The sequence below is a fragment of the Canis lupus genome, chromosome 19 (genome assembly GCF_048164855.1).
Source record: "Canis lupus baileyi chromosome 19, mCanLup2.hap1, whole genome shotgun sequence".
NCBI lineage: Eukaryota > Metazoa > Chordata > Mammalia > Carnivora > Canidae > Canis > Canis lupus.
The window spans coordinates 28,807,009-29,016,086 of record NC_132856.1 but is presented as its reverse complement, the minus strand read 5'-3'; the positions used below and the strand labels follow the sequence as shown (position 1 = coordinate 29,016,086).

The 209,078-nt window shown below is 41.4% G+C and overlaps 4 protein-coding genes and 1 long non-coding RNA gene across 20 annotated transcripts; 3 read left to right on the top strand and 2 right to left on the bottom strand.

Annotated features, from left to right (window-relative positions):
• The first annotated feature begins 9,733 nt into the window (after nucleotides 1-9,733).
• On the top strand, nucleotides 9,734-22,754 carry C19H3orf49 (chromosome 19 C3orf49 homolog). 2 transcript variants are annotated; one of them, XM_072785540.1, is made up of 5 exons: nucleotides 9,734-10,079; nucleotides 13,866-14,185; nucleotides 18,136-18,236; nucleotides 21,901-22,014; nucleotides 22,470-22,754. In XM_072785540.1, the coding sequence occupies exons 1-5, from the start codon at nucleotides 9,955-9,957 to the stop codon at nucleotides 22,665-22,667; spliced, it is 858 nt and encodes a 285-aa protein (XP_072641641.1). In that variant the 5' UTR covers nucleotides 9,734-9,954; the 3' UTR covers nucleotides 22,668-22,754. The 2 variants fall into 2 exon arrangements, with proteins under 2 accessions (XP_072641641.1, XP_072641640.1); XM_072785539.1 differs by having other exon boundaries at nucleotides 18,112-18,236.
• Nucleotides 22,755-23,742: 988 nt separating this feature from the next.
• On the bottom strand, nucleotides 23,743-47,671 carry THOC7 (THO complex subunit 7). 5 transcript variants are annotated; one of them, XM_072785544.1, is made up of 9 exons: nucleotides 45,234-46,203; nucleotides 44,999-45,150; nucleotides 31,192-31,309; nucleotides 30,082-30,209; nucleotides 29,692-29,778; nucleotides 27,287-27,344; nucleotides 25,472-25,538; nucleotides 25,321-25,390; nucleotides 23,743-24,293 (listed from the first exon to the last, which is right to left on the bottom strand). In XM_072785544.1, the coding sequence occupies exons 4-9, from the start codon at nucleotides 30,188-30,190 to the stop codon at nucleotides 24,226-24,228; spliced, it is 459 nt and encodes a 152-aa protein (XP_072641645.1). In that variant the 5' UTR covers nucleotides 30,191-30,209; nucleotides 31,192-31,309; nucleotides 44,999-45,150; nucleotides 45,234-46,203; the 3' UTR covers nucleotides 23,743-24,225. The 5 variants fall into 5 exon arrangements, with proteins under 5 accessions (XP_072641645.1, XP_072641646.1, XP_072641643.1 ...); XM_072785545.1 differs by lacking the exons at nucleotides 44,999-45,150; nucleotides 45,234-46,203 and adding an exon at nucleotides 47,623-47,671; XM_072785542.1 differs by lacking the exons at nucleotides 44,999-45,150; nucleotides 45,234-46,203 and adding an exon at nucleotides 46,947-47,116.
• On the top strand, nucleotides 47,287-187,203 carry ATXN7 (ataxin 7). 9 transcript variants are annotated; one of them, XM_072785527.1, is made up of 14 exons: nucleotides 47,287-47,353; nucleotides 80,688-80,786; nucleotides 94,822-95,160; nucleotides 95,357-95,425; nucleotides 136,860-136,964; nucleotides 165,343-165,595; nucleotides 167,674-167,933; nucleotides 168,395-168,477; nucleotides 173,031-173,296; nucleotides 174,823-175,021; nucleotides 175,383-175,504; nucleotides 179,007-179,979; nucleotides 180,779-180,844; nucleotides 183,080-187,203. In XM_072785527.1, the coding sequence occupies exons 3-14, from the start codon at nucleotides 94,833-94,835 to the stop codon at nucleotides 183,095-183,097; spliced, it is 2,742 nt and encodes a 913-aa protein (XP_072641628.1). In that variant the 5' UTR covers nucleotides 47,287-47,353; nucleotides 80,688-80,786; nucleotides 94,822-94,832; the 3' UTR covers nucleotides 183,098-187,203. The 9 variants fall into 9 exon arrangements, with proteins under 9 accessions (XP_072641628.1, XP_072641634.1, XP_072641632.1 ...); XM_072785531.1 differs by lacking the exon at nucleotides 47,287-47,353 and adding an exon at nucleotides 47,840-48,172; XM_072785530.1 differs by lacking the exon at nucleotides 47,287-47,353 and adding an exon at nucleotides 78,794-79,056.
• A 2,618-nt stretch (nucleotides 187,204-189,821) lies between these two features.
• LOC140610051 (uncharacterized) lies at nucleotides 189,822-203,279 on the top strand. The gene is made up of 2 exons (XR_012011825.1): nucleotides 189,822-193,538; nucleotides 194,634-203,279. It is a non-coding gene; the product is annotated as an uncharacterized lncRNA (long non-coding RNA).
• PSMD6 (proteasome 26S subunit, non-ATPase 6) lies at nucleotides 194,117-206,962 on the bottom strand. Of its 3 annotated transcripts, none has more exons than XM_072785536.1 (8): nucleotides 206,711-206,962; nucleotides 206,262-206,467; nucleotides 203,566-203,711; nucleotides 203,095-203,314; nucleotides 202,877-202,985; nucleotides 197,911-198,079; nucleotides 194,458-194,535; nucleotides 194,117-194,317 (listed from the first exon to the last, which is right to left on the bottom strand). In XM_072785536.1, the coding sequence occupies exons 1-8, from the start codon at nucleotides 206,853-206,855 to the stop codon at nucleotides 194,221-194,223; spliced, it is 1,170 nt and encodes a 389-aa protein (XP_072641637.1). In that variant the 5' UTR covers nucleotides 206,856-206,962; the 3' UTR covers nucleotides 194,117-194,220. The 3 variants fall into 3 exon arrangements, with proteins under 3 accessions (XP_072641637.1, XP_072641639.1, XP_072641638.1); XM_072785538.1 differs by having other exon boundaries at nucleotides 194,448-194,535; nucleotides 206,711-206,939; XM_072785537.1 differs by lacking the exon at nucleotides 194,458-194,535 and having other exon boundaries at nucleotides 206,711-206,939.
• Between the last annotated feature and the right edge of the window lie 2,116 nt (nucleotides 206,963-209,078).

Sequence of the window (209,078 nt, the reverse complement as noted above, 5' to 3'; positions counted from 1 at the left end):
TGTAGAGCTGTGAGGTAAAATACTTCTGCTGTCTGAAGGCACTACCAAGTTTGTGATCATTTGTTACAGAACATATTATGTAAGAACATATTAATTAGCATGTTTGACACGATTGAGCTACCCATAGTGGGGGTGATGATGTGGTAAGACTTCAATCAAGTGATATCTCTGCTGGGGCACCTGGGTGACTCAGAGGTTGAGCATCTGCCTTCAGCTCAGGTCATGATCCCGGGATCCTGGGTTCGAGTCCTGCATCAGGCTCCCTACATGGAGCCTCCTTCTCCCTCTGCCTGTGTCTCTGCCTCTCTCTCTGTGTGTCTCTCATGAATAAATAAATAAAATCTTGGGGAAAAAAGTGACATGACATCACTGCTTTTCTCAAAACCTAACAGTTTTTCATCGCACACAGAGTGAAAGCCATGTTCATGTGCTTGGCCTTCAGGCCCCACCTGATAGGTAAGTCCCTTGTGATCTACCTGGCTCACATTCTACCTCTCTTGTGCTTACTCCTTTTGTTTCAACCATACAAGCTGTTCTGTTCCTTAAACACAGCAAGCAGGTGCTGCCTCAGGGCCTTTGCCCTTACTATACTCTGTTCAAATAGCACTTCTCCCTGGATATCCACATGTTTCATTTAGTCACTTTCTTGGAACTCTGATATAATGTCTCTGTATGAGAGAGGTCTTCCCAGGCCACCCTTACAAAAAAATAGCAACATCTGCCACTCCTACAGGCACATCCAAGTTCTTGAAATGTCATTAATTATTTATTTATTTCTACTTCTTCCCTCCTCCCTCAAATACCAGCCTCATGAAATTGAGGACTTTCATCTGTTTGCTCCCTGCTGTATCCCCAGCAACAAGGACAGTATCTGACCACAGTGGGCATTTAACAAATATTTGTTGAGTGAATAAGTGAATAAATGAATGAAGAAAATGATTCTTTTTTTGCTATTTGAGGGAGATTGTTTAGGTCCTATTGACCTTTTCATCAAGACTTCATTATTCTCTGACACAATATGCATTTGAAAACTTACAGCTAAATATGTGTTATTTCATTAGTTCAAATTTTCTATTCAGTTCTACAGTTTGAGCCATGTCACCAATGGGTTCTACATTCTATGATGCCTCACTGTTATCACATTAAAGAACGAATTGATTTTAAGCTTTCTCTAATGTACTGGGAAACTTGGGAATACTTAGCTTTTCACTAAAGGTATTTTCTGAAAAACAGCTCAATACTTTGAACATACAATAATCTCTAGAAAAGAATAATTTTCAGAATATACCAATCCATCCACCACGTTGCTATTTAAATGAGTAGATTTGGCATTTTATTTTGCATTTCCAGTCAGAATAGTACCAGAATAAACTCTCCACTTAGCGTGATTAAATCGATAAATCAAAAGAGAAAAGATAAAAACGATGATAGTCCCCATGGTGGATCACAGGGAGAAAAAGTGAAAAAGTACTTAAAGCTATGTTAAAATGCTGACATGACTTCACCAAATAATGGAAATTGAGAGGTTATATCTTCTCACCCAAGAACAAGAAGATATTTGAAAAAACTCGTTGAATTTCTTTAATGGAGATTGTAAAATAATGGCCAAGTGCTGGGTAGAAGACATCTGGGAGTAGTGGGGACTGTGGTTAAAAAGAAAATTTGCTGTCATCTAAGTGGGGGAATCCACACTCAGCCCACATGAGAATGAAGACTCAGTTGTCAGATATTATTGTTTACTGTGAGAGTCCTAAGAGGAATATTTTTATGCGAAATCTGATATTCAAAACATCTTATAGGCCAAGTGAAACCAAGAGTCTCCAGTTTGTGATCCTAGATTTAAAACAAAAATCTTCACCCAAACACCAAAAAATCAAAATAGAACAAATTAAACTAAAATAAAATCTTAGACTTCATTATATCCTATTTTACTAAATATCCCACCTGCTGAGTTGATGTGAGGAATTCACCTATTACTTTAATTTCAAAAAGACAGATGTATATACAAAACAGAAGCAATGGCTTCAAGTATTTCACACCTTAAGAAAAATTTTGTTTACAGAATTTCTGTAACTAGAGAACCATAAAATATATAATTTTATATTTTCTAGTAACTATATATTTTTTTAAGATTTTATTTTTAGGGCAGCCCGGGTGGCTCAGTGGTTTGGCGCTGACTTCGGCCCAGGGCGTGATCCTGGAGACGCAGGATCGAGTCCCATGTCGGGCTCCGTACATGGAGCCTGCTTCTCCCTCTGCCTCTCTCTGTTTCTCATAAATAAATAAATAAAATATTTTTTAAAAAAGATTTTAAGTAATCTCTACATCCAAAGTGAAGCTCAAATTTACAACCTCGAGATTAAGAGTTGCATGCTCTACTGACTGAGCCAGCCAGATACCCCTCTAGTAACCACATTTAAAAAATTTTTTTAAAGAAGTTGAAATTAATTTTAATATCATATTATTTAAATTAATGCATTCAAAGTATTATCATTTCAACACATAATCAACATTTTTAAATGTTAATAAGGTATTTTATATTACCTTATAGTTATGAAATCTTCAAAATCTAGTGTGTGTTTAACACATATAGCATATCTTAATTCGGACTAGCCATATTCAAATGGGTAATAACCATAAGTGGTTGGCAGTCACCATGTTGGGCAGCACAGCTATAGAAGTTTGTTGTTGTTTTGCAAATATTCTTATTTATTTTTATTGGAAATACCAAATTTAATTATGTCTAGCTAAGAAATTGGAAATGATCTCAGAGAGTTTTTTTCAGTTTTAAGATAGCCATCATTGGGGATCCCCGGGTGGTTCAGTGGTTAGGCGCCTGCCTTCAGCCCAGGGTGTGATCCTGGAGTCCCTGCATGGAGCCTGCTTCTCCTTCTGCCTGTGTCTCTGCCTCTCTCTCTCTGTGTATGTCTCTCATGAATAAATGAATAAAATCTTTTTTAAAAAAAGATATCCATCATTTTTCTTAGAAAATTAAGCATATTTTGCATGTCTTTTTTGGACAATAATGACAGTTTGGTTTTTACCCATTGCTCGAAGTAAGTGATTCTAAAATAAATGGTAAAGTTCATCTATTGAGTTATTTTATGAAATCCATCCATGCAACAGTGAAAAAAAAATCACTTAGGCCAATGTCTTGGTATTATGCATTCAATATTTGGGTAACTGTTTTTTTTAATTTTGGGGTTTGATATGATGTAATGCATACTCATTATTTTTTTTAAATCAGACAGTAAAGTATATAAGGTAAAAAAATTTTGATCTCTTCATTTCTATCTTTGCTACTTTACCACTACTTCCACTATCAATCAAATAATAATATCAAATAACCACTGTTAAATCTTTGGTACATATCCTTCCAGAATCTTCTATGCCTGTTTGCATGTGAATATAGAGCATTTTTTAAGGGACTGCTTTTGTGTTCATAGTTTTAGGACATCCTGTCTCCTCCACTCCACGCATACCATAAATGACATTTTTTCCCACATATCAGAACACATAGATCTGTCCTTCGTCTTTAATGGCTCCAATGTCTGTAGGAAGTCTATAGGAACTTATAGTGCTGTGGGTGAGGCTGGCAACAGAGAAGAAACCAAATAAACTAACTTCAGCTAGTGATAAGTGCCATGAGGATGATAGAACAGGGTGGTAGGACAGTGAGTCTCCACTTCAGATGAGGAGTTGGGGAAGGCAAGCCAGCTAGTGAGTCATTGAGCCTTAGAATGGGACAAAGAGGGATGCCTGGGTGGCTCAATTGTTGAGCGTCTGCCTTTGGCTCAGGTTGTGATCCCAGGGTCCTGGGATCAAGTACCACATCAGGGTCCCCACAGGGAGCTGCTTCTCCCTCTGCCTATGTCTTTGCCTCTCTCTCTGTGTCTCTCATGAATTTATTTATTTATTTATTTATTTATTTATTTATTTTTTAAAAGACTTATTCAATCTTCTCTTGATGAACATGTAGGTTGCCACTAGTTTTTGCTACTACAAATAAACCTATATTATTATGTGGGTATTTCAATAAAATAGGTTCCCAGAGGTGGAATGCTGGTTCTGACGTCGTAATTTCAAATGCTAGTGAATATTGCCAAATCACCACCTAGAGAGCTTACACCTATTTATACTCATATTAACTGCATCTGAGAGGACATTTTGATTAAAATGTAGACTTTCCAACATGGCACAACCCAGAGCACTTGACAAAACTTCTAAGACCAATACTGAGAAGTTGCTAAGGAGAATAAGAGCAAAGCAAATGATCAGTTCAAAGCTATATGATTTGAGACACCAACCCGGGGCAGCTGTCAACACAAAATGCAAATGAATAAAAGGGATCATATACTTGAGCCTGTTGCCTCTTCAGAGACACTTTGCTCCATGCTGCATCTTCGCTGACTGCTAAAGAGTGGAACTATCTGGATAAGTGTTCTCTGTGAAAACATTCTGTCTCTTGGCATCCTGTGTCCACTTCCTCGTGACATAATTCCTGCTAACTGGTCAGTAAAGTGACACCTTCTTCTCTCAAAAGGACACAAGTTCCAATAAGGAGATTTGCTTGAGCAAGGAGGAGAAGTCCCCATTTCATATTCCCCTACATGCAAAGGCCTCCCAAGCTCTCATATCTGGGGTGGCCAGAATTAGTGAAAACTCTTCAAAAAATTCTTAGCTTGCTATACTCACCTATTTTCAAAAGGATTCAGTTTAAACATGACCTCAGGTCACTAAGGTATGTTGTCTAGCCCTGTTCCATGTATTTACCCTTCCTGCCTCGGAATAAGGCCCAGAATCTCAGGACACCTGGGTGGCTCGGGGGTGGAGCATCTGCCTTTTGCTAAGGGCGTGATCTAGGTCTAGAGAGGGTTCGGAGTTCGAGTCCTACCTCGGGCTCCCTGCAAGGAGCCTGCTTCTCCCTCTGTCTGTGTCTTTGCCTCTCTCTGTGTCTTTCATGAATAAATAAAATATTCTTTAAAAAATAGTAGTAATTGGGCAGCCCCGGTGGCTCAGCGGTTTAGCACTGCCTTCAGCCCAGGGCATGATCCTGGAGACCCTGGATCGAGTCCCACATCGGGCTCCCTGCATGGAGCCTGCTTCTCCCTCTGCCTGTGCCTCTGCCTCTCTGTGTGTGTGTGTCTCTCTCTATAAATAAATAAATAAATAAATAAATAAATAAATAAAAATGTAAAAAAAAAAATAGTAGTAATTGGCTAAAAGCTAATAGAATGCACACCAAAACATTTAAGCTACAATTTGGGATGGAAATCCGCTTTAGGACCACTGATGGGAAGGACCTAGCTGAGTGAATGGAGAGTTGACATAGAAAAATATCTGGGGGCAGCAAATAGGTGACCCACGGGCTAAATACAACCTGCAGATAACATTTCTAAATGCAAAAGGATTCTTAGAACTTTGGAGTTCAGTAGCATTTGACGGGCCCAGCACCCTACAGTTTGCCACAGCTCCGACCCCTTCCTGCTGCATCCTGCAGCTTCTCACATTTGCCGGCCTGGTGCCTGCAGGCACTCGTGGTGGCGGTCTCTGACTTAGTGGTTTCAATCCATTGCTACCTCAAGAGGAGTCGACTGTTGTTATGGTTACCTAAATAGGATTATGCAACCTCAGACACGTTCAATAGAAGGATTATGTTGGGAACCATAAAGACGGTGTTTTGACTAGATTTTGCCCAGCTCCGTCTTTTTGTTTTTTTTCCAGAGGAACATTTGCAGACGTCCAGGGAATGAGAGTATGGATGTGACTCCAAGCCCTGCCCAAACCCATTCAGGATGGTTGAAAAGATTTATCAGGGACTCTTGCCCTGATGCCTTTCTCTCTAGCTTCTGGGAACCTCTACTCCATTGAACCACTGCAGTCTCACACTTGAACCACTGCAACAGCCTGACTGCCCAGGTTCATGTATCCCACTCCCTCCTCACGCATCCCCAGACTCCATTCACATCAGCATTGTACCTTCTAGCTCTTTCCTGAATCCACACACTCCTACCTCAATCTGCTCCTGTGCACCATCATCTCCAGCCTGGATCAAATGCCTGCCTAACAGCTTTTTGGCAACCATACTTTGTCTTTCCAACGCACTTCCCATGCTGCACACAGCAATCTCTTGAAAACACAAGCATAATGCTGCCTTCCCTTGTCACCTATGCTCCCACCACACTGGTCTCCTTTCTGCCCTCAAGCATGACCCGGTCTCTGCCCATCTGAGAACCTTTGCTCTGGGAGCTTTCCACCTCTAGAATACTTTTCCTCCCAGAATTTATTCTAGTTTGCCTCCTTTTCAATGTCCGTGTCACTTCTTTAAGAAATCTTTGGTAAGACATCTTGATCACTGTGGCAGAAACGCCTGCTTCTGCTCACTTTCCACCATCTTTTCCTAGATTTTTCAGAGCATTCTTTTTCAGTGCTGGCAATGTTTTATCTATTTGTTAACATGTTTGGCATCTATCTCCTCCACCAGGATGTAATTCCAGGGCAGAGATTATAGTTGTTTTGTTCAAGGCTGAATCCCCATTGCACAGAATAAATATGCATTGACTAGCTCCTTAAAAACCTTTATCAAGGTCATAGAGACATAAAAGCAGAATGATGATTTCCAGGGGCTGGGGGAAGGCAGGGAGGCAGGAATGAGGAGTTATTGTTTAATGGTTCAGAGTTTCTGTATTGCAAGATGAAAAAGTTCAGGAGATAGATAGTGGCAATTTTTGCACAACAATGTGAATATATGTAATGCCACTGAACTGTACACTTAAAACTGGCAAGATGGTGAATTTTATATTATGTATATTTTCCCACAATTAAATTTTTCTTTAAATGATTTTTTAAAAAACACTTAATACTTCTCCATTGCTCTGAAGATCAAGACCAAACTTTCTACTTTGTTCTGTAGGATCCAGCGGGTTTGGCCCTGCCTATCTTTGCTGCAGGCCCTATACCTTAGACATTTTCAAAGCCATCAGACTTCCTCCTCCCCAGGGTTTTGGTGTCTGCCGATTCATTTACCTCCGACAATCAGATCTTCATACAACTATATCTGTTTCCTTGTTCAGTTCTTTTTTGTTTTTAAATTCATGAGAGGGCAGCCCAGGTGGCTCAGGGATTTAGCACTGCCTGCAGCCCAGGGTGTGATCCTGGAGACTCGGGATCAAGTCTCACATCGGGCTCCCTGCATGGAGCCTGCTGCCCCCTCTGCCTGTGTCTCTGCCTCTCTCTCTGTGTCTCTCAAGAATAAATAAGTAACATCTTTTAAAAAATAAATAAATAAATAAATTCATGAGAGACACAGAGAGAGAGGCAAAGACATAGGCAGAGGGAGAAGCAGCTCCCTGTAGGGACCCTGATGTGGTACTTGATCCCAGGACCCTGGGATCACAGCCTGAGCCAAAGGCAGACGCTCAACAATTGAGCCACCCAGGCATCCCTCTTTGTCCCATTCTAAGGCTCAATGACTCACTAGCTGGCTTGCCTTCCCCAACTCCTCATCTGAAGTGGAGACTCACTGTCCTACCACCCTGTTCTATCATCCTCATGGCACTTATCACTAGCTGAAGTTAGTTTATTTGGTTTCTTCTCTGTTGCCAGCCTCACCCACAGCACTATAAGTTCTATTAGTTCGAAAACAAAACAAAACAAAAATAATTATAAGTTCTATTAGTTCGGAGATTCTGTGTGTGTTGTATCCCAGTATCCCAGGCATCTAGAATAGCACCAGCACCCATAGGCATTCAAGTAATTGTCATATAGCTGAATGAATAAAGCATTCTTGGAAGGCAGCAGTTACTACTTCTATTTTACAGATGAGAAAATGGAGGCCCAGGAAGGTTTTGTAACCTACATGCTGAAAGAGGCAGAGCTAGAACTGAAAAACTGATTTGGCTTAAATCTGTAGGGTAGATACAGATTTCTGCATCTATCTGTACCCTAGCTCTTCTATTCCACTCTCCATCATCTGTTCTAAGTACGCCTTGGAGAAACTGCAATTTGTCACAGAAGCTGAAGCAGCAAATGGTTCTGTTACACACGCACGCACAGACTTGCACACTCGTGGACATGCACAAACACCAGACACATACATACCTAAGCAAAAACCAGCTCTCTTTTCTTAATGTAGAATAAATCTCATTCATCCAGATATTTGACAAAACACAACAGATTTAAGACAACTATTCCAGTGATTGATTGAAAATAATTGGCTTGTGGTTAAAGAAAAAGCTCATTCATTTATTCATTCATCCCAGAGTGCCTATTATTTATTGCACTCTGGGAATGCCAACAACTGAAGAAGAACAGACCAGGGAGACCCACAGGCCCTTTTGGCTAAGGCACATCAGGTATGCTGCATTACGTTGCTTCTCAAAGGACCACCTGCACTCACTCTCCAATGGCTTAGGTAACCCTAGTTTACAGAGGAGAAAACAAGCATAGAGAGGGCAAGTGAATCGACAGTAGGGCTAAAACGAGAACTGTCTTAATTCCTCAAGGTAATACACTTCATTCTTGAGTATTTTTAAGCTCTTTCTCACAGTGATGGAACATACAAGACCCTCACTACTCCAGGTGTGGACCAGCATCATCAGCATCACCTCAGAATTTATTAGAAATGCAAACTCTTGGATCCCATGCCAGACCTCCTATATCAAAATCTGCATTTTAATAAAATCTCCAGGGACGCCTGGGTGGCTCAGGGGTTGAGCATCTGCCCTTGGCCCAGGGCGTGATCCCGGGATCCAGGATTGAGTCCCACATCAGGCTCCTTGCAGGGAGCCTGCTTCTCCCTCTGCCTGTGTCTCTGCCTCTCTCTATGTGTCTCTCATGAATAAATAAATAAAAATATTTTTAAAATAAAATAAATAAAAATAAAATAAAATCTCCAGGGAATTCGTGTGCACATCAAAGTTCGAGAAGTTATGCTTCAGATTACTGATGAGTACAAACACAAACAGCAGAGTAATCCTTGTCTCTCTCTCACACACATACTTTTCTAGAATTTTCTTAGAAAATTCTGAAAAACTCAACGCCATTTAGCTTAAGGAGAATAAATCCTAGTGTCTGCTGCCACCTTGTGGTGAGAAAAATTTGCAGGCAGAATTTGCTCTTCCCGGAAATGGGGAAATGTTAGAAGGGAAGGATGGACCACTCAACTTTTTAGCCATGTACTTTGAAAGACCACTACAAAATTCTGTAATATAATAAAATAGCCTTGGGGTGTACTATGAGATGGCCAAATAAAAACTGGCCTTTTAAAAAAAAAGATTTTATTTATTCCTGAGAGACACACAGAGAGAGACAGAGACACAGGCAGAGGGAGAAGCAGGCTCCATGCAGACAGCCCTATGTGGGACTGATCCCAGGACCCCAGGATAACGCCCTGAGCTGAAGGCAGACACTCAACCACTGAGCCACCCAGGCATTCCAAAAACTGGCCTTTTTAATGTATGTCCCCTAGGGCTGAGAAAGTATTTATGGGCTCTAGTTCAGAGATCTAACAAAAGTTGGGATCCTTAGTATTCCTACTGGTCTTTCCTCTTTAAGATTCAAACATGCACATCTGAATGTGATAATCAATTAGTGTGTGATTATTTTATTACCAACCCAAATTGCAGTGGTTACAAACTCAGGTCTCCTTTTCTGCATTTGCCTTGCCCAGGAATCTAGAACACATGTTCCACAAAGCAAAAAGGAATTTCCCACCATTCTGTCAAATGCATCATTCCCAACCTCTGTGAAGTGATAAACAGGGCCAGTCCCACGAATGATGTCTCTCACACCTAGAAGGGAATAAGAAAATGATTCCAAAAATTTCCTACATACTTTCCCCCAAACAGCCCAGAAGTTAAAAGTGCCTCTGGCACTGCATGAATTTGTTTTGTACTTTGGGAGCTCAAGAGCTGAAGAAATCCAACACAATTACTACGGGTGGACTTGACAGCAATGGACCACCCTCAGCTGTATCTTCCAGAGTCTTTTAAGGGTGTCTGTGGAAGACGTGGTCAGTACCGAAGACTCCAGCAACCCAGAAAGAAAAATGGCCCATTCAAAAGGAAGGGGATTGAAAGGTAGGCCAATGGAGTTCATTTTCTTTTCTGTTGAGTGAGATTTTTTGGATTTTAATTAAACAATATTCATTGCAATGATTAGAAAAGGTTTTCAGCATTGCCTTTAGAAATGAACACTCTGAATGGATTGGGGTGGGGGAGGTGCTGCATTTATACATTGGTCGGGAAGCCTAGTGCCACAATGAAAGCTTCATTTTATGAGTGTAATTGTAATGGGGAAAACCTTTCCTTTCCACTTAAATTTGAGTTTTAATGTGGCATATGATGCTAAAATTAGCCCAGTTTCAGAATTTTAGATATCATGCATCCCATGCAAGTACTATGATTTTGAAAATTCAGTAGTATATTCTTCAAGAGGAGTCCATGATCAACGCTTTCTGTTCCCTTGCCCGGCAATATGTACTGAAATACGTACTAATTGTATTTCATGCCATGCACACCCTTTAAGGTAATGTTAAAACTGTCTTATACCTGGTATTTCCTGTCAGTGGGAAAACTGTGAAGACAGCCAATGAAATACTCCAAATATAATACATTTTAATTAGGAAAATCAACAAGATGACTTATTTTCCTGTTTCTTTTGGCTTCTTTCTTCCCGGCTTCATAAGCAAGAGCTCAGACATAGAAATGAGGTGTTTTGATGAGGCCTGAATCCTCAAATACCAAACTGCTGAACTTCTGTGGACAGAATGAAATATTGTGGAGATTTCCACTTTCAATAAGAATAAGAGATTGAAGGGGGAAGCAATACTACAAAATAAATTCATTACCCATCTAGATATTTGGAAACTTAAGGAGGGGAGGGTTCTTTTCAAAACAAATTTCATCAGTTCTAGTCCAATGTCCTGGAGCAAAATCACCTTTGTTAGTCATGTTCTAAGTAGATCGGGGATGAGGGTAGAAGGGTTGGAGTGGGAGATACATTCTGAGATTCAGACTACTTAGAGCTGGGCTTTTAACCTGAAGGATTATGTGGATGGCCTCTGGGGTTCTTGAGATTCCTGAAGTTATTTTCATCATTTAGAGGATGTATGTGTGTATGCATGTATTTAGGGTAGTAGAAATTGATGGCTTTATTAAATGATTCTCACAGGCTCTAAGGAAGATTAATCCTGGCCCGTTAATGGTCTTTGGGCAAATTATAAAATGGCACTCTATCCTGGAGACACTTTAGTGCCATCTGTTAGAAAGTTCAGTTAACTTAGACACCACTATGATTGAATGTGAATAGCGCCCCTAGCGTTTGTGTGTCCGTGTAACCAGTAAAATGTCCCAATGTTCCAGTCCCAAAAAGGACTAGCCTACATGGTCTCCCCCTTCTTTCCACCTCCTGCTTGAGCTCCCTCCTTGCCTTTTACTTTTTCGCTTTGCTCAGGTGATCCACATATTAATAAAAGCTATTATTTATTGGGTTCCAACCACATGAATTATTTCTTTTTATGCTCCCATTTCTGAAAATAGCTTACCTAAGCTTATAGACGTTAAATTACATGCCCAAGATCACACAGCTAGGAAGTATGGTGTTGGGTTGAACAAGCCCATTTAACCCCAGTGTCTGGGCTCTTCTGAACTACTTCCCATGTATAATTACGGAGAAGTTGAATGATTTAGCTCCAGTTTAGAACAGTATTTCTTGAGGGATGGTGTGTGTGCTGCTGGTGTTGCTTGACATATTTTACGTAGTATACAAAGAACATTTTTTTAGAACATTTTTTTTTAAAGATTTTATTGATCTATTTGACAGAGAGGGCATACAAGTAGGAGGAGCAGCAGAGAGAGAGAGAAGCTGAGTAGGGAGCCAGATGCAAAGCTCGATCCCAGGACCCTGAGATCATAACCTGAGCCGAAGACAGACACCTAACCAACTGAGCCACCCAGGCACCCCCAAAGACCATTTTTTAATAGTTATTAACTTATTTTAATCCATATTAGAAATATATGTTACATTTATTGCAAACATAATGTAACATAACATAATATAAAACCTGGGACTTCAGTCAGAGAAATGAAGATTTATGTTCCTACAAAAACCTGTACACAAATGTTTGTGTTTGTTCATATTAGCCCCAAACTAGAAACAATCCAAACGTCTTTCAATGAGTGAATGATTAGACAGTGTGGTAATCCATATCATGGATGGAATATTACTCAGCAACAAAAAGGAATAACTAATACATACAACAATCTAGGTTAATTTCAGAGATTTATGCTGAGTGAAAAAAAGTAAGTCCCAAAAAGTTATATACTGTATGATTCCATTTATATTCCATTTTTGAAAGGACAAAATTATACAAAAGGAGGACAGCTTGGGGAGACAGTGGGGGGTGAGTGGGTACAGCCATACACATGAAGATGGTGATAGAAATGATCTGTATCTTGACAGTATCAATGTTGTAATAACTACACTTACTATAATTACCTCAAAACAGAAGGTTTACTTTTTTTTTAATCCCTGGGATTTTATGGATATTATTGCTTTGGATGACACCAAAAACAATACTAATGAATAAGAATATTAGCTAAATAATGGTATCACGGTATAGATTATGTTTATTTTAGAATAATACAGGTGTTGGGATCAGATCCTGGGCTAAGTTTTTTATTCTTTTGAAGCTTTAATTTCTTCATTTGTGAAATGGAGATGACCAGATGAGGGGTAAATTACATGAAATATATGAAAGAACGTAGAAGAGTGTTTAGTACATAGAACACTACTAAGATACATTATCTGCTCGTATATTTTTTTAATATTTTATTTATTTATTTTATTTATTCACCCCACACGGGGTGGGGGGAAGAGAGGCAGAGACACCGGCAGAGGGAGAAGCAGGCTCCATGCTGGGAGCCCGACGTAGGATTTGATCCCAGGTCTCCAGGATCACGCCCTGGAAGTGCCGCTGAGCCACCCGGGCTGCCCTGTTTGTATTTTTTTAAAGATCTTATTTGTTTGTTTATTTAAAGAGTATGAGCAGAGAGAGGGGCAGAGGGAGAGGGAGAGAGTAAATCTCAAGCAGACTCCCTGCTGAGTACAGAGCTGGACTCAGGGTTCCATCCCACGACTCTGAGATCATGACCTGAGTCAAAATCAAAAGTCAGACACTCAACTGACCAAGCCAGCCCAGATGTTCCTCATTATCTCTTTGTATTACTAAAATAGACCAAAATGATGAAGATGGTGTATGACTGTTTGGAATTTTATTTTATTTTATTTTATTTATTTATTTTTTTGTTCAGAAGTTTAGAAATAAGAGTTTAGAGTTATTCTATCTAAATGAGTGTTTTATGTACATGCATCATTTATGGGGCCTTGGGATTATATACCTTATTGACTACCCCTGCCATTTCTCATCTTTCATCACTGTAGGCTGGGAACCACCAAGTCCAACAAAACTATATCCTCTCAACATTGAAAGAAGGTTACTAATTTGCCAATATGTGTTCTAATGGTCAGAGACCTGGATTAAAATCTGCATTCTATGCTTGGTCAAATAATTTAACCTCTCTGTGTTTCAACTTACTCATTAGTGAAATGAAGATAATAGTGTAACCTACCTACCTCTTACGGAACAATGAGGTAGTGGCCAGAATGCACATAACTACAGTTGGGGGACAAAACACAAAGTAGTTGGTTTGGCTTTGTTTTTCTATGATTTGGTTCTTGGTATCAGTTTTATTTTTTGGAATTATATAATTTGTTCACAATTCAAGTTTGGATTTTGATGATTTAAATGATTTGTTTTTAACTTTTCAATTCCCGTAATACCAATTCTTTTTTATTTTGTTTAGATGGCATAGAGCTGTGTCCACCAACTTAGTAAAACAAAATGTCTTGATCCCCAAAGAGGAATCATCTGGTGATAGCGACATGGAATTTCATGAAAGCCAGCAAAATAAAAAAAAAAATCTGATGAAGAAAGTGAAGACTGTTTTGGGAAGGATGCTGTCCTACAAATGTAGAAGCAAGTTGGCAAGTGTCAGCAGAGGGGCCTCTACTAACCATAAGGAAACCTTTTCAAACACACAGGGCCTTCTTCCCAGAATTGTCAAGGAACTTCCATCCCCCAGGTTATTTACTAAACCAAGAATGAGAAAGCTGTCACAGAATGGTAATCAAAAGCAACTTACAGTTAAGTGGCAAGGCCAAGAGGAATAGTGAAGTTGGGATGGCTTTCCTTGCTACCCCAAACTGTGGCATCTCCTGGGAGCTTGGTTGAAATGCAGAATCTCAGGCCCTGCCTGGGTCTACTGAGTCAGAATCTGTGATGTGGAAAGAGCCCCAAGTGATCTGCATGTACAAACCTTTTAAAAAGCTCTGAATTATATTGTTTTTGAGGTCCCTCCCAGTCCAATTAGTGGTCTAATTGTTGTAAAGCCATTTTTTTCATTTAAACATGCATACAGGGGATGCCTGGGTGGCTCAGTGGTTGAGTGTCTGCCTCTGGCTCAGGATCCAGGATCGAGTTCCGCATCAGGCTCCCTATGAGGAGTGTGTCTGCCTGTGTCTCTGCCTTTCCCTCTCTGTGTTTCTCATGAATAAATAAATCTTTAAAAAAAATAAATGAACGTGTGTCCACAGGCATATATGTGTGTATGTGCATATACATAAATACATATGCATATACATACATATATATTAGAAAATTAAACTAAAGTGAGATTTATCTATTATTTTGTTTCTGGAAAAAGTAGTAATACAGCCTTCCAAATAGCTACTCCCTACAGTGGATGGAGGGTATGGGGAGAATTCTATGAATAAAATTTATGATTGGTAAGTCATAACAGACATTTTATTTTATTGTATCTACTTTCTGTGTACCTTATGGAAAAATCAGCATTTGAACTGTTAACTTGAAATCTTTTTTACAAAATAGTGATGCTGGGGGTGGGGGGTGCGGTGGTCCTATGAGTTATAACTAACAATACCACTAATATTCACATTCTTCTCTGTAGCTTTCCTAAGTTAATAGACTTTGTTTTTTAGAACAGATTTAGGTTTACTAGAAAAATTGAATGGAAGATATAGAGATTAACTTCCCATATACTCTCTCCTTACCCCTCCCTCCCCTATTATTAGCATCTTGCCCTAATACGACAAACCCACCAAGTTACGTCATGTATCCACCGTTAGAGTGTGACACAGGACAACTTCACTGCTTTAAATATCCTGTGTAGCTTCTTAATGTCCTTTATCGCAGAGCATCAGGAAACGTACACAACCCTTACAGTAGGGAATCCACACACAATAACACATTTCATACAGTGATAAGGCGGCATACCTGGTGAGTACTTTTTCCAGAAAACAAACAAATGAAACCCCATCTCCTCCCAAAACTGATGGCTTCCAGCTGACTGCCCTTTCAAACTCACTCTCTCTTCTGGAAATAGCAGTCACTAATGCTAGCTTCTAAGCATCTAGCAATTACCCGGCATAGATTCACTTATCTATTTTCATTGAAAATAACAAAGATGGCATGTTTCCATACTGATGGGATTGGAGTTGAAGAGTCTATAGGAAACAGAGGCTCAGTTCCTCCTCCTTACCCATGTACATTGGCTTATTTTCATCTTTGTTGGAATAACCCATCTCCAAACCAAGATTTCTTCAGAAAATCTGTCTTTAGGCCACAGCTGTAACATTATGACACTCTCACCCAGGGATCAAAGATAGTGGCTCTTCCCTGTTGACCCTTGCAACATTTTTAACAAATATTTGCTAAGTACTTATTACGTGTTTGCCACGCGATTGGGAATAGAGTAGCAGATAGAACAGACGTGGTCCCTGCCTTCATAAGGTCATAGCATAGAGAGACATTCCAACATTAGGCAGATAATTACATCTGATGCAAAGTAGCAGCACAAGGTACTATGGAAACACATCATGGGTGCTCTGTTCTAACTTTTGGGGAGGGGGCTCCAGAAAAGCCTCCCTGAGAAAGGGACAACTCAGTTGAAATTTGAAGGACAACTAGAGTCAGATGAGAAAAGAGTGGCAAGAGTTTTCCAGGAGAAAGGGAGAGCATATTCTCATCCCATATATTGGGTATAAACACAGAACACAGGGTAAAAAAAAGAAATGAAAGTAAATCAGCAAAAAAAAAAAAAAAAAAAAAAAGAAAGTAAATCAGCCAGGAAAAGGCTGGTGAATAAGGTGGTCAGGATATTGTAAGTCATATTAATAATTTTTTAACTTTCTCCTAAGATTTTTAACTTTTTGATAAGAAACCATCAAAACTTTCAAGCTGGGAATTAATATAGTCTGATTTGCATTTTCTTTTAAAGATAGCTCAGGCTGCAAAGTAGAGACTGGATGGGAGGAAGGCAATATCCGATACAGAAAGGACAGTAAAAAGGTTCTTCCATTCATTCAGGCAATGAAGGATAGTAGCTTGCTTAGTTGTGGCGGTGGAGATGGGGAGGTAAAGGGAGAAGCATTCATAGACAGAAGGTGTAAGGTATGGGGAAGAGCTGGATAGTGGAGGGCAGGGAGAGTCCTTGGGTAGAGCACCTTGTTCTGAAGGTGGAGCCCCATAGACTGATTAGAGCCACCACTCCTAGTGAAGTCCTTATCAATAGACCCCCAAGCCCAACAAGATGGTTGTAGGTGTGAGCACAGCAGGAAAGCACTGAAACACAGAGCAAATAGCAAACACCATTTCCCCAATGCCCCTAGCAATCCTTTCACCAACATGAAATAAAGGCTTTATTTTCTGCCCTCTTTTTTTAAAATTAATTAATTATTTACTTATTTATGATAGTCACACAGAGAGAGAGGCAGAGACACAGGCAGAGGGAGAAGCAGGCTCCATGCACCGGGAGCCCGATGTGGGATTCGATCCCGGGTCTCCAGGATCGCGCCCTGGGCCAAAGGCAGGCACCAAACCGCTGTGCCACCCAGGGATCCCTCTTTTTTTTTTTTTTTTTTTTTTAATGAAATGGAGAATAATCTCAAATGTAGTGCCTTCTACAGGCAATAATATGGTTTTATTTTTATCATATTAATGTTAATGCCTATGTATTGATACTGGTTTTTTATTTATGCTAGTATCTCGAAGTTTCCTTTATAAAGGCATTTATTGTGTTAAGGATTGAATTGATGTAAAGAAAAATATTAAGGAGCCCAAGGTTCCTGGAAAATGAGAGAAATGGTGAATATGGCATATGACCACAGAGCCTTGAATCACATTGCTGGAGAGTGAGTAACTTTAAACATTCTTTCAATCAATAACAAGTACTCAAGGGATCATCTTACACATGAGAGAGTTACTTTTTCTAATTCCACAATAATTAAAGGAAAAAGTAACAAAGGGCAAAACTGAAGTCTCAAAGAGACGTAACCACCTTGCCAGAACAGGTTGGAGACCACTGAGGTCGTGACCACAAGAAAAGGCAAATGTGCACAGGAAAAAGTATAAGATTAGAAAAAGGCAAACCCATTTTTAAATCTTTTACTCCAAGGAAGAAAGCTATTGGGATGGCATGGGATGCTGGTCTTTTCAGGATACTTTCTAATAAGAAGGTAATCATTGTGGGATGCTTGGGTGGCTCAGTTGGTTAAGTGTCTGCCTTTGGCTCAGGTCATGATCCCAGGATCCTGGGATGGAGCTTGCATCAGTCTCCCTGCTCAGTGGGGAGTCTGCTTCTCCCTCTTGCTCTGCCTCTCCTTCTTCTTCTTTTATTTTTTTTTTTAAAGATTTTATTTATTTATTCATGAGAGACACAGAGACAGAGAGAGGCAGAGACACAGGCAGAGGGAGAAGCAGGCTCCATGCAGGGAGCCCGACGTGGGACTCATCCTGGGTCTCCAGGATCACACCCTGGGCCAAAGGCGGCACCAAACCGCTGAGCCACCCGGGCTGCCCTCTGCCTCTCCTTCTGCTGTGTGCTCTCTCCCTCACTGTCTCTTAAATAAACAAACAAACAAACAAATAAATAAATAAATAAATAAATAAAATCTTAAAAAGAAGAAGAAGAAGAGAAAAAGTTTATTTTTGTGATCCTTACAGGTTCTTTTCCCCTCTCCCTTCTCTCTAAGCGACTATACAACTTGATGTTGTAGAAGCAGAGACAGAGGAGATAACCCGAGGAAGTACACTGCTCCGGGCCAGGAGAACCACGAAGCGGTTATCTGTGACATCCCTTCCTTCGGGACTGCAAAAGGTACTATGCTAAACCAAACTCGCCTCTAAAGACTTACAAAGAAGTTGATGTTTAGGGGTGTGGGAAAAGCCAAGTTCTCATAATAAAGCCTTCATATCTGCTGCTTGTATTCTCCTAGCCAAGACTTGAGGACACAGCAAGCAGGCTTTCCTGGTCTGATTCCTCTGCTTCTGAGCTTTAATGGTTCAGCTTCTACTACAGTCTGGACAACAGTGAAATTCTGAGCTTTATAGTGACTTTTCAACCATTCAACTATTGAGTTAGTATATTAGCATCAGGTCAATCACATATGCTGCTTGGAGAGGAATTCTTTGTTTTTTTAAAATTTTTATTTTATTTATCTTTTTTAAGATTTTATTTATTCATGAGAGACAGAGAGAGAGAGAGAGAGGCAGAGACACAGGCAGAGGGAGAAGCAGGCTCCATGCAGGCAGCCTGACGTGGGACTCGATCCCAGGTCTCCAGGATCACACCCTGGGCTGCAGGTGACGCTAAACCGCTGAGCCACCTGGGCTGCCCTAGGAGAGGAATTCACTAGACTAGCACTGCCTGATAGAACTTTGCGTGAAGATGCAAGTGTATGCTATTCTGGTACACTAACCATTAACCACATATGACTTAAAAAAAATTGTTTATTTGAGAGAGAGAGAGCATGAGTGGGAGGGGCAGAGAGAGAATCTCAAGTAGACTGTTGAACACAGAGCCCAACACGGGTCTTGACCTCAGGACTCTGAGTTTACGACTTGAGCCAAAACCAAGAGTCAAGTGCTTAACTGACTGCACCACCCAGAGGCCCCAACCACATGTATCTTTTGAACTTGAAATCTGGCCAGTGCAATTAAAAAGCTGAATTTTTTATTTTATTTCATTGTAATTGAAATGAAAAGATAGCCACATGTAAAGACAGTGTGGTGGTACAATCCAAGAGTGTCCAAACCAAAGCCTATATTTATCTGTGCATATGTAAGCTTCAGCCTAAATTGCTCACACTATTTTTTTAAATCAACTGAATTATTATTATTTTAAATACAACAAACATTTACTTAGAGCTGATTTTGTTTCAGTTTTAAGTGCTTTGGAAATATCAACTCAGATGATAATTACAACAGTCTAATCATGTAGATAGTAATAGGGGTGCCTGGCTGGCTTGGTTGGAAGAGTGTGCGACTTGATCTTGTGTTCATGACTTCAAGTTGCACATAAGGGATAGTGGTTACTTAAAAATAGAATCTTAAAAGATAAATAAATAAAAGGTAGGTAGCAATACTATCCTTATTTTAGGGATAACTCTGAGAGGTTAAATAATTTACTTAGATAAGTGGCAGAGACAGGTTTCAAATCCAGGAAGATCTGGCTCTAGAGTCCTTACTCATAACTACTAGGCTAAATACTAATTATACTTCTGTCCAAAATGGTAGCCACCAGGTATATATGACTATTTAATTAAAAATAAGGTTCATTTCCTCAGTTGCATTTACTACATTTCAGGGTGCTAAATAACAACATGTGGCTTGAGGCTGTTTTTGCAGAAAGTTCTACTGAACAGAGCTGTTCTGGGGTATCATTGTTAGAATACGCCAATATTAGTTTTGAATTTTGCCTTTTTTAAAAAAGATTTTATTTTTTTTATTCATGGGAGACACACAGAGAGAGGCAGAGACATAGGTAGAGGGAGAAGCAGGCTCCATGCAGGGACCCCAATGTGGGACTCGATCCCAGGACTCCAGGATCATGCCCTGAGCTGAAGGCAGACACTGGACCACTGAGCCATCCGGGCGTCCTGCATTTTGTGTTTTGTGTGCTTGGTTGACATTTACTGTACTCCTACTTTATAATGGGTGATTTCTAGGTTTGGGGGCAAAAAGATCCAATAGATATAGTCCTGTTTTGTGAAATTTATAATCTATTAGGGGGATAGATATTAAACCACAGCTCTGCAGAGCATTAAAGTAAGGATAATCTTTTGAATAAATGGCACTGGGACAAGTAGGTGTCAATATGGAGAAAAAGAAATTTGGGGGGTCCCTGGGTGGAATAAATAAATAAAATATTAAAAAAAGAAATTTGATCCCTATCTCACACTGTATACAAAAATTAATTCCTGGGCAGCCCCAGAGGCTCAGTGGTTTAGCGCCGCCTTCAGCCCAGGTTGTGATCCTGGAGACCTGGGATTGAGTCCCGCGTCGGGCTCCCTGCATGGAGCCTGCTTGTGTCTCTGCCTCTCTCTCTGTGTGTCTCTCATGAGTAAATAAATAAAAATCTTTAAAAAAAATTAATTTCTGTTGGGTTTAGATTTGTGTGGAAAAGGTAAAACCTTAAAACTTCTGGAAGTTGATAGAAATGACTTCAGTACAGAGAAAATACTTCTTAGGACACAAGTATCACTGACCATAAAAAAGAAAAAAAAAGGATACATCTGGTTATATAGTAAGATTGCTGTTCAGCAAAAGACTTAAATCAAAGGTTGTCAACTGGCTGCGAAGCGTTTTGTTTAGCTCTCAGAATGACCTCAATAATATATTTGCATTAACTGGTCACATTTAAAAATTAGAGTATTTTTTAAAAATCTGGATTTTAAGACTTCTTTTGAAAAGTAGGATTTCAAAACATTAGGCCTACAATTCCTCATGATAACAACAGGAGATGTGCAGAGACTGGCCCCTTGGTCGGAGGCACATTCTCTCCAGATTACCACTAGCAGCAACTGGTCCTGTTTTGTACAACCTACCTGAACTGTCTAGGCATTTGACTTTAGAATAGCGGTATTCAACAGAGAAGTAACTTAGTAAGTGTTCAGTAAGTGTTGTGGTAAGCATTCGTTCAGTAGGAAAAAGTACTGGGTTTTATGGGAGAGAAAAAAAGTGGAGTCCAACTATATATATAGATGGATTGGGGAGGGTCCTACAAGTGACATGGGAGCCTGGGCAAGTTGGCAGGGCAGAGTGGTGGGTCAGCAGACGCCTTTGTAAACTCAGACACAGTGTAGGCCCCAGATATACTCCGACATCCCACTCTGTGTAGGTTTCACAATAGTCTCAATATTAGTTACTAAGTGAAGGAAGAGTGAACCCAGTAAGACTAAAAAGGGCCTATTAGCCAGGAGCCCTGACCTAGGAATGATTTCCAATAGCAATCCTATTAGGACAGGTACTTATAACCAGCAAGCCAGGGACGCTAGGAAAACTAGCAGGCATGGGGCGAAAAGAACCCAGAGCCTTCTTTTTATGTTTGGAGGCATGTCTGCTATGAAAATAAGGAAACCTACAGAAAAGAGACCAAATTAACAACTAGATCCAGGGATAATGAGCTTTCTGGGACACTGGTCCTCAGCAGCCCCACACTCTCACTGCGCTCAGCGGCCACAGAGGCAATTTCTTCTTCTTCCCCTTGCGAGTGACCTGCTTTTTTCCTGACACTGTATATTCTTTCAGAACCAGACAATCTCATTTCTCTGCACCCTATAGATCTCTTCAAAGAGAGCTTTGGGCACAAAGGAGATACATGGGGCGTGGAGGATAATATGAATACGCTCTCCAACTCAACGTTGTTATGTGGCAAATGTTCAGTTTATAATGTCCCAAGGGTGAGAATTCTTATTTAAGCACTATCACAGAAATAATATGGGTACTTCTTAATCTGATGTGTTTTTGCGTTTTTATGATAGGTTCCGTATTCATCAAAAAAGAGATCACACTTTCCAGCACTTAAAAAAAAGAAACCTAGCATGGGAAACATCCTCCGAAAATCAGACTTGACAGTAGGAAAACTTCAAATGCAGGTAGTGGGCAAAGGCTTTCGCTTTGTGTTTCAGATGCATCACAGAGGGCCAAGTTGAACTGAATACACAGCCCTGCTAGGCAGCATGGTTGTGCGATGAAATTAATTACTAACATGAAGAAATATGTTAGTAGGGGGGATCCTGAGAGTGGCTAAAGGATTGCTAAGGTCACCCAGGATGATGCTATGTGCCTAATAAATATTAAGTGAATTCAATTAAAATGAAGGCATGCACAAAGGCTTCTTTTGAGAAGAAATGAGATTCCCTTTACCACTGGGTGGTAAATGTTATGTTTTCAAGCTCTGTTTGCTATGACTTGAATTAGAGTAATACTTTGGGATTTGCAAAACATCCACTGATTCCTGAAGTGGTCTCTTAGGAAAAGCCACCATCCCTTTGGTTTTGACAAGGCTTCCCAACATATGGCTACATTTCTTTGTATCTGTCTGTCACAGGTGGATGACCTCATAGAAACAGTGACAGATAAATCCATGCAGTTATTGGCCCAAAGACACGCTGAGCTTCAACAGTGTGAATTTCTAGGGGACGAAATTCTTCAGTCTTCGAAGCAATTCCAGAGGATATCCAAGAGAACCATGAGGAAGTATAAATTGAAAAACGTGTGTTTCCCATGTACCTGCTGCTGCTTCTGATTTGCTCCTGACTTCATAAAAGTTATTTTTTATAGGAATTCTTATCTTTTGGTACATAATCCTGAATAAATCTCTCTAGTGAATTAATCAGTTGGGGAGATGGACATTTCTTAGAATATTCTACCCAACAGTCCTTAAAAAAAAATCCTTTTTTTGAAAAATTGATTTTTAATTCTGAGTCAATGTTAGTAAATTTTTGCTTCATAATTCTTACTAATATTGGAAAACAGAAATACTTATTAGGGCATAGCAACTCTGCAAAGAAATTTCTCCCAGGATTTGCCAGATGAAATTAGAGGAAGCATTTAAAGGTATTATGACACTTTTAATATGACTACTACTGAGCTAAATTTAAACTTTCATACTTATAAAGATAAGAATTCTTATTAAAATTACAAAAATGTAACACTGTTTAAGGTATGATTCATGCAAAGAGTCATGCTTTCCGAACTAAAACAAGTGGGTAAGGGTGGAACCTAACAAGTATTGAACATTAAATTCACTACTTAAGAAAATTACAACTGATTCAGCCTTAGCTCAATTGTTAGGATCATTAAATCCTTCATGCAAGATTGACTATCTTAACAGACTATTTTTCTGAGACAACTTTTTCTTTTCTTTTTTTTTTTTTTGAGACTTTTTCTTTGTCAATGTTGTTTCTGCTGAAAATGACCGCTAAATAATGAAACAGTAGAAGAAAACTTATCAACAAAATGTTTAACAGCCATACTGCTCAAGTATTACAGAGACCTAGAAAGCAATGTATATTGATTTATTTTGCATCTTGTGATTAGCTCTTACACCATTGATTGTGAATATGAGGATCAGGAAACCTCTCCCCAGATAAGCACATATCACCAACACTTTGTATACAATTTCACAAGTTCACAGCCCTCACAAAGTCTGTTCATGAACTCCATTTTCAAAGGTGGTTAACAATTTCCAGATTGACTCATTTTTTTCACGCATATCCTAGAAATGCTACTTTCTCACAATCTTTAACTTATTTTATAAGCAAGCCAGTCTCACCAGTTAAAAACTACTTAGAATACTAATGAACACAAACACAAACATATCTGGCTTGAAAACATTTTATTAAACATTTCTGGGTATTGCTTCCTCTTTTAAGAATAAAAAAGACATTTCAATACAAACAAATCTTTTTTTTTTAAAGAATTTTTAAAAAATTTATTCATGAGAGACACACACACACACAGAGAGCGAAAGAGAGAGAGAGAGGCAGAGACACAGGCAGGGGAGAAGCAGGCTCCATGCAGGGAGCCCGACTTGGGACTCGATCCCGGGTCTCCAGGGTCACGCCCTGGGCTGAAGGCGGCACTAAACTGCTGAGCAACCCGGGCTTCCCCAATACAAACAAATCTATACTGAAGTTTTTCTCTTTTGTGTAAAGAAATATGAATGAACTGTGCATTAATATTTGACAGGAAAGTAGTTTACTGCCAAAACTTTAAGTATCTCAAGAACACAACAAATTCTAAACACACTAGGCGCATGCTGTTACTTCCACATTCTTGGGAATGGTCAACGATTAGCTTGTCTATGGCTTAGGATCTGTTTCTATGCTGGCTTCTTGAGCTTCTTCTACCTCTGAGAGCTTTTCATCATCTGCAATTGAGAAGAACCATGAAACTTCAGTCAAATTTGCTTAAATTATATGTTTAATGAATACATGACAACATTTTTATCCTTTATTAGGTGATATATTTGAAACAAAAATGGCAAAATGGCAGCCTATGACTGTCATCAGCTCACACAGTGTTTGGTTTTAAAAATGCTGTTTTGGTTGCTGGTGTTCATTAGTTAACTCAAAATGTAAAATCTATGTGATAGGATACATTAAAAAAAATCTAGGTTTTAGGTTTTTCTTAAAAACAATAAAAAAAAAAAATAAAGAGGTCATGTAACATAGAAATTTCCAGTTGGAGGGCAGCCCCGGTGGCACAGCGGTTTGGCACCGCCTGCAGTCTGGGGTGTGATCCTGGAGACCCAGGATCGAGTCCCACATCGGGCTCCCTGCATGGAGCCTGCTTCTCCCTCTGTCTGTGTCTCTGCCTCTCTCTTTCTGTGTCAATAAATAAATAAAATCTTAAAAAAAATTCCAGTTGGAGACAGTCAATACAAGGAGCAGGTGTCCAGTTCCCCAAAGCACCTTCCATTCACTGACTATGCAAATGAGCTTATGCACTAATTACTTCACTCACTCACCACTGCCTGCCTGGGTCCTGAATTGTTACTTCATAGCAATAAACTATAATAACCAAGAAGAGTTCCAAATCTATCATCCTTGACTCTCTAAATGTGAACCACTGTATGTGTATTTTAACTCAAAGGTGGTTAACAGAAAGCTGAATAGCATGAATACTTTCTAACATCATCCAGCTATATACTTCTGTTCTGAAACTGAAGGTGTACACTCTCAATAAGACATATATTTTAAAAGGCACGGCCCTGGATCACCTAAAAGTCTAAAACGTCCCATTTGTAAAGGGGAAGGACAGGAAACCTGCATGGTCATCAGTCCCTGCCTATGATCAAATCCCGTCAGGTAGAAATAGCAACCAATCCCTGGCCTGGATGGGTAGTAATTTCCTTGGTCATTATAAATATTCATACTGTGACTATTTCTACTTACTTTCTAGTGTTTGCTGAAGTTCGTGGATGGTACTAAGTAGAACGTGAAACTGTTTCCGTCTCAATTCCAGCTGTATTAATGAGAAAAAATTAATACACATTGATCTATACACATATACATGTTACAGAGACTAATATATGTGTGCAAATACCTTATCTTCAACACTTTCTTTAATATGTGAAAGATGCTCTAGTTCTTTTCCCAAGGACTCTAGTTCCCTGAAAATAATAAAACAGTATTATAGTTTGCTAATTGGGGGAACAGAATTCAAAATTAATACCTAACTTTTTAGTTACTAAGTAGTATTTTAAAAATTTTAAAAAAGGACAAGAAATGGGACTGCCTGGGTGGCTCAGTGGTTGAGCGCCTCCCTTTGGCCCAGGGTGTGATCCTGAAGTCCCAGGATCAAGTCCCGCATTGGGCTCCCTGCAGGGAGCCTGCTTCTCTTTCTGCCTGTGTCTGTGCCTCTCTCTCTCTGTGTCTCTCATGAATAAATAAATAAATAAAAAATCTTAAAAAAAAAAGGATAAGAAATTATTATACCCCATTATGATGAAACTTTTAAAGATTTTATTTATTTATTCATTCATTCATTCATTCATTCATTCATGAGAGACGCAGAGAGAAAGAGGCAGAGACATAGGTAGAGAGAGAAGCAGGCTCCCTGCAGGGAGCCCAATGCGGGACTTGATCCCAGGACTCTAGGATCATGCCCTGGGCGGAAGGCAGGCACTCAACTGCTGAGTCACCCAGGTGTCCCCATGATGAAACTTTCAAGCTAGGGATGATCTCTTCTTAAATTCTAAGTATGCACTTTTTTTTATTAAATCAAATTTCCTGATAATTTTTAAAACATAGGAAAACACAGATAATAGATTATCACACCCCAAGAATTGGTAACTTTTAACATTTTATCATACTTATTTGACAAAAAATGTCTGTCTTCTTTCTTTTTTCTCCCTTGGTAAAAGAAATAAAACATTGCAGATTAACTTGAAATCTTCTTAGAACCTTATTGGCTGTCCTCTATACCAGACCTTTTCTCCTCCTCTGCTCCCTACTCACGCAATTACTATATCATTCAATCCTTTATATATATATATATATATATATTTTTATTCATGAGAACACAGAGAGAGGCAGAGACATAGGCAAAGGGAGAAGTAGGCTCCCGGTGAAGAGCCCAATGTGGGACTTAATCCCAGGACTTCGGGATCATGCCCTGAGCTGAAGGCAGATGCTCAACCACTGAGCCACCCAAGTGTCCCCCAATCCTTTTCCATACATATATTTGTTTCTCTAAATAATATATGGTATCAGTATATAATGGTGGGTACCTTTTATAAATGGTTATTATTCTGCATGTGTTACAGAGACTTAGGAGTAACTTAAAATTCATTACATCTTCTGTTTTTCTTTTCACTGATTATGTTTTTGAGATCTGAGTTTAAAAAGTATGTATCTAAAAAAAATAGTGTGTATCTAGTTTGCTCTTTTAAATTGCTCATTTAGGGACACCTGGGTGGTTCAGTGGTTGAGCGTCTGCCTTTGGCTCAGGTCATGATCCCAGAGTCCTGGGATCAACTCCTGCATCAGGCTCCTAACGGGGAACCTGCTTCTCCCTCTGCCTATGTCTCTGCTTCTCTCTCTGTGTCTTTCATGAATAAATAAATAAAATCTTAAAAAAAAAATAAACAGTCATTTAGTATTCTATTATATAACCATACCACATTCTATTTATCTATTTTTGTTTGATATATATTATATGCATTTAATTTAGAATATAGACAGTAAGATCAGAGGAAGGAAAAAATTCAATCAAGCGGTAATAGAATATGTAATTTGGAAGATCTGAACCCCTCCTTCTGAAACAAATTATGTACTTCTGTAAAAATGGAATACATAGACTAATATGTAAATATTTATATATAAAGATAGTTCCTTTCAAAGTAAACTCTAAACTTACCTTAATGTCTCATGCCTGTCTGGATGGTGCTGGATCACTTTTGCTAAAGCATCATATTCTGAAAGATATAAAAATATTTAACAAATTAAGGTTTCTTTGAACATGGATATGAAAAAAATGGACACCTGCACCCCATTGTTTATAGCAGCAATGTCTACAATAGCGAAACTGTGGAAGGAGCCTCGGTGTCCATCGAAAGATGAATGGATAAAGAAGCTGTGGTCTGTGTATACAATGGAATATTACTCAGCCAATAGAAATGACAAATACCCACCATTTGCTTTGACATGGATGGAACTGGAGGGTGTTATGCTGAGTGAAGTCAATCGGAGAAGGACAAACATTATATGGTCTCATTCATTTGGGGAATATAAAAAATAGTGAAAGGGATTAAAGGGGAAAGGAGAGAAAATGAGTGGGAAATATCAGTGAGGGTCATGGAACACGAGAGACTCCTAACTCTGGGAAAGGAACAAGGGGTAGTGGAAAGGGAGGTGGGCGGGGGGATGGAGTGACTGGTGACGGGCACTTGATGGGATGAGCACTGGGTATTATGCTATATGTTGGCAAATCAACACCAATAAAAAATATACAAAAAAAAGCTAAATGTCAAAAAATATGGAAAACTATATCATGATTACTGGTTTTGGAAATAAAATGCAGAATGACTATAAAAAAAACCAAAAAACCAAAAACACTGAGGGATGGAAAGAGTACTGCCAATATCACTTGGTTCAACTCTAACTAAAATGGTGCATGATTTCAAAACTGTTCCAAACAAGGACTTTTGCTCCCACTCTATTTTTCCATTGACTTATCCTTAGGCAGGATATAAGAGGCCAGCATAGTATAAGTGAATTTAGGCTATTTATTGATCATTAAGTGCACCGATTCTAAAGAAGTTCTTACTATTTGCCCAGCAAAGAAAAGATCTGCAGGGTAAATATATCCTACCATTCATTTCAGATCTTAGCAATAGCAAATTATACTTCTCATTCTCATTCTAAAGGTAAAGACTTCAGCAACTTAGAAACGATTTAAAATTCAGAAATGATAAAATTCCTTTCTTTTCCATTGAGACTTCCAAGTTTCCCTGTTATTTCCTGTTAACCTTGACCTGATGAATGGCAGCATTCATTTAAAAGCCTCAACTAATTGAGAAAAACACTGTGAAACCTTTTCAAATGATTTTAGATTGATAATAATTACCAAATAAGTTGGTAAATCCTGCTGTAAATTGGCCACCAAACTTGACCACTTGTATTTTAGAACAAGTTCAAAACCAAACTTTTTATTTTATTTTTTTATTTTTTTTAAAGATTTTATTTATTTATTCATGAGAGACACAGAGAGAGAGAGAGGCAGAGACACAGGCAGAGGGAGAAGCAGGCTCCATGCCGGGAGCCCGACGCGGGACTCGATCCGGGAACTCCAGGATCGCGCCCTGAGCCAAAGGCAGGCGCGCCAAACCGCTGAGCCACCCAGGGATCCCCAAAACCAAACTTTTTAAAATAAGGAACCAAAGATCTTAATTGGCTCATTAAAAAGTAAAATTTATTGTTTTGGAAATCAGCATATTAATTCAATAAAAGTGTGATTAAAATTTTTTTTTTTTTTAGATTACAAAATAATACATGATCAGTGCAGGAAAAAAGACCAGATGGTCTTTTTAACCCATAAAAACCCACAGCTCCAAAATAATCTTTAACATTTTCCATTTCCTTCTAGTTTTTCATATATAGGTCACAATTGTGATTATGTATTATTATTATTTTTTTGTATTATATTTTTTAATTTTTTATCTTCCTTTCTTTCCATTTACATTCTAGGAGGAGCAATGTCCTGGCCATTAAAATTATTTTGAAATAGTTTTTATGGACTGCAAGGAGGACATTACCCTAATTAAAAAACAAAAGAGATCAGGACAAAGCTAAATTTTAACCTTTCTCTTATTAGATATTTAGGCAGCTTGCAACTGTTCATTTGTTTTGTACTTAATAAAAACTCACTGAGCTTAAATTCTTTTCTTTTTTCTGGAAAGTAACTCCATGAAACAAACAAATAACAAACATCTAATTTACTTATGTGAATTGCCTTTGCTGATTAGCCATACCATGACTTAGGCAAAGGGGTCTGAAGATAGTTAAAAAAAAAAAAAAAAAAGAATATTTAAGAAATATTTGGATAATTAGTACAATCCAGAAAAAAAAAAAAAAAAGTTTTTCAGCATAGCCTTCCTCATCCATTTTAAATAATAATACAGTTTTAAAGAATAAGTTTAGCTTCTAATTCTTTTTAATAATGCAGGTTGATTCTTGAAGATTTTACCACACAACATTAAAAACTGCATGAAAATAGTACTCAATAATAAAGTATTTGCACACTAAATCCCACAAAACCCTTACCTTGGCGATTTTTTCGTATTCGCTTTGCTTGAAGAATTTGCTTTTTGCACTCAGCAATTTTTTCATGTGCTCCAGCAATGCTACATTCTATACGAAAAGGTTCTTTTAAAAATAGTTGTAACAACATGTATAATCTTCATCCATTTTCAATTTTAAAATGTGTTAAATTCCATTGCTAATAAAATAGATGCTGGTATTTAAAAAACAGCTATAACCCAAAGTACTGCAATCATACCAGACTACAGTTTTGTAGCTAACGTTTACAATGTTCTATTAATATTGTCATTGTTACTATTTTACCACTAACCAAAGAAAAATGTTAGCAGATATTGTCTCCTTTAGACCATAAAAATTAAAATTACATGGAAACATTAATTTACATTTCTTTACCTATTTCTTTGTAAATTTTTTCATAATTTTCCATTTCTCTGAGATTCATATCATATACCAGCAAAGTTTTGCCCATTGAAAATTCACATTGGGACAGTGTGCTCAGCATACGTTGGTACTGGCTGTATCTAATGAAAAAGAGAAACAGAATGAAGATTTTTTGTGAAATACCAAAGTTGAACCATTCTAGTACAGGCAAAGATTTACCAATTAAATCCTATCAAGTTCTGAATCATTTGCTTTATTTAAAATAATTTAGAATATCTTTCATTTATGTTTAATTTTTCCTAATGTGGGGTACTTGAATTTATAAACTGCTTTAATTACAAGTGCAAAGATAGGCCTGCTGTTCTTACCAATATAAGTTTAAAATACTTTTTAAAAATTTATTTATTTTTAACTTTTTAAAGGGAGAAGCAGACTCCCCCCAGGGAACCCAACATGGGACTCGATCCTAGGACTCCAGGATCACGACCTGAGCCAAAGGCAGATGCTCAACCACTGAGCCACCCCGGTGTCCCACTTTTTAAAATCTTTTAATCAAGATAATTTCTTATTCTCACAATTTTTTCACTCTTTATAATGATTTATGTGAAAAGCTAATTCAAGTGAGGGAAATTTTTCTAAGGCAAAAAGAGTTATTAAATATATATAAAATCTTGCAACTTTTTATTAGCTTATTTAAAAAAGAGAAAATTGAGGCACCTGGCTGGCTCAGTTGGTAGCGCAGGCAACTCTTGATCTCAGAGTTGTGAGTTCAAGCCCCACATTGAGCCTAGAGCTTACTTAAGAAAAAAAAAAAAAACCTGAAAAGAGAAAATTTCATTTAGATATTTTATTTAACTAAATGTTTCTCTGCTAAAAGTGACCAGCTTAATGAGCCAGAATTTAATGCTTGTTTCTTACCACTACACTTTCTGCACATTTTAATAAACATAAAGCAGGCCTCTGAAGAGAAATAAAGGCTAGAAAAATCTATACTTGGATGAACCCAGAGTTGCCTCCACTGGACATTGAAGGTGAGTGAAAATCTGAAATATTGACAGGCCCGTCTATTGGTTTAAACTCTCATCAGGACATTGGTATAGAAACAACAGTGAGATGAAATACCCCTCTTCCTGGGACCCGGAGTTGCACCATTTAATGAAACTTTTCACTAGCAGATTGATTCTTCGATCATCTCCGGCACCATCTCCATCAATTAAGAGACGCTTCCGTATGACTTCGTCTGGAGGGAAGAACAATGTGAATTAAAATGATGGTCTGGCTCTTGTTAACTTTCAGGGACAAATAACCAATATCACAACTTATTCATTTATCTAAAAGAAAACCACTGAGATGCAAATATACTTCATGCCACTACACTGTTCACTTAAGATGGTTAAGATGGCAAATTTTAGGTCATGTAGGTTTTATTACAATTTATGTATATGTTTTTATGTCACTATAAAGACAGTTATTGAGTGTCTATTGTGTGCCAGGCAGTGTACTAAGGGATCAGGGTTATCACCTGTGCTCACAGAACTGGAAATCTTCTGCTGGGGTGCTGAGTAGAAATAGTTTTCAGGTAACATCAAGGAAGTAAGACTATGGTTCTTGGAGAACTTTTGGAAAAACATGTTCACACAGAAGGAAGGCTGAACTGTTCCTGTCTCTGACTAGTGTGAGGTAGTGGTAAAAGGCACAGAAAGAAAACATGTGAAAGAGGTAGTGGCAGATTGGGTGAAAATAATGAGAGATGGGTCAGAGAAATGGGAATGGATTTGTAGGAAAAAAAGAGTAATTTAGTTATTACATCTGTGATGTTTCTTTCCCCATGAAGACTTTTTTTTTTTTTTAAACATGTTTGTCTCACTTTGCTCCAAGGGAAAGAAAAAGAAAATGAAATCAAAGGGCATATAATAACAATGAGTAATAAGTGGAGCTCCAATCTGCCTGTCTGGCAGCCCTGAGCTAGTGTTCTTGCTGGACAAAATAATGCTGGATCATGACAAGAGAAAGGGCATATTGAAACCCAAGAAAACATAATTTTTAAAAAAGATTTATTTATTTACGTTAGAGAGAGAGAGAGAGAGAGAGCTAGAGCATGCCGGGAAAGGGGCAGGAGAGAATCCCCAAGCCAACTCCTCCACTAAGCAGCTAGCTCACATGACTTGAACCAAAACCAAGAGTTGGAGGCTTAACCAACTGAGCCACCTAGGTACCCCAAACATAATTTTCATCTATCAGTTTGGCAAAGATCAAAATACCCAATAAAAAGCATTCACAAGGATACTGAGAGAAACAGCACTTACACTGATGAGATGTAAACTGGTATGCTCTTTGTGGGGCAAATGGGCTATAACAAACAATATTTAAAAGGCACATATCTTTTTTTTGACCCCAGAGCTCCAATTCTAGGAATTCGTCCCATAGATAACATGTGTACCCAACCACAAAGATAAATGTAAAGGGATGTTCTTAGTGCTGTTTGTAGTAGGAAGACTGCAAACCTAAACATGTACCAATAAGAGACTGGTTAAGTTATGAAAACTTCATATAATGTAATATTATGCAGCCAATAGTGTAGATGTATACACTGCTGCCAAAAAATCTCCTTTGGTACATGAAGTGAAATGAAAACAAAACAGGTGCAGAGAAGCACACAGTTTGCTGCCATTTGTATAGAAAAGGAGGAGGCTTTGTGTATGTACGTGGATGCACATGTGCACATCACACATGTATGTGTGTACTCAATATCTTTGGAAGGAACACAAAAAACTGGTGATAGTGGTTTCTTCTGGTGAGAGGGACTACAGAGTGGATGAGAAAAAATTTAATTTTCTGTATCGTTTCACCAAATTGTGTTTGCTTTTCACCACGTGCATGCATTATTTTTTTTTAAATGAATTTTAAAGTGTGAATAATTCCTGGAGAGCCTGCATGATGAATCAACAGCAAAATCTTTAAACAATAGTTCCTGTGCGTAGGCAGAAGTATTTTTGAGTGCAGGTGCAGTGGAGATAAACTTTTGGAAGGCAGGTGGCTGCAGTTTTAAAATCTGTTCTGTGACATCAGATAAACATTTTTAGAATTGGGTTTTGTTCTCAGAGTCATGGCTTTGACAGGCAGCTCAAGTTATCGATTCATCACTTATTTTAATTTTACACTTTTAAAATACAAACTAATACTTTCAGTTTTTGACCACCAACAATGTTATTTGAGGAGCCTGAGACAAAACAGTTCTCAAAGAGATTAAAATGCAGAAAATGAATTTTTTTTATTACACATATGCTTTAACTTTGTTAAAAGTAAATCTCCAGCAGGTGAGCAGTCTGATGTTTGACACTGTTCAATTCCTTTCTTTTGTTCAATTTCTCGTTTTCTTATCTTTGCTCTCCCATACCCCACCCCTGAACAAACCCCATCTTCCTCCCAGATACCTGGGCATCCTACTCTATTGAGGACCAGGGATAATAGGGAACAGCAAAATTGGAGAATAAATACCCTAAGGGGGAAACTACTACCACTGCTGGTTTTTCAAGAGCTTTTTAAGTTTTGGTGACTAACTAAAAATGTTTCAAGCACATTTTGCGATCATTCCAGCTGCATATTTAAGATCTGTGTACTTTGGGAATCCCTGGGTGGCTCAGCGGTTTAGCGCCTGCCTTCGGCCCAGGGTGTGATCCTGGAGTCCCGGGATCGAGTCCCACGTCAAGCTCCCTGCATGGAGCCTGCTTCTCCCTCTGCCTGTGTCTCTGCTGTCTCTCATGAGTAAATAAATAAAGTATTTAAAAAAATATCTATGTACTTTTATATATGCAATATCCCAATTATAAAAGTTTTTGAAAAGTGTTTAGAACACTGTACAGGCCAAATAACCTTGGGGAAAAGGTTCATGAGGACCTTATGTCTTATTCATTCTGTTTCCTCTCCAACCTTTCACATGGGTCTTTACACTTCTGGTGGTCAATAAATATTTTTAAATTAGACTTGTGGTGCCTGCCTGGGACTATTTGCCCTCCACAGAGCTTTCTCTCTCTCTTTCTTTCTCCAAAGACTTTATTTATTTATTCATGAGAGACACAGAGAGAGAGGCAGAGAGAGAGAAGCAGGCTCCATGCAAGGGGCCCGACATGGGACTTGATCCCAGGTCTCCAGGATCACGCCCTGGGCTGAAGGCAGTGCTAAACCACTGAGCCACCTGGGCTGCCCAGAGCTTTGTTTCAATAAAACACTAACAAGGACCAGAGGGAACTATCTTATTTTCAGGTCCGAAGCAGAGATTTCTCTTCTTGTACAAAAGACATGAATACTTGATCCATGAGCACATGTGTCCATAGGGTACTGGAGTGGTTCTGAGGATGTGAGATAAAGACCTGAACTCTTTCGCTCTGGGTAGAGAAATAACATGTATATGAACACACATGCAGAGGAGGCTAGCATTGTTGAGTGAGTGATGCAGAAATGCACCAAAAGAGATTAGGAGGACAGCAACTTTTGGCTTGGGGGAATCAGGGCAAGTGCAATTTGGGCGCTCATTTCATACTTAAAAATCATCAATCAATGGGGTGCCTGGGTGACTCGTTGGTTAAGCATCTGACTCCTGGTTTTCTGTTCAGGTCCTGATCTCAGGGTCATGTGATTGAACCCTATGTTGGACTCTGCACAGAGTCTGCTTGTCCCTTTCCTTCTGCTCCCCCTCTCCTCACGTTTTTCCCCCCCCTCAAATAAATAAAAATAGAATAACATCTTTACAAAAATCATCAATCAAGAAATCTATAAAGTATTTTAACAACATCTACCTAAACTTCAAAGAACATATACCCTTTGGCCCAACAATTCTAGATAAGCTTGCCTGTATGCAATATGACTATGTCCATGAACCAGGCACTATATAAATTTTGGTACAAGAATATCATGGAATACTATGAAGCCATAAAGAAAAAACAAAGAGTGAGGAAATGTTTATGTGCTTATACAGAGATCACTTAAGATAACTTGATAAAAGAGCAAGGTGAAGAACAGTATGTATAGCATGTTTCCTTTCACACATGGATTTTAAATGAGGGGGGAAATGAGAATATATGCTTATATTCATACAAATACCCTGAAATGAGATACAAGAAATAAAAGGGGTTATCAAGGGAGAGGGTCAGTGTAAGTGGAATAGAGAACAGGCTGGGAGATGGGGACCTATCTTTTTGTATTATTTGACTTTTGAACCATATGAGCACTCACAATCTGTTAGCCGTTGTTTATAAAAGAAAGTTATGATTATGATGATGGTATCACAGGTGTCTGCATATGTGCAGATGTATCAAATTGTACATATTAAATATGTAGTTCTTTGTATAAAATTATTCCTCATAAAGCTATTTAAAGGGGGGGGCACCTGGCTGGCTCAGTCGGTAGAGCATGCAACTCTTGATCTTGGGGTTGTCAGAGCCCCACACTGGGTATAGAGATTATTTAAAAAAATAAAATCTTTGGGGAACCTGGTTTGCACAGTCAGTCGAGCCTCCAAATTTTGATTTTGGCTCAGGTTGTGATCGCAGGGCCTGAGTGGGGCTCTGTGCTCAACATGGAGTCTACTTAAGACTCTCCCTCTGCCCCTCCCCCTGCAAATAAATAAATCTTAAAAATATATTTAAATAAATAAATATTTAATAAGAGGAAAAACATTAAAAAGCAAGCTAAAGTTCCTTCCCTGTCCCTATCCCAGGCAGGGAGAAGAAAGCTGTGAGCTCTAGTAGAGGTGGAAAATGAAAGTTTGGATGTGGAACATGTGAACATTAGAACATTAAAAAGGTTGGACAGATCTTGGGACCTAAGGACAAAAAGACAGAGGTCAGAAAGTGGGAGATGCACTAGTGAATGCCATACTAGTGGACTTGGACCTTGCCGGTAGGCAGCTAAGAGTTGTTTAAGATTTAGGAGCAGGATTTTCTAGGAGGATTAAGCTGATGGCAATGTACAAAATGGACTGCAGCTGGGAAAAGCCTAAAGGCAGGGAATCTATTAGAAGGCTTCCAAAGCACATGCAGTAGGAGCTAAAATGGCATGAAAGTAAGAAATTAGAATCACAAGTCCTGGGGCAGGTTAGGACGAACAGAGACTAGGTTAGGAAAAGGCAGGGGCTGATGCCAAGGTGCCACGTGTAGGAGTGTGGTAGGTCCAATTCTGGTAGCACCAGAGATTCCCTGTCCCAAGTCCTTCTCCCAATTCAGCCCTATCCCTCTTCCCTCCAAGGGCATTTCTTTCTTCATAGCCAAACCCCTGGGCCAAGGTCAGAAAGTGGGGCCAACGTTCTGGTTAGTCCATATAGGCTTTACTTTGTGTGTGTGTTTTGATGGGGGGGGGGGGGGGACACCAAATTTCACTTCATCTGTAAAATGGGAATAACATATTTACTATGAAGGAATGCTGTGAAACTTTATGGGAATGAAACTATATAAAGGAGCACAAGGCCTTTTTGATGGGAAAGCAAAACAAAACAAAAACAGCTATCCGTATATTTATGTTAAATTTAATCCACAACTTGTATCATCCTGAAAACGTTAAAAAAATGAGTGAACACCGTGAAAGGTATATTTAAAGATATATAGATACATCTGTATAACCGTGTAGATCTATATTATGTACTTTGGTATTCAGAGTTTTGCCTACGTAAGATTTCTCCCAAACTTGATTCCGTCTCAAGCTTCATATTGTAAAGCCACAGTATCATGTTGTAAGTAACACAGTATAGAGAGTTGTTGCCTAAATGATTCTCTGGTAATAAAAAACTCTGAAATAACCAGATAAAATACAGAGCACTGCTCCAGCAGGAACAAAGTTAAAACAAAAGGTAAAGATGGCAGTTTGAAAACAGACTATCCTTTTTATTTTTTAAAAGATTTTATTTATTTATTCATGAGAAACAGAGAGAGAGAGAGAGAGAGAGAGAGAGAGAGAGAGAGAGAGAGAGAGGCAGAGAGAGAAGCAGGCTCCTTGCAGGAAACCGGACGTGGGACTCGATCCCAGGTCCCCAGGATCACACCCTGGGCTGAAGGCGGCGCTAAACCACTGAGCCACCAGGGCTGCCCAGCCTAACCTTTTTAAATGTAAAGAACGACTGCTGATGGTTCCTAATGCAGATGACATGAGCTTTATCATTTTTAATGGTATCTCACCAATTAGCAGTAGACCAAACACACCTAAAACATATGACTTCATAAATCATCATCTTTCTTTAAGCTCTCTATAAGCAACTTAAATACTAATATTATTAATTCTGGCAGGCCTTGGCCCACCCTACAAAAACAGTAAGCATGGCTTAGAAACTCTTTTAATGATGTTATCAATATTATTCCTTAGTCATCATGATTGCTTTCTTTACTGACTATGAGGATCAGTGCCATCTGGAAAAGCTTTTAACCCCAAATGCCTAACATCTGCCCCAAGAATACTGCTTTTCCACCTGATTTTAGGCTTGTAGGAAGAATTCCTACTGGATTCAGTTAGAGTTGTACTGTAATTATACCCATCAAATGTCTGCCTGCTATTCAGAATCAATTTAAAATCAGTTATGAAACATGTATGCTCATTAAGCAAACATTTGCTCATTAATTTGGGATACATTTTAGATCTTTGTCTTATATGCTGACCTATACCTAGAAAAAATATGTGATTACTAAGTCACTAAATAAGCCTCAAAAAGTCCTTTCAAGGAGTTAGATTTTTAATACCCCACTTTCCATAAACAGAGAGGCAGGAAGAAATGACTGCTTTACAGTCACTAGACCAACTCTCCTTCTCCAAGCCTCTGGTCTCAGATGACACTGCCATTTTAGCTGTGTTCTCATTTTATCACGGAAAGGACAATCTCTCATAAACCTCGACTAACATTCCTTTCAAAACCCATCATTGTTATTCCCTCACAGGAGCTATTAAGACCTTGATTACAAAACAAGTTTTCAGAACATCTTGGAGGAAATATTCAAAAGAGGAAAAAGGAAAACAATTTGGAAGATAATGGTAGGCCAACTTTCAAAACTTCCTTTTTAAGGGATAGGTCAAAGCTTGACAACCAGTAGCAAGAACTTCAAGGTTAATGTAACCTCCTGCTCGGGCTAAGCTACCCTCAAACCGGCCTCCCGAAACTGCAAGACCTCACAGCATAGCAATCTCACCTGCATTTAGGAAAGAGCAATCCTGTGACCTACCAGTGAAGATTAGCATTTCCTTTCTAAAAGCAGTTTAGCAAATAATTCTGTTAGCATGGAAATGCACCATTTTTTTTTTCTTGGTGTTCCTAAACACTATGGATCCAAACTGAAAAGTATGGGAAGGGACAACAAATTATTTAACACTTTGAGACAGGATGAATTTGAAACAGTTGGCTACTAAGAGCAACGTAGCACTATGCATCAAAAATAAAAGTACAAAAAAAAACATAAAAAAATAAATAAAAAGTACATATATTCTTTAACCTGTCTTCTAGAAATTACTCCCACAGGTATGTGAAGACATCTATACAAATATCTCCATTGGAATACTACTTGTAAGAGTAAAAAACTGGACATAACTAAATGTTTAGTGGAGAATTAATTTTTCTTAAAGATATGAGAGAAAGAGAGAGAGCATTCCTTCACGACGGGGGTGTGGGCGGGGATGGGGTGGGGAGGGAGAAGCTGTCTCCCTGCTGAGCAGGGAGCCTGATATGGTTTTTTTTTTTTTTTTTTTTTTTTAAGATTTTCTTTATTCATGACAGACACACAGAGAGAGAGACAGAGACACAGGCAGAGGGAGAACCAGGCTCCATGTAGGGAGCCCGACGTGGGACTCGATTCCCGGCCTCCAGGATCACACCCCAGGCCGAAGGCGGCGGCACTAAACCGCTGGGCCACCAGGGCTGCCCCTGATATGGGTCTTGATCCCAGGACGCTAAGAGCATGACCTGAGCTGAAGACGGACGCTTAACTGACTGAGCTACCCAGGTAACCTGAGAATTTTAAAAAATATAATAGGACACTACACATTTATACAAAAGAATGAGGTATAAAGAGCTCTAAGATATAATGATTACAGAAGTATAACACATAGAAGAGTGTGTAAATGTTTGCATAAAATTTTAAAGTATATATAAATAGTGGCCAACCAACTAATATATACATAATGCTTGCAATATGCTAAGTGTTTTTTTACATATAAACACACTTAATCTGCGCAACAGCCCTATAGATATTGTTACCCCTATTTTAGCTGTGAAGGAACTGAAAGTTAGTTACTCAAATTAAATGTCCCTGGAAGTAAGGAGTAGAGCTGAGACTCAAACTAACAAGCTTGGCACCAGAGAAGGTGTTTTTCACCCTTTACAGGCACTTAAAAATCATTCTGAAAAGGTACACTGAAGACCAGTTTATAGTGATTACTTCTGAAGAAGGATTAGCCATAGAAGGTGAAGAGGGGAGGGTTTTCACTTGTCACTTGGTGCGTCTTCTCTTGAATTGTCTGACACACATTACTTTTCTTTTAAAAAAACACCAATACTGGTTATCTGGAGAGTGAGCTTATCGGTCATTCTTAGTTATTTTTCTCCGTTTCTTCTACATTGTAAGCTCTATTCTATGTTCTTTAATAAATCTATGATGTGTTAGGAAAAAAAACTGGCTTGACTTATGACAAGAGGAGAGACTAGGGCCATGTAAAAACAGTGTGCATGCAGATTCCTTTTAGATTTATCATTAAATCACCACTGCTCATGGGTTATTAAGCTGAATTACTTATGGCTCATTGCTTTAGATTACTTATGGTAAAATAACACGTAGCCCCTCCTTTCAAGAAGCTTAAAATCACTAAAACAATTTTGAAGGCCAACAATATTAAGTCACAAAATGGCAGTGGAAAGAACAGTAAATAATATGGTTTGCTTTCTCCATGTAAATATTGATCTCTCATGAAATACTTAAGGCTAGTCTAAATACATGGTAATGTCCAAGTCAATTACTTAAGCAAAAATTAAATACATTTTTTTAAAAAAAGAAAAATAGTGTTCAGGTCCTTCTGTTTTTCTCTAGACTTACTTAAATGTTTAGAGTGTGGAGCTAATAAAGTCAAGGTTGAAACTCCAATCTTGCTTTGAGGAACCATTTATCTTGGCTAAAGAAACATTACTTAATAGTTGCCCTGCATCAGTAACCCCTGTGCTGGGATCACAGCCAACAGAACCAAGTGGTCAAATCCATTGGCACTAGTGAAAAAAAGAAAAAGCCAAACAAACTCCGTGACCACAAATGTCCAATTAACATTGGATCAGCAATGGAAATAGGAGTAACAGCAGCAGCAGGCACTTATACAGCATTTATACACTCCTATTTGAGGACCATACATCTTATTTGTTCCTTTCACTCTGAAGAGTGTCCTAGTTTGGACAAGAGATTAAATAGTCAATTCTGAAGTGCTTTACCTATATCATCACACCTCACCCTTGAAGAAACCCTAGAAAGTATGTATTATTATCTTCCTTTTGCAGATGAGAAGGTCAGCTCTGCCGTAGGGCAAGATACACAATCACGTTATTAGAAAGCCATAGTCCAGTTCCATTATTCTGTCACATTGTTCAAAGGCATGTTAAAAACAACTATCTCAAGTTCTAACAAGCATATATTCAAGCCTTATACTTTCTAATCAAAAACTCAAAACATGTATACAATAGAATATTACTCAGCTATACAAAAGGAAATCTTGTCATTTGTAAAACTATGGATGGACTCTGCGGGTATTATACTAAATGAAACGAGTCAGAGAAAAACAAATACCATATGATTTCACTTATAAGTGGTATTGAAAAAACAAATGAACAATCCAAAAAAACCAAAACAAAAACAGGTGTTTTTAGAGGGACAGGGTTTTTGGAGGGTGGGCGAAATGAGGGAAGGTCAATTGTATGGTGATGGATGGTAATTAGACTTACCATGACAATCACTTCTGTAGTGCATACAGATATCAAACTATGTTATACACCTGAACCTAATGTTATATACTAATTTTACTTCAATTAAAAAAAAATACTGTCAAAACCAACAAGCTGTATTCAATGGAATGTACAGTCATACTCTGCTCCCAGCTACCTCCTTCTCATCTCCCATCTGTGCTCTGGCACACTGATGTATGTACATAGTGTTCTTGGTACTGCAAAAGGTGCTTCTGAGTGGCTGGGTCAGTTTAGCATCTGACTCTTGATTTCGGCTCAGGTCGATCTCAAGGTCATGAGATTAAGCCTTGTGGTGGCTGGAGTTGGGTGTGGAGCCTACTTACGATTCTCTCTCTCTCTCTCAAAAAAAAAAAATGCTTCTGAAATGGTTTTTATCAGGGTCTAACACCGTTTAACACCTTTTAAATTGGGATGCCTGGGTGGCTCAGTGGCTGAGTGTCTGCCTTTGGTTTAGGTCATGATCCCCGGAGCCCCAAGATCGAGTGCCACATTGGACTCCCTGCATAGAGCCTGCTTCTCCCTCTGCCTGTGTTTCTGCCTCTCTCTCTCATGAATAAATAATTTTAAAAAACCTTTAAATTAACACATACAAAATACAAACTGTAAACATAGTTTAACAGTGACAACATAATGCTGGGGTAGCAACTGGGAGGAGAGAGAATGGCTTTGCCAAGAACTAGCTATGTGACAGTAAGTCACTCACTTCCCAGGACCTTTTATTTTTCCACCTATAAGATGGCAGTGTTGGTGAGAATATCTACAGTTCAGGATCCATAGATGACAATATCATGTCTCTCTCTCCCTCCCTCTGAGGTGGGCAGTTCCTCAAATTAACCAAAGTGTCTTTGTACAGGGTGCAGGGAATAAAGAACTTCTCCAAAAGTCCTAGTCCGATTAGACAGGCAAACTGGTAGGCAAGGATTACGAGGGGACAGCATCCTGCCAGGTACCTCAAACTTGAAATAGGACATCAGCTGTCCTTTTAGCTCGAGACAGGTAGTGGTACTCCTTCAAGAACTTTGCAGGATGACTGAGCTATTCAGTAACTCCTGTCTTTGCTGCCATCATCCTAATCCAAACCCACCTTGACTCTCAAAACACTTCTCACTGGCCTCCCAGCTTCCATTCTTACCTTCCTAAAACCCATTCCCTATACAGCAACCTAGAATGATCAAAAAGAAGTATGGGATTACTAATTTTTCTGCTTAAAAGCCTCCAATCATAGCTAAGTACCCACAGAAGACAATCAAACCTCCTTTCCATGGCTTAGGTGGCTCTGGGCAAGCTCCTGTTTACGTCTCCTTTGGTATCACACTCATCCTGACCCACCAGGATACCACCCCTTATCTTATTCCTTATCTTCTCTACAGGGCAGAGCTTATTTTTGCCTCAGGCCCTTGCACTAGTTGTAACCTGTCCAGAATCCTTTCCTGGACTCTTCGCAGGGTTGATGCCTTCAGGCCTTACTCTAAAGGTCACTTTTCAGAAAGGTCATCATACTTGACTGTTGGCAGCCCTCTTCCATTGTGGTCTTTCATATTCCATCCAGTTTGTTCTCGGAATTTAGGTAATTTCAGAGCTTAATTAGGTTCTTTATCAGAAATTAACTATTATTTGATTGCATGCTATTGCTTCTGTCCTCCAAGCAGAAGCCGGGTCTTCCTCGGTAGTTTATTGCTGTAGACAGCACCTCGAATTGGACCCAGAAGGTATGCAATACATTGTTGATCAATCATACCCACTACTCACTTCTGCTTTTTTTTTTTTTTTTTTTTTTTTTATTTATTTGTTCATGAGAGACACACAGAGAGAGAGGCAGAGACAGAGGGAAGAGCAGGCTCCTTGCAGGGAGCCTGATGCGGAACTAGATCCCAGGACTCCAGGATCACGCCCTGAGCCAAAGGTAGATGCTCAACCACTGAGCCACCCAGGCGTCCCACTTCTGCTTATTTACCAAAATCCCAGTTGATGAAAACCATGTTTACAGAGGATTGCCTGCACAAGTTACAAAGTTACACTTTGTCCATTCTTCTATAACCTAAGTATTCTTAAAACCAATTAGCAAAAAAACCTTGTTCTGAAATAAGGCAGAGCAACAGAAGTGTTCAGTTAAACCACCTGACCTATTGGCTTTCAGATGCTCTTCTTGAGCCTTCTTTGACCTAGCCAGGGATGTGCCAAGAAACAGCCCTATGATCATCAAGAGGTTAAGGATACAACACTAGCTTTTTTTTTTTTTTTTAAGATTTTATTTATTTATTCATGATAGTCACAGAGGAGAGAGAGAGAGAGAGGCAGAGACACAGGCAGAGGGAGAGCAGGCTCCATGCACCGGGAACCCGACGTGGGATTCGATCCCGGGTCTCCAGGATCACGCCCTGGGCCAAAGGCAGGCGCCAAACCGCTGCGCCACCCAGGGATCCCGACACTAGCTTTTCTTTATGCGTACCCTATATATCAACTTTAACTTCAGTGTTTAAATCAGAAAGTGGGGACACCTGGGTGGCTCAGTGGTTGAGCATCTGCCTTCAGCCCAGGGTGTGATCCTGGAGACCCAGGATCGAGTCCCATGTCGGACTCCCTGCATGGAGCCTGCTTCTCTCTCTGCCTATGTCTCTGCCTCTCTCTCTCTCATGAATAAATAAATAAAATCTTAAAAAAAAAAAAATCAGAAAGTGTCTGTCCTGTGTATCTAATGTTGCCTTCTCTCATGTACACAAGATCACAAGTGGACCATGTCCTGCCTGTTGGTACGAATTAGTACAAGAGTTACTTCTGGCTGTCTTAATGCACCAGATTTAACCCACTGCATTTTCAGGATTACCCTACTTCTAACTTCCTCTTGTCTTCCCTCCTCTCAATGCTCTTTTTGCCCTATTTCCTCATGGATTATTTTTTGTTTTCACATTATGGTGAGCTGCCTTAAATATTGTCTAGAATATGTCGTTTAAATGGATTAAGTATTAAGGGCTACAACAGCAATATATATAAAATAATATGGTTAACAGGTGAAAGGCTAACTTGTTCTAGAAAAGGGAAGAGATGAATATTTGAAGTGGGCCTTGAAGAACAAATGGCAGTTACCAGGCAGAAAAGGGCAATCAATCTGTGCAAATACAGAGATGAAAAAAGCACAGTCCTCATCAAAGGAAAATGAAGGAAAGAGAAATAGACCAATTCTTACATTGAATGGTATTTGTTGGGACGCCTGGGTGACTCAGCAGTTAAGTGCCTGCCTTCGGCTCTGGTCATGATCCTGGGGTATCGGGATCGAGTCCCACATCGGGCTCCCTGCATGGAGCCTGCCTGTCCCTCTGCCTATGTCTCTGCCTCTCTCTGTGTCTCATAAATAAAATCTTAAAAATAATAGTGTTTGTTGAACGTTACTGTATGTTGGACTCAGCGCAAACCACTACAACTTTTATTGCATTTAAACCTTTAAAAAACCCTGAGGTAGATTTTTTTTTTTTAAAGGTTTTATTTTTTTATTTGACAGAGAGAGAGTGTGCACAAGCGGGCAGAGTGAGAAGAGAGAAGCAGGCTCCTCACTGAGCAAGAAGCCCATGTGGGGCTTGGTCCCAGGACCCTGGGATCATGACCCAAGCTGAAGGCAGACCCTTAACCGACTGAGCCACCTAGGTGCCCCAGATTTTGTTCTTATCCCCATTTATAAAGAATGAAACTGAGGCTCAAAGAGGTTAATTAACCTATACAAGGTCAGACAGCTTATAAGGGGGAGAGTGGGGTCTCCTGTGGCCTCTAAGGATGTGTGTGTGTGTGTAGAGGGGAAGGGGGGCATTTGACTGAAGTTAATACAGTTACTAGAACTCATTTCCCATTTCCTGTGTTGACCCTACCTTAATGAATACATAGAGAGGTAGCACAATCACACAGTCACTAGACAGAAGCCTGGACTAACCACCAGCCCTTCCCCTCACATCCATTCCCATCATCTCTTACTAGGACTAGTGCAGCAGTAGCTGAGCAACCAGATGCACCATAGTGACGAACATGAACTCTGGAGCCAGACTGCCTGGTTTTGAGCTCAGGCTCTATACTTTATTCATTGCAAGAACTCGGGCAGGTTGCTTAACCTCCTTGCATCCTTGCATCTGTAAAATGGAGTTAACAATTAGAACACTCCTTGACACATGATGAGCATAAATGTTAGAACTTAACTCTTCTCTTCCCTTACTTTCATTCTTCACCTAGTGGAGCGTAGCGGGGTTCTTTTTTTTTTTTTTTTCTTTAAATGCAATTCTGACCACACCACACCAATGTTAAAAACTGTTTCCCGGGCAGCCCCGGTGGCGCCTTCAGCCCGGGGCGTGATCCTGGAGACCTGGGATCCAGTCCCGTGACGGGCTCTCTGCATGGGGCCTGCTTCTCCCTCTGCCTGTGTCTCTGCCTCTTTCTGTGTCTCTATGAATAAAAAACAAAAACAAAAACAAAACAAAACAAAAAAACAAAAACCCCGTTTCCTGTTGCCTCAGAAATCTCTGGCTATAACTTCTTAATTTCTAGCCAATATTCATCATCTTTGAGTTCTTTCAACACTTTGGGGCCTTTGCACAAGTGGTTCCCCACCTGGAACACCGGTCCAACTACAACTATTCATTCTTTAAAAATGAGATTAAAAGTAACTGTCTTAGGGAAGCTGATCTTTGAGGACGGATAAGCAAGCTTTGTGACATAGGCCTACAGTTCCCAACCTTGTACTTCCCCCCTGCAGTAACATTTGCCACCCTTGAAACTGATTATCCAAGGTGTCTTTCCACCAGACTGGAATCTGGGGGGGGGGGGGGGGGGAGGGGGGATGGGGGGGGTAGGTCTTGCCTATTGTTACTGGACCCTGATCCCAAGCAAGGCCTAGCCTAGATAGGACAAATAAAACCGGAATGAGGCAAAGTTGAAATTTCCCACGAAGGTCCTGGACCTTTACGAGCCTCGCACTTCACTACCTCTTACCATGAATTTAGGCCCGCTACTCCACTTCCCACTGCGGGCTCCTTAAAGTGGAGATCCTGCCTGCTGCCCCCCAACTATTCAGAAGCATCTACCCTTCCCGGCCACTGGCTCCTCAGATAAACACGGCGCCCCCGACGTGCCCTTCCCAGGTGTTAAAGAACTTCCTTCCTCCTCCGCTGGAACCTTCGTAGGCGCTCGCTCCAGGTGCCCACCGTGCCCGCCCCGCCCCGCCCCGCGCCCTAGTCTACTTCCGACCTCGGTCCCTGGGTCTCCGCCCTCCCTCTCCACAAACCCAGTCTCCGTCCTCCGATTCCCGCCCGCGAACCAGCGTCCCCCACACAGATACACGCACCGACAAGCCTCCGGCCTCCTCTCCCCCAGGCCGGGCACACTCACTCCCTGATGGTCTCCCAATGCGCGGTCCACGGCGGTCCTCGCGGGGCGCGGCCCCTCCCCCCGCCCCCCCCCCCCCGAGGCTGTCGCGATCCGCGGCGCGGTCTGGGGCTGCTGCCCCTCCCGACAGGGCAGAAGGCTCCTCCAGGGTCCCCCTCCGAACGCGGGCACCGCTACGGCTCGGGCCGTGGCGCCCCCCCACAGCCCTCTCACCGCCGGCCGCGCAGGCCCCGCAGGCCCCGCAGGCCCCCGCTTCCTCCCCCTCGCCACTCCGCCGACCCCGTGTGCCCGCCGACCGCCCGGGCCCCTTCCCGGGACCGCCCGCCCGCGGCTCCCGGGCCCCACGCGCGCCCCCGGCACAGCCTCCCCGCGCTCCGAGCAGCGGCCCGGGCGCACGCGGGCCCCGGGGGGGCGGACAGGGGAGCCGTCCCCGCGCCCCGAGCCCCGCGCGGCCTCCGAGCACCAGGCCGGGCGCCCGCGGCCCCGAGGGGGGAGCCGGGGTCCGGGGCGGCCCGCGGGGCTCGGGGAGCGGCGGGGCAGGCCTCACCGTCAGTCACGGCTCCCATGGCGTGCGCGGCGGCGGCGGCGGCGGCGGCGGCGGCGGCGCAGGCTGAGGCGGCGGTTGGCGGCGGCGGAGGTCAAACTCCCACAATGCAGCCGGGTAAACAGCCATGGAGGAGGAGGCGGCGGCGCCCGCGGCCGCCCGCTCCGCCCGCTCCGCCCGCTCCGCCCGCTCCGCCCGCTCCGCCCGCTCCGCAGCCTGAGCCGCCGCCGCCGCCGCCGCCGCGGGACCCGCGCTCCCGCGCTCCCCGCGCTCCCGCACTGCCCGGGGGCGGCCGCGGCCGGCGCGTGTGGGGGCGAGGCCGGCGGGCGGCGGCGGCCCCGGCTGCAGCCCCGGCCCCCCCGCCCGGCCCACGCCCAGAGGCCGCCCCGGAGGCCGCCGCCTGCCGCCAGGTGAGCTCGCCCGGCCCGGGGAAGGGTGGCGGCCGCGGCGGGGCGGGGGGCGGCGGGGCGGGGGGCACGGCGGGGCGCGCGGGGGGGCGGGTTCCTGCGGACTTGGCGCCCACGCGCGCCGGGGCGGGGCTCGAACGCGGGCACTCGCGCGGGGGCGGCCGGCGAGCCCGAGGCCCCCGCTTCCAGGTCGGGGGAGCCCCCCCTCCCCTCCCCTCCCCTCCCCTCCCCTCCGGGTGCTCGGCGACCGGGGCCACGAGAAACTTGCAGACCTGCAGGAAGACTTGGCGGAGCGGCTGCCCCCGGGGCGCGGAGGGCGCGTCCGTGGCCCGGCCGGGCTGCTCCATTATTATTATTATTATTATTATATATTTTTCCTCTTTGACTTTCCAAAAAAAAAAAAGTCTATGCGATTGTCCCCGTCTTAAGGGGAAGTTGAAAGTGCAGTGTGTGGGGGGGGTGGGGGTGGGGGGTGGGGGGGTGCTCCTGGAGTAGCGTTGCCTGGTGTGTGCCGAGTTGACACATTTCCGGAGCAGCGCGCAGGTCACGGCGGCATCTCTTCCCAAAAGTCACTTTGCTTCAACTTGGATGAGTTTCTCGTAAACGGCGACATCGAGGTGGTGAGAGGCGAGAGGAGAGGACAGCCGGCACCGCTGACGGGATCTCCAGTGGGGTAGATGGAGGGAGCTGCATAAGCTGCAGGAAGCCTGTCTGAGTTCCAAGCCGCGCTTTTGGTTGATTTGTGGAGTTATTGCCCAACTTTCCTGACCCCCCCCCCCCAGGCTCCCCCCCACCTCTTCACATCCGGGCTGAAGCAGTTAAGTGAGTTGGACGGGTTTTTTTTTTTTTTTTTTTTTTCTGGTTCCTTGGGAAACTTGGGTTCATTCTCCCAGTTTTCTCTCCGGTCCTTTCAAAGAGGAAGAAGTCGTAAATGCCAACGTATATGGCAGTGAAACGTGTTGAACCTCTACCCGGAGATCAGCATCTGCGAGATTTTATTCACGTGTATGGAGTCGAAACTCCAGCCCTGTTCTTCAGTGGTGTTCTCAACAGTTAGCACCTTTGACTTTTGGCAGAAAGGCGAAAACAAGCGAAAAAATAACACCACTACCACCACCACCACCCCAAACAAACAAATCAGTTTGAAGATTCTGAAGTATAATTTGCCCTCCTCAAGGGTGTGAAGCCCCCCCTGGCCTTAAAATAAGACTGGCTGAAACTCGTGTGTGTGTGTGTGTGTGTGTGTGTGTGTGTATGTGTATGGGCATCAGGCTCAGTTCATCTTGGTTTTAGAAGGAGAGAAGATACTCTTAAGACTTACTTTGAATCTTTGGTACTACACACTGTAAATGGAGAGTGCCAGTTGATTATATATCCCAACTGCGTTTTGGTGGGGATGGTTACTGTTTAAAAGATAATTGGTCGAGTGGTGAAATGGTGTTCTGTGTAAGCTACCTGTTAACTTCATCTTATCATATAATGATTTTGAAACAGTATCTAGCGATTTAAAATAATCTTTAGTGTTGTGCATAGGAGAATATCACCATCCCTTGTAACTGTTAAATGTTCCTAAGACATCCAGTCTCATATACATAGATGGAGTCCTGGCCAGACACTTGTATATGTTCATTTTGTGACTTAAAAATACGGTGGACAGTGCTAGAAATTTTGTAAACCAGTAAGACCAAGAGAGATTTGAAAGACTTTAAAGTTTGAGGTATACCTAAAAAATAAACATCTCTGAAAGCTCTTGATCCAAGTAGTTTGAAACACCTCAAAATATGAGCCTTTGTGAGATTTTAAAAATCTGCTCTCCAACCACATAATTTAACTTGCAACTGCACTGATATAGATCTGTATGTTGAACATTTAAGAATTCTCCTAATTGACTTTTCTTCCTATCATAAAAGGACATGTTTTAGTGAATTTTAAAAGTAGTCGTTTTTCATATAATTATATCTTAAAGCATTCATGAATGTTAAAACAGGAAGGACTCGGGCAGCCTGGGTGGCTCAGCAGTTTAGTGCCGCCTTCCGCGCAGGGCCTGATCCTGGAGACCTGGGATAGAGTCCTGCTCCGGCTCCCTGCGTGGAGCCTGCTTCTCCCTTTGCCTGTGTCTCTGCGCCTCTCTCTCTCTCATAAATAAATAAATAAATAAATCCAAAAATAAACAAACAAAAAAAAAACACAGGAAGGACTCAAGCTCTGGGCCATACTAATGTTTCTGTTATTGGGAAACCGTTGTGGACAGAAAGAAGTAGCAGGTTCTAAGCTATAACAAAAATGATTTGAACTTTGAACTTACATGACCTTAGATTTGGTGATTTTACTCAAGTCATTAGATTGCTGGTTTCTTGGAGAGTATGGTGGTTTAGTTATGGAAGTTTAAGTGTTTGTTTAACATTAGCCTTCTGAAATGGATGATGAGAGAGCTGGCTCTAAGGTCTTTACCCTGGGCCTGTGAAACGATGTAGACATTTTAGCAGTATGTTTTTAAAAGTTTTTTTTTTTTTTTAAGATTTTATTTATTCATGAGAGATACAGAGAGAGGGAGAGAGACAGAGACACAGGCAGAGGGAGAAGCAGACTCCATGCAGGGAGCCTGACGTGAGACTCAGTCCCAGGACCCCAGGATCAGGACCTGGGCCGAAGGCGGTGCTAAGGCGGTGCTAAACCCTGGAGCCACCAGGGCTGCCCCTGCAGTATGTTTTTAGAGCAAAGGTTGTCCTGGGGTCTTTGGACCTCTAGGGGTCCATGAATGGGCTTCAAAGGTTCCTGAACTCCCTATAATTGTGACCAAACCTTTTTGTGTATGTGTGTCTTTCTAGGGAGAAGGTCTGTGGTTGTGGTTATAAAAAGAGATCCAGAGCCCCAAAACGTTACAGTTGTATGTTTTTATTAAATAAAATGGGAGTTAGAATAATTCTTACAAGGAAAAAAAAAAGAAAATAGAGATCTTTGTGCCCATTACTTGCTGTTTAAACTTGTCTTTAGTCTAAACATATGGTCTTAGAGGTGCAAAAATACTTCCATTTTGTTGCCATAATAAAGTATTGCCTATTAGTTGATAAACCATGCACACACATAAAGGGCTTGACATGCTAGTCCTGGGTTCATTGTGGCTGTTTTTAAATTATATTTAAAAATTTAGAACAGATAGATTGATGGTCAATAAGCAGAGATTTGATCTTGACAACCAGCTCTTGGAGCAAATGGGTCACTCAGCTCCCCTCTCTTACTGCTCTCCAGCAAATCTCAAATGTGACTGAGAGGTAATCATTCTAAGAAAATGTATTTTTGCCTTGGCCAAGCAGCAGAGCATGATAGGAAAAGGTTTCTCATCAAAGCAGACTTAAGTTCAAATCTGGGTTTTTCAATTGCTGTAGTTGCTTAACCTACTTGACCCTCCAGTTCCTCACGTGGATAAAGCCTACTGCAGTAGAAGCATAAAGAGGCAGGAATGAAGTTCCCTGTGTAAAAAAAAAAAATCTGAACCCCTCATTGGGCCTATATGAAGGCCTTGGAAGCTAGATGCAGTAACCACTAATACACATAAGAATGAACATGTATAAACATGGTACATTGTAATGATATATATTATTTCTCAATAATTGAAACTTTTTTGAAAATTAGGTTTTCAAAAATGAGTTAGGATTAAGCGTCCTTACCTTGTAGATATCCAGGGGGAAAGTTGAAGGAAGATAGTGGTGCGCTTGGTAAAGCTGGAGACATTGGTGCTGGGCAGAAAGAGACAGTAGCAGCCCACCAACAGCATAGTTGTCTCTGTGTAAGACTCCTCTTAACTCTTACTCTTCACTTGTAATTTAAATGAAAACCAATGCAGGTACCCAATTGTGGAGGCATTTCTAAGATGCCAGAATTAGACAGCCAAAGTTATAGGTATAGCTTCCACTAATGTGTTGTGTACAGCCAGCAGGAGGATTTGACTCATAGGCTGACCTTTTGCCTAGAAAAAATGTTAGACTCCTAAGTTCTAGGGGTCTGTGGCATCACCAAGCCGCCGCCGCCACTACCACCACCACCACCACCACCATCACCATCACCATCACCACCACCACCACCACCGCACATGTGTTGCCATTTGCCACCTCAAGCATTCCATACTTTTGGTATGGCAGCATTTTCCAAGGCCCCTGTCTTCTTCCAATAGGATGAAACTCCCATCAGGTTAGTTGTTCCTAGTTATGGTGAGCGGCCTTCCCTTCTTAGCACATGCATTATTATATCACCAGGAAATTTTATTTATTGCTAAAAATGTTCTCACCTTGCCCAGTTTTCCATAAGGCTTAATATTTGAACCCTGTCCTGTGTGATGGTTTTGAAAGGAATCTATGCTTTTGGAGCTGTCTCATGCTTCAAGTTCCTGTTGTTTCCTTATCCTGGAAGGGATGTAACTGATGCTAGGCTCTCAAGCTGCTAACAAGACATTCTTACCTTAAGGAAATCTGTATTCGGACTCCCCCCTCCCCCCCAATTTCTGCATGATGTTTTGTTAAATTAAACACACAAAGAGTCCTCTTGTGCTCTAACCCCTGGAGATTAGTTCCAGGATTGATGTGTACAGCGCATGTAGGTGTATATGTCTGTGTGTGATTTCATCTGGCCATCCCTGAAGTTCTGAGGGCTGCTGCTTGTAGTTTTACCTTTTCTCTCTCTCCTGACCCTTCTCCCTTGGTCATTGTATGGGATGCAGATTTGGTGACCTGGCAATTGCTGTAGCTGATTGGTTTATTTTTGCCTCCCTTCCTGCCTTTTAACATTCTTTACTAATTTGCAGCAAGTTGTTTTTTTTTTTTTTTAGTTTAACTTCAAAACTACATTATGCTGAAGTTATTGGGTATTTTAGAATATTCCCCCTTCTATATGTACACATAATAGCAGAGTTACGCATCAGTATTTTAGATATTTAGAGATAAGATGCAGTTTTTAAAATACTTTATGTAGACAGTAGTAAAACATGTTATACTTAAATATTAATAGTTTCCTTTTTTTTTTTTTCTTAAGCTAAGTTTGGTACCTATTTCTTAGATGACAATTTGGGCAATGTGCATCCAAAGTCATAAAATGGCAAATAATTGGTCAAATGTGCATATAGATGTGTGTACCAGACTGCTCACTGCCCCATTTTCTAGTAATAGGAAACAAGAAAGTAATGCAAGTGCCTATAATAAAGGATTAAGTCTATCAGGACCTGCCCATGCAGGGAAACACTGTGCAGTCTTTAGAAAGGATGATGCAGGGATTACCTGATTGGCTCAGTTGGTAGAACATGTGACTTTTGATCTCGGGGTTGTGAGTTCGAACCTCGAATTGGGAGTAGAGATTACTTAAAAAAAATCTTTAAAAAAAATGATGCAGGTCAACATTCATTGACATGGAATGATGTTTAGAAAAAAGAGGGTAGCATGAGAATATATATAATTTGTGACTATTTATTTATTTTTAAAGATTTTATTTATTTATTCATGAGAGACACAGAGAGAGAGAGGCAGAGACATAGGCAGAGGGAGAAGCAGGCTCCTCACAGGGAGCCTGATGTGGGACTCGATCCCAGGACCCCGGGATCATGCACTGAGCCAAAGGTGGACGTTCAACCGCTGAGCCACCTAGGCGTCCCAATGTGTGAGTTTTTAAATGATTTTTTAATTTTTTTAAAATTTTTTTAATGATTTTTTAATCAAAAGTACTGTGTATAGAAACCTAAAGGAAAATATCTGAAAGGGTATATACCAAGTAACAGGAACTTGTTATCTGTAGGTAATAAAGTTGTGGGTGATTTTTTAAAAAAATGTATTTTTCAATTTTTCTTTTCCTGTAGCATGTGCTTCTTTTATAATCAGGAAAAAATAAGCTATTGAAAAAAAAAAAAGCTATTGAAGAATAAATACAGTAATTAAAATCTATCCTATTTATGGCCAATTGAATTATCATGACTATTTCCCTTCATAGTCTGTTGTATCTGAGGTGAAATATGCTTTCTCATATACCTTAAAAGTATATTTTATACCATATACCAAATGGTATATACCATATACCATTTTTATATATTTTATACCGCCGAAGGTGGTGTTTTGCTAATAAGCAAGAATATTTTCCAGACTTTTCTAAGAGGAAAGGAAAAAAATCCATACACGACTAAATAATAGTTTTCAGAAGAAACTCACTGAAACACAGACATTTACATGATAGTATGTTGTGCCTCATTTCTTGCTGTGAAAGATTTTTCCCCATTGAAATTCCTCTAAAATCATAAGGAGTTCACATGTATGGGAGGAGTAAAGGGTAATGTTTAAAAGCTTGAGCTCCATTACTTACTGTCTTTGTTACTTTTATCCATTTAGGGCCTCAGTCTCCTCATCTGTAGAATGTGTACAATACTGGGGTGCCTAACTGGCCTTGTCCGTAGAACAGGCATGCAACTCTTGACCTCGGAGTCATGAGTTCAAGCCTTATTGCGTGCGTGTACAGCTGAATGAATGAATGAAAATGTAGGCAATACCTTGCTAAGTTGTCATGAAGATTAAACGAGGTGAGTGCTTAACAGAGTTCCAGATGCTTTGCTGTAACTAAGGAGGAAGAAGTGATGGGATGGGTAAGGGTATATAATAATAATAATAATAATAATAATAATGACAATGATAATATTGGTGATAATAACATTAGCTGCTAATATTTCCCTCCTTCCAGAGGCTTGCATGAGGGCAGAGCCTTGTTTGCTACACTGACCAGTCTAAACCCTCTAATGAGACTAGGTACCTTGATCAAGAGTGTGGTCTAGGTTAACCTAGTCATCATCAGTCATGCTCCCTTTCGCGTGTTATCTCTGTGTACACTGTCGAAAAAAGTATTCAGGGGCTGACAACTCATTGGCATTTATGGAGTTGGCACTTTTTTTTTATTAAAGATTTTATTTATTTATTCATGAGAGAAAACAGAGAGAGAGAGGCAGAGACACAGGCAGAAGGAGAAGTAGGCTCCATGCAGGGAACCCAACATGGGACTGGATCCCTGGCCTCCAGGATCACGCCCTGGGCCGAAGGTGGTGTTAAACCGCTGAGCCACCTGGGCTGCCCAGGGGGTTGGTACTTTGTAAATATTTGATGAATGGATGGTGACCTAAAGCAAGCATTTCCTTCCTCTTTTCTAGTCATCTTTAAAGTATATGGAAGAAAAGACTAGGTGTAAAAACTGTTAAAAGGGAGAATCTGTTTTGATTTCTACTATTTGAATGAAACATAGCAATTGTGTTTCACTTTTTTTTCTCTTAGTTACTTCAGTGTTAGCTCAACTATGTGTGCACCTGCATCCTTGTGGTGCACCTGTGATAATTTTAGAAATTTTTCAACTTTATTTTCACTTAGGTTATTTTGGTTTAGGAGTTTGTTTTACTTTCTACCCTAAACCCCCATGTTCTGGGCTACATTTTAATGTTTCTATGAAATTAGAAACATCGAACTGGCCATGAAGAATGAGAAGTATAACCACATCTGGCTGTGACATACTTACTTGCAAACACTGGGGCTTTGGGTTTGTAGGAAATTTTAAGAAATGCATGGAATTAAATATGTAGAAATACTATGATAATTGATGAAGTATACTATCAGTTACATATTGCAGAATAAGAAGAACCTTCTCTAAAACTTTGTGGCTTACAATAATGACCCTTTATTTGTGCACAATTAGGGCAGGGCAGTTCTTCCATTGCTCTTGTTTGGCCTGAGGTCATTAATGTGGCTATTGTCATCTGAAATCTCCAGTGAGCTAGTTGGTCTAGGGATCTAGCTGGGACAACTCATCTGACCACCACACCATCTCTTTTTCCAGCAGCTAGACTAGATTTCCTCATATGGAGACTTTGTGTTTCAAGGTGAGAGCTGCAGGGCTTCTTGAGGCCTAGGCTCAGAAGTCACACAGGGTCACTCTGCCACATTCTGTTGATCAAGGCCAGCCATAAGCCCAGTCTGGATTTAAGGGTTGAAAGTAGGCACCACCTTTTGATGAGAGGTACTGCAAAGTACGTATCAAAAGGCTTGCTGACAGCAGTGAGGAGAGGCAGTGGTATTCTGGTGTCTATCTTTTCGAACAGTGTGATTCTGGCTATTGTATATTAACCCTTATTTGCCATGATTGCAAACAAGGTTAAGTGCTTCCCTGTGTTATCTCTTTGGATAACAGCTCTATGAGGTGGGTACTATTATTACTCCCATTTTAAAGTTGTGATAAGTGAGCCTTAGGGAGGTTATGTAACTTGCCCTAGATCTTTTACCTAGTTAGGGGCAGATCCTAAAAGTTAAGGAAAGTATATCCCTATACCAGTGCTTCTTAAATCCATTGCTAAAGAAACTTGAGTGGGGAGGGAGGGGAAGGAAGCATATCTTTAGAAATCTCAAAAGAAAAATAGAACATCTTAAAATTTTATATGAAGTCTGTATTCTACTCCATGATACTTCCCTTTATTTTACCAGAAAACTAATGTTTTAAAATTACTTGTCAAATTTTACTTCCCAAATCTTTGAGAAAATGGATTCTCCTAGACCAAAGATAATAACTAATCAGCTAAAGATCTTAGTTGTAAGTAGTAGAAACAAAATTGGCCTACCCTAAGCAAGAAAGGAGTTTACTGGAAGGATGTGGTGTAGCTCCCCGAATTGACAATAGAGCTGAAGAACCAGGGTTCAATGGAGAGGGTTCACAGGGTCCTGGCCTTACTAACCTTTCCAACTCTTTGTAACTCCACTATCTACTGAGAGTGTATCTTAGGGTCAGCTTGGGTCCTGGAAGGTACCTTGTTTCCTGCTTCACCAAGAGAATACCTACTGAAGGGGAGGCGGTGTGTTCCCCAGCAGGGGAGTGAATGCAGGGCTGATAAAACCAACAGATGTCCACTATCTGAACATTTTTGCAAGCTGCTCAGTGCATTATCGATCACATTTACTATTTACAACACCCTGATGACCTCTGGTTCACCCCTTTCCCTTCCAATCCCACATGCCTCTAAAGGTTCCTAAACCCCAGTTTGAGAAGCATTTTTGTGACTTTGCCACCTATTTCCATTTCCACTAATAATAAGTGCTTACCATTCTAAGGGCAATAACATATTTATCCCATTTTTTTTTTACAAGGTAATCTTTTCCTTTTTTTCCCTGATTTTTATTTTTTTTATTTTTAAGATTTATTTATTTATTTATTTATTTATTTATTTATTTATTTATTTATTTATTTATGAGAGAAGGAAGGAGGAGGAGGGGCTGGGGACGGCGAGAGAGAGAGAATCTCAAGCAGGCTCCATGCCTATTGTGAGCCGTAAGTGGGGCTCCATCTCATGACTCTGGTACCATAACTTGAGCCAAAATCAAGAGTCGGATACCCAGAGACTGAGCCACCCATTGCCCCATTTCCCTGAGTTTTAAAAGAAAATCACATGAACTGTAATTTAACCATTTATTGGTAGCAGCGTTCCTTTTAGGAATAGTCTTACCTAGTGCATAATGATTCCCTTAGGACAAAGTGAGATAAATACAGTTATTGCCCCCTGTGCTCAATGTCCCCACAATGCCCTGCTTCTGTTTTTCTGTCTTCTTCAGGTATCTAGTGGCTTTCATTGTAGCCTTGCTAATACTTAAACATTTTAGATCCTAAAGTTCATGAGGGAAAGGAGCAACCTGCCCTTATATAGCGTTTAGCTTATGAGTTAAACCGTGTTTCTAGGGTTAAAATGTTGTAAAAATAGTGTGATTTTATTCAGAGCATTTTCACATATATAGTCCTGTTTTATAATCTTTTGAAGTCAGAGAAAAGCATATTTTCCCTATTTTTCAGCTGAGCATATGGTCTACAAAAGATTAAGCGGTTTCCCCTCCAAGATAGGGACTGTTGGCAGGAAAACCTAGGTGTTCTGACTACCAGGTCTTTGCTGTGGACAGTTCAAGAACACTGGTTTGCCAACTGGAGAAGCCTCTCTTCTGCTTTCTCAGGTTTTTGGGCTGAATTGGAGATGGGTGAATATATGTTTGGCCTTTATTACTGTGGGGACATTGGTATGTAATGGATGTATCTAGTGTCATCTTGGCCATTAGTAGTCACCTTTGTTTATTCTTGCTTTGGAGGCCCAGGGTCTTTTTATGTCCCCATGGATAGCCAGTTGAGAAGCCAATTTGTCCCACCTCTTCTTGCCATGATTAGCTGGTTTTGAAGTACCTCTTGGAGCCCTTCAGTCTGGCTTTTTTTTACTTCCCCACGGTGTAATTACCACCTTGTGGTATAGTCACTTGTCTTCCCAAACCCTGGACTCTTAAATGGTCTGTTCTGCTTTCTGCTGTTCAGGCCCACCACTACAAGGGATTTTGAGAGGAGTACTTGACACTTTTGTTTAATTAGGGTCTGTAGACAGGGCTCTTAACAATAGGGTTGTATGTGAGGCCCTTCCCCCTTGCTTGTAAAGTTTCACTGTAGTCTGAACCATTAACGTGATCATAGTGTTAATATGGTGGTTCTTAATTTGGCCAGAACTTTTTGTAAATAGAGACATCTCAGGACTTTTCTGTAGCTTTTAGAACATTGTCCTAACATTTAACACTAGTTTTTAAGTTATCTTTTTCTAATTTGTTTCAGGTGCTGATTTCTAAAGCTTTTAAACATGTTAACATTTAATGCGAGTAAAAAAACTGTCTTTTTTCTCTTGCATTTCTAGTTTGTCTCATGGTCTCATTTTGCAGGCATTTTGAATTTTTAGAATCCTTGAACTTAATCCTGAAAAGAGTACTAGCAAAGTTCTTCATTGAAAAATGCATACTTGGGCTGCCTGGGTGGCTGAGTCCAGTAAATGGCCGACTCTTGATTTTGCCTCAGGTCAGGATCTGGGGTCCTGGGATCTAGCTCTGTGCTGGGCGCAGAGTCATCTGGTTCCTCTCCCTTTGCTCCTCTCTCTCTCTTAGAAAAAAAGAAAAATGCGTATTTTCATCTGTTTACATTTTGTTCACACTGTTTTTAAGGCTTTTTTTTTTTTTTTTTTTCCTGTTTTTAAGTTTTTATGTTCTGAACACAAAGACATTTTTAGTGTTTGGGAACATAGCTCCTCTTAGATGCTCTAAAAGGAGATATTTAAGAATCCATTCGCTACTCCCTCCACTACCCATCCTCTTGATTGTTATTGTTCTAGTAGTTATAACTATAAATCATTTGGATATCGAAGTTAGAAAAGAGACCATTCACCATTACATTAGGACAGTTGAAAAAGAATCACTTGTTCAAATTTACTAGCTTCCTGAAGCTAGTAAAAATGTTTATGGTTTTTAAAATTCCCTGTGAATATATTTCAACACTACAGGACAGTGAGTAACACCTGTTTAACTATTATAGATTATGAGAACAGTAGCTCCTAGAAAAGATAGTATTGCATTTTTCTGTTTAGAACTATAGTGGAGCTAAACGAAAAATCAGTTGTCATAGTTAACAGCAGTGATACTAGGCATTTTCTTAGTGCGTCTGTTGCTTTAGCTAATAGTCAGCAACGATTAGCTTTTCTTTCCATAGATCTGGTGTCAAGTATTAATCAACTGTAGACTGGAAAGTTTTTATTGGCTAGCATTTATAGTGGAAGAAACACTAGTCTGTTTTTTTTATCGGTAGTCTCTTAACCACATAACTGCATAAGATATTGTCTCTGTGGTGTTCTTACAAAGAGAAACAAATCCTTTAAAAAAAAAAACTGTATTACTACTTCAGTATGAAGAGTATGAAAAGAGTATGAAAATAGTGAACTTTGACCTTGAAGAGTCTAAATGATCTAAATTAAGGTTGTGATGTGTACTAGAGAAAAATTACATTAAGTCTAATTTAGCATTCTTGTTTTTCACATTTTGGATGGTTTCTTAATTTTTTTTTATATTTTTTTCTTTATTTATTTATGATAGTCACACAGAGAGAGAGAGAGAGAGAGAGAGGCAGAGACACAGGCAGAGGGAGAAGCAGGCTCCATGCACTGGGAGCCCGACGTGGGATTTGATCCAGGTCTCCAGGATCACGCCCTGGGCCAAAGGCAGGCGCCAAACCACTGCGCCACCCAGGGATCCCCGGTTTCTTAATTTTAAAGGAAGTTATAAAATGTAGTATTGAAAATCTTAAAATACACAGGAGCTAAAAAATATTTTGATTTAAGAATTCCATTAAAAAAAGGGAGCCTACCAGGAAGGGGCCATGGCTGGGTCACCTAAAGGGGGCCAGGAAGGAAAAGTTTGGTCCTGGTAACCATAATGTGATGCGAAATGTTCTGCCCGGAATTGGTGTCATGGCTCTGTACTTTGTCATCCTCTGCATAGCCACCGTGCACATCCACAGGTTCAGTAAAGGGGGCAAGAAGAAAAGGGTTCCCTATTTATCCTTTTCCATATCAGTGGAGTCTGATCCAAAGAGATAGGTGTGTCTCTGGAGTTAATCGTTAACTATGTGTCAAAGGGTTTGGAGAAAAGCATTTTCCTGATTGATGAAAAATAACTCAGTTATGTACATGTACCCCTGCTGGAAGGTTATGCAGTGTATTAATGGAGTGCATAATAAAAACAAAAAAGGTTAAAAAAAGAATTCCGTAAAAACAAAAAGAATTATATAAATTTGGTTCTTATGCAAAACTGAAGTTTCTGAATGCTTGCAAGGTTTTTGTGTAGTAACTTTTTTCTGATTGCAAAAATCAAGTGTTTGATTTGTTAATCTCTTCTTAGAACAGTAAACAGAAAAAAAATGGGTGTTCATAAAAAAATTGGAAAATTTCACAAATATACAGAAGGAGATAACAGTTACTCATACTTCTACTACCCAAGGAAACTACTATTAATATTTGATATAGATCCACTCTACTAGTTATAGAATCCCCAGGGTATCCTTTGGAATGAATGCCTACAAGAAAGGGTAATGAGTGGTAAAAATGGATATACAGTGTGAATCAAGTTTTGTTAATCTCCTTGTCTCACAGGTGTTGCCAAAGGCTGAAGTGAGGAGCTCCTCCTCACCAACCCCAGGCTGGGAGAAGAGAGCTAGTGGGCCCTTTGGCTAGCCTTGGGTGAAGTGAGGCAGAGCATCTTTTTTGCAGACTGCAGTCTCTCTGCCTTAGGTCTTTTATTTTAACAACTTTGTTAACTCTAAATGGCTACTGGTTGCAGTAGGAGACTTTTGGAGTTCTTGGTGGAGTAGCTTGTTGAATAAGCCACATCAGTTCTTTTCAGCCTCCTAGAAGAATTCTTTACTTTTATTTATTTTTAAAGATTTTATTTATTTATTCATGAGAGACACAGAAAGAGAGGCAGAGACACAGGCAGAGGGAGAAGCAGGCTCCCTGCAAGGAGCCCAATGTGGGACTCGATCCCAGGAATCCGGGATCATGCCCTGAGCTAAAGGCAGACCCTCAACTGCTGAGCCACCCAGACATCTCTAGAAGAATTCTTTAAATCAGCTCTTACTCAAAAAACTGTCCCAATATTCAGAAATACAGTCGCATTCAGGTTACTTGCACTAAGTGAAAACAAGGTGAAGTGGTTAGACACACCCAGGTGATTTCACTTAACATCTAACCTCAAATCCAGTCGACTTGATAAGAGAAAAATCTGAAGGAGCTCAGAGCAGATTATGGTATAAGCATATGCCAGTCCTCTCCTGTGGAAAAGAAAAGTGCTAATCTGGTCAGATCTGTTAAAGAGACAGGCAAGGCTGAACAAGGCAGAATTTTCTCATCCTGCTCATTTTTGCCCTAGCATAGAAGAAGGATTTCTCCTGGGATGAAACAGAAAGAAGGAAAGATCATGGACAGGTGGCTAGTAATACAAGATGGTTGGCTCTCTTTCTGTGTGCCTTGGCCTAGTGGTAAGCAGATCCCTGGGTCTGAGAAACTAGCAAAATGAAGTGACATGCAGGACAACTTACCCAGGCAGTGATACAGCTTCTTGGTGTTCTGTGTGAAAATACAATGCTGACTTTGATCCCAAGCCCTTAGCGAAAGGAAACCCAGGGATAAGTAGGAGGAAGTAGCATCTCTTTGTAAATGTTTTATTCTTGACATGTAACAGACTCCTGCCTAGAGAATTGTGTCAGCCTCTCCATCCTGCCAGCTGTCTTTCAGGAGCGCCCTCCTGTGTTCTCCTGCACTGACCAGTTTAAAAGGTGTCATTTCTGCCTGAGGATCTTAACAGCTTACATGCCGTGCTTGGTATGAAGGAATTGCTTTGGCAGATGAATAACCATTGTGATGATAACTGCTAGATGCAAAAGAGGGAGATTGCTGGTTTTACAAGTCTATGGTTTCAATTCTTAAGTCTGGCAGGAAACCAGGCCCATTCAGATGGTTCTGGAGACTAATGAAAGGATTATTTTCCGAGGAAGGCCAGAGTTAAGGGTGACATGTGGTTCCTGTCATCCACAAAACCAACCGCAGTGGAAATCTGTTATCACTATTAGGTCCAAAGGAGCAAAGAGAAGAAATAGCTTTACTGGAGTCCAGCGAGAGAGTTGGAGCCACACCTGGGGGTGGGATGGGGGTCTGTCTGGCAGGAACTATGGCCTTGGATGGATTCAGCCACTGTCTGAATTTGTAGCCCGGAGCAGAGAGGGAGTAAGGAAGCAATACTCCCCTCCCCACTTTCTTTCTTCCCTCTTTGATCTTCTTCCAGTCCCATTCTTTGGCCAGACCTATCTGGAGGCCTGCTTGCATTGATGCGGTGATGCTACCCATAGAGGTCAAGTCTTTGGGGGCACAGAGCAGGGCCAGAGTGGTGGAAATTTGCTCTTGCGATGGGGAGAGGGCGATCAAATGGAGAGTTACTAGCACACCATAGTAGCCTATTCATAGTTGCACTTCATCTTGTTAACTCAATCTCATCTCCTGAAACCTCAAAATAAACCTTAAGGCATGTGAACTATTGATTATGACTCCGTTTTATCTTTTAATATAAATAGTCCATGCAGTTACTCTAACCTTATCAGAGTAATGAAATAGTCAAAGAAATAATCTGAATAATTCTCAGAAGAATTGGAAAATCACCAAAGACCTTCTGTTGGGGGCATTTTGTTTTTGATTAAAATTAAACTAAGATTTAAAAAAAATATGCATGTGAACTGTAGAAAATATTTATCCTAAAATACAAAAAGTATAGTTTATTTTTAAATTTTTTTTATTTATTTATTTATGATAGTCACAGAGAGAGAGAGAGAGGCAGAGACACAGGCAGAGGGAGAAGCAGGCTCCATGCACCCACCGGGAGCCTGATGTGGGACTCGATCCCGGGTCTCCAGGATCACGCCCTGGGCCAAAGGCAGGCGCCAAACCGCTGCGCCACCCAGGGATCCCCAAAGAGTATACTTTTAATTACACATTGTGAATTTGTTTTTTGTTGTTAAAATTAAACTGCAGGAATGCCCTGGCAGGTTCAGTCAGTAAAGCAAGCAACTCTTGATCTTGGGGTTGTGATTTTAAGACCTACTGGGGGTCAGCCCCGGTGGCGCAGTGGTTTAGCGCCGCCTGCAGCCCGGGGTGTGATCCTGGAGACCCAGGATCGAGTCCCACATCCGGCTCCTTGCATGGAACCTGCTTCTCACTCTGCCTGTGTCTCTGCGCCTCTCTCTCTCTCTCTGTGTGTCTCTCATGAATAAATAAATAAAATCTTTAAAAAAAGAAAAGACCTATTGGGTGTAAGATTACTTAAAAATGAAATATATATTTTTAAAAAGTTAGGCTGCAAAAGGAAAGTGGAACTTTTTTTTTTAACTCCTTGCGTATTATCCCTTCAGATCTATTTAAGGTGGATAAATTGGCATGAAGATTCTTACTCAGCCAATCTAGAAATATAAGAAGAGATTTTTTTTTTTTTTAATGATAGGCACGCAGTGAGAGAGAGAGAGAGAGGCCGAGACACAGGCAGAGGGAGAAGCAGGCTCCATGCACTAGGAGCCCGACGTGGGATTCGATCCCAGGTCTCCAGGATTGCGCCCTGGGCCAAAGGCAGACGCCAAACCGCTGCGCCACCCAGGGATCCCAAGAAGAGATTTTAAGCTATTAAAAGAGGATCTGTTTCAACCCATGACTTTATTGAGCACTTGGCTTTTAGAGATTAAACGGTAAATAAGATACTTTGCTTCCCAAAACTTAAGACCAGTGAAGAGGTCCACACCCAACTATAATAATCATTGATAGTTCCTTTAATAGAAGCATCAGCTGTAGGATTAATAAGAGGGAGAAGTGGTTTACTCAATGTGTCTTTACCAGAGATTCCTATAGCTCACAAATATTTATCAAAAGTTTACACTTGCCATGTTTTAGAAATACAGATGATAAAAAGATACCAAAGGGCCCCAAGCTCAAGGAACTGGGTTCAGAATGAGCCTTATTTATTTCAGCCAGAGCAGCCCGTCTCCCCTTTGCTCTAAGGATGCCTGACATTCAAACCCTTATCTATCATGTCCCTCTGTGGTCCTCTGATCTGGCCCCACCTCTCCAGCCTCCTCAGGTGGCCTGGCCTTTAGTTCTTCAGTCAAACCATTATTAGAGTCTTCTCTTGAGATTCCCTTTGCCTGGGATGCCTGCTCCACTTCATTTCAGAACACCTTTTTTGCCTCCTGGTTCCAGTTTATTTATTTTATTTTTATTTTTTTAAAAGATTTTATTTATTTATTCACAAGAGACAGAGAGAGGCAGAGACATAGGCAGAGGGGGGAGAAGCAGGCTCTACGCAGGGAGCACGATGCAGGACTCCATCCTGGTACTCCCGGGATCACACCCTGAGCTGAAGGCAGACGCCCAACAGCTGAGCCACTCAGGATCCCACTGGTCCCAGTTTAAATGCTGCCTCTTCACAGGATCCTTCCCTGACCTTCCAGACAAAATCCAGGGATCTTTTTACTTATTCTAAAACCCGTATATAGGGATCCCTGGGTGGCGCAGCGGTTTAGCGCCTGCCTTTGGCCCAGGGCACGATCCTGGAGACCCGGGATCGAATCCCACGTCGGGCTCCCGGTGCATGGAGCCTGCTTCTCCCTCTGCCTGTGTCTCTGCCTCTCTCTCTCTCTCTCTCTGTGTGCCTATCATAAATTAAAAAAAAAAAAAAAAAAAATTAAAAAAAAACTAAAACCCGTATATAGACAGGTACTTTCCTCTTCTCCCTCAAATACTTTAAAACTTATTAGTGTAAACTTTTGATGGGTGCCTTCATAAGTGCTATGAGAGTTATGTCTTCAGTGCCAAGCATGGTGTTTAGTAATAGTGCTCAATAAAGAATTATAGAGGGGATCCCTGGTGGCGCAGTGGTTTAGCGCCTGCCTTTGGCCCAGGGTGCGATCCTGGGGACCCAGGATCGAGTCCCACGTCAGGCTCCCGGTGCATGGAGCCTGCTTCTCTCTCTGCCTGTGTCTCTGCCTCTCTCTCTCTCTCTCTCTCACTGTGTGCCTATCAGAAAGAAAGAAAGAAAGAAAGAAGGAAAAAGAACTGGCTTTTAGCCCTGACCCCTATCACTCACCAGCTCTGTGGCTTTTGGTATCATGCTAATTAGGGTTTAATTTCTTACCTGTAGAATGGGCATAATAATGGCAGTTAGTACGAGTTAGTCACTATGCTTTATCTGTTATCTCCTCAACTGAACTTCATTATAGAGGTGAGATGACTTGCTTGAAGTTACACAGTTTGTAAATAGAAAACAGGATTTAGGGACGCTTGGGTGGCTCAGTGGTTGAGTGTCTGCCTTTGGCTCAAGGCATAATCCCAGGACTCTGGGATCGAGTCCCACATCAGGCTTCCTGCATGAGACCTGCTTCTCCCTCTGCCTATGTCTCTGTCTCTGTCTCTCTCTCTGTGTCTCTCATGAATAAATAAATAAAATGTTAAAAAAAAAAAAGAAACAGGATTTAAATAATGATCTGTTTAATTCCAAAAACTGATTGCTTTTCTCCATACCTTTTCCTGGGGGAAAAGGAGTGACAGAAGATTCCTGGGGGTAAAACCTGTAGGGGAGAAGGTCTTTGATGCAGGTAGTAGTATGGATGCCTATTCTGAAGATATTGACATTCATGAAGAAGCAGGTTTAAATCACTTTTCGGGAATTGAAGTGTGGGATTAACTCCCATTTAGGTGAAGGGGTAAGTGACTTCTTCACGGCTCTACCCCTCCCCAGGGTCAAGTGACTTCTAAACTATCCTGAAGAAGTTAGCTGGGCCCTGAAGCCAAAAGTAGTACAAATGCCCCAACGCAAGAACTGGGGTAGAGAGTGACAAGCCTTGCAGGGTAGGCCAAGGAGTTGCTAATGTGCTATAAAATGCTGTAGGGAAACATCAATGAGTTTTTTATTTATTGAAAATATTTTGAAAGTAAGAAGTCCCAATTTGGAGTCCCCATTAGGGGCCAGGGTGTTCATAGCTTTTCTCTCATTTTGCATCTCTGGAACAAAGTAAGCATTTTAGTTCTTTCATTCCACTGTACAACCCAGCACAGTAGTGTTATGAAAAAGGAATTAGCAGCATGGGGTAAGGAATGGATGTTTATGTTCAGTTGTTTGGTATAATTCTATTGTTATTGTCTTTCTGTGAGGGTAGATTGCCTAGCCTAGATGGGTAGCAACCTCATACAAGTCACTTTACTTTCACCTCTATAGCCTCAGCTTTTCATTTGGAAATTAGGGTTAATTAAAATGTCTACCTCATAGGCTTATTGTGCAACATCCATGCAGTACCTGGCACAAAATAAGCTTTTAGGCAATGTTAGCTGTTACTGTTATTAATATCTATTTCTTGTCAATTTCTGGCCCATGTTTCTTGAGTGAATGTGCATTGTTTATCAAAGACAGGTTGACTGGGACACAGGAGGAACTGACTTTTTTTTTTTTTTTAAGATTGTGATTTCAGTGTTTACAAAGATAATAAAATAACAATGAAAAGAAGACAATGAGCCATTTTACTGGAGCAGTCCTAGTGTTTCCTAGATGTGTTTATGATGAAATGTGAACCTGAGCTGATACTTATAGAACCCATGGTATGTGCTAGGGCTGTGCTTTCCGTGCATTATCCCTGGGAAGTAGTTTGATTGTGTCTAATTTACAGATAAGGAAGTTAGGATCTTTCTAAGGTGTTGCTATCAGACAGCTGTAGAAGTAGGCATTAAACCATGTGCTTCTCCAAACCATTTTGTTCCTTTAGCATTGTAAAAGGCTGACTTACTTTCCAGCAATTTCAGCAGCTCTGCTGGAGGTAAAAATGGGAACTAGGGCTCTTAATTGTTTTTCTAGTCTATTGGATTAATTGAAAGCACCAGGCATAGTGTGCTGCCTAGTACATAGTAGAGGCTCAAGGAAATATTTATGGACTATAAATCTTAATCAGAATGAGTGAGAAAAGGATGACAGAGAAAAGCAGTATTAGGGGCTGGCCCCAGCCTGTTTTCTACTAAAAAAGAACCCCAAAAAACAAATCTGAGGTCACTAAAGATTTTATTAGCATAGCATGTTTACACAGACTAACGGTTAGAGTCTGAGGTGACGAATTTTCCTGTGTGTTGCAGGGGATTGACTCCTGTCTGTAGAGTTGTTATCTACAGAAATATATTTGCTTCCCTCTGGGTGCCCCCACTGCTTAAGAAGCTCCTGGCTCTGTCCTTGTTTTGGGTTAATGAGTTTAGTTTTTTTTTTAAAGACTTTATTTATTCATGAGACAGAGAGAGAAGCAGAAACACAGGCAGAGGGAGAAGCAGGCTCCATGCAGGGAGCCCGATGTGGGACTCAATCCCCGGACTCCAGGACCACCACATCCTGGGCCAAAGGCAGGCGCTAAACTGCTGAGCCACCCAGGTATCCCCAATTAGTTTAGTTTCAACGAAGAAAAGCTATGTGTAATGTTAAAATAAACAAACCATAAATAGGAAGGTGTAGTTGCTGTCATAACTCATCACTAATCTATTTCAAAGCCAGATCCAACTGTATTTGTATTTTCCTTTAGTTCAGGTAATTCAGGGTTGGCAAACCTTGTAATGGTAATGAAGGAGGAAGGAGAGGAGACCTTGCATAGAGCAGCAAGCATGCTGCATTTAAATGTAGATTTCTGGGCAGCCTGGGTGGCTCAGTGGTTTAGTGTCGCCTTCAACTCAGGGCCTGATCCTGAAGACCAGGGAGTCCTACGTCAGGCTCCCTGCATGGAGCCTGTGTCTCTGCCTCTCTCTCTCTCTCTCTCTCTCTGTGTCTGTCGTGAATAAATAAATAAAATCTTAAAAGAAAAGAGTAAATCTAGACTTCTTCTCCCTCCCCCATAACAACAGAAAAAAAAATCTTATTTTTGTGGGGGAGGGGGAACTTCATTATGGTGAGGCATTTATTGGACATATCAAACCTGAAACGTGGCCAGTCAGATGGTAGTTTGATTACTAAGTATTCTCTATGATTTATCATGTTAGAGTACATAATGAAGATACTTAAAGAAGTAATTATATTAATTTATTATAGAAGTAGTTCATGTGTGGAAATTTTAAAGTGTAAAACATTCAAAGACTCTGGTAAGACCCAATGCCCAGACCTTGGTTTCTTTCTTTCTTTTTTTTTTTTTTTTTAGATTTTATTTATTTACTCATGAGAGACAGAGAGAAAGAGAGAGAGGCAGAGACATGGGCAAAGGGAGAAACAGGCTCCATACGGGGAGCCTGACATGGGACTTGATCCCGGGCCCCAGGATCACACCCTGGGCTGAAGGCAGGCACTCAACCGCTGAGCCACTCAGGGATCCCCAGACCTTGGTTTCTAGTTCCATTCTCCAGTAAAAGGAACTAGACATGACTTAATTCTATGGCGGGGGCAGGGAATAAGCAAGTTGAGCCTGGAGCATCTTCTAATCCCAGAAAGCACAAAAGTGTTAAAACAAAACACAAAACACACAATAATGGGGTATGTCAAATGAACACAGGAGCCTGAAAGAGCTCCTAGTGGGTCCAAGGTGGGACAATTTAAACAAATAATATCATTTAAAATTGTAACTCAAGGGCAGCCCCGGTGGCGCAGTGGTTTGGTGCCGCCTGCAGCCTGGGGTGTGATCCTGGGGACCCTGAATCGAGTCCCACATTGGGCTCCCTGCATGGAGCCTTTCTCCCTCTGCCTGTTCCTCTGCCCCTCTCTCTCTCTGTGTCTCTATGAATGAATAAATAAAATCTTTAAAAAAAATTGTAACTCAAGATATAAAATAAAGATAAATAAAAGATACAATCAATATACATATAATATGTAATAATGATAATATAAATATGTAAAAATATAATAAAACATTAATATAAAAGGAAAATATGTGTGTCCATACAGATGTAAATAAATGATTGAATGGGTAAGCAAATAGGAAAGAATAGATAAATCTTCCATGTAGAAGAATTCCAATGATTAGTGTCAATAATCCTCCAAAAGGAGGTGAAACATAACTATCCATCCCTTAAATGTGGGCTGTGCTTAATGACATCCTTCCAAAGAGAATAGTATGGAAAGGGGGTGTGAAACTTTTCAGTGGAGAAACTTGACAAACACTACCCCAGCCAGATGATCAAGTTAGCATGAACAATGATAAGTGTTCACTTGATATGATGTAATGAGAATGGCACTTTACCTCTGTGGTCTTCCTCCTCAAAATTAATAATCCCATTAGAATCTTGAGAAAACCTTTAGAAAATTGAGACTTTCTATAAATATTTAACTAGTACTCCTCAAAACTGCTGTCAGGGTCATCAAAAAGGTATGAGAAATTGTCAGTCTAAAAAGGAGTAAAGAGATATGACAACTAAATGTAACGTGATATCCTGGATGGGATTCTGGAACAGAAAAAGAACATTAGGCAAAAACTAAGGAAATCTGAATAAAGTATGGACTTAATGTGTCAATATTGGTTTATTAGTTGTGACAAATGTAGCACACCAACGGGAGAGGTTAACAATAGGGGAAACGGGGTGTAGGGTATATAGGAACAATGTAGAGTCTTTACAACTCTCTGTAAACTTAGCATCATTCTAAAATTGAAAGCTTATTTTTACAAAAAGATGGTGGCAAGGACAAGAGTCTGTAGTTCAAGTTTAATTTTCATCATGCTGGGAGCCTAAAGTAAATAAAAGCCCTTGGTGTTCTAGGCTGATTATGGTGTAAAGTGGGACAACTCTTCTTTGCTGTCATCTTGTAAAGCCATGACAGTTTATTTGCAGAATCAGAGAATGCAGGATTTTTAAATGTTCTCCTGTGGAATTTTCTACCGGCATGACTTTTTTTCCCCTTTGCTTCTGCCCGGTAGCAGTCCCCTGAGTGGCATTTGCTGTCCTAGTTAATCAGAGGGTAGGAGAAATGAAAAACTCTCCTCTTCCCCCTCCTATGAAGTTTCAATGGGCACTGGAAATGTAGGTCAAATTGCATCACTGTAGAAAGGAGCGAACAGGAAGGTATTTATGAAGTGCTGCCAGCCTCTCTTTAGATTCCGAGTTATGATGAGCCAGTGTGGAGCCAGCTTAGGTGTGAGATACATGGAATCAGAGAGTCATGTTTTTGATGTAGTCCCAGAATGTTACATTTAATCAGTGATAAAAAGATTTCTGTCTAAAACCCTAGTGAGAATAACTTGTACTGGCTTTGTTTCATTTGCATCTCCCGGCTTCTGGAATTCTTTTTGTCTCTTATTTATTATTGGTGTATTACAGCAATTTATATGAATTTAGCCAGAGATAATTTGAATTGTAGAAACTATTCCCATGTGTACATTATTTTTTTTTAATGTTATTTATTTTTATTTATTTATGATAGAGAGAGAGAGAGAGAGGCAGAGACATAGGCAGAGGGAGGAGCAGGCTCCATGCACCGGGAGCCCGACGTGGGATTTGATCCCGGGTCTCCAGGATCGCGCCCTGGGCCAAAGGCAGGCGCTAAACCGCTGCGCCACCCAGGGATCCCTACCATGTGTACATTAAAAAAAAATCTCTTGTTTGGTAATCACATTGAGTCTAATAATGTATTTTGCAGATTATCTTCATTAGCATACAGAAATCAGAAAATATGTTTTTTATTTTTAAGTTTCAAGTATGCCGTTCCATGACTTTTTTTTGCTTTCTATTTTTTTAATGTCTTTAATGGATTTTAAGATAAGCCTTTAAATATATTTGTATTTTTTTACATTGTGTACTACTTGCCTTTTGTAAAAAGTCCAGATATTTGCTGCCCAAGTGCTCGATATTACTCACATTGTCATGAACAGTAACCATCCTGACAGCAAAACCAATTAAAAAACCTACTTCATTTCTACTCTTGCCTCTATTAAGATTATCTGTAGTTTGTATACCAAATGGAAAATCAGATGATAAAAAAATAATTGCACAGGCTTGGGTTTTATTTAATCTTATAGGTTGCATAAATTATTCTTTGAAGTCTGTTTATAATCTAACATACTTTTAGTTATTTTTGACTTTTTATTTTGAAATAATTAAATATTCACAGGTTGCAAAGACAGTTCAGAGAGGACCTGGTTACTCTTCACCCAGTTTCTCCCATAAGTTACATCTTTCCCAACTACAATTCAATACCAAAACTGGGAAAGTGACATTGGTATAGAGTATGTGTGTAGTTCTGTGTAATTTTATCTCATGTAGATTTGTATAACCACTACTACAAACAAGATACAGAGCTATTCCAGCACCACAAAAATCTCCTGATGCTGTCCTCTAATGGTTTTAGTCATTCATGTTACCCATATAGTCCCTAACTTCTGGCAACCACTAATCTGTTCTCCAACTCTAATTTTGTCATTTTGGGAATGTTACATAAATGTGATTTTTTTGAGATTGGCATTTTTCATTCATTTTTAAAAGAATTTTATTTTAAAAAGATCATCAATGTTAAACATTTAAAAACATATTTATTTTAAAATAAGTTGTTGTCCAGAGTTTGATTCACTAATTTTCAAACCTGTACTTTTCTTGCTTGGTTGTCCTATACTCTGCTGCTATATTTGAACAGCAGCTAAAGTCGTATGTACCGAGGTAATAGCTGATTATAGCATTAACCTTATTGCCTACTGTTACAGATGATACGGCAATGTTAAAGGGAAAATTACCCCGGGAAAAGCCCATTCCATTAGCAAGTTAAGTTAAATATTGCAACTGTTTACCGAGCAGGAGTAAGAAAACCAAGTGTATACTTTAGTTTTACCAAATAAAGTGACACTCATTTGTGTTCATTTCTTCTTGAAAGAGCTTTGCAGAGAGAGACTCTTTGGGACATGATATTTGCATGAACAGCAATTTAAATATTTACATTAATTAATGAAAGAATTGCTAGATCTTCCTCGACTTATAATGGGGTTATGTCCCAATAAACCCATCATAAGTTGTTCCAAGATGCATTTAAAACACCTAACCTGGGGCGCGTGGGTGGCTCAGCGGTTGAGTGTCTGCCTTCAGCTCAGATCTCGATCCCGGGGTCCTGGGATCGATTTCCACGATTTCCACATCAGGTTCCCCATGGGGAGTCTGCTTCTCCTTTAGCCTATGTCTCTGCCTCTCTCTGTGTCTCTCATGAATGAATAAATAAAATCGTAAAAACAAACAAACAAACAAACAAACAAAAACCAAACATCTAACCTGGGGTTCTTGGCCGTCAGTAGAGTGTTGGTAGAGCATGTGACTCTTGATTTCAGGGTTGTGAGTTTGAGCCCCATGTTGGGTGTAGAGATTACCCAAAATCTTAAAAAAAATAAAAATAAAAAAAAAACCAGTCTAACCCACTTAACATGGCTTAGCCCAGTATACCTTAAACCTGCTTACATTAGCCTACAGTTGTGCAAAATCATCTAACATAAAGCCTATTTTATAAGAAAATGTTACTATCTCATGTAGTTCATTGAATATCGTGTTGATAGTGAAAACCAGAATGACTATAGGTACAGAATGTTTGTCAGTGTGTGGGTTGTTGACCCTCATGATTGCATGGCTGACTGGAAGCTGTGGTGCTGCTGCTGCCCAGCATCACGAGAGTGTCATACCACATATAGCTAGCCTGGGAAAAGATCCAAATCCAAAATTGTAAGTATGATTTCTACTGAATGTGTATTACTTTCACACCATTGTAAAGTTGAAAAATCATTAAGTCAAAACATTGTTAAGTCAGGGACCTTCTGTATGTGGTTAGTGTGAAATGTCACCATATGAAGGCCAGTGTCTGCATCTTGTTAATACTGTCTTACTGTGGTAGATGAAGGATGGGAACAAACAGCCTCAGAAGGAACAAATCTTCCTCAGATGACTGTATGTTGTTTTCTAACAAAATATAAAAAATATGCTAGATGCTGTAGGACACATTAGTGTTTTGCTACGAATAATGATATCATAGTTCTAGGGAATCCAATATGGCCAGACCTATGAACTGAGCAAATAGAAGGTGAGTCCCCAAGCACCATTCTGCAGCTCACTAGCAATGAAGGGGAGATGTGAGCACTCACCGGTTGGCTTGCCCAGAATTCATGTTTCTGAAGACCATGTCAGAACAGATTTTTATAAATGAGATACTCTTGTAATTGGCAATTGATTTTCATTTGGCTCTAGCTCCTAATGTTTTAGTCTTCCTCCCCATAGGAAACTATTCTTTGTAGTTAAAATCAACCTCTACTTACCACTTTAACATTTTTTCTTTTTAAAAGGATTTATTTATTTATTTATTTATTTATTTATTTATTTATTTATTTATTTATTTATTTATTTATGAGAAGGAGAGAGAGAGTGCCAGCATGCGAGCTGGAGGGGCAGAGGGAAAGGGAGAGGGAGAAGCAAATTCTTTGCTGAACAGGGAGCTCAATCGCAGGACCCTGAGATCATGACCTGAGCCAAAGTCAGAGGCCTAAACCACTGAGGCACCCGGCTCCCTACCACTTTAACATTTTCTTCTGATCATCCTTATTTTCATCAAGCAGCATGATTGTACTTGAAGTAGTGGTTGGGATAGAGGAAGAGGGAAGCCATCATTTATTGATCATCAACTGTATGCCAGGCACTGTATAAAAATGTAGTAAGTAACTCTGTAGCACGTAAGACAATTTTCTTGATCAGATTTTTTTTTTAAAGATTTTATTTATTCATCAGAGAGAGAGAGAGAGAGAGGCAGAGACATAGGCAGAGGGAGAAACAGGTTCCATGCAGGGAGCCTGATGTGGGACTCAATCCCGGGACCCCAGGATCATGCCCCGGGCCAAAGGCGGCACTAAACCGCTGAGCCACCTGGGCTGCCCTTCTTGGTCAGATTTATTTAAGAGCCCTTCTGCCCCAAACAGAATGTATCTATTAAAATACATGTATGTTAATTTATATATAAGTAGATAATTTAAAGAATATAGATTTTTAGATTAATTTGTATGTTCATGAGGCAATGTGTGAAGTGATATGGAGTATAGGGATATAGGACCTACCCCACCCATTAACAGCTCTCTGGAAAACCAGTTATAAGTAGAAGAAAAAATCAGCTAACTACAGGAGTGAAAACTGCCCTACCCATCAATGCCCTACCAATCTACCAACATATATAATAAGGCAATCCATAAGTAATTACCAAATAGATCCTTCAGATTGTAAATGCTGTAGTTGTTCAGAGGAGGACAAGATTATTGATCTCTGACCCTTAGTTCTGTCACTTATAAAATGCAGATGATACCTACCTCATAGTGAGAAATGAATAAACTGTGTAAGTAAAAGCCTTATTAGACAACAATACTAATACTGTATTAGGGTGGCCTGACTATTGCTACCTAAAACTTTAGTAGCTTAATACATGTTCATTTCTCTCTCAGGTCACAGCTCAGTATGGGTTGGCAAGGAGACTCTTCTCTACCTAGTTATTAAGGGTTGAAGTTTTGTGGCTCTGCCCTCTAGGGGCTTGGAGCCCTCTCCATTTTACTAACCTAGGTTATGAGAGACTGAGGATCAAAACAAAGAGGTTTACATGGATCAAGCCTAGAAGTGGAACCCAACATCTCTTCATATTTTAGGACTCACATAGCTACATCTTACTGCAATGGAAATTGGGAAATTTAGTCTAATTGTGTGTTCAGGAAGATGAAGAATGTGGATATAGGTTGGCATTGGCAATCTTTATCACAAATAATATTTAAAAGGCTTAACAGAAGAGGAAGGACTTTCCCTGGATCTTTTAGAGAAGCTAGTAAAAGTTGCAGTAGGTAGCCCCGCCTGCTTTTATTTACCTGGCCTTACTTAAGGAGGAAGGGTAGAAAAGTTCAAACAAACAAAACGAAACAAACAAAAAAACCCTGCAGGCATTGTTGATAAAAATTACATATTTATTGTACTAGGAACTGCTTCTATTGTGAGCCATTTGGTAGTGACCTTTAGGCAAGCCATTTAACTACTTTATACCTCCATTTCCTCACTTCTAAACGTTCTTCATAGGGCTGTGGTGAAAATTAAACAGGACAGTGCATGTAAAGTACTTAGCACAGGGGCTGGCCCAGAATAGACACTCAGTAAAAGTTGTTACTGTTATTGGTAGTGTTAATAAGTATGCCTCCAGAGTTAAATACTTGCTAGCTGTTCATTTATTTGACATCATTCCTAAAGGACTGTGTTAGAGTAGCAAAGAATGATTTGACTGAGTATATTTATGTGGATTTTAGAATTCTATAACCCTACTCCAGGATCAGGAGATTGATGTCCCCCTGGCAGATATTGGGGGAGAAACCCTTTCTGTCCCTCACAGGCCTTCCTTTTCCCTGTCAACACCACAGACTTTTTATTGCCCTGTCAAGAGGACAGTAAGGCATCATGGACTTTACTTTTCATCCTTCCTTCCCCTTTTTCGTCTATAGGTGGACTTGGTTGGGAAGAGTGTGGGTAGATGCCACAACAGCTATGTATTGCTCAGGCCTAATTGCAAGTTCTCAGCAAGGCGGGAACATCCCACCCCAGGCCCACATTATCTGGAGTGGTTGGGTAGCTTGTCAGACCCAGTGGTTTCATTGAATTCAATTCTATTCAGCAGGCATTAACACTTAGAATATCAGGCCCTGGGGGTATGAGGGTGAAATGTTGCAGACCCTGCCTCTAAGAAGCCCACTTAGGGATGTAGGTGTGATGACCTGAAGAGGTTTATCAGAGTTTGTTTTAAAGGCTGGATGGGAGTTACTTGGAAGGTAGGAAGTAGTTTAGGATGGCAGGAACAGCAGTGTGGAGGAAAGAGGTAAGAATTGCTGTGCAGGGTAGCAGTAGAAGGAATGGTTTTCAGCTCCACTTTAGTATGCAGTTGCCACAGTTCTACCCCTTTGGGGCCTCATCTCACAAGTCTCAGTATTTTTTTCTGGTAAAGGAGGATAGTAAAAGTTGTTACATCATAGAACCGGGAGGATTAGGTGAGAATGTATTTAAAGGGTTTACTGTGTTGAAACTGGGCACTTAGCAAGTAGTGCTTAGTGAATGTCAGCCACTGTTACTGGACTCTGCTTTAGACCTGCAAATCTACTGGCTTGAGCAAACGTTTTACACAACCTGGGGAATTATTGACAATTATATTTTTGTTTCTCCTTCAGCTAATGGTGAAATAGTGTACTATAGTTATGCTTGATGGACAAATGGCTTACCCCTCAGCCAAATGGAAGGAGAGCCCTGTCAGTGAAGCCTGGGAAAGATGGGGCTTGAGATGGGAGAGCCATGTGACCTGAAATGGCAAGGGAAGTGAGAAATGGCTATATTGAAATCTTTCCTGAGAAGGGCTGAATGTGTATGGAAATGTTCTGGTGCCAAGCACTGACAGAAAATGGAGGCTTTAATGGAGTTTCATGGAGGGTCAAGAAAGCCTTATGACTAAAATATCTCCTTGAAACCTAGGCCAGAGGTGTTGGAGTCCTTACTAGTAAGTGATGTCAGCTCCTGGTTTAGCAGTTGTGTGTTTAGTGGAGTGACCTTGAGAGCAGACCCTGTAGCTCAGTAAGTGGGAGAACTTGAGCTGGTCTTTGAAGAGGTGGATATCTAGCACCATTGAGAAGTCAGATTGTGTGGAGTATAGAGTTTCATTTTTAAATTTGCTTTGACAGGGAAAAAGCCTGTCAGGGTGAAAGCAAGGAAGAGAATGAGTAAACTCAGGGCCGTGCTAATTCATATTGCTGAATAATTACAGATAACATGCAATCTGATTTGGAAATGTTTGGTCTGTGGTGTTTCATGTAAAAGAGCCTGAGGATAACATCATAGGCTAAACGTCACACACAGGAGATAGGTGTATAAGGAAAATAAGTGATGCAGCCAGGTGGGAACTTTGAAAAGAAGGTACCCAGGGAGTGGCAAGGGGCATCCCATTGACAGCATCACCCAGTTATCCCCACCCAGGAGAGCTGGCACCGGTGGCCACATTTTTTAACTTTCCAAGAGAAAAAGGAAATGTGGAATTCTATGTGAATCTTCCCACCTTTTAAATATTAGCAACAAATTCCTTTTTTCCCCTAAGATCACTAAAGTAATAGAGACAGTGAAGTGGACTGTTTTAGGCCTGTGGACTTTGTTTGTAGTGAGGGTCAAAGAGTAGAGGATAGCCCAGAGGTTATACATGGAGTTGCTCTGGTGCCAGGCATGGCACCTGGCATGGAGCACATGCTCAGCACGTTTTTATTGAGTAAATAAATGGGGCAAACCTCTGTTGGTTGTCAGTCTTTCCATGCGCAAAATGGAGAGATTGGAGCTGGCCTTCCCTCCAGTTAGAACTTGTATTATCCTCCTTGCAGGGCCCTCTCTACTCTGTTCTTTTCCCTTTTGTGCCCTTTCCAAGCACCTAGGGTGCTTAGGGGTTCAAGCCCCTAGATTTTAAGAAGGTTTAAGAAATAAAAAAATTCATGTTATGCTTCGATACAAGAGTGACTCAGTTCGGCCTGCTTTTCTTCTATCATGGCTAGGGCATTTTTGTTTAATTTTGACATACTTGACTGTACAATAAGTGATCCAGATTACAGCGAGGCTCTCAGAGTCTTAAAAGTACATAAAAATGTTCTAGAAAATAAGGCCTTTTCTCTATAAATGTTGATATAACACTGCTCATGTAACAGTGTGGACTTTTCTCTGTTTAAAGGTAATGAAAGGACTTTTCCAAACCCTTGGGCATTCCACAGAACCTTTTTTTACAACAAATTCTGGTGATATCTGCCCTTTTAAAAACAAAAGTTTTTGCTGTCTTGAGCAAGATTATTTTTGTTGCACTTATCAAGAATCAATTAAAAAACATTTAAGCTCAGAAGAGGGAGCCTTTTACTTTATAGGTCCGTGGAATTCTTAAACCCTTTGGGAAGGAAATGCTTTGGGCCTCTGGAAGACCATACCTGAGACAGGGAAGTTCAAGACCCATCCGTGACAGGAACTGGTTCCCTTTCTATCCTCTGGGATTTAGTGGCCTCCTAGGTTAGATTTGTTCTGAGCACTGTGTTTATTCTTCTCTTTGCTGACTGGCTTTTTCCTATAGACTGAGAGTGCATGGGGGTAGCTTGCAGCCTAGACCAGAGTAGACCCTCTTCATTCCAATTCTAGTTCCAAGGAGAACAAATGGACTGTCTCAGATTAGGTCATGTGTCCAACTTTGGCCAAAACAAAGGAGGAGTTTGGAGTTGCATAATATAAATACCGTTTGGCATAGAGTTGAGAACTACATAGTAGTTAGAAAAAGGATCACCATGGGTTAGGCAGCTCTTAGAAGAAAGGCATCTTCTGTAATCTTGCCCCCTGCTCCTAAAAAAAGAGTAAATAGATTTATGCTTCTCAAGACTTTGGAGAAACTCAAGTTACATCTTTTTTTTCTTTTTTAAAAGATATATTTATTTATTTTGGAAAGAATCTCAAGCAGATTCCCCTGCTAAATGTGGAGTCTGATGTGGGGCTCAATCCCAGGACCCCATGATCATGACCTGAGCCAAAACCAGGAGTCAGATGCTTAACTGACTGAGCCACCCAGGCACCCTTATATCTTTTTTATTTCTTTCTCTCCCATCTCAGTCATTTAAAAATTATCTTATTAAAAATTATATTTATTGACTATTTGTTACATATTAGGTGGTGAATGAATAAAAGCTGTCCAGTTTTATGTTTCTATTCTTAGAACATGCTCTTCAGTCTTCCCCTTAAACAATTTCTTTGGGAGCCCTGGTGGCGCAGCAGTTTAGCGCCGCCTGCAGCCCAGGGCGTGATCCTGGAGACCCTGGATCGAGTCCCACATCAGGCTCTCTCTCTGTATGATGACTGCTTCTCCCTCTGCCTGTGTCTCTGCCTCTCTCTCTCTGTCTCTATGAATAAATAAATAAAATATTAAACAAACAAACAAAAAACCAATTTCTTTGTCTTTGCAAAACAAAATTAAGTTGCTGTTTAGACAGTATGGTGTACTGGTAAGGGAACTAAATTACATCATAGGCCTCCATTCTAGTTCCAATTCCAAACCGTTTATTTACTGGGTAATCTTGAACAAATTATGACCTCTCTCAGTCTGTTTCCTTGCTAGTAAAATGGGGATCATAACAACAGCTCTTTTGAGAATAGTATTCTTGTGAAGATAAAAAAGAACATATACAAACATACGATAGTTGTCTTTCTGCCCCCATTCTAAGAGAAGTTACTATTTTTAACTGCTTATTTTTAGTAACTGCCACTACCTTTTTTTTCCCTCTAAGAATAGAGTCTCCCTTAAAGCATTTTTAAGGTATGCAGGCTAGTAAATGAGGAATTCTTTTAAAGGTAAATGCTATCTTGGGGGCGATTTCATGGCACCCAAAATCTGATGACTTCCTTGGATACTTTGGAGATATGCCTGGAGTGTCCTGATGGAAAATGGAAACATAGCTTGACCTAATGAAATCCTATCAAGCACAGAGTTTAATCTGCTGCCAGTGTTGTTCCATCTCCAGTCTACTCTGAAGGAATCACTGTCAGCAGGCTGAATGGTTATCTCTAACATAACATCTTTATTGGCTGTCTATCCTGGTAATTTGTAGCTTCCTTTGAGTGATTTTGCATAGCTGTAAAGTGTTTAGGATGCAAAGAAATGAATTTTGGCTCTGGACAGACATGTTAAGCTAGATAGTGGCTTTTATTGGAAATAAGGCAGAAAAAGAACACTAAAATGGAAATCAGAGAAAATTTTTAAAAGGGCACTAGGAAGGAATTAGAAATATAGAGAAGAGACACATCTGGCTTATAAAGATTGGAGGAATGATTACTGAACGCTTACATTACTGAATAACATTTTGTGGGTGAATGAAACCGAAACTGTTTTAAAAAGGGAGAGGGAATGGATGTGATCCATGAATAACTTAGAGCCAGTAAAGATAATTATGAATAAATGTTTGAAACATGGCATAGAATTTCAACTGCTGACTTTCAGAGTTGCTTTATTATCTGATGTCTCAGACCATAGAAATGTTTGGCTTACTATCTCAGAGTATATGAAAGTAAATAAAAGTTAAAACAATCTTCTTGCCACCCAACCTTGGTATATAGCTTGTGAGGATTATAGGAAGAAAAATGTATCAATAGTGAATTTTTCTTATGAAGTAAGCCTGCCTTGTGCTCTACACCCTAGCAGCATCTGCTTCATAGCTGTGTCATTACCTATATTTGCCGTTCTTTCTCTTGTGCTGCATGTCAAACTTGAAAACTGGCTTTCTAACTCTAATTTGTTAACCTTCACTCTCTTGATTCCTGAACTCCATGCTCCTCTCCAAATTAATTTTAATAGTAGCCACATTCTACTTGAAATATGTATGTGTGCATGTGTATGAAAATATGTGCATGATGGAACACATAATTCCCTTGTGCTTTTTAGGAGAATGGTTTAATTGAATTTTTGCTTTCTATTTGTAGTGTTATGAATTGCTTTTATAAATTGCTGAATAATAAAGGGTAGAGTGAGCTCTCCAAAGAGTAATTTCATTCAGCGTGTGTGTGTGTCTGTGTGTATGTTTTAAATTTGTGATACTGACAGGTTTCACAGGAGCAGACTTTCTGAATAACCATTTCAAAAATTAAGTGAAAAGTCATTAGTGGCAAATTACATACAATAATTTTAAGCCCCAGGAGGCTGACTCTATGTACACATTGAATAGTCATTTGTTCTTACGTTATTGTAAATATAGCCAATTAAATTCACTGTAAAAAAAAAACCACACAACTGAATTACATTTGTTGTAAAATTGGTAAAGTGCCTCTAATTTTAACACTTTGGCGTTTCAAAACACATAATAATTTTGGAACATCTGGCAACTAATGAGATTGTAGATTTCTGATTAGCTTTATCCATTGTTTCATCCTTTTTTTCCTTTTCTGTTTTTGTAGATCTGAACAGAATTAAGAAGAAAGAGCTTCCACAATCACAGCAGATGAAGATCCACTGGTAAATCGATTAGGATTTTTGGTCTGCCCTCCAAAGTAAAGGTAATTGGCTATCCCAACATAGCACAGACAAATAAATGCAATGCTTCTCGTTATAATAGAGTTTGACTTTTATAAAAGGATGATAGTTTTTAAAATTCAGGTTATCTGAGTAAGATCTTCAGTATAACCCTGAATATGAAGTTTCAATGAATTTAAGAGTACAATATAATTAGGTGTGTGTTTGTCAAAAGAAAAAGTGCTAAGTAACCATCCTCCACTTATCAACACTGTAGGATTTTGGAGATAGGAACATTTCCTACCCTCCGTCCATATCTACCTTTTCCTAACAATTTGTCCAAAGGCATGCCCTTGTGTTTCTCTTCAGTTCTATTTTTCCTCACTCCTGTTTTCTCTGTCTGCAAGCAATGTAGAACCAGCTACTCAGAGTTGGGAAGGTCCTAAGCAAATTGTAAAATAAGCAGGAGTTCTTCAGCTACATGCTCTGGGCCTTGTGCCTTTGCCCAGACTGCCAGGCAGTGTGTGCTCATGAGCAGTCCTAGATCACTATTAATTGAGTTTCTTACTACATATTTGCAGTTGTGCATTTACTATTTGAGGAGGAGGGTGCTAAGTTTTACGTACTGTGAAAAAAGAAGGAAAAAAAATCCACCTTTCCATCTACTCCTGAAAGGAATAAGGAGCTTAAGTTTAAGTAGTTTAAGATGAGTTGCTGAGGGTTAAAACTGAACATGATTCAAAAAGTGAAGACCAAAGGTGTTTCAGCTTCTGAAATTGGTCAGCTTGTATATTTAGGCAAAAAATGCAGTGCTTTAATCAGGTTTAGGCAACTGTAGCAAAGATGGAAACATTTTGAACAACATGACCATGAATCTTCAAAGATAACATTTTGGAGCTTCAGGAAGGATGTAGCAGTTCTGTTTAGGTACTTAGAGCAAGTGACTGGATAGCTCTGGAGTCCCTACCTTTAAAAGGGGCCTTAGGGATCCCTGGGTGGCGCAGCGGTTTGGCGCCTGCCTTTGGCCCAGGGCGCGATCCTGGAGACCCGGGATCAAATCCCACATCGGGCTCCCGGTGCATGGAGCCTGCTTCTCCCTCTGCCTGTGTCTCTGCCTCTCTCTCTCTCTCTGTGACTACAATAATAAATAAAAAATTTAAAAAAAATAATAAAAGGGGCCTTAAAATTTTCTGACCTAAAGCTGGAAGGCCAGCGATTCAGAAGTACCCTTCAGGGATCATTAAAGTCATCACAAAGGATGGCATTCATTGTGGAATGTCTGGAAAGTACCAGACAAGAAAGAAGCAGCGTTTTCCTAGATGGTAGTGAGCAACTGGTAGTGGTGGAGGTTGGGTTAGGGTGGGGAAGGTGGGGAGAAAACACATTTGACAGAAATGCTAAAGGATCTTTTTAATCTGTAGTTGTTTATTGAGCTTCTGCTATGAGCAGAGGGATTGTCCTTCAGGAAGACAAGAGACTAAGAGGTGGTTTTCACAGGCTACAATTATGACATCCTTTTTTGAATAACATTCAGATGGAAAGATTAATTTGATACCAGGAAGTCAATAACCAGGGTCAGGAAAGGAAGAAGTGTAACAAACTCAAGTCTGTAGGAAGAAGTGTGACAGACTCAGGTCCAGACAGGTAGAGGAATGAAATGGGCCAGGTAGAATTGGAAGGAACTGTCAAAATCATGGACAGTTTTAAAGGGCAGCCTCTTTTCAGTGCCAGCAGATTATAGACCCAATACCCATTCAACAAATGGTTTTTGAGTGCCCACCTATGTCATGCTGTGCTCTCTGGGCATTGGGGATTAATTAGTAAATCAAAGGGATAAAAGTCCCTGCCATTGTGCCACCTACTTTTTCATGGAAAGAAGCAGATAATAGAAAGTCTAGTAAGTAAGTAAATATGTTATACTAGATGATGATAATTGGTTAGACAAAGCAGGTCAGGGTAATGAGAACCAGGTGTGCTGATGAGGGGTGGCACTGCAGTGTTGTTAAATTAGGGTGGTCTGGGTAGGCTCTTTGGGAAGGCGAGACCTGCGCATTCCGTGCAAAGGCCTAAAGCAGGAGCCTCCTGGGCTGTCCAAGAAGGGTGAGGGCTGGAGTTCGTGGGCAGGCAGAAAGGTGGGAAATCAAGTCAGGTTCAAGGCCATCCAGTGGGCCGTGGCTTTTATTCTGTGAGGAGTGGGAGGCCATTGGAAGGCTTTGAGTAGAGGAATGACTTGCTCTGACTTCTGTTTTAATAAAACTGCTGCGGCCATGCTATTGAGATAGGCTCTAGGGGGTAGGGATAAAAACCAGTTCAGCTGTGGTTAGTGTAATAATCCAGGCAAATTTTTAAGGGAACTGAACTCGATTTCAATTATTTTTCATGAGTTTTTCAATGTTAGCAACTAATTTAAGAAAACAGTTTGAATAAACCTAAATAAGTCCGTGGGGGCTCTGCCGTGTGCTGGAAGTTTGCTATGTCACCTATAGAAGTAGAGAAGTCATTCAGAAAAGAGGAGAACTTCGGACAGGCTGATTGATGGTGGTGGGGGGTTGGAGTTGATCTGAAACTCAGGTAAGGGCTTGACTTTGTTTAGCAGGTAAAACTGAAGGAAGGGAAAGATAATGGCATGCAACTGTTCGTGGTAGCTGAGAGGTGGCAACAACCCAAATGCTCATCGCTGATGAATGGATGAAGAAAGTGGGGTACATCCGCACACTGGGCTCTTTAGCCATAAAGAGGAATAAATTATAGATACGTGCTCCAGCATAGATGAATCTTGAAAACATTATGCTGAGAGAGACCAGACACAAAAGGCCACATATTGTGTGGTTTTAATTATGTGAAATATCCAATATAGGCAAATCTATTGAGACAAAAACAGATGTGGTTTCTAGGGGCTGAGGGAGGGATGGGAGATGGGGAGTGACTGACTGCTTAATGGGTGCAGGGTTTCCTTTTGGGGTGGTAAAAAAGCTCCAGAGCCACATAGTGATGATGTAGCACCCTGTGAATATACTAAATGCCACTCTATTATACACTTTAAAATGGTTAAAATTGTGAATTTTATGTTATGTGAATTTTACCTCAATTAAAAAAAAAAAAAAGAATGGCATGCAGAAAAACATTTGAGGCATGTATATTTTCGGTCCTGTTCAGCTCAAGAGGAGCCTTTGTAAGGGGGACTGATAGGTGATAAAGCTGGAAAAAGGGTGTTGGGCCAGGTAATGAAAGGTGTTGCCTGCTGAACCAAGGAGTTCAGAATCTCTTTTATTGGCAGCTGTAAAACATAGCTGCATATATTTCATGAGAAAGAATGAGACTGAAGAGAGCCTGGTGCTTTGGGAATCCCAGCAGTAGAATTTTGTGACAATCCTACAGAGGTCTCAAACAAAATTAATTTAGAGTTTCTCCTTGAAAATATAATATCCATATTATAGTTCCTGATCTTATAAAAGGTTGTTGTTAAAAAAATTAAGGTACCTATGTGAGGGGATGGAATGTGTCAGCTAACCTTTTTGTGGCAATCATTTTGCAATAAGTATGTCAAAATATGTACATCTTAAACTTACATAATGTTATGTTAATTATATTCTAATAAAACTGGAATGATCGAAACATTATATAAATATGTATGTTAATAAAAAGTCCCTTTAATTACATTCTTTCCTTCCTTGTTCCCCATAAGTCCAGAGTTATCTAGACTGTTTTCTATGTATAGACTTGTCATCCTCATCATTATTACTGTTACACAAAAATAAGCACATATTGTGGACAGTATTTTGTATATTGCTTTTAAAAAATTTTACGACTGTCCATTTCTTTTGGACTGCTACATTATATGCTATACTTTGATTTGTAAAAACAAAAAATGAAAAGCAAATGCTATTTATATTATAAAAAGGATGAGGTATCACAAAATATAAAATAGCTAACACTTAATGAGTTAAGTGTTACAGTTATGTGACAAGTGCTGTTCTAAGCATATTACATAAAACTGACTCCTTATAACACTTGATAAGGTAGGATACTGTTATGATACTGCAGAGAGGAAATGTAGATACTGTTACAATCCTCCTTTTACAGAGGAGCTAACTGAGGCAGAGACAAAACCTGTCCTGTTAAGGTCCAGAATTAGGCAGTGGCAGAGATGGGCTCCAGGACAAGTTTTAGCTCCCACTGATGGTTGTCCTGAGGGAACTTGTGGCCAATGATGTGAGATCATAGAGATTTCTCAGCAGTCAATCTGGAATTTTGTGTGAAATTTTCCAAGTTTAATGCTGGCTTTTTTTTTTTTTTTTTAATATTTTTAAAAAGACTATTTGAGAGAGAGAATGTGTGTGTGTGTTCGCGAGAGAACATGAGCAGGGGAAGGGACTGAGGTAGAGGGAAAAGCAGACTCCCTGCTGAGCAAGGACTTGATCCCAGGATCCAGTGATCATGATGTAAGCTGAAGGCAGACACTTAACTGAGCCAACCAGGTGTTCCCCCCCCCCAAAAAAAAAATCTTATTGAAATATGAATCAAATACCACGGATTTACCCATTTAATAGTTTTTAATATATTCATAATGTTATATAACTGCCACCTTTCTAGGTCTAAATATTTTCATCACTCCCAAAGGAGAACCCTGTTTCCATTAAGTAGTACTACTCAGGACCCTTTGGTCCTGAGAGCCACTCATTTGTTTTCTGTTTCTACAGATTTGCCTATTGTGAATATTTTATATAAATGGAATCATATTATATGTGGCCTTTTGCATCTGGCTTCTTTTACTTAGCTTGGTTTTGAGACACATCCATGTTGTAGGGTATCAGTACTTTACTCCTTTTAATTGCTGAATAATAGTCCATTGTGTGGATGTGTACAATTTTATTTGTCAGTTGATGGGCACTTGGATTGCTTCTATCTTTTTGCTGTTGTAAGTAAAGCTGTTATGAACATTGATGGACAAATCTCTGAGTCCCTGCTTTAGATCTTTTGAGTATACCTAGAAGTAGAATTATAGAATCTTATTGTAAGTCTGAGGCACTGTCAGACTGTTTTCAATGTGGATTGTACCATTTTACGGTCCTACCAGCAATGTACAGGAATTCCAATTTTCCCATATCTTTGCCAAGACTTGTTATTTTCTGTTTTGTTTTGATAATCAACATCCTAATGATTGGGAATTGGTATCACATTGTGGATTTTATATGTATTTCTCTAATGATAAATGATATTGGATATCTTTTCATTTGTTTGTTGGTTATTTATGTTATCTTTTTGGACAAATGTCTGTTGAGATTCTTCACCAATTTTAAAAATTGAATTATTTGCTCCCCTTCCTTTTTTTCTTGAGTTGCAAGAGTTCTTTTTTTTTTTTTTTAAGATTTTATTTATTTATTCATGAGAGACAGAGAGAATGTGTGTGTGTGTGAGAGAGAGAGAGAGAGAGAGAGAGAGGCAGAGACACAGGCAGAGGGAGAAGCAGGCTCCATGCAGGGAGCCTGACATAGGACTCAATCCCGGGTCTCCAGGATCATGCCCTGGGCCGAAGGCAGCGCTAAACTGCTGAGCCACCCAGGCTGCCCAAGAGTTCTTTATATATTCTGGGTACAAGTCTCGTATTAGATAAGTGATTTGCAAAAACTTTCTCCCTGTGGGTTATCTTTTTACCTTCTTGAAGGTGTTCTTTGAAGCACAAAGATTTAATGGTTTGGGTGAAGCCCAATTTACTTATTTGGCTCTGTTTTTAAGAAATACCTGATAAGTCAGATTCTAGCTTACTAACCACTTACATGTGATTGGTGCTCTGTTTCCAGTCCTCACAGAAACCATGTGGAAATATCCCGATGTTTTGTGAAAATACCTGTTTTCTAAAGTGGAGAGAGGCAGGAGGCTCTGGAAAGTAGGAAAGGTAGATTTCTCACCAGTAGCAATTTTGTTTTTTTCTGCTCCTGGAGTTCCTTTACTTAGAGCAGTTTGGTGGGGAGGAGGCTGTGGTAGAAAGTGGAGAAGAGTCCTGCGGGTTTTACATTGATCAAAAGAAGGGTTAAAATAGGTTAAATAGATTAAAATGTCAGAAACTTTGCCTTCTTTCATAGATTGTGGCATTTAATATCAAAATGGCCTTAGAGATGCAATAGTTGTGTGTTTCTAGGAAGAATGGTTTAGGAACCATTACATCTAGAAAGTCATCTGGGTTAAGGTCTCCCCTTCTATATGAGAGAATATGTTAGGATTAAAACATATTGTTGAAAACAGAAAACTATATTCATTCCTTTACATGTTTAGTGAAAAATAGTTAATCTGCATGCCATTTATGTCCACCAAGAAAAGGAATGTTTTATTTTGGAGGTAGACAGGGGATGAAAGTCTTTGTGGAGCAGTCCTTTGGGAAGCAATACAGACCCAAATGGCTATGGGATCAGGGTGCATACAAAGAATGGGGAAAAGTCAGGGGGGGGGTGGTATTTGTGGGATCTAGGGCTCTGCTCAGAGCTGGAACTTTGCTGAGGAGAGGGGAAAGAAAGAGTTGTTGTACTTTCCTTCTTGTACTAACACACCTGCTCTGTTAGCCTTAGAGTTCAGCCTCAAGGCATTTTGCTGCCTAGCTTTGGGAACCAGTCACCACACATCTGCAGTCTGTGGGTAGGTAGGGTCTGAGCTCCCATGACACCCTTATGTTGGGAATGCAGACATTTGATCCCTGGGAAGACCATGCATAGATTTCATTGCCACCTTGATTTCAGAGCATGTACTCTGAACCCCCTAGTCCATGAAGTCCTGTGATTTGGAGATGGAGAGGAGTTCTCATTTGCTTAGTGTGAGGGATCAGGAAAGATTTTGTTAAAGAAATGGGAGTTTGAGTAGGGACTTGATTGAATAGTAGGATTTAAGCCAAGGGAGGCAAAGTAATATAAATAGTGACCTCTCTGAACAAAGCTTGGGTGCTGGAGCATGTTTGAAGCTATAGATTGATCATTTTGGCTGGACTGTAGAGTACCTGTTGGAGGGAACACTGTAGACATGGTGAGATGCAACCAACTTTAGAGGACCTTGAGTGCTAGAAGTTTTGATTGAATTTTGTTGTCGGTGGGGAGCCCCCGAAACTGTCAGAGCGAGGACTGACATAACTAAAGCATTTCTTCATTCTGCAAGACTGACCTGATAGTATAGCATGAATAGATGAAAATTGGGGCTTTCTGTATGACAGACACAGTATTAATAAGAATCGCTAACGCTAACAGGGTGCTTTTGCACTATGAGATTTCCTAATAGTCCTCATAAAGTGGATACTCCTGTTTTACAGATTTTATAGATGAGGGAACAGGTACAGAGAGGTTAAATAGCTTACCCAGAGTTACACAGCTAGTAAGAGGTAGCACAGGGATTTAACCTGGGCATATCAGCTCTAGAACTCATGTTCTTAACTGCTGGGCCTGTAATGTGGTGGTATTTACAGTCACTTCAGTGAAAACTGTATCAGTACAAAGAAGACTTAGGAAACTATTTTTAAAAGTTTGTTTAATCTTTGCATTTTATTGCATCTGAAGCAGTGCACTAGAGCTTTAACTATATAGTCAGCCTCTTTTTATAGCTAAATGCTGGTCTGACTTTTCATTTTTTTTCCCATAACTTTTTATTCTTTTCTTTCTCTCTCTCTTTTTAAAACCATTTAAAGGCTCTAAATGAAGATTTTTCAATCAAGTTTAAAATTACAGGCCAGTATTAAATCCCTAGAAACAGTTGGTCTTTAGTCAGTTTAAAGTTAAGACTTACTGTTTTTTTTTTTTGTGTGTGTGTGTGTGTGTGTGTGTGTGTTTTAAAGATTTTATTTATTATAAGTGAGAGACAGCACAAGCAGGGGCAGAGGGAGAGGGAGGAACAGACTCCCTGATGAGCAGAGAGTCTGACATGGGGCTGATCTCAGGACCGGGGACCACGACCTGAACTGAAGGCAGATACTTAACTTACTGAGCCACCCAGGTGCCCCTATTATTTTGTATGTATGTATGTATTTATTTATTTATTTATTTTTATATAAATTGGGTTATGTCTTTTTTTAAAAGATTTATTTATTTATTTATTTATTTATTTATTTATTTATTTATTTATGATAGACATAGAGAGAAGAGAGAGAGAGGCAGAGACACAGGAGGAGGGAGAAGCAGGCTCCAAGCCGGGAGCCCAACATGGGACTCGATCCTGGGACTCCAGGATCGTGCCCCGGGCCAAAGGCAGGTGCTAAATCGCTGAGCCACCCAGGGATCCCCTATTTTGTATTTTTAAATCGTTTCTTCCTCCAAACAGTTTGCTATTACTGGTGAATGTTTCTTTGGGAGAACTTGTCTGTAACTTATGCATATGATTAAGAAAACAAAAAAATTCAAAATTTTGAACTTTTTAGCAATGGACACAGCTTGTAGAATGAATATGTGTACAGGTTAAATCTTTAAAAAGTGTATTACCTTCCTCTTTAAGTTTCCAAACCTTTGTGGCTATCCTTATTATTTCTGATTTTGTACTTAATTGTCAGTAATGCCAGACACTGAGCTGAATTCAATTTCTTCCTTCCACTATTCTCCCCCTGCTGGAATAGAAGTATTCATGACAGGCTCTAAGTATTTCACTAGAGGGAGCATGGTTAAAGGGTCCTTGCCTGCCAGCCCCACATGCAGAAGAGAGCAGAGCCCTGGCTTTAGAGAAGAAAGAGGGAGAGAGAGAGGTGTGGTCAGAGGAGGGAGAGAGGAAATGAATAAAGGCTCAGCCAATTTTAGGAGAAATAGACCAAAGCCAACATATTTCTAATTCAGGGGATCTGAGTTTCTTGTTACTCAAATAACTGCAGTCCTTTGGGGTTGATAATGGAGAATCTCTCTGTTACCAACCCTGTAATTTGCACAGATAAATATACTGTAGTTACTGGTTTTCAAGTTTATTAAAATGTTGTAGTGGGACCAGTGGGCTTTTTGTTTTGTTTTGTTTTCCAAATACAGAGTCTGGTTGTGTAGGGTCTTACATCTTAGAAATTTTGGACAGTTTCAGCCATTTTACGTTAAACTGAATTTAAAGACTGGAAAAGATCAACTTTTTTTTTTTTTTTTTGTTCACTTATTGATGCCTTTGGCCTTTGAACAAAGCATTTTACAAGTGAATCTGCTGTGCAAAGAATACTTTTTGTAAAGAGAGACCTTGTTACCCTTGGCACCTACTGGGAACATCCCTAAATTTGGATGGTGAAGTAAGGCCATATTTTAAATGCATCCCTGGAAGGGATGAAATGCTCAGAATTTGGCAGCCTTTCACTTCTGACGGCCTAGTTCTTAAGCCACATACAGTCTAATTGGTGGTGACAGCCTTTTGCATACGAGCATCCTGATGAATTAAATTTTTCCCCCTACTTCTTACTCTCATGTCTTCAGCAAAATTGCTATGTTGTGTTTACCTTGTGCTATCAGAGTGCCAGGTATGTGTTAGGCAATCAGGAAGTGTCCTCATTACTCAAACCTTATGAAACATATCATTTATCTGTGCAGATGGATATTGAAGATCCGCAGAGCTGTAAGACATCATCAGTACACTGGCAGGAATACTGATTGATAGCATACAAGGGACACTACTGTATTAAAATAATTATATGAAATGAATGCAAATTGTATTGGTAATTTTCTTTTTATGTTTTTGGAATATAGAGGAGGGGTATTTAGGTAGGAAGTCTTCAGGTTTGTTTTTTTGTTTTGTTTTTTTATTATGACCTGGTAGGGAAAATATTTGTTTCTGCTGTACTCTTTTTTTTATAGACTGTGCCCTGTTGATGAGGAGTACTTGGAAAATGTTGCCCAAATTTGCATATCAGAACAGTGTATGTTCTCAGCTTACCAGTTTTGAGTTTTGTTGGGGACTCAGTTGAACTATTGGGAAACCCAGACCAACCATGGATATCAGAATCTGGAAGGATTTAGAACTAACTTATGGGTGAAGAAAGTGTAGTAAAACGTATTGGCTGCAGCAGAATAGAATTGGTGGGGAGATGCCAGGAGTTGCCTGTTATTCTTTTGGTTCCCACATCTTCAACTTTAAATTTAAATAAATTTCACAGATAAGAATTGATCTGGATTGCTTAGTTTGATATAAGACACTTAGGTATAATATTTATTTTGTGTTATGCTTTGTACCAAGTGCTTCCTATGGATCTTTTCCTCAGAAGAAGCCTGGCTTTACTTCCATTTTACATATTAGGAAACTGAAGTGCAGATAGGTTAGGTCATTTGTTCTGGTTACACAGCTTGTAAGTGGAAGAGCCAGTATATGGATCCAGAAAGAATTCATAGCACCTAGCTTCCAGAGCCCTCCTTCACTGTTCTTATTTGTAAGTTGCAAGTAATACAACTTCTACCTTATACAATCTTGAATACTAATTGAGATAATGCAATAAGGTACCTCTGGGAGTGCTTGGCATCTAGTAGGTACTCAATAACTGATAGTTGTTATTAGTAACAGTTTCTCTCTCTCTCTTTTTTTTTTTTTTTTTAGTAATAGTTTCCTTAATAACTATTGTAATGCTAAGAGGATACTTAGTATTTTACAGTTAATGCCCTGTTGTGTTTTCTTTATTAAACCACTCAAAAAAAAAAGTATTGAGCATCACTAAAGACAGAAGTTGAAGTATTATGAAGTGCCATATTGAGCCCATTGGCTAGAGGTTATATTAATGAATCTTGAAGGATTTTCACATGTAAAAAGAGGGAAATCAAGCAGTGTCTTGGGGAAGTGAGTCTGTACTTCATGTTTGCCATTCTTCCCCTTATTTTCGTTCTCACAGTGTTCTCTCAGAGATCAGAAGGGCTGTACTCAACAGGCAAGCTCCCTTTTGTGTCTATATAGCTGGGTTGCTCTAAGTTGTTTTTGTAATGGCAGTTCCAAGTGACATTAAAATTCAAATTTTCATTTATCTTAAATATTGAATTACAAAATTCAAAGTAATAAACTGCACTTTAATCTAGGAAAACAGAGAAATTGGACATTTTAATGTAATTTTACAAACTTTTCAGTGATTTGAGATGAATGAAAAATTCAAAGTGTACTGGGGACTTCTCTTCCAATATTGGAGGCCTATCTTAAGAGTCAGAAACCCTTGGGACGCCTGGGTAGCTTAACGGTTGAGTGTCTGCCTTTGGCTCAGGGCATGATCCTGGAGTCTCAGGATCAAGTCCCACATTGGGCTTCCTGCGTGGAGCCTGCTTCTCCCTCTGCCTGTGTCTCTGCCTCTCTCTCTCTCTCTGTGTCTCTCATGAATAAATAAATAAAACCATAAAAAAAAAAAGGAGCCCTGTTAATATCAAAGGACTTCTGTATTTTGCCCATTTGTTTTTCTCAGTGACAACTCATGTAGGAAGTCAAAGCCTTAGAAATGATTTTTTATCCTTTCAGTAATTTCCACCATTTTTGGTTGCTTTGTTTTTATTGCTTTAAAAAAATATTTTATTTTATTATTTATTTATTTATTTTTAAAGATTCTATCTATCCATTCATGACAGACACACAGAGAGGCAGAGACACAGGCAGAGGGAGAAGCAGGCTCCATGCAGGGAGCCCAACGTGGGACTCTATCCCGGGTCTCCAGGATCAGGCCCTGGACTGAAGGCAGCGCTAAACTGCTGGGCCACCAGGACTGCCCAAGATTTTATTTTTATTGATAGAAGAGTGTGTGACTGCAGGCAGAGGGAGAGGAAGAAACTCAAGTTGACTCCACATTTAACACATAGTCCCACTCGGGCTGGATCCCAGGACCCTTGAGACCACGACATGAGCGGAAATCAAGAGTCGGACACTCAATGAACTGAGCCACCCAGACACCCCTGTTTTTACTACTACTTAGTTAAGGACAGGAAGCATGCATAATTTCACTTTTTGGAATTTATATTTGCATGCAATCCAGGAAAAATTTTACACAGTTATTTCTAAATCTTTTTAAAAATAAATGTGTGTGTGTATGTGTGTATTTTTAAATCTTGTAAAATTTCAACTTAAACCCTTTCTTATGGGAGCCCTGCATTAAGTTTAGGTTGCAATAACATCTCCTTCTTCATTTTTACTTTGACTTAAATATTTTTGTTTCTGCAAGTTGGACTTTGTTTATTTAGCAGAGAAGTTGGCCACTTCTATCATGCCAGATGTTCGAGATAAAAAACATGAAACCCTCTTCCTCTCCACCTAGAGAAAGCACCTGTAAGCAAACAATTATGACACATGTGCCACAAGAGTGCTGATATTATTGCCATGTGAAACATGATTAAAATCCTTGTTTCTGGGCAGCCCAGGTGGCTCAGCGGTTTAGCGCGGCCTTCAGCGCATGGCCGGATCCTGGAGACCTAGGATCAAGTCCCATGTTGGGCTCCCTTCATGGAGCCTGCTTCTCCCTCTGCCTGTGTTTCTGCCTCTCTCTCTCCCTCTCTGTATGTCTGTCATGAATAAATAAATAAAATCTTAAAAAAAAAAATCCTTGTTTCTGTGTCAGGCTTCAGATTCTCATGTCAGTTTGAAACAACACGGTACTTCTTGAAGGTGGTTGGTGTGGTCTGCCTCTGTTTCAAGTACTTCACATACTTCAGTTCATTAAGTAGCCTGTTATTTTGCTATCTTTACCTATCACTTAAGCAAAAGCTTTGCATCCTGTGTGTGTGTATGTATTGGGAAGGGGGGCTAAATTTTGTGGACAAGTGTTTAGTACAAAATGTGACAAAACACTATCTTATAAACACATTTTCTAGGAATGCTGTATATTCCCCAAGCCCTGGGTTCGCGCCCTGTCCAAGCAAAGGCAACCATAAAGAGGGGGGGACTAAGAACTTGAATTAAAAAGGAGTCCGATTAAAAAAAAAAAAAAGTCCGATTTTAAAATGTCAAGATTGTTGTTGCTGTTTCCCGGGGCGAACAAATCACTTCTAGAAGCAGTGGAAGGGCAAGTAGAGAAATTTCGGGTCGTGTCTCCAAAATTCGCCTCCGCCTCTCTCCATCTTACACAGATTTCATGGTCTCTTTGCTAGACGAGAAGTTCAAGTTCCCAGGGCGCACGCTGTGACCTCTAGTGGTGGGTCTCGGGCGAACACCGGGCTTCGGGCTGACACCTGGGCCGGCACCTGGGCCGCGTTTCCTCGCCGGCCGGTGGTTTCCTACGTTAGGCGGCGGCTTGGCCATTCATGCTCTTGACAGCTGCGCGGCCGCCCGCGAGCGGGGAGCGGGGAGCGGGGAGCGGGGAGCGCGGAGCCGAGAGCCGAGAGCCGAGCGCTCCCGGCCCCGGCCCCGGCCCCGGCGCCCCCTGCGCCCCCTGCGCCCCCTGCGCCCCCGGCCCCTGCGGCCCCGGCCCGAACCCGAACCCGAACCCGAGCCCCGGGGCGGGAGGGCCCGACGGCGACTGCGCTCGGCGGGGCCCGGGGCCCGCGGCCCGCCGGCCGGCTGCTCCATAGGCGGCTGCGTTTCCGACTTGGCCCTGGCTCCGCTCCGGGGGCTTGACGTGCAAACTTCGCCGGAGCGAGCAGAGGGAGGGACCGGCGAGGGGGAGGAGGCGGCGGGAGGCGCCTCTGCTTAAGGGAGCCGGCCGGGCGCCGCCGCTCGGACGGACGCGCGGACGGAAGGAAGGAGCGGGGCCGCCGGCCCGGCCCGGGGATGCGAGCGGCCTCAGGGTGGGCAGCCGAGGGCCGGGGAGCGTCCGCGGCCTTCCCGGCGCGGGCAGCCGTGGCGGGGGCAGCGCGGGGCGCCGGCCTGCGTGCGGCTCTCGGCGGCAGGGGCGGGCGGGGGACCCTGCGCCGCGGTGGCGGGCGGGCGGGCGGGCGGGCGGCCGGCGGCCCGCGGCCCGTCCCCTCCCCCGAAGGCCGCGGGAGTCGAAAGCGAAAGCGAGCCGGGCCGCGGACTTTGCGCCCGGGGCGGGGGGTGGCCCGGAGGGGGCGGGCTGCGAGGGCTGGGAGGGCCGGGCGGCCGGGGGGCGCTGTCAGCGCGCCCCACCCGGCCTGCGGGCCGCGCACGCCGCCGGAACTCCCCGGCGCCTCCTTAAAAGCGGCCCCCGCGCGACTCTTTTCCCCCTTTTTTGTTACATTGTAGGAGCGGAAAGAATGTCGGAGCGGGCCGTGGATGACGTCAGGGGGGAGCCGCGCCGAGCGGCGGCGGCAGCGGGCGGAGCAGCGGCGGCGGCCGCCCGGCAGCAGCAGCAGCAGCAGCAGCAGCCGCCTTCGCAGCCCCAGCGGCAGCCGCCGCCGCCGCCGCCGCCGCCGCCGCCGCGGCGCCTCCGGCCGGAGGACGGCGGCCCCGGCGCCGCCTCCACCTCGGCCGCCGCCGCAATGGCGACCGTCGGGGAGCGCAGGCCCCTGCCCAGCCCAGAAGCGATGCTGGGACAGTCGTGGAATCTGTGGGTCGAGGCTTCCAAACTTCCCGGGAAGGACGGTGAGTGTCCGCGCGCGCCCCCTCCCCAGGTCCCCCGTGCCCCCGCTGCGACCCGCCCCCTCCCCCGGGGTCAGGGATGCTGCCGCCCGGTTGGGGTGCGCGGAGGTGCCCGCACCTACTCCGTGCGTGCGTGCGCGTGCGTCACACTCCGGCACTGACCTGCCTCTCCCTCCTCCTGTGTGTGTGTGTCTCCTAGGGACGGAATTGGACGAAAGTTTCAAGGAGTTTGGGAAAAACCGCGAAGTCATGGGGCTCTGTCGCGAAGGTGAGTCCAGCCCCCCTTTGGAGTTCCTGCAAAACCTTGAGGAACTTTACTAGCCGGCCTCACCAGGGTGGGGGATTTCTGTCCCACCTTACCCGCTCCGCACCCTCGCGAGGATGCTGCTGTCCGAGGAGGAAGAGGGGGAGAGCGGAACGTTTGGAAAATCTGGTTTCCAGGGCTTCCTGTAATGGGGAGCGTCCCGGAACCCTTCTGTCGAGGCCTGGCGTGGTGCAGCCTGAGCCGCCTTGCTCAATGATAAGCTTTGGGGACGGGCGGTGAGTTTAACCCAAATCCCTCCTGGTCTGACCCTCTTCCTGAGAAACACAAGTGGAGAAAGTAATTCTCAAGCTTTGGAAAGCGTGTCCACGAATGCTTTCGGGGTCTCTGGAAAGGAAATCTTTCCACCAGTTGTTGTCTGCTGGCAATCAAAACTGGTTGCAAACCTTAGAAAAGATAACACGTTATCTGTGCAGCCTTATTTCCATGGGATTTAAGCTACAGAGTTTAGGATGCCACAGAAGGATCATCACAACTGAGGAATTGGTCAGACTTTATGTACGTGTGAGCGGCCAAGATGAGGGCAGGAAAAAGTCCAGAATTCTATATGGTGAAACGAGCCTTTAGTGTCCATAGTTAGTGAAACCCTATATCTTAATTATTGGTCAGTTTTTAATAAAACTGTTTGATACTTAGGGAAGGATGCTTAGGAAAATATTTGTAGCTGAAGGTGTGTCTCCAAATGAGAGGTCAGGTATCTAGGAACCGGCCGACTCCCCCCCCCCCCTCCCCTCCCCTCCCCTTCCCGATTTTATTTTTCCCTGAATAGTCAACTTTGCTGTCTAATGCCTGTGCCAGGCCTGGGCACACTGTGGTCACAAAGGATTTCTGGAGGCCAATCGATTTTAGGTTCAGTTTAAGTTGCTCTTTCAGTGGCAGTAAGGACAAGGCCTTACATGAGATTTGGTATCCAAAATACTGAGTTTCTATTCCCCAATGCAATTTCATTCCTCATGTGTAGCCATCTACTTTGGCAGTTACTGTCCAGCACCCAAGAATAGGTAGAATTTTTGGCGAGCTGAACGTTTTAAAGTCCAGAGTTGGCCCTTTGTTACTGTCTCCATATTTACTTCTTGTTTTTAGGGCCTCTCTTTTTTTTTTTTTTTTCACGTTTGCTGTTTTGGTGTTTTGAACTGGCCTCTTGTTGGCTTCTTGGCACTGGGAGGAAGAGTAATACCAGTGGCAGCTCTGTGAGAGCTTCCAATTGGAACAGATTATAGAGCAAATTAGTTGATTTTGAAAATGAGAATAGGTGTTTGCGAAGGAAAGAGAGGGAAAGCAAAGGACTTGCTGGTGATGTTGCAATAGGAAAAATCAGTTGTTAGTCCGGTTTTAGTGTTGAGTTGGCAGTCCGCCTGGGCTTAAAAAATTAAAATCACTAGGTGGCAACTCTCATAGGAAGCAGTTGGAGTAGAGCATTAGAGGACCTGACCCACTCCTGTTCTTAGTTTTTATTCTTTTGGGTGTGGATACATTTCCCATAAAGGGTTTCTAAATCTGTGTGAAAACAGCGTGCTAATTATTGGTAATTCCCCAATAGAGGATGAGTAAGTACATTCGTGTTTCACTGGGCAACTTGGTCTGGTGTGAGACCCAACCAAATTTAGTGGCCTGAACCCAGTTTTGGCCATATATGTAATTTTCAGCAGGTTTTACCATGAGGATCTAAGACCTCTTGACTATCTTCTTGAGGCAAAATGGGGTCATAAGAGTTGGTTGTGTGTGCATCTGACCTATCAAATGATTAGTGATTATTAAAGGTGCTGTGTTTTAAAAGCTCTTCTAACTATTCAGAGGATGCTGAATGGGACAGGATGGCCGAAATTCTACCTTGGTGTTGTTTTTTTTTTTTTTTAATTTATTTTTTTTATTTATTTATGATAGGCACACAGTGAGAGAGAGAGGCAGAGACATAGGCAGAGGGAGAAGCAGGCTCCATGCACCGGGAGCCCGATGTGGGATTCGATCCCGGGTCTCCAGGATCACGCCCTGGGCCAAAGGCAGGCGCCAAACCACTGCGCCACCCAGGGATCCCCTACCTTGGTGTTTTGAGACTGAAGTTTTTAATTCAGTCAGTTTTTTTTTTTTTTTTGAATTTTTATTTATTTATGATAGTCACAGAGAGAGAGAGGCAGAGACATAGGCAGAGGGAGAAGCAGGCTCCATGCACCGGGAGCCCGACGTGGGATTCGATCCCGGGTCTCCAGGATCGCGCCCTGGGCCAAAGGCAGGCACCAAACCGCTGCGCCACCCAGGGATCCCAATTCAGTCAGTTTTTAATTCATTTGTGACTTTATGATTTTCTGAGCCAGTTTTAAAATTCAGGCATGAGAATGTTCAGCACCCACGCAGTGGGCTTTGTCTAACCAGCAGCTCATGTTAGACTTTTTAAGAAATGAAAATACATTTTATTTTTACCTTTTAATTTTTAAATATTTTATTTGAGGGAGAGAGCGAGAGAGAGAGAGAAAGGAGAAGGGAGAAGAAGTGGGCTTCTCCCCCTGAGCAGAGAGCCCAGTGCAGGGCTCCATCCTAGGATTCTGGGATCATGACCTGAGCCAAAGGCAGATACTTAACCAACTGAGCCACCCAGGCACTCCAAAATACATTTTAAAATTATCAAAAATTGTTAGACAGTTGTCTTTTGTCTCTGGTTGAGATTATCTCCTTACAAGAAGAGGTGCATGGAGCTAAATCTGTACTAATTCTGCTTGGCAGGGAGATTACATGGAGAAGAAATGTAGATAAGTTGATCATATGGTTGAAGCACTAAAAATCAGAAACTTCCCATCTTGGAAAATGCTTAGGACTGTGAACCATACTTCTTGAGTTCTCATCCAGTTCGTGATTGTGGACCTAAGAGTTAAAAACCTGTATGTGACAGCAGATTGCTTAACTTTGGCATTTGTTATTTAACCTGTCAGAATCTAGCTTTCCTCTTTGTAAAAAGAGATGATAGTACCTACTTCTCAAGGTTGTCGGAGTGTGGACCTTACGTTAGATAACGTATGGAAAATGACTCAGTGCATACTAATTCTTTCAACCCTTTAAACTGCTGATAATCTTAGACTTGATTTCTGATTTCAGTATTTCTGTATTTGGGTCAAGGGGTTTTAGTCTGGGACTTGAATGGGCTTCAGGGCTGTTATAGTTGCCCTGAAATTCTAAGTGGAAGTATGTATGTCTACTTTCTAGGGCAGCTGTCCACAGCTTCTCTTGAATTCTCGAGGATCCTTCATAACTCCAGAATTTAAAACTGCTAAGCCAGGATTTCTGTCCTTTTCTTTTTCCTCTTGTAGCTTAGTTTGGCCAGTTCCCTCATGGCAAGACTGCCTAAGGGCTAATGCTGCAGGAGAATTTAGAACTATTGATTTAAATGGAAGTGAGATTATTTGTGGTTTACCTAATATATCATCCCTTTTCTTCCAATTAGCACAGGTAGGCAAATGTTAGGATAAAATTTCAGTTATCTCTCAGAGGTCGGCCTATTTTTCGTTTGCATCCTCATGTTTTTATTGCCTTTTGTTTTCTGTAATTTGTAATATTAGTTGATAGCAGAGTTGACCTAGGTAGGAAAAAATGGATAATACATTTTTACTTTTTTCAAACAATTAAACTTAGAAGAAAAATGACCCTTTCTTCCAGAGGTGACTTGTGAAATTCTATGTTTAACAAAATTGTTTTTAGATGAAATCAGTTGGTATGAGTAACTGATTAAGGTTTCCATATTAGTGCCCCAACATATAGGGAGCCTTAAAAAATGAAAATGTTAAATGTCTTAATTTCATGGCAGATTTTTTTTAAAAATCATGTAATTGTGGGAGTCAGCAGTAGAGTTGGAAAAATGACATTTTCTTGGGAAAAGCATCTCTAACTTCTTTTAAGCCACCTGCTGTAAAACAAAGTAGCCTGTATTTTTCTCTCCAATAGACACTTATCCTGTCACCAGTGGAAAGTATGTATTATGTGGTGGCTCATTCATTAGAATGTCAGCTCCCAGAGGACAGGAGCATTGTTGATGGAGGCATATTCAGCTTCTGCACCATTTGTGCTCAGTAAATATTTGCTGCCCAAAATGAATTAATTGGGCTATTTAGAAAGATTGAACTGAGTCACTCAAGGATGAAGAAGTCAAATGATAAATTTTCCACTGTGACATCCCCCCCCCCCCCCCACAAAGGTACCTGTTCTGTGGGAGGTAGGCTTTATGGCCCCAGGGAAGGCCAGAGGCTGTCTTTCAGCACTTCCTGTTGTTTTGTCCTGAGTTTAGCACTCCATTTACACTTTCCAGAAAGTGCAGACAGGACACCACCTCTCTTATCTGTGATATTTAGGCAAGGGAGTAGGATGGCAACCCAGAGTGATAGCCACACTTGATGACAGGTGATTTCCCTGTCATAATAAGGGTGACATAATTGAGCCTAGGGCAAGATGAAAAAGAGGTTATTGGCATCTACAAGCAGCTAGATTAAAAGAAAAAAAAAAAAACTGACTAGGAGGTGGGTATCCTCAATCAACAAAGACCGAGTCAACATGGATGTGTTGACTTTCCTAGGAAAAAAAAATGCCAAGTGTTTCTTTCCTAGGGAAAAAAAAAATGTTCAGTCAAGTGAAAACAAATAGGTAACTGTGTGAAGTATTGTTAAAGTAATTGGATGATAGGCATAAAACCCTCTTCCTGAAGTGGAGGACATTTCTATTTTTCTCTAGGGTTCTCTCCTGATTTTTCTAGCAGCTTTTCCTTATGGACAATTTGAAAAATCTACAAAAGTACAGAAAAAAATTTTAATGAGCCTCCTTGTATCCATCACACAGTTTAAACAACTAATGAGTCATGGCCCAATCTTGTTTCATCTCTGTCCTATTCCCCACACTGAGTTATTGTGAAGCATGTCCCAGACAGCATATCATTTCTTTTGGTCTTCTTTTTTCTGCTTACATGGATTCAACTTGTGTCCTGCAAAGTAGAGCCTATATGTGAGCTCTGCCTTCTTTTGAGGCAAGCCAGGCTGCCATTCCTGACCTCTTCCATGGTACAAAGCTTCTACAGGTGGCAGTCTTTGCATTCTGCGTGCATCTCAACTGGAGTTTGAAATTGAGCTTCAGACACAGGAATCAGTGAGATCCAAGTTCACTGCATCAGACTTATGTTAATACTCATTTACGGAGCACTTAGGTGATTCAGTTGCAGGTCACCCACACTTGATGCTTTGTGGGTGAGAGTTAGGGCTGTATTGACAGTTTACAGTGCCCTTGCTGACAGTTCATGTATGTAACTCTCTACCTGTAAAGTCTAACTTGGGAGTGAAAGACCCCTAGAGGCCTAGAGACCCTCCCACAACAGGGATTCCTTTTTCCTTGATTCTGGCTCCTTGGCTCCTTTTTTTTTTTTTTTTTCCTTTTAAGATTTTATTATTTGAGACAGAGCACAAATGGGGAGGAGGATTAGAGGGAGAGGGAGAAGCAGACTCCCCACTGAGCAAGGAGCCTGATATGGGGTTTGATCCCAGAACCCTGGGATCATGACCTGACCCAAAGGCTGACGCTTAACCGCTTAACCAACTGAGCCTCCCAGGCACCCTCCTTAGTTCTTTAATGCAAACTATAGCCTGTGTGTGGGCCAAACCCTGTCTGCTGCCTAAGAATGGTTCCTACATTGTGAATCATTGAAGGAAAAACCCAAAAGAAAATGATTGTTTCACAACCTGTGAAAAACATAAGAGATTCAGATGTTAAGAGTCCATAGTAAGGTTTCATTGGAACATAGCCACAGCTGCTCATTTACTGAATGTCTGTGGCGGCTTCTCCATACAAGAACAGAAGAGTTGAGTAGGTGCAACCGAAGCCATACAGTCGGCCAGGCCCACAATTTACTGTTTGACTCTTGGCAGAAAGAGTTTGCCAATTCTTATTCTAATAGATTCCTTGGTTAATGAAGGGAAACTCATTCTGCAGAGTGTGCTTCTGGTACTCCTTGAACTTTTCTGTTCTGAAGTGGAGAATCTTTAGTAAAATCCATTCTTCTTAAACCAAAAGTTTATTCAGTATTGAAGAAATACGTTGGGTTAGAAGGAACTTGTGAGACTCTATATCAGGTTTTGTGTAAGAAGGATCCTATCCTTGTCTACTTCTGTCATTCACTGCTCTTTCTCTAGGACATAGGTCTGTTTCAGGGCAATTCAAATACAGCATCAACAAAGCTGTTATTGTCTCAGCTTTCAAGAGCCTTAAACTGTAAGGATGCTGCTTGGCTTCTGTTAAGCTCAATTGGAGAAAGAATCAAACTTTTATAGGATTTTCAAAGGGGTACCTGACTCAAATTCTTAAGAATTTCTGCCCTTGGCATTTGGGTTAGAGAAGCTGAAGCTCCGTTGGAATCATCTTGGGAATTAAAAGGCAGGTCCACCAGGAAAGAAATCTGCATTCTGATGGGTGGAGAGGGTGTATAGCATTCTTATATCTCACATTTTTAGGGTTCTGTACTTGCTGAAGAGTGTAACACCAAGCACAATCCATGCTGAATTCCTCAACCCTGAAGGCTTTGTCATTAATGGAAATCATGTACATTAGCTATAGTAGGATGGGGTTCACAAGCTTTACCCCAGTTACAGTTCTGTTTCTTGTGAACTTTAACTTTGGGGATGAAGCATGAGGAATTTATGCATCATTATTGAGTGTGACCTACATGTTCTGTGGCCTCATTTCTTATAAGGATATCCTGCTTTCTCATTGCCATACCTCACAATGTACCTGTACATATGTGGACAGCTTAAGTTTGGTGAGACCTTTTATTCTGTGCCAGTACAAGTTTTACCATCTTTATAGCACTCGTGTGATCTAGGTATTATCATTTCCCCCTTTTACAGAGGAGGAAACTGAGGCTCGGAGAAATGAGGTACCTTGGTAAGATCACAAAGCATGTAAGAGACTAACCCAGATCTGCACAACTCCATGGCCCAAATGCTTGACCCTATGCTGTGCTGAGCCCATTCCAGAATGCTCACCTGCTTTTCATGAGCTTGAGCAGGTTGCTGTGACTTTGTTTTCCTTATCCTCAGCTAGAAAAACTGAACTTTACTGCCCCCTTCCCAATTTATTTTAGAGGTACCAGAGCCTTTTCCTTGCTGTGCCTTAGAGTAGTCTATACGTTGTGTTTAGCAGTTCTTTTATAAAATCGTTTCTTTGAGGGGGAGGGGTAGTGTGTGTGGTTTGCGTTAGAAGTAATTGGCTTTAAAAAAAGATTAAATGAAAGCCAAGGTTGCAGCAGATAGCAAACACAATCATCTGGGATTTGTACCATTAGAAAGAATTCTTTAAAAAAGAAGTGAAATTTCACTATTTAAATAGCATTTCAGGGCAAGATTGCTTTTAATCACATTGATATTCAAAGTTTATGGCAGTATTTTTAATAAATGTACCCCTCTGATTATTAAAGTATTTTTTTGATTGAAGTTCTAAGGAGAAAAAGAAGCCTGTTAGTAGACTTAACAGTTGGAGTTACTGTACTTTTGAGAGAAAGGCAGAGGATTACATTTATATTCATCTTGTACAGCAGGGATTATTATAAATGAGCGATAGAAGGAAAAGAATGGTTTTTGCATTTCAGGCACTCAACGTAAAACTAGATTAAGTGTTCTTGTTCCTCTTTGTAATAAAGACCCTGCTAACATGAAATGCTTTTTCTGTTCTGTGTAAGCTTATGGCAAGCAAAAGTCATAGGTTACTATCAATTATATCCACAGTCTTAAAACAGAAAATATTTCCCTCCTAGGTTATATGAATGTTTTCCACAATCTGGAGCTCCAGTAACACAGTAGGAAAAAAGAAGAACGCTTTTAACTAGTGGTCCCAGGCTTTTATATTTCAAACCAGAAAGTTTCCTAAATAAATTTGGGACCAATGCAAGGGCTGCTAGCATTTTAGAATATATGTAATTAGACATGCATATAATTCTTGCCATCGTGAAGTATGAGGGCCACTGTTTCGGAATAAAGGACAGTGTTGGTTTTTGTTTAATTGAAAGCTTAAGAAAGGCACAATGCATTGTCCTTCTCTCATTTCTTTGTGGACTTCTTGGAGATTATTAGGTATTTTGGCATTTGAGAACCAGTGCTTTTAGATCAGCTTCTCAAAGTGTCTGCCATGCCTCCTTCCGTGTGCTGCTATTAGGAGTTATGCAGAAAAGGGGTTCCATGTGGTAAGTTTGAAAAAGGCAGCTTTGGAGGCAGCAACTACCAACCCTGGCATTAAACAAATGTGGGCTCAAATCTCAGCTGTAGTTGCAGAGTAACTTGCTACATAGCTTTGCTAAGCCTCTGTTGACTGACCTGTAAAATGGGAATAGTAGTAGTACCTCATAGTGGTTGGGAGGCTTAATTGGTATGATGCAGTTCTGGCACTTTGTATAGCATCTAGCAGAGTTAACTGTTCCACTAAAGGTTAATTGCTAATTCTGTTAATTTTATGGGTACTGAGAATGCAGTGTAACGAGCAAGCCTATAATCAAGTGGTGGTCCAGGACTGTCAGAGGAGCAGCAGGAAGTGAGATGCCAGTTTTCCTTTAGCAAGTGGTATGTTGGCAGTGAGAGGAAACCTCAGCATGTTCAGGGGAGCAGTGGGTAGGAAACAAACCCGAGTTTCGAGTTTTCTTGTGCTCCAGTGCAAATGAGAAGTGGGAATTGACAATTCTTGTTTCCTCCTTTAGTCCTCTCTGTTTGACTTACAGAGAGCAGCCCAGTGTAGTTATCTGTGCTTTCCTGCTTGCAAAGAGTGGCACTGCTCCTCTTCTGAAAGCCTGAAGTTTGTCTTCAGGTAGCTTCTTAAAAAGTTTTACAGACCTTTTTTTTCTGAGCAAGAAAGGTAAATTACAGCCAGTAGAACAAATCATCCTCACTAAATTGTGAAGTAGATAGGATGACAGTGTGTGTGTGGGGGGGGGGGGGCGGGGGGGGGTGGTCACAAGGGGTTTTCTGCCTGGTGAGGGAATTTAGAAAATTGCCTTTTTAATTCTTAGAAATTTCCAGTTCAGCTTGAAGCAGTTCTTCATTTAAGTTACTTTGTTCTCTTTGGAAACTGTATAGATATATGTGTTTTAATGGGAAAAAAATAAAAAAAATTATTATTATAGAAGTTAATACATATTCATTGTTAAGATTTTACTAATGGAACATGAAAGCCATCATTCTCTGTAATCCCATTCTGGCCAATTTCAAATCGTCAATTACAGGATTTGGACATAGGGCAATTCCTGCTTGATCAAGGACACCTATGTAACTGCTTTGGGCACTTCACAATAGGCAGGACTCAAACTTGCTAGCCTGGTCATTTTATTTCCTGACAAGGTCTAGACCTTGTCTCTTGGCAGGCCTCAGGATATTTTGTCCAGCATGATTCCTGTCTTGAGAATCCTCTGGCTGTTTTGCCTTTGTTCATTTAGTTTTTATCCCACAAATGTTTGATAGGCATTCTATGTGTGCCTTTTGCTGGTCTAGAGTCTGAGGGTATGACTGCAAACAAGGTAAGAAGGCACAGCTCTAACCCCCAAGTCAGGCAGTTGGTCAGCACATATTTATGGAGTTACCCACTAAGTGCCAGGTTCTCTGATGGGTGTTGAAGATAGAGTGACACAAGTCAGAAAGTGCCCCTGCCCTCTGCCAAAGGGAGACACAGTAAATACACAAACATTTTTCAAGGACATAGAGCGTTGTAAAGTAGGCTAATGATGTGAGGGTGGGAGGAGGGTTCTAGCTAACATGATCAAGGAAGGCTTTTCTGAGAGTTTAGCATTCAAGCTGAGATATGAATGGTGTGAAAGTGGCCACTGGATCTTCTGGGATGGAGGGGGAAGAGTGTTCCAAGCGGAAGGAGAAAGCAAGTACCTAAGCCTCTAAGATGGGAATGGAGAAGAGTGGAGGAAAATGAGGCTTACAAAGGTCAGGATTTCAGGATTTGGGTTTATCCTAAGTGTAATGGGAGCCTACAGCAGGAGAATGCCCTGATTGTGAAGTGTGAAAACCATCAGCTCTTATATGCTGAGTGGTTTGAGGGGAGAGTGTGGGCCAGGCAGCTAGGTGAGAGGTGGTGGCAGTGCAGACAGGGTGTCTGTTAAGGGTATGTTTTTGAGGTGATTTTGATGTGATTTAGTGCCAAATTGGATGTGGGTTAGGTAGAAGGGTAAGGGTTGAATAGCTAAGTGGTACCATAATCTGAGGAATGGTGGAGAAAGTGGAGACTTGGTTAGGAGCTCAGGTTTGGGCCACAGTATGTCTGATGGACTTAGCATTCACACGTATCTGTGGAGTCGGCAGTGAATATAGAGTCTGGAGCTCAGTGGGACAGCCTGGCTGGCGGCACTGTGTATATCTATGTCACCAGTGCACAGAGAATGTGGAAAGCTGTGGGACCGGGTGTGTTCCTCCAAAGTGTCAGTGTCCATAAAGAGTAGAGTTCTCATTGAGCCGATGGGTGGGTGAGGAGAAATCTACAGGAGGAGGGAGGAATCTCTGCTAGGTGGGAAGGGAATCCAGGTGAATGTGCTGGTGTAGAATTTAAGAGAAGAAACACCTTTAATTGAGGAGTGATTGCCTATGTCAGATGCTGTGTGAAGTGATGCAAAGGCAGGTGAGGGAATTGATCTTTGGCTTTGTCAGTGTGGCGGTGGTTAATGACCTTAATCAGGATGAGTTGGAGAGGCAGATGCCTCATGGGAAGGGGCCGTTGGAGGGGTTTTGAAGGAGGCTGTTGGAGTGGGCTGGGAGGACTAGCACTGAGGAAGTGGAGAGGACAGATGCGGGCAGGTTACCAAAGGGTTTTGCTCTGAAAGAGAACAGAGCAATGCAGCAGTGGCAGGTGGGTGCATGGAAAAAGGGGAATAGTTTATTCTATTCCATTTTATTTTATTTATTTTGGATAATATTAGGGCATATTTGTTTGCCACTGGAAATATCCCGGAGTGGGGATAGTTGCACGGGAGAAAATGGATTATCACAAGGATAATACTTTTAGATGAGAAAAGGGGATGGGATCAGAGCCCAAGTAGACAATTCCGCTTTGATAGACGGAAGCTTTTTTTCTGTTTTAATGAGAGATTGTAGATTTGATTGTAGGTAGATACATGGAATTGGGGGAAGATAAGGTAATTAGTTCTTTCCTGTGAAGTAAGAAAGAAAAGTTAGGAGGTCATCAGTTGAGAGTGGATAGAAAGAATTTTGTCTGCCACTTTTTCAAAGCATCTAGATGGCTCAGGGGAGGATGGATAGCTAAGTAAACTGGCAGTTATGTATCCTTTGGAGGTTTCCCAGTTCACTTAGAGGAAATCCAGACTTCTTAGCAAGGCCTCTGAGGCCTTGGATGGTGAGTGGGCCACCCCAGAAAATCAAGAATCTCAGTAACTTGCCACAGAGAACACAGTGAGTTGGTGGGAAAACAGGGGTTTGAAGGAAGGAAGGCTTCCTGGAGGAGGTGAAAAGGGAGAGTTGGAGCTGTTGTTAACCCTTGAAGGAGTTAGCCAGTCTCATATGGAAGCAGCTTCTGAGTGGGGACACTTCTGCAAAGGAGCCTGGAACCTGGCTACAGCCCTAGGAGGGGAGCACTGGAGGGCAGGAGGTAGAGCTGATTACAGGAGGAGGAAGGTCACCCCAGAGGGTAGATGTGGAGAGATCAGCACGGTGGCTGTGTGGAGATTGAACTGGCCCTGGCTAATGTAGAGGTTGGAGGCTAGTGGGGCATGTAGCCTACCTCCTTCATGTGAAACTTTCAGATGTCTAGGTAAGGGTGAGTAAACTGAGGAAGGGAGGTTTCTAAAAAAGTCTAAAGTGGATTGTTTCTGGTAAAACTTGTGTTTGTTGTTGTTGTTTTTCAGTCAGTCAGCCAGCCTGTATTTATTGAGCATCTACTTTGTTGTTTTTTTTTTTATTTCATTTTATATTTTATTTTTTAAAATATTTTATTTATTTATTCATAGACACAGAGAGGCAGAGGACACAGGCAGAGGGAGAAGCAGGCTCCAGGCAGGGAGCCCGATGTGGGACTCGATCCCTGGTCTCCAGGATCACACCCCAGGCTGCAGGTGGTGCCAAACCGCTACGCCACCAGGGCTGCCTTGAGCATCTACTTTGTGCTAGATTCTGTTCTAATTTTCAGGAAAATAGCCAGTGTTCCAGAACTGCCCTCATAGAGCTTCTATTCTAGTGGAGGAGACAGGCAACAATTAAAAAACAAAAACAAACAAACAAAAAAAGAATACATATATGTTAGGTGGTAATGAGTGCTCTGGAGAAGTTTAAAATAGGGTGAGTTTTCTGAACCAAGGCTTACAGGATATGAAAGCATGAGCCATCTGGATGTGGATGAGCTTCAGGCAGAAGGAACAGCAACTCCAAAGGCCCTGCTGGGAGAGGATTCTAGGGTGTTGACAGAAAGGCAGGAGGTCAGGGTGTCTGGGGAGGCTGATTAGAAATATGGTAGAAGTCACATGCTGAGGGCTTGGGCTGAGTTGGGGAGGCAGATCCCGTAGGGATTCGTAGCCCAGTGCAAATTCAGATCCTTTTCCTGTGGCCCACAGGTCCTGCTTGGTCCGGCCGCTGCCAGGCCATCTAACCTCTTCACCTTCCATTTGCCCCTTTGCCTACAGCACCTCAGGTGTGTTTGCCTCTTTCCAGTTCTTCACACACTCTGGGCTCTTTCCCACTTCTGGGAACCCTTGCATATGCTGCTCCCTCTGCTTGGAGGGGAGCTTCTCCTGCCCCTACACCTTTCCTTAGCTTAGGGGTCACTTTCCTAAAAGGAGTTCTCCATATCATTATCCCTTTGTAGCCCTTATCAAAAACTGTCCATTAGTATCTTGTGATGATGTAAAGCAAGCCATCACTCTTACTGAAATGTGGCATGCTGATAGGTTTGGGGTATAAATACTGGGTAGAAGGAATTATCACAACACAGGTCTTGAATAAATTTGCAAAATTGGTCTGCCTAGAGGGAAGAACCAGTGTAGATCACCTGCTAATAATGTTCTTTGGCCTCTTGTTGGGGAAATGCGGGTAGTGTTCACTGTAATAACATTCTTTACCTTGTTGGATATAAAGTTTGATAGACCCTTGTTCGCCTTTGCTTCTAGTGTTCTAGCACCCTCTTTTTGGCTGAGTAACTGTGCTGTGAAGAGAGAAATGGTTTTGGTTTTGGAATAACTGGTTTTGTAGGAATAAATGACAGTGTGCCTGAATCTCTCTATTACGTCATCGGGGTTTTCTTTCCCAGGATAAACTGCTTTTTTCAGCCTCTGAATAGGAAATTTATTTTCTTCCATCCCTTTATTCCTATCTCTAGGTCTTTTTCTGTCTCCTCTGATGAACCACTGTACTAGGGGCAGGCTCAGAGTTTACCTTAGATTTTATGTACTACATTTTCTATTCTTCTTATCTTGCCTCATGTCCAAGAAGCTTTTCATTGTTAACTGGCAGCTCTAATGGCTATTTCTTTAAAAGATCTTGTGTGTTTGGTAGATGTTTTCCTAAAAGCTGGTGGCTGTTGCTGAAAATAATCTGTTGTGTGAGTTTACAATCTCTCCATGAATCATAGTCCCTTCTCATTAAAGAGATAGTTATGCCAGGGTAACAAATAAAACAACGAATTTTTTTATAGTTTAAAAACCAAACCATCCAGATAGATTACTCAAGTTGGTAGGTACTAGTATTCATCAGTTGCTGTGTATGTGTTTGTAGACATTTTTCAAAGATCCTTTCTTTTTCCTCACTAGTAATTCTGAAATAAAAACGGCTCCGTAAATATAGGATTTCAACAAATGGCATTTAAGAATTATGAAAACATGTCAAATCCTGATAGCTATATGGTATACATACCCATTTTACTTAGCACTGGGAAAATGCTTTTAAGAAGTATTTTAGAACTTGAGAAAGTAAGCATTTTAGCCAGTACCTAATAGTATTAGTGGCTGTCATTGCTTGACCAATTCCTGTGTGCCAGGCACTATACTAAGCTTTACATGGCTTGCCCCATTTAGTCCTTACAAAGTACTGCAAAGAAGGTACTTCACATTATCACCATTTTATTTATTTATTTGTGTTTCTTACTTTTTTTTTTTTTTTTTAAGATTTATTCACATGAGAGTGCAGGAGTAAGGGGAGGGGTAGAGGGAGAGGGAGAAGCAGACTCCCCATGGAGCCCAAGCTGGGACCCATCCCAGGACCCTGGATCATGACTCGAGCTGAAGTTAGACGCTTAACCAACTGAGCCACCCTGGTGCCCCAATATTATCCCCATTTTAAGGGTGAGAAAACTGAGGCTCAGGAAAGTTACCTTCCCCCAAATCACACAGTCTATAAGTGGAAAAGCTGGGATTTTTGGTCTGACTGACCCCAAAGCCAGATGGTTCCCTGATTTGCTGCTTTTGGTGGTGGCTGATTTCTGCTCGTTGAACAGTCCTTTATGAGGGGACACTTAGAATAGGCTTTAATTTATTGGTAAGCAAGTAAAGTATCAGTGCACACTCCAGAGAGCAGTTTAAAATCAAGGAAATAACTTGGTTGGTGTTTTAAGCAACAGCAGCAGCAGCAGTGAAGTTATAGTGGGGAGAGTGGGTGTATTGTCTGAGAACTTTGGGGATGGTGGGTCAGAGAGAGAGCACATGCATGTGTATGGGTATATATATGTATTAGGCCATACAGGGATTTATTTAAAATGTGTAGTAAATATAATTTCTGGAGTACTTGGTGGAGAAATGGTTAACTCTGAAAGTAAATCCTAATGGTTAATCGAAACAAAAAAAATAGAGACATTTCTTAATTGTAACAGGAAGTGGCATATATACTAACCTTTGAGGACAGTATCTTCATCTGGGCAAATAAATAAACATAGCCAATACAGTCTTTTATAATAATGCACAGAGATGCTTGTAATCCAGAGATTCTCCAGGAAGTCTTTTTTTGAAAATGAGACTGAAAATTTTACTGTCTCACCAAACCATTTTTCTGGTTGGTATTAAGTAGCTAAATTGATCTGATCTCTCATTCTTGTTTTTTTGCATCTCTGGTTCTGCTGGTGTTTTTGGTAGTGCTTCCCAAAAGAGAAATAGGTTACAACAACAAAACTTTCCATCAGATATTTTTCTTTGCTTTGGTCATATTGCGTTACTGTGGTCTTGCCTACGTGCAGCCCGGCTGGCAGAGGCAAGTGGGAGTTTTCTTGAAGGCCAGGTCAGCCTGCTCTCCCTGGCCGCAGAGCCACTCCCAGCCTTCTGTCTTTGTCTTGCGCACAGTGGGTTCACACTGCCTGTTGTCAGTGCAGAGATGATTGAGAGGCTCCCCAGCCATCCACAGGGACTGGGAATTACCTACCTTAGCCTTTGGCAGGAATCTAGGGTTTTTAAATGGTTATGACTAATTGGACATAATTAATTAATTTTTCTTTTTCTTTCTTCCACAGGAAAAATAGATCTTAATATATATTGTAATGGTTTTCAAATAGTGCTGATTACTTTGAGAGGTCAGACTTTAATGTTTGATTTTTGGTAAAATTTAGCAGCTCCTGTTCAGAGACAGCTTTTCCTTCCATTTTAAATGATAACAAGTTTTTATTTTTATTCCCAAATCCCCAGGAAACTTTCAGTGCTGTCAGTTTTATGAAAAGGTAATTAGGGAGTGAGTAGGGAATATGTCTTGCAAGTGGTTGGTTTGGCATCATCACTCAAGTTCCTATTTGCCTGATGAAAATATCTCGTAATAAGATCCCTTTGTGTGCGGCCCCTCCACAGCTTTCCCTGGAAGGCCTTGGCCATAATTATGTCTGTATCTGGGCACTGTGAAATGAAGAGAAGAGCCAGGGTAGAAGAATAGCCACTTTATCTTTTTCAGATCCCATAGTTTAAAATTTGGGATGGCTTCTAACATACCCCTATTGCTTAAGGATTTTTGTATCACCGTTTAAGACAGTGGACAGGGGGCAGCCCTGGTGGCGCAGCAGTTTAGCGCCGCCTGCAGCCCAGGGTGTGATCCTGGAGACCCGGGATCGATTCCCACGTCGGGCTCCCTGCAATGGAGCCTGCTTCTCCCTCTGCCTGTGTCTTTGCCTCTCTCTGTGTATCTCTCATGAATAAATAAATAAAATCTTTAAAAAAAAAAAAAAAAGACAGTGGACAGGTGGCTACTTCTGTGGAGACCTACTAAGAGCATGTGTACTGATTTTGTTAAATCTGGCAGTAGAGGACCATATAGGGCATGGGAAAGAAGAGCACTTTCCTTCAGAGAACCACTAAGGAATTAAAGTGAAACACAGAGGGGTTTAGAAGAGGTCAGCCCTTAGAGCTGGAGTCAGTGGAGTGTATAGTGGAAGTTCTAACTTCTTGTTTCTACTGTTGATCTTCTTTCTTTCTTGTAAGCATTACCCTCCTCCCCCCACCTCTGAAAAAGTGGGGGGAAAACATGAAGCTTAATTACTTGAAATTTTAACTTAATTTTGATAAAGGGTTTGTGAGCAGTACCTGTGATTACCCATGCGTGGAGTCTATGCATGAAGGGTGCCTGGCCTTGACTACAGTGCCAGGAAGGAAGAGCCCCTGCAGACCAGAGAGAGGCTGTTCATGGACTTGTCCTTCCTGCAGAAAACAAGTCAGAGTCCTGGCCTCTGAGGCTACTAAGGGACTAATCCAGCGTTCCCCTTTCCTTACAGCCTTTTGCCTTCTCTTCAGAAAAGGACATCACTGCCATCTCTTTTTTTTTGCTTTGTTTTCAGTACTCTTGGCTGTATTTCTTCTGGTTTACGTGGTCTCCTTTGTACACCCACAGCCTCTTTAAATTGCCCTTCCCAACCCCTCCACTTTTACTTGAGGAAAAGAGTTCATATGATATCCTGTTCCCTTTTAATGTTTCCGATTTCCTATCCTGATGTAGGCAACCACTGTAAATTGTGACACACAACTGTGTCAGGAAAGAGTCGCCTTTAAGTGTACAAGTGGAAGTAGACCTACAAAGAACTAACTAATGCAAGGGCTTTGAAATAAGTGGTTTCTAAAACTGGATTTATTTGAGCGATGGGAGGTCCTCCAACCCCTTTGTAGATATATGCAAAATAGTGTCTATATTTGCCTAAGTACAGTTTTTAAAAAAGAATATACTTTTAAACAGATACTCAGAAGCCTTTTAAAACCCAGTAGGGGGGCAGCCTGAGTGGCTTGGTGGTTTAGCGCCGCCTTCAGCCCAGGACATGATCCTGGAGATCTGGGATCGAGTCCCACGTCAGGTTCCCTGTGTGGAGCCTGCTTCTCCCTCTGCCTGTGTCTGCCTCTCTCTCTCCCTGTGTCTCTCATGAATAAATAAATAAAATCTTAAAACAAAAATAAAAACCCCTTAGGGTTTGGCATTACCAATAAAAATACCCAAAGAGCAAGTCTCTGTTGTTATATTATTTGAAATTAAAGGTGTTTTTGTCCATTTTCAAGATAGTTTTAAAAATCTCCTATTCAGTTTCTTTCTTTTTTTTTTTTTTCTTTTTATTTATTTATTCATGAGAAACACTGAGAGAGGGGCAGAGACACAGGCAGAGGGAGAAGCAGGCTCCATGCAGGGAACCCGATATGGGACTTGACATAGGACTCGATCCCAAGGCCCCAGGATCATGCCCCGGGGCCAAAGGCGGCGCTAAACCACTGAGCCACCCTGGCTACCTTCCTATTCAGTTCCTAAATCTTTTGTTTTGCTTAATTAATGCTTTCATGCACTATTATTTTCTATCATTTTCATTAGAAATATATAGTATTCCGGCTGCATTAAAAGTTAAGAGTCATGGCTGGCCAGCCTGAGAAGAGAAGACACCCTTTTTATTTTTTTATTATTATTATTATTATTTTTTTATTTTTTTTTTTTGCTATTGTGGTGCCTTGTGGATCTGCATCATTTCGGATAGACAGGCAGATAGATATAAAGCTCAGTCCCACCTGACATTTTGTAATGAACCTGTTTATAAATTTAGGACAAATAAAGGACAGATTTTAGGACATGAGGTAGCAGTCAGGGTAATCTGAGACTCACATCGAATAATGTTTATTATTGCTTAAATGACATATTCTTGCTTAACTGACTTCATGGATTCCCTTGCCCTTGGGGTAAAGCTAAAACTACTTAATATGGCTTCTGGACAAGGTTCTATTTGCCTGAGGCCACCACAGCCTCTCAGCTCCTTAGCTTTTCCCTCTGAGTTATGTCTGTCCCTCTGCACGGTAACTACCCCCTTGCTCCAGACTCCCTTCCCTCCTTCCCTCGCTGCTCTGCTCCCCACCCCCACCCGCCCATCTCTCCCCTCAGAGAAAGAAAATTAACCTTCATCTCTTAGGTCCCATCTTCAACCATAGTTCTTCCAGGCAGCCTTTTGGAGCTTTGGTCCAGCTTTATGTTTGCTGCATGCTTTTTGTGTTCAACCATTAAGAAGAGCTTTCCATGTCATTGCATAGAGCTCTGCCTTTTTTTTTTTTTTTAAACTACTGCATTGTAGATTGTATTATGAATATACTATGGTTGTATAAATTTGATCTTAGTGGATGGATATTTAGGCTCTTGGTAGTTTTGCTGCTTTTATCAGTAGTGGTACAGTTAAAGTACTTTTACAAGCTTCTTAGCACTAGTGAAATTTTTATTTGCTGATTTTGTAAGTGAACGGACAAATGGAAGGTATATTTAAGCAGATAATGCCAGAGTAACCTCCAGAAAGGCTTTTCTGTGTCAGAGGTCCATTTAGATGACAGAAAAGTTTTTTTTGTTGTTGTTTTGTTTTTTTAATTTTTTTTTTCATTTATTTATGATAGTCACACAGAGAGAGAGAGAGAGGCAGAGACATAGGCAGAGGGAGAAGCAGGCTCCATACACCGGGAGCCCGATGTGGGATTCGATCCCGGGTCTCCAGGATCGCGCCCTGGGCCAAAGGCAGGCGCTAAACCGCTGCGCCACCCAGGGATCCCGAAAAGTTTGTTGATGGCTTGGAGAACACACAGTTCCTTTCTCTTGGAGTCTGTCTCTTCTTAAGAAACTGGCAGGCTTGGCTTTTTCCCCTGATTTCCTACTCCCCAATTTCTGAGCTCTTGAAAATGCAGTCTTCTGTCCTGTAGAAACTTAGTGCCCTGTGATTTGAAAATGCAATCTGATCTTCAAAGTGTTGTTGTTAAAGGAAGAATTCATTGGATACTTCCTGGTTACAATGATTGTCTTCATTTGAGAATCAGAGTACCTGGGGTATTCCCTCTTTAATACACACAGAATCTAGGGTACCATTTTTGCCACCTGTTGTTGACTTTCTTCATCCACTCTGCAAATGGCCAGCCTTCATGGTTTCAAAGGCAAAAGCTGTTTTCTACCTCCCTCTAGAAAGTCCATCATGATTTGTAAACTGCACATCTCATAACAGGATTTGTGGTTGAATAAGGAACAGAATGTTAAGTGACTGTAGTCTCAGCTACTTTTCTTTTACCAAAAAAAAAAGAGGAAATAAAATTTCCCTGTGATTGCGGTAGTCTCCCTTGTTTTTTCTCCTGGAAAAAAAAAAATGATAATCTTCATTGGTTATTGAAATAAGCCTTTGCAGAGCGGTTTGTTAGATAACCTTTCTGAGAAAGAAGGGTAATGGTTCATGCTGAAGGGATAATAAAATTGATATCTCACAGGTACCTAACGGAGCAAGTGGCTTTATTGATTTTTTATTGTTGCTGCTGTTAGTTCGTATCATTTGAAGATGGGACCCTCATTTTTTTTTCTTTTTTTTTAGAAGAAGAAAATTAATTGGAAGTTGGATGATTGATTCATTTGTAGATTTTGCACTTGAAAAGCTATTGATGTTCATCCTTATTTTCAGAATCATCAATTGCTCTAGCTCCTTTGCACTTAATGGCTAACCCTGCATTTGCCTGGAGAAGCCAAAGACTGATTCCTCCAGGAGCTGGGGAAGTCTGAAAACCAGCCCCCTATGTCCTGTCCTTTCATTTCTGCCTGCCGGCTGGCAGCCTCTCCCACCACCTCTTCATTCCTGTGTACTCCAAGATTATGACTGAGTCTGGCCTCTTTGGCGCAACGCACTGTGTGTCAATGTTCCACCACTTCCGGGAAGAGAATTCACAGAAAGAATTGTCTGTTTCTCTGGGTTCTTGGGGGCAAGGGGTGGTTTTGTTTATGCTGATGGGAACCACTCTGAACAATGGAAGGAGGAATCAGAAATCAGTCATCCTACTTACACACCTCTTTCCAGAGATCAAGATGGGATAGGGGAGCACTGGAAAGAGATGACTTTTGTGAGAGGCCGAAAGGGAATACTTCTGGATGGTGACTGAGGGAAGAGAGGGTGAAATGAAAAGTGTTACATCCTGGTGACTCAGTTTTTTTAAGTACTTCCTCTCTGGGTTCCTGTAATCACATCAAGAGTTTTGCAGGGTGTTAATGCTTGTTGCACCGTGCTTCACATTTCCTGGGTTACAATCCCTGTTCCATCACTTCCCCACTGACCTTGGGCAAGTTATTTAATACCTCTTCGCCTCCATTTCCTCACAAGTGGGCATGGGTTAAAATAGACTTTCCCCCATAGGGGTTTTGAGGGTGCTTTAATTAATGGAGGGTTTTTTTTTTTTTTTTTTTTCTCAATCAGTCTTAGTGTTCATGACATTTGGGGCCAGATCATTCTTTGTTGTGGGGGAATGTCCTTTGCATTGTAGGGTATTTGGCAGCATTTTTGGCCTTTGCACTGGATGCCAGTAGCACCACACACCCTAGATGTGACAACCAAAAATGTCTCTAAACATTGCCAGCCTCCCTCTATGGGCAAAATTGCCCCTGGTTGAGGGCCACTATCTTTTTTTTTTTTTTTTTAAGATTTTATTTATTTATTCATGAGAGACACAGAGAGAGAGAGGCAGAGACACAGGCAGAGGGAGAAGCAGGCTGCATGCAGGGAGCCGGACGCGGGACTTGATCCCAGGACTCCAGGATCACGCCCTGGGCTGAAGGCAGGCGCTAAACCGCTGAGCCACCACCCAGGGATCCCCGAGAGCCACTACTTTAATGATATAAAGCCCCTCACTCAGGTCCTTGAATGTTCTTCAGTATTTGATGCCTATTAGGTTCTTGTTAAATATTTGAACAAATAACGTAATGTTGCTGTTGCTGGTGTGATGCTGTTGAAAGACAGCTAGCTCCTTCCTTAGAAATCGTATTACAGAGGAGATACCTTGCTGAGATTGTTGTGGCCGTAACATTAACTACATTCTTTTGGGTGACTACCAAGAGAAGCACTCTCTTCCTTATCCTGAGCTTCACTGATGTTGCACAGCCATACCCCAGAAGTCCCAGAGTTAACTGTTATTGGATATCCTTGATTCCAAGATGCCACTTTTTCTTTTTCTTTTATAATAAATTTATTTTTTATTGGTGTTCAATTTGCCAACATACAGAATAAAACCCAGTGCTCATCCCGTCAAGGGCCCACCTCAGTGCCCGCCACCCAGTCACCCCCACCCCCCACCCACATCCCTTTCCACCACCCCTAGTTCATTTCCCAGAGTTAGGAGTCTTCCATGTTCTGTCTCCCTTTCTGATATTTCCCACTTATTTTTTCTCCTTTCCCCTTTATTACCTTTCACTAGATGCCACTTTTTCTTTTCTTTATTTTTTTTAAAGATTTTATGTATTTATCAGCACTTGCGCCCGCGTGAGTATGCATACACATGAGTGGAGGTAGGAGGGTGGTGATGGGCAAAGGGAGAGGGAGAAGCAGGCTCCCTGTTGAGCAGGGAGTCCAACGTGGGGCATAATCCCAGGACCCTGGGATCATGACCTGAGCCTGAGGTGGATGCTTAACCAACTGAGCCACCCAGGTGTCCCACTTCTTTCTCCTTTTAATATTTCTGAAATGAGAGTGGATTATAAAGTTGAAAGGTACATTATTTTATTCTTCCTCAGAGGCTGATAATTGACACAAACTTGGGAGGCAGCTTTGAAATGAAGGGATGTATTTCTGTGAATGTCTCAGCTTTGCAGCTGGATTGGAAGCTCTTTATGGGCAAAGGATGTTTTTTTAATGCTGTTTTTTCCCAGTACTCAGCACAATGCCACAAACATACAATCTCGAACATTTGAACAGCCTGCACTTTTCACTGTTCTGTGATGATGCCTTTAAACTGCTTTTCATATGGTTTTGGACCTTCACACAACTCAGGACAAAAAGCAGTGCAGTCTCTCACATGATGTCAGTACCAACAGTGTTTTATGCAATAGTTCCTGTTTTGCCATTTCAGCAGTCTGTGAGTGGCTATGTGACTGTTTTACTGCATTTTACTCACAAAAAAAGACATATAGTATAAACTAGTTTTCTGACACTGCTGATAACAGAAACATAGGTCTTAAACTTTTACAGGAGGGTTGCATCATACCTTCTTGTAACTTGTGCAAATTATACTGTATGGTGGTACAAAAGAGCAAAAACAGTATGGCTAATTTTACCAGTCATTCCTATGCATATTGTCCTGAAATGAGCTTGAAAAGGGAGGTGTGAATCAACTAAGATGTAAGTTCCACTAGGACAGGATTTTCCTCACAGCTATATCTTCAGCATCCTGAAGGAGTGTTTTGAATATAGTAAGCAAACAATTAATTATGAATATTGGTTGCTTTTCCTTTATTTGGAGATGCTTGTGGGAACTGAGTCCAAGTGCAAGCATCTCATTGTCCTGTGATTCTGGTGTTCAATTACATGGATATTTTTGTGTAGTAAGGCCTCTAAATACAAGCCAGCTATTTCATTTGGTAGGAATAGCCATCTGTTCTAACAGTGACACAACTGGCTGTGTGGGACTTACTGGTTGGCCTCCACGCAGTGTCTGAGAAATTCCCAAGGATGACTTCAACTGATGTTAGAAACCAACCAGTGGAACTCCACTGTTAAAATCAAGACAGATGAAAATAATTAGGCATGAAGAAAGCTGTAACATCAACTATATGTTAGGTGGGCTTTAGCTGGACTCAGGGGACTATAGTGTTTACCTTCAAGTACTAGACGTATATTCCTCGAGACTGTGCTTCAAAGGTGATCCCTAATTAGATATTCTGTGATTTGTGGTGTCGAATACAGGATCCCAGTAACCTCTTGTTTGACTTTTAACATATGGTGTGGTATAAGGAAGTAGGGAATTGCTTGTGGTAGTTTCTAGGTAAATATGTGTTGGTAGATTAATCTCAGATTATAATGTAATGAAAGAGATGAAGGTCTTTCCTGTAATAGAGCTTGATTTGTCTTCATTCATGATTCCACTCAGCTCACATTTTGTGCCTTTGACTGATGGGTCAGTTTTGAGTACATCCCTTTTCTTTCGGATAGCATATTCGGGCTATAGTGAAGAATGGAAACATTACAGTCTTCTAATGACTGTATCTGATTTGCAAGCATTCTGCAAGTTAAGCCCAGTTAAAGAACGGCATAAGCCCCACAATAAGAAATCTCAAAAAGAAAAGTGAAAATGTTCCCACTTTAGCCTAGTGTAATTATTTCTGCTGTTCAGTTGCATAGGCAGGTTGCCAGAAGATAGGGCTACAAATTAATTAACCAACTGTTTGCAGAGATATAGCCATGTCATTACTGATAAGCATAGATGTAAATAAGGCAGCGTGTTGGCTGTTTTTCTGAAACAAGGAAGGACAGAAACCTGTTAACTAAAATAAAATAAACCAAAGGCTTACTGTAGTGAAAAGGCTTACTTTGTTTCCATTTATTAGTACATAAAGTTCTTTTTCTGTCTTAAGTGCCTCGTGATGTGTTGAATGAGGGGAGAAAGTGTGGATTGTCATGTTAGTCTTTCAAGAATATAGCTGAATGCTTTGTACTTCAATTGAACATATTTATTTATTTATTTTTTAATTTTTATTTATTTATGATAGTCACAGAGAGAGAGAGAGAAAGAGAGGCAGAGACATAGGCAGAGGGAGAAGCAAGCTCCAAGCACCGGGAGCCCGATGTGGGATTTGATCCCGGGTCTCCAGGATCGCGCCCTGGGCCAAAGGCAGGCGCTAAACCGCTGCACCACCCAGGGATCCCCAAATTGAACATATTTAGATCTCACCCCCATCCACTGAAATCATTTCCATTGTAATTTTTTACACTATAATTTAAGCTAACTGGGATTTATTATTAGGCCAGTGGTGAATATTAAGTAGTGTGTATAAAGTAACGTATATGAACAGTTTTGCCCACACAAGTGTCTTAAAGTTAACCGTCTTCATAATGTCAGAAGCTGTGTCAATTCTGCAAGGATTGAATCTTTGTGTTTCCTGTTTACTCTTCCCCAGAGGTGAAAATAGTGGGACCCTTAGTTAATAACTTGTTGAAGGAGAGATTGAAGCTCTGTAACCAGTGACATGTGAGTACATGCCAGTTAGAGACTAGGATCTTGGAGCCAACTATTTTGTAACCTTTAACCCCAGGCCCATCTCTTGCCAGCTTGTACAGTTTTGGGTGAGTTACTTAATCATTCCATGCCTATTTCCTCATTTGTAAACTTGGGCTAATAACAGCACATATGTCACAGGGTTGTTGTGAAGATTACATAACATAAAGCATGTAAAGTACTGAACACACTGCCTAGCCCAGTGAGGGCTCGATAAATGTGTGATGTGTTATATCATTATATTGTATTTTAAACATTTGTCTGACATTTTATTTTATAAGCACTCAGACAAACAAACAACTGAGGAGAAACAGGTGTTTAACCTGTGGCATCCCTCTCAATTGTGGCTATGCAGGGTATTATCTGCCAACCACATCTGTTTGCATATGGTTGTGGTAACTGAGCTTTGAGTACCTTGTTCAGGTGTGTTGAGCAGTTTGCCCTGGAAGGATAAGGAGTGAAGCTGCACTGTCTAAGGAGGTACAGCTGAGATAGAAGAATGCATGAAGCTTTCTGGTGAAGGTATTACCCATTAGCTCTTAAGAGTTTTTGAAACAGAAATGAGCTAACAGTCAGAACAAACTTGAGATATTTAAATATTTCCCAATAGTAATAAACTACATCAGATCTGTTTAAACAGAGGAAGCCTTTGTAACATTAGGAGAGATTACGAGTAAAAGTAATTAACTAGCAGTCAACGCTCTTCTTTCTTTCTCCCCTTACTATTCCTTCTAAGTCTCTCCCCTCCCCATGTACCCCCTTCCCCACCTCTCCTGAGACAGCCACTCTACAGGAAAATTTCCTGCATAAAGGGAGGACTACCAGAAATATTTATACAACTAAAAATGTATGATATTCAGAAAAGTCGGTGTTAAGACTAAAAGAACCATTTGCACATTGGTGACCTGGTGTGATCCAGCTGTCTCCTAGGTCAGACCAAGTGCTGCCAGTCAGGAAGCATCTAGTATTCATGCAATGAGTGGAGGCATGAATGAATCTGATTGATTTGAGCTCTTTTCACAGGCATCATTGAGAACATTACATTGACATGTGTACGAGTGCAACAGCATCTTTTTAGACACAAGGGAAGATTTATCTTTATTTTTTATTGTAATTTCTCTTTAAATATATCTGCCTTTGGGGAAAGCTTTAATTCACTTGAGTGTAAGCCATGAGTAGTTTCAGGCACTTATGCCTGGTTCTCATCATTCTTGGAACCATATTTTTAATTCCTGGGTGACTGAATTATTGACACTTAGTATTCATGCCTTGCCTATTTTTGTTTTTCCCATATGGAGGAAACAATGAATTTATAAGACATTCATAGAATTCATAAAACATTGCTCTAAAATTAGCGGGGAGTCTTCTGGATGAATGCCTCTTTAGTATCTTCTTGGAAGTCTTAGAGTCACCTAGATTTCAAATGTCCCAAGTGTATGTTCCTTATTTGCAGACCTGGCATTCTTCCAGAATTCCTTTTCAGATACTGGTACCACCCATCCATCCTGTTCTGCAGGACAGGAGATGTGGCGTCATTCTCTGCATCACCCTTGTGTCCAGGCCATTACAAAGTCATGGCAACATTTCCTTCTAAACGTCTCAGAACTGTCTCTGTGCAATCTCACTGCCATCCCCAAGTCCACACGACCCATGTCTCTCATCTGTACTGTTGCAAACAGCTCCTGTCTGGTTTTTTTACTTCTGCTTTGAACTATGAACCTCCCTTCTCCACACTGTAGTCTGAGCAGTGTTGAAAATAGTGATAAACAGTCTGATTGATACTCTTGCAGTAAGTACTTAACGGCAGAGTAAGGACCCCTGAAAATCTTCTCCATAAAAGTGGTAAGAACACTGTCAAGAATTGTCAAAATTAACTTTGTCAGCATTCTGAAAATTAAGAGTGGCAGGATCTTTTGAACACTTATGCAAGAAAGAAAGCTGAATCTCTGTAATACAGCAAACTCTGGGGGTTTTTAATTCACCCTTGCTCAAACCCCATCACCAGCTCCATGGTAATTTTGAAAACCAACTAACTCCTCTACAACTGTGATAGTGGTGAAAACCAGCAGCCTAGAAGCTACTAGAAGGGACAGAAGGAGTTTGGAGCTCCCCCAGAGTCCTCTTCCCAGGCATTTGTCATTCTTTGAACTGCCTGCTAGTGCCCTAAAAAGTTCCATTCCCAGAACTTGCCTTTACTTGTGCTGGCTTAAGGTTTACTATGCGTTCTGTTTATTAAACAAAACAAACACACACACAAAAAAACCCCCTCAGACTAGTGGCAATTATTGAACATTGCAGTTGTTAGCCTCAATTGGTATCACCACCTCAGACAAGAGTCGACTAACAATCTAAGTGGGAAACACTAGGGAAGAGATTGCAACTGGGGAGGAAGCAACTGGGGAGGAAAAATGGAAGGAATCCATTTTTTTACCTCTGGCTGACCTTGAAGGCCATAAGCAAGCAGGAAATGAAGGCTGAAGCAGAGTTGTAAAACGCTTGCTAGAAAAAAAAAAAAAAGAAATGGAAAAAAAAAAATGCTTGCTAGAGCGTTGAAGGCATGCTCCAGCATACACATAGAGCCCCTCGACAAGGTCCAGGAGACTCACTGGCTCAACATATTTAAGGAAATCCCTGTCTAATAATTAGCTAACCACACATAACAGAATAGACTTTAAAACAATTAGACCAGGTAAATCACTAAACAAACAAGGACAGTGATTGTGATTTCCAGAGTTGCCACATTATAGTATTTGTCCAGTCTTCAAAAAATTATAAGAATGGCAAAGACACAGCAAAATATGGCCCACATGCTGGGCCATATTTATTACTACTAGGAGCACAAATTAGAGTCATGTCAAAGCAAAGCTTTTTTTATCTTGTTAAAATTAAGTTGGTTTTATTCAAACTACATTGTTTGACGTTGTTAATCACAATCCCCAGGCCAACCATTAATAAAATAACTTGGGACAAAAAGGCAAAAGAAAAAGGGAATTAAAAAGTTATACTAGAGGGGTGCCCAGGTGGCTCATTTAGTTCAGCATCTGACTCTTGATTTCAGCTCAGTTCATGGTCTCAGGGTTGTGATACTGAGCCCCGCATCAGTTTCTGCACTGGGTGTGAAGCCTGCTTCAGATTCTCTGTCTCCCTCTGCCCTTCCCCTCCGCAACTCCCTCTCAAGAAAAAAAGTAGAGTATATCAGTTTAACACAAAAGGAGGTAGTAATGGAGGAAGAACAAAAGACAGGATATAAAAAAGCAGAATTGCAGATGTAAATCTTATCTTACTAATAATTACATTAAATATTAATATACTACCAATCAACAGGTAGAAATTGGCAGAATGGATTTTTTTTGTCATTTTTTTTATTTGTTTTTGTTTTTGGCAGAATGGATTTTTAAAAATCACCCAATAATATGCTGTCAACAGGAGATGTACTTCAGGTTCAAAGTCAGAAATACGTTGTAAGTTAATGGAAAAGACATATCATGCAAACAGCAGTCAAAAGAGAACTAGTCAAGGGGGTGGCTGGCTGACTCTCAGAAGAGCATGCAGCTCTTGATCTTGGGGGTTGTGAGTTTGAGCCCTACATTGAGTATAGAGATTACACAGAGAGAGAAAGAACAAACAAATGAACTAGACTGGCTATACAAATATTAGACAAAATAAACTTTAAAAAAAATGTCATTAGATATAAAGGAGGACATAATATAATCATGAATAAGTCAGTCCATCAGGAAGAAATAACAATTATAAAGACATATGCACCTAACAACACAGCCTCAAAATACATGAAGCAAACAAAACAAAACCTGATACCAACGAGAGAAACAGACAATTAAACAATAATAGTTGAAGATTTTGGTAACTCACTTGCAAGAATGGACACAACAGTTGGCAGAAAATCCAATAAAAATATAGAAGACTTGAAAAACATAAACCAACTAGATTAACCAACAACAGCAGAATACACATTCTTCTCAAATGTACATGGAATATTTTCCAGTATCATATGTAGGTAGCCTCAATGTAAAGACTGAAATCATGTAAGTACAAAGTACAATTTCTAATCACAGTGAGTAAAATTAGAAATTAACAACAGAAGGAAATTTGAGAAATTGACAAACATCCTTAACAAATTTAAAGAATAAAACAAAAGGCTAAAAAATTTTTTTAAAGATTTATTTATTTGAGAGACACAGAGACAGAGAACAAGAACGGGGGAAGAACCGAGGGAAGAGGGAGCAGCAGACTCCTCGCTGAGCAGGGAGCCCGATGTAGGGCTTGATCCTGGGACCTAGAGATCATGACCTGAGCTGAAGTCAGATGCTAAACTGACTGAGCCTCCCAGGTGCCCCAACAGTACACTACTAAATTAGCAATGGGTTACAGAAGAAATAAGAGAAATTAGAAAATACTTTGAAATTAATGAAAATGAAATACAATGTACCAAAACTTTTACACTGCTGCTAAAGCAGTATTTAAGGGAAAATATAAAGCTATAAACAGCTCTATAAAAAAGGAAGAATGATCTCAGATCAGTCCTCTAACCTTCCACCTTAAGAAACTAGAGAAAGGAGCAAACTCAGTATGAAGCAAGCAGAAGGAAGAAAATAACAAAGGTTAGAGTGTAAATAGATGACCTAGAGAACAGAAAAAAAACCATAAGATAAAATCAGTGACGCCAAAAGCTGGTACTTTGACAAGATCAGAAGGCTCTGATTTTGATAAAATTGGCAAACCTTTAGCTAGATTTCACCATATTACTCCTATTACTAAAATCCAGAATTAGATGACATCAATACTGACCTTACAGAGTGGAAAGGGATTATAAAGGAATACTGTGAACAACTGTGTACCAACATGTTGGATAACTTAGATGGAATGGACAGATTCCTAGAAAGACATTACCAGACTACCAAAATTGACTCAAGAAGAGTTAGAAGATCCAGATAGACTTAGTACAAGAATTTGAATTAGTAACTTTAAAACTTTTCACTAAGAAAAGCCAGGGGCCATACAGCTTTGCTGAGGAATTTTACTAAATGTATAAAGAATTAACGCTAATTCTATACAACCTTTTATAAAACATAGAAAAGGAAGGAATACTTCTCAACTCTTTCTATGAGACCAGTACTCTGATATATGAAGCCAAAGACCAAAACTACAGGCTAATATACTCAGTATACATTATACAGTATACATTTATTATATTCTACAATGCACATATAGTCAGTACACACTAGAGCCATATACATTTGAGCAAGTATGCTTAAGGTGCATTTGATGGATAGATTGAAAAAATACGAATTATGATATGAATAATTTCTCCAGTATTGCTAACATTATTCAGCTTTCAGTCTACATTGTATGATGCTCTATTTTCAGCACATCTCAAACATTTATGTAAACCATCTGAGAATCTTGTTAAAATGCAGACTCTGGTTTGTTTGGTCTGGGTCAGGGCTTGAAATTCTGCAATTCTTAGTTCTTGGTGATATGGAAGGTATGGTCCATGGCTCGTATTTAAGCAGCAGGGTATATAGAGAAAAGAAAACTGTTGAGCCAGGAAGCAGGTTCTCACCAGACATGGAATACGCACGCTGGTAACTTAATCTTGGACTTTTCTAGCCTCTGGAACTGTGAGAAGTGTGTTGCTTATAAGCCACCTATTCTATAATATTTTGTTATAGCAGCCCAAACAGACTAAGGCAACTTTGTATTTTGTCATCTTGCTAAACTGGTAAATTCTAGGAGGTTTTCTGTAGGTTCCTGTGATTTTATACAGAGAATGTCAGGTCATCTGCAAATAGGGACAGTTTTATTTCTTCTTTTTCCAATCTGTTTGTCTTTTAATTCCTTTTCTTGCCTTATTTCTCTGGCTAGAACTTCCACTATTATGCTAAATGACAATGGTGCCAGTGGATATCCTTGTTTCTGAGCTTAGGAGGAAAGCATATAATCTTTCTTCATTCATTAAGTGTGATATTAGTTGTAGGTGTTTTTGTAAATATTCTTTGTCAAGTTAAAGCAGTCTCTTTTCCTGGCTTTGTGGAGGTGGTGGTTGTTTATCCTAAATACTTTTTCCTGCATCATTTATGATGGTATGATTTTTCTTCCTTGGCCTGTTAATATAACTACATTGTTTGATTATGGATTATTTGAAATATCTTTTTAGTTTCCATGTGTTGGGAATTTTTCATGTTATCTTCCTCTTGCTGATTTCTAATTTGATACTGTCATGGACAGAGAACATAAGTGGTGTGATTTCAGTTCTTTAAAATTTATTGAGGTTTGTTTTATGTCCCAGGGTATGGTCTGTAGAAGGCTGATCATTTAAGAACAGAGATAGGTCAGTAGGCAGTGCCATTTTATAGTTAAAGTTGTACTTAGTTATATGAGAGCCATGGATTTTCTGCCTACAAGATACTGGCAGGTGTGGTGTTACAGTATTGACTGCCTTTTGAACAAAAGAGGTAAGGGTATTCTTAATTCAGTCATGAAATTGTAACTGTAACCCTAACAATAATGATGGTAAAATTAACAGTACTCTTATTGAATCCTTTATATACACTCTCCTTACTGTATTTAGAATAGAGTTAAGCATTTTTAGTGGAGTATCTCATACAGTCCAACAATCCACTGAGATAGATACCATTGTTTTTACCATTTTTCGAATCCAGAAATTGGAAGTCAGGAGGTTAAGTTCCTTGCTTGAGGTTACAGTAGTAGCAAAGTGGTAGACTTTTAGCCTATGTCTCACCCATAGGCTACAAGCTTAGCTGAGTGGTAATGTTGCAAATCAGATTCAGTAAGGATTTTGGCAGGCACTTCCAGATTTAGGATGCATGGCATTTCAGGCTTGGGTTCTGATTTGAAAGGTCAGAATTTACTGACAGTATTTTGAGTAGCTTAAGGTACACATGAGACAGCCTGTCATGTGTACTGCCCAGTTGGTCACCCTTGTAGCCTGATGTGACTTCCCTAATGCGGATTCCCTAGGATTTCGATATTTGCCTCTTCTTTTCTGTTCCAGGCACTGTATCTCAATTTCGGTACAAGCAGTGACAACATCAGCACTTGTGACTTTTCTGGGGAGGGTCAATGTGAGGCTGGCCACTGGTGGTTAGTGATTCATAAATATTAGGACTATTTTCTTTGCTCTAACTCTTTGGTCCTCTGCTGTTTGGTTAATTGCTCTTTGACTTAAAATATGTCAGTTTTCTTTTTAATCCAATCTTTATTGACTACTTTAGTTCAGATAGAGCCCCAAACAACATATATTTTAGCAGGCTATTGATTGGATATTTTGTCCCTAGTTAGTTCCATTATGTAACATCTTATGGTCAAAGGAAAGTCTGATTGCCTTTAATTATTGGAGCAGATGATAGGAGTTCAGGAGAAATGTGTGTGGAGGGTAGAAATAAAGTTCTATTTTATCCTTTCCCAGTTAAGACATTAAAGCTCATTTAATAGCAAACACTTTTTTATGTTATTGATATTACTTTTAAATTTCTAGAATCAAGAGTTAGCATTTGAGGGTGATCCCTTGGTGGCTCAGTGATTTGGCACCTGCCTTTGGCCCAGAGGGCGATCCTGGAGTCCCCGGATCGAGTCCCACGTCGGGCTCTCGGCATGGAGCCTGCTTTTCCCTCCTCCTGTGTCTCTGCCTCTCTGTCTATCATAAATAAATAAATAAATAAATAAATAAATAAATAAATAAATAAATAAATAAATAAATAAATAAATAAACAAACAAACTTAAAAAAAAAGAGTTAGCATTTGAAATCAATTTGGGGCTGACTGTAATAAAAGTTTAGTATGTGCAGACTAGCCTTCCAGGTTGGTCAGGTTATTTAGAAGTGTTTCAGAAGCTAATAGGGCTGAGCGTCCTGGTATATAAGGAAGCCTTTAAGGAGTGATGAGAGCACACCATCCAGAGGTGGATGAAGCAGTCTACTTTCTGATAGAATGCCTTGGTTGGCTTTGATTAAACAAGGCAGAAGAGTAGAGCGATCCTGAAGGGTAAGGGGGGCACTGGATAGTGGAGAGCTTGTTTACTGAGGTGGAGAAGGACATGGACTTTTGAAAGCCACCTTCTTCAAATCCCAACTCCTCCACCTCCTGATGCTGTCACTTCAGGCAGGTAATCACCTTGTGCCTTTCTTGCTTTTTTGGTGAAGTGTGGATATAGTAACAAAAGTTTATACTTTTGTTACTGTGAAAGGTAGGTGTAGTATTATGAAGATCAAATGACTTAATACTTAGTGCTGTACTTGGAACATCGGCAGCATTTAGTAAGTGTAAACTTTTATTACTTTTGTTTTATGTATTAATGCTTCTTAGGGTTTCTTGTTGTTGTGATTTTTGTTCTCTGGTACCTACCTAGTACTCAGAATGGTGTATAGGCAGGGTAGGGGTTCAGTACATGAGTGAGTAAATGAATGCATTAATGTATATAGAGTACTTGCCATGATACTTGTAAGTACTTAATACATAGTATTATAAGAGGTGCTGGCTGTTGATGGCAGAGATTGGAAGCAGTGACTAATGTAATTCACTGACAGTAAAAGTAGCAGACCTAGCACATGTCCGACAGTTCTAAGAGCTTTCTGCATACTACCTTACTTTACGCTTGTAACTACCCATTAAGATAGCTGCTAGCATTATCTCCATTTTATGGATGAGAATACTGAAGCAGGGGAACTTGCCCAAGGTCACACTCCTAGTGAATGATGATGGCATTGCAATTTAAACTCGGAAGGTCTGATACAGAGGGCTTTCTCAAGTTCTTTTTTTGAGAACCTGTGTGCTAGGCATTGTGCTATGCAGATATGGCACTTACCTTCATGGAGCTTACATCTTAGGGAAAGAGCCAAAGCACAAATAAGAAATAACTAATGAGTGAAGAGAAGAATTATCTGAAGAGATAGAGGCCTGCTTTAAGTGGGGGTGGTCAGGGAAGATCCTTCTGTTGGAATGTAAGCTGAGACCTGGAGCCAGGTCTGGAGCCAGCCAGGCAAAGCATTCCATACTGAGGGAACAGAATTAGCAAGGGCCCTGTGATTGGCATGCTGGTGTAGTTGTCAAGGAGATTAGAATTCTGGAGTGGAAATTGTGGGGTGAATACTATGTCTTGAGGTTGCAGAGGTCAAGCAGAGCCTTGTAAGCATTGGTTTTCATTCTGACTACATTGGAGAACTACTAAGGGGTTAAGTCAGACTAGGTGATATTTTGATTTAAAAACATCACTGGTTGCTGTAGGGGAGTGAAGGTTGGAAAAGGTGAAGGGAGCATAGCTACTATTTAGATCAAATGCCAGAGAGCAGTGGTAGGGAAGAGGATAAAAAGTGGCTCACATTTTAAAGTACTTTTCACTGTTATAGGATTTCATATTCCTTATCCCTTCAGCAACCCATGAGGTAGGTACAATTACCCATGTATAGAGGAGGGAACTGAGTAAAGGCTAGTAGGTAGCATGGTTGGGATCTGAATGCAGCCAGTGTGGCTCCAGAGGCTGTACCTTTAGCCACTGGGCTCTATTGCCTTTGCACACCAAGTTCTTCCATCCGTGTCTACCAGGGTCTATGCGTTCACATTAGCTGCAGTGTGGAAGGAAGTGCAGCGCCATCTTAGGCTTCCTCCCCTGGCCTTATACTCCACCTATAATCTGAGGGCTTGGCGGGGTCCTCCAGAGTTTGTCTTTGGCCTGTTTGCCCCCATTTTCATTGCACAGGTGTTTCATGTCTCACTCTGTGCATTAGTCCTAGGGACCAGTGTCCTCGATCTGTCTACCCCCTTGCTGTCACCTGAGTTGATCCACACTTATGCCAGAGTGATTTTTTTCTATAATGTGGCTTCCTCACTTACTATCTTGGATTCTCTGTGGCTTGCAGGGGCATAGCTTAAACTCGGAAGCATGGGCCCTGACCCTCCACAGGGAGAGGAGTGCCAGTGAGCCCTCTCCGCTGTCCCGCTGCCTTTCTTGCTTACGGAGAGTAGAGTGTGGTCAGCAGTAGGAGCATCAGTCCACTTGAGTGCTCAGCTCGCATTGTAAAATTGTCCCTGTCTGTGTATATATCAGTCTTCTGTGAGTTTAATTAATGGGAGCTGGGGCCCTTGCAGCAGACACTGCAAATGTTTATTTTTGTGTTTTGGGGTTTTTTGCTCATATTTATTGAGTAGGTTTACTACCTGCTCAGCCCTGAGTGCTCCCCATGGATTCATTCATTTAATCTTCAAAATAACACTTTGAAATACAGGTCCTGTTAACGGTATTTTACCAATGAGGAAACTGAAGTTCAAAGAGGTTAAATAATGTAACCACGATCACACAGCTGGTAAGAAAAAGAATAAGGACATGAGTCCAAGTAGTCTGACTCTACAACTGCTCTTAGTTGCTGCATTGATAAACCAGCAAAAGAGAAATTGCTGCTGTTCATTCTGAGAATCAGACCCTGACACATGAATTGGTTCATCCCATCCCACAGGAATGGGATTGATCACATGTTTAAGGGAAACCTTCTCACCTCAAATGTTTGTGTCACTAAATGGCATACTCAATTCTAGTGGATGACTCTGTCGTTAAATGACATAAAGGCACAATTATAACCTTGACTTATGATGGCCCCCCAAGGACTTTAATACTTCACTTATTGTTCATCAGGTAATATATGACACATTTATTTGCTGCTTCCTATTGGTCAATTTAGGCATTGTCAGGCACTGTCCCTAGAGTAGGAAGTCAGACAAATACAGAACTTTTTCTAGTGGGAGGTGGTTAAGGTTCATACGATGAGATGGGTCGTTACAAATTGAGCATAGTTCGCTGTGGTAAGGCTAATAACTAAGTCAGTGCTTTGGGAACGTATAACAGGGCCTGCCTAGCCAAGTCTCCGTGACAGTGACATCCAGGCTGAGACCTGACATCCAAGCCAGGTAAAGATGTGGAGAAGGTGGTGGTTCCAGGCAGATGGAACAGCAAGCACCTGGTGCTATGGCAGGAGAGAGCATGATGTGCTCCAGGAACAAATCAAAGGCCAGAGGGGCCAGCTGCAAAGAGGCAAGTTAAGGCTGTTTAAGGCCTCATGATCCAGTTTTTATGCTAAGAGCAACTGGAAGCTACAGACAAGTTCCAAGTGCCAGTCATGACTTCACTAACACACAGTGAGAGCTTGCTTCTCAGGATCTGGGCTAGGGAAAGCAAGAAGGAGTCTGCTGTTAGGCAGGATTACAGAGGTGGCTGCTTGTAAATTACCATCCATAAATCAGTGATGGAGGGACTCCAATGGGATAATGAATGATATGAGTAAGAGCACAGTAGAGAGGGCAGTGAAACTGTTCTTATTAAATAATAAATAGTAGGAGTTCCAGGAAGAAGAGGGGAAAGCTTTCTATGTTCTAGGAATGGTTCTGGGCAACAGATGGGATTGTAGGAAGACAAGGCAGGCTCTGAGAAGGCCAGGGGAGTGGCCCTTTTAGCTCTGAGAAGGCTAGAGCAGGTTGACTCAAACCGGAGAGGTGGGAGAAGCCAGATGCTAGGGCCCTTGGTCAAGGAGAGGTTGGTCAGGGGTCCAACCCCTGTTTGTTTTTTTTTTTCCAAGCCCTGTTTTGGAGCCAGCAAAGGTCTTTGAGGAGAGGATTAGTGTTCTTGCTTTATAGGTCTGTGGCTTTGGCAGTAGGGCAGAGGAGGCTGAAAAGGGAAGAAACAGGTTCTGTTAGGAGATCTGTCCTAGTGTGCGGAAGCTACCACTGTGGCTACTGGCAGTGGGTGTAGCATGGAGGAGGCAGGTTTAGGCAGTGTTTCTGAGAGACTGTTGGGAATTGCCTGGGCTCATGAGCCCCACACATCTGGCTTCAAATGTCAACTCTGCCACTTACGAGCTTGTAAAGTCTCAATGTCTGTGCCTTGTTTCCTGAGCAATAGTGTGGGTGCATGACTCCTATCTCACAGGTTGGGGAGGGGACTGTTACATGAGCACTGCCTAAGGAGGTCTCCTAGGATTTTGCATGTATTAACTCTTAATCTTTCAATCCTATGAAGTGCCCAGTAAATTAGGTACTGTTTATCAGTACCATTTGACACATGAAGAAACTGAAGTTTGAAGGGCTTACAGAACTTGTCCATCAACACATTGGATTCAGAGTGATAGGGAGGGATCCTCTCTGTTAGCACCTCTGCTTATTTGTGATAGAGAGCAACTAACTAATGGTTAGTGGGAGAGTTCTTTGAAGAGAAGAGAGCTGAACCAGACCTGACAATGTACAAATGTACTTGGCATTTTATGAAGAGAAAGGGCAGAGACTAGCTGAGAAAGCTTTCTTGGTTTAAGGAGAGAATGGAGGACAGTGTACCTGGAGCAGAATGAGCCAAGGAGAGAGGAGCAGAGAAGGAATAAGGGAGCAGAGAGTGAGAGAGAGGTAGATGAATATTTGGCAGGGCCCTGGGGGCTGTGGTAAGGGCTGAGATTTTATTCCTAGAGGAGTGGGAAGCCACTGGAGAAATGTTAATGGTAGTGACACGATCTGTTGGAGGACTTCAAAGAATCACTTAGGCAGCTGCGTGGAAGAGATTGTAGACCCACCTGGTAGATGGACTACCTCCATAGTCCATTAGAAACAAGGTGCTGGTGGGAGGCTCTAGAGCAGTGGCTTAGATAATGGGGAGAAGTGGACAGAGATTTTAGGGTAAAGCCAAGCCTGGATGTGAAGAGGGAAAGAGGAATCAAGAGATGACATCTGGATTTTTAGTTTGAGGAATCAAGGAGATGAATAGTCATTTACCCAAGAGAGGGGAAGTTTTAGGGGGTGGGAACAGGGCAGGGTGGAAAGTGGAGTTCTCTTGGACATGCTTATCCTTTTGAGATGTATATAAGACATCCAGATGGCAGTGTCTAGTAGGCAGTTGGATATGTGAGTGTAGACAGAGCTCAGGAACCATCTGGGGCTAGAGATAGAAATGTAGGAGTCATTGGCATGTAGAAATCGGGGAGTATGGGAGAAGGGAGATACCCAGGGTGCTGCAAAGGTGGGATGCTTTTGCTTACAACACACACGTTCTGTTGTTGAACTCAGTTCTCAAGTTGGGGATAGTAGCACCAAAGTAACTGAATACATTCCCTCCTGTTTAGGATCTGATTTCAGGTAGAGAGCCTTCATTCTACACTTGTCTGTGGAGGTTCTGCACAGGTGCTCATGTGTCCATGTGCTTAAACCCAGTCCTTCCTTGTATGCTGGCCTGGGGTCTCCACAAAGTACATGATGGCCTAGATGTGGGTGCTGGGCTACTTGCTAATTGGAAGATTGGAATGACCTGAATCCTGAAAAAGATTTAGGGCTCACACACAATAAAATCCATTCTTTCAAATTATTTTGGAGTCCAGGGAGCCAGGTGTACGATTTAAAAACTTTTCATTATTTTGAAGTACATAATGGTCTAAGTTGTATGTTTACAGTGTATTTTATTAACTTTAAAAAAAACTCAGTAGTAACATTTTTATCAACTCTTATTTCATTTTTTGATTTAAATCTTTTACTTCCTTGCATTTGGACAAGTTTTATATGTTAGTTTGTAGATGGGCTGATTATAAACATTCTTTAAAAATATTCAGAAACATACATACTGTCTCTCACAAAAATTTCATTTTCTCTGTTGCCACAACATTCCACATTCTGTTCCTGTTGCTAAGGCCTCTGGAATGTCCCAGTGCAGAAAAAGGATATAGAACTCTTTTTTTTTTTTCTCCTGAAGACATTTTATTTAAATTATTTTGTATCTTCTAGCTTACTTCCAAATATGGATATCTTGAAAGTAAAGAATTTAGAAAGCTAAAATTAAAGTTGCTTTAGATTTTCATAACTGGAACTCAGTTTCTTAGGGTAGCATGAATTGGATTTAAGTGTGTACCATGATTCTTTCCAGAGAGGGAGGGAGGGAGGGAGAGAGAGAGAGAGAGTGTGTGTGTGTGTGTGTGTGTGTGAGAGAGAGAGAGAGAGAGAGAGAGAGAGACAGAGAGAGAGAGAGTTCCTGCCTATGCAGGCTTTTTAGGGAGTGTGATGTGCTGGTGAGATATTAAGAACTGACTTCACAGAAAGAGCACACCTGAGTTTGAGTCATGATTATGCTTTCTTGGTGAGTGATAGTAAACAAGTTCAAGTCTCCATGGGTAAAACGAAGATTATATTGTAGGATAAACCATATAAAAAGTCCTTAGCACGGGGCCTTTGGTACATAGCAGTCTCTCAGTAAAGGCCAACTGTTTTATCTTCATTACTGTCATCATCGATTGCAAATGATCTTAAGTTACTGAGGAAATTGAAGTTTTTACAGAAGTCTATGTTCCTGGTCCCTTACAGAATGATTCCTACCTTCTTATTTTTAATAATGTTTCTAAGTCTCACAAAAGGAAGAAAGGAATCTGTGATTCAAAAAAGAACAGTTTTCTGTATAAACATTATTGTAGCCAGTTGAATTGCTACTACTTGAAAGGATTGGTATAGTTTTTAATTTTTTCAAATTGCTTTATTTATAAAGGGGTTGGGGGGCTAGTATCTGACAAAGTGATATATTTTAAACAGCATTGCTTAACTTTGAGTGCTGTGGGAAACCACACAAACCAGCACATCGCAGTTGCCTAAATCTAAACTGAGACCACACTTGATTTAATGCCATTTTAACTACCATTTAATTAATAAAATTAATTGAGTCAATTTCATTAATGAAACTTGATATTTATAGACATTTCATACTTTACAACTGTTAATTATGAATGCTATGTTCTGTAATTCAGATTTTCTTTCTTAATTTGTCTTGTGTTAGAGGCATTTAGCATAGGAGTATATGGAACTTAAAAGAAAACTACTTAAATTTTATTTTTAAAATGAAATATCATGTCAAATTGTAGCCATGGAAAATGGCTTATTACATGTTGATCATTGCATGGATATAACCTTTCCTTTTCTCCCACATGTACTATTATTAACTCAATGTGGGCATGCTTTCAAGGAAAATAGCACATTGTTTGGTTCTTATTCTTCATTAAATTATTAAGCTTAGTCACAGAAGTCAGCAGTCTACTAGAAGCTTCTTACATTATCTAATCAGTTTATCAAAGGTGTTCAGGTCTGACATTCCAACTTAATGGAGGTGGAAACTGGAAGGAATTTCTAGAAATCACGTTCCTCTGATCTTCAAGGGACCAGGTCCAAGCCATTGTTGTGAGTCAGAATGGCATCCCAGCTTCTGACGTAGACAAAGTACTTCATCTCTCTGTGAATCAGTTTCCTTCTTTTTAGAGTGGGGTTGTAATGGTATCTACCTAGGTAGTTGTGAGAAAAGAATTGAGATAATAGCACCTAGAAACTGCTCAGTGCTGCCACTGCATCTCAGAATCTTGTTGGTCCCTGGTATATTTCAGATTTATAGCTAGCGATCTGTGTAATTCAGTGTAATAGAAACTGCTTAAACAAAATCTGAGCTATATCTTGTGTGTAGATATTAGATAAGTAATTTAGTACTTTTGAGACTATGATCACTTTATATCTTCTCAGGGTATTTTCTTTTTCCTGTAAACCTGCCATGATCACCCAAGCTGGAGAAAGTGTGAAATTAAATCTTACAGGAAGGAAAACAGAAGCTAATTAGTTTTAGGACTTCTTTCCCCCTTCAAACTTGGTATTTGATGTACTCAACTATTTGCCTAATTGAAATGTGCTAATTATCCATTTATTGCAGATATTCTAAATAGTGTACACAATACTTGTTTAAAATCAGCAGTTGTGGGGATCCCTGGGTGGCTCAGCGGTTTGGCGCCTGCCTTTGGCCCAGGCGTGATCCTGGAGTCCCGGGATCGAGTCCCACGTCAGACTCCCAGCATGGAGCCTGCTTCTCCCTCCTCCTGTGTCTCTGCCTCTCTCTCTCTCTCTCTCTCTCTATCATAAATAAATAAATCTTAAAAAAAAATTTATTAAAAAAAAAATCAGCAGTTGTCTTTTTTTTTAAAGGAATCTTTTAACCCAGTGTGGGGCTTGAACTCACCACCTCAAGATCAAGAGTCCCATGCTCTACTCACTGAGCCAGCCAGGCACCCTTAAAATCACCACTTTTGAAATATTTAAGAGATTAGATTCTGGATCTGAAATGTTAGTGCTATTCCCTACCTAGATTGTTGTAATAAGTAATTATTCATGGTTAGGACTTTTTAGTTAACCATATATCAAGTCACTTTCAGTTTTTGTATATATGCAGATAGTTTAGTTTCACATTTGTGTTTTAATTAATTTAACTTTCTAACTAAAAAATCCAACTTGTATCTTGCCCTATTCTGGTAACTGAACTGAGATTAATGTATGTAATGCTGTGTTTGTACCAAAGTTCCATGTATTCAGGAGCATCAGTATGTGAGCAAAAGGACTAGAGGTTCCTGTGACCTGAAAAAATAGTATAAAAATAAATTTCTTTGTATTACACACTGACCAAACCAGCAATTTTACTCTTTAGTGAAACCTCTGCTTCCTTTCTTAAATTTTCCATAGAACTCAGAGACCAAATGGCTGGAATAGAATGCATAGTTAAATAAAATCATTAGATGATACAGCTTTGTAACTTGCTAGGCATTTTATGTGGTTGCAGATTCTTCCCTATAACCCTTGGTGGAGTTATCTAAAGTTGTTTTATTGTGTGAGTGTATGCATTGTTTGCATTTTAATAGATTTGTCTGTTTCACCTCTTACTGATGACTTTTGGTGCCTTTTATTTTGACTCTCTGAACAGTGATTCTGTAAGCCTGATTTGACTTCTCTCTTAATAGTCATGGTGCCACATCAGTTACTTTTAAATGATACTGGAGTAACATTTGTACTGGTGTACTTCATCTTAAAGCAGCTCCTTTAGAAAGTATTGCTAGCCTAAATGGTTTCATATTAATCAGAACCAGATGAGTGAGTGATGCTCTTTCTTTATTGCAGACATGCCAATATTTGGTCTGTGTCCAGCCCACGATGATTTCTACTTGGTGGTGTGTAACGACTGTAATCAGGTTGTCAAACCGCAGGCATTTCAATCACATTATGGTAAGTGCATAACCATTCAGAAATCATTATTAGAGGGTAAAAGGTAAAGCAGGATTAAACTGAAGGCCAGTGACAGCAGGGATAGAATATAATATCCCTCCCTCTGTCAGGAGGTAGGCTTTCTAATTCATTGAATGGGTTAATGCCTGTCAGATGTTGGGTATTTTCTGAATTTTATTGGAAGTGATGTGCATTTTCTAATTTATTGAAATTGGACAGGGAAAAATGTATTTTATAAAATCTCTTTTGAAATATTGAGTCAGTATAGTGAAAGGTTTATTTCCTTCTACACCTCATGGTTGTGAATTTAGTAGATGGTAAAATTATACATGCACACACAGTATGGATACATGTCTTTTTAAAAAGAAATGTGATTTTGAAACGTCCAAGTGCAGTAGTTTGAAATCCAGCTTGACATCATGTTCTAATCTGTGAATATGATGAAGCTGTCACATCTTCTCCATTAAAATTCACATGTACTGAGAAATGAAGCATTGTGTCTTTAGGGATTTCATGAACCCTGAACCATCTCTGGGCTTCTAGGCTCCACACTTGCTGTCTGGATGTTTAATCATGGAAGAATCCAAATAAGATGGTTTTGCATGGTCATAATGCCACCTAAAGACATAGTTTTATATCCAGTTGGGTTCAGTTACAGCTCAGAAGTATTTGAGTGTACACCTTGTTTCAGGCATGGGGATATATACTATAATCCTTATTTACCTCTTCGGAGTTTATAGTTTAGATTAAGAGGTGGGCAAAACTAACTAGACATACTTTTTAAATAACTGTAAGTTGTTTCTTCGTTGTCCTCGGTACTATGCAAACTTTGAGACAGAATGATGAGATCCGTCTATAGGTAGAGTGTTTAAGCAAAGCTTCTGAAGTGAGGAAGTGACCCTGGTGACCTGAGCTTTAAGTGATGGGATGGAGCCATGTGGCAGTCTGGAATAAGAGCTTTCTTATACAGAGGGAAGAAGTGATGCATAGCTGACCACTAGATGGAGGATAGTGAAGGGAAGTAGAGACTAGAGAAGTCTGCCCTTGTAGGCAGGGACCTTGATTGTGCATGGCCTTGAAGGACAGAGTAAGAAGCAGCCTGGGGGCTTTATATAAGATGCATATAATGTAGGGCTTATTATATAAGAAAGTAACACAGGCCCACCTTACTGGTTAATTTGCTGAGAGTAAATTGTAGGAGAAGAGTAAAAGCAGGGAAAATAGTTCAAAGGCAAGACATGAAAACAGACTAAGTAAGTAAGGCTAAGGTGGGACACCAGAGCTGGGGAGACAACATAGCTTTGAGATGCATTTTAAGACTAAAATCTGCAAGGCTTGCTATTGGGACAAAAGTCATTTTAAGAGTCATGCCATCATACCAATTGTCCTACCATGTTTTCACAAAGGAATAGATTTTTTTATGTAACCATAAAAAGGTTTTTTGAGTTTCTCATTCTGAGTGAAGCCCTGGGGTAGGCACTAGAGTGAGTACAAAGGTGAATAAGATATTGTCTTCTTTGATTAAGACTCATAGAGGTTAGTATTGGAAAAAGTAGTTAATCAATTACCAAATTTTTTTGGAGTTCAAGATTTTGAAGCCAAACTAGATTGGATTTAAATTTAAACTTGCAAAAACCATAAATTGGTTGTTTGCCCCAAGCAAGTTTTCCAACCTCAGCTTCCTTTGTTACAATGTCCGAATGGTAATAGCAACTTCATAGGTTCTCAGTGACCATTAAGTGAAAACAACATGTAAAGTGCCTTCTACAACACCTCACGCATGATAGGTATGAGAGAGGGAGAAAAAGTACAGCTGTGGATACAGAAAGATTTGTGTCTAAAGTGAAAAAACGGTCCAGTGTCTTAAGAATAAGGAGGAACACAGATTGCTTCTTGATGAAAAGGCTTCTTAGAGAACATTACCTTAAGGTTAGGCTATTCCGAAGAGTAGAATGGATCTGTTGTCCCATGTGCAAATGTTATCTTTCAGTTTTTAGGTATGTGATACATGTACAATGTGGAAGATGCAGAAAATACTTTTTAAAAATCACCTATAGGGATCCCTGGGTGGCGCAGCGGTTTAGCGCCTGCCTTTGGCCCAGGGCGTGATCCTGGAGACCCGGGATCGAATCCCACATTGGGCTCCCGGTGCATGGAGCCTGCTTCTCCCTCTGCCTGTGTCTCTGCCTCTCTCTCTCTCTCTGTGTGACTATCATAAATAAATAAAAAAATTTTAAAAAAATAAAAAAATAAAAAAAAATAAAAATCACCTATAATCCCCTAAAATGGGCAGTGTTTTGATGGGGTTAGATAGAGCTGCCATATATAACTTCACAGTTTGTGCGCTGAACCACCATGTGGCCTCAGGTTGACAATAGCAATGATGTGAGCAAGCACAGAGGCAGGAGATTCCATGCCGTCTGGGATATACTGCATGGAGTCTCCATTGGCCAAAGCTGATTTTACCACATGGGGATGAGCAGTGTGCCGAGACCAGCTGGGACTAGCTCTCAGAGCTTCAGTGCCCACTAGAGACCCCTGGCGTTGTCCTGCTGCAGGTTTCTTTCTAAGTGATGACTTAGTGATCCTTCAGGGAGGAGTGGTGGGCAGAATGGATCGACAAGGAACAGGAGAACAAATGGCAGTGTGTAAACAGCTGCAGCTTGGGGCAAGGCCCACTGAAAGGTGTTCACTCTTCCAAGACTCCCTCAGGCAGAAAGGGGCCTCCCTTGGTCCCCTCTTCCAGAAGCACTTCACACAGTTGTTCCAGCACATCTTACGGAGGTGATTTTTTCTCACTCTCTTTAAGAATGTGTACTGGGGGCAGAGGTGAGGGAGTTCCAGAAAGTCATATTTTTGCCGTTTTTCTCTAGTACTTAGTCTACCCACCATCTTCTAATAAGATACTTGTTGGAGGAGAAAGGAATGGTGGTCACTTCAGACGTGTAAATGAGAAGATGTGAATGCAAGATTCACGTGCTCACATGCCTTCTATGGTTATGCAGGAGCTAGAATGGGACTGATAAAGCCACTGGGTGAGGAGGGGTGGGGCTTGGTCCCTCTAGTGGCCAGGGAAATACGGAAGCTGAAAGAAGAGTTGGAAGAGAGGAGTCCCTGGCAGAAAGATGGGGTCTGGGTGTTTGGAGAGAGGTTTTCGGCTGGGAACTGGTGAAGGAGTTTCCTCTGTGAGGCAGCACCAAGGAGAAAGCTAATGGAAAACAAACCGGAGGTTTGGACGTGGGTAGGTGTTGGGGGTTGGGTACACTGCACGAAATCGAGAGAGGCACCATGTGATGACCCTGGAGAGGTTTGGGACTGAAATACCACTTATGGAGAGGGCAGGAGGGGTGAGCAGTGTTCCCAGTACCAGGGAGCATTTCCATTGCTGCCAGTGTCTCTCCTCTCTTTGGGGATAGGTGTTGTAACAGGGAAAAGTTTTTTTGGAATCCATGTGTTTTTTGTTGTTGTAATTCCCAAAGGCCCATTCTTAACCTGTCAATACCGAAAACACTTTTCAAATTCAAAATTCTTCCCAGTGGCCATTATAGTCTGTATTAGGTATTAGGAAGAATCCATACCTGCCAATGGAAGGATTCTCTTCTCATCTTTGCATGAAATTGGTGAAAATATGCAGACAGTCTTCTGTGAATTAATGGATTATTGATACTCATCTGTGGCTTTTATGAACAAGTGAGCTGTTGCTATGAAATCCAGCAGGCAATTCCTTTAAAGCTACTGCTGCCAGGACAGAGAAGGAAGCAATAATAACCAACGAGGCTTATAAATCGATTCATGGTGGTGGTAGTGTTACTGGGAATTGGTGAGCAGCTTATTACCCACAGTAGTGAGAGATAATATATTTTTTTTTGCTAGCCAAACTGCCTAGAAAGGGAGCTAATGGTTAACCCAGATTTCCATGTGAGCAGTGATGGTGATTGATGGTAGTGTCATTCCCAGGTTCTAATAGGTCTTTTTGCTTTTAAGTATAGATTGCTTTTTTTTCTTGGAAATTTCATAGTAATACCATACTTTCTTGCTGCTGTTTTAATGTTTTGAAGTAGTCCAAGATACTTCATATTTTCTTTTAGTTACTTGGTATTTTTGAGAGCAAGATGTTCCTTACTGTTAATTTCAGATTTAAAAGTATAATTTGAATCATTGGATCCCAGACCTGCTGTGCATCCGAATCAAAGGGGAGCTTTCTAAGTGGGCAGCTTCCCAAGGACCATTTGGACCAACTAGATGGGAATCTCTGGGATAGGCCCTAGGACTCTATATTCTAAACCACTCCAGAGACCGATGCTGACCCACAGGCTGGCTGGGATGCATTGTGATAACAGCCGCCCTCCTCTCTGGCAGGGTTGTTGCTTTGTATTCCTGGCGCCTGGCACAGTGGCTGACGTAGATTGGCACTCAGAAATGTGTTGAGTCTAGCAAGGATGGCACGAACGGAGGCCCTTGTTTTTTTTAAACTGATTTTTAACTTTTGGTATTACATGCTGGAAATGTCCTGTTAATTGCCTCAAACTTTGAGTTTGGAGGAGGGCGGAGCACCCTTCTTTTGAGATTGTTTACCAAGGCAGGAATCTCAGTAAGAAATGTGTTGGTCCTAAGCTGGCTACTAAGGAGCATAAGATGTGTGGTCCTGTTTATATACATTGGCTAGAGAGCTGAACAGGTTGGACTAGCTGATGACTTGGGGTGCCTTTGGGGTTCTGTTTTGGAAGAGCTTCCCCAGTGATTCTGACATGCTGTGTGCTTGTGCTGTTCTTTGCTCTGCTGCTTCCTTCTCTTTGAGTTTGCTTATGAAGAATACCTTAATTCCTCTCTCATCTATCTTTTATGCAGACATGAGGTGATCTTACCTAGGTGAAATAAGTGAATGCTGTTAATTCAGCTGGGACAGGTGCCACATTTACAATCTCTAATGAATTGAAACCCTGCTTGAATGTCAGCTGTTGAAGTATTTTGCCCCAGGTTAGTTAAGTTGACCCATTTGTTCACGTTTTGGCTCAGCCCTGGGTCCCTGAGCAAGGCCTCGTAGTCACACCTGCCTCTGCCACCTTTCCCTGATTTTAATCAGTCGGGCTCTCTATGATTTGCTTACATAATTCCACTTAATATTTTTCTTTAAATCAGACCACTTCTGTTTAAAGAAGTCCTTACAAAGAGAACCTTACCAGAAACGTCAAAAGGAAGACTGGTGGTTGTGTTTGCCATAGATGCTAAGTGTCAAAAAAAATGTAGTAAAAAGATGATTAAATTCTTTGTTGATGTTCTTCCCAGTTGATGTTCTTGCTGAGGCCTGGGGCCTGCTCCCTTTGTGGAAAAGGAAACTAGCACATTTTAGGCAGTGTTATCCGCATGGTAGTGTGATATTATCAGAAGAATTGAAGGAGATTTGGGAAAGAAGTAAGTTGTCACTTGAGATTTAATGTTGTTAATGATGGGGAGTGATACCTACCCCGTGTTTTGGGAAACACCAGCTCAAGCTATTGGATTTGGTTTCCTCTGTTGTTTAAGGAGCTGTCCAACTCTAGCCCTAAGAAGTTGTCATGTCTAGGAAGCAGAATTCTCACATCACAGAGGACAAATATCTTTGGTCTTTTATCAGTTGGTGTTATGTATTGATTATGTACTGAGTCCCTGCCAGTCACCATGAATGGTGTGTAAGTCTGGTCCTCAGTTTAAAACATATTTCCTCTCTCAGACCTGTTCATAGATGGGGGTTGGAGAGGGTGTAATATCATAAGTCTGGGTTTTTCTTAACTTTGTGAAAGTAGTGTTAGCAGAAACACTGCTGTGATCTTAAACTTTCTCTACTTGTAGATACTAAGATCACGCAAAATTAATACCCACACACGCTGCTTGGATTTAATGTTCCTTGAAGTACACTGAGGTGGTTTGGATTCTTTTAGATGCCAGCATAAATTATATTTTTCAAAAATGTAATGAAGATGAGTAAATAGAAATTACTCATACTTTTTTGAGCTAATTAAATTGATTTCAGAGAATGTTAGTGGGGGAGCAAAATGAGTCTTAATCTACGAGATCCCATGGGCTGGTTCTGGCATAAATGCTGCTGATTCCCTTTGTGTACAGCATTTCACATGGTTGTGATTGGTGATTGCTGCCCTTTGAATTAATCTACATCCCAAAGCAGAGGTTTTTGCTGTTTATTAAAGAACACCCTTCCTCTTTTTGCTATCTGATTGAAAGTAACAGTTTCAGGCGTTTTAAATGAGTTATTTTATTTGGCTATTAAGTAACTTTGTTTTTGGATAAAGAAGAAAATGTTTCTCTGTTCTGTCCATTGTGCTGTCTAAATCTGGCCACTGTATTTTTATAATTGGGGCCTTTTTCTACTTGGAAACGTTTAGTGATAGTTAATCTTTTAAGGGTTGCCATTCATCTAAAAGTCCACAGACTAATGATTTTTAATAGTATTTGGTGATTCACAAAGCATCATTGTATGTATGTCTCATTTCCTGTTCTTAGCGACCCAGTGAATGGATAGTTATATTACCAATTTACAAATAAAACTCCTAAATTATATTTCTTTCACATGGATAAAATGTACCAGGCCAGGTTTTCCGGCAACTCATATCTATTTCTCTTGCATGTAATAAGGATGGATAGAGTTAAAAGAAAATCCAGGGAAGATGTAATGAATTCCACATGTCACAAAAATCATCATTGGTGACAGATGTCCTAGCCCAGGTAGAACTGTAAAGTTGATGTAGAGTAGCTGGGTCGGCATTGTGAGCCCATTACCTCAGAGAGAACATTTAGTAATTCGAAGATGTAATGAGTAGTAGGTAGTTGATTTAGCATAGTTGTTGGATTTCTCTTCAGCCTCTTCTCCTACTCTATTTAACCCTAAATTAGTAACCAAAGCTAAGCTCCTTCTCTTTTTGTTCCAGCCCCATGACATTCTGTAGCTTCTTTAGAGAATTGGTTGGCATATTTATTTCTGCAGTCAGTATAAAGATTGAAACTTGTTGCAGAGCCAAAAATACTTCACTCTTTTGCTGAGACATATGCCAGGCCTTTCTCCAGCAGTCAGGGCTGAGTCAGGGAAGGGAGCTAACCAGAGCAGGCATATCAAAATGTGAATGATGTCAAGGTGGATGTTAGTTTAACTCTCAGTGGAAATTTACAGTTGACCATTTGACCTAAACTTGTCATTGAAAATGGCATGTATAAAGTAAATGCAGTGAATTCAATTTTTCTTTGCCACAAGCCAAATAGTGCTAATTAATTTTTTCATATAACTTCAGTAGCATCAAATAAAGGACTGCTTTGTCCCTAGCTAATATAATTTTATCTTTTTCCTCACTTATATAATAAGCAGTATCTTTAAGTGGTGTTATTTATGCCATTTATAGAAGCAACATTTATTTATTTATTTTTATTATAAATTTTTATTTATTTATGATAGTCACACACAGAGAGAGAGAGGGGGGCAGAGACACAGGCAGAGGGAGAAGCAGGCTCCATGCCGGGAGCCCGACGTGGGATTCGATCCTGGGTCTCCAGGATCACGCCCTGGGCCAAAGGCAGGCGCCAAACCGCTGCACCACCCAGGGATCCCTAGAAGCAACATTTAAATGAATAGTTATAAAATGTATTGATTTTTCCTCTTAATGAATCTCTGCCTTTATTAATATGTGTTTCCAGTTGCTTAAAAAATAAGTAAATTGTAATTTATGCATTTAACAAATATTTATTGAGTACTGAATGTCTGCTCTAGTCCCTGCTCCCACTGAACTATAAAAGCAGTGTCTCTCATGTAGCTTTTATTCTAGTTAGGAAGGGTGGAGACAAAATCAAGTAAAATAAGATTACTTCAGGTATTGATAAATGCTAGGAGTAATGTGAGAGAGAACGACCACCGGGTTAAGGCCCTTTAGGTAAGGCTAGTCAGAGAAAGCTTCTCTGAGGTGTTGATTTTGAAGGTCAGCAAGAAAAAGGTCTCTGGTCCCCCATGTGAACATGTGGAGGACTGTTGTTGCACACAGAGAAAAGAGCAAGTGCAGAAGACCCTGAGGTGGAAATGCGCATAGCAGAAAGGCCAGTGTGGAGGTGGAGAAGCAAAGTGTAAGGACCTGAGGGGTGTGGCTTAAGATTTGGAAAAGGGAGTACTGGGCCCTACAGGCCACCAAAGGATCAGGATTGGACAGTGCAGGTAATTTGAAGTTGCTGGGGTTTTGAGCAGCAAAGTGTCCTGATTTGATCGATGATTGCTCTGTGGAACATAGGAACAAGAGCAGAAGAGGGACACCAGGTGGTGGGCTGCTTTGCCCTAGTCCAGTTGAGAGCTGGATCAGGAGAAAAAGCTTAGATGAAGATTGGAGCAGAGGCTGAGAGTTGTGGCCAGAATTGCAGTCTGCATAGAAGTAGACAGGCAGCGCGGGACCTGCTGATGGACTGGGGATTAGCAATATGGGGAAAGAAGGGATGAGGAACGACTCATGGGGTTTTTGGCTCAGGCAGCTGGATGATTTTACCTAGTTGATGAATCAAGGGGCTGTTCTTCCAATTTGTGTGTGGGACTTTTTTTTTTTTTTTTTTTAATGTGGTATTCTGACCTGAATGAAGGGTCCTGATGTATTATATTCATTCTTTAGGCATTTTGTAAATATTGTAGGGGCTGAAAATGATTATTGCAATGATGCCAAACTTTGGCATTTTGTTGTTGTTGTTTTAGTGGAACGGTAGTTATCTAGCCCTGGAAGCTAGGAAGCTAAAGAGGATGTGCACGCTTTCCTGGGACTTCTTAGCTTCTCATTCTGCTAACAAAAACATGCCGATTAAAAAGCAAAAACACATGCATTTTGATTTTTTTCATTATTAAGGTAGTAGTATACATTGTAAAAGAAAAATAAATATGAAAGAGAAAGATGAATATGAAATCAGAATGAATAAAAGTTTCTAGACCCTGCATGTAGACATATTTGGCTGTATATATCTTATTCCCTCATACATGTTAATACTGGATTTGTTATAAGTTTACTTTTTTAACTTAATAACTTAATCTTATTTTTTCATGTGAATTCATACTACACTACTTCTTTTTAAAGACTATTATTCCACTTTATTGGTGTAATTAAATTAATTTCACCCGTCCTCTATTGGTAGACCTGTAGTTTCTCAGTGTTGCTTTATGACAGGCAGTGCTTTAAAGAACATTCTTCTTTGGGAGTGTCTGTCATTTATTTCAGTGTATTAATTCTCCACATGGAGGCTGCTCAGAGCTGCCCTCTAGGTTAGTGTTACTGTGATTTATTTATTTATTTTTTAAAAGTATTTATTTATTTATTCATGAGAGACACACAGAGAGAGAGAGAGAGAGGGGCAGAGACAGGCAGAGGGAGAAGCAGGCTCCATGCAGGGAGCCCGATGTAGGATTCAATCCCAGGTCTCCAGGATCACACCCTGGGCTGAAGGCAGTGCTAAACCGCTGAGCCACTGGGGCTGCCCTTTTACTGTGATTTAACGAAATACTTCCAACAGTTCTTCTAATGTGTGTCACCAGAATAAAATAGTGAAAATGTGAGTTTCTAGCGGCATTAATCAATAAGTAAATAAATATTTTTTATTCACCAGTGCTCTTCTTGACCTGTCTAGTATATATAGAAATCATCAGGATGGCTGTGCTGCAGATTTTAAAGGGGATATTTCAGTATATAAAGCCGCATTTTAATTAAACTTGCTAAAAGATACTTTTCCCGAGTCATTTCACAAGACTAACGTGTATGTTTACTGGTTACACAGCTGCTATTTCAAAACTCGTTCAGCTGTGGTCTTACTTATGACCAGAAGAGGGAGTTTTTATTGCTTCTTTATGCGCTAATACCTACTACCTGGCTGGAATAATTCCTCTCGTGCATGTGCTAGCCCACACCCACAAAACAAACTGGTTTGAGGCAAGGGAGCAGTGACTAAATTTAGCTCTTCCTTCCTCATTTCACATTGTGTATATAGAAACCCCAGTATTTAGGTTTACTTCTACATTTTGTTATTAAGATAACAATTCTCAGATTGAATTTCAAAAGAAATTTTATACCTTTTCCTCTTGTGTTTTAATGTTTAAAAAGAGAGAGAGAGGGCAGGGAAGGTAATTATCTCAGTTTTAAAAGTTAAAAGCAGTAAATCCCTAATCATACACGATAGAGTTCTTGATCAGTAGTCTCCTAAGGCCAGAAACAAACTCTGGAATGAAATTTGTTTATTGCTTCTTATGCTTGATATTTTCAAAAGATTGTTAGAATGTCTAAGTACTGAAGATTTGTAGTGAGCTTTTTATTTATTTATTTTATTTTTAGATTTTATTTATTTATTCATGAGAGACACAGAGAGAGGCAGAGACACAGGCAGAGAGAGAAGGGAGCCTGATGTGGGACTTAATCCCAAGACCCTAGGATCACACCCTGAGCTAAAGGCAGACATTCAACCGCTGAGCCACGCAGGCGTCCCTGTAGTGAGCTTTAGAATGTTAAAATATTGTTTCACCAGAGTGGCTAATAGGCCTTTTTTCTTTGTGATTCTTAGTGTGCTCAGTTGTGCTACTTGAATCTCAGTTGGCTTAGCCAAACAAATGAAATAGGAGCCCTAATCAGGATCTCCTTGTTTGATGTAATACCAGAATTTAAGGCTGCCTAAATTTTTCTCTAGCTCCTTTCACAGTGCATTCTTTAAGAACAAAAATTTGTTAGTTTCTTTGTGGATTTTTGAATATGCATGAATATATTAAATATATAAACATATTTTTACATAGATACACAAACATGATCTCAAATAAGCTATTTTCGGTTTAGCCTACTTATTTTATTGGCTCTTTCTGCTTGCCCACCCTTTCCAACTATAAGTCTTCTCTTTCTGTAAACCATCTATAACTTAGTACAGTATTAGTACCTTAGTACGTTTTCTATATTTTTTCTATATATATAGAAAGTGTTAGTACCTAACTTAGTATATACTATATTTTTTCTCATGCTAATGAATTTGGGCACATATCCTGTGATTTATTAGTTAAGGACTTTTGGTCATAGTTTTATGGAAAATGGATTCTATTATATACACTTCTGCTTCTTTCCTACTCAACAATACCACAAGAGAATTCATTCACAGGCCAGGATATAACACGAATCCCCCCTTATTAACGGTTGCTTACTATTCTAAGGTGTGGCCAGGCAGTAGCTTCCGCCTTGAAGTCCTCTGCCTGTTGGACATACACGTATTTCCTGCTTTATGCCTCCAGGAGCAAAACAGTAGTAACCCTCCTGCTACATATATAACATCTTTAACTCCTGTGGTGGTTTTGTTTCTGTGGGAAACACAGAGTCTCAGGAAGGGATTCCTGGGTCAGAAAGGATATCTATATGCATTGTTAATAGCTGCTACTAGATTGCTTTCCACAAAGGTTGTAATACTTTGTATCTACTAGACATGTATGACAGTGTCACCACCAGGAGTAGATGTTCTATTTATCTTTCTAAAATTCAGTTTCTTTTTCTAAAGCATCTTAAAGTGTTTTATACACACACACACACACACACACACACACACACACAGATGTGATTCATTGTAATTTGACTTTGAACTAAGTTTCTGAAACAAGCACAAATGTTTTTACTACCAGGCATATATCTTCTGAGTTTGAGTAATATGGAATGATATGAGGCAAGGAGATCTTTCAAAACGAGCAGTGATTTAAAAAAAAATATTCATTTAAGCAGTCATCAGCAATTTTTCCTGGCATCTGTGGGAAATTTCTATTCATCCTACTTGGAATTTACCTTAGGGGAGAATCTGCGTCTGCTAGGCTGGGATTCCTCTCAGCAACATGTTTAGGCTCCTGGAAGATAACAGTTTTGGGTAGATTTAATTGTAGGACTGATGATGTTAGTTAATCTGTTGTCAGTTTTGTTTCTGATCTCATTATCCTCCTTGCATTTGGTGTGACTGGTCACCTTTTAACAGTGTTCACCTTGTGTGTCAAATAATGACTGGACTGAGGTTGGACCGTGGTTAACATAAAGCCTTTGTAAATCAGACCATGAGGTTATGCTTACTTTATTTGCCTGCCTTTGAACAATGAGAACAGTTGAAAAGGGATACACACACACAGTGTGGCTGAGCCCTGAAGAGCCATCCACCAGAAGATCAGATGATGCCAGCTATAGGAAGGCTGCTGCATGGTATTAGCCCTCAAGGTGAATTATCCCCATTTAAACTTCATCTCCCACCTCTCCTAATCCAGCATGAGTACCTAATGAGCACTGGATAATAATGTAGCAACATTTCTTGGTGAAGCTAATCTGATTCTGGATAGCAGGCTTCCAGGCCCACAGCTGAATGAATTGCTTGGTATTTCCAAGTTTGAAAATACTTTCTCCCCCTTTCAAGTGTTCCTTGGCAGCAGGTAAGGAATGTTAAAGCTCCTGTAAGTGCCAATTAAGGCCAATTATAACTTGCCCGGCCTGCTGAGACACTGAAGTGGAGTCAGTAAAGACTTGGGCTCCTGTAAACTAGAGAACTGGCTGCCACCAAGGACAGGAACACAGCCTTTCCCAGCTGCCAGCAGCCTGTTGGTTGCCCTGCTGAAAATCAGATGACACCTGCCGGCCTCTCAGGGGTTTGTTGAGGAAATCCCAAGATTTGTTGGTGACGTCACTAATTTCTGTAGTAGGAACCTCTTTTCCCTTTTTGGCCTTTCTTTGAACTGATGCCCACCATCTAATTTCTCCTTGATTTCAACCATAAGAGCTAACATTTATTGAGCACTGAAAAGGTGGCAGACACTGCATTCTGTGCGTTACCTCCTTACTCCTCACCGCAGCCCAGTGGGAAGAGGCAGTCGTGGCACTTTCCCAGGAGAGGCCCCAGGCTCTGAGGGACAGAAGGCTTTTGGCCTAGGCTGCACAACTGGAGTGATGAGCCTGCGGGCTGTCCCCTAAACCCACACCTTTGAGGCACTGCCCTTCCTGGCTGCTGCTGGTGTGCTTGTTTGCTGTGAGCAGGCTCATTCACAGAAGAATTTTTGTTAGTTCAGGACTCCCTTTGTCCACCAGAATAAAATTGATGAATGCACACCATCCATAACACAGCCAATACCTATAATTTTTGGTCTGTAAGGCATGGATGTTATTCTATTAAAATGGTATTTTAGTCTGTAGCCTTTATTTAGTCTGTAGTCTTTGAATTTTTTTTCCATAAGAAAAATGAAATGTGACCATGTCCCCAGACCCAGACACTTAAATATGAGCTGTCACTGAGAAACTTAGTATGAAAATAAACTTTATTTGGATAGGATATTGGGAGATGGTTGGTAGAAAATCATAAGAATGCTGTCCAAGCAGAACAAAGTGGTATTGAAGTATTTGCTTAAACATTTTACTCAGGACATTCAGAGAGAATGTGTGTGTTCAAAAATCTAATTTGAAGCTTTATGCCCATTCTTTGTGTATTTGTGTATATTCTTACTGTACAAAATTATATTTTCCTGGCTTATTCATCCCTTTTAGGATATAGATCTTTAAGTTTAAATTGTTTCTCTCTTGTTTATGCAATTGACCTTTGAACAACATAGGTTTGAGCTGTGCAGATTTTACCTATTTATGTGTGGAGTTTTTTCAATAAATAAAGTACAGTTCTGTAAATGTATTTTCTCTTCCTTATAATTTTCTGTAGCTCATTTTAAGAAAACAGTACATAATATGTATAACATAGAAAATGTGTGTTAATTAACAATGTTAACAGTAAGGTTTCTTGTCAATAGTAGATTTTCATAATTAACTTTTTGGGGAGTCAAAAGTTAGATTTTTGGCCCTTTGGTATGGGGGGTCAGGCCCCCTAACCCCCATGTTGTTCAAGGATCAATTAACTATGAAGTTAAATATAGATTGTACCGTAGCAATTAAGTATGCAGAAATTCTCCCTAGTTTTCATCAGAATTACAAAAAGATTTGGTTCTTGGAACTCATGGATTGGCTGGATTTTTAATGATTTTTCCCCCAATATGTTCTACCGCCATCTACAAAAGGGAACAGTGGAAAGGCAAGCATTTGTGCTAGAACAGCGAGGATTCTGGGGTCTGGCTTGACAGGTGCGGTGATGTGGAACCGAAGCTTAGTCTGAGAAAGGGCTTCTTATCTCAGCTTTGTCCTGTGGCTGATGACATCAAGGAGAGACTCCTCAGCTGCCCTTTGGGGAGGGCGGGTGGGTGCAGTGAACAATGCTAAGACCTGTTGCGATCAGGATAGCAATGAAATTTTTTTTCTTCCAACTTAAGAAGACTTTTGGTGAATTAACTCTAAACTTCATATTTTTGCTAAACTTTTGTAAGATTTTCTTATCTTGCGCTTCTGAGACCTGCTGAGGCCTCCTACCTGGTGTTCCTGGTGTCTTTTAAGGACCACCATAGTTTTGGCATTGTTTGACTGTGACTATGAGAAGTCTGGGAAAAAAAAAAAAAAAGAAAGAAAGTAGGTTTCAGGAAAACCTCTGGATCTTACTTTTTTTTGCCATGGTTGGGATCTAAATGCTTGCCATGAAAATAAAGCAGTGTGGCTACTATCCTTGTGTTTTAGACTAAATTTGGAATTTGTGTCTGGTCTAATAGAAACCATTTCCTACACCTCACGACTCTTTCCCACCCCTCCCAGGCCAAATCTTTTCCACACATATAATTCATGACTTCTTGCCAAATATTCTCTATGGGGTGATGGGATTCTGTAGAGGAATTCCAGCCCCCCACCCCGCCCCTTTGACATTTAAAAGTGTTCATTCTGAACTATCAGGCATCCAAATCTATGTATGCAGCCTTTATCATCATAAAACTCAGGAGAGTTGGCTATTTTTTCCATATCTATTTCACAGTAAGATTTGGGGATTGAGAAGAGGAGGGTAGTTCTGTGGGGAGTATAATAGGGGTCAGAGAGGGAAACAGACCAGGAAGACACTGTTTATAAAGAGCCATTAGTTAGAAAAGTTTTTGGATTAAAAGCATAAAAGGTCTCAGCTTTAGTCAGTCACCTAATGATTGAACACCAAATTCCCAATCAGGTGTATATCTTTCTGAAATTAGATGTATTTACAAATGTGCATAGAAAATTGGTTAAGATTTTTGTTACTAGATTTAGGAAGGAAAAATAAGCTTTGGTATGACAAGTTTTAATTATATTTAAGTGTAGATCATGGGGAAATGAAATGATGAGAGAGGCTGCTGATTTTTATAGAAATTGCATTAACTTTAAAACTTCTGGGTTTGTGGAGGCTTAAAATGTAGGCTGTATAATGAATCATGTAAATTTTCTAATATACCTGGTAGCAGCATCCATTTAAAGGTATTTAGAAAAATCAGGGTGTGAGTAAATTCACATTTTTTAGCAGGTTAAATTTGTAAGTTCCATCTTCCCCAGTTTTGGTAAATTGCCTTTCAAATAGAAGGATTAATTTACACCAGCCAGGACGCCTTGTATGACCATATTAGATGAAATTAGACTCCACCCCTTGTTTTCTGTTGATCTGCCAGGACCTTTGTAATTCAAGTGCTTTTTACAGTAGTAGCAAATGTTACATAAGACCAAACATGGAGCATATTTGGAGTTGGTGGGCAGACCCAAGTCATGATGCAAGCTTGCAGTAGCAAGTGTGCAATGAAGCACAGCCAGATTATGTGAATGGAAGGTGACAAGAAGCCTCTCCAGAACAGCCCTTCCTCCGCACGAGGGCTGAAAGCTCCACTGGGTAAGTTTTCGGAGGCAGTTTCTAGAGGCTGGGCTTGGCTCTGGGCCCAGCTGTGGATGAGCTTGTGGGAGGTGGGTTAGGTCCTTGCTAATGTTACATGGAACCAAACGGAGCGGGAAGAGTTCCTGCAGGCCTCTTTCCTCCTGGCATTTGGCCTCCCCTGCCAGCAGGCCGTGAGCTGTATGTTGCTGAACTGGTGGAGGGAGTGAGCTCTGCAGAGCTAGTGGATCAGAGTGGGTAATCGCAACGAGGGGGATTAGTTGCTGCAAGCCCTTCACCGGAGCCATTCTGAAATGTCATTTGAGTGGTCTGGACAAAGTTCAAACGCAGACAGGAGTCTAGTTTGTTATTAACTCCAACAAAATGCTGAGGTTTGCACCAAACAGTTCCCGTATCTCAAAACAGGGAAAGCATTAGTTACGCTGCTCTCTAAAAATGGAGGAACGCTGTTACACGCTTTAACTGTTTGTTTTTTATCTCACTTGTGGTAAATGAGGTTTTATGACAGGCAGTTCATAGTGTTTCCTGTAGAATGTGTTTGAAAGCTGTTTTGTCAGATACTTCAAATCCACAGCAAAGTTTCAAACAGAACACTGTGTCAAGAGGACGAACAGCTTCAAAATACAAACAGTAGCCCTGGAAAGTCATTCAATAACTTAAATTGAGTGTATAAAAATTTAATTACATACTGACTGCCAGAAAGAACGATTTTTTTTCAGTTTTGTTATCAAGGTAGCTAGGGCAGCTCAGCTAATTGTTTTTGGCTGTTAGGAGTCTGTTCTCAAAGTTGCCCTGTCCCATGCTTCTGTGGGTGACGTGACCGTGGAGTTCTTTACCTTTCCCTGGATTCACTTTTCATGGCTTACGCATTAATGAGCTTGACCAGATAATTTTAATTGAGGTTGAAATTTAGCTCCCACCACTTTAAAGGTCTGTCGATATCGGCAGGTCTTAATTAAATCTTTAATCAAATTGCTGTTAATTCCCTAAAATTTATTTTTTAAGAACTTTCTCATCAGACAGTTTTAGTTTTGCTGTTTGTGGTTTCGTTTTTGAATATTGCTTTTGATGTTTATTAGCTGATAGCCCCAGCCCGAAGGTGGGGCAGATACTGTTTCTCTTTTCAAAAAAACAAAAAAATGTGTGCCACAAATTCATTGAAAACATTGGCATTGTGAAGTAATGAATCACTCATTCCTTATTAACCAGAGTGCTTAATGAGGAAGGCTTGGGGAGCGGTATTCTGAGTTTGAGGTTTCTGTTGTTCCCATGTTCAGTCTGCTTCCCTCCCCCATCCGGAATAAATTGAAATTAAAAGGATACCAAATTAGTGGGGAAAACCAATAAGGATGTGACTTAGACTCAGTGTAGCTCTCGATGGCAGATGGAGCTGGCATTCCATTGCACCTTGGACTTGCTACTCCTTTTGGGCCTAGGAATAGTGTTCCCTGTGGGGGTTCCTGCACAGCAGTTTTCATTTTAAAAGATAAACAGAATGAAAACAATGAAAAGGAGAACTCTTAAGTTTTACCGGGTTCTTTTTAATTGTCTCTTTCTACCCGTGTGTGTGTGTGTGTGTGTGTGTGTGTGTGTGTGTGTTTGAAATTTGGATTGGAGTGGGAAAGGCATACTTTAGTTTTTTTTAGATTACTGTTTGCATTTTGATGAAAACCTTGTGTCTTTCATTTGGGACCTCAGCCCAAAATGTGACTACAGAGAAGTTTGGGTATGGATTGAGTATGTTGATGCTTGAGCTGTACATGGTATATAATGAATTGGAAGACTAAACCTCAAATGAGAACTCCCCGAACTGGAGGATGCTTCCTTCCCTAACCAGTGAAGGATTAAATCAGAAGTAGCTGGAGATTGGTCTAGTTTTGGTTTTGGCTCTTTTTTTCCCCACATGTTGATATCTGAGGAATGCAAGTATTTCAAGTCATTGATGACTGTGAGAGCAGGGAGCAAGTTTGGGGGAAATGCCATGTACCACTCAGATCACATTTGTTTCAGTCAGGGTGATTGCTTGCTGCACTCTGCTAGCATCCTTTGGGTAACACTGTGCTTCCTGAGGACGGCAGAGAGAAGTCCTTGTGACTGTTAGCAACATAGAAGTGTCAGCCAGCATGTCATTTGTGGTGTGATATCTTATAGTCAGAAATGGTGGCTGTGAAATTAGAGTTCGGTGGCTGTATGTTGCTCAAGGCAGCTGCAGCCTTTTCCCCAAAGGTACTTGTACTGAAAACATCTGTGTGTGCCTGTGTGTGATCATGATAATCCTTAGCTCAGAGTCTGCACCTTTAACACAGTTGCAGATGTATAGGAAGGGCCCACATCAGGAGATGAACTAATCTTTAAGACGATTCACTTTTCCTTAAAACAAACTGCTTTATGACACTGATTATGAAGAAGGGATGTTATTACGTACAACCAAGAATTGCCTGTAATACCATTCAGCGCCTCCTCTTTTTCTCTCGGGTTTCCTCTCCTCTAATAAAGTACTTGGGTTTTTAAAAAAAGTTATTGTAACAATGTTTGCAAAGGGCTACAAGTTAAGATGGCAGGGTAGGAGTACCCCCAGGTAGTAAGTTTTTCGTATTTCTCACATACTTGAAAGCAAAGTACAGAAAGAACAGTCCCTCCCCATGGGAAGAATTCCTGGCAAGAGGATTATTTGAAGTTGCCATATTTCTGCTCCCTTCTTAGCAACATTATTTACAATCCATTCACGCCTGTCCCTTCCCCCACTGGAGTTGGAGTTGTTCTCCCTTGTAATCTGCCCTTTGTGATCTGTTCTCTTTCATGCAGCTAGTGTGAATGGGGATGCTGCAGTGTGCACCCTGCCCAGAGACGTGGAAATGCCAAGAGACCCGGAATACTTTAGTGGGGCTTTTATTTCCGTCATAAAGCACTGACTTGAAGAGCTTGATAATTTGATTATAGACCTTTGGTGAAAAGTTGTTTCAAGTGGCCCAAGTGCTATAAATGACTCTCTCTTCTGCACTTTCCCCTTATGTTTTAATTTAAAAGCACCTCTGCGTTAGGGGGAGGAGAAATGCATTTGGCAGAAGTCGCAGTTGGAGACTAATTTGTTAGGGCAGCCAGTGTTGAAATCATCCTTTTCAATTAAATCTCTCTAGTGGAAATGATGCTGAGTGCTTTGTGGTAAAGACTTTTTCTTCTTCTCTGTTTTCCAGCGCCGTTTGTAACCCACCTAAGCATGCTTTCCTGAGGCTGTGTCCCAGCTCCAGTTTTAGCTAATTGTCCTTTGAGGCACTGCCTGTCAGAGGTCAGCTTTGGATTCCTCAACCTGTGATTTGAATGTTCCAGGGACAGTCTCATGGATTGGCTTTTTTTTTTTTTTAGCATTAGACTACACCCGGCTCTCTCTGGAGGAGTCTAATTGAGTGTCTGGGGATACTAAAGAAGTTGGATCAAGGAAAAAGCAGATCAAGGATTAAAGAGAATATGTGAGGACAGGAAGTGGGGTAGGACCATATTTGCTGGTCAGACGCTTGAGAGTGCCTTTACAAGAAGGAAACTTACAAGGAAAAGTTGACCATGAAAGTAGTGAGAAGACATCATCAAATGCTTCATGTCCACGTGCAGTGATTTCATATCCATGCTGTGAATTTAGATAGGATGCCAAGTATTTTTTATAATAGTTATTAGGTAAGGGGCACATGGGTGGCTCAGTGGTTGAGCGTCTGCCTCTAGCTCGGGCGTACTGGGACCAAGTGCTGCATCGGGCTCCCCACAGGGAGCCTGCTTCTTCCTCTGCCTGTATCTTTGCCTTTCTCTTGGTGTCTCTCATGAACAAATAAATAATATCTTAAAAAAAAAAAGTTATTAGGGAAAAAAAATAAATACTGTGTTGGACGCCAAGTCATGATTTTATAGATAATGCTTATTAGGATAATATGAAATTACATATACCTAGTCAGCTGCTGAACTTGAAAAATATAGTAAGTAGATAATCTAGATAATGTGCAGAAACGACAAAAGGTCCAAAGTGGGATTCAGCTTTGAATGTCAAAAGTCTAGGGCAAATACTGATGTGGAGCTAGGGAGATGTACAAGGAAGATGCTCTGCAAATTGAAAAATGTATATGTAGTCTTGATTTATAGTTTCCTGATCTTGGATGTTTTTTTAGGGGTCATTCTTAAGACAGACAGCTGATGCCAGTTGACACCTCACAAGTTGTGTCTGGCAGCCTGAAAGTGAAGTATGACAGTTTGTGTTAATTGGGAGCTGAATAATAGCACATTTATGGTTATTTTTCAACCTGGATGTTAAAATAAACAACTTAATAAATTCTGTGAAGAGCCTGCTTAAAGAATGACCCTAAGTTTCCAAACCTAACCTTTTGCTATATGCAGTTATTATTTGCTATGCCTAGCCAAATGATCCACACATGCACATTTAACTTTTGATAGCTCTGTACACACTTATTTAAAAATCCTTGTTTAAAAGAGAGCAGTTATAGAGTATTAGTGGGTTGGGGCTGTCAGAGACCCCATGAAATCATACATTCCTTGAAGTGTTGATTGGTATTTTTCATAAGGCCTTTCTGTACAGAGTACACACTCTTTGTAACCTTATCTAACCAAAGCTATCCAGGAGTGTCAGTTTCATTTAGAGGAAAATTTGTGAGTTTTAGGAGTCATTTCTTCAATAATCTGCCTCAGATTTCCACCTTTGGATATATAAGCTGAATTTGAGACTTGATCTTCACTTTATTCCATTCCATTCACCTGCACTTCTTCCACAGTGACTTATTTCTGTCGGGAAAATGAGCCAACTTTTTGTTTATGAAATAACTTTAGCTTGAATGAACATTCTTTTTGGTTGGTGTAAATTTACTCATTTTAAAATGAATTTTAAAACTTGTTCCTCTGAGCTTTTCTGAGAAGAGCTTAGTGTCTTGCTGGACTGACAGACATATACACCCAGTATGAAGCCTCTACCTGTCCCACGCCAGAGAAGATCACTTACAGTGGGTTAGGTTTAGTAGTAGGTGACTTCTGGCTGTTTTGATCATATGCACACCTTTCTCACAGAAATCTATAGTTGAATGACCGGGGGCCACGTGTCTCCATGTCTGCTGAGTGGTGTTATGGTGCCTGGTCCATAATTGTCCCTGTGCTAGGGCTTGACTACACTCCATCATTCAATTTCCAATAGCCCTGCCGGGTAGGCTTAACAGATGAAGGGGCTGCCAAGGTGTGTGGAATCCAGTGATTGTCCGGCATTACCCAGCTGGTCAGGGGCAGAGCAAGGCTTTGAACCCATCTGTCTGATTCCAAAAGTTCTTATACTCTCAGGGGACATTTTATTTTAGTTTGGATTCTCTTCAGGCTGGTTAGTCACTTAGTCCAAGTCAAGACTGTGCCCAACAGCCCTGAGCCTCTGCTGGAAAGGTGACTATGACCTTCCAGAGCCCAGAGTGACAATAAGCATGCATTGTGTTGGTCCAGAGGGGGCCAGCCTAATCCTATAGAACAGGTATATGCTGCCCCTCCTGCTGGTTCTTAGTAAAACAGACTCATCTTGGAACTTTGTAAAATGTTTCTTTTTAGCCAGAAAGACAGCTCTGCTTGGCACTTTCTACAAAAATTCACTTTTCAAACCATCTCTGATGCTTTAAACACTGCCCACCCCCACTCCCCTCCGCCCCAGCAAAAAAGAAAAAAGCTACACTGGCTGACCTGCATAGCTAATCTTTAGGGATAGCAGCTTACAAAACGGAAAGATGAAATCCACAACAACCTGGTTCTCCCTTAAACAGATTCTGGATCCCTCTCCTGAATTCGCTAAAATTCTGTCTCGACCTTGTGTGTTTAGCCTCTGCAATCTTTTGTGCTGGCAGTTAGCCTGCTTTTGCTGAGCACCTGGGAAGATGGGCTTCTTACCGTTATATGCCCCAACCCTCACCTTCGCCTCTCTCTTCTGCCTGCCTTTGGACAACATATTATGGTTTGTTAATAATACCACTTGAGAGCAGGTGGGTTATAGTGTGATCCAGCCTGGGTGGTAGAGTCAACCTGCCTAGGATTGTGTCCCAACTATGCCTCTTAACTAGTTGGGTAATGTTGGATAACCCACATAAGTCCTTTAAAGTCTTGGCTTCCGGGGGATCCCTGGGTGGCTCAGCGGTTTAGCGCTTGCCTTTGGCCCAGGGCGGATCCTGGAGTCCTGGGATCGAGTCCCGCATCAGGCTCCCTACATGGAGCCTGCTTCTCCCTCTGCCTGTGTCTCTGCCTCTCTCTATGTCTATCATGAACAAATAAATAAAATCTTTAAAAAAAATAAAGTCTTGGCTTTCTTATCTGGAAATGGGATCACAACAGTATCTGCTTTGTACAGAGATGGTCAGGACTGAATGAGATAACCTCTGCAAATTATGCAGCATGATGCCTGACATGTGTTTTCTGCCCAGTAAACAGTGGCTACTATTGTTGAGATTGCTGAAGGTGAGACTTCTGATCAGTCAGTTGTTTGAATTATAAAACATTAACAAAAGAGCCCTAAGCAAAAATAAGTTTGTGAAGTGGTCTTCATAGCTGTTAGGTGCTCTTGCCTGCTCTTATGTGATGAACACTGAGAATAGAACAGATTGATTACTTCTTCATAGATGATAATATGTCTTGCTGTATTTTGGCATGTATGAAACTGAGGCTAGAATGCCACATGAAATTTCTCTTTTTTTCAAAAGTGTAATCAAGTAAGCCATAGTCATTATAGAAAAATGAAACTATCCAAAAGAATTTTAAAAATATAGACCCTAATTCCAGGAATAAGCACTTAAAATTTGACATACATCCTTGTAAATTTTTCCCCCTGAATGAGTGGTTCGAAGTTACAATTTGCTTTGACAGCTTTTTAGGTTTGTGCCCTAACTTTGACACTTGTGCATATGAATTATTTTTAGTTATTTTCAAAGCATTATTTATTTATGACTTAAGATCGATCTAATTATTTGCTTTGAATTCCTACTTGGTTTGTACCTGGGTGTCAACACGTACATACATTTATTTTTAAACCTCAGCATAAATCCCAGGTTGTAAGTATTCTTGGTTGCTTTCCATTTTGGAAGACTTTGCTTGTTTGGGGGCAGGGTAGGGCAAGAGCACTAGCAAGGGGAGCAGCAGGAGAGAGTAGACTCCCTGCTGAGCAGGGAGCCTGGTGTGGTGTGGTGCTTGATCTCGGGACCCTAGGATCATGACCTGAGCCAAAGGCAGATGCCTGACCAACTGAGCCATCCACGTGCCGCTCCATTTTGAAGACTTTAAAAGAGCTGTCCTCTACCTTAGCCCTCCCCAATATCCTGCCATTGCCTTCAGTGGTAGCACACGTTCAAGGCATAAGGAGGAAGAAAGCTCAGTGCATCCATCTTTTTATGCTTGCTTACAGTCTCTTTCTCTCTCCCTCCCCCACAACCATTTATGTCTGCCTCTTTCTCCCCACATCTGCCTGTCTGCTTTGTTTAACCCAAACCTCCAATGTCACCCCCACTCCAGCTCACCCATGCCTGTCGGTTCAGTCTGGCTCTCTCTGTTCTGTGTTTCCCTATATCTGTATTTGTCTCTCTGTTGGTCTGCCTAACTCTCTCTCCCTCTTGCTGGAGCCATTCAAAGTGCCCTCCTCATTCAGGGACAACAGTGTGCTTTCTCTGAGCTGGTGCCAGACCCTGGAGAGAGGAGTGCTTTGAAAACTCAACTTGGACTCCTCACCAAACCACATTGCAGTTTATGCTTAGCATCTGGCCACCAATTTGCCCACTTAATATAAGGTCCCTAACCCTACCCATAAGTTGCCCATTTCTCTTTTGATCTAGGAACAAACACTTTTTTTTTTTTTAAGCTGGAAGCCCAGCTTAAAATCTTATGAAAAATAAAGGCCCACAGTGAAAAGATGAGAGTCCAACTCAGCTGTAATTAAATTTGTTTTTTCCTCTTTTGCTTTCTCGCAAAGGGTAAGCCAGATACCGCCCTTTCCAGAGAGTAAGTTACCAGACCATAATGTGAAGGAACAGCTTAATTCAGCAGCACGACAAGGATTTGAGCTGGCACTTTTCAGCCAGAATCTGTTACACACACACACACACACACACACATACACACACGCACACCCCACAAGTCTGTTTCAAGTTTTAGTGAATGAAAGAAATTCACATGATAGATTGCCATTCTTAGCATCTTAAAATGCTTTTTCTAAAAGCCCTGGATGAGAGGGAGAGGGAGAAGCAGACTCCCCACTGAGCAGGAATCCTGACACAGCAGTGGATCCTAGGACCCTGGGATTATGACCTGCCTCAGCCGAAGGCAGACGCTTCACCAACTGAGCCACACAGGCATCCCTTTAAATAGTTTTTATTATTGAAATAGAAAACACAATTTTTTGGAAATGTTTTCGATACATCAGCTGACTTCTAATGTTAGGAGGCTTTGATTCTTGATTTTTCTAGTGCAAAATCCCGTATCAAGAGCTAGTAGACTAGAAAAGCATTAGCTGAAGAAAATGCTGGGAGTGGACTAGGATGGGAATGGAGAATTAAAAGGACAAGCTTGAAGTTACAGTCAGTTCTGCTGTCACACAGCACACATTCCTAAGAAATTACTGCACTGTGCAAAATTGTGTCATAGAATCCACATGAGACTCAGTGGCAAAATGGGGTTATGGGCACAACACTCAAAACTTCATTAATGGGGCAGCCCCGGTGGCGCAGCAGTTTAGCGCCGCCTGCAGCCCAGGGCGTGATCCTGGAGACCCGGGATCGAGTCCCACGTCGGGCTCTCAGTATGGTGCCTGCTTCTCCCTCTGCCTGTGTTTCTGCCTCTCTCTCTCTCTCTCTCTGTCTCTATGAATAAATAAATAAAATCTTAAAAAAAAAAACTTCATTAATGATACACACAAAAAAGGTAGCAACCTAACAAAACTGGTAGCACAGTTTTACATAGATTAAGTGGTTAAGGGTAGGTAAATGCAAAAAAAATTACCTGACAATTGCTTTTGGAAGTAGGTGTTGGAAGGGAGGCTGCAGCTTGTGAGCTCTTGTGAAGTAGTGGATGGAAGGTTATCTGAAATCGAGGGAAGGTCATAGCACCAGTTGTGGATGGGTGTGGCTCCTCACATCCATGATGAACTGGGGTAGATGGTGGATGTTTGGGGGGAGGGGTATGTTTTGTGTACGCCCCCGTGGCTCAGTTCAGCCAGGTATAATTTTCTGCTCTGACGTAGTGCTTTTTGCAGATGAGATCTTGCAAAAGCAAGTGCAGTATTTCATTATGTTCAGATCATTCCTTAGTATATCAGGGGCTTTATAATAAATTTACTTTCTCAACACAAGCATTACAAGCAAAACTGTATTGAATTAGATTGAGAATTTGTTCTCTAAGACACTTGTTTGAGAATTCTGATCCCTAGAGAATAGTAAAAAGAGTGTACTTCATTAAAGTAAAAGATTTATTTATTTATTTACTTACTTACTTATTTATTTATTTATTTTAAGATTTTATTTATTTATTCATGACAGGCACAGAGAGAGAGAGAGAGGCAGAGACACAGGCAGAGGGAGAAGCAGGCTCCCATGTAGGGAGCCCGACATGGAACTCGATTCCGGGTCTTCAGGATCCCACCCTGGGCTGAAGGCAGTGCTAAACCGCTGGGCCACCCGGGCTGCCCCTTAAAGTAAAAGTTTTAGTTGGGGTTTTATTCCTTCTTCATAGCAGAAACATGGTATTTCTTTAGTACGCTTCCATCAGAAGCACAGAAGATTGCTGTGGATGAACGTGGAGGAATATTTTATTATTTATTATAATGTACTTCAAAAATCTTTGTAACAAGCTTATCAAACCTACTGTTTCATAGATACTGTTGTTTGGAGAAATAGCTCTCAGTTCAGGATGGTACCATGCTTCACACTGGGTTATGTGAAAATTGGAGGGTAGTTTCAGGTTCCCCTGGCATAGGGGCACTGCTGGTGATTAAGGGATAGTGGACAGGACCTCTCTCTAATCCTGAAATCCTGTACAAGAATTGTCCTGTCAGAAATACCAATGATGCCTCCATGAGAGAGACCAGTTAATGTTGGCTAAGGAGGATGAGGGAACCGTAGAGTTGATAATTTAAATAAAAGTGTAAAGTAAAAAATAGTATTTTATGTAGCTTTGGTAAGAATGATGAAAATTGCAGTTGATGGAAGTCTGGAAAGCACAAGTTGAGAACAGGTAGTAGCAGTGAGCTTTATTTAATAGGCCCTGATATAGAGTGCCATGGCCCAGGCAGTGTTCTCAGTGCTCTACAAATGTTAACTTACTCAGCCATGTCTAATGGTCTGGAGCATTAGCCTTGTAGAAGGAAGGCTCTCAACCTTGACTGCACAGTGGAATCACACTGGGGTGCTTATAAAAGTCTCGATGCCCAGACCACACCCCAAACCAGGTAAATCAGAATCTCTGAGGGTGAGACTCAGTATTTTTTAAGCTCATTAAGTCAGTGCCAATGTGTGACCATGATTAAGAACCATTTGTCTAGGGCCATTTGAAAATCACTCCTCCTCACAAGAAAAGCTGTACCACTAGTGCAAATGTTAATTGAAGGTCTGCTCTATGCCATGCCTCACAGGGGCAGAGATGACCCAGAAAGGAAGCTTCACCATCCAAGGGAGGTGGCAACTGGAAACTGATTTTTGCAACTGGAAACTGATTTTTACAGTCCTGGCTGACAAGTGCTGATGCTTGGAAGGATATTCAGACAATATTTTGGGATGACAGAGGAGAGAGAAACTAAATTAGAATATGGGGGGCGGGGATCCCTGGGTGGCGCAGCGGTTTAGCGCCTGCCTTTGGCCCAGGGCGCGATCCTGGAGACCCGAGATCGAATCCCATGTCAGGCTCCTGGTGCATGGAGCCTGCTTCTCCCTCTGCCTATGTCTCTGCCTCTCTCTCTCTCTGTGACTATCATAAATAAATAAATAAAAATTAAAAAAAAATGTGGAGGGGGAAACCTCTAGGATGCCAAATTTAGAAAGTTATTAAACCTCAATTTTTAAAAATTTTCCCTCCCATACACACAATTTTCATTAGGGGGGGAAAAAAAGCAACAGGCACTTAAAAATCACTATCAGTTTAGCCATCCTAACTTGGTTGTGGCTTTTGTGTAGTCTAGTTGGACAATTGGAATTTTGTCTGTAGATAGGTATAATTTTGTCCTGTTGTAGTGCAGGTCCTTAAGTACGACATAAAGCATTGTTGAACTAATGGCCTCCTGGGAATAAGTCATCTCAGCTTCCCAGAGAGCCTCAGGACTGGTATATAATGACCTTTAGAAATAAACCATTTATGTGATGCTTATAGTTATTGATTCTAGTTTGCTCAATTTTGTAAATATTCATATAGCTTCTGTACTGTAATAAGTAAATGTTGGATCCCTTGCATTTTAAAACTTACAGTTAAGCCATGTGTCATTTTAAATTGCAAGTTTAATTGAAGTCACTCACTAAGCTACCGTCATAAGGTACTTAAGTAGATAAAGTCACTAAATAATTTACGTGTTTCAGATAGTAACATTCTTCAGCAGCTCTCAATTTATTTAGTGTGGATAGCCTTATGCTGAGAAAACCTGATTCTCCACTGAGTAGACTTATTTTCAGTTAAACCTGTGTAGTCTGTATTTAACCATGAATTACTTCCTGGTTTAAAAAAACAGGCGTAGCTATTTGTGGTATTTTTGTCTTGTGCCTTTGGCATCTTAGTGGCATGAACCAGAGCTATGCCATCTGTAGTCAAGTGAGATTATTAAAAAAAGGGAGGGGGGAGGGCAGCCCAGGTGGCTCAGCAGTTTAGCGCCGCCTTCAGCCTAGGGCGGGATCCTGGAGACCATGGATCAAGTCCTGGGTCGGGCTCTCTGCATAGAGGCTGCTTCTCCCTCCGCCTCTGTCTCTGCCCACCCCCCCCACCCCACCCCCGTCTCTGTCTCTGTGTCTCATGAACAAATAAACAAAATCTTTCAAAAAGGGGGGGAGGGGTGAGTAAAGTGATTCACTGGAAAATTGCAGAACAAAAAAAAAAAATTGCAGAACAGATTCTTAAAGAATGATAAGATAACCCTAGAAACATTCTTATTTGGTATCATATGCTGGTGGGTAGTGACAAAAAAATTTAAGGTACAACTTGTTTCTTAACATTTTGCAATTCTGAAAATTGGAAAGATAGTATGCTCGAAAGGAAGAAAGAAATCCGTGCAGCGTCAATTAGTACAGCTCTGCAGATGAATGAATAATTTGCCTCCAACTGCAAGTTGGAGCGAGTGAGGGTCATTTCTAGCATGCAAAACCAAATAGTCTCAGGTTTAGAATGGCTGTTTAATTTCCTAATGGCTATCTATGTGTGATAAACCGCTTTATGCTGAGATGTTTCCGAAGCAGAAGGACCAGTTCCTAGAATCCTAAATAAGTCTGTGGGGCCTAGATAAGCCATTTCTGAAAGCTGCTGAGTTAAATATATTTTCACTTAGTGACGCATATTTGAACCTAAATGTGTTGATTTCAGGGGACTCTTCCAGGATTCCATTGGCGATTTGCCTAAAACCATGTCCTTTTTTTTTTCCCCCCGTTTTCATTTTCAGAAAGAAGACATAGCTCATCCAGCAAGCCTTCTTTGGCCGTTCCTCCCACTTCAGTATTTTCCTTCTTCCCTTCTCTGTCCAAAAGCAAAGGAGGCAGCGGAAGTGGAAGCAGCCGTTCTTCCAGTGGAGGTGTTCTAAGCGCATCCTCATTAAGTTCCAAGTTGCTGAAATCACCCAAAGAGAAATTGCAGCTCAGGGGGAACAGCAGGCCAATGCATCCCATTCAGCAGAGTCGAGTCCCCCATGGTAGAATGTGAGTATGGCCCAGAGGTTCTGAGAGCTCCCCTGCCAGGCGTGGAACTGTGTGCTCCAGTGGCATCTGGGAGTACTGTGGATAGTGTCAAAGACAGGCTGCTGTGGGGGAAAATCAAATATATGTTGTTTCCTCCTTTTGTTCCCTATCCTGTTTTGGGAGGCTTCACAGAATAGTAATAGGAATGTTAACAATACTTATTTATTGATTCTTTATTGTGTGTGTGCCAGCTAGGGAAACTTGGCTCTCTTGGTGTCCTGTCATTTAATGATCACAACACCCCTATGAAACAGGTCTTGTTGTTATCCCCATTCTGCAGATAAGGAGAAGGAAACATAATAAGGTCAAGGAGCTTTAGCCAAGGAGTGCTCCAGTCAGACAGGCCTGGCTTCACACACCCCTTCTATCACTTCTTAACTGCAGGGCTTTGAGTGAGGCACTGTTTCTCTCTCAGTCTGAGAATAAAAGCCACTGTGAAGAGCTACTGGGAGAAGTAGAATTAACATGGTAGCGTCAAGTACCTGGCATAGTGTTTGGCCCCCAGGAGACAATAAATGAATGGACATTGGTGCTTCTGCTGCTGCCATTGATAACAATAGGAATAAAAAGGTGAGGTGATTCCCAGATGCTGTTGTAGGATTTTCTGAAGCCCGCAGAGCAATAGGGAAACAATGCTTCCTTCCCCTGCAGTCTTGGGTTCACGTCACAGCAGTGATGGGGAAAGACTGGAAGAATGGAAGAAGTTCACACTGCCAGGAGAGGCTTTGGCACATTTTCATAGTGGATCTGTAGGCTGCCAGGCTCCTCGTGGTCATGTGAGGGAGCAGCCGTGCACTCCATAGAAACCTGTCTTGCCTCATCACGGCAGCCCTGGTGGTGGTGGGTGGCTTTTTCTGGCTTGCCTCCCTTTTGGAGGGTATGCCACACATCTCAGTCCCAAGGTCTGATAACCTGGTTAATCTCTGGGCAGTGTCTAGCACCTGCTGCTGCTCAAGGACCTTGCCAGCTGGGAGAGGCCATGGCTTCTTGCAGTATCTCTGCTGCTGTCGGGCTGTCCCAGGTACAGCTGTTTGGTGCTGTTTGTCCTGGTTGCTAGGCCCCCAGCCTCTGCTCATCTGTCAGAAGTACAAGTACAGCAAGCTGGACTTTCGTTCCTGGACCTGTCTGAAAGCCAAAGAAAATGCCAGTGCTATGTGTAAGTCACTCGCCAGCTTAACAGCTGTTTGAGCACTGACTTCACTGAACAAAGTTTATAAAACCTCATCAGTCCAAATTTTCTTTATTTGGAGCTGGGCTTTAGAGGGGACCAGGCCAACTGTACTAACATTTGCCACCCAAATGATAGCGTCGGTAAGATCCCCTGAAAACTCAATTCTTTATTAGTGGCCTAAGTATTCACTGTTCACCAGCTGTGTGCCAGACACTTAAATTCTGAGCTCTTACTGTAGAAACTTTTTTCAGAGACTGGAGAATTGTCACCTCAGTGACACATCACATAACTAATTAAACATTGTTCTCCTTCATTGACAGAGGCAGAGAGCCTCTTCTCGGAGATATGCTTGGGCTCATTTGAATTCTTGTATGTCCTTAGTGATGTTTCTTGGGCATATTCTCTAATTCCAGTTATTCTTTCCTCTGTTCACTCAGTTTACTTTGTTTTGATGAATCCTTTCTTAAACATGATAGTTCTCAAAAGAAATTCTCTAAAGGTTTTGCAGATAGTCTTTGGTCCCTTTAGGTGTTTTCATGTTCTGCTTCTTGCAGGCATTGAGTTGAGTATCAGGTCTAGATCTCCCACAGGCTCAAGTGTAAGGTTGTCCTGGATAATGAAAAGGCCAGGTAAATCTGATGGTTTACTGGAGCTTTCTGTCTCACCAGGAGAGCTTATAGACTGAATAAATGTGAATCTTAACTGAGTTTTCTAGCTATTCCTAATGCATTTTTCCTAAGTCGCCTTTGGGAGCCTAGGTCTCTGCAGTGTGTAGGTAGATCCGGGTTCTGCCTTTTGCCCTCTAGCTCCCCATTTACCTGGGCTGCTGGGCCCTCGAGTGCTAATGTCCTGCTTCCCCCTCTGACAGCATGACGCCCTCTGTCAAAGTGGAAAAGATTCATCCGAAGATGGATGGCACACTACTGAAATCTGCGGTGGGGCCTACCTGTCCTGCTACTGTGAGTTCCTCAGTCAAGCCTGGCCTTAACTGCTCCTCAATACCAAAGCCAACCTTGCCTTCACCTGGACAGATTCTGAATGGCAAAGGGCTTCCTGCACCATCCACTCTGGAAAAGAAGTCTGAAGATAATTCCAACAACAGGAAATTTTTAAATAAGAGATTATCAGGTAACTTCACATTTTTTGTCTTAATGTTTCTCTGTATATGATTGGGCATTCACGAGCAAGCAAATGGACTGCTGTCTCTAAGTCCTCTTTTTAGAACTGGTCAGCTTCAGCTCTAGGAGGAAGTTACTTAGGTAATATACCTGACCTCTTCAGTCTTGCGTTTAAAAGTACATGTGTCTGTAGGTAATGTAAAAATAGCATTCTAGTGCATCTTTCTGAGTGGAGTGGGGTAGTAGTGCTGCCTGGCACACTCTCTTGCCTGTCAGGTGTTGCCAGTGTTCCCCCATGCTCTTACTGGGGTCTGTTGCTGCTGCTTTGCAGTGCTCACGTGTTGTAATTTTATGTTTATTGATGATGTGATGGACTTTATGCAAGTTACAACATGCCTTCAGAGATTGCTCCTATTTTCAAAATAAATAATGTTTGATGAGCCCATTGTAATGTCAGTGTGCTTTTGACAGAAAGAGAGTTTGATCCTGACATACACTGTGGGGTCATCGATCTCGACACCAAGAAGCCCTGCACCCGCTCTTTGACATGCAAGGTAGGTGGTCTCCTGCAGAACCGAATACTCCTGGTAAACTCAAGGAGATGGGATCTATGGCACGGCCCCCAGAGTCTCTTTAACCCAGAGGGGAGCTGTTCTGAATTTCGTCAGTGAGGGAGTAACAGGATTTTGATGAAGAATGCCTCCGGTTCAGGAAATGTGAAATCTTGTTATAAATTGCAATCTTGAGATGTTTTGCTACCAGCTTCCAGTGTCATCCAGTGCAATAGCATTCTTTCCTCATCAGTCTGTTATTTTCAAAGACTGTTAATGTTTCTGTAGGGAAATTTAATATAAGCAGTTACCCTTTACTGTGGACTTGAAACAGGTCTGGAAACTTCCTTTGCATATGTGTGAATATTCTTAAAATGCTTGTAATCTGTGGTTCTTCAGTTTTAAAGAGCCACTTGAAGATGATCTGATTTTGAGGTAGACTTATTTTTCCAGTACTAAGAAAAGTACTAGATAATATACAATCTCACCAAGCTAAGAAAATATTCTGACCCTCTTTTCTGTCCTTGATTTTCCTTTAAAATTCCGGTATGTTAATAAGAAGGTGGTCTATTTGCTGTAAAATAAGAGTTGATGTGGAGTGGCTTCAGTTGACTTGCTACATAAATAAGCCTGTATGCTCAAGTGCATTTCCCTGGAGAATGTCCCCAGCTAGCCTTCAGAGAAGGGTTTGAAAATTGAGAATCATTGCTTTAACGTAATTTAAAAATGCTTGTTTGGAGGAGGGGGTAAGAATTATAAAAATCAGTGTTGTCTTCTAAAAATAAAATTTTTGGTCTATTATTTTAAATGTTACCAAAGATTAGGTTTGAGTAAAGGACTTCAGGGCCTACTCCAACCCCTAACAGTGGAAGAATATTAAAATCTTTAGAATGTGGAAATGTTGTTTCTAAGTGATTCTTATTTTAGTTTAAATTTCTAATTCAATTTTAGCATGTAGATTTTATCTTACAACAGTGGTTCTGAATCTTTTAAGGAAAGGTGTTGGCCAAGAGTTCCTTTAACTATCTAACTTAAAAAAAAAAAAATCACATCATTTGCCCCTTAGGAAAAATATCTACATACTTACATATTTTCTGAATTTTGCATTTTGTCTCAAGGGTTCATAGACATTTTCACCCTAAGCCCCACCATTGAATCTTCGGCTTAAAGACTCCTTTCTCAGGACAAATTGCTCTTATTTTATGTACCATTAGTTGTACACATATAGTGGTGTGTTGTTGGAAGGTAGCCATTTGAGCTCTGTAGACCTGGGGCCTGCTGCAGCCACCCCTGAGGGACTTTGCAAGAGTAGGCCTTGGTCCAGTACCACAATGTGGCCATAGCTTGCCGACTGCACTTGGCTCCCTTGCTACCTCCCTGGCTCTCAGGACCCTAGATCTCTCAGTATTAGGGTATCTGTGGTCAACAAAGGGTGCTTGCTTTATCCAAGATCCTCACCTTGAATCATCTCCAGGACATGCTGGTGAACCAAAAGCTTTTATCAATTCCTGATGTGCCAGATTGACCAGCCTTCTTCCTGAACCAGTATTGATGGGTGAACAGACTTCGTATGGATCCTGAATTGTTGTCCTGTCTTCCTTTTTAAGTCACATTTGCTCCCCGTGTATTCTGTGAGGGGTTTCATCAGCATAGCATGGTGCCAGGCCTGTTTTCACATTAGTACACATCTATAGCCCTGGTGTGTCACAGAGTTCATCATAGAATTGGCAGGCCTGCCCTTTCACACATTGTCCTTCCTCTCCTTCTGTGGTTTGTTTGCCACGGCCTCCCCGTCTCTTTGCCTCCATTTTGGCCTGAATCTGTTACATTATTGAGGCTGCCCATGCTTGAGTACCTCTCCACTGAATGTCTCCCCTGTTGCTGCCCAGGTCTATCCTGCCTCAGACTGAGAATGTAGGCCTTCCTCTTCAGTGTCAGGGGACCTGCTGCTGCCCACTCCTGTCACTCGTCCCTTTTGTCTGCCTGCCACCTGCATGGCCCCCTCCTGACTTCTTGTCTGTCTGATGTCCTGTTTCATGTCCCCTCTGTCTTCCATGCAAATAGATTTTGGCTCTAGTATCCTTGCCTGCCAGTCATTGTGGAAGGTTTATTGCATACATCTGAACCCGGGCCTCATTTTGGGTCTCAGTGGATAGAGGCTTTAACAGAACAAGGCACAGTGCCCTAGCCATGAGAGGCTTACCATCGAGTGAACCAGGTGGGGGTTAACTTCATAATCACTCGTATATGTGTCAAGTTACCACTGATGAGTAATAAAAAGGAAGGAAGCCTATGTTATGACAGCCTTCAGTAGGGGATTAAGCCAGGGAAGTCTCCTCTGCCACAGGAATACTGGGCTGAAATACACATGACTTATCTGGGCAAAGAAGGTTGGGGGAAGCCAAGGAAGCAGCATGTGTAAATATCCTGTGATGGGGCAGTGTAGACATGTTAGGGTCTGAAAGGCCAGCCAGAAGGCCAAGGAGTAGGAGGAGAAGGAGGCACTTGGGGGGCCATGACTATTAGAGAGGGCAGGGCCTCAGGAGCTTAGTTACATACCCAGCCTTTGTCCTGTGATACTTGGGCAGCCCTGAGGAGTTCTAATGGGGGAGGGAGCTCAGTGGAAATTTTGTTTGTTCTTCAAGCTGGGGAGCTATTGGTCATCTCTGCCTCCATTCTTGACTTTAGTCTTTCTGTCCTAAGCACAAGGGGACATTCAAAGGTGAGAAACAGCTTTTACATCTGTCTAGAGAGACAGGTGGACCAATGATGTTATATATTCTTTCATTTGTTTAACACATAATAGAGGGTCATTATTTTAATATACTTTTTGTTTAAAACATTTATTGAGGGATCCCTGGGTGGCGCAGCGGTTTGGCGCCTGCCTTTGGCCCAGGGCGCGATCCTGGAGACCCGGGATCGAATCCGACGTCGGGCTCCCGGTGCATGGAGCCTGCTTCTCCCTCTGCCTGTGTCTCTGCCTCTCTCTTTCTCTCTGTGTGATTATCTCTCTCTTTCTCTCTGTGTGATTATCATAAATTAAAAAAGAAACATTTATTGAGTAACAAGTATAGAACTAGGTAGCTAATACAGCACTAAACAAAGTTCCTTATCTTCATTTGGGTTACTTTACTGTGGATATATATATTACATGTTAAAGGAAATAAAGTAAAAATTGAAAAAGAAACTAAACTCACTGGTATAACTATCTATGCCAGCCTAAATTTGGGGCAGGCATAATTTGTGATATGTTAACTGAATTTCAGAAGGACATTAAAAGCCTAATTCCCCTCCAGCCCCTTAAATTACATCACTCCTCTAAACATCTAGAGCAGTAATACATTTGTATAATGCCTAAGGTCATAAACACAAGGTACCCCTTTTGTTACTTTTGTAACATAAAAGAGTGGAGGGCATCTATAGATAAATTGACTTGTATTTGCTATGTGTGATTTGTGGCCACTGTCTTCTTACATTTTTTGCAGACTAAGACCCCAGCAATAGGAAATGGTCAGGTTAACTTAACTTTATCTTCTTCTTGGAATAGTATTGGCTCCAAGTGAGCCTTAACAAACAAAAACAGAAATTATCAAGTGCATTTGGAGAACAGACATTTTTTATAAGACATGCCTCAAGCACTGGTGATGTTAGTTTCCCTGCCAGCATTGACCGTTTTTTCTCACTGTATCCATTTCCTAATTCTGCAGTTAAATGTTGTCTTAAGATCCAGAACTGCTGTCTCATTTTCTTTGCATAGTGAGTATCTGGCTATAGGGATTGACTCTGCTTCATCTTTCTTCCTGTTCACACCTGTCTCCTCTTGGTCTGGTAGTCTGCTTCTTTCCAGGCTTCCTCAGCTGAAGAAGTCCCATCTCCAGGGTGCTTTGAGCCACTTTCTCTCTCAACATGGCATTTTCACTGGAACATAGAGAAACTTTTGTCTAATTTTTACTCTCTGGCTGTTAATGAAATAGGAGTCTCTGATACATTGTTTTTTTAAAGTAAGCTCTATGCCCAATGTGGGGCTTGAACTCATGACCCCAGGTCCAGTTGCATGCTCTTTTGACTGAGCCAGCCAGGCACTCCTCTCGTACATTTTTATGGCATAAGTGTTTCTTCCCTTTTAATATTTAAAATCTAAGTGGCCCAAAGAGGGATTTTTCTATTCGAGTTGTTAAGAGCCCCAGTAAATAAGCTGTTATAATGGCATGAAACATGACTACCTAACACCTGTTTGTTTCTACTGTTTGCCGTTCACTTACATACCAGGTGGCACAGCTAACACTCCTCCTTTCTTCTGGTGGAAGTAACATCACCAAATTCTCATGTATTTGGAGCCTGGAATATGTGCTTCTATTCTAGCAAAAGAAAGAAGGTCACACTCCTATGATTTATAGCTCATCAAGTGGTGAGCAGCCTTCAACAATGCTAGTGGTCCAGATTGTTTTTTTGGTTTTTTGTTGTTGTTTCTGAATGGGTAATGGTGTTTTTGGGTATATTACAGAGAAACAGTTATTTCTGAGATTCCTCAGTTTTTGTATTTTTTTGGTCTTTAGACACATTCCTTAACTCAGCGGAGGGCTGTCCAGGGTAGAAGAAAACGATTTGATGTGTTATTAGCCGAGCACAAAAACAAAACCAGGGAAAAGGAATCGATTCGCCATCCGGACTCTCAGCAACCAACGCAGCCTCTCAGGGACCCGCAGCCCGCCCCTCCTAGACCTTCACAGGAGCCACACCAAAACTCTCACGGAGTGATTCCTTCTGAATCAAAGCCTTTCGTAGCTAGTAAACCTAAACCTCACACCCCCAGTCTTCCAAGGTAAGACAAATCCTCCAACTCTCTCCCCCTTCCGAGAACAGACTTGCAGACGCTGTAAAACCCCAGTGTAGTCATGATGTCAAGGAATGTACATCAGGCTCACTCTAAGAAGATGAGAGACTTTTCTAATTGGGTTTTAATTTAAAGAAAAAAAAAATGCTGAGTTTATCAGTAAGTTTCAAACAGGGCTCTTGGCCAAATGCCAGCAGCAGAATGAAGCAAGAATGATCTGCTCCACCCCTGCTCAGCGTTAAGGGTCTCTTAACCCCATTGAGCAGGGCTGAGACTCGGGTCCTGACTGCAGGTTAGTGACTGGAACATCTCACACAGCTTTGGCAGCAGTTTCCCATTCACTTGTCTCACTTCTTGCAAAACACAGCAGTGGGAGTCCTTGCTGGGAATAGGCATTCAGCCTGAGTTTTTACAGCATCCATTTATCAACCTGTTTTTTTCATTCATTCATTTGAGACCTGGGCCTAAGCATGTATTAGGCATCTTAGCTATTTAGTGAGTGATGGATATCAGGGTGTTTTATGAGAATTTACATTCCTCGGAGATCGTGAAGGTGGACTTGAAAATGTGTGTGTTTGTGCTTGTATATTTAACCAAGTTGAAGTAAAAGACTTTGTCCCCAATTTCTAGAGAGAAGGGAAAGAGAAAGCTATAGAGAATGAAGGCCTTCCCTGTTGGCCACTGGCAGCGAGGGCTTCTGCTTAGGAACGTGCCAATGCTTGGTTGCCATGCCTCACCTTTCCCCTCACGTGCCTGCTCCTTGCCATGGCTGCCTGAGGGGTAGAAGTGGCTGCTCATGGAACTCCAATTGTGTGTGGTAGAGCCCATCCCAACAAGAGCTCTCTGGTTTGTGAGGAGCACAGTGGAGGAGCAATTGGAGGCGGCTCCCGAGAATGGCCAAGCCCAGGCTGTCAGTTTCTTGGCAAGTCCTTTCTTCAGCCATCTTCTCATTGAAATTTTTCCATCTGTAAAAAAGTAAGCTTAATTGTAGAATCACCAGGCATTTATATATGTGGGAAACATACAGTACTGCCCCTGACTAGTAGGCTGTAGATAAGCCACCTGCAGTGGCCATGCTGCCTCCTCCTTTTATCACCTCCTGTCCCTTTCAGGTTTAGAGCACATTGCCAGTTGTCTTATTTATTGCCTTAGTAACCCAAGTCCAGGTAGAATTTGAAGAGGAGTCAAAGAAAGAACGGTCTTAAGTTCCACTTCTATTTCCTCTTCTTCGGGGAGAATAGGAAGAGGCCCCGAGCCACTCAATTGTCTCTAGAAAGGAGAACCATTTACAAGTTACTTTTGGATAAATCTGGCAGACGGCTTCATGTGACATCGTGCGGTTCAGGAGAGTGGATTCTTCACTCCCAGGCCACCTGATCAGCATCTGTTGAGCCAGTGCTAGTGGGGGACCCCAGGCCTCCCTAGGTGGTCTCGGACACGTTGTTGTATCTGGGTTAAGGCGGCTGATTCCCAGATGTGTGATCTGATCGGTGCTGCACTTTCTACTCACCAAGGCCTCCAGGCTGCCCTGCTCAGCAAGGTGGGAGTGCCCCCATTGACCCTCCTCCAGTCCATGAATCTCCACACCCTCCCCTGCCTGCCACTGAGCCAGCTTCTCGGTTATCCAGTGAGGAGGGAGAAGGCGATGACAAAGAAGAGTCTGTTGAAAAACTGGACTGTCATTATTCAGGTCATCATCCTCAGCCAGCATCTGTAAGTTCCACATGCACCCCCGTATTGACCCTCCCCACGCAGCAGGGACAGGGCACTGCAGGGGGGCGTGCCAGGGACCTTGGCATGCCCGCACGTGTGGGAGACGCGATCAAGGTGTGAGAGCAGCTCAGAACAGGGTGCCCCGGAGGCGGCATGCACTCTCTCCTGGGACACCTCGTGCTTTTCCCTTTCTCTTCCATGAAACTCAGGGCCAGGCATCTTCACTCTCATGCTTCACAGCCTGCGATAACTCAGAGTCAGCTCTTTCATGGTTAGCTCCTTTCCTAAAGGAGAGAGAACCCTCATCACTTGTGCCACAGTCAGAGTTAGCAAGCATGTGCAATTGTGCTCTCTCTTGCAGTTTTGCACATTCGGGAGCCGGCAGATTGGAAGAGGCTATTACGTGTTTGACTCCAGGTGGAACCGGCTTCGCTGCGCCCTCAACCTCATGGTGGAGAAGCATCTGAACGCGCAGCTGTGGAAGTGAGTGCCTGTCACACCACCTCTGGGGTAGGGATTGGAGACTGACTTTACCTGGTGCTGCATCCTCTGTTTCTTAGGGGACTGGTTTAATGAAGATAAGCTTATCTAAAGATTTATTTATTTGTTTGTTTATTTTAGAGACAGCAAGTGGGCCATGGGAAGGGCAGAGGTAGAGAGAGAGAGAGAGAGCGCGAGAGAAGCTTAAGCTGGCACTCTGAGGAGTGTAAAGCCAGACTCTGGGCTCAATCCCACAACCCTGAGATCTTCTCAGAGCCTTTAAGGGGGTATATTGTCCACTGTAACTCTCAAAGCAGGGGCTATCATATATAATGTGGAACATCTCCCAGGTTCCTTTGACCCAGGAACCTCTTTCAGGGGAGCATCGTGGGGAACTAATGTTTGGTGGAACCTACTTTGGGAAATCTTGAGTTTTGCTAATGGAAGGGGGCTATCCAGTCATCCATATGTCACTCCATAGTCTCCATTTGGGCATCATTTACTAGTGACTTCCTGAGTGGACTCTGCCAGTATATCCATTTGCCTTGCTGCCTTGGTTTCCTCATAAAAGTCAGGAAGCTGGTCAGGGGCCTCAGATAGTCCACTGTCTGAACCAGCTTCATGATCATCAATAGGACTTGCATTTGTTCTCTTAGAAAAATCAAACCCAGAGCAATGCTGTTCTGCTTTTCTGTTTCACATTTCTTCCTGGTTTTTACTAGATAAGAGACTCCTCTTCCCTCTTTATGAAGACACGTTGTCTTTGCTCAGAAAAATGAGTCTAGGCACTGGTTTGTTGGGATTCTAGGGGGTCCCTCCACATCAGAACCCTCCCAAATAGTTGAAATCTCAGCTTCTTATTCTTTAGACTACCTGTTAGGACTTGAAGAGTTCATTGAGCTCCCTGAGCTGTGCGTTTAGTGTACTCCTAAGAGTTTAGAAGGAGGAAATCATGCCTTTGTGTTAACTTGAACTTTGGTTTTAAAAAAAGTCACTACAGTGGAGACAGACATTTTGCTCAGTGATGAGCTGGCACACAGGCCTGGGGCAGACAGGAGCTTGGAGAAAGGTGCTGGGAGTCAGACTGACCAACAGAGGCCAGCTTCTCATGTAGCCCCTGAGATTTTCTGAAAGGAGCTCAGCACTTCTCAGCTCAAGAATGGTCATCAGGTGGCATCTTTGATGTACTCAGGGAAACTCCCACCATGGTCCAGGTCCCGTCCTACTGGCTCAGCCAAAAGAAAGTCTTCCCTTCCAGGAGATCCCCCAGTATGGGTGGCAGGCTTCTCAGTCCCTTACCTTTCAATTGTGGTTAATGTGGGGATAAATGGAAATGGGATTTGAATATGGCCATGAAATAAGTCATCTTCAGTGTATGGAGTCGGAGTCTGAACAGTGGTGAAATTAAACCAGCACTTTGTCCGGAGTATGGCCATGACCCAAGAGGCCGATCTGAGCTCCTGTGGTTTCTGTCAACTGCTAGTCCGCTATTGATTGGGGACTGCTATTCCACATCCCCTAAGGAAGGGATGGGATCCTTAGCAAAGGGTTTTTCTTTGGTGGGGGTGAGGGATGGGATGGGGGGCATTGGTACATAATTTTTTAGATCGGTAATAAATTCACTTGGGTAAAAAAAGAAAACTGAATGTAATTTTTTACATTCATAAAATTATACTTTCATTCATAAAGTATATACTTTACATTCATAAAGTATACAGTCCAAAGTTGTAGTGCCCCTGGTCCCTACATTCCTGTTTCCCTTCCCACCCTCACAGCATTTTTGTGAATTGCGTGTATATCTTTGCACAGTTCATTTATACAGACATGGGTCAGTATGCTACATTTTCTTTGTCTTGTTTTTATACGAAAGGTAATGAGTGAATTAAAAGACTTTTTTTTTTTTTTTTTTAATACCAAGAAGCAATATATTGTGCAGATAGATCCGCATCTCTCCCTCTATGGAAGCTTTTCATTTTCCTGTGATTTAGTTCAGCACCTTTAGGTTTCGTCTCCCTGAGCCACCTGGTGGCCGCAAGCAGCCACTGCACCCAGTGAGCAGGAGCGGTACTACACCCCTGCATGCACCTTGTCAGAGGGCCAGTGCCCACGAGAGCATGGGGATCTTGTTGAGATAGAGATTCTGATGAAGTAGGTCTGGGTGGGGTGCAGGAACTCCTCATTTCTCATGAGCCTTTCTGATAACTTCCGTGTTTGTCCTCTGTGATAGGTATGGAATAGAGCCCAACTTCTCAGTATTTGCTTCATGTTGGAATCTCCCGGAGAGATTGAGAAACTTCTCATGTCTGGACCCTGCCCCACAGGGATTTGGGTGTGGTCAGTGTGGATGTATTGGTCTCTAGGGCCAGGACTCCACTCGTGAATGGGGCGGTTACAGCTGGTACAAATGCAGTAAATAGTTCCTTTTTATTAATAGCTGTAGGCCTTAGAGAGCATTTGGAAGGCCCTTCGGCAGCAGTTTAGGACACCTCTCATTTGGAGGATGAGGAGCTGGAGCTCCGGCTAGTGCAGTGCGTGGACCTGCCAGAGCTGCCCCATAAAGTCAGGAGCAGGCTGGTATCCACACTTGCCTTCCATTCGGGCCATTTTCTGTGTTGTTACCTTGGTGTTAATTCTGCCATAGTGGTTTTTGAAATTGTGGTTTGTCCTATTTTAAAATCAGAGCAAAAATAAAAGGGGACCTCCCTGATTTGCCATTTGAATAACCCTCTTATCCTCAGATGGGTACTTAGCCCAGACTTTATTTAACCAAATACATTGTTCCAACACTGTGACTGGAAGCCCCCTGAGATGTGATTCAAGCCCATAGGTAGGACCTAGCAGTTGCTATTAAATTGCTGTGCCCTTCCTTTCTCCTCACTTATTCATGAATTCTTTCAACATCTGTGTGCCTTCTGAACTCCTGACACTGTGCTGGGCACTGGGGCTACAGTTATAAATACGCTGTGGACTGCTCTGTCTGGAGAAGTTAGACAGGGATCTGCAGTCACATATGGAAACTGCCTTGAGTGCCCCCAAGTCTGGGAACAGGCAGTGTGCGTCTGTAGAAAACTGAGCAAGTCAGGATGGTCAGGACAGATTTTCTAAGGAAGTGGTGATGGGCTGAAACTGAAGGGTGAGCAGAATTTGGAGGCAGAGTGCTGTAGGCAGAAAATGGACAGTGCCTCACATCCAGGCCTGTTTTGCAACGTAAGAAAGGTCAGTGGGTAGAATCAGGGATCTGGGGTGGGGGTGGATGGGAAGAGGCAGTGTGAGGTTGGGCACCAGAAGTGAGTGAGGTACACAGTGCTTTACAGACCATTATTCTGAGAGCCCCCAGCAAGCAGTAAGGAATTTGAAGGAGAGAAATGGCAGGATTGGCTGTACATTTCAGATTGATCTTTCTGACAGGGGTGTGCTACTCCGTGCCAGAAGGGAAGGGCACATCCAGCTGAAGGTTTCTGTGAGTGGATGTGGTGATTATTACTCACTGCCCTCTCATTTGTAGGAAAATCCCACCCGTGCCCAGCACCACCCCACCTGTCTCCACACGTGTTCCTCACCGGACAAACTCTGTGCCGACATCACAATGTGGGGTCAGCTATCTGGCAGCAGCCACTGTGTCTACATCCCCAGTCCTGCTCTCGTCCACCTGCATCTCCCCAAATAGCAAATCGGTACCAGCTCATGGAACCACACTAAATGCACAGCCCGCCACCTCTGGGGCAATGGATCCTGTGTGCAGTATGCAATCCAGACAAGTGTCCTCTTCATCCTCGTCTCCCTCCACACCCTCTGGCCTTTCCTCAGTGCCCTCCTCCCCTATGTCCAGGAAACCTCAGAAGTTGAAATCCAGCAAGTCTTTAAGGCCCAAGGAGTCTTCTGGTAACAGCACTAACTGTCACAACGCCAGTAGCAGTACCAGCGGCGGCTCAGGAAAGAAACGCAAAAACAGCTCCCCATTGTTAGTTCACTCTTCCTCCTCCTCCTCCTCGTCTTCTTCTCATTCCATGGAGTCTTTTAGGAAAAACTGTATGGCACACTCTGTGCCTCCCTACCCCTCAACGGTAACATCTTCCCATGGCATGGGCCTCAACTGTGTGGTAAATAAGGCGAACTCTGTGAGCGTCCGGCACGACCAGTCAGGGAGGGGGCCCCCAGGTGGGAGCCCCGCTGAGTCCATCAAGAGGATGAGTGTGATGGTGAACAGTGGCGACTCCACGCTCTCCCTCGGCCCATTCATCCACCAGTCCAGTGAGCTGTCCGTCAACTCCCACACCAATTACTCACACTCTCACACTCCTCTAGACAGACTCATAGGAAAGAAAAGGAAGTGCTCGCCTGGCTCAAGCAGCATCAACAACAGCAGCAACAAACCCACAAAGGTTGCCAAATTGCCAGCCATGAACAACGTGCACATGAAACACACAGGCGCCAGCCCAGGGGCGCAGGGACTGACGCACAGTCCCCTTCTCCATCAGGTAGGAAATGGACTGTGAGCCCTGTGGGTGTGCCTGTGTCCTCTCCCACAAGCCCTTCCACCAACTCAGAGATCGGTGTGGTGTGGTTGGTCTGTTTGCTGTAAGCACATGTCCAGCTTCACAGTCTCTTTTCACAAAGGAGGGGTTCATGGCCATATGAAGGTGAAACAGTGTGTCTCTGCCAGAATTTCTTATGACCTGGGAGGTGCTCCTGGGTTAGGAAATCACGATGTACATTTCAGTAGCCAAAGCTGCTGAAGCCATCCTACGTGATGGCGGGGTCCCCTGCATAGCCAGTGAGTGCAGTCCCAGGGAAGCACGTGTGTCCCATGACACCATTTGGGGAGGATGCAGGCTGTGTGTTCCGAGAGAGTGGCTCTCTCGTTTGTTCCTCTGAAGAACGCTGGCCTGCAAGCACACTGATCTAGAAAGGGATGCTTTAAATTTTAAGAAAGAAAGACCTTTTAATAATTTTCCCATCAGAGGATTTCAGATTTTCTGGTTAACTTTCTCCTTATCTTTTCTCCCAGTTTTCTGAGGAGGCAGGGGAGCACCAGTGAGTGGGCAGAGACGAAGACTAAAACCTCCTTGAAGTTAGGAGAGTAGAAATGTGGATGCAGGCCCATTTATAGAGCAGTGGCTAACTGGGTGTCAGGTTCCTAATGATCCGTGTCTTTGTGTCTTGCCCTCTGTGTTCCCCCCTCTTCCACCTGTTACATTGTCCCCGACCCCTCTTCTGGAGCTGCTTCCTCCATTCTGAGTCCCAGTTCATCTCTCATCTTGTCCCTTCACTCATCAGCGTATCTCCTGTGCTTACTTGTGTGCCGGGATTTCAGCAGCACCCTCCAGAGCCCAGATTTACAGGGTGAGGCTGTTCTGTCCTATTTTATTCCTTACCTCCAGAACTTAATTCAATTGGCAGGTTGGGACTTTGTCAGAAAATACCAGGATAGAGTTCCCTCCACTATCTGTGTGAATTAATTTTTTTTTAAGATTTTATTTATTTATGATAGACATAGAGAGAGGCAGAGACACAGGCAGAGGGAGAAGCAGGCTCCATGCCGGGAGCCCGATGTGGGATTCGATCCCGGGTCTCCAGAATCGCGCCCTGGGCCAAAGGCAGGCGCTAAACCACGGAGCCACCCAGGGATCCCCCCTGTGTGAACTAATTAATGCCCAGTGCCAAAGGGGTGGGGAAAGAATTATCCATGAATTTAAATAGCAACTTTTAAAATTCCTCTCTTTGAGCCTCAAGTATGTAGGAGCCATTTGTATGTTGCTTGGCTCCTTGGGTGAGGGGTCCCTGGATATAGGAAAATTAGCTTTTACCTCTTGGTTTGTAGTTATTCGTTATAGTTTATCAGCATAAAAATACAGTTCAAATACTGCAGGAAGTGGTATAGCCATCCTTTAAAAACTTCCTTCTGAGTGTAGCTTCCTTCTGAGTGTAGCTTCCTGAACCTGCAGGAGGCATGTTCCATTGTGTTGTGATGCCCAACACATTCTCTGCCTGGGTGTATCCATGCCTACAAGTGACAGGAGAGGAGAGGAAGAGGCTGGTGGGTGCAGCAGAGATAAACTGCTTGTGGAAAATGAGGGAGTGGGAGCCCATTTCCGCAGAGCAGGTGCTCCCAGAAACTTGTTACCAGTTTGAAACTGCAGATCTGGACTTGCATGAGAAATTTGGTCATTTTTAAAAGTTATGTAGTATTTTGTTCTGGAATATGGTACAGTCCACACACCTTTGGACCAGGTATGGCTCTTGAGCTACCAGTTTGCCACCTCTGATAGCCACCAGCGAGGAGGGCTCTGCCCCACTAAGACAGTCTTGAGTTTGGGTTCTTAAAATTAGTTTTTTTAAAAAAAAAAATTTATTTATTTATTCATAGAAATGCAGAGAGAGAGAGAGAGAGGCAGAGACACAGGCAGAGGGAGAAGCAGGCTCCATGCAGGGAGTCCGACATGGGACTCGATCCCGGGTCTCCAGGACCACGCCCTGGGCTACAGGCGGCGCTAAACCACTGTGCCACGGGGGATGCCCTTAAAATTAGTTTTAACTTAAGTGTGTGTTTGAGAAAGATTTCCTCTGTGCAGTAGAAAACCTTTTTATTCTGCATAAATTTTTGGTGGGGGGTCCATGGCTGGAGATTGGAAGATCGGTGAGCCCCTAAAAACGCTGGATATTTTCAATATTTGTGTTCATTTATATGCAGGAGGGATCCTATAGCTTTCATCAGAGTCTCCAAGCATGATTCCAAAATGCTTGAGAGAGTGCTGTTCCTGGAAAAGTAGGAGCCTCAATTCCCTGTATCTTATGGAGTGGATTTTAAGATTTAATTAATCTATTTTTCAGAAAGAGAGGGAGGAGCAGAGGGAAAGGGATAGAGAGCATCTCTCAAACAGACCTCATGCTGTGCATGGAGCCCAGTGCAGGGCTCTGTCCCACAACCTTAGGTCATGCCCTGAGCCAGAACCAAGAATCAGACACTGAACTGGCTGTGCCACCCGGGTGCCCCTGGTGGAGCTGATTTTAAAACAGAGATAACTGCGCTGGTAGAGGCTCCCTAAACCTGGGAACGTGGCGGGCTGTCCTGGGAAGCCTGGCCGATGGAACTTGGCAGCTTTGCCCCTCCACTCTCACCTCCCCCGGCTGGTCTGCTCATGGCCTCTGCCGCCAAGGGCTCAGATAGCTCACTGTGGTCACTGGGGGCCTGAGTTCCCCTGCCCTGGGCACGGGCGCTGCCTTGGGTGTGAGCACCCCAAATAACCTTGTTCAGTTCTCACCTGACAATCTGGAAGACCTTTAAGGAAAGGAAATCAGCAAATAAAACCACAAGGCAAACATCAGAGCCTTCTCGCTAAGCTAGCAACCTGGCCTGCATCTTTTCTAGACAGTTTCCTAAAAGTCAGACTTTTAGAATGATTGTGCGCAAGGGCAGTGAAGGCTAAGGCGGAATGCCGTAGCTGAGAGCTCCTGGCCCCGGAGAGCGGAGCGGTGCGCGGTCTTCGGCACGCTCAATGGTGTTGGGCGTCGGGGCGGTGCCGCGTACAACTGCTTACTTACCTTTTCATTGTTTCCCTACCCCCTCTTTTTTGAAAGCCAAAGGCACGTCCCTGACAGCTGAAAATAGCGCGGGGAGGAATAATCTGGACACTTTTGACGACAAGTTACACCTCCACTCAGCACTATGGACTCCACGATGCCTTTGAGTCTGTTTTCCCAACCTCCTGTGGGCCTCGAGGGTAGAAATCTGCGGGCTGTTGTTGTAACGAGGATTTCCCTGAAGCTATGTCTGTAGCAGTGAGTACTTGTAAAGGACACTGGATCAAGTTCAGCCACCGAATTGCTTTTATCAGTGTTAAAGTGGTCTGGACTGCTTGCTACCAATCTGTGAGAAGTTGTTGCTTTGATTTTTAACTTGTAGTAAATTATGGAGCCACTCTTTGAGTAGATTGGCTGGGCGAAAGAATGTCTTGGCAAGAGCATTACTGTAGACTTTTCTCCCTCCTCCCCCTTCCCGTCCCAGTTCTTACCTTACACTGTCTTCTGTAGGTCACCCTCCAGCAATTAGGTACCCCATCTGGAGACACCTTCCAGAGGAGAGCAGAGCTGCACCATGAGCAACCCTCCAGAGAAGCAATGAGTTGTTAGGTTTTTAGAGCAATATTCTGGGAATGGAATATGGACGGTAGCACGAGGCACCATGACAAAATAGCCTGTATTTTTCCCCAGCCTTTTGCAAGTAATTTGGGGCAAGACGGTGTCAAAAGTTTCTAACTTACAAACTGGTTTAAAGCCATCGATGCCCAGAGAGCAAGTATACCACATTTTAGAGGCTTACTTTTCATGGTACAAAAGCAATTCTGTGTGATTTTTTTTTTTTTAAGAAAATGCAAATGCAAACTAGTTTTGATAACGGAAAGCCAAATTTTAGTTGGGGGAAGGGAGGTGGATAAAATCAGTATGGGGGAAATGTTTTTCCACAATTTCCAAAGAGATGGAATTTTTTATCCTTTAAGTTTTCGTGTTACACATTACACAGTACGGCAGATTGGCTTGGTTGCCCTGCCCAGTCTCCTCTATTTTTAAAAAAATGCCTTTGTAAAGTGAAGTTATTAGGATGCAGCAGAAACTGTCATTCACTAAGTCATTAAGATACTTCATGTTTCCAGGGCACTGTGTGCATTACCCTCAGTTTCTGTGGCTACCGTCCTGGGACTCAGTGTACACTTCTGCTTTCAGCACTCCCCGTATCGTGTGTGTGTGTGTGTGCACTCCTCTTCCTCTCCATACGTTCATTTGGATGCCGCTGGGTGGGGAGTTTAGGCACCCAGGGAGGGGAGGAGGCAAACATGATGTGATGCAGATGTTTCCCCAACAAACCCTCCTTTCTGGGGATTAATACCAGCCATTTTTCTGAGAGAGTTTTGGAGTCCCTCGAAGTTATTTATTTATTATTATTATTATTATTATTTGAATACCCCATCCCAAAAGAAAGAGCTTACTGTGTTAAAACATCATTGCTTGAGAAGGTATCATTGAATTTGGGGGATGAGCTGGGGCATTTTAACTGGTGATTCCATGATCATAGCTCCTGAAATAAGAACCCAGGCACTTTTACTTAGAAGAACACACAAAGTTGCTGAACATCACAGGGTAAATTTCCCCAGGCTCCGATCATTGCTCTGGGCAGGGCCTGGACCGAGCCAATGAGTGCATCCTTTTTTTCCCTACAATTCTTGGGTTACAAACTTTAGTTTCAGGGAATTTCAAGTCAACAAGTAGAATGAATAAATACTTGGTTACCAGCCTAATAATGTGAATTGCTACAGAATTATTCTTATTATGTAAGGCAACAAAAACTTTATGCAGATACTTTAGATATAAATTGTTGTAAAATATTGATTTTTTTTAAAGGAAGGGGAGAAGTGTATCTTGTTCACTTATTATGCAATCAGTAAATATTTTTTAAAAATGATACTATAGGAGAGCTTAGTAAGGAGAACGCATGGATGGGCCAGTTTGGTGTAGTTAAGGAGAAATCAGCGTGGTTGTTCCATCCCAGTGGAGGGAGAGAAGGAAGTAAGAGGGAATCAGAACGTACTTTGTTGATTCCTTGGTGACAAGTGCAATGGGGTTTGGGTAGAATTTATTTTCAGAGCCAAGGGGACTTGATGGATATAAAGTTGCTTTTAGCGATGGAATTTATAGACAGATCATGTTGTTCCGAAAGATGTGAATAGGATCCACGATAGCACGTTGATTCAGAATTATGTAGATATTTAGATAAGCGAGTGTTGATCATTTGATTTCTTAGACTGAGGTTTTAATTGAATTTCACTATGTCTCCCGGGAGAACACAGGTCATCGGGACTAGGAAATTAGCCATTTTGGATTCTGCTTGCCACAAACAGACCTATTCTAAACAGTGCTATTGAATTTTAGACTGTTCAAATATTTTATTTTCTCCTACAACTACTTTTTATTATAATGAACAATTAAGACCATTTAAAACACGGGAGTACAAGTATTTTTTTGAATTAAATTAACTTGCGAAAACCAAATTTGCAGTGGTTGGGTTGTTTCTAGACAGACTTTGGTATCAATTTAAAACCAAGATAATTTTTATATTCTTTCCAATAGAATTTCATGACAACTCCTGCAGTTTTCTTAACCTACAAAAAAAAAAAAAAAAAAAGTGCTGCATTGATGAACAAAGAATTCTACAAAACCTACTTTTGTATCTTTATTTTGGAATTTCTTGTTCTATTATAAATATGGAAGTATCCCTATTTCAGAAGACATATTTTGTTAAAAATGAATTGTACATATTTAAATATGTATTTTTGCACAGGTCTTTTTTTCTGATATCCTGTTTTGGTACAATTGAGATCATCTAGTATTTATTTATTAATTAATAAAAGTAAATACCTTTTTATAATTTGAAGTGGTTCACTGCCAAGCCAATAGTTCTAGAACCTGCCTCCTTTACAGTTTAAGGGATGCCTCTGTTCTGTGAAAGTCTTTTTGTCCCTTTTCATGTCTCGGGAGCGGATTCATGCCGATTAAGTGGGCATTGCTTCTCTAGTTGCCTGATTCCCGATAGACTACATGTAACGAAGTGACACACTGCTTTTCTTTTGTTCGTGTTTTATGTGTGAGTGTGAGTGCGCCCGCGTGCCTGTGCGTTTGGATGTGTACACTCTGAGCACATGTGTGTTCATGTGTGATGTGGTTTAAAACTAACGGGAAAAACTGAAAGTGCCTGAACCTAGTTTTAAGCTTCGACAGATTCTTTAAAAAGACTTGAATGTTCAGTTCAACTTTTGGAGTTTGCTTTTTCCACCTAAATATTGTTTCTAAAATCTTAGTGGAGGAGTTGAAAACCACCAATGCTGGTAATTTTATGAGGTGTTTTAAAATTAAGGCCTTTTGGTTCACAGTAATTGAACTGGTGACGGATTGCCTGGTGGCACCAAGGGTTACAAATCTTTTTTGTCAGCCAGCAACTTACACAATATGTCCGTTTTGTTATTCCCTCATGAAATACAGAGTTTAAATAGAATATTTAAAAGATTTTATATTCCAAAAATATAATACAAAGTACCTCTGAGAACATTGAAAAATGTATAATTTGAAAAATGTAACTTATTAAAGGCAGCTGTCTTCCTGCAAGAGTTCTGTTGCCAAGGAATTTCTTACTATCTCATTCTGTCCGGGGCGGGGGGGTAGGGGACTTTGGAAAATGATTGTTAAAGTTTCGTTGTTTAGCAGAAAAATAATCATTTTTACATTTTGTGCAAAACATTCTACATTTTCAGATCATTTAAATGAGCACTACATACTGTCAGTGTGAATGTAGGGCCTTGAAAAGCATTTTGCTGTTTTGTTTTTGTTTTTGTTTTTTTGAGCTTGGTTATAAAAGCAATCTCCTGTGTTAAAATGTGTGAATAGTTTGATAATTTGTACACATAATCAAGAGCATCTCAGCTGGACTTTGTGTTGGCTGCTGTATAGAACATGAACAAATGTCAAGGGATAGAAAATTACTTTGGATATTTAAAAGAGAAGAAATATATAGTCTATTTGTTTTGTAACAAGTTTCTGTAAATAAAATAATTTATACTATTTATAAGAAAAGGTTGTGCTTTGCTTTATGAGAAATTAGTTTGTGGAACAAACATGTTACTAAATGGGCAATAAAATTAGGACTTCTCAATAAATGAGGTTGGCTGCATGAAATATTTTACATGTTTCTGCCTCGTGACACTAAACCCCTTTCAATCTAGTCTGACTTGTCTTCATTTTTGGCATCAGACACCCTTGTGAAGCACCTTTGTTTTCCTTCCCTTCTGTGTAAGCTTAAATACCAGGCTTAAGATATTTCCATTCTTGGACACAGAGCTTTGCTTTGGATAAATTAAGAACTGGGATGCCTCTGTTAAGGGATGCCTTAACTGGAACTGGGTAAACTGTGAATACTGCTGCATTCTTACCCTGCAGATTTGTCAACAAAAGGGAAGTGATAGATTGAGAAACACGTACTCTCTGTTCTTGCTTATGTGTCAATTTGATGGCATGTGGTCAGTTTTCGTTTTTCTCCAGAGGTAAGTTTTCTAACCGCAGCTGGTCTGATCCCTTCCTGGCTCTTATGTCCTTCTTCCCTCACTGGCAGTGCAAGCACATTTTGGGATTACTCAGAGCACAACATAATCTTTTATCTCTCGAAATTGGGCCACTTTTTCCATTTGCAGATCATTCAAGAAATTAAAAATTATTTTTGTTGCTTCAGATAGTAAGGGAAGCAACTGATGTGTGTTGGAGAAAATGTCCATAGAGTATTTGGAAGAGTCAGTCTGGTTTCAACCCCCACCCTGCGATGCACTTCCCATTCCCTCCTTAGATCCACCAGCTCCCTAAAACCGTTTCTAATAAGCTCCTTTCACCTTAGGAGCCCTTCTGAAACTTCCTGGGAAGAGGTTCACTCGGTTTCTTAACCCTCTTTACCGTCCATTCCCCTTTAGGTAACCTGGCTGTGGACAGCAGGGACTCTCCCGATTCAAGGAAAGGGGCTTGGCAGGAAGGCAGAGTAGGAAGGTCAGTGTCAGCAGAAGGAGCAGACGGGGCATGCACAGCTGGGGAATAATATGGAAGAGAACCATTCTGGGTGAAGCGTCTGGAAAGGAGGGGGCTGAAGGGTTGCATAAGTTGGGACCAGATTGTCAAGGACCTCAGGGGGTCATGGGACCTTCATCCTCAGGAATACACTTTAACCAAATGTAACTGTCAGAGCCCAGAGATTCCCAGGGCCCATTGCAAACATGCTGCAGGTGCCAAAAGTAAAAGCCATTCAGATCTTTCCTGGGGGCCAGAAAAACAAAGCATTTAATCTCTTTTCCTTTTTCATGCACTTTCCTCCCTTTTGCCTAACACCTCATCCTTTATACCTTTCCCTCTTCTTCCTCCTCCCCCTCCCCATCTTAATCAAAAAGATCTCTCCTAAATTAAGCCTACAGTGCTCCTCCTTCTTACCATACTTTCTACTCAGTCCTTTCTTTCTAGTAAGAAACTCTTGCTCCTGTTGGTAATGGGGTTTAATTAAACTTGTCTTTCACTTCGTAAGGCTAAGTGATTCTTGGCACTTCCTCCCCTCTTTTCCACAGCCAAAGCCCAGGGACCAAATGTGGCACTAGCAGAGGTTCTTTTCCAGGAGAGGGTGATACTGAGCCAAAGGAAAAAGTTTTCAGGATGAAGGGGAGAATCAAACACATAATTTAATCCTGTTTTTGTTTTTTTAAATCCCCATCACTTAAGGGCCCTCCAGTAACTACGGAGGACAGCACGGACAGGTGAGAACCTTGGGACAAAGATAAGTTACAGTGCTGTCGTAATAATCCAGGTAAGAGCTACTGAGTTTCCAAACCAAGGCGGTGACTCTGGGGATAAATGGAGAACTGATGGCAGAGATACTTTAAAGGTAGAACCAATAGGTCTTGAGGCCTAATTATGTTGAACGTTAAGGGGAAGGTTGAATCCAAGATAATAAACCAAGCTGGTTGATGAGCCCTATATAGATGATATACGACAAAGGAGAAAAAACCTACAATGATGATCCTGAGTAGCCACTGGGAAACATAAATTTAGTATCCAGTGGCTCTATGTACAGTCTGGATGGAGCTTAAGAGAAAGGTGTGCGCTGTAGAAGGAAGGGTTGTCTTTCATTCTTAGGTGGTAAGGGAGGTCATGGGAGCATGAGCTTACTTAGGGAAAATAGGTAACTATTAGATTTGGCTTATTATTTTATTAAAATAATGCCCATCTAGTTGGATGCTTAAAATGCTCACTGAAGCATTTCACAGACACGATCTCTCACAGCCCCTACAGGTAGGCATTTGCTATCACAGCCCTGTAGATGGGGAACATCTAAGAAGTGAAGTGTCTTGCCTACGGTTCCACAACTACTGGTAGCATTGCCGGGCTGTGAATTCACGTCAGTCAGATCAGTGGTTCTTCATCTTTTTTTTTTTTTTTTCTTTCTTTCACAGATTCTGAGAACTGCATGAAAGGAGTATGGATTCTCTCTGCCAGAGGCACAGACACACCACATTTTATTTTTCATGTCCAGGACGTCACAAACCTAAAGTCCATCCTCCATGGCCCAGGGAAAGAAGAAATCCCAAGATGAAACCCTGGAGAAGCAGCGTATTTTTGGTGAAGAAGATGAGGTTGAAATGAAGACATTTGGCTAGAAGTTTAGACAGTTGACTCCATTGTAATTAACCTTACCAACCCACTCAGGTAACGTTTTTGTTTTTTGTTTTTCCTCCTGCATCTTTCTCCAGGATAATTGGAACAATAGGTATTAGTTGAGTGGAAAAGTTAGAACTTGGGCAGGGAGCTTGCCAAGGAATGAAAACATCTGAGGGTATGGCTAAGTCATTGATGACGGCCTTGATTGGGGAATTCAAGGAATAGGACTGGAAGCTGCCATGTAGTGAATCCTTGCAGATGTTCTCAAGACATTTATTTGTAATTGCCCTCTTGATAAGTCTTAAGTCTTCCTACCAGGTAACTTGTTTGTGATGAGACAAGTTAAGTGATTTAATCCTGGTCACAGAGCTAAGTCCATGTTCAATTCCCTATGGCTGGTAATGGAAGAGAGGCTGATAGAGGTGGACCCGGGTTACGGAGTTATGCTAGTGGCATAGCACTTCTAGGAACAGTTCCGGAAACAGCAGCTGTTCAGAGGTGTTTGGGATTCCTGGGTCCTGGGTGAGACCACAGCAGAGGGTAGAAGTGGTCTGGGGGAAAAGAGCACTGAAGTTCAGGCTAAGAAACTGCGAGGCGAGGGTCTGACTGTGTAGGTTGCCAGTTCCAAAGTAGTTGGGGTTGAGAGGAAAACAGAGCCAGCTGCTGGGTCTGGTGTGAGTAGGATAGAGCAGCTTGGAGGTCTGAGGGCAGTGAACACAGTGAGTTGGTGGTATAGGTGGGTGGTGAGCAGCTTCAAAGAGAAAGCATTTTGAATGAGGGTGGAAAGCCCATGGTCAGGAGAGAGCAGCCGAGTGGGAAACCACGGACTTAGCGTTGGCTCCAAGTTCCTGAGGTCTATATGAATGAAGAGCCTCTAAGCCAGAGGAGGACGTCAAGAAATGCAGAATCCTCAAAACCCAAGTGTTTCATCAGCCTGGACACTGGTGAACCCGAAGGGGGTTGCTAAAGTTGTCAGGACGCCACCTACTGGCGGTCTTGACTACAGTGGTCACTTCCCTGAGGCAGTCTCAGGGTGTAGCAGCTACGCTGAGGCAGATCATTCCTTGGCAGGTTGTCCCTTTTACTTCTCACCACTAGTCTGTACAGGGGAAACTATTGCAAAGTTTTCTGAATGACCAAAGGTAACCCTCCCCCTTGACCATGTATTTCAAGGTTATGGTGGGCTGGACCAAAGTGCTACGATTCTTAATATCTTTTGTAGGCCTTCAGAAACACAAGAGTAATGCAGACCTGTGGTTTTCTACCTTTGAAACCCACGTTACTGCTTAATCAAGGTTTTCACATTTTTTTCCAGACAGAGATTGAACTTTATTCCCCCATTGCCATTGTGGAGGTGGCAGCTTTGCTACAATTTGTAATTTGTACAGCATCAGGAAAGCGGGAGATTGAGTTCCCCTCCTTTCGCTCTCCTAATCATGGGGAAACCTAGTATTCCAATTATCAGCCTATTAATCCTCTTTAGAAGACAGGTTAAAAACACCAAGGATTAATTCAAAGCTATGCAATTTACTAATTATCAGTAACCTGATCAGTTAATACCAGTGCTTGGTCGGATTACTGAAGGACTAAATGTGTTCAATCATAAACCGTGTACACCATGGCGGCACGGGGGTGGTGATGCAGAAACTAGAAGCTCCAATGCCCCTGGTGTCAGCAGGCTGTGTTGCAGCGTGACTGGGAAATGGAGCCCAGAGTCAGCCTAATCTGTCCCTTATTCCACAGAAGCTGGATAGCTGATTTTTAGTTTTCTGATGATGACCAAAAATGAGTGTTTATCTTGAAAACTAACTGGGGGAAGGGAGGGCTTGTAGGCAACCACTATGCAACTTTGTGTCCTTAGGAGGCATCGTTCGCCATCCTGGCTTTGGTTTTTTGAGCTTTTTGATCCCCACCTGTGGGAACCATGGGCCTGGACCTAAAATTTCTGACAAGGCTTTTATCGGGTTTAAAATACTCACCTGTCCATAAGGCAGACAGCATTCCATAATTATGTAATGAACGTGTATTTGTTAAAAACCTCAGTTTAATCTCCAGATCAAATACAAAAAACCTCAAATTTTCAGCTTATCCTATACAAGCTGGCTGAGGTGGCCCAATTTATTCGTCATGTGACAGGAGCTTTTCTACTAACATTCAGTGTGCTAAGACATACATGCTGTGGTATACTGCTTTCGTGTGTAGTGCTTTAGTAGTCACGAAGGTGAACTAACTGCATAAGCCTCATTTCTCCCAGCATCAGGCAGCAGGTATGGGGAGAGCTGGGACCAAAATTTGGTTTTTCTAGCTTTAGTGTAAGTGCTATGTCCCCCATTCCATATGGCCTCATTTAAAAAGCCTATGTTGGATTCTAACTTTATTTTCACCTCCAAACTGATACTTTGAAGTTAACAGTGTTCCCCTGGGATTTGTGATTACATAGAATAACTTATTAAAATGTGTAACAGACTCCAGTTTTGTATTAAAAACTACATATGCCTAGGATTAAATGTAGAGAGTTGACAGTAGCTATCCATGCCAGGTAGAGCCACAAAGCAAACCACCTTTTTTCAATTTCTGAAAAATCTTCAATTTTTTTGCAGTTAGCTTACATTATTTTTCAGAAAAAGGCAAAAAATAGGACTCCCTCACCTCAAATCCGTAGTTTCCTTTGTATTTTATTCTACTAGATCTTTATCAACTCCTGAGTTTTCAGTTTTCCTATCATGCACTGGGAATGGATAGCACTTGTTTCTTTTAGCTTCTCTTACCTGTCTTCTTCACCTATTAATTTAAGGCAGTTGGGCTGAAGTAGTGAAAGAAAAATAAAATCAAGTACATTTTAAGCAACCCAGGGGAGAGTTTTGAGAATTTCCTGTCTAAACCAAGAGTAAGCCTAAGCCTTGAATGAAAAGCCAGAATTGCTCTGTGACTGCATCGGTCCCAATGGTCTTAGAGGTGGGAGTCCAGGGAAAAGCCGGTTTTAAGAAACTGACATTTCACTCCTACTTTTTTCCCTTTAGTGTGAACTACAATGAGTCAATTTGCTAGGAACAACTCTTGTAATTTTTAAATGGACACAAGGAACACAGAGTTCTTCTCAATGACTTGGATTTAACAAATTGCCTGGATTTTCAGGATCACAAGTCTGTAGAGTCCTTATAGTCACATTTTCTTTAAGAAATTATAGTGGATCATTGTTAAAGTTTTTAATACATAAGCATTTTTGGAAATGCATAAGTGGATATTCCTAAATGCTTAAGGCATATGCAGCACTTTCCGCGCCTGCAGGAAACTGCTCAGTGCACAGCTCCAGGCGCGTTGCTTTCCTTGCCAGGTCATCCCACAGCCCCTCCTGCAGTACCATCCTGAGGATAGTTGAGGTAATCCTGCCAACACGTTGCCATTAAGGGTGTCCTTGGCAATCGTGCTTTGATTTCCTAGCCTTATTTCTAGTCTACGTAGGCTTTTGTCATGAATGAATGTTGAATTGTATCAAATTATTTTCCATGGACTAAGAGGTTTTCTTCTCTGATGTTAACAAATGATTCCAATCAGCATATAACTAAAACACCATGTAAACTAAAAAGAGCATACTTCTCTCCCCTTCCTTCTACAGTAAAAATGCCATTTCCCATTCTAACTCAGCTCCACCAAAACTTCTATGTCAGAGTCAGGATCCAAAAGCCTGGGATCATCCCAGACTTTTTCTCACCCTCTCCCCCATTCTAATCTTGCAGCAAACCCAGCTGCCCCCCAGGTCCATGACACCAGTATCAGGCATCTCCTGCAGTCAGTGACACTTAAAAAGGTAAGTCAAATCAGGCCTTTCCTCTGCTTAAAACCTGCAGTGACTTTCTCTCCTTCTCCCAGATATTCTCCTTCTAAATGTCACCTTAGCAGAGGCCTTCTGTGACAACCCATCACACCCTACTTCACTGTCTCCTTTAATCTGGTTTTAGATTTCTTTTTTCCTAGCACTTATTCCCATTTGACTCACTGAGCTTACACTTAAGAGAAAAACAAGGAACAACTTTGTTTCTCTTACTGTGGTTGGTTGTTGGGGAAAAAAGATCCCACTGCTACTATTGACATAGGGTTTTTGTTTTTTTTTTTTTCCGGTAGATTCTGGAATCCAGGGTTATGTGAGCCTCCATTTTATTTGTCCTGTCTGTTGTATACTAAGTGGGAGACACTGTGTTTAGTTATGGACTACTATACTTCTAAAATTCAAGAGACTTGTACCTGTTTTACTGTTCGGATTTGAACCCAGGCACTACAGTCTCTGAGTAAGCCAGAGATGTTCAGATGACATAAAAGTGACATTATTTTAATATTTCTGGACCCCATCTTTAAAAGGTATATATATATTAATAAGAAAAAAGTAAATTGAAAGAAACAACAATGCAGTATTTATTCAGCTGAACTGGGTAAAGTAAGCTATAAAAATTCCAAATAGTTATCTCTAAAGGAAATCCCTCGTTTACGTGGTTTTACATATTAATTACTCTGGAAAGTTTTTGAACTCTGTTTAGTAGAAGATCTCCTTTCTTGATAGTTTCTTGGTACTGCCAGTTCTTGCTATCAGGTCTATAAATAAATACAAGAAAAAAATGAATTATTTACCAGTCACATTATATTCCATAACAAGAACTGACCTACTTTTAAAAGATAACACTTAAGAATGCCCCTTATTCTAACACACAAATGACACACAAACTTTGCAGTACCTGTTGGTCTCCACTATTTCATTAACTTTATCTATTTTGCAGTGTAGTCTCCCTGCAGCAATAAATCTGGAGAGCTCTCTATAATTAAGAGGAGGGGAAAAGGGCATTAGCGTGAGCCTTATACAAAATTCTTAAAAAAACATAGTGCACTAAATACATGCTTCCACTCTCTCAAGGTAACCATTTAGCTGGCTTCCAGCCTGCACTCTTGACTATGCAGCAGCTGAGAAGATCTTTGCTGGCACACTGCAGGATCTGTGGGATCATCCCAAGAGATTAAAATCACTTACTGGAAAAAGCAGCAAATTCATACTGAGTGTAGGTGTCTAAGAATGAAATCATTCATAAGCACATCTTTAGAGCTTCAGAGAAAAACTTGGAGGCAGAAAAATAAGATATCTTGGGTGTGTGTATGGGGGGTCACCTCATGATAGGAGTTCAAAATCCTTCAGAACATGGAAGGAAAAAAAGCTTCCAAATTACTTTAAGACTGAAGAATAAGGGGATGCCTGGGTGGCTCAGCGGTTTAGCACCTGCCTTCAGCCCAGGGTGTGATCCTGGAAACTCTGGATCGGGTCCCATGTCGGGCACCCTGCATGAAGCCTGCTTCTCCCTCTGCCTGTGTCTCTCACGAATAAAATCTTTAAAAATAAAGACTAAAGAATAAGCCCCAATAAATAAGGATCTGGAATGCACAGCCAGTATTAGTCTGTTGTGACAAAGATATTTCTGAATATCTATGTAGTTATGACTCAAACCTCACACATAAAAACTGACTCACTATCAAGGATGGTCTGCCAACAATGAGGAAAAAGGAACAAAAGCTGTATGAAGGGCAGACCAGATGGCTCAGCGGTTTAGCGCCGCCTTCAGCCCAGGGTGTGATCCTGGAGTCCCGGGATCAAGTCTCACGTTGGGCTCCCTGCATGGAGCCTGCTCCTGTCTCTTTCTCTCTCTCATGAATACATAAAATATTTTTAAAAACTGTATGAAGACTTTACGATGCTACCAAAGAGATTAAATGGAAAGATGATGCCTTTAACATAAAAATCATTACTCTCCCAGATTGTAAAACATCTGGATCCTAGCACATAAACACCAATAAAAAGAGACTAAATCCTAAACAAATTTCTAACAAAATCCAGGGGAAAGGGCTCATTTAGTTTTGAAGCAACCTAATTATAACAAATCCTAGAAACTATGCAAGAAAATAGAATGTCCACATAGGACTAAATAAACAACCATGTAGACAGATGAGCTTGCAAAAAAAAAACAAAAACAAAAACAAAAAAAAACCAACAACAAACCAGACAAATGGCTCATTAAAACACAAAGTAGGGATCCCTGGGTGGCGCAGAGGTTTAGCGCCTGCCTTTGGCCCAGGGTGCAATCCTGGAGACCCGGGATCGAATCCCACGTCGGGTTCCCGGTGCATGGAGCCTGCTTCTCCCTCTGCCTCTCTCTCTCTCTCTGTGTGACTATCATTAAAAAAAAAAAAAAAAAGTACATACACAAAAAAGATCAATTTCACTAAAATTCCGAGCTGTAAGGAAATGCCAGTGTACAGTGTTGAAGGTCAGAGACAAATATCATTGGATGAGAAAGTGTGTTACTTAGATTTGTGCTTTAGAAATATCAAGTATCATAACTAATTGCCCCTGGTAGTCAGTGGTGAATGACCCACTATGCCTTCTGTACCAGCTGTGTCAATGAAAAAAAAATTCTATGAAAAGGAACTAATTCTTATTACTTAAAGAATGAAAAAGCATTAAATGTTTTTAGTAAGGGTATGTGTAATTTTGGAATATCTGGTTATGAGTTTCAAAAATCTTGAAAGACAAAAAAGTTATGCTTTTGGAAGATTTTAAGCTAGAAGTCATCCTAAACTAGCACACACTTAAAACATAGTTATATTCTCCATCAAAATATATCTGGATCCAATTTTCAATTGTTTTTGAGTTATATACTGAGTGGCTTTCTAAACTTGTGTTCATTTTCCTGTACCTTAAATAGTTCCATCTCCACAGGGAGCTGCTAACTCTTTTGCAACTATTATTCTGGGGCTGAGGTTCAGAGAATCAGACAAGATTTAACCACCAGCAGCCTTCCTAATCCCACCCAAACCTAAGATGGGGAAACCTCTGAAAGGGCTCTGACTTTCCAAACAAGCTTCTAGAGACAAACTCTGATGCAAGAATGCCCTCTGCTTAGATTAGTAGGACAATACCCATCCCACTCTAAGAGCCTGACTGTGGGTATATGGATGCTGACAGCACAACTGCTGCTGCCCATGCCTAGCCTCACCAGACTTGAGGCTTTCGACAAGACTCTACACAAGTTGCTTAACTCCTTAGCCTGGCATTTAAAACACTTCTTGTCTCAGTTCCTGTATATACCGCGACACACTCTATCCAGTACAACTAGACTACTGGTTTCAAAAACATGGTCCTATATTTATTTGTGCCACTTCTTCCATTGGGAAAGCACTTTTTTCTTTAGCCTCTTACAGAAACCTTAAAAATGCAACAACATCCGGTCTAAAGGCCCACAAGGCGGCATCTGTGGATATATCAATTTCTCCGGCACTTCAGTCCAATTCAATGACTCCGAGGTATGCTCATTCTGAACTATGATAATCTGGCCACAGCTTCTTTTTTGGTTACAACAAAATTTAACTGCACATATTCTGAATATGTACTTCTCCCACACTGCACTGCCACCACCCTAGAAGCCACCATGGTATCTCCATCAGCTACTGTACTGAACAGCCCAACTAATCCCCCTGTCCCCTTGCAGTCTGTAAAGATACAGCATGAAATCATATCACTCATGCTTAAAATCCTTCAGTGGCTTTCCAAAGGACCTAGATTAAAACCCAAGCTCCGTACCATGGCCTACCAGGCCCTGCACAAATATACAACTGCCTGACTTTCCCACAACTGTCCTTCTCCAGCCGCTACCACTACACTGCAGCCATGTATCTTTCTATTTCATTTTGTAATCTCCGGAGATTAATTTCTATCCAAAATTACCTTATATATTTGTTTAGTTGCTAACTATCCCCATATAAAGACTATCAAATATTAAAGACCATGACGACAGGAACCTAAAACAATGCCAACCATACAGTAATGGGTTAGTATTTAATGAATCACTGATTAAAGGCTAAAAGTCCCATCTTTAACGTGACCAGAACCGCAGCAGCAACCAAAACCAATGAAAGCCTTACAAGAGAAAATGCGACCTTAGGACTCTTTACTATAGCAGCAGTGCAGTCCAGAAAAAAGGGACAGAACACTATTGTGTTAACTCACTTGATGCCCTTTTGTAAAATCACTTAACCATTCTACAACTCGGTTTCCCCATCTGTCAATAAAAGGGGGCACATCATGAAGGCAAAGATGACAAATGATTGTTCTAATAATATATTAACGTAATATTATTTAAACTTACTGATCGATGAATTCCACGCCAACACCAAAGGCTTCTGCCATATAGCCAAGAGTCAGTGACCTATACGATTCCAACAGCTGGCTATATGCATGGATTCTCATTTCTCTTACGTAGTATCGATAATGAGGAGCAAAAAGCCAGTCCTTTTTCATTTCCTGTTCCACAATAGCTGCAATGAAGATGACAAATTATAAGGGATAAGGTGGAGAACATATTTATAATGTAAGAATTAACAGCCTTGATTATAGACAGCTCTTAGAAATCACTAAAAAAAAAAAAAAAAAATTCACTAAGAAAAAGCCTGAATGGTAAAACTCAGAGGATACTGATGAGCAATCCACAGAAATACAAATTACTAAATAACTACTATGTATCATTGCTCTTAATAGGATATGGCAGTAAGCCAAAAGAAAAGATCACTGCTGCCACAGAAACTAAATTTCAAAGAGCAGAGATAAATGAATAAACAAGATACTCTTAGTAACAAATTTCTGCATAGGAAATAAAAGAGTAACATGAGGACCAGGAGGAGGCCTTCCCCTGGATTGGAGTGGATAGGGAAGATCTCTGAGGAGCCAAACAGCAGGAGGTACAGAGCAATGCAAATACTGTAAAGTCTCAAGTCAGTAAGAGCCAGGCTCAGCCCCAGAAGAGAAAGGATGACAGATACAGTATAATGCAGCAAGGGGATGTGGAAGGTGAGCAAGATAAAAAATATACTTGTGTTTCTGGCTTTAACAAGAAGCAAATCCCTGGAGAAGAATTTTTGTTTTCTGGTTTTGGAGACTTTTTACTTAGGGCAGGGCAAGGGAGATTTCAGTGATAAAGTGGATTCACCTATCAGACATCCAATGAAGATACCAAGGAAACATTTAGGCATTAGTCTGGCACTCACTGGAAAGTTTGGGGCTGGAGACATGAATTTAGTAATTACTGCCATCCAGTTGTATTTGAAGACAAAATAAAGATGGTGACAAGGGCAATGACCAAGTCTGAGGCAGTCACAACAAAGGATGATGTGTTATGTCTGGGGAAAACAAGGGTGTGTTACTGTTCAAGAGAATGAAGTTGTGGCAAGATGCAGAGGTTGGTCAACATCAAAAGACGTTAAGACAAGTAAGGAAACACATGGTTTAGCAACATGGAAACTGATAGCCTTAAAAATGAGAGGATGCTCCTTCTCACAAATGATAAAAGAAATACATAAATGTCAAGTCATTATGCTGTACAGCTTTAACTTCTACAATGTTATCTGTCAGATCTCAGTAAACTGGAAAAAAAAAAAAGCAAGAAAACCTATGGAAGAGAATGGGAAGAAAAATGTTTCTTGGTCATGGTGAGGATGTCACATTCATAAGCCGAACATAAAACTCTTCTATCACTTATGTGCCATTAAAAAAAGACTCAATAAAAACTATCCTTGGAAACAAGCAAGAAATGAGTAAAATATTATTCTTCTCCTCTCAGATTGGTAGGGGAAAGGCTCTCTTCAAATGATGTAAATTGAAGGGTGCCTGGCTCAGAGGAGCAGGTGATTATTGATCCTAAGGTCATGAGTTTGAGTCCCACATTGAGTGTAGAGATTACTTAAAAATAAAATCTTTAAAAAGAACTGATGTAAATTGAGAGAAACTGGAACTATACATAAAAATAAATCACGGGATGTATTATACAATACGGAATATAGTCAGTAAGGTACGATCTTTGTATGGTGACAGATGGTAACTAGGTTATAAGGTAATCATTTTATAATATATATAAATATCAAATTGCTGTGTTGTACACCCAAAGCTGACACTTCAATTAAAAAATTGTGCAAATGTAAATTAGCACAATATTTCTGGAGGGCAACGGTGATCAAGATGTAATGTATTTACACTTTGTAAAATTCACCTTCTTGGTTTTCCTAAGGAAGTTAAGTGGAAGTAGAAAAGATGAATTATAACACAATGTTCAAAACAAAGTTGCTCACAAAGGAGAAAAATAACATATTTTTTTAGCAGTAAAGTCTAAATTCTAGCACATCCAACACACTGAAATAGAAGGTCTTTTAAAAGGATAACTAGAAGCTCCAAGGAGCTCCACCTGTTTGATCTGCCACTACATACACAGTGTCTGATACATGACAGCTACTTAAAAATACTTACTGACTCAATGACTATTTTTATAGAGTCATGAAACGATATTTGCATTATATTATGAAGAGAGAAAAGCTACCTGGAAAACAGCATGTAAAATACACCCACATATGTTTAATAGTGTTACGTGCTTGTATCTCCAGATACAAATGTCTCTGAAGGACACGCTTGAAACTTGATAGTGGGAGTCACCTCTAGAGAAAAGAACCCTGGCAATCACTAGTTAGCAAAGAGCCTTTGTCGTCTTTATAGGACACTGGGTAAAATTTTTCCATGTGTACATATAACCTTGGGTTTTTTGGTATATTGTTTTCCATTTCTTAAAGCACGTGTAAATGAACAAAAGGTTTGGAAAAATATGTAACAAAATTTCAAAATGGTTATCATCTCTGGAAGAATTCTGTGAGCAAACGTGTTATAGATCTGGGAGCAGGACTTTTTCAATTTATTTTTAATTTTCAAAGCAGGGATCCCTGGGTGGTGCAGCGGTTTAGCGCCTGCCTTTGGCCCAGGGCGCGATCCTGGAGACCCGGGATCGAATCCCACATCAGGCTCCCGGTGCATGGAGCCTGCTTCTCCCTCTGCCTGTGTCTCTGCCTCTCTCTCTCTCTCTCTGTGACTATCATAAAAAAAAAAAAAAAAAAAAAAAAATTAAAAAAAAAAGAAATGGGAAGAGTAGGAAGAGGTTAATACCTTAAAACAATTCAAAAGGTTTCCCAAAGCCATGAATTTCATATACAAGGATACCATTTTTTCCCCTCAGTTTTAAATTATGTAATTAATACAACAGATTTGCACAAGCACTCAATAATATATAGGCAATGAGCTACTGTCAAGTTCGTTATGAAGATTAAAAAAACAAAAAACATTCTGCTCCCAATACCAGTTAGGAGAAGGGACAAACTGTTAAGACAGAATCACAAAATAATGTAGTATTTTAAAAATGGGGCATTTAACCAAAAAGCACGCAAAGGAAGTTCAACATCAGAGAGATGAGTCAGAGAAATGTCAATCAAAACCACCAGATACCACTTCACACCCACCAAGATGCCTATAATCAAAGACACAACAAGCACGGGATGTGAGGAGACAAACACACACACTGCTGGTGGGGTGTAACTGCTTTAGAAAACAGGTTAGCAGTTCCTCAAAAAGTTAATCGAAGCGTTACCATATGACCCAGCAGCTCCACTACTAAATATATACACACCTAAGAGAACTGAAACCATAGGTCTACACAAAAAGTACACAAGTGTTCTATACAGCGAGAAAGGGGAGACAATCCAGATATCCATCAATGGATAAAGGGATTTTTAAAATGTTGGTGTATTGAGCAGCCCAGGTAGCTCAGCAGTTTAACACCGCCTTCAGCCCAGGGCCTGATCCTGGAGACCCGAGATCGAGTCCCATGTCCGGCTCCCTGCATGGAGACTGCTTCTTCCTCTGTGTCTCTGCCTCTCTCACTGGGTCTCTCATGAATAAATAAATCTTAAAAAAAAAAAAATGTGGTATATCCATACAATGGAGCATCATCTGCAAAAACTACATGGAGCACTAATACATGCCACAACAGAGGACCCATGGAAGTGTTAGGGAAAAGAAACCAGGCACAAAATGCCACAAAGATATGATGCCATTCATATCAGTTGTCAGAGTAAGAAGATGCAAATCCATGGAGATAGACCAGTGGTAGCTGGGGGAGGAATGGGAACTGACTGCTCAATGGGTACAGATTTCCTTTTTGCAGTGAATATGTTCAGGAATTAGTGATGATGACTGCACAACCTCATCAAGATAATAAGGCCACCAAATTTTACACTTGAAACCGGTGAACTTTATGTAATTTATATCTCAATAAAAAGAGGGGGCATAAAATAAAAGCTCCCCAGGAATGCAGGGAAGGGATTCATTCTGACTGAAGGAAGAAGGTTAAGAGCCCCACATCTGAGCAGAGTAATGACCAGGCAAGCAGCAAGCATAAAAAAGGATGAACAATAATTCTGCAATATGATCTCATGTGCAAATGCACCTGTGTATAAATATGAGATGAGGCCAAGCAGGTGACTCATCATGCCTAAAGGGCCTTCTTCCCACATACAGAGGGATAGTATGAATTCTCAGGAAACAGCCTTTTATGCATGGAGTAAGCACTCCTTAAACACAGGCAAAAACCTGCTTAAAAACAGAATATGCACGAGGGTGCTTGGATGGCTCAGTTGGTTAAGAGTCTCTTTGTTTCTGCTCAAGTCATGATCTCAGGGTCCTGAGATCAAGTCCCATATCTGCCTCCACATTCATTGTGGAGGCAGCTTGAGATTCTCTATCTCCCTCTCCTTCTGCCCCTCCCCCTGCTCACTAAAATAAATAAATCTTAGAAAAAATATTTTTTTAAACAAACCTTTAACAGTGTTAACATCAATCTTACCTCTCGGGCCATATAAAAACAAGTCACAGTCTGCTAACCCCCTCTTTTTCTTTTTTAAGATTTTATTTATTCATGAGAAACCCAGAGAGAGGCAGAGACCTAGGCAGAGGGAGAAGCACGCTCCAGCAGGGAGCCTGATGTGGGATTCGATCCTGGACTCCAGAATCACACTGTCGGCCGAAGGCAGGCACTAAACCGCTGAGCCACCCCAGGGATCCCCACTAAGCCCCTCTTCTAAAAAAAAGGGGGCGGGGGCAAAACATTTAGCCACACTAACCAAAGACCTGCAGCAAAGACTTGCACAGTATATTTGTCACAGATGTGAAGAGACATCTTTGTTATCTGCATACAGGATCAGAATTAAGACAAGACAGATCACTGAAATGAGCAGCTCTATCCTTACCTAAAGACTGGAAGAAAACAGAGTAACGACACTCATAGAGTGAAAATAGGTATTGCCGGACCGCTGGAAGGCTGTGCAGCACCTCAAGGATCTCGGCTCCTTTAATCACCTACAAATAAAAAAAACAAAAAAACCCCAAATGTACACTTTCATGTTTATTTAGGATAGAAAAGCCTAGAGTAATTTCTAAATAGAAGTATTAAAGATTTAGTCATTACCTTTTCCCTGAGATCTGGTCTTTCTAAAGCAATCATGCTGACATAGACCGTGTAAGTCACAAAGGTCTTATAATCCATAAGTTCATAGGATGTGAATGTTGAAACTGTGTCAAGGAAGAGTTCAGCTGCCTGTTTGAAATCACGAATAGCCACACAATAAAGACCTTGATAAACTTTTAGGCGGTTTCTCCTGTCCCAATCTCCTCCTTCCTCTATTAAGCTATAAATAAAAAATAGTAAGGTCACAATCTAGAAACTGACAAGGCCACTTTTTTAAAGTTTTGTGTTATTTTCAAACAGAAAACAACTTGAGCTACAAGGAAATATTTAAAGAAAATATTTTACTAAATAAGCACATCAATTATCTGACCTAATTTACTAGTTGTAAATAAAACAAGCCAATTTCTTACATTGGTTTCTTTTTTTTTTAGTGTAATTTATAGGGAATATATTGCCATCATTAAAAAATACCTTTTGGCCTTTTCTGTGTTTCGTGTGATGAGATCATTGTCCATATAAAATAATCCAATCCTAAGAAGATAGAACACAATATCCAGACGGTGACCCAGAGCCACAGTTTTGTCATATGTCTTGCGAAAGGCTGTCAGAGCACCATCCTGTCAAGAGAACCAAGGCAACGGGTGAGAAAAGGTTAAAAGTTTCAAACACTATCAGCTGTCTGGAATTCTCTTAGGAAGAGATACAGGGAAAACGTAGGAGTAGGGATAAAATAAGATACCCATGAACTGATAACTGTGGAAGCAGGTAACCACTGCATGGGGATTCATTATACTTTTCTCTCCACTTGTATAAAATATAAAAAATACATCAGACATACTTAAGCATATACTTAACATTCTAAAAAATAATATACGAAAAACATTCACAATCTATTCATAATCGTTTCAACATTCTTTCTTCCACATATTCAGCATTTTTTTCTCTTAGTCACTGACTATGAGAATACAAAGTAGGATTTAAACACACTGGTCTGTCAAAGTATGTAGAATAAAATGTTCCTACTGCTTTAAAAAACACAAACATGAATAAAATCATTTGACTATGTAATACTTCTTAGTATGCGTCTGGGTTTGTTTTATAGAAGTTATACCTCATAAGTAATATGGGCTCGCAAGACAGTAATGGGCACAGCTGACACACAGATCTTCGTTTCTAAATACACCTCCCCCCACACACTAAAACCAAGGATCCTTGGAGAAATGGATGATTCCAGGTTTGGAGAGTAAAAATAACAGGTGAGCCTATAATAGCCAGCTATATGAGAAAATAAGGAAGACCAAGGAGATGTCCAACAAAGAAGCCTTCTTGAAGGAGCTCCCACTAACACGCCTGTAACAAGATGAGCACCATGAAAGAGTAATGACTGTGATCAGTGGTAACACAGTGAATGATAAAAATCCATTAGGTAACAGTAAATAATATACCTCAGATGAGAGTAAACAGGAATAAAAAAAAGAAAGCTCTTCTTTTTTAGAAAAATGCAACTTAATAAACATGGAAAATGACATGGGCACATCACCAATTTATAACTCCTAATGCTGACTCAAGCACGTCCTTGTTGAAATTCCTCAAATCCAAGAAAACCACACAAACTAGGAGCTGTTTTCTTTTTAAGATTTATTCATTCATTTGCAAGAATATATATAGGAGAGAGAGAGAATCCTCAAGCTGAGTCCCCGCTGAGTGCAAAGTGAGTCATGGGGTTGTGGGGCTCAATCTCACCAACCATCATCATAACCTTGTCCCACCAATTGAATTTCCCAGAATATACCCTAGAGAACATTAGCATTTATCTCCCAGGAGACACATTCAATCAAATTTCTACAAAAGTGTCTTGTACAAGCAAATACAGCTGAAAACAAACCTACGTGTCCATCAACAGCTGAAGAGGTAAGCAAACTGGCACAGCCCTACAACAGACTACTGGCTAGCAGTTAACCAGAATCAGCAAGATTCATGTACATTAACGTGGAAAGATCCTGATACAATGCTGCATGAAAAAGTAAATGGGAACACCTGAGTACAGTATGGTCTCACTTTAAAAAAAAACAAAACATTTTTGGTGTTTGTTTGTTTTAAAGTAATATCCACATAGGGCTCACAGCCATGACTCCAAGACCAAGGGGTCACAAGCTCCTCTGACCAAGCCAGCTGGGTGCCCCTAAAAACAATTTTTAAAAACACAATACTACCTAATTTATGTGCTTGTAAATGTACAATAAAACTAAAAGGTTACCTTGAGGTGCTAGGAAATAAAAATCAAGTAGAACTTCAGCATTATCTGTAATGTTCAGTTTCTTATAATGAGACTATTACTTGTAGAGATAATTCTTCAAATTCAGCAGAAGCAATGCTTCCCGCCAAGGTGAGAAAAGTGTGCACCACTGAGAATGATCCCACCTTTGTAACAGCAGGAAACCAACAAAAATCTCTGCAAGTGCCCTTAAGGTCTTACTGGCATGGACACAGCACAGAACACACACACCTGGCCAGGAAGGGGGGGGGGGGGTAGCAAGAAAACCGACTTTTTGTCACTCATTTTTGTGCTGCTGCATTAGGCCAGGTGAGCACATTACCTCTGCAATTATTTTTTAAAAAGAAGGTAATTTTTAAATTTTTTTTAAAATAAATTTTTTCTTAAAGATGTTATTTATAGGGGATGCCTGGTGGCTCAGGGGTTGAGCCCAGGGCGTGATCCTGGAGACCTGTGATGGAGTCCCGCATCTGGCTCTCTGCATGGAGCCTGCTTCTCCTTCTGCCTGTGTCTCTGCCTCTCTCTCTCTCTGTCTCTGTGTGTCTCTGAGTCATGAATAAATAAATTAAATCTTTAAAAACAAAAAAAAAAAAATGTTATTTATTTGGGCAGCGCGGGTGGCTCAGCGGTTTAGCGCCGCCTTCAGCCCAGGGCGTGATCCTGGAGACCCGGGATCGAGTCCTGCGTTGGGCTCCCTGCATGGAGCCTGCCTCTCTCTCTCTCTCTCTCTCTCTCTCTCTGGGTCTCTATATTAAAAAAAAAAAAAAAAAAAAAAGACGCTATTTATTTAGTAGGGACCGAGCGCCTGATCGGGAGGAGAGGGAGAAGCGGGCGCCCCCGGAAGCCGGTGTCCCGCGCGAGCCCCACGGAGACGCGCGCCACGGCCACTCACCTTGTCGCCGACGCGGCACAGGTACTCGGCCTTGGCCATCATGGCGTCCCGGATCTCGCTCTCCCCCAGGTTCTTCTCCGCGTCTTCCAGCTCCTCGTCCAAACGCTTCAACTCGTCCTCGTTGGCCTTCCTCATTTTATTGAGCAGGTCCGTGTCCAGCTGCCAGTCGAGGGATTTGCACAGGGCTTCGTAGTAGGGAGCCATGTCTGAGAGCCAGAGAGGGCGGCCCCGACTTACCCACGGGCGGGGGCGGGGGCGGCGCCGGCGCCCCCTCGCCCCCCCTCCCGCCCCCCGGGGCTCCTCGCACGCGGCTCCCGCTCCCGTCCGGGCAGCCCGGGCACCGCCTGCGGGGGAGGCCCGCACGGCCAGAGCCGCCCCCCCGCCGTCCCCCCCCCCCCCGGGGCCAGCCCAGGCCTAGGCCGCTGACTCGGCGCTCCCGCGGGCCTCACTGTTGTCGCGGACGGCCGCCATCAGCTCGTCGCGCACGGCCGCGTCCCCGCGGTGCTCGGGCAGGCTGAGCAGGAAGCGCAGCTGCGCGATGCGCAGGTCGGGGTTCTTGGGCAGCCCCTCCTCCTCCAGGTTCTCCAGCGGCATCGCGGCGGCGGCGCGGACTGCGGCTCGGCGCTCTGCGGCTCGGCGCGGGGCCGCGGCGTCTGCGGCAGCGGCAGCGGCAGCGGCAGCGGCAGCGGCAGCGGCAGCGGAAGCGGGAGGAGTCGCGACGGCGCCCGGCCGCCTCCGGCCCGGCTTCCGGCCGGCCCCGGGTGGGCCTCCGCCGGCAGCGCCCCCTGCTGGACATGCTTGGACCGCCCGGCGCGGCCTGCGCGCCGGCGCCCCCGTGTGGCTTTCCCTCGCTCGGTGCCAGGATCCGGGCTCGGGCCGACTCCCGGACCCGCTCGCTCGCTCCACGCTTAGCTAGTCCGTCTTTCTGCTCGTAAACGTCTAGGGGCGGGCGGGCTTTTGAAATTCTTGAAAACATCATCATCGGGGATCCCTGGGTGGCTCATCCACCACATATTGTAGACACCTTTCCATGCCAATAAATACGGATTGACATCATCACCTCTAATGACCTCATAGGGCTCCACTGTGTTTATGTACCAAATTTTGTCTCATCAATCTTTAACTGCTATCAATCTGGGTAACTATTATGTCTTCAGTCTCATAAATACCATAGTGTTAATCATCTATGTACATATGTTTTCACAATTATACAAACATCTCTTTTTTAAGATTTATTTATTTATTTATTTATTTGAGAGAGAGAGAGAGAGAGAGAGAGAGAGAGAGAGAGAATGAGCAGGGGGAGGGGCAGAGGGAAAGGGAGAGAGAATCCTTAGCAGACTCCCTGATGAGCATATGGAGTCTGATGTGGGGCTCGATCCCAGGACCCTGAGATGATGACCTGAGCCAAAACCAAGAGTCAGATGTTTAACCAACTGAGCCACCCAGGTGCTCCTGTACAATCATTTCTTAACCCAAATCCCTAGAGGTGTCGTTTCTGAATAAGAAGGTCTTGGGGGTCCCTGGGTGGCTCAGCAGTTTAGCTCCTGCCTTCGGCTCAGGGCATGATCCTGGAGGCCCTGGATCGAGTCCCACATCGGGCTCCCTGCATGGAGCCTGCTTCTCCCTCGGCCTGTGTCTCTGCCTCTCTCTCTTTCTGTGTCTCTCAGGAATAAATAAATAAAATCTTTAAAAAAAAAAAAAAAAAAAGAAGGTCTTAAGCACTTTGTATTTTGACATATTACATAAGGATTATATAAATTATTTTTCCAAAAAACGATATAACAATTTATATTCTGGCCAATATAAAAAAGAGGAAATGTCTCTCTCTTTGCCAGTACACTTTTATCAACCATTTCAAGCTTTGACAATTATAACAATGTTGTTTATCCTTTACATTCATTATCATAAGGTTGAATTCTTTTCACATTTCTACTATGTATATTTCCTCTTAAGAAATGCCTGTGGGACTCTTGGGTGGCTCAGTGGTTGAGCGTCTGCCTTCAGCTCAGGTCATGATCCTGGGGTCCTGGAATCCAATCCTGCATCAGGCCCCCCATAGGCAGCCTGCTTCTCCCTCTGCTTGTGTCCTTGCCTCTCTGTTTCTGTGTCTCTCATGAATAAATAAATAAAATCTTTAAGAAAAAAGAAATGCCTGTTTTGCTTTGTCAATTCCTCTATGGAATTTTCTTACTAATTTGTAAGCGCTCTTCATATTTTAAGGATACTAACTGCTTGTCAAGTGTTGCAAATTTCCTCCTGGTTATTTTTTTTTTTTACATTTTATGAAATTTTTTCAACATAAATATTCAATGTTTATATAGTTAAATTTATCTTCCTTTTCCTTTATGGTCTCTGTTCTTACTGTCAAGTCTTAGTAAGATCTTTCCAACATCATGGTTTGAAAATTATTAACCCGTGTTTCCTCTAATATATTTCTTTCTTTCTCTTTCTTTTGTCTTTTCTTTCTTCAAATGCTTTAATCTTTGATCCATCTGGAATATATGTCTAAAGAATATGGTATGTCATATTTAAAATGTTTTTACAATTTACTAGTCAAAAATATACATATATATATATACACAGTATAACCATATTTTTTTAAACTCAGAACCCATTACTTGACATAAGATTTGACAGCAAAGAATATTTGCAATTAGCTTTATCTTAATGAAACAAGCCTGTTCTCAAATGCCTATCCTCCTGCTAATGGAACTCATAGGAGTGGTGGCTCTGTGTCACATGACCCAGAGCTGATTAAACCAAGTGAAGCCAAAGGAAACCAATTCATTGTCTGCTTGGCAGTTCATGACTAAT

Coding starts and splice junctions, on each gene's coding strand:
- THOC7 (XM_072785541.1), bottom strand. Junction 29,794..30,081: donor AAAAATTTACAAAGAAATAG/GTAAAGAAATGT, acceptor TATTTTTAAAAG/AACCTTTTCGTATAGAATGT. Junction 25,391..25,471: donor AAGAAAGTGTTGAAGATAAG/GTATTTGCACAC, acceptor TCATTAATACAG/CTGGAATTGAGACGGAAACA.
- ATXN7 (XM_072785527.1), top strand. CDS start 94,833: ATGTCGGAGCGGGCCGTGGATGACGTCAGGGGGGAGCCGCGCCGAGCG. Junction 95,161..95,356: donor CAAACTTCCCGGGAAGGACG/GTGAGTGTCCGC, acceptor TGTGTCTCCTAG/GGACGGAATTGGACGAAAGT. Junction 167,934..168,394: donor TTTAAATAAGAGATTATCAG/GTAACTTCACAT, acceptor TGCTTTTGACAG/AAAGAGAGTTTGATCCTGAC.
- C19H3orf49 (XM_072785539.1), top strand. CDS start 9,955: ATGGACCACCCTCAGCTGTATCTTCCAGAGTCTTTTAAGGGTGTCTGT. Junction 14,186..18,111: donor GAGAAAGCTGTCACAGAATG/GTAATCAAAAGC, acceptor CTTCTCTCTAAG/CGACTATACAACTTGATGTT. Junction 18,237..21,900: donor TTCCTTCGGGACTGCAAAAG/GTACTATGCTAA, acceptor TTTTTATGATAG/GTTCCGTATTCATCAAAAAA.
- PSMD6 (XM_072785536.1), bottom strand. CDS start 206,855: ATGCCGCTGGAGAACCTGGAGGAGGAGGGGCTGCCCAAGAACCCCGAC. Junction 206,468..206,710: donor GGCGGCCGTCCGCGACAACA/GTGAGGCCCGCG, acceptor TCTGGCTCTCAG/ACATGGCTCCCTACTACGAA. Junction 202,986..203,094: donor GACCAGATCTCAGGGAAAAG/GTAATGACTAAA, acceptor TTTTATTTGTAG/GTGATTAAAGGAGCCGAGAT.